Here is a 288,358-nt window from a genome sequence, read left to right as displayed (position 1 = left end):
GTTTACCTACCTCGGCTGCACAATTTCATCTGATGCAAGGATCGACAAAGAGATAGACAACAGACTCGCCAAGGCAAATAGTGCCTTTGGAAGACAACACAAAAGAGTATGGAAAAACAACTACCTGAAGAAACACACAAAGATCAGCATGTACAGAGCCGTTGTCATACCCACACTCCTGTTCGGCTCCGAATCATGGGTCCTCTACCGGCATCACCTACGGCTCCTAGAACGCTTCCACCAGCGTTGTCTCCGCTCCATCCTCAACATTCATTGGAATGTCTTCATCACCAACATCGAAGTACTCGAGCTGGCAGAGTCCGCAAGCATTGAATCCATGCTGCTGAAGACCCAAATGCGCTGGGTGGGTCACGTCTCCAGAATGGAGGACCATCGCTTCCCCAAGATCGTGTTCTTTGGCGAGCTCTCCACTGGCCACCGAGACAGAGGTGCACCAAAGAAGAGGTACAAGGACTGCTTAAAGAAATCTCTTGGTGCCTGCCACATTGAGTACCGCCAGTGGGCTGATATCGCCTCCAACCATGCATCAACCTCCTTTGAAGAAGACCGCAGAGCCCACCTCACTGACAAAAGGCAAAGGAGGAAAAACCCAACACCCAACCCCAAACAACCAATTTTCCCTTGCAACCGCTGCAACCATGCCTGCCTGTCCCGCATCGGACTTGTCAGTCACCAACGAGCCTGCAACAGACGTGGACATACCCCTCCATAAATCTTCGTCCGCGAAGCCAAACCAAAGAGAAAGAAAGATTCTGCGCTACAGAGAATAAAGTCCAAACCTGTTTAACCTTTCCCTATAACTCAGTTCCTGAAGTGCAGGTAACATCCTCTATCAAATCTCCCCTCATTATTCTACGCTCCATTGAATAAAGCCCTAACCTGTATAAACTCTCCCTGTAACTCGGTTCCTGAAGTTCTGGCTACATCCTCTATCAAATCTCCCCTCATTCTTCTACACTCCGGGGAATAAAGTCATAACCTGTTTAACCTTTCCCTGTAACTCTGTTCCTGAGTTCGGGCAACATCCTCTATCAATTTTCCACTCATTCTTTGATGATCCAGGGATTAAAGTCCCAACCTGTTTAACATTTCCCTGTAACTCAGTTCCTGAAGACCGGGCAACATCCTATATCAAATCTCACCACATTCTTTTACGCTCCAGAAAATAAATTCCTAACATGTGTAACCTTTCACTGTAACTCAGTTCCTGAAGTCCCGGCAAAATCCTCTATAAAATCTCCCCTCATTCTTCCACAGTCCATGCAATAAAGTCCCAACCCGCTGAACCTTTCCCTGTAACTAAGTTCGAGAAGTCCGGGCAACATCCACTATCAAATCTCCCCTCATTCTTCTATGTTCAAGGGAATAAAGTCCCAACCTGTTTAACCTTTGTGTGTAAGTCATTTCCTGGGGTCCGGGCAAAATCAACCATCAAATCTCCCTGCATAGTTCTAAGCTCCAGGGAATTAAGTCAAAATCTGTTTATCTTTACCCTGAAACTAAGTTCATGAAGTCCGTGCAACATCCTCTATCAAATCTCCCCTCATTCTTCTACGTGCCAGGGAATAATGTCCCAACCTATTTAACCTTTTCCTGTAATTCAGTTCCTGAAGTCCGGATAACATCCTCATCAAACCACCCTTCATTCTACTACACTCCAGAGAATTAAGTCCCAACTTGTTTAAAATTCCCTGTAACTCAGTTTCTGAAGTCATGGCAACATCCTCGATCAAATGTCTCTTTATTCTTCTCAGCTCTATGGAATAAAGTCCCCACCAGATTAAATTTTCCCTGTAACTCAGTTCCTGAAGTCCAGGCAAAATCCTCAATCAAATCTGCCCTCATTTTTTTACATTTCAGGGAATAAGTCCCAAACATTTTAACCTGTCCCTCTAACTCAGTTCCTGAAGTCTGTGCAACATGCTCTATCAAATCTCCCCTCATTCTTCTACATTCCAGGGAATAATGTCCTAACCTGTTTAACCTTTTCCTGCACCTCAGTTCCTGGAGTCCGGGCAACGTCCTCCATTAAATCTCCCATCAATGTTCTACACTCCATGGAATAAAGTCTCAACCTGTTTAACCTTTCCCTGTAACTGAGTTCCTGAAATCCCAGCAAAATTCTCTATCAAATCTCCCTCATTCTTCCACAGTGCAAGGAATAAAGTCCCTGCCTGTTGAACCTTTCAGTGTAACTAGTTCCAAAATTGCAGCAACATCCTCTATCAAATCTCTCCTCATACTTCTATGCTCCAGGGAATAATTTCCTAACCTCTTTAACCATTCTCTGTAAGTCAGTTCCTGGCATCCGGACAATATTAACCAATAAACTTCCCTCATTCTTCTATGCTACAGGGAATAAGGTCCCAATATTTTTAAACTTTCTCTGCCACTCAGTTCCTGAAGTCCACACAAAATCCTCAATCAAATCTCCCCTCATTCATTTACACGCAAGTGAATAATGTCCCAACCTGTTTAACCATTCCCAATAACTCAGTTCCTGAAGACTGGGCAGCATCCTCTATCAAATCTCCCCTCAATGTTCAACAGTCCATTAAATAATGTCCCAACCTGTTTAAGCTTTCCATGTAACTCAGTTCCTGGAATCCGGGCAACATCTTCTATGAAATCTCCCCTCATTCTTCTACACATCAGGGATTAAAACCCTCAATTGTTAAACCTTTCCCTGTAACTCAGATCCTGATATCCCAGCAAAATCCTCTATCAAATCTCCCCTCATTCATCTATGCTCGAGGGAATAAAGACCCAACTTGTTTAACCTTTCCCTGTAACTCAGTTCCTGAAGTCCGGGCAAAATCCTCTATCAAATTTCCACTGATTTGTCTCAGCTCCATGGAATAAAGTCCCAACCTGTTTAATCTTTACCTGTAACTCATTTTCTGGAGCCCGGACGACATCCTCAATCAAATCTAACCTCATTCTTCTACCCTCCAAGTCCCAACCTGTTTAACCTTTCCGTGTAACTCAGTTCATGAAGTCTGTGCAACATCCTCTATCAAATCTCCCTTCACACTTTTACACTCAGGAAATGAGGTCCCAACCTGTTTATTCCTTCCCTTTAACTCACTTCCTGAAGTCTGGGAAATATATTTTATCAAATCTCCCCTCATTCTTCTACACTCCAGGGAATAATGTCCCAAACTGTTTGACCTTTCCCTGTAACTCAGTTCCTGAAGTCTGGGCAACATCCTCTATCAAATCTCCCCTCATTCTTCTACACTCCAGAGAATAAAGTCCTAACCTGTTTAACCTTTACCTGTAACTCAGTTCCATGAAGTCCAGTTCCTTAATGTCCACAACTATTTAAACCTTTCACTGCCACTCAGTTATTGGATTCCGGGCAACATCCTCGATCAAGTCTTCATTCTTCTACAAACCAAAGGATAAAGTCCCAATCTCTTTAACCTTTACCTGTAACTCAGTTCCATGAAGTACGGTCAACATCCTCTATCAATTCTCCCCTCATTATTCTACACTCCAGGGAATTATGCCCAAACATGTTTCACCTTTACCTGAAACTCAGTTCCTGGAATCCGTGCAAAATCATCTATCCAATCTCCCTCATTCTTATACGCTTAAGGGAATCAAGTCCCAACCTGTTTAAGCTTTCGTTGTAACCCAGTTCCTGAAGTCCAGGCACATCTTCTATCATTCTTCCATGCTCTAAGGAATAAATTCCCCACCTATTTAACATTTCCCTGTCACTCAGTTCCTAGAGTCCGGGCAACATCCTCTATCAAATCTCCCCTCATTCTTCTACATTCCAGGGAATAATATCCCAACCTCTTTAACTTTTTCCTGTTCCTCAGTTCCTGAAGTCTGGGCAACATCCTCGATCAAACCTCCCCATGCTCAAGGTGATGAGAAACTCTTTGTCCATTTCATTTCAGCGCCCGCCTTAAGACTTGTAGGTGGTATTGACCGCTGTTCCGGAAGGCTGGAAGTTTCCTACAATGGCATCTGGGGTACGGTGTGCGACGATTCCTGGGGAACTCTGGATGCAGAGGTAGTTTGCCGCCAACTCGGCTGTGGCACGTTGGCGACTGCACACTCCAGCAGCTATTTTGGCTCGGGCAGTGGGTCCATTTGGATGGACAATGTTGAGTGCACTGGATCTGAGCATCTCTTGATGGATTGTCCCTTCCGTGGATGGGGGACTCACAATTGCAAACACAGTGAAGATGCAGGTGTAACCTGTCAGTCAGGTATGTATGAGTTTACTTACGCAAAGAGAAATGTTACGGAGCTCTATGTTAAATTAATGATAAATTCTAAATGATGATAAATTAAACACGGGCTCAATTTTAACATTTAAGAAGAATTTGGATAGCTATATGGATGAGATGGGGATGGAGTGCTATGGACTGGGTGCAGGTCAGTGGAAATAGTCAAAAAAATCTAGGTCAGCACAGATTAGAAAGGCTGAAGGGGCCTCTTTTGGTGTGGTAATCATTCTGAAGTTCATCCAATTGTATGAATACAATCCGATGAATTTTTACAGCTACATGGATTGGAGGGGTGTGGGGGCAGTTGGGATCAATGTGGGTGGGATAGATCGATGGATAGGACTGGTTTAGAAGGATAGGTGCAGATGGGACCAGTGAGGGTGTAATTGTTCTATGGGTAGCTCAGTTAATGTAGAGCAGTGGTTCTCAACGTTTTTCTTCTCACCCACAGACCACTTTAAGTAACCCCTCTGTGATCAGTAAGGGATTGTTTAAGGTGGGATGTGAGTGGGAAGGGAAGGTTGAGAATCACTGCTCCAGACCTAATTGTTACTGAAATATTTTGCTTGAGGTAAATGGTCATTGGCCCATTTCCTCTGGAGTTCTGAAAACGTGTACATCTCGAGTCAATGAGGGATGATTAAAACAGCGGTTTTCAAACCATTGCCGAAGACTGAGGACCAATTCCTCCCATGGGGTTTTGGCCAAAATTCCACAATTGTTATTTTCTTTCCACTGCCTCTCGGGTCAGGGTTATTGCCATCTGATTAGACAACCTGATGAAGCAGTGTTGTCCGGCCCTCCGAGGAATACACGCACACACACAGTTGGCAGATTAACTTCAGTCAGCCAACACCCTGCCCCTGCCCCCCCACTTCTCCACCTTGCGCCTTGAGCATGATGCTCTCACATCTTCTGGATTCATCTTCCGGTGTCATCGTCACAGCTGATGAGGTCGTGTGTTCTGCCAACACGATGCCCATTTTGGGGTGCAGTCATACGTCGGGAGCGGGCTGAGCACATGGCCCTGAGGTGCGCTGGTGCCCAGTGTGGCAGGGATCAACGTTCTGCAGCTGACCTCTTGCTGTGGAAATCAATCCTCTTTTGTTCCAGACTCGATACTTGGCACCCCTGACATTGTCCATGCGTTTTGAGCTTGTTACTGTCACCTGCTGTCAACCTTGCGCTCAATGTCAGTAAAACCAAGGAGATGATGGGGACTCCAGGAGGGAGTCTGGGTAACACAACCTGGTCCTCGTCGAGGGGCTTAGCAGTGGAGAGGGCCAGGAGCTGCAAACTTCTGGGAGTCAACATCTCCGAGGATCTGCCCTGGAACCTCCACATTGAGGTAAAGGCTCAGATCTGTGCGGAGTTTGAGGAGGTCCGGTATGTCACCCTACTCTCAAAAGCTTCCACATGGTGGACCTTGGAGAGCTTTTTGGTCAGTTATATCACTGCCGTGTATGGAGACGCCAACTCTCAGGACAAGAATAAACTCCAGAGGGTCGTTCACTCGGCCTGCAACATCACGGGCACCAGACTTCGCTCCCTCGAGGAAATCAACATTAGGTGGGGTCCTCAAAGACCCCCTCACCCCTCAGGCCAGGGCCTCTTCACTCTGCTACCATCAGGGTAAAGGTCCAGGAGCCTGAAGATGAGCACAAGGACAGCTTCTTCCCCGCTGCCACCAAGTTCCGGATTGATCCATGAACCAAAGACACAGCCTAACTTTGACTTCTTTATTCCACTCTTTATTTTCTAAGGTGGCTTCTATGAATGTTGGCACTGCAATGCTGCGTGTCGCAAAACAACGGATTTTGTGACTTGTTACCGCTGACAGATTCTGCTTCCGTTCTGTGACCTGCGCACTGACTTCAGGAGGGCGAATCGAAGGGGAGCTCCACGATCGGCCGCCCACTGGAAATAAAGTAACCCGTGCTGACACATTGGCCAAATTTCCACAGACGCTCTGGCCGAGCGCAGCATCCACTTTTTTCAATCGCACCGCCGCCCAGAAATGTGGGGCTTTGCCGTGTACCCGAGGCCCTACAGCCCTCGATGTCATGCCGGCCCATACGTTCTTATGTGGTGTGTTCCTGATGGAAATTCGCTACAGCCGTGTTGTATTTGAAGGAAATATATTTTGCTGGTGACATCTTATCTAAGCGTTACTTTCCAATATTTAATTTTGGTTTTCAAAGGCTTCATTTAGGTTCAGAGAACAATGAATTTCTTACAGCGCTGACGTAGAACCCACTGAGTCTGTTTCCACCACCTTTCCCCACCAGCATGTCCCCATATGTTAAAGAAATTGCACAGATTCAAAAAACCCCTCAAATAGGGCTGAGGGCAAGGACCCTTGGGAAAAACTGGACCCACCATCCCCCCCACCCCAGTACTTAAATGAAAAGGAAGGAGAGAATAAGGGACCAGAAAGCAAGCGCTCATCGTTTCCGCTACGTCGCGCTCCTTTGATCTCGCAGGGATGGGTAACTTTATTTCCTTCATTCTGAAGGGGTGAAAAATTGTGTGCCTGCGAGTTCCAGGAAAGGGTGGCCACACTCTGACCAACGCGACCCATTTCCTCCTGAAACCAGGCATGAATCTCCTCCAGGGGGTGAGGACGATGCAGTTCTGCGTCTCTGTATTCCATCATGTGGCATGAGGTTGGGAGCCGTGTGGCAGAACGCACCACTGCAGGCACGACTTCGCCACTGGCCCACCTTCTGTCCCTGTAGCTCCTCCCCATAAGGTCCCGAATAAAGGGGGAGAGCCCCGGTCTCTTCCCTCCATACCTGCCATGGACGCAAGCCAGCTGCGCCCGGAGGCGTGCCGTGCCTTAAATACGACTGCTTCGGTGCCTGCGTTGTGGGGGGAAGGGGTTCATTGATCGCGCCACAGTGGATTGGTAGTCTTCAGAGAGGAATAGCTGCATACTACTTGATCCATCAGTGTGGACCTTCCCAGTGGCCACCATTTCTATTCCCCATTCCAATCACTCCCTGACGTGTTTTTCCATGGGCTCGTGCAGTGTCAGACTGAGTCCACCTGCACATTGGAGGGCCAACCCCTCGTCTTCTGTTTGGGCACCCTCCAACCGGATGGCATTAACTTTGACCTCTCTGGTTTCCGTTAATCGCTCCCCAGCTGCGTCCCTTCTCTACTTCCCCCCCATACTATCTTCCTCTTATTATCTCCCTTTCTGTCTGCCTTTTCTCTCACTCTCTTTCTCTCTCTCTCTCTCTCTGTCTCCCTCTCAGACTTTCTGTCTCCCTCTCTCTTTTTCTCTTTCTGTCTCTTGTCTTTTCTCTCTCTCTCTCTCTCTGTCTCCCTCTCAGTCACTCTCAGTCTTTCTATGTCTCCCTCTCTCTTTTTGTCTTTCTCTGTCTTTTTTTCTCTCAATCTCTCAGCCTCTCTGCCATTCTCTCTCTCTCTCCCCCTCTCTCTGCCTGTCTGTCCCTCTCCCTTCTCTCTCTCTGCCTGTCTCTCTCTCTCTCTCTCTCTCTCTCTCTCTCTCTCTCTCTCTCTCTCTCTCACACCCTTCCTCTCTCTCTCCTCTTTTCCCTCTGTCTCCTTCCACAAAGCCAAAATCATTTCTCACCCTTCCCCTTATCATATCCAATTGACACCTTTTATTGGTGGGTCTGAACTCCTCCCCCCTTTTAACCCCAGTCTTTATATTCAGATGCCTGGCTGCTTTTTGCTTAAGCATTGAAGAAGGTTTTTGGCACAAGTCATTGATACTATTCCTTTACCTCCTGTGGACGTTGAGAGACCGGCCATGATCCTCCAGCATTTACTGTGTGTTTTAACTAATTTACTTGTTCCCTTCCTGACAGAGTTTGACATCAGGCTGGTCGGTGGCCCCAACCGTTGCTCTGGAAGAGTGGAGGTCAACTACAAGGGGCGATGGGGGACGGTGTGCGACGACAGCTGGGGTGCCGAAGACGCCAAGGTTGTTTGCCGCCAGCTGGACTGTGGACCCCGCGCATCGGCTGTGACCAGAGCACATTTCGGGGAAGGCAATGGGAGCATTTGGATGGATGATGTCGCCTGCAGTGGAAGCGAAACCTCCCTTTGGGACTGCCCTTTCCCGGGGTGGGACCAGAACAACTGCGTCCACTCAGAAGATGCGGGGGTGCGCTGCGAGCAAGGCAAGTTTGGGCTTTGGAAATTGAGATCTTGTTTTTTTTTTCTTTTTTTTTCTTTTTTTTAAAAAATTTTTTATTTTTCACACCATAAATCACGTTAGCCATGATATACACCTTTTCTTTTTCACACATATACAGTGACTTTTTCACCCCCCCCTCCCTCCTCCCAAGCCACCCCCCACTCCCCCCTCATCCATTTTAGGTATACAATCTAGGTTGCATTAAGCCAGTCAGACAATGTTGTCATTCAACAAAAATGCACCAGAAATTCTACTGAGCCCATTCATTTCTTTTCTTCTCCTTCCATCAACTTAGGTAATGTTTGTTCCCGGTAGGTTTTCGCTATTGTATTTAATGTAAGGCTCCCATACTTGTTCGAATATTTCAATATTATTTCTTAAACTATATGTTATTTTTTCTAATGGAATACATTTATTCATTTCTATATACCATTGTTGTATTTTCAAATTATCTTCCAATTTCCAGGTTGACATAATACATTTTTTTGCTACGGCTAGGGCTATCTTAACAAATCTCTTTTGTGCATCTTCCAAGTCAATTCCAAATTCTTTATTTTTTATGTTACTTAGGAGAAAGATCTCTGGATTCTTTGGTATATTGTTTTCTGTTATTTTATTTAATATCTGATTGAGATCATCCCAAAATTTTTCTACTCCCTCACATGTCCAGATTGCATGAATTGTTGTTCCCCTTTCTTTTTTACATCGAAAACATCTATCAGATACTGTTGGGTCCCATTTATTTAACTTTTGCGGTGTAATATATATACTGTGTAACCAATTATATTGTATCATACGCAGCCTTGTATTTATTGTATTTCTCATCGTTCCAGAACATAATTTCTCCCATGTTTCCTTTTTTATCTTTATATTTAAATCTTGTTCCCATTTTTGTTTAGTTTTACCATTTGTTTCCTCATTCTCCTTTTCTTGCAGTTTAATATACATATTTGTTATAAATCTTTTGATTAACATTGTATCTGTAATCACATATTCAAGGTTACTTCCCTCTGGTAAACTCAAATTGCTTCCTAATTTATCTTTCAAGTAGGATCTCAGTTGGTAATATGCCAGCGCTGTATCTCCAGTTATATTGTACTTATCTCTCATTTGTTCAAAGGATAAGAATCTACTTCCTGAAAAACAATTTTCTATTCTTTTAATCCCTTTTTTTTCCCATTTTCTAAAGGAAAGGTTGTCTATTGTAAAAGGGAGTAGCTTATTTTGCGTCAATATTAGTTTTGGTAATTGATAATTTGTTTTATTTCTTTCTACATGAATCTTCTTCCATATATTGAGGAGATGGTGTAATACTGGAGAAGTTCTATGTTGTACCAATTTTTCGTCCCATTTATATAATATGTGTTCAGGTATCTTTTCCCCTATTTTATCTAATTCTAATCTCGTCCAGTCTGGTTTTTCCCTTGTTTGATAAAAATCTGATAGGTACCCTAATTGTGCGGCTCTATAATAATTTTTGAAGTTTGGCAATTGTAAGCCTCCTTGTTTATACCATTCTGTTAATTTATCTAGTGCTATCCTCGGTTTCCCCCCCTCCATAAAAATTTCCTTATTATTTTCTTTAACTCTTTGAAGAATTTTTCTGTCAGTTGTATTGGCAATGCCTGAAATAAGTATAGTATCCTTGGAAAAATGTTCATTTTAATACAGTTTATCCTTCCTATCAGTGTTAGTGGTAGCTCTTTCCAATGCTCTAAATCGTCATGTAATTTTTTCATTAGTGGATTGTAATTGAGTTTATATAATTGGCCTAGATTTTTGTTTATTTGTACACCTAGGTATCTTATTGCCTGCATTTGCCATCTGAATGGGGATTCCTTCTTAAATTTTGAGAAATCCGCGTTATTCATAGGCATTGCTTCACTTTTATTTACCTTTTTCTTGTATCCCGACACTTCTCCATATTCCTTCAATTTCTTATATAGTTCTTTTATTGATAGTTCTGGTTCTGTTAAGTACACTATCACATCATCCGCAAATAGACTGATTTTATATTCCCTGTCTTTTATTTTTATTCCTTTTATATTATTATCTATTCTTATCGATTCTGCTAGTGGTTCTATAGCTAGCGCAAACAATAATGGTGATAGTGGGCATCCCTGCCGCGTTGACCTGCTTAAGTTAAATTGCTTTGATACATGTCCATTTACTGTCACTTTCGCTAACGGTCCCTTATATAATGCTTTAATCCAATTAATATACTTCTCCGGTAAACTGAATTTTTGCAATACTTTGAACAAATAATTCCATTCTACTCTGTCGAAGGCCTTCTCTGCGTCTAAAGCAACTGCTACTGCAGGTGCTTTATTTCCTTCTACTGCATGAATTAAGTTAATAAATTTACAAATATTGTCTGTTGTGCGTCTTTTTTTGATAAATCCAGTTTGGTCTAAATTTACCATTTTCGGTACCTGTTCTGCTAATCTGTTTGCTAATAGTTTAGCTATTATCTTATAATCTGTGTTTAGCAAAGATATTGGTCTATATGACGCTGGTGAGAGTGGATCTTTCCCTTGTTTTAGTATCACTGTAATTATTGCTGTTTTACATGAATCTGGTAAGTTTTGTGGCTCATCAATCTGGTTGATTACATCCAGGAGGGGCGGTATTAATAGGTCTTTAAATGTTTTGTAGAATTCTATTGGGAGTCCATCCTCTCCTGGTGTCTTATTATTTGGTAATTTTTTTATTATCTCTTGTATTTCTACTGTTCCAAATGGTTCTGTTAATTTATTTTGTTCCTCTATTTGTAGTTTTGGTAGTTCAATTTTAGTCAAAAATTCATCTATTTTCCCTTCTTTCCCTTCGTTTTCAGTTCGGTATAATTGTTCATAGAATTCTCTAAAGTTTTCCTTAATTTCTTTTGGATTATATGTAATTTGTTTGTCTTTTTTCCTTGTTGCCAATACCATTTTCTTAGTTTGCTCTGTCTTAAGCTGCCATGCTAAGATTTTGTGTGTTTTTTCACCTAGTTCATAATATTTCTGTTTTGTCTTCATTATATTCTTCTCCACCTTATATGTTTGTAGTGTTTCATATTTTATTTTTTTATCTGCCAATTCTCTTCTTTTGGTTGTATCTTCCTTTATTGCTAATTTTTTTTCTATGTTTACTATTTCCCTTTCCAACTGCTCTGTTTCCTGATTGTAGTCCTTCTTCATCTTGGTTACATAACTTATTATTTGCCCTCTAATGAATGCTTTCATTGCGTCCCATAGTATAAACTTATCTTCCACTGATTCCGTATTTACTTCAAAACACATTTTTAATTGTTTTTCAATAAATTCTCTAAAATCCTGTCTTTTAAGTAGCATGGGGTTTAATCTCCATCTTTACATTCTTGGAGGGATGTCCTCTAGCTTTACTGTCAGTATTAAGGGTGAATGATCCGATAGCATTCTCGCTTTATATTCTGTTTTTCTTACTCTATCCTGCATACTAGCTGATAACAAAAATAGGTCTATTCTTGAGTATGTTTTATGTCTAGTCGAGTTGTATGAGTATTCCTTTTCTTTTGGGTTTTGTTTCCTCCATATGTCCACCAGTTTCATTTCTTGCATTGATTTAATTATAAATTTGGTTACTTTGTTCTTCCTGTTAATTTATTTCCCCGTTTTATCCATATTTGGATCCAAATTCAGATTGAAATCCCCTCCTATTAGTATGTTCCCTTGCGTATTAGCTACCTTCAAAAAGATATCTTGCATAAACTTTTGATCTTCTTCGTTAGGTGAATATATATTAAGTAGATTCCAAAGCTCCGAATATATCTGACATTTTATCATAACATATCTCCCTGCTGGATCTATTATTTCCTCTTCTATTTTAAATGGCACATTTTTGCTAATTAATATAGCCACTCCTCTTGCTTTTGAATTATACGATGCTGCTGTTACATGTCCTACCCAATCTCTCTTTAATTTCTTGTGCTCCAATTCAGTTAAGTGTGTTTCTTGGACAAATGCTATATCTATTTTTTCCTTTTTCAGTAAATTTAGTAGTTTCTTCCTTTTAATTTGGTTATGTATTCCATTAATATTTAAAGTCATATAGTTCAGCGTAGCCATTTTATATTTTGTTTATCTTCTCTTTCCGTTTTTCCATCATTACCTTTCCTCATTTTCCATTTCTGTTTTCTTATTTTCAACACTTTACAAGACAACATTCCTACAACATCCAACATTTTCCTTATTCTCCTATTTCTATCTTCTTTATCCCCAATCTCCCCTTCCCCTCCTGAGTTGTCCTTTATCCCTTGTCGGACAACCACATCTCCCCTCTCCATTTGGATTTGCGAATCCACTCGCAAGCGTCAACTGATTTTGCAGTGATCGCTCTTTTCCCCCACCCAGCTCCCCCCAGAAAAGATTTCACTTTTCATATGTCACAAAGGTCACTCTTTTAGTTCCCTCCTTATTCTCTCTATTCCATTACCTTCCCTTATTAATTCTTGTCTATACTATCTATATTTTCCTCTAATTACAGATACTTTCACGTATGCACATTGTCTCTATTCACTCTTATACCTCTTTACCCGCATACATATCAATCGTGGTCATTTTTACCCTCATTACCCGTCTTCATCCCTCAGTCTATTTTTGTCTTTACCCACATACATATCAATCGTGATCATTTTTACTCTCATTACCCGTCTTCATCCCTCAGTCTATTTTTGTAATTGTTCTGCAAATTTTCGTGCTTCTTCTGGATCCGAGAACAGTCTGTTTTGTTGTCCTGGAATAAATATTTTCAATACCGCAGGATGCTTCAGTATAAATTTATACCCTTTCTTCCATAAAATCGCCTTTGCTGTATTGAACTCTTTTCTCTTCTTTAGGAGTTCAAAACTTATATCTGGATAAATGAAGATTTTTTGCCCTTTATACTCCAGTGGTTTGTTGCCCTCTCTTACTTTTTCCATTGTCTTCTCCAGTACCTTTTCGCTTGTAGTATATCTTAGGAATTTTACTACAATAGATCTTGGTTTTTGTTGTGGTTGTGGTTTAGAGGCCAATGCTCTATGTGCCCTTTCTATTTCCATTTCTTGCTGTAGTTCTGGACATCCTAGGGTCTTAGGGATCCACTCTTTTATAAACTCCCTCATATTCTTGCCTTCTTCATCTTCCTTAAGGCCCACTATCTTTATGTTATTTCTTCTGTTATAATTTTCCATTATATCTATTTTTTGAGCTAGTAGTTCTTGTGTCTCTTTAGTTTTTTTATTAGATTCCTCCAATTTCTTTTTTAAGTCTTCTACCTCCATTTCTGCTGCTACTGCCCATTCTTCCATCTTGTCCATTTTTTTCCCCATTTCTGTTAAGGTCATATCTATTTTAATCACTTTCTCTTCTGTGTTGTTTATTCTTCTTCTTAAATCATTGAATTCCTGTGTTTGCCATTCTTTAAATGACTCCATGTATCCTCTAACAAGAGCAAGTATATCCTTTACCTTGCCTTTCCCTTCATCTATTTCACTGTATTCTTCCTCTTCTTCTTCCTCTGGGTTGGCAATCTGTTGTTTCTTTGTTGCCCTTTCCTTCTCTTCTTTCTTGTTTCTATTGTCTTCTGTGGTCTCTTCTTGCTGCAGGTGTTCTGCAGCTGTCGTTGCCGGCTGTGGAGATCGACTCCCCTTTTATTGGTGGGTCTGAACTCCTCCCCCCTTTTAACCCCAGTCTTTATATTCAGATGCCTGGCTGCTTTTTGCTTAAGCATTGAAGAAGGTTTTTGGCACAAGTCATTGATACTATTCCTTTACCTCCTGTGGACGTTGAGAGACCGGCCATGATCCTCCAGCATTTACTGTGTGTTTTAACTAATTTACTTGTTCCCTTCCTTACAGAGTTTGACATCAGGCTGGTCGGTGGCCCCAACCGTTGCTCTGGAAGAGTGGAGGTCAACTACAAGGGGCGATGGGGGACGGTGTGCGACGACAGCTGGGGTGCCGAAGACGCCAAGGTTGTTTGCCGCCAGCTGGACTGTGGACCCCGCGCATCGGCTGTGACCAGAGCACATTTCGGGGAAGGCAGTGGGAGCATTTGGATGGATGATGTCGCCTGCAGTGGAAGCGAAACCTCCCTTTGGGACTGCCCTTTCCCGGGGTGGGACCAGAACAACTGCGGCCACTCAGAAGATGCGGGGGTGCGCTGCGAGCAAGGCAAGTTCGGGCTTTGGAAATTGAGATCTTGTTTTTTTTTTTCTTTTTTTTTCCTTTTTTTAAAAATTTTTTATTTTTCACACCATAAATCACGTTAGCCATGATATACACCTTTTCTTTTTCACACATATACAGTGACTTTTTCACCCCCCCCCTCCTCCCAAGCCACCCCCCACTCCCCCCTCATCCATTTTAGGTATACAATCTAGGTTGCATTAAGCCAGTCAGACAATGTTGTCATTCAACAAAAATGCACCAGAAATTCTACTGAGCCCATTCATTTCTTTTCTTCTCCTTCCATCAACTTAGGTAATGTTTGTTCCCGGTAGGTTTTCGCTATTGTATTTAATGTAAGGCTCCCATACTTGTTCGAATATTTCAATATTATTTCTTAAACTATATGTTATTTTTTCTAATGGAATACATTTATTCATTTCTATATACCATTGTTGTATTTTCAAATTATCTTCCAATTTCCAGGTTGACATAATACATTTTTTTGCTACGGCTAGGGCTATCTTAACAAATCTCTTTTGTGCATCTTCCAAGTCAATTCCAAATTCTTTATTTTTTATGTTACTTAGGAGAAAGATCTCTGGATTCTTTGGTATATTGTTTTCTGTTATTTTATTTAATATCTGATTGAGATCATCCCAAAATTTTTCTACTCTCTCACATGTCCAGATTGCATGAATTGTTGTTCCCCTTTCTTTTTTACATCGAAAACATCTATCAGATACTGTTGGGTCCCATTTATTTAACTTTTGCGGTGTAATATATATATATACTGTGTAACCAATTATATTGTATCATACGCAGCCTTGTATTTATTGTATTTCTCATCATTCCAGAACATAATTTCTCCCATGTTTCCATTTTTATCTTTATATTTAAATCTTGTTCCCATTTTTGTTTAGTTTTACCATTTGTTTCCTCATTCTCCTTTTCTTGCAGTTTAATATACATATTTGTTATAAATCTTTTGATTAACATTGTATCTGTAATCACATATTCAAGGTTACTTCCCTCTGGTAAACTCAAATTGCTTCCTAATTTATCTTTCAAGTAGGATCTCAGTTGGTAATATGCCAGCGCTGTATCTCCAGTTATATTGTACTTATCTCTCATTTGTTCAAAGGATAATAATTTATTTCCTGAAAAGCAATTTTCTATTCTTTTGATCCCTTTTTTCTCCCATTCTCTAAAGGAAAGGTTATCTATTGTAAAAGGGATTAGCTGATTTTGCATCAGTATTAGTTTTGGTAGTTGGCAATTTGTTTTATTCCTTTCTACATGAATCTTCTTCCAAATATTGAGCAGATGATGTAATACTGGAGAATTCCTACGTTGTACCAATTTTTCATCCCATTTATATAATATATTTTCAGGTATCTTCTCCCCTATTTTATCTAGTTCTAATCTAGTCCAATCTGGCTTTTCCCTTGTTTGATAAAAATCTGATAGGTATCTTAATTGTGTGGCTCTATAATAATTTTTAAAGTTTGGCAGTTGTAAGCCTCCTTGTTTATACCATTCTGTTAATTTATCTAGTGCTATCCTCGGTTTCCCCCCTTTACATAAAAATTTCCTTATTATTTTCTTTAACTCCTTGAAGAATTTCTCCATCAAGTGTATTGGCAATGCCTGAAATACGTATTGTATCCTTGGGAAAATGTTCATTTTAATACAGTTTATCCTTCCTATTAGTGTTAGTGGTAAGTCTTTCCAATGATCTAAGTCATCCTGTAATTTTTTCATTAGTGGATAATAATTTTGTTTATATAGATGGCCGAGGTTTTTATTTATTTGTATACCTAGGTATCGTATTGCTTGCATTTGCCATCTGAATGGTGATTCTTTCTTAAATTTTGAGAAATCCGCATCGTTCATTGGCATTGCTTCACTTTTATTTGCGTTAATCTTGTATCCCGACACTTCTCCATATTCCTTCAATTTCTTATGTAATTCTTTTATTGATATTTCTGGTGCTGTTAAGTATACTATAACGTCATCTGCAAATAAACTGATTTTATATTCCTTGTCTTTTATTTTATTTTTTATTCTTATCAGTTCTGCTAGTGGTTCTATGGCTAACGCGAACAATAAGGGCGATAGTGGGCATCCCTGCCTTGTTGATCTGCTTAAGTTAAATTGTTTTGATATATATCCATTTACTGTCACTTTCGCCAATGGCCCCTTATATAATGCTTTAATCCAATTAATATATTTCTCTGGTAAACTGAATTTTTGTAGTACTTTGAATAAATAATTCCATTCTACTCTGTCAAAGGCCTTCTCTGCGTCTAAAGCAACCGCTACTGTTGGAGCTTTATTTCCTTCTACTGCATGAATTAAGTTAATAAATTTACAAATATTGTCTGTTGTTCGTCTTTTTTAAATAAATCCAGTTTGGTCTAGATTTACTATTTTTGGTACATAGTCATCTAATCTGTTTGCTAATAGTTTAGCTATTATCTTATAATCTGTGTTAAGTAGAGATATTGGTCTATATGACGCTGGTGCAAGTGGATCTTTCCCTGTCTTTGGTATTACTGTAATTATTGCTGTTTTGCATGAATCTGGTAAGCTTTGTGTTTTATCAATCTGATTGATTACTTCCAGGAGGGGAGGAATTAATAAATCTTTAAATGTTTTATATAATTCTATTGGGAATCCATCCTCTCCTGGTGTTTTATTATTCGGTAGTATTTTTTATTATCTCTTGTATTTCTACTATTTCAAATGGTTCTGTTAATTTATTTTGTTCCTCTATTTGTAATTTTGGTAGTTCAATTTTAGTTAAAAATTCATCTATTTTCCCTTCTTTCCCTTCGTTTTCAGTTTGGTATAATTGTTCGGTGAATTCTCTGAAGTTTTCATTAATCTCCGTTGGATTATATATGATTTGTTTGTCTTTTTTCCTTGATGCCAATACCATTCTCTTAGTTTGTTCTGTCTTAAGCTGCCATGCTAGAATTTTGTGCGTTTTTCCCCCTAGTTCATAATATTTCTGTTTTGTCTTCATTATGTTCTTCTCCACCTTATATGTTTGTAGTGTTTCATATTTTATTTTTTTGTCTGCCAATTCTCTTCTTTTAGTTGTGTCTTCCTTCATTGCTAATTCTTTTTCTATATTTGCTATTTCCCTTTCCACTGCTCTGTTTCCTGATTGTAGTCCTTTTTCATCTTGGTTATATAACTTATTATTTGCCCTCTGATGAACGCTTTCATTGCATCCCATAGTATAAACTTATCTTTCACTGATTCCGTATTTATTTCAAAGTACATTTTAATTTGTCTTTCAATGAATTCTCTAAAATCCTGCCTTTTAAGTAGCATGGAGTTTAATCTCCATCGATACATTCTTGGAGGGATGTCCTCTAACTCTATTGTCAATATCAGGGGTGAGTGGTCTGATAATATTCTACCTTTATATTCTGTTTTTCTTACTCTGTCTTGCATGCGAGCTGATAACAGGAATAGGTCTATTCTTGAGTATGTTTTATGTCTACCCAAATAATATGAATATTCCTTTTCCTTTGGGTGTTATTTCCTCCATATATCCAAAAGTTGCATTTCTTGCATCGATTTAATTATAAATTTGGTTACTTTTTTCTTTCTGTTAATTTTTTCCCCAGTTTTATCCATGTTTGAATCCAAATTAAGGTTGAAATCCCCTCCTATTAGTATGTTCCCTTGCGTGTCTGCTATCTTCAAAAAAATATCTTGCATAAATTTTTGATCTTCTTTGTTTGGTGAATATACATTGAGTAAATTCCAAAACTCCGAATATATCTGACATTTTATCATTTCATATCTCCCTGCTGGATCTATTATTTCCTCTTCTATTTTAATTGGTACATTTTTACTGATTAATATAGCTACTCCTCTAGCTTTTGAATTATATGACGCTGCTGTTACATGTCCTATCCAATCTCTCTTTAATTTCTTGTGCTCCATTTCAGTTAAGTGTGTTTCTTGCACGAATGCTATATCAATTTTTTTCTTTTTTCAGTAAATTTAGCAGTTTCTTCCTTTTGATTTGGTTATGTATTCCGTTAATATTTAAAGTCATATAGTTCAACGTAGCCATTTCATACTTTGTTTATCTTTCCTTTCCGTTTCCTCATCATCACCTTTCGTTCTTATCCATTTCTGCTTTCTTGTTTTGAACACTTTATAAGACAACATTTCTAAAGCATCAAACATTTCCCTTATTCTCCTATCTAAAATTTCTTTAACCCCACTATCCCTTCCCCTTCCTGAGTTTCCCTTTATCCCTTGTCGGGCAACCATATCTCCCCTCTCCATTTGGATTTGCGAATTCACTCGCAAGCGTCAACTGATTTCGCAGTGACCGTAACTCCTCCCCACCCAGCCCCCCCAGAATAGATTTTAATTTTCATATACAACAAAGGTCACTCTCTTAATTCCCTCCTTACTTCCTCTCTTCCCTTTCTTTCCCTTATTAATTCTTATCTATACTCTATATATTTTCTTTTAAATACACATACACTCATGTACACACACATATATATATATATATCTTTGGCTTGGCTTCGTGGACGAAGATTTATGGAGGGGGTAAAAGTCCACGTCAGCTGCAGGCTCGTTTGTGGCTGACAAGTCCGATGCGGGACAGGCAGACACGGTTGCAGCGGCTGCAGGGGAAAATTGGTTGGTTGGGGTTGGGTGTTGGGTTTTTCCTCCTTTGCCTTTTGTCAGTGAGGTGGGCTCTGCGGTCTTCTTCAAAGGAGGTTGCTGCCCGCCAAACTGTGAGGCGCCAAGATGCACGGTTTGAGGCGATATCAGCCCACTGGCGGTGGTCAATGTGGCAGGTACCAAGAGATTTCTTTAGGCAGTCCTTGTACCTTTTCTTTGGTGCACCTCTGTCACGGTGGCCAGTGGAGAGCTCGCCATATAACACGATCTTGGGAAGGCGATGGTCCACCATTCTGGAGACGTGACCCACCCAGCGCAGCTGGATCTTCAGCAGCGTGGAGTCGATGCTGTCGACCTTTGCCATCTCGAGTACTTCGACGTTAGGGATGAAAGCGCTCCAATGGATGTTGAGGATGGAGCGGAGACAACGCTGGTGGAAGCGTTCTAGGATCCGTAGGTGATGCCGGTAGAGGACCCATGATTCGGAGCCGAACAGGAGTGTGGGTATGACAACGGCTCAGTATACACTTATCTTTGTGAGGTTTTTCAGTTGGTTGTTTTTCCAGACTCTTTTGTGTAGTCTTCCAAAGGCGCTATTTGCCTTGGCGAGTCTGTTGTCTATCTCGTTGTCGATCCTTGCATCTGATGAAATGGTGCAGCCGAGATAGGTAAACTGGTTGACCATTTTGAGTTTTGTGTGCCCGATGGAGATGTGGGGGGGCTGGTAGTCATGGTGGGGAGCTGGCTGATGGAGGACCTCAGTTTTCTTCAGGCTGACTTCCAGGCCAAACATTTTGGCAGTTTCCGCAAAGCAGGACGTCAAGCGCTGAAGAGCTGGCTCTGAATGGGCAACTAAAGCGGCATCGTCTGCAAAGAGTAGTTCACGGACAAGTTTCTCTTGTGTCTTGGTGTGAGCTTGCAGGCGCCTCAGATTGAAGAGACTGCCATCCGTGCGGTACCGGATGTAAACAGCGTCTTCATTCATATATATATATATATATACCCATATACACACATACATATAGTTCGTTGCCATTTTTACTCTCGTTACATGTCTTCATCTCTCTTTCTGTTTTGTAGTTGTTCTGCAAATTTTTGTGCTTCCTCCGGATCCGAGAATAGTCTGTTTTGCTGCCCTGGAATAACTATTTTAAGTACCGCTGGGTACTTTAGCATAAATTTATATCCTTTTTTCCATAGGATCGCTTTTGCTGTATTAAACTCCTTTCTCTTCTTCAGGACTTCAAAACTTATGTCTGGATAGAAAAAAGATTTTTGACCTTTGTATTCCAGTGGCTTTTTGTCTTCTCTTATTTTCTTCATTGCTTTCTCCAATATATTTTCTCTTGTTGTATATCTTAGGAATTTTACTAAAATGGATCTTGGTTTTTGTTGTGGCTGTGGTTTAGGGGCTAATGTTCTATGTGCCCTTTCTATTTCCATTTCTTCCTGTAATTCTGGTCTTCCTAGGACCCTGGGGATCCAATCTTTTATAAATTCTCTCATATTCTTGCCTTCTTCATCTTCCTTAAGGCCCACTATCTTTTTATTATTTCTTCTATTATAATTTTCCATTATATCTATCTTCTGAGCTAACAGCTCTTGTGTCTCTTTAACTTTTTTATTAGATTCTTCTAATTTCTTTTTTAAGTCCTCTACTTCCATTTCTATGGTTGTTTCTCGTTCTTCCACCTTGTCCACTCTTTTTCCTATATCTGACATGACCATCTCTAATCTATTCATTTTTTCTTCTGTACTTTCAATTCTTTTTATTTCACTAAATTTTTGTGATTGCCATTCTTTTACTGATTCCATATATTCTTTAAAAAAAAATATATCCATCCTCTTGCCCTTCCCTTCTTCTTCCATTTCCCTATGTTCTTCTTCTTCTTCTTCCTCTGGGTTGGTCATCTGTTGTTTCCTTGATTTCTTTTTAATCTCTTCTTTCTTGTTCTCGTTGTTTTCTATGTTCTCTTCTTGTTGTTGTGTTGTAGCTGTCATTCTCAGCTGTGGAGATCGACTCCTCAGCTGGTCCCCCCTCCCATCAGTGTTTTTTTTTGTCATGCGCATCGCACATGCACGAGGAGTCGCGCATGCGCGGTTGCGCACTTTTGCTTGGCTCTGCGAGCCTTTTTTGTAGTCCCGAGCTCGGGACTTTGACTGACCTGAGGGAGCGGGCTTCTCTCTCCACAGCGGGCCTCCTCGGACAGGTAAGGCCTTCACCTTCTTCTTTCGATGTCTTTTCTTCTTCTCTTCTTCCCGTTGCTTTCGACTTTTCTTTCTTCGCTGCCATTTTCTTCCCACCTTTACTTTCATTTTATTTTAATTTTTGTGTTTGTGCCTTTGTGTTTTCTATGTTTTTTTTCAACTTTTCCGGAGAGGGCTAGAATTCCCCGACCGGCCACTACTCCATCACGTGACTCCTCCTCATAACGTGGAGGTTTGAGTATAGATCCTCAGCGATGGTGACCCCAAGAATTTGAGGTTCTTGACCCTCTCCTCTGCTGAGCCCTCGATGAGGACTAACTCGTGATCCCCTGTCTTCATCCTGAAACCTACAATTAACTGCTCGGTTTTCCTGACGTTGAGCGCAGGTTTATTGTTTAATGTCATTGGCCCATTTCCTTTGAAGTTCTGTACCTTTTCACATCACGAGCCAATTAGTTCCGATTAAAACAGATGTTTGCAATTATTTTCATCAATTTGTTGCTTTAAATCAAGCTCTTGTCAAACCTTGTGCGGTTCTTCCCATTCCAGATCCTCCGTCTCCCCCGCTAATCTCCAAGAGCCCCGACCTTCTTGTCTTTTTGCCTGGCGAGGCCCTGGAGATTAACTGCACCGCTCGGCGCCCAGCGGAAGCTGGCCTCTTTCAGCTGATGAGAGACTCACTCCTGATTGCCAACAGCACTGGGAACCGGAGACTTTTCACGTATCGCGTCGGAGACTTGAGACAAGACATGGAGGGCAACTACTCTTGTGTGATGATGACGCAGGTCTCCGGTCGATGGCTACGTTCCTCTGCCAGCCCAGTGGTTCGCGTAATTGTCAGAGGTCAGTGGGACAATTCACCTGTATATTTCCTGCCGTTGTCCATCGATAGGACTCTGTAGGTCACTAGTGTTGGGGTCACAGTGCGGTAAAGCATGGATTCACTAGTTCCGTAACAGACTGTACTCATGGGGTCTCCCATCCCAGACCAGATTGTACTGATGGGGTCACCCCGCCCATACCATACCGTGCACATGGTTTCACCGCTCCCGTACCAGACCATACACATGAGGACACCCCTCCCATAACAGATCATACACAAGGGGTATCTCCACCCGTACAACACCATACTCATGGGGTCTCCCGTCCTGTACCAGACCATTTTCATGAGGTCTCCCCTCCCGTACCAGACAATACACATGGTGTCTTTCCTCCCATACCAGACCCTACCATGGGGTCAACACTCCCGAACCAGACAATACCCATGGGATCACCCCTCCCATACCAGACCATACTCATGTGGCCTCCCCATCTGTGCCAGACCCTACTTTCCCTGCAACTCAGTTCCTGAAGTCCACACAGAATCCTCAATCAAATCTCCGCTCATTCATTTACACACAAGTGAATAATGTCCCAACCTGTTTAAACATTCCCGATAACTCAGTTCCTGAAGACTGGACAGCATCCTCTATCAAATCTCCCTTCAATGTTCAACAATACGTGAAATAATGTCCCAACCTATTTAACCTTTTCCTGTAACTCAGTGCCTGGAATCCGAGCAACATCCTCTATGAAATCTCCCCTCATTTTTCTACGCATCAGTGATTAAAGCACGCAATTGTTAAACCTTTCTCTGTAACTCAGTTCCTGGAGTCCGGGCAACATCCTCTATCAAATCACTCCTCATTCTTCTACGCTCGAGGGAATAAAGAACCAACCTGTTTAACCTTTCCCTGTAACTCAGTTCCTGAAGTCGGGGCAACATCCTCTATCAAATCTCCCCTCATTCTTCTACACTCCAGAGAATAAAGACCTAACCTGTTTAACCTTTACCTGTAACTCAGTTCCATGAAGTCCAGTTCCTTAATGTCCCCAACTATTTAACCTTTCACTGTAACTCAGTTATTGGATTCTGGGCAACATCCTCGATCAAATCTTCCCTCATTCTACTACAAACCAAGGAATAATGTCCCAATCTCTTTAACCTTTACCTGTAACTCAGTTCCATGAAGTCTGGTCAACATCCTCTATCAATTCTCCCCTCATTATTCTACACTCCAGGGAATTACGCCCAAACATGTTTCACCTTTACCTGAAACTCAGTTCCTGGAATCCGTGCAAAATCATCTATCAAATCTCCCCTCATTCTTATACGCTTAAGGGAATCAAGTCCCAACCTGTTTAACCTTTCCCTATAACTCAGTTCCTGAAGTCCAGGCACATCCTCTATCAAATCTCCCCTCATTCTTCTACATTCCAGGGAATAATATCCCAACCTCTTTAACTTTTTCCTGTTCCTCAGTTCCTGAAGTCTGGGCAAAATCCTCGATCAAACCTCCCCATGCTCAAGGTGATGAGAAACTCTTTGTCCATTTCATTTCAGCACCCGCCTTGAGACTTGTAGGTGGTATTGACCGCTGTTCGGGAAGGCTGGAAGTTTCCTACAATGGCATCTGGGGTACGGTGTGCGACGATTCCTGGGGGACACTGGATGCAGAGGTAGTTTGCCGCCAACTCGGCTGTGGCACGTTGGCGACTGCACACTCCAGCAGCCATTTTGGCTCGGGCAGTGGGTCAATTTGGATGGACAATGTCGAGTGCACTGGATCTGAGCACCTCTTGATGGATTGTCCCTTCCGTGGATGGGGGACTCACAATTGCAAACACAGTGAAGATGCAGGTGTTACCTGTCAGTCAGGTATGTACGAGTTTACTTACGCAAAGAGAAATGTGATGGAGCTCTATGTTAAATTAATGATAAATTCTAAATGATGATAAATTAAACATGGGCTCAATTTTAACATTTAAGAAGAATTTGGACAGGTATATGGATGGGATGGGGATGGAGTGCTATGGACTGGGTGCAGGTCAGTGGAAATAGTCAAAGAAATCTAGGTCAGCACAGATTAGAAAGGCCAAAGGGGCCTCTTTTGGTGTGGTAAAAATTCTGTAGTTCATCCAATTGTATGAATACAATCGGATGAGTTTTTACAGCTACATGGATTGGAGGGGTGTGGGGGCAGTTGGGATCAATGTGGGTGGGACGGATCCATGGATAGGATGATTTTAGAGGGGTAGGTGCAGGTGGGACCAGTGAGGGTGTAATTGTTCTATGGGTAGCTCAGTTGATGTAGAGCAGTGGTTCTCAACGTTTTTCTTCTCACCCACAGACCACTTTAAGTAACCCCTCTGTGATCAGTAAGGGATTGTTTAAGGTGGGATGTGAGTGGGAAGGGAAGGTTGAGAATCACTGCTCCAGACCCAATTGTTACTGAAATATTTTGCTTGAGGTAAATGGTCATTGGCCCATTTCCTCTGGAGTTCTGAAAACGTGTACATCTCGAGTCAATGAGGGATGATTAAAACAGCGGTTTTCAAACCATTGCCGAAGACTGAGGACCAATTCCTCACATGGGGTTTTGGCCAAAATTCCACAATTGATATTTTCTTTCCACTGTCTCTCGGGTCAGGGTTATTGCCATCTGATTACACAACCCGATGAAGCAGTGTTCTCTGGCCCTCCGAGGAATACACGCACACACACAGTTGGCAGATTAACTTCAGTCAGCTGACACCCTGCCCCTGCCCCCCCACTTCTCCACCTTGCGCCTTGAGCATGATGCTCTCACATCTTCTGGATTCATCCGCCGGTGTCATCGTCGCAGCTGATGAGGTCGTGTCATCTGCCAACTCGATGCCACTTTTGGGGTGCAGTCATACGTCGGGAGCGGGCTGAGCACATGGCCCTGAGGTGCGCTGGTGCCCAGTGTGGCAGGGATCAATGTTCTGCAGCTGACCTCTCGCGGTGGAAATCAACCCTCTTTTGTTCCAGACTCGATACTTGGCACCCCTGACATTGTCCATGCGTTTTGAGCTTGTTACTGTCACCTGCTGTCAACCTTGCGCTCAATGTCAGTAAAACCAAGGAGATGATGGGGACTCCAGGAGGGAGTCTGGGGAATACAACTTGGTCCTCGTCTAGGGGCTTAGCAGTGGAGAGGGCCAAGAGCTACAAACTTCTGGGTGTCAACATCTCCGAGGATCTGTCCTGGAGCCTCCACATTGAGGTAAAGGCTCAGATCTGTGCAGAGTTTGAAGAGGTCCGGTACAATACCCTAATCTCAAAAACTCCCACAGGGTGGACCGTGGAGAGCTTTCTGGCCAGTTATATCACTGCCGGGTATGGAGACGCCAACTCTCAGGACAAGAATATACTCCAGAGGGTCGTTCACTTGGCCTGCGACATCACGAACATCACCAGACTTCACTCCCTCGAGGAAATCAACATTAGGTGGGGTCTTCAAAAGGCATTCTTTATCCTCAAAGACCCCCTCACCCCTCAGGCCAGGGCCTCTTCACTCTGCTACTATCAGGGTAAAGGTCCAGGAGCCTGAAGATGAGCACAAGGACAGCTTCTTCCCTGCTGCCACCAGGTTCCGGATTGATCCATGAACCAAAGACTCAGCCTAAATTTGACTTCTTTATTCCACTCTTTATTTTCTAAGGTGGCTTCTATGAATGTTGGCACTGCAATGCTGCATGTCGCAAAACAACGGATTTTGTGACTTGTTACCGCTAACAGATTCTGCTTCCATTCTGTGACCTGCGCACTGACTTCAGGAGGGCGAATCGAAGGGGAGCTCCACGATCGGCCGCCCACTGGAAATAAAGTAACCCGTGCTGACACATTGGCCAAATTTCCACAGACGCTCCGGCCGAGCGCAGCATCCACTTTTTTCAATCGCACCGCCGCCCAGAAATGTGGGGCTTTGCCGTGTACCCGAGGCCCTATAGCCCTTGATGTCATGCCGGCCCATACGTTCTTATGTGGTGTGTTCCTGATGGAAATTCGCTACAGCCATGTTGTATTTGAAGGAAATATATTTTGCTGGTGACATCTTATCTAAGCGTTACTTTCCAATATTTAATTTTGGTTTTCAAAGGCTTCATTTAGGTTCAGAGAACAATGAATTTCTTTCAGTGCTGACGTAGAACCCACTGAGTTTGTTTCCACCACCTCTCCCCACCAGCATGTCCCCATATGTTATAGAAATTTCACAGATTCAAAAAACCCCTCAAATAGTGCTGAGGGCAAGGACCCTTGGGAAAAACTGGAACCACCACCCCCCCCCACCCCAGTACTTAAATGAAAAGGAAGGAGAGGATAAGGGACCAGAAAGCAAGCGCTCATCGTTTCCGCTACGTCGCGCTCCTTTGATCTCGCAGGGATGGGTAACTTTATTTCCTTCATTCTGAAGGGGTGAAAAATTGTGTGCCTGCGAGTTCCAGGAAAGGGTGGCCACACTCTGACCAACGCGACCCATTTCCTCCTGAAACCAGGCATGAATCTCCTCCAGGGGGTGAGGACGATGCAGTCCTGCGTCTCTGTATTCCATCATGTGGCATGAGGTTGGGAGCCGTGTGGCAGAACGCACCACTGCAGGCACGACCTCGCCACTGGCCCGCCTTCTGTCCCTGTAGCTCCTCCCCATAAGGTCCCGAATAAAGGGGGAGAGCCCCGGTCTCTTCCATCCATACCTGCCATGGACGCAAGCCAGCTGCGCCCGGAGGCGTGCCGTGCCTTAAATTCGACTGCTTCGGTGCCTGCGTTGTGGGGGGAAGGGGTTCATTGATCGCGCCACAGTGGATTGGTAGTCTTCGGAGAGGAATAGCTGCATACTACTTGATCCATCAGTGTGGACCTTCCCAGTGGCCACCATTTCTAATCCCCATTCCATTCACTCGCTGACGTGTTTTTCCATGGGCTCGTGCAGTGTCAGACTGAGACCACCTGCACATTGGAGGGCCAATCCCTCGTCTTCTGTTTGGGCACCCTCCAACTGGATGGCATTAACTTTGACCTCTCTGGTTTCCGTTAATCGCTCCCCAGCTGCGTCCCTTCTCTACTTCCCCCCCCACACTATCTTCCTCTTATTATCTCCCTTTCTGTCTGCCTTTTCTCTCACTCTCTTTCTCTCTCTCTCTCTCTCTCTCTCTCTCTGTCTCCCTCTCAGACTTTCTGTGTCTCCCTCTCTCTTTTTCTCTTTCTGTCTCTTGTCTTTTCTCTCTCTCTCTCTCTCTGTCTCCCTCTCAGTCACTCTCGGTCTTTCTATGTCTCCCTCTCTCTTTTTGTCTTTCTCTGTCTTTTTTTTCTCTCAATCTCTCAGCCTCTCTGCCATTCTCTCTCTCTCTCCCCCTCTCTCTGCCTGTCTGTCCCTCTCCCCTCTCTCTCTGCCTGTCTCTCTCTCTGCCTCTCTCTCTCTCTCTCTCTCTCTCTCCCTCTCTCTCTCTCTCTCTCTCTCTCACACCCTTCCTCTCTCTCTCCTCTTTTCCCTCTGTCTCCTTCCACAAAGCCAAAATCATTTCTCACCCTTCCCCTTATCATATCCAATTGACACCTTTTATTGGTGGGTCTGAACTCCTCCCCCCTTTTAACCCCAGTCTTTATATTCAGATGCCTGGCTGCTTTTTGCTTAAGCATTGAAGAAGGTTTTTGGCACGAGTCATTGATACTATTCCTTTACCTCCTGTGGACGTTGAGAGACCGGCCATGATCCTCCAGCATTTACTGTGTGTTTTAACTAATTTACTTGTTCCCTTCCTGACAGAGTTTGACATCAGGCTGGTCGGTGGCCCCAACCGTTGCTCGGGAAGAGTGGAGGTCAACTACAAGGGGCGATGGGGGACGGTGTGCGACGACAGCTGGGGTGCCGAAGACGCCAGGGTTGTTTGCCGCCAGCTGGACTGTGGCCCCCGCGCATCGGCTGTGACCAGAGCACATTTCGGGGAAGGCAGTGGGAGCATCTGGATGGATGATGTCGCCTGCAGTGGAAGCGAAACCTCCCTTTGGGACTGCCCTTTCCCGGGGTGGGACCAGAACAACTGCGGCCACTCAGAAGACGCGGGGGTGCGCTGCGAGCAAGGCAAGTTCGGGCTTTGGAAATTGAGATCTTGTTCACGTTTGGTCCGACCTTTTGGGTGTCCAGAAGGGCGTCAGAAAATTAACATAAAATCATTAGAGATAGGAGCAGGAGTTGGCCATCTGGCCCGTCCATCCTGTTCTGCCATTCAATCGGCTCATCTCCACCAACCTGCCTTTTCCCTGTATCCCTTCATTGACTTATTCTGGTGTATAATTTGAGTCGTGAAATCCTAAAAAAACTTCACAAAAGGGGGAGGGGTCCACTTATACTGTTTAGACCTTAAATTCACTAATAAGACCAGATTGACATCAATTTGGCAGATAAATCAATGCTGGAAGCACCTCCCTACTACCAGTGCTGCAGCTCCCCGAAATCTGCCCGCTGCTGGGTGCCGCCATAACCACTTCCACCTGGGGCCCTGAGGTCCTCACTTCTGCCTGGTAGGCCGAGGTTCCTGCTCCCGCCGGGAACACGATATCACCACTCCAGTTCTGTGCGCCATCTCCACTCCTGCCCAGTAGGCCGAAGTTTCTGCTCCTGCCGGGAGCACAATATCACCGCTCCAGCTCAGTGGCTGATGCCACTCCTGCCCGGTAGGCTGAGGTTCCTGGTCCCGCCTGGAGCACAATGTCACTGTTCCAGCTCCATGGGCCATCGCCACTCCTGCCCAGTAGGCTGAGGTTCCTGGACCCACTGGGAGCATGGTGTCACCGTTCCAGCTCCGTAGGCTTCACCACTCCTGCCCGGCAGGTTGTGGTTCCTGATCCTGCCGGGAGCATGGTGTCACCGCTCCAGCTCTGTGGGCTGTCGCCGCTCCTGCCCGGTAGGCTGAGGTTTTCAGTCTTTACTTAATTTACAGCTTTGTGACTTACGATTGGGGTGCTTTAAAGAAGTTTAGGTTGTTCCTGAGAGGCCCGGACAGCCCAAAAAATGTGGGTCGACTTGTACACTAGAATAAACCTTAAAACCCTTAAAATTAGGCTGAAAATGGAGTCAACTTATGTGCCGATTATTTTATACACTTAAATTTACGGTATGTGCATTTCCATCCAACATTGTTTTCCTTTTTAAAATATTTTTTGATGTTTTTACAATAAAATATTGAACAATACTATCATGAAATGTGCTACAGAACTAGCAGAAAAAGTTACGATAATGGTCATAGATTCAAATTCAGAAGCACATTCGTGATGACACAATAAAACGTAACTAAAGGAAAAAAAGAACTAATTTCTAAATCCCTTCCCCGAAGCAAGGTTGAGGATTTACATACCAAAATCCCAGTGGCACAGTCTTGGAGACAGACAGCACTCTGCCAAAATTCCAAATCAACACTAACAGATCAGAGAATGACGTGCACATATTGAAGAGTTTATTCCTGTCCTGCTTCTGTACTAGCCAGCGGCCAGAGTGCTCTCCATGGTCAACCTGAAGAAGTGTACGAGAGTCTTCAGTGACAGACTGAACCTCCTCAGACACCTCATAAAGTCCAGCCGCTGGCGAGCCTTCTTTGTGATCACATCGATGTGGAGGCTTCAGGACAGATCTTTGGAGATGTTGACACCCAGGAATTTGAGGTTCTTGACCCTCTCCAGTAATGAGCCCTCAATGAGAACTGGGTCATTTCCCCCCTGACTCCCTCCTGAAGTTCACAATCATTATAAATGACACTTTCTTTATTCTAATTGACCCTAATTTCAAAGTATCATCTTCCCAAGTATAAGTTGCAATATCCCAAATTTTTATTTCTGAAATCCAATAAATCAAATCTGTGGCTATAAATTTATGTAGATTTAATTCATTGATAAAACTGATAAACATTTTGCATAACTTTGCCACAAGTCTTTCATAATGATGAATAACAAAGCAATTATTGTATAAAGATAGTCCTTTAGAGCAATGGTTCTCAACCTTTCTCTTTCCATTCATAGACCACTTTACGTATTCTCTCTGCCATCGGTGCTCTGTGATCAGTAAGGGGTTGCTTCAGGTGGTATGTGGGTGGGAAGCAAAAGTTTGAAAACTGGTGTTTTAATCATCCCTCATTGACTCGTGATGTGCCCGGTTTCAGAACTTCAAAGGAAATGGGCCAATGACTATTTTTCTCAAGCCAAATATTTCGATAACAATTGGATCTAGAGCAGAGATTCCCCCCCTTCCCATCCCACGCACATCCCACCTTAAGCAATCCCTTACTGATCACAGAGCACCGATGGCATTGGGGTTATTTGAAGTGGTCTGTGGATCGAAAGCAAAAAGTTGAGACCCACTGGGTTAGACTCTCATTACTCAAACATTGTCATAAGAAAAGTGTTAGCTAAAAACTACTCTAAAAATACAAAAATATATAGAGATACAAAAACAAGGAAAAATTTCTCATGCTCACACTTCCTTCACATCTTGTAGAATGAGAGCAAGCCGTTCGCCTTGGTGGATATTACATCATAGTCACTATGGTAACTCTATAAACAATAATTTCACAAAATTAACTAAGATTCAAAAAGACAAAGGTTTTAACCTTTACAATCATCTATCGGGGTTAAGTTTGCATTAACGATTATTGATGAAGTACGGAAATCCTCTTCCCATTATTTGACTAGGGTCAGGCAAGACCAGAACATGTGAATTAATGAACTATTGTCAGTTTTACATCTGGAACAAGGAGGATAAATACAAGCTAATTTTACTTTTGACGTGGGCTCTATGCACAACTTTAAATAGTAATAGTGAGTGATGGGTACATAAAGATGATGTTTTAAAAATGGAATTCTAAGAATCTTCTGAAATTGAAATGTCTTTTTAATTTTGTCCAATGAGGTTTGCCTTGAATTCAACAAATAGAATACTTTATTCATCCAGGATAAAGATACACAACCAATGTGTCGGGTTTGACCCCTTCATCGAGGGATGAACACAATGTAGGCAGGCACCCAAACAGAATAGTGGGCCAAGGGTCATAGTCCCAAAGACAGGAGGTAATAGATGGGAGAGTAAGGGAGGGAGGGCACCAGCAAACAGGGATTGAAGGGGGAGGGTGGGGGGATGTGAATGGAGAGAGTGGAGAGCTGGAAGAAAGATGACAGAAGGAAAGGGCAGGGCAGGAAAATGGTGAGCAGACACCAGACAGGTCCGCCATTTTTCTGCCTATTTTCCCAGCCAGTCCAGATCTCTGTGAAAGCTTTGAAAGCCCTCCTCATGGTCCATAACTCCTCCAATCTAGGTGTCATCTGGAAACTGGCTGATCCAATTGACCACATTATCATCAAGATCATTGATAGAGACGTAAAACAACAATGGTCCCAGCACCGATCCCCGAGGCAACACCACTCCAGTCCAAGAAGCCACCGTCCACCACTACTGTCTGTCTTCTCCCATCCAGCCATTGTCAATTCCAGTTGCTGGGATCGTAAAGAGTACTTTTGATGATCACTGGTGCTGAAGCAACATTACGCTAACCACTACGTTAACACTGCGCCTTTTCCCCTTTCACCCTTAACTCATGTCCTCTGGTTTTTATCTCACCCACCTTCAGTGAAAAAGGCTGACCTACATTTACTCTGTCTATCCCCTTCATCATTTTAAATCCCTCTATCAACTCTCCCCTCAGAATGAGGGGAAATTCTTCTACAGTCTTCTACACTCCAGGGAATAAAGTCCCAAGCTGTTTAACATTTCCCTGTAACTCAGTTCCATGAAGTCAAAAAGCATTCCTGCAAATTTTCTGTGTTTTAAAATGTGTGTGTGCATGCTGCTCTAACAATTGCTCCCAAACAACCTCTAAATACTCTGTCACATTGACTGACTGTACCATGTTGAAACTCTAGTAACTTTTTGGGTAAAACTATATTAGACAGTTTTTGTAATCATCATAATCACCACCATCAATATCATCATCATCATTATCAATATCATCATTATAAACACCACCATCACTATAATCATCATCATTACCAACATCATCATCATTACCAAAATCATCATTATAAACACCACCATCACTATCATCATCATCATCATTACCAACATCATCATTATATACATGACCATCACTATCATCATCATCATCATTACCAACATCATCATTATATACACGACCATCACTATCATCATCATCATCATTACCAACATCATCATTATATACATGACCATCACTATCATCATCATCATCATTACCAACATCATCATTATATACACGACCATCACTATCATCATCATCATCATTACCAACATCATCATTATATACACCACCATCACTATCATCATCATCATCATTACCAACATCATCATTATATACACGACCATCACTATCATCATCATCATCATTACCAACATCATCATTATAAACACCACCATCACTATCATAATCACCATCATTACCAACATCATCATCATTACCAAAATCATCATTATATACACGACCATCACTATCATCATCATCATTACCAACATCATCATTATAATCACCACCATCACTATCATCATCATCATCATTACCAACATCATCATTATAAACACCACCATCACTATCATCATCATCATTACCAATATCATCATTATAAACACCACCATCACTATCATCATCATCATCATTACCTACATCATCATCATTACCAACATCATCATTATAAACACCACCATCACTATCATCATCATCATCATTACCAACATCATCATTATATACATGACCATCACTATCATCATCATCATCATTACCAACATCATCATTATATACACGACCATCACTATCATCATCATCATCATTACCTACATCATCATCATTACCAACATCATCATTATAAACACCACCATCACTATCATCATCATAATCATTACCAACATCATCATTATATACACGACCATCACTATCATCATCATCATTACCAACATCATCATTATAATCACCACCATCACTATCATAATCACCATCATTACCAACATCATCATCATTACCAAAATCATCATTATATACACGACCATCACTATCATCATCATCATTACCAATATCATCATTATAAACACCACCATCACTATCATAATCACCATCATTACCAACATCATCATCATTACCAAAATCATCATTATATACACGACCATCACTATCATCATCATCATTGCCAACATCATCATTATAAACACCACCATCACTATCATCATCATTACCTACATCATCATCATTACCAACATCATCATTATAAACACCACCATCACTATCATCATCCTCATCATTACCAACATCATCATTATAAACACCACCATCACTATCATCCTCATCAATACCAACATCATCATCATTACAAACATCATCATTATAAACACCACCATCACTATCATCATCATCATCATTACCAACATCATCATTATAAACACCACCATCACTATCAACATCATCATCCTCATCATTACCAACATCATCATTATAAACACCACCATCACTATCATCGTCATCAATACCAACATCATTATCATTACCAACATCATCATTATAAACACCACCATCACTATCATCATCATCATCATTACCAACATCATCATTATAATCACCACCATCACTATCATCATCGTTACCAACATCATCATTATAATCACCACCATCACTATCATCATCGTTACCAACATCATCATTATTAACACCACCATCACTATCATCATCCTCATCATTACCAACATCATCATTATAAACACCACCATCACTATCATCGTCATCAATACCAACATCATCATCATTACCAACATCATCATTATAAACACCACCTTCACTATCATCATCATCATTACCAACATCATCATTATAAACACCACCATCACTATCATCATCATCATCATTACCAACATCATCATTATAATCACCACCATCACTATCATCATCATCATCATTACCAACATCATCATTATTAACACCACCATCACTATCATCATCATCATTACCAACATCATCATTATAAACACCACCTTCACTATCATCATCATCATTACCAACATCATCATTATAAACACCACCATCACTATCATCATCATCATCATTACCAACATCATCATTATATACATGACCATCACTATCATCATCATCATCATTACCAACATCATCATTATAATCACCACCATCACTATCATCATCATTACCAACATCATCATTATTAACACCACCATCACTATCATCATCATCATCATTACCAACATCATCATTATTAACACCACCATCACTATCATCATCATCATCATTACCAACATCATCATTATAATCACCACCATCACTATCATCATCGTTACCAACATCATCATTATTAACACCACCATCACTATCATCATCATCATCATTTCCAACATCATCATTATTAACACCACCATCACTATCATCATCATCATCATTACCAACATCATCATTATAATCACCACCATCACTATCATCATCATTACCAACATCATCATTATTAACACCACCATCACTATCATCATCATCATCATTACCAACATCATCATTATAAACACCACCATCACTATCATCGTCATCAATACCAACATCATCATCATTACCAACATCATCATTATAAACACCACCATCACTATCATCATCATCATCATTACCAACATCATCATTATTAACACCACCATCACTATCATCATCATCATCATTACCAACATCATCATTATAATCACCACCATCACTATCATCATCATTACCAACATCATCATTATTAACACCACCATCACTATCATCATCATCATCATTACCAACATCATCATTATAATCACCACCATCACTATCATCATCATTACCAACATCATCATTATAATCACCACCATCACTATCATCATCGTTACCAACATCATCATTATTAACACCACCATCACTATCATCATCCTCATCATTACCAACATCATCATTATAAACACCACCATCACTATCATCGTCATCAATACCAACATCATCATCATTACCAACATCATCATTATAAACACCACCATCACTATCATCGTCATCAATACCAACATCATCATCATTACCAACATCATCATTATAAACACCACCTTCACTATCATCATCATCATTACCAACATCATCATTATAAACACCACCATCACTATCATCATCATCATCATTACCAACATCATCATTATAAACACCACCATCACTATCATCATCATCATCATTACCAACATCATCATTATAAACACCACCATCACTATCATCATCGTTACCAACATCATCATTATAAACACCACCATCACTATCATCATCATCATCATTACCAACATCATCATTATAAACACCACCATCACTATCATCATCATCATCATTACCAACATCATCATTATAAACACCACCATCACTATCATCATCATTACCAACATCATCATTATAAACACCACCATCACTATCATCATCGTTACCAACATCATCATTATAAACACCACCATCACTATCATCATCATTACCAACATCATCATTATAATCACCACCATCACTATCAACATCATCATCCTCATCATTACCAACATCATCATTATAAACACCACCTTCACTATCATCCTCATCAATACCAACATCATCATCATTACCAACATCATCATTATAAACACCACCATCACTATCATCATCATTACCAACATCATCATTATAATCACCACCATCACTATCATCATCATCATCATTACCAACATCATCATTATAAACACCACCATCACTATCATCATCATCATTACCAACATCATCATTATAAACACCACCATCACTATCATCATCATCAATACCAACATCATTATCATTACCAACATCATCATTATAAACACCACCATCACTATCATCATCATCATCATTACCAATATCATCATAGAAACATAGAAACATAGAAGATAGGAGCAGGAGTAGGTCATTCGACCCTTCGAGCCTGCTCCGCCATTCAACGAGATCATGGCTGATCTTAAAGTTCAGTACCCCGTCCCCACCTTCTCTCCGTAACCTTTAATACCCTTGTACTGAAGAAATGTATCTAATTCCCTCTTAAATATATTGACTGAACCTGCCACTACTGCCCTCTGTGGCAATGAATTTCACAGATTCACCACCCTCTGGGTAAAGAAATTCCTCCTCATCTCGGTCCTAAATGGTTTGCCTATTATCCTCAAACCATGGCCCCGGGTTCTGGATTTTCCCATCATTGGAAACATCCCATTTCCGCATCCATTCTGTCCAGTCCTGCCAGAATTTTATAGGTCTCTATGAGATCCCCTCTCAATCTTCTAAACTCCAGCGAGTACAATCCCAATTTGCGCAATCTTTCCTCATAAGTCATTCCTGCCATTCCAGGTATCAGCCTGGTGAATCGCCTCTGCACTCCCTCCATTGCAAGAACATCCTTCCTTAGATAAGGTGACCAAAACTGCACACAATACTCCAGGTGGGGTCTCACCAAGGCCCTGTACAGCTGCAGTAAGGTATCCTTGTTCCTATACTCAAACCCTCTTGATATGAAGGCCAACATACCATTTGCCTTTTTAACCGCCTGCTGTACCTGCATGCTCGCCTTCAGAGACTGGTGTACAAGTACCCCTAGATCTCTCTGCACTTCCCCATCTCTTAATCTATTGCCATTCAAATAGTAATCTGCCCTCCGGTTTGTATTACCAAAGTGGATAACCTCACATTTATCCACATAGTAGTGCATTTGCCATGTATCTGCCCAGTCCCTCAATTTATCCAAATCACACTGGAGCTTCCTGACCTCCTAGCTTAGTGTCATCTGCAAATTTGGAGATAGTACATCCAATCCCCTCATCCAGATCATTAATGTAAATTGTGAACAACTGGGGTCCGAGTACAGATCCCTGTGGCACCTCACTGCTCACCGCCTGCCATTCAGAAAATGAGCCATTTATCCCAACTCTCTGTCTTCTACCTGCCAGCCAGTTCTCAATCCACATCAATACTTTGCCCCCAATCCCATGAGCCTTGATTTTGTAAGCCAGTCTTTTATGCGGGACCTTATCGAAGGCCTTTTGGAAATCCAGGTACACCACATCCACTGCCTCTCCCCCATCTATTTTACCTGTCGCCATCTCAAAGAATTCCAATAGATTTGTCAAGCACGATTTACCTTTTGTAAATCCATGTTGACTCTGTCCGATCCCTTCTCTGCTAGTCATACGGTCCGCTATTACATCCTTAATAATGGATTCCATCATTTAGCCCACTACAGATGTAAGGCTCACCGGCTAATAATTCCCTGCTTTTTCTCTACCACCCTTTTTAAATAGTGGGGTAACATTAGCTACCCTCCAATCCATAGGTACTGATCCTGAGTCTATCGAGTTCTGGTACGGGAGATGTGACCCCATGAGTATGGTCTGGTACAGGAGGGTAGATCTCCTCTGCTGAGTCCTCGATGAGGACTAAGTCGTGATCCCCTGTCTTCATCCTGAAACCCACAATGTCTGCTTGTTTTTCCTGGTTTTCTAACGTCATTGGCCCATTTCCTTTGCAGTTCTGTATCTTTGCACATCACGAGCCAATTAGTTCCGATTAAAACAGATGTTTGCAATCATTTTCATCAATTCGTTGCTTTAACCTTGTGCACCTCTTCCCATTCCAGATCCACCGTCTCCCCCGCTAATCTCCAAGAGCCCTGACCTTCCGGTCTTTTTGCCTGGGGAGGCTCTGGAGATTAACTGCACCGCTCGGCACCCAGCGGAAGCTGGCCTCTTTCAACTGATGAGAGACTCACTCCCGATCGCCAACAGCACCGGGAACCGGAGACTTTTCACGTATCATGTCGGAGACTTGAGACAAGACATGGAGGGCAACTACACTTGCGAGTTGATGACGCAGGTCTCCGGTCAATGGCTACGTTCCTCCGCCAGCCCAGTGGTTCGCGTAATTGTCACAGGTCAGTGGGACAATTCACCAGTATATTTCCTGCCGTTGTCCATCAATAGGACTCTGTGGGTCACTAGTGTTGGGGTCACTCAGTGCGGTAAAGCATGGATTCACTAGTCCTATAACAGACCGTACTAATGGTGTCTCCCTTCCCAGACCAGACTGTACTCATGGGGTCACTCCATCCATACCATACGGTGCACATGGGGTCACTGCTCCCGTACCAGACCATACACATGAGGACACCCCTCCCATACCAGACCATACACATGGGGTCTCCTGTCCTGTACCAGACCATATTCATGAGGTCTCTCCTCCCGTACCAGAGAATACACATGGTGTCTCTCCTCCTGTACCAGACCCCACTCATTGGGTCAACACTCCTGAACCAGACAATGCTCATGGGATCACTCCTCCTGTACTAAACCATACAAATGGGGTCTCTCCTCCTGAACCACACCATACTCATGGGGTGTCCAGTCCTATACCACACATACTCATGGGGCCTCCACCCCTGTACCAGACCATGCACATGTGATCTCCCCTCCCGTACGAGACTCTACTCATGGGGTCGCCACTCCCGTACGAGACCCTACTCATGGGGTCACCCTTCACATAACAGACAATACACATGGGGTGACCACTCCCGTACCAGACCACGCACATGTGATCTCTCCTCCCGTACCAGACCCTACTCATAGTGACCCCAGTCCTGAACCAGAGCCTACTCATGGGGTCACCTCCCCCGAACCAGACCATACTCATTGGGTCTCCCATCCCATACAAGACACTATTCATGGGGTCACCACTCCTGAACCAGACCATACTCATGGGGTCATTCCTTCCATACCAGACCATACTCATGTGGCCTCCCTACCCGTACCAGACCCTATTCATGGGGTCGCCACTCCTATACCAGACCATACTCATGGGATCTCCCTTCCTGTACCAGACAATATACACTGTGTCTTTCCTCCCGTACCACAACATTCTCATGGTGTCAACCCTCCTGTACCAGACCATACTCATGAGGTCACATCTCCCGTACCAGACAATACACATGGGGTTACCACTCCTGTACCAGACCATGCACATGGGATCTCTCCTCCCGTACCACACCCTACTCATGGGGTCATGAATCAGACCATACTCGTGGGGTCTCCCATCCCGTACAAGACACTACCCATGGGGCCATCCCTCCCGTACCAAACCATACTCATGGGGTCTCCCCTCACGTACCAGACCACACTCATGGGGTCACTCCTCCCGTTCCACTCTACTCATGGGGTCACCCATCCTGTACCAGACCATACTCATGGGGTCATTCCTCCCATACCACGCCATACTCATGAGGACTCTCCTCCCGTCAGGACCCTACTCATGGGGTCACACCTCCCGTTGAAGACCGTAATCATGGAGTCTCCCCTCCCATATCAGACCATACACAGTGGGGTCTCCCCTACCGTACCAGAGAATATTTATGAGGTTTCCCTTCTTCTGTACCAGACCATACTCTAGGGGTGTCTCTTCTCATATCTGACCCTACTCATAAGGTCACCCCTACCGTACAAGACGCTACTCATGGGGTCTCCCCTCCCATACTAGACCATACTCATGGGCTCTCCCCTCCCGTACCAGACCATAGCCTTGGGGTCTCTTCTCCCATACTAGATCCTACGCATGGGCTCTCTCCTCTCGTACCAGACCATACACATAGGGTCTCCCCTTCCTTACCAGACCATACTCATGGGGTCTATACTCCCGTACAAGACCATACTCATGGGGTCACTCCTCTTGTACCAGACGCTACTTTTTGGGTCTCCCCTCCCGTAACAGACCATAGTCATGGGGTCTACTCTCCCGTATAAGACCTTCTCATGGGGTCACTCCTTTCATACCAGACCCTATTCATTGTGTCACTCCTCTTGTACCACCCCATAGACATGAGGACACCCCTTCCATACCAAACTATACACATGGGGTCTCTCCTCCCATACCACACCACATTCATGGGGTCTCCCAACCTGTACCAGACCATATTCTTGGGGTCTCCCCCTCCCGTACAAGACAATAGACATGGAGTCTCTCCTCCTGTACCTGACCCTACTCATGGGGTCAACCTCCTGAACCAGACAATACTCATGGGGTCACCCTACCCATACCGGACCATACACATGTGGTCTCCTCCCATAACACACCATACTCATGGTGTGACCAGTACCGTACCAGACCATACACATGGGGTCACCCCTCCCCAACCAAACCATACACATGGGGTCTCTCCTCCAGTACCACACCATACTTATGGGGTGTCCAGTCGCATACCAGACCATACTCGTGGGGTCTCCCCTGATCTCTCCTCCCATACCAGACTCTACTCATGGTCACACCACTCCCGAACCAGACCCTACTCATGGGGTCACCCATCCCGAAGCAGACACTACTCATGGGGTCACCCATCCCGAAGCAGACACTACTCATGGGGTCACCCCTCCTGAAGCAGACCCTACTCATAGGGTCACCCCTACTGTACAAGACCCTACTCATGAGGTCTCTCCTCCAGTACTAGACCATACTTATTGGCTCACCCCTCCTATAGCAATCCATACGCATGGTGTCTCCCCTCCCATAACAGACCCTACTCATGGGGTCTCTCCTTCCTTACCAGGTGATACTCATGGGGTCTCCCCTACCGTACCTGACCATACTCATGGTGTCTCCACTCCCGCACAAGACCTTACTCATGGGGTCACTCCTCTCATACCAGATGCTACTTTAGGGGTCTCCTCTCCCGTACAAGACAATACTCATGGGATCTCCCCTCCCGTACTAGAGTATAGCCATGGGGTCTCCTCTACTGTACAAGATCCTACTCATGGGGTCTCTCCTCCCGTACTAGTCCCTACTCATTGTGTCACTCCTCTTGTACCACAACATACTCATGGGTCTCTCCTCCTCTACCACACAATTCTCATATGGTCTCTCCTCACATTCCTCTAACCTTTTGTGAAAATTTTTGTCCTTTGTTGCTTGTAAATTGTAATTCCTGTAGATCACAGAATGTCATGGATAAACAGCCACCAACATTAAAATTACACTTTTAAATTCTAATATTATGCACGCTGCCCAAATCTATTCACATTTTCCTTGTTTCATGAAGTTCGAGTGATAATTCGGTAAGAGAAGAATCGCATTGGTAATAAAAATGTTGAAGAACTACACCAATATTGTCTTAATTTTTACATGGAACTTTATTGAACATTTGACAAGAGCAGCGAGTGTAAAATCCCCTAATTTTTTTTGCGTGCGGATGAAACCACGTGATTTGAATTGTCGATGTTATTTCTCTCACCAGAGGGCATTAAAAGGTTAAAGTAGTCAATCAATGAGAAATGTTCATCTCAGAACAAATGACAGGGATATTTTTTAAAATGTAATATATTGATGCTGGAACCCTGCTGTGTGAGTGTCATATTGTGACCACCCAATCTGATGGTTTCACCCGGAGGAGTCTGATCCCCACAAGACGCGAGGTCTTGGACATCATCTCACGAGGAAGAGCTGAAGCTCAGTGCTGTTTACATGTACGTTTCATTTCATTGCCACAACTTGCACCCCTGCATCTCATTGAGGTCACAGAACACAGAGCAATGTGTCCCCTTGTGTCTGTTCGGCCAAGTTTTGGACGCATAAGATGTTGGAGATCAGTTGTTTTCAAACCTTTCCTTTCTACTCACATCCCCCCTTCAGTAATCCCCATGCCATCTGTTCTCTGCGATTAGTAAGTGAAGACAGATGGTGGACTGTGGTGAGAAGGAAAGGCTGAGAACCACTGCTCTAGACCCAGGAATTACTTAAATATTTTGCTTGATAAAAATGGTTATTGGCCCATTTCCTTTGCAGTTCTGTATCTTTTCACATCACGAGCCAATTTGTTCCGATTAAAATAGATGTTTGCAATCATTTTCATCAATTCGTTGCTTTAAATCAACCTCCTGTCAAACCTCGTGCGGTTCTTCCCATTCCAGATCCTCTGTCTCCCCCGCTAATCTCCAAGAGCCCTGACCTTCCGGTGTTTTTGCCCGGGGAGGCCTTGGAGATTAACTGCGCCGCTCGGCACCCTGCGGAAGCTGGCCTCTTTCAGCTGAAGATCAACTCATACCCAATCGTCAACAGCACAGGGAACCAGAGACTTTTCACGTATCGCATCGGAGACTTGAGACGAGACATGGAGGGCAACTATGCTTGCGAGTTGATGACGCAGGTCTCTGGTCGATGGCTACGTTCCCCCACCAGCCCAGTGGTTCGCGTAATTGTCACAGGTCAGTGGGACAATTCACCTGTATATTTCCTGCGTTGTCCATCGATAGAATTCTGTGGGTCTCTAGGGTTGGGGCCACTCAGTGCGGTAAAGCATGTATTCACTAGACCTGTAACAGACCGTACTCATGGGGTCTCCCCTCCCATACCATACCGTGCACATGGGTCACCGCTCCCGTACCAGAACATACACATGAGGACACCCCTCCCACACCACACCATACACATGGGGTCTCTCCTCCCACACCACACCATACTCATGGGGTCTCCCCTCCTGTACAAGACCCTACTCATGGGGTCTCCCCTCCCATACGAGACCCTACTCATGGGGTCTCCCCTCCAATATGAGACCTTACTCATGGGTCACCACTCCCGTACCAGACCGTACTCATGGGGCCTTCCCTCCGGAACAAAACAATACACATTTGATCCCTCCTCCAGAACCAGACCCCACTCATGGGGACACCACTCTCCAACCAGACCATAGTCATGGGGTCTACTCTCCCGTACAAGACCCTACTCGTGGGGTCCCTCCTCCCGTACAAGACCCAACTCATGGGGTCTCTCCTCTCGTACCAGACCATATTCATTGAGTCACTCCTCTCGTACCACACCATACACATGAGCACACACCTCCCATACCAAACCATGAACATAGGGTCTCTCCTCCCATATCACTTCATACTCATGGGGTCTCCCATACTGTACCAGACCATATTCTTGGGGTCTCCCCTCCCGTACCAGACAATACACATGGTGTCTCTCCTCTCGTACCAGACCCTACTCATTGGGTCAACCCTCCTGAACCAGACAATATTTATGGGGTCACCCCACCCTTACCAGACAATACACATGCGGTCTCTCCTCCCGTACCACACCATACTCATGGGGTCTAGAACTGTACCAAACCATACTCATGAGGTTTCCCCGCTTCTGTATCAGACCATACTCATGGGGTCTCTCCTCTCGTATCTGAACCTACTTATGGCGTCACCCCTACCATACAAGACCCTAGTCATGGGGTCTCTCCTCCCATACTAGACCATACTCATGCGCTCTCCCCTCCTGTACCAACCCATACACATGGGGTCTCCCCTCTATTACCAGACCCTACTCATGGGGTCTCCCCTCCCATACCAGACCCTACTCATGGGGTTAGCCCTCCCATACCAGATCATACACATAGGGTCTCCCCTTTCTTACCAGACAATACTCATGGGGTTTACCCTCCCGTACCAGACCATGCTTATGGGGTCTCCACTCTCGTACAAGACATTATGCATGGGATCACTCCTCTCGTACCAGACCCTATTCATTGTGTCACTCCTCTTGTACCACAACATACTCATGGGGTCTCTCCTCCTCTACCACACAATTCTCATGTGGTCTCTCCTTATGTTCCTCTAACCTTTGTGATAATTTTTGTCCCTTTGTTGCTTGTAAATTGTAATTCCTGTAGATCACAGAATGTCATGGATAAACAGCCAGCAACATAAAAATTACACCTTTAAATTGCAATATCATACACGCTGCCCAAATCTATTCACATTTTCCTTGTTTCATGAGGTTCGAGTGATAATTCAGTTAGAGAAGAATCGCATTGGTAATAGAAATGTTGAAGAACTACACCAATATTGTCTTAATTTTTACATGGAAATTTATTGAACATTTGTCAAGAGCAGCGACTGTAAAAACCCCGGCAGGAACTGAAAAAAACAGCCTTTAATTGTTTTTGCGTGCGGATGAAACCACGTGATTTGAATTGTCGATATTATTTCTCTGACCAGAAGGCATTAGAAGGTTAAAGTAGTCAATCAATGAGAAATGTTCATCACAGAATGAATGACAGGGATATTTTTATAAAATGTAATATATTTATGCTGGAACCCTGCTCCGTGAATGTCATATGGTGAGCACCCAATCTGACAGTTTCACCCGGTGGAGTCTGCTCCCCACTAGTGACGCGAGGTCTTGGACGTCACCTTCGAGGAAGAGCTGAAGCTCAGTGCTGTTTAAATGTACGTTTCATTTCATTGCCACAACTTGCACCCCTGCATCTCATCGAGGTCACAGAACACAGAGCAATGTGTCCCCTTGTGTCTGTTTGGTGAATGTTTGGATACGGAAGATGGTCGTAATCAGTGGTTTTCAGACCTTTCCTTTCCACTCACATCCACCCTTCAGTATTCCCCAAGCCATCGGTTCTCTGCGATTAGTAAGGGAAGACAGATGGTGGACTGTGGTGAGAAGGGAAGGCCGAGAACCACTGCTCTTGACCCAGGTGTTACTGAAATATTTTTGTTGATAAAAATGGTTATTGGCCCATTTCCTTTGCAGTTCTGTATCTTTTCACATCACAAGCCAATTAGTTCCGATTAAAACAGATGTTGCAATCATTTTCATCAATTAGTTGCTTTAAATCAACCTCCTGTCAAACCTTGTGCGGTTCTTCCCATTCCAGATCCTCCGTCTTCCCCGCTAATCTCCAAGAGCCCTGACCTTCCGGTTTTTTTACCCGGGGAGGCCCTGGAGATTAACTGCACCGCTCGGCACCCAGCGGAAGCTGGCCTCTTTCAGCTGACAAGAGACTCACTCCCGATCGCCAACAGCACCGGGAACCAGAGACTTTTCACGTATCATGTTGGAGACTTGAGACAAGACATGGAGGGCAACTACGCTTGCGAGTTGATGACGCAGGTCTCCGGTCGATGGCTACGTTCCTCTGCCAGCCCAGTGGTTCACGTAATTGTCACAGGTCAGTGGGACAATTCACCTGTATATTTCCTGCCGTTGTCCATCGATAGGATTCTGTGGGACACTAGGGTTGGGGTCCCTCAGTGCGGTAAAGCATGGATTCACTAGCCCATAACAGATGTACTTATGGTGTCTCCCCACCCAGACCTGACTGTACTCATGGGGTCACCCATCCCATACCATACCGTGCACATGGGGTCACCACTCCCACACCATACCATACACATGAGGACACCCCTCCCGTACCAGACCATACACATAGGATCACCACTCCCGTAACAGACCATACACATGGGATCACCCCTCCTGGACCAGACCATACACATGGGGTCTCTCCTCCTGTTCCACACCATACTCATGGGGTCTCCCCTCCCATACCAGACCCTACTCATGGGGTAAGCCCTCCCGTACCAGACCATACACATGGGGTCTCCTCTTTCTTACCAGACCATACTCATTAGGTTTCCCTTCCCGAACCAGACCATATTTTTGGTGTCTCCACTCCCGTACAAGACTTTACTCATGGGGTCATTCCTCTCATACCAGACGCTACTGTTGGGGTCTCCCCTCCTGTACCAGACCATAGTCATGGGGTCTCTTCTCCCGTACCAGACCATACACATGAGGACACCCCTCCCATACTAGATCATACACATGGGGACTCTGCTCCCGTACCACATCATACTCATGGGGTCTGCCCTTCCGTACCAAACCCTACACATGGGGTCTCTCCTCCCGAACCACACCAAACTCATGGGATGTCCAGTCCCATACCAGACCATACTCATGGGATCTCCCCTCCTGTACCAGTCAATACACATGATGTCTCTCCTCCCATACCAGACTCTACTCATGGTGACACCATTCCTGAACCAGTGCCTACTCATGGGGTCACCTCTCCCGAACCAGACCATACTCATGGGGTCTCCCATCCCGTACCAGACCCTATTCATGGGGTCACCAATCCTGTACCAGACCATACTCATGGGGTCATTCCTTCCATACCAGACCATACTCATGTGGCCTCCCTACCCATACCACACCATACTCATGGGGTCAACCCTCCTGCACCAGACCGTGCACATGGTGTCACCACTCCCGTACCAGACCATGCACATGGGGTCTCTCATCCCGTGCCACACCCTACTCATAGGGTCTCTTCTCCCATACCAGACCATACTCATGGGGTCTCCTCTCATGTACCAGACCACACTCATGGGGTTACTCCTCCCATTCCAGACCCTAATCATGGGGTCACCCTTCCCGTTGAAGACTATAATCATGGAGTCACCCCTCCTATACCAGACCATACACAATGGGGTCTGCCCTATCATAGCAGACCATACTCATGAGGTTTCCCCTCTTCTGTACCAGACCATACTCTTGGGATCTCTCTTCTCATATCTGACCCTACTCATAGGGTCACCCCAACCGTACAAGACGCTACTCATGGGGTCTCCCCTCCTGTACTGGACCATACTCATGTGCTCTACCCTCCTGTACCAACCATAGTCATGAGGTCTCCTCTCCCATGCAAGATCCTACTCATGGGCTCTCTCCTCTCATAGCAGACCATACATATGGGATCTCCCCTTTCTTACCAGACCATACTTATGGGGATTTTCCCTCCTGCACCAGACCATACTCATGGGGTCTATACTTCCGTACAAGACCTTACTCATTGGGTCACTCCTCTCATACCAGATGCTACTGTTGGGGTCTCCCCTCCCGTACCAGACCATACTCATGGGGCATTCCTCCCATACCACACCATACTCATGTGGTCTCTCCTCCCATCAGGACCCTACTCATGGAGTCTCCCCTCCCATTGAAGACTATAATCATGGAGTCTCCCCTCCCATACCATACCATACACAGTGGGGTCTGCCCTACCGTACCAGACCATACTTATGAGGTTTCCCCTCTTCTGTACAAGACCATACTCTTGGGATGTCTCCTCTCATATCTAACCCTACTCATAGGCTCTCCCCTCCCGTACTAGACCATAATCATGGGCTCTCCCCTCCCATACCAGACCATAGTCATGGGCTCTCCTCTCACGTGCAAGATCCTACTCATGGGCTCTCTCCTCCCATACCAGAACATACATATTGGATCTCGCCTTCCTTACCAGACTATACTCATGGGGTTTTTTCCCTCCTGTACCAGACCATACTCATGGGGTCTATACTTCCGTACAAGACCTTACTCATGGGGTCACTCCTCTCATACCAAAAGCTGTTGGGTTCTCCCCTCCCGTACGAGACCGTACTCATGGGGTCTCCCCTCCCATATCAAACAATACACATTTGATCCCTGCTCCAGAACCAGTCCCTACTCATGGGGTCACTCCTCTCGTACCAGACCCTATTCATTGTGTCACTCCTCTCGTACCACACCATACACATGAATACACCCCTCCCATACCAAACCATACACATGGGGTCTCTCCTTCCATTCCGCATCATACTCATGGGGTCTCCCATACTATACGAGACCATATTCTTGGGGTCTCCCCTCCCATACCAGATAATACACATGGTGTCTCTCCTCTTGTACCAGACCCTACTTTTTTAAAAATTTTTTTTATTTTTCACACTATAAACCACATTGATCAAGATACATACATTTTCCTTTTCAAATATATACAGTGTCGTTTTCTCCCCCCTCCCTCTTCCCATCCCACCCTCCCTACCTCCCCTCCCATTCATTTAAAGTTCAGAATCTAAGATACATTAAACCCGTCAAACAATGGTGTCACTCAATAAAAATAAACAAGATATTGCACTGAGTCAATTCTTTTCATTCCCTTCTCCTTCTGTCATTTTAGGTGGTAGATGTCCCCGGTAGGTTTTCTCTATTGTGTTTCATGTATGGCTCCCATATTTGTTCAAATATTGTAATATTATTTCTTAAATTATATGTTATTTTTTCTAATGGAATACATTTATTCATTTCTATATACCATTGTTGTATTCTCAAGTTATCTTCTAATTTCCAGGCTGACATAATACATTTTTTTGCTACAGCTAGGGCTATCATAACAAATCTTTTTTGTGCACCATCCAAATCAAGTCCAAATTCTTTGTTTTTTATGTTACTTAGGAGGAAGATCTCTGGGTTTTTTGGTATATTGCTTTTTGTGATTTTATTTAATATCTGGTTTAGATCTTCCCAAAATTTTTTCACTTTCTCACATGTCCAGATTGCATGAATTGTTGTTCCCATTTCCTTTTTACAGCGAAAACATCTGTCAGATACTGTTGGGTCCAATTTATTTAACTTTTGAGGTGTAATATATAGCCTGTGTATCCAGTTATATTGTATCATACGTAACCTCGTACTTATTGTATTTCTCATAGTTCCTGAGCATAACTTCTCCCATGTTTCCTTCTTTATCTTTATGTTTAGATCTTGTTCCCATTTTTGTTTAGCTTTACCATTTGTTTCCTCATTCTCCTTTTCTTGTAGTTTAATATACATGTTTGTTATAAATTTTTTGATTATCATTGTGTCTGTAATCACATATTCAAAATTACTTCCCTCTGGCAACCTCAGACTGCTTCCCAATTTGTCCTTCAAGTAGGATTTCAGTTGGTAGTATGCCAACAATGTATCGTGAGTTATATTACATTTATCCTTCATTTGTTCAAAGGATAATAATTTATTTCCTGAAAAGCAATTTTCTATTCTTTTGATCCCTTTTTTCTCCCATTCTCTAAAGGAAAGGTTATCTATTGTAAAAGGGAGTAACTGATTTTGCATCAGTATTATTTTTGGTAGTTGGTAATTTGTTTTATTCCTTTCTACATGAATCTTCTTCCAAATATTGAGCAGATGATGTAATACTGGAGAATTCCTATGTTGTACCAATTTTTCATCCCATTTATATAATATATGTTCGGGTATCTTCTCCCCTATTTTATCTAGTTCCAATCTAGTCCAATCTGGCTTTTCCCTTGTTTGATAAAAATCTGATATGTATCTTAATTGTGCGGCTCTATAATAATTTTTAAAGTTTGGAAGTTGTAAGCCTCCTTGTTTATACCATTCTGTTAATTTATCTAGTGCTATCCTCGGATTCCCCCTTTCCATAAAAATTTCCTTATTATTTTCTTTAACTCCATGAAGAATTTCTCCGTCAAGTGTATTGGCAATGCCTGAAATAGGTATTGTATCCTTGGGAAAATGTTCATTTTAATACAGTTTATCCTTCCTATTAGTGTTAGTGGTAAGTCTTTCCAATGCTCTAAGTCGTCCTGTAATTTTTTCATTGGTGGATAATAATTGAGTTTATATAGAATGCCGAGGTTTTTATTTATTTGTATACCTAGGTATCATATTGCTTACATTTGCCATCTGAATGGTGATTCTTTCTTAAATTTTGTGAAATCCGCATTATTCATGGGCATTGCTTCACTTTTATTTGCGTTAATCTTGTATCCCGACACTTCTCCATACTCCTTCAATTTCTTATGTAATTCTTTTATTGATATTTCTGGTTCTGTTAAGTATACTATAATGTCATCTGCAAATAAACTGATTTTATATTCCTTGTCTTTTATTTTTATCCCTTTTATTTTATTTTCTGTTCTTATCAATTCTGCTAGTGGTTCTATGGCTAACGCGAGCAATAAGGACGATAGTGGGCATCCCTGCCTTGTTGATCTGCTTAAGTTAAATTGTTTTGATATATATCCATTTACTGTCACTTTCGCCAATGGCCCCTTATATAATGCTTTAATCCAATTAATATATTTCTCTGGTAAACTGAATTTTTGTAGTACTTTGAATAAATAATTCCATTCTACTCTGTCAAAGGCCTTCTCTGCGTCTAAAGCAACCGTTACTGTTGGAGCTTTATTTCCTTCTACTGCAGGAATTAAGTTAATAAATTTACAAATATTGTCTGTTGTTCGTCTTTTTTAAATAAATCCAGTTTGGTCTAGATTTACTATTTTTGGTACATAGTCGGCTAATCTGTTTGCTAATAGTTTAGCTATGATCTTATAATCTGTGTTAAGTAAAGATGTTGGTCTATATGACGCTGGTGCGAGTGGATCTTTCCCTGTCTTTGGTATTACTGTAATTATTGCTGTTTTGCATGAATCTGGTAAGCTTTGTGTTTTATCAATCTGGTTGATTACTTCCAGGAGGGGAGGAATTAATAAATCTTTAAATGTTTTATAGAATTCTATTGGGAATCCATCCTCTCCTGGTGTTTTATTATTCGGTATTTTTTTTATTATCTCTTGTATTTCTACTATTTCAAATGCTTCTGTTAATTTATTTTGTTCCTCTATTTGTAATTTTGATAGTTCAATTTTAGTTAAAAATTCATCTATTTTGTCTTCTTTCCCTTCGTTTTCAGTTTGGTATAATTGTTCGTAGAATTCTCTGAAATTTTCATTAATCTCTGTTGGATTATATATGATTTGTTTGTCTTTTTTCCTTGATGCCAGTACCATTCTCTTAGTTTGTTCTGTCTTAAGCTGCCATGCTAGAATTTTGTGCGTTTTTCCCCCTAGTTCATAATATTTCTGTTTTGTCTTCATTATGTTCTTCTCCACCTTATATATTTGTAGTGTTTCATATTTTATTTTTTTATCTGCCAATTCTCTTCTTTTAGTTGTGTCTTCCTTCATTGCTAATTCTTTTTCTATATTTGCTATTTCCCTTTCCAACTGCTGTTTCCTGATTATAGTCCTTCTTCATCTTGGTACATAACTTATTATTTGCCCCCTGATGAACGTTTCATTGCGTCCCATAGTATAAACTTATCTTTCACTGATTCCGTATTTATTTCAAAGTACATTTTAATTTGTCTTTCAATGAATTCTCTAAAATCCTGCCTTTTAAGTAGCATGGAGGTTAATCTCCATCTTTACATTCTTGGAGGGATGTCCTCTAACTCTATTGTCAATATCAAGGGTGAATGGTCCGATAATATTCTAGCTTTATATTTTGTTTTTCTTACTCTGTCTTGCATGCGAGCTGATAACAGGAATAGGTCTATTCTTGAGTATGTTTTATGTCTACCCGAATAATATGAATATTCCTTTTCCTTTGGGTGTTGTTTCCTCCATATATCCAAAAGTTGCATTTCTTGCATCGATTTAATTATAAATTTGGTTACTTTTTTCTTTCTGTTAATTTTTTTTCCCAGTTTTATCCATGTTTGAATCCAAATTAAGGTTGAAATCCCTTCCTATTAGTATGTTCCCTTGCGTGTCTACTATCTGCAAAAAAATATCTTGCATAAATTTTTGATCTTCTTCGTTAGGTGAATATACATTGAGTAAATTCCAAAACTCCGAATATATCTGACATTTTATCATTTCATATCTCCCTGCTGGATCTATTATTTCCTCTTCTATTTTAATTGGTACATTTTAACTGATTAATATAGCTACTCCTCTAGCTTTTGAATTATATGACGCTGCTATTACATGTCCTATCCAATCTCTCTTTAATTTCTTGTGCTCCATTTCAGTTAAGTGTGTTTCTTGCACGAATGCTACATCAATTTTTTCTTTTTTCAGTAAATTTAGCAGTTTCTTCCTTTTGATTTGGTTATGTATTCCGTTAATATTTAAAGTCATATAGTTCAACGTAGCCATTTCATACTTTGTTTATCTTTCCTTTCCGTTTCCTCATCATCACCTTTCGTTCTTATCCATTTCTGCTTTCTTGTTTTGAACACTTTATAAGACAACATTTCTAAAACATCAAACATTTCCCTTATTCTCCTATCTAAAGTTTCTTTAACCCCACTATCCCCTCCCCTTCCTGAGTTGCCCTTTATCCCTTGTCGGGCAACCACATCTCCCCTCTCCATTTGGATTTGCGAATTCACTCGCAAGCGTCAACTGATTTCGCAGTGACCGTAACTCCTCCCCACCCAGCCCCCCCCAGAAAAGATTTTAATTTTCATATACAACAAAGGTCACTCTCTTAATTCCCTCCTTCCTTCCTCTCTTCCCTTTCTTTCCCTTATTAATTCTTATCTATACTCTATATATTTTCTTTTAAATACGCATACACTCATGTACACACACACACACACATACATATATATATATATTTATTTATATATATACCCATATACACACATACATATAGTTTGTGGTCATTTTTGTTCTCGTTACATGTCTTCATCTCTCTGTCTGTTTTGTAGTTGTTCTGCAAATTTTCGTGCCTCCTCCGGATCCAAGAATAGTCTATTTTGCTGCCCTGGAGTAAGTATTTTAAGTACTGCTGGGTACTTTAGCATAAATTTATATCCTTTTTTCCATAGGATTGCTTTTGCTGTATTAAACTCCTTTCTCTTCTTCAGGACTTCAAAACTTATGTCTGGATATAAAACATTTTTTTGACCTTTGTATTCCAGTGGCTTTTTGTCTTCTCTTATTTTCTTCATTGCTTTCTCCGATATATTTTCTCTTGTTGTATATCTTAGGAATTTTACTAAAATGGATCTTGGTTTTTGTTGTGGCTGTGGTTTAGGGGCTAATGTTCTATGTGCCCTTTCTATTTCCATTTCTTCCTGTAATTCTGGTCTTCCTAGGACCCTGGGGATCCAATCTTTTATAAATTCTCTCATATTCTTGCCTTCTTCATCTTCCTTAAGGCCCACTATCTTTATATTATTTCTTCTATTACAATTTTCCATTATATCTATCTTCTGAGCTAACAGCTCTTGTGTCTCTTTAACTTTTTTATTAGATTCTTCTAATTTCTTTTTTAAGTCCTCTACTTCCATTTCTTTGGCTGTTTCTCATTCTTCCACTTTGTTCACTCTTTTTCCTATATCTGACATGACCATCTCTAATCTATTCATTTTTTCTTCTGTACTTTTAATGCTTCTTTTTATTTCACTAAATTCTTGTGATTGCCATTCTTTTACTGATTCCATATATTCTATTAAAAAAAATATCCATTGTCTTGCCCTTCCCTTCTTCTTCCATTTCTCTGTGTTCTTCTTCTTCTTCTTCCTCTGGGTTGGTCATCTGTTGTTTCCTTGATTTATTTTTACTCTCTTCTTTCTTGTTCTCGTTGTTTACTATGTTCTCTTCTTGTTGTTGTGTTGTAGCTGTCATTCTCAGCTGTGGAGATCAACTCCTCAGCTGGTCCCCCCTCCCGTCAGTGTTTTTTTTGTCATGCGCATCGCACATGCACGAGGAGTTGTGCATGCGCGGTTGCGCACTTTTGCTTGGCTCCACAAGCCATTTTTGTAGTCCTGAGCTCGGGACTTCGACTGACCTGAGGGAGCGGGCTTCTCTCTCCGTGGCAGGCCTCCTTGGACAGATAAAGCCTTCACCTTCTTCTTCCGAAGTCTTTTCTTCTTCTCTTCTTCCCGTTGCTTTTGACTTTTCTTTCTTCGTTGCCATTTTCTTCCCACCTTTACGTTAACTTTATTTTAATTTTTGTGTTTGTGCCTTCATGTTTTCTGTGTTTTTTTTAAAAACTTTTCTGGAGAGGGCTGGAGTTCCCCGACCGGCCACTACTCCATCACGTGACTCCTCCATAACAAACCCTACTCATGGGGTTTCCCCTCTTCTGTACCATACCATACTCATGGGGTCTCTCCTCTCGTATCTGACCCTACTCATGGGGTCAGCCCTACCATACAAGACCCTAGTCATGGGGTCTCTTCTCCCGTACTAGACCATACTCATGGGCTCTCCACTCCTGTACCAACCCACACACATGGGGTCTCCCTTACCATACCAGATCATACTCATGGGGTCTCCACTCCCCTACCAGATCATACTCATGGGGTCTCCCCTCCCCTACCAGATCATACTCATGGGGTCTCCCCTCCCCTACCAGATCATACTCATGGGATCTCCCCTCCCATACCAGACCCTACTCATGGGATTAGCCCTCCCATACCAGATCATACACAGAGTGTCTCCCCTTTCTTACCAGACAATACTCATGGGGTTTAAGCCTCCAATACTAGATCATACACATGGGGTCTCTGCTCCCATACCACAACATACTCATGGGGTCCCCGTCCCATGTCAAACCATACACATGGGGTCTCTCCTCCCGAACCACACCATACTCATGGGGTGTCCAGTCCCGTACCAGACCAGACTCATGGTATCACCCCTCCCATACCAGACAATACACATTGTGTCTCTCCTCCTGTACCAGACCCTTCTCATGGGGTCAACACTCCTGAAGCAGACATTACTCATGGGGTCACCCCTCCAATACCAGACCATACACATGGGGTCACCCCTTCCATATCAAACCTTACACATGGGGTCTCTCCTCCCGAACCACACCATACTCATGGGATGTCCAGTCCCATACCAGACCATACTCATGGGATCTCCCCTCCCATACCAGACCCTACACATGGGGACAGCCCTCCCGTACCAGACCATACACATTGGGTCTCCCCTTTCTTACCAGACCATACTCATGGGGTTTCCCCTCCCGTACCAGACCATACTTATGGGGTCTCCACTCCCGTACAAGACCTTACTCATGGGGCCACTCCTCTCGTACCAGACCCTTTTCATTGTGTCACTCCTCTTGTACCACAACATAATCATGGGGTCTCTCCTCCTCTACCACACAATTCTCATGTGATCTCTCGTCTCGTTCCTCTAACCTTTGTGATGAGTTTTGTCCCTTTGTTGCTTGTAAATTGTAATTCCTGTGGATCACAGAATGTCATGGATAAACAGCCAGCAACATTAAAATTACACCTTCATATTGCAATAACATACGCGCTGCCCAAATCTATTCACATTTTCCTTGTTTCATGAGGTTCGAGTGATAATTCGATGAGAGACGAATCGCATTCGTAATAAAAATGTTGAAGAACTACACCAATATCATCTTAATTTTTACATGGAACTTTATTGAACATTTGACAAGAGCAGCGAGTGTAAAATCCCCTAATTTTTTTTGCGAGCAGATGAAACCACGTGATTTGAAGTGTCGATGTTATTTCTCTCACCAGAGGGCATTAAAAGGTTAAAGTAGTCAATCAATGAGAAAAGTTCATCTCAGAACAAATGACAGGGATATTTTTAAAAATGTAATATATTGATGCTGGAACCCTGCTGTGTGAGTGTCATATTGTGACCACCCAATCTGATGGTTTCACCCGGTGGAGTCTGTTCCCCACAAGACGCGAGGTCTTGGACGTCATCTCACGAGGAAGAGCTGAAGCTCAGTGCTGTTTAAATGTACGTTTCATTTCATTGCCACAACTTGCACCCCTGCATCTCATCGAGGTCACAGAACGTAGAGCAATGTGTCCCCTTGTGTCTGTTCGGCGAAGGTTTGGATGCGGAAGATGGTCGTAATCAGTGGTTTTCAGACCTTTCCTTTCCACTCACATCCACCCTTCAGGATTCCCCATGCCATCGGTTCTCTGCGATTAGTAAGGGAAGACAGATGGTGGACAGTGGTGAGAAGGGAAGGCCGAGAACCACTGCTCTTGACCCAGGTGTTACTGAAATATTTTGGTTGATAAAAATGGTTATTGGCCCATTTCCTTTGCAGTCCTGTATCTTTTCACATCACGAGCTAATTAGTTCCAATTAAAACAGATGTTTGCAATCATTTTCATCAATTAGTTGCTTTCAATCAACCTCCTGTCAAACCTTGTGCGGTTCTTCCCATTCCAGATCCTCCGTCTTCCCCGCTAATCTACAAGAGCCCTGACCTTCCGATTTTTTTACCCGGGGAGGCCCTGGAGATTAACTGCACCGCTCGGCACCCAGAGGAAGCTGGCCTCTTTCAGCTGACGAGAGACTCACTCCCGATCGCCAACAGCACCGGGAACCAGAGACTTTTCACGTATCGCGTTGGAGACTTGAGACAAGACATGGAGGGCAACTACGCTTGCGAGTTGATGACGCAGGTCTCCGGTCGATGGCTACGTTCCTCTGCCAGCCCAGTGGTTCACGTAATTGTCACAGGTCAGTGGGACAATTCACCTGTATATTTCCTTCCGTTGCCCATCGATAGGATTCCGTGGGACACTAGGGTTGGGGTCACTCAGTGCGGTAAAGTATGGATTCACTAGTCCTGTAACAGATGTACATATGGTGCTTCCCCTCCCCGACCAGACCGTACACACGGGGTGACCCATCCAATACCATACCGTGCACATGTGGTCACCGCTCCCTTACCATACCATAAACATGAGGACACCCCTCCCGTACCAGACCATACAAATGGGATCATTCCTCCCGTAACAGACCATACACATGGGGCCACCCTTCCCGAACCTGACCATACACATGGGGTCTCTCCTCCTGTTCCACACCATTCTCATGGGGTCACCCCTCCCATACCAGACCCTACTCATGGGGTCAGACCTCCCGTACCAGACCATACTCATGGTTTCATTCCTCCTGTACCACACCATACTCATGAGGACTCTCCTCCCGTCAGGATCCTACTCATAGGGTCACCCCGCCCCTTGAAGACTATAATCATGGAGTCTCCCCTTCCGTACTAGACCATAATCATGGGGTCTCCCCTACTGTATCAGACCATACTCATGGGGTCTCCACTCTTCTGAACCAGACAACACTCATGGGGTCTCTCCTCTCGTATCTGACCCTACTCGTGGGGTCACGCCTACCATACAAGACCCTAGTCATGGGGTGTCACCTCCCATACTAGACCACATTCATGGGCTCTCGCCTCCCGTACCAGACAATACACATGGTGTCTTTCCTCCTGTACCATACCCTAGTCATGGGGTCACCCCTCCTGTCCAGAACATGCTTATGGTGACATTCCTTCCATACCAGACCATACGCCTGTGGCTTCTCCACCCGTACCAGACCCTACTCATGGGGTCGCCACTCCCATACCAGACCATACTCATGGAGTCTCTCCTCCCGTAACAGACCATACACATGTGATCTCTCCTCCCGTACCAGACCCTACTCATGATGACACCACTCCCGAACCAGAGCCTACTCATGGGGACACCAATGCGGAACCAAATCCTACGCATGTGATCTCCCCTCCCGTACCACACCCTACTCATGGGGTTTCCCGTCCTGTCTGAGACCATACTCATGGGGTCTGCCCTCCTGTCTGAGACCCTACTCATGGAGTCTCCCATCCTGTCTGAGACCCTACTCATGGGGTCTCCCTTCCTGTATGAGACCCTACTCGTGGGGTCACCCCTCACGTACGAAACCCAACTCATGGGGTCTCCCCTCCCGTACGAGAACCTACTCATGGGGTCTCCCCTCCTGTATGAGACACTTCGTCTGGGGTCTCCCCTCCCATATGAGACCCTACTCATGGGGTCTCCCCTCCCACACGAGACCCTACTCATGGGGTCTCCCCACCCGTACGAGACTGTACTCATGGGGTCTCCCCTCCCGTACCAAACAATACACATTTAATCCCACCTCCAGAACCAGACTCTACTCATGGGGACACCACTCTCCAACCAGATCATACTGATGGGGTCTCCCATCCCGTACAAGACCCTGCTGATGGGGTCACCCCTCCTGTACCAGACCATACTCATGGGGTCTATACTTCCGTACAAGACCTTACTCATGGGGACACTCCTCTCGTACCAGACGCTACTTTTGGGGTCTCCCCTCCCAGGCAAGACCATACTCATTGGATCTCCCCTCCCATACCAGGCCATAGTCATGGTGTCTACTCTCAAGTACAAGACCCTACTCGTGGGGTCCCTCCTCCTGTACAAGACCCTACTCATGGGGTCACTCCTCTCGTACCAGACCCTATTCATTGTGTCACTCCTCTCGTACCACACCATACAAATGAACACACCCCTCCCATACCAAACCATACACATGGGGTCTCTCCTCCCATACCACATCATACTCATGGGGTCTCCCATAGTGTACGAGACCATATTCTTGGGGACTCCCCTCCCATACCAGACAATACACATGGTGTCTCTCCTCTCGTACCACACCGTACTCATGGGGTTTCCCACTTCTGTTCCAGACCATACTCATGGGGTCTCTCCTCTCGTATCTGAACCTACTTATGGGGTCACCCCTGCCATACAAAACCTTAGTCATGGGGTCTCTCCTCCTGTACTAGACCATACTCATGGGCTCTACCCTCCCGTACCAACCCATACACATGGGGTCTCCCCTACCATACCAGATCATACTCATGGGGTCTCCCCTCCCCTACCAGATCATACTCATGGGGTTTCCCCACCCATACCAGACCCTACTCATGGGGTCAGCCCTCGTGTACCAGATCATAGTCATGGGGTCTCTTCTCCCATACCAGACCATACACATGAGGATACGCCTCCAATACTAGATCATACACGTGGGGTCTCTGCACCCATACCACAACATACTCATGGGGTCCCCGTCCCATGTCAAACAATACACATGGGGTCTCTCCTCCCGAACCACACCATACTCATGGGGTGTCCAGTCCCGTACCAGACCAGACTCATGGTATCACCCCTCTCATACCAGACAATACACATTGTGTCTCTCCTCCTGTACCAGACCCTTCTCATGGGGTCAACACTCCTGAAGCAGACATTACTCATGGGGTCACCCCTCCAATACCAGACCATACACATGGGGTCACCCCTTCCATATCAAACCTTACACATGGGGTCTCTCCTCCCGAACCACACCATACTCATGGGATGTCCAGTCCCATACCAGACCATACTCATGGGATCTCCCCTCCCATACTAGACCCTACTCATGGGGTCAGCCCTCCCGTACCAGACCATACACATTGGGTCTCCCCTTTCTTACCAGACCATACTCATGGGGTTTCCCCTCCCGTACCAGACCATACTTATGGGGTCTCCACTCCCGTACAAGACCTTACTCATGGGGCCACTCCTCTCGTACCAGTCCCTATTCATTGTGTCACTCCTCTTGTACCACAACATAATCATGGGGTCTCTCCTCCTCTACCACACAATTCTCATGTGATCTCTCGTCTCGTTCCTCTAACCTTTGTGATGAGTTTTGTCCCTTTGTTGCTTGTAAATTGTAATTCCTGTGGATCACAGAATGTCATGGATAAACAACCAGCAACATTAAAATTACACCTTCATATTGCAATAACATACACGCTGCCCAAATCTATTCACATTTTCCTTGTTTCCTGAGGTTCGAGTGATAATTCGGTGAGAGACGAATCGCATTCGTAATAAAAATGTTGAAGAACTATACCAATATTATCTTAATTTTTACATGGAACTTTATTGAACATTTGGCAAGAGCAGCGACTGTAAAAACCCCTAATTTTTTTTGCGAGCAGATGAAACCACGTGATTTGAAGTGTCGATGTTATTTCCCTCACCAGAGGGCATTAGAAGGTTAAAGTAGTCAATCATTGAGAAATGTTCATCTCAGAACGAATGTCAGGGATATTTTTTTTAATGTAATATATTTATGCTGAACCTTGCTGCGTGAGTGTCATCCTGTGACTACCCAATCTGACAGTTTCACCCGGTGGAGTCTACTCCCCACTAGTGACGTGAGATCTTGGACATCATCTCACGAGGAAGAGCTGAAGCTCAGTGCTGTTTAAATGTACGTTTCATTTCATTGACACAACTTGCACCCCTGCATCTCATCGAGGTCAGAGAACACAGAGCAATGTGTCCCCTTGTGTCTGTTCGGCTAAGATTTGGATGCGGAAGATGGTGGATATCAGTGGTTTTCAGATCTTTCCTTTCCACTCACATCCACCCTTCAGTATTCCCCAAGCCATCGGTTCTCTGCGATTAGTCAGGGAAGACAGATGGTGAACTGTGGTGAGAAGGGAAGGCCGAGAACCACTGCTCTAGACCCAGGTGTTATTGAAATATTTTGCTTGATAAAAATGGTTATTGGCCCATTTCCTTTGCAGTCCTGTATCTTTTCACATCACGAGCCAATGAGTTCCGATTAAAACAGATGTTTGCAATCATTTTCATCAATTCGTTGCTTTAAATCAACCTCCTGTCAAACCTTGTGCGGTTCTTCCCATTCCAGATCCTCCGTCTTCCCCGCTAATCTCCAAGAGCCCTGACCTTCCGGTTTTTTTACCCGGGGAGGCCCTGGAGATTAACTGCACCGCTCGGCACCCAGCGGAAGCTGGCCTCTTTCAGCTGACAAGAGACTCACTCCCGATCGCCAACAGCACCGGGAACCAGAGACTTTTCACGTATCACGTTGGAGACTTGAGACAAGACATGGAGGGCAACTACGCTTGCGAGTTGATGACGCAGGTCTCCGGTCGATGGCTACGTTCCTCTGCCAGCCCAGTGGTTCACGTAATTGTCACAGGTCAGTGGGACAATTCACCTGTATATTTCCTGCCGTTGTCCATCAATAGGATTCTGTGGGACACTAGTGTTTGGGTCACTCAGTGCGGTAAAGCATGGATTCACTAGTCCCGTAACAGATGTACTTATGGTGTCTCCCCTCCCAGACCAGACGGTACTCATGGGGTCACTCATCTAATACCATACCGTGCACATGTGGTCACCACTCCCGTATCATACCATAAACATGAGGACACCCCTCCCGTACCAGACCATACACATGGGATCATCCCTCCCGTAACAGGCCATACACATGGGATCACCCCTCCCGTACCTGACCATACACATGGGGTCTCTCTTCCTGTTCCACACCATACTCATGGGGTCTCCCCTCTCATACCAGATCCTACTCATGGGGTCAGACATCCTGTACCAGACCATACACATGGGGTCTCCTCTTTCTTACCAGACCATACTCATTGGGTTTCCCCTCCCGAACCAGACCCTACTCATGGGGTCAGCCCTCCCGTACCAGACCATACACATGGGGTCTCTTCTTTCTTACCAGACCATACTCATTGGGTTTGCCCTCCCGTACCAGACCATAGTCATGGGGTCTCTTCCATACCAGACCATACACATGAGGACACTCCTCCATAATAGATCATACACATGTGGTCTCTGCTCCCATACCACACCACACTCATGGGATCTCCCGACCATATCAAAACATGCACATGGGGTCTCTCCTCCTGAACCACACCATACTCGTGGGATGTCCAGTCCCATACCAGAGGATACTCATGGGATCTCCCCTCCCATACCAGACAAAACACATGATGTCTCTCCTCCCGTAATAGACCCTACTCATGGGGTGTCCCCTCCAGTACAAGACCCTACTCATGAAGTCTCCCCTCCTGTACGAGACACAACTCATGGGGTCTCCCCTCCCGCACGAGACTCTACTCATGGGGTCTCACCTCCCGTACGAGACTGTACTCATGGGGTCTCCCCTCCCGTACCAAACAATACACATTTAATCCCTCCTCCAGAACCAAACTCCACTCATGGGGACACCACTCTCCAATCAGATCATACTGATGGGGTCTCCCATCCCGTACAAGACCCTGCTGATGGGGTCACCCCTCATGTACCAGACCATACTCATTGGGTCTATACTTCCGTACAAGACCTAACTCATGGGGTCACTCCTCTCATACCAGACGCTACTTTTGGGGTCTCCTCTGCCAGGCAAGACCATACTCATGGGATCTCCCCTCCTGTACCAGACAACACACATGATGTCCCTCCTCCCGTACCAGACCCTCCTCATAGTGACACCAGTCCTGAACCAGACCCTACGCATGGGGTCTCCCCTCTCATACGAGATCCAACTCATGGGTTCTCCCCTCCCGCACGAGACCCTACTCATGGGGTCTCCCCTCCTGTACGAGACACTACTCATGGTGTCTCCCCTCCCGCACGAGACCCTACTCATGTGGTCTCCCCTCCCGTACCAAACAATACACATTTAATCCCTCCTCCAGAACCAAACTCCACTCATGGGGACACCGCTCTCCAATCAGATCATACTGATGGGGTCTCCCATCCCGTACAAGACCCTGCTGATGGAGTCACACCTCCTGTACCAGACCAAACTCATGGGGTCTATACTTCTGTACAAGACCTTACTCATGGGGTCACTCGTCTCGTACCAGACGCTACTTTTGGGGTCTCCCCTCCCAGGCAAGACCATACTCATTGGATCTCCCCTCCCATACCAGGCCATAGTCATGGTGTCTACTCTGAAGTACAAGACCCTACTCATCGGGTCCCTCCTCCCGTACAAGACCCTACACGTGGGGTCCCTCCTCCTGTACAAGACCCTACTCATGGGGTCATTCCTCTCGTACCTGACCCTATTCATCGTGTCACTCCTCTCGTACCACACCATACAAATGAACACACCCCTCCCATACCAAACCATACAAATGGGGTCTCTCCTCCCTTACCACATCATACTCATGGGGTCTCCCATAGTGTACGAGACCATATTCTTGGGGTCTCCCCTCCCATACCAGACCCTACTCATGGGGTCAGCCCTCCCGTACCAGACCATACACATTGGGTCTCCCCTTTCTTACCAGACCATACTCATGGGGTTTCCCCTCCCGTACCAGACCATACTTATGGGGTCTCCACTCCCGTACAAGACCTTACTCATGGGGCCACTCCTCTCATACCAGACCCTATTCATTGTGTCACTCCTCTTGTACCACAACATAATCATGGGGTCTCTCCTCCTCTACCACACAATTCTCATGTGATCTCTAGTCTCGTTCCTCTAACCTTTGTGATGAGTTTTGACCCTTTGTTGCTTGTAAATTGTAATTCCTGTGGATCACAGAATGTCATGGATAAACAGCCAGCAACATTAAAATTACACCTTCATATTGCAATAACATACACGCTGCCCAAATCTATTCACATTTTCCTTGTTTCATGAGGTTCGAGTGATAATTCGGTGAGAGACGAATCGCATTCGTAATAAAAATGTTGAAGAACTATACCAATATCATCTTAATTTTTACATGGAACTTTATTGAACATTTGACAAGAGCAGCGAGTGTAAAATCCCCTAATTTTTTTTGCGAGCAGATGAAAGCACGTGATTTTAAGTGTCGATGTTATTTCTCTCACCAGAGGGCATTAAAAGGTTAAAGTAGTCAATCAATGAGAAATGTTCATCTCAGAACAAATGACAGGGATATTTTTTAAAATGTAATATATTGATGCTGGAACCCTGCTGTGTGAGTGTCATATTGTGACCACCCAATCTGATGGTTTCACCCGGTGGAGTCTGTTCCCCACAAGACGCGAGGTCTTGGACATCATCTCACGAGGAAGAGCTGAAGCTCAGTGCTGTTTAAATGTACGTTTCATTTCATTGCCACAACTTGCACCCCTGCATCTCATCGAGGTCACAGAACACAGAGCAATGTGTCCCCTTGTGTCTGTTCGGCGAAGGTTTGGATGCGGAAGATGGTCGTAATCAGTGGTTTTCAGACCTTTCCTTTCCACTCACATCCACCCTTCAGGATTAACCATGCCATCGGTTCTCTGCGATTAGTAAGGGAAGACAGATGGTGGACAGTGGTGAGAAGGGAAGGCCGAGAACCACTGCTCTTGACCCAGGTGTTACTGAAATATTTTGGTTGATAAAAATGGTTATTGGCCCATTTCCTTTGCAGTTCTGTATCTTTTCACATCACGAGCTAATTAGTTCCGATTAAAACAGATGTTTGCAATCATTTTCATTAATTCGTTGCTTTAAATCAACCTCCTGTCAAACCTTGTGCGGTTCTTCCCATTCCAGATCCTCCGTCTTCCCCGCTAATCTCCAAGAGCCCTGACCTTCCGATTTTTTTACCCGGGGAGGCCCTGGAGATTAACTGCACCGCTCGGCACCCAGCGGAAGCTGGCCTCTTTCAGCTGACGAGAGACTCACTCCCGATCGCCAACAGCACCGGGAACCAGAGACTTTTCACATATCGCGTTGGAGACTTGAGACAAGACATGGAGGGCAACTACGCCTGCGAGTTGATGACGCAGGTCTCCGGTCGATGGCTACGTTCCTCTGCCAGCCCAGTGGTTCACGTAATTGTCACAGGTCAGTGGGACAATTCACCTGTATATTTCCTTCCGTTGCCCATCGATAGGATTCCGTGGGACACTAGGGTTGGGGTCACTCAGTGCGGTAAAGTATGGATTCACTAGTCCCGTAACAGATGTACATATGGTGCCTCCTGTCCCAGACCAGACCGTACACACGGGGTGACCAATCCAATACCATACCGTATACATGTGGTCACCGCTCCCTTACCATACCATAAACATGAGGACACCCCTCCCGTACCAGACCATACACATGGGATCATTCCTCCCGTAACAGACCATACACATGGGGTCACCCCTCCAATACCAGACCATACATATGGGGACACCCCTTCCATATCAAACCTTACACATGGGGTCTCTCCTCCCGAACCACACCATACTCATGGGATGTGCAGTCCCATACCAGACCATACTCATGGGATCTCCCCTCCCATACCAGACCCTACTCATGGGGTCAGCCCTCCCGTACCAGACCATACACATTGGGTCTCCCCTTTCTTACCAGACCATACTCATGGGGTTTCCCCTCCCGTACCAGACCATACTTATGGGGTCTCCACTCCCGTACAAGACCTTACTCATGGGGCCACTCCTCTCATACCAGACCCTATTCATTGTGTCACTCCTCTTGTACCACAACATAATCATGGGGTCTCTCCTCCTCTACCACACAATTCTCATGTGATCTCTAGTCTCGTTCCTCTAACCTTTGTGATGAGTTTTGACCCTTTGTTGCTTGTAAATTGTAATTCCTGTGGATCACAGAATGTCATGGATAAACAGCCAGCAACATTAAAATTGCACCTTCATATTGCAATAACATACACGCTGCCCAAATCTATTCACATTTTCCTTGTTTCCTGAGGCTCGAGTGATAATTCGATGAGAGACGAATCGCATTCGTAATAAAAATGTTGAAGAACTATACCAATATTATCTTAATTTTTACATGGAACTTTATTGAACATTTGGCAAGAGCAGCGACTGTAAAAACCCCTAATTTTTTTTGCGAGCACATGAAACCACGTGATTTGAAGTGTCGATGTTATTTCCCTCACCAGAGGGCATTAGAAGGTTAAAGTAGTCAATCATTGAGAAATGTTCATCTCAGAACGAATGTCAGGGATATTTTTTTTAATGTAATATATTTATGCTGAACCTTGCTGCGTGAGTGTCATCCTGTGACTACCCAATCTGACAGTTTCACCCGGTGGAGTCTACTCCCCACTAGTGACGTGAGATCTTGGACATCATCTCACGAGGAAGAGCTGAAGCTCAGTGCTGTTTAAATGTACGTTTCATTTCATTGCCACAACTTGCACCCCTGCATCTCATCGAGGTCAGAGAACACAGAGCAATGTGTCCCCTTGTGTCTGTTCGGCTAAGATTTGGATGCGGAAGATGGTGGATATCAGTGGTTTTCAGATCTTTCCTTTCCACTCGCATCCACCCTTCAGTATTCCCCAAGCCATCGGTTCTCTGCGATTAGTCAGGGAAGACAGATGGTGAACTGTGGTGAGAAGGGAAGGCCGAGAACCACTGCTCTAGACCCAGGTGTTATTGAAATATTTTGCTTGATAAAAATGGTTATTGGCCCATTTCCTTTGCAGTCCTGTATCTTTTCACATCACGAGCCAATTAGTTCCGATTAAAACAGATGTTTGCAATCATTTTCATCAATTCGTTGCTTTAAATCAACCTCCTGTCAAACCTTCTGCGGTTCTTCCCATTCCAGATCCTCCGTCTTCCCCGCTAATCTCCAAGAGCCCTGACCTTCCGGTTTTTTTACCCGGGGAGGCCCTGGAGATTAACTGCACCGCTCGGCACCCAGCGGAAGCTGGCCTCTTTCAGCTGACAAGAGACTCACTCCCGATCGCCAACAGCACCGGGAACCAGAGACTTTTCACGTATCACGTTGGAGACTTGAGACAAGACATTGAGGGCAACTACGCTTGCGAGTTGATGACGCAGGTCTCCGGTCGATGGCTACGTTCCTCTGCCAGCCCAGTGGTTCACGTAATTGTCACAGGTCAGTGGGACAATTCACCTGTATATTTCCTGCCGTTGTCCATCAATAGGATTCTGTGGGACACTAGTGTTTGGGTCACTCAGTGCGGTAAAGCATGGATTCACTAGTCCCGTAACGGATGTACTTATGGTGTCTCCCCTCCCAGACCAGACGGTACTCATGGGGTCACTCATCCAATACCATACCGTGCACATGTGGTCACCACTCCCGTATCATACCATAAACATGAGGACACCCCTCCCATACCAGACCATACACATGGGATCATCCCTCCCGTAACAGGCCATACACATGGGATCACCCCTCCCGTACCTGACCATACACATGGGGTCTCTCTTCCTGTTCCACACCATACTCATGGGGTCTCCCCTCTCATACCAGATCCTACTCATGGGGTCAGACATCCTGTACCAGACCATACACATGGGGTCTCCTCTTTCTTACCAGACCATACTCATTGGGTTTCCCCTCCCGAACCAGACCCTACTCATGGGGACAGCCCTCCCGTACCAGACCATACACATGGGGTCTCTTCTTTCTTACCAGACCATACTTATTGGGTTTGCCCTCCCGTACCAGACCATAGTCATGGGGTCTCTTCCATACCAGACCATACACATGAGGACACTCCTCCATAATAGATCATACACATGTGGTCTCTGCTCCCATACCACACCACACTCATGGGATCTCCCGACCATATCAAAACATGCACATGGGGTCTCTCCTCCTGAACCACACCATACTCGTGGGATGTCCAGTCCCATACCAGAGGATACTCATGGGATCTCCCCTCCCATACCAGACAAAACACATGATGTCTCTCCTCCCGTAATAGACCCTACTCATGGGGTGTCCCCTCCAGTACAAGACCCTACTCATGAGGTCTCCCCTCCTGTACGAGACACAACTCATGGGGTCTCCCCTCCCGCACGAGACTCTACTCATGGGGTCTCACCTCCCGTACGAGACTGTACTCATGGGGTCTCCCCTCCCGTACCAAACAATACACATTTAATCCCTCCTCCAGAACCAAACTCCACTCATGGGGACACCACTCTCCAATCAGATCATACTGATGGGGTCTCCCATCCCGTACAAGACCCTGCTGATGGGGTCACCCCTCATGTACCAGACCATACTCATTGGGTCTATACTTCCGTACAAGACCTAACTCATGGGGTCACTCCTCTCATACCAGACGCTACTTTTGGGGTCTCCTCTGCCAGGCAAGACCATACTCATGGGATCTCCCCTCCTGTACCAGACAACACACATGATGTCCCTCCTCCCGTACCAGACCCTCCTCATAGTGACACCAGTCCTGAACCAGACCCTACGCATGGGGTCTCCCCTCCCATACGAGATCCAACTCATGGGTTCTCCCCTCCCGCACGAGACCCTACTCATGGGGTCTCCCCTCCTGTACGAGACACTACTCATGGTGTCTCCCCTCCCGCACGAGACCCTACTCATGTGGTCTCCCCTCCCGTACCAAACAATACACATTTAATCCCTCCTCCAGAACCAAACTCCACTCTGGGGACACTACTCTCCAATCAGATCATACTGATGGGGTCTCCCATCCCGTACAAGACCCTGCTGATGGAGTCACACCTCCTGTACCAGACCAAACTCATGGGGTCTATACTTCCGTACAAGACCTTACTCATGGGGTCACTCCTCTCGTACCAGATGCTACTTTTGGGGTCTCCCCTCCCAGGCAAGACCATACTCATTGGATCTCCCCTCCCATACCAGGCCATAGTCATGGTGTCTACTCTGAAGTACAAGACCCTACTCATCGGGTCCCTCCTCCCGTACAAGACCCTACACGTGGGGTCCCTCCTCCTGTACAAGACCCTACTCATGGGGTCATTCCTCTCGTACCTGACCCTATTCATCGTGTCACTCCTCTCGTACCACACCATACAAATGAACACACCCCTCCCATACCAAACCATACAAATGGGGTCTCTCCTCCCTTACCACATCATATTCATGGGGTCTCCCATAGTGTACGAGACCATATTCTTGGGGTCTCCCCTCCCATACCAGACCCTACTCATGGGGTCAGCCCTCCCGTACCAGACCATACACATGGGATCATTCCTCCCGTAACAGACCATACACATGGGGTCACCCCTCCAATACCAGACCATACATATGGGGACACCCCTTCCATATCAAACCTTACACATGGGGTCTCTCCTCCCGAACCACACCATACTCATGGGATGTGCAGTCCCATACCAGACCATACTCATGGGATCTCCCCTCCCATACCAGACCCTACTCATGGGGTCAGCCCTCCCGTACCAGACCATACACATTGGGTCTCCCCTTTCTTACCAGACCATACTCATGGGGTTTCCCCTCCCGTACCAGACCATACTTATGGGGTCTCCACTCCCGTACAAGACCTTACTCATGGGGCCACTCCTCTCATACCAGACCCTATTCATTGTGTCACTCCTCTTGTACCACAACATAATCATGGGGTCTCTCCTCCTCTACCACACAATTCTCATGTGATCTCTAGTCTCGTTCCTCTAACCTTTGTGATGAGTTTTGACCCTTTGTTGCTTGTAAATTGTAATTCCTGTGGATCACAGAATGTCATGGATAAACAGCCAGCAACATTAAAATTGCACCTTCATATTGCAATAACATACACGCTGCCCAAATCTATTCACATTTTCCTTGTTTCCTGAGGCTCGAGTGATAATTCGATGAGAGACGAATCGCATTCGTAATAAAAATGTTGAAGAACTATACCAATATTATCTTAATTTTTACATGGAACTTTATTGAACATTTGGCAAGAGCAGCGACTGTAAAAACCCCTAATTTTTTTTGCGAGCACATGAAACCACGTGATTTGAAGTGTCGATGTTATTTCCCTCACCAGAGGGCATTAGAAGGTTAAAGTAGTCAATCATTGAGAAATGTTCATCTCAGAACGAATGTCAGGGATATTTTTTTTAATGTAATATATTTATGCTGAACCTTGCTGCGTGAGTGTCATCCTGTGACTACCCAATCTGACAGTTTCACCCGGTGGAGTCTACTCCCCACTAGTGACGTGAGATCTTGGACATCATCTCACGAGGAAGAGCTGAAGCTCAGTGCTGTTTAAATGTACGTTTCATTTCATTGCCACAACTTGCACCCCTGCATCTCATCGAGGTCAGAGAACACAGAGCAATGTGTCCCCTTGTGTCTGTTCGGCTAAGATTTGGATGCGGAAGATGGTGGATATCAGTGGTTTTCAGATCTTTCCTTTCCACTCGCATCCACCCTTCAGTATTCCCCAAGCCATCGGTTCTCTGCGATTAGTCAGGGAAGACAGATGGTGAACTGTGGTGAGAAGGGAAGGCCGAGAACCACTGCTCTAGACCCAGGTGTTATTGAAATATTTTGCTTGATAAAAATGGTTATTGGCCCATTTCCTTTGCAGTCCTGTATCTTTTCACATCACGAGCCAATTAGTTCCGATTAAAACAGATGTTTGCAATCATTTTCATCAATTCGTTGCTTTAAATCAACCTCCTGTCAAACCTTCTGCGGTTCTTCCCATTCCAGATCCTCCGTCTTCCCCGCTAATCTCCAAGAGCCCTGACCTTCCGGTTTTTTTACCCGGGGAGGCCCTGGAGATTAACTGCACCGCTCGGCACCCAGCGGAAGCTGGCCTCTTTCAGCTGACAAGAGACTCACTCCCGATCGCCAACAGCACCGGGAACCAGAGACTTTTCACGTATCACGTTGGAGACTTGAGACAAGACATTGAGGGCAACTACGCTTGCGAGTTGATGACGCAGGTCTCCGGTCGATGGCTACGTTCCTCTGCCAGCCCAGTGGTTCACGTAATTGTCACAGGTCAGTGGGACAATTCACCTGTATATTTCCTGCCGTTGTCCATCAATAGGATTCTGTGGGACACTAGTGTTTGGGTCACTCAGTGCGGTAAAGCATGGATTCACTAGTCCCGTAACGGATGTACTTATGGTGTCTCCCCTCCCAGACCAGACGGTACTCATGGGGTCACTCATCCAATACCATACCGTGCACATGTGGTCACCACTCCCGTATCATACCATAAACATGAGGACACCCCTCCCATACCAGACCATACACATGGGATCATCCCTCCCGTAACAGGCCATACACATGGGATCACCCCTCCCGTACCTGACCATACACATGGGGTCTCTCTTCCTGTTCCACACCATACTCATGGGGTCTCCCCTCTCATACCAGATCCTACTCATGGGGTCAGACATCCTGTACCAGACCATACACATGGGGTCTCCTCTTTCTTACCAGACCATACTCATTGGGTTTCCCCTCCCGAACCAGACCCTACTCATGGGGTCAGCCCTCCCGTACCAGACCATACACATGGGGTCTCTTCTTTCTTACCAGACCATACTTATTGGGTTTGCCCTCCCGTACCAGACCATAGTCATGGGGTCTCTTCCATACCAGACCATACACATGAGGACACTCCTCCATAATAGATCATACACATGTGGTCTCTGCTCCCATACCACACCACACTCATGGGATCTCCCGACCATATCAAAACATGCACATGGGGTCTCTCCTCCTGAACCACACCATACTCGTGGGATGTCCAGTCCCATACCAGAGGATACTCATGGGATCTCCCCTCCCATACCAGACAAAACACATGATGTCTCTCCTCCCGTAATAGACCCTACTCATGGGGTGTCCCCTCCAGTACAAGACCCTACTCATGAGGTCTCCCCTCCTGTACGAGACACAACTCATGGGGTCTCCCCTCCCGCACGAGACTCTACTCATGGGGTCTCACCTCCCGTACGAGACTGTACTCATGGGGTCTCCCCTCCCGTACCAAACAATACACATTTAATCCCTCCTCCAGAACCAAACTCCACTCATGGGGACACCACTCTCCAATCAGATCATACTGATGGGGTCTCCCATCCCGTACAAGACCCTGCTGATGGGGTCACCTCTCATGTACCAGACCATACTCATTGGGTCTATACTTCCGTACAAGACCTAACTCATGGGGTCACTCCTCTCATACCAGACGCTACTTTTGGGGTCTCCTCTGCCAGGCAAGACCATACTCATGGGATCTCCCCTCCTGTACCAGACAACACACATGATGTCCCTCCTCCCGTACCAGACCCTCCTCATAGTGACACCAGTCCTGAACCAGACCCTACGCATGGGGTCTCCCCTCCCATACGAGATCCAACTCATGGGTTCTCCCCTCCCGCACGAGACCCTACTCATGGGGTCTCCCCTCCTGTACGAGACACTACTCATGGTGTCTCCCCTCCCGCACGAGACCCTACTCATGTGGTCTCCCCTCCCGTACCAAACAATACACATTTAATCCCTCCTCCAGAACCAAACTCCACTCTGGGGACACTACTCTCCAATCAGATCATACTGATGGGGTCTCCCATCCCGTACAAGACCCTGCTGATGGAGTCACACCTCCTGTACCAGACCAAACTCATGGGGTCTATACTTCCGTACAAGACCTTACTCATGGGGTCACTCCTCTCGTACCAGATGCTACTTTTGGGGTCTCCCCTCCCAGGCAAGACCATACTCATTGGATCTCCCCTCCCATACCAGGCCATAGTCATGGTGTCTACTCTGAAGTACAAGACCCTACTCATCGGGTCCCTCCTCCCGTACAAGACCCTACACGTGGGGTCCCTCCTCCTGTACAAGACCCTACTCATGGGGTCATTCCTCTCGTACCTGACCCTATTCATCGTGTCACTCCTCTCGTACCACACCATACAAATGAACACACCCCTCCCATACCAAACCATACAAATGGGGTCTCTCCTCCCTTACCACATCATATTCATGGGGTCTCCCATAGTGTACGAGACCATATTCTTGGGGTCTCCCCTCCCATACCAGACCCTACTCATGGGGTCAGCCCTCCCGTACCAGACCATACACATTGGGTCTCCCCTTTCTTACCAGACCATACTCATGGGGTTTCCCCTCCCGTACCAGACCATACTTATGGGGTCTCCACTCCCGTACAAGACCTTACTCATGGGGCCACTCCTCTCATACCAGACCCTATTCATTGTGTCACTCCTCTTGTACCACAACAGAATCATGGGGTCTCTCCTCCTCTACCACACAATTCTCATGTGATCTCTAGTCTCGTTCCTCTAACCTTTGTGATGAGTTTTGTCCCTTTGTTGCTTGTAAATTGTAATTCCTGTGGATCACAGAATGTCATGGATAAACAGCCAGCAACATTAAAATTACACCTTCATATTGCAATAACATACACGCAGCCCAAATCTATTCACATTTTCCTTGTTTCATGAGGTTCGAGTGATAATTCGGTAAGAGAAGAATCGCATTGGTAATAAAAATGTTGAAGAACTACACCAATATTGTCTTAATTTTTACATGGAACTTTATTGAACATTTGACAAGAGCAGCGAGTGTAAAATCCCCTAATTTTTTTTGCGTGCGGATGAAACCACGTGATTTGAATTGCCGATGTTATTTCTCTCACCAGAGGGCATTAAAAGGTTAAAGTAGTCAATCAATGAGAAGTGTTCATCTCAGAACAAATGACAGGGATATTTTTTAAAATGTAATATATTGATGCTGGAACCCTGCTGTGTGAGTGTCATATTGTGACCACCCAATCTGATGGTTTCACCCGGTGGAGTCTGTTCCCCACAAGACGCGAGGTCTTGGACATCATCTCACGAGGAAGAGCTGAAGCTCAGTGCTGTTTAAATGTACGTTTCATTTCATTGCCACAACTTGCACCCCTGCATCTCATCGAGGTCACAGAACGCAGAGCAATGTGTCCCCTTGCGTCTGTTCGGCGAAGGTTTGGATGCGGAAGATGGTCGAAATCAGTGGTTTTCAGACCTTTCCTTTCCACTCACATCCACCCTTCAGGATTCCCCATGCCATCGGTTCTCTGCGATTACTAAGGGAAGACAGATGGTGGACAGTGGTGAGAAGGGAAGGCCGAGAACCATTGCTCTTGACCCAGGTGTTACTGAAATATTTTGGTTGATAAAAATGGTTATTGGCCCATTTCCTTTGCAGTTCTGTATCTTTTCACATCACGAGCTAATTAGTTCCGATTAAAACAGATGTTTGCAATCATTTTCATCAATTAGTTGCTTTAAATCAACCTCCTGTCAAACCTTGTGCGGTTCTTCCCATTCCAGATCCTCCGTCTTCCCCGCTAATCTCCAAGAGCCCTGACCTTCCGATTTTTTTACCCGGGGAGGCCCTGGAGATTAACTGCACCGCTCGGCACCCAGCGGAAGCTGGCCTCTTTCAGCTGACGAGAGACTCACTCCCGATCGCCAACAGCACCGGGAACCAGAGACTTTTCACATATCGCGTTGGAGACTTGAGACAAGACATGGAGGGCAACTACGCTTGCGAGTTGATGACGCAGGTCTCTGGTCGATGGCTACGTTCCTCTGCCAGCCCAGTGGTTCACGTAATTGTCACAGGTCAGTGGGACAATTCACCTGTATATTTCCTTCCGTTGCCCATCGATAGGATTCCGTGGGACACTAGGGCTGGGGTCACTCAGTGCGGTAAAGTATGGATTCACTAGTCCCGTAACAGATGTACATATGGTGCCTCCCGTCCCAGACCAGACCGTACACACGGGGTGACCCATCCAATACCATACCGTGTACATGTGGTCACCGCTCCCTTACCATACCATAAACATGAGGACACCCCTCCCGTACCAGACCATACACATGGGATCATTCCTCCCGTAACAGACCATACACATGGGGTCACCCCTCCAATACCAGACCATACATATGGGGTCACCCCTTCCATATCAAACCTTACACATGGGGTCTCTCCTCCCGAACCACACCATACTCATGGGATGTGCAGTCACATACCAGACCATACTCATGGGATCTCCCCTCCCATACCAGACCCTACTCATGGGGTCAGCCCTCCCGTACCAGACCATACACATTGGGTCTCCCCTTTCTTACCAGACCATACTCATGGGGTTTCCCCTCCCGTACCAGACCAGACTTATGGGGTCTCCACTCCCATACAAGACCTTACTCATGGGGTCACTCCTCTCGTACCAGACCCTATTCATTTTGTCACTCCTCTTGTACCACAACATAATCATGGGGTCTCTCCTCCTCTACCACACAATTCTCATGTGATCTCTAGTCTCGTTCCTCTAACCTTTGTGATGAGTTTTGACCCTTTGTTGCTTGTAAATTGTAATTCCTGTGGATCACAGAATGTCATGGATAAACAGCCAGCAACATTAAAATTGCACCTTCATCTTGCAATAACATACACGCTGCCCAAATCTATTCACATTTTCCTTGTTTCCTGAGGTTCGAGTGATAATTCGATGAGAGACGAATCGCATTCGTAATAAAAATGTTGAAGAACTATACCCATATTATCTTAATTTTTACATGGAACTTTATTGAACATTTGGCAAGAGCAGCGACTGTAAAAACCCCTAATTTTTTTTGCGAGCAGATGAAACCACGTGATTTGAAGTGTCGATGTTATTTCCCTCACCAGAGGGCATTAGAAGGTTAAAGTAGTCAATCATTGAGAAATGTTCATCTCAGAACGAATGTCAGGGATATTTTTTTTAATGTAATATATTTATGCTGAACCTTGCTGCGTGAGTGTCATCCTGTGACTACCCAATCTGACAGTTTCACCCGGTGGAGTCTACTCCCCACTAGTGACGTGAGATCTTGGACATCATCTCACGAGGAAGAGCTGAAGCTCAGTGCTGTTTAAATGTACGTTTCATTTCATTGACACAACTTGCACCCCTGCATCTCATCGAGGTCAGAGAACACAGAGCAATGTGTCCCCTTGTGTCTGTTCGGCTAAGATTTGGATGCGGAAGATGGTGGATATCAGTGGTTTTCAGATCTTTCCTTTCCACTCACATCCACCCTTCAGTATTCCCCAAGCCATCGGTTCTCTGCGATTAGTCAGGGAAGACAGATGGTGAACTGTGGTGAGAAGGGAAGGCCGAGAACCACTGCTCTTGACCCAGGTGTTACTGAAATATTTTGGTTGATAAAAATGGTTATTGGCCCATTTCCTTTGCAGTTCTGTATCTTTTCACATCACGAGCTAATTAGTTCCGATTAAAACAGATGTTTGCAATCATTTTCATCAATTCGTTGCTTTAAATCAACCTCCTGTCAAACCTTGTGCGGTTCTTCCCATTCCAGATCCTCCGTCTTCCCCGCTAATCTCCAAGAGCCCTGACCTTCCGATTTTTTTACCCGGGGAGGCCCTGGAGATTAACTGCACTGCTCGGCACCCAGCGGAAGCTGGCCTCTTTCAGCTGACGAGAGACTCACTCCCGATCGCCAACAGCACCGGGAACCAGAGACTTTTCACATATCGCGTTGGAGACTTGAGACAAGACATGGAGGGCAACTACGCCTGCGAGTTGATGACGCAGGTCTCCGGTCGATGGCTACGTTCCTCTGCCAGCCCAGTGGTTCACGTAATTGTCACAGGTCAGTGGGACAATTCACCTGTATATTTCCTTCCGTTGCCCATCGATAGGATTCCGTGGGACACTAGGGTTGGGGTCACTCAGTGCGGTAAAGTATGGATTCACTAGTCCCGTAACAGATGTACATATGGTGCCTCCTGTCCCAGACCAGACCGTACACACGGGGTGACCAATCCAATACCATACCGTATACATGTGGTCACCGCTCCCTTACCATACCATAAACATGAGGACACCCCTCCCGTACCAGACCATACACATGGGATCATTCCTCCCGTAACAGACCATACACATGGGGTCACCCCTCCAATACCAGACCATACATATGGGGACACCCCTTCCATATCAAACCTTACACATGGGGTCTCTCCTCCCGAACCACACCATACTCATGGGATGTGCAGTCCCATACCAGACCATACTCATGGGATCTCCCCTCCCATACCAGACCCTACTCATGGGGTCAGCCCTCCCGTACCAGACCATACACATTGGGTCTCCCCTTTCTTACCAGACCATACTCATGGGGTTTCCCCTCCCGTACCAGACCATACTTATGGGGTCTCCACTCCCGTACAAGACCTTACTCATGGGGCCACTCCTCTCATACCAGACCCTATTCATTGTGTCACTCCTCTTGTACCACAACATAATCATGGGGTCTCTCCTCCTCTACCACACAATTCTCATGTGATCTCTAGTCTCGTTCCTCTAACCTTTGTGATGAGTTTTGACCCTTTGTTGCTTGTAAATTGTAATTCCTGTGGATCACAGAATGTCATGGATAAACAGCCAGCAACATTAAAATTGCACCTTCATATTGCAATAACATACACGCTGCCCAAATCTATTCACATTTTCCTTGTTTCCTGAGGCTCGAGTGATAATTCGATGAGAGACGAATCGCATTCGTAATAAAAATGTTGAAGAACTATACCAATATTATCTTAATTTTTACATGGAACTTTATTGAACATTTGGCAAGAGCAGCGACTGTAAAAACCCCTAATTTTTTTTGCGAGCACATGAAACCACGTGATTTGAAGTGTCGATGTTATTTCCCTCACCAGAGGGCATTAGAAGGTTAAAGTAGTCAATCATTGAGAAATGTTCATCTCAGAACGAATGTCAGGGATATTTTTTTTAATGTAATATATTTATGCTGAACCTTGCTGCGTGAGTGTCATCCTGTGACTACCCAATCTGACAGTTTCACCCGGTGGAGTCTACTCCCCACTAGTGACGTGAGATCTTGGACATCATCTCACGAGGAAGAGCTGAAGCTCAGTGCTGTTTAAATGTACGTTTCATTTCATTGCCACAACTTGCACCCCTGCATCTCATCGAGGTCAGAGAACACAGAGCAATGTGTCCCCTTGTGTCTGTTCGGCTAAGATTTGGATGCGGAAGATGGTGGATATCAGTGGTTTTCAGATCTTTCCTTTCCACTCGCATCCACCCTTCAGTATTCCCCAAGCCATCGGTTCTCTGCGATTAGTCAGGGAAGACAGATGGTGAACTGTGGTGAGAAGGGAAGGCCGAGAACCACTGCTCTAGACCCAGGTGTTATTGAAATATTTTGCTTGATAAAAATGGTTATTGGCCCATTTCCTTTGCAGTCCTGTATCTTTTCACATCACGAGCCAATTAGTTCCGATTAAAACAGATGTTTGCAATCATTTTCATCAATTCGTTGCTTTAAATCAACCTCCTGTCAAACCTTCTGCGGTTCTTCCCATTCCAGATCCTCCGTCTTCCCCGCTAATCTCCAAGAGCCCTGACCTTCCGGTTTTTTTACCCGGGGAGGCCCTGGAGATTAACTGCACCGCTCGGCACCCAGCGGAAGCTGGCCTCTTTCAGCTGACAAGAGACTCACTCCCGATCGCCAACAGCACCGGGAACCAGAGACTTTTCACGTATCACGTTGGAGACTTGAGACAAGACATTGAGGGCAACTACGCTTGCGAGTTGATGACGCAGGTCTCCGGTCGATGGCTACGTTCCTCTGCCAGCCCAGTGGTTCACGTAATTGTCACAGGTCAGTGGGACAATTCACCTGTATATTTCCTGCCGTTGTCCATCAATAGGATTCTGTGGGACACTAGTGTTTGGGTCACTCAGTGCGGTAAAGCATGGATTCACTAGTCCCGTAACGGATGTACTTATGGTGTCTCCCCTCCCAGACCAGACGGTACTCATGGGGTCACTCATCCAATACCATACCGTGCACATGTGGTCACCACTCCCGTATCATACCATAAACATGAGGACACCCCTCCCATACCAGACCATACACATGGGATCATCCCTCCCGTAACAGGCCATACACATGGGATCACCCCTCCCGTACCTGACCATACACATGGGGTCTCTCTTCCTGTTCCACACCATACTCATGGGGTCTCCCCTCTCATACCAGATCCTACTCATGGGGTCAGACATCCTGTACCAGACCATACACATGGGGTCTCCTCTTTCTTACCAGACCATACTCATTGGGTTTCCCCTCCCGAACCAGACCCTACTCATGGGGTCAGCCCTCCCGTACCAGACCATACACATGGGGTCTCTTCTTTCTTACCAGACCATACTTATTGGGTTTGCCCTCCCGTACCAGACCATAGTCATGGGGTCTCTTCCATACCAGACCATACACATGAGGACACTCCTCCATAATAGATCATACACATGTGGTCTCTGCTCCCATACCACACCACACTCATGGGATCTCCCGACCATATCAAAACATGCACATGGGGTCTCTCCTCCTGAACCACACCATACTCGTGGGATGTCCAGTCCCATACCAGAGGATACTCATGGGATCTCCCCTCCCATACCAGACAAAACACATGATGTCTCTCCTCCCGTAATAGACCCTACTCATGGGGTGTCCCCTCCAGTACAAGACCCTACTCATGAGGTCTCCCCTCCTGTACGAGACACAACTCATGGGGTCTCCCCTCCCGCACGAGACTCTACTCATGGGGTCTCACCTCCCGTACGAGACTGTACTCATGGGGTCTCCCCTCCCGTACCAAACAATACACATTTAATCCCTCCTCCAGAACCAAACTCCACTCATGGGGACACCACTCTCCAATCAGATCATACTGATGGGGTCTCCCATCCCGTACAAGACCCTGCTGATGGGGTCACCCCTCATGTACCAGACCATACTCATTGGGTCTATACTTCCGTACAAGACCTAACTCATGGGGTCACTCCTCTCATACCAGACGCTACTTTTGGGGTCTCCTCTGCCAGGCAAGACCATACTCATGGGATCTCCCCTCCTGTACCAGACAACACACATGATGTCCCTCCTCCCGTACCAGACCCTCCTCATAGTGACACCAGTCCTGAACCAGACCCTACGCATGGGGTCTCCCCTCCCATACGAGATCCAACTCATGGGTTCTCCCCTCCCGCACGAGACCCTACTCATGGGGTCTCCCCTCCTGTACGAGACACTACTCATGGTGTCTCCCCTCCCGCACGAGACCCTACTCATGTGGTCTCCCCTCCCGTACCAAACAATACACATTTAATCCCTCCTCCAGAACCAAACTCCACTCTGGGGACACTACTCTCCAATCAGATCATACTGATGGGGTCTCCCATCCCGTACAAGACCCTGCTGATGGAGTCACACCTCCTGTACCAGACCAAACTCATGGGGTCTATACTTCCGTACAAGACCTTACTCATGGGGTCACTCCTCTCGTACCAGATGCTACTTTTGGGGTCTCCCCTCCCAGGCAAGACCATACTCATTGGATCTCCCCTCCCATACCAGGCCATAGTCATGGTGTCTACTCTGAAGTACAAGACCCTACTCATCGGGTCCCTCCTCCCGTACAAGACCCTACACGTGGGGTCCCTCCTCCTGTACAAGACCCTACTCATGGGGTCATTCCTCTCGTACCTGACCCTATTCATCGTGTCACTCCTCTCGTACCACACCATACAAATGAACACACCCCTCCCATACCAAACCATACAAATGGGGTCTCTCCTCCCTTACCACATCATATTCATGGGGTCTCCCATAGTGTACGAGACCATATTCTTGGGGTCTCCCCTCCCATACCAGACCCTACTCATGGGGTCAGCCCTCCCGTACCAGACCATACACATTGGGTCTCCCCTTTCTTACCAGACCATACTCATGGGGTTTCCCCTCCCGTACCAGACCATACTTATGGGGTCTCCACTCCCGTACAAGACCTTACTCATGGGGCCACTCCTCTCATACCAGACCCTATTCATTGTGTCACTCCTCTTGTACCACAACAGAATCATGGGGTCTCTCCTCCTCTACCACACAATTCTCATGTGATCTCTAGTCTCGTTCCTCTAACCTTTGTGATGAGTTTTGTCCCTTTGTTGCTTGTAAATTGTAATTCCTGTGGATCACAGAATGTCATGGATAAACAGCCAGCAACATTAAAATTACACCTTCATATTGCAATAACATACACGCTGCCCAAATCTATTCACATTTTCCTTGTTTCATGAGGTTCGAGTGATAATTCGGTAAGAGAAGAATCGCATTGGTAATAAAAATGTTGAAGAACTACACCAATATTGTCTTAATTTTTACATGGAACTTTATTGAACATTTGACAAGAGCAGCGAGTGTAAAATCCCCTAATTTTTTTTGCGTGCGGATGAAACCACGTGATTTGAATTGTCGATGTTATTTCTCTCACCAGAGGGCATTAAAAGGTTAAAGTAGTCAATCAATGAGAAGTGTTCATCTCAGAACAAATGACAGGGATATTTTTTAAAATGTAATATATTGATGCTGGAACCCTGCTGTGTGAGTGTCATATTGTGACCACCCAATCTGATGGTTTCACCCGGTGGAGTCTGTTCCCCACAAGACGCGAGGTCTTGGACATCATCTCACGAGGAAGAGCTGAAGCTCAGTGCTGTTTAAATGTACGTTTCATTTCATTGCCACAACTTGCACCCCTGCATCTCATCGAGGTCACAGAACGCAGAGCAATGTGTCCCCTTGCGTCTGTTCGGCGAAGGTTTGGATGCGGAAGATGGTCGAAATCAGTGGTTTTCAGACCTTTCCTTTCCACTCACATCCACCCTTCAGGATTCCCCATGCCATCGGTTCTCTGCGATTACTAAGGGAAGACAGATGGTGGACAGTGGTGAGAAGGGAAGGCCGAGAACCACTGCTCTTGACCCAGGTGTTACTGAAATATTTTGGTTGATAAAAATGGTTATTGGCCCATTTCCTTTGCAGTTCTGTATCTTTTCACATCACGAGCTAATTAGTTCCGATTAAAACAGATGTTTGCAATCATTTTCATCAATTAGTTGCTTTAAATCAACCTCCTGTCAAACCTTGTGCGGTTCTTCCCATTCCAGATCCTCCGTCTTCCCCGCTAATCTCCAAGAGCCCTGACCTTCCGATTTTTTTACCCGGGGAGGCCCTGGAGATTAACTGCACCGCTCGGCACCCAGCGGAAGCTGGCCTCTTTCAGCTGACGAGAGACTCACTCCCGATCGCCAACAGCACCGGGAACCAGAGACTTTTCACATATCGCGTTGGAGACTTGAGACAAGACATGGAGGGCAACTACGCTTGCGAGTTGATGACGCAGGTCTCTGGTCGATGGCTACGTTCCTCTGCCAGCCCAGTGGTTCACGTAATTGTCACAGGTCAGTGGGACAATTCACCTGTATATTTCCTTCCGTTGCCCATCGATAGGATTCCGTGGGACACTAGGGCTGGGGTCACTCAGTGCGGTAAAGTATGGATTCACTAGTCCCGTAACAGATGTACATATGGTGCCTCCCGTCCCAGACCAGACCGTACACACGGGGTGACCCATCCAATACCATACCGTGTACATGTGGTCACCGCTCCCTTACCATACCATAAACATGAGGACACCCCTCCCGTACCAGACCATACACATGGGATCATTCCTCCCGTAACAGACCATACACATGGGGTCACCCCTCCAATACCAGACCATACATATGGGGTCACCCCTTCCATATCAAACCTTACACATGGGGTCTCTCCTCCCGAACCACACCATACTCATGGGATGTGCAGTCCCATACCAGACCATACTCATGGGATCTCCCCTCCCATACCAGACCCTACTCATGGGGTCAGCCCTCCCGTACCAGACCATACACATTGGGTCTCCCCTTTCTTACCAGACCATACTCATGGGGTTTCCCCTCCCGTACCAGACCAGACTTATGGGGTCTCCACTCCCATACAAGACCTTACTCATGGGGTCACTCCTCTCGTACCAGACCCTATTCATTTTGTCACTCCTCTTGTACCACAACATAATCATGGGGTCTCTCCTCCTCTACCACACAATTCTCATGTGATCTCTAGTCTCGTTCCTCTAACCTTTGTGATGAGTTTTGACCCTTTGTTGCTTGTAAATTGTAATTCCTGTGGATCACAGAATGTCATGGATAAACAGCCAGCAACATTAAAATTGCACCTTCATCTTGCAATAACATACACGCTGCCCAAATCTATTCACATTTTCCTTGTTTCCTGAGGTTCGAGTGATAATTCGATGAGAGACGAATCGCATTCGTAATAAAAATGTTGAAGAACTATACCCATATTATCTTAATTTTTACATGGAACTTTATTGAACATTTGGCAAGAGCAGCGACTGTAAAAACCCCTAATTTTTTTTGCGAGCAGATGAAACCACGTGATTTGAAGTGTCGATGTTATTTCCCTCACCAGAGGGCATTAGAAGGTTAAAGTAGTCAATCATTGAGAAATGTTCATCTCAGAACGAATGTCAGGGATATTTTTTTTAATGTAATATATTTATGCTGAACCTTGCTGCGTGAGTGTCATCCTGTGACTACCCAATCTGACAGTTTCACCCGGTGGAGTCTACTCCCCACTAGTGACGTGAGATCTTGGACATCATCTCACGAGGAAGAGCTGAAGCTCAGTGCTGTTTAAATGTACGTTTCATTTCATTGACACAACTTGCACCCCTGCATCTCATCGAGGTCAGAGAACACAGAGCAATGTGTCCCCTTGTGTCTGTTCGGCTAAGATTTGGATGCGGAAGATGGTGGATATCAGTGGTTTTCAGATCTTTCCTTTCCACTCACATCCACCCTTCAGTATTCCCCAAGCCATCGGTTCTCTGCGATTAGTCAGGGAAGACAGATGGTGAACTGTGGTGAGAAGGGAAGGCCGAGAACCACTGCTCTTGACCCAGGTGTTACTGAAATATTTTGGTTGATAAAAATGGTTATTGGCCCATTTCCTTTGCAGTTCTGTATCTTTTCACATCACGAGCTAATTAGTTCCGATTAAAACAGATGTTTGCAATCATTTTCATCAATTCGTTGCTTTAAATCAACCTCCTGTCAAACCTTGTGCGGTTCTTCCCATTCCAGATCCTCCGTCTTCCCCGCTAATCTCCAAGAGCCCTGACCTTCCGATTTTTTTACCCGGGGAGGCCCTGGAGATTAACTGCACCGCTCGGCACCCAGCGGAAGCTGGCCTCTTTCAGCTGACGAGAGACTCACTCCCGATCGCCAACAGCACCGGGAACCAGAGACTTTTCACATATCGCGTTGGAGACTTGAGACAAGACATGGAGGGCAACTACGCCTGCGAGTTGATGACGCAGGTCTCCGGTCGATGGCTACGTTCCTCTGCCAGCCCAGTGGTTCACGTAATTGTCACAGGTCAGTGGGACAATTCACCTGTATATTTCCTTCCGTTGCCCATCGATAGGATTCCGTGGGACACTAGGGTTGGGGTCACTCAGTGCGGTAAAGTATGGATTCACTAGTCCCGTAACAGATGTACATATGGTGCCTCCTGTCCCAGACCAGACCGTACACACGGGGTGACCAATCCAATACCATACCGTATACATGTGGTCACCGCTCCCTTACCATACCATAAACATGAGGACACCCCTCCCGTACCAGACCATACACATGGGATCATTCCTCCCGTAACAGACCATACACATGGGGTCACCCCTCCAATACCAGACCATACATATGGGGACACCCCTTCCATATCAAACCTTACACATGGGGTCTCTCCTCCCGAACCACACCATACTCATGGGATGTGCAGTCCCATACCAGACCATACTCATGGGATCTCCCCTCCCATACCAGACCCTACTCATGGGGTCAGCCCTCCCGTACCAGACCATACACATTGGGTCTCCCCTTTCTTACCAGACCATACTCATGGGGTTTCCCCTCCCGTACCAGACCATACTTATGGGGTCTCCACTCCCGTACAAGACCTTACTCATGGGGCCACTCCTCTCATACCAGACCCTATTCATTGTGTCACTCCTCTTGTACCACAACATAATCATGGGGTCTCTCCTCCTCTACCACACAATTCTCATGTGATCTCTAGTCTCGTTCCTCTAACCTTTGTGATGAGTTTTGACCCTTTGTTGCTTGTAAATTGTAATTCCTGTGGATCACAGAATGTCATGGATAAACAGCCAGCAACATTAAAATTGCACCTTCATATTGCAATAACATACACGCTGCCCAAATCTATTCACATTTTCCTTGTTTCCTGAGGTTCGAGTGATAATTCGATGAGAGACGAATCGCATTCGTAATAAAAATGTTGAAGAACTATACCAATATTATCTTAATTTTTACATGGAACTTTATTGAACATTTGGCAAGAGCAGCGACTGTAAAAACCCCTAATTTTTTTTGCGAGCAGATGAAACCACGTGATTTGAAGTGTCGATGTTATTTCCCTCACCAGAGGGCATTAGAAGGTTAAAGTAGTCAATCATTGAGAAATGTTCATCTCAGAACGAATGTCAGGGATATTTTTTTTAATGTAATATATTTATGCTGAACCTTGCTGCGTGAGTGTCATCCTGTGACTACCCAATCTGACAGTTTCACCCGGTGGAGTCTACTCCCCACAAGTGACGTGAGATCTTGGACATCATCTCACGAGGAAGAGCTGAAGCTCAGTGCTGTTTAAATGTACGTTTCATTTCATTGACACAACTTGCACCCCTGCATCTCATCGAGGTCAGAGAACACAGAGCAATGTGTCCCCTTGTGTCTGTTCGGCTAAGATTTGGATGCGGAAGATGGTGGATATCAGTGGTTTTCAGATCTTTCCTTTCCACTCACATCCACCCTTCAGTATTCCCCAAGCCATCGGTTCTCTGCGATTAGTCAGGGAAGACAGATGGTGAACTGTGGTGAGAAGGGAAGGCCGAGAACCACTGCTCTAGACCCAGGTGTTATTGAAATATTTTGCTTGATAAAAATGGTTATTGGCCCATTTCCTTTGCAGTCCTGTATCTTTTCACATCACGAGCCAATTAGTTCCGATTAAAACAGATGTTTGCAATCATTTTCATCAATTCGTTGCTTTAAATCAACCTCCTGTCAAACCTTGTGCGGTTCTTCCCATTCCAGATCCTCCGTCTTCCCCGCTAATCTCCAAGAGCCCTGACCTTCCGGTTTTTTTACCCGGGGAGGCCCTGGAGATTAACTGCACCGCTCGGCACCCAGCGGAAGCTGGCCTCTTTCAGCTGACAAGAGACTCACTCCCGATCGCCAACAGCACCGGGAACCAGAGACTTTTCACGTATCACGTTGGAGACTTGAGACAAGACATGGAGGGCAACTACGCTTGCGAGTTGATGACGCAGGTCTCCGGTCGATGGCTACGTTCCTCTGCCAGCCCAGTGGTTCACGTAATTGTCACAGGTCAGTGGGACAATTCACCTGTATATTTCCTGCCGTTGTCCATCAATAGGATTCTGTGGGACACTAGTGTTTGGGTCACTCAGTGCGGTAAAGCATGGATTCACTAGTCCCGTAACAGATGTACTTATGGTGTCTCCCCTCCCAAACCAGACGGTACTCATGGGGTCACTCATCTAATACCATACCGTGCACATGTGGTCACCACTCCCGTATCATACCATAAACATGAGGACACCCCTCCCGTACCAGACCATACACATGGGATCATCCCTCCCGTAACAGGCTATACACATGGGATCACCCCTCCCGTACCTGACCATACACATGGGGTCTCTCTTCCTGTTCCACACCATACTCATGGGGTCTCCCCTCTCATACCAGATCCTACTCATGGGGTCAGACATCCTGTACCAGACCATACACATGGGGTCTCCTCTTTCTTACCAGACCATACTCATTGGGTTTCCCCTCCCGAACCAGACCCTACTCATGGGGTCAGCCCTCCCGTACCAGACCATACACATGGGGTCTCTTCTTTCTTACCAGACCATACTCATTGGGTTTGCCCTCCCGTACCAGACCATAGTCATGGGGTCTCTTCCATACCAGACCATACACATGAGGACACTCCTCCATAATAGATCATACACATGTGGTCTCTGCTCCCATACCACACCACACTCATGGGATCTCCCGACCATATCAAAACATGCACATGGGGTCTCTCCTCCTGAACCACACCATACTCGTGGGATGTCCAGTCCCATACCAGAGGATACTCATGGGATCTCCCCTCCCATACCAGACAAAACACATGATGTCTCTCCTCCCGTAATAGACCCTACTCATGGGGTGTCCCCTCCAGTACAAGACCCTACTCATGAAGTCTCCCCTCCTGTACGAGACACAACTCATGGGGTCTCCCCTCCCGCACGAGACTCTACTCATGGGGTCTCACCTCCCGTACGAGACTGTACTCATGGGGTCTCCCCTCCCGTACCAAACAATACACATTTAATCCCTCCTCCAGAACCAAACTCCACTCATGGGGACACCACTCTCCAATCAGATCATACTGATGGGGTCTCCCATCCCGTACAAGACCCTGCTGATGGGGTCACCCCTCATGTACCAGACCATACTCATTGGGTCTATACTTCCGTACAAGACCTAACTCATGGGGTCACTCCTCTCATACCAGACGCTACTTTTGGGGTCTCCTCTGCCAGGCAAGACCATACTCATGGGATCTCCCCTCCTGTACCAGACAACACACATGATGTCCCTCCTCCCGTACCAGACCCTCCTCATAGTGACACCAGTCCTGAACCAGACCCTACGCATGGGGTCTCCCCTCTCATACGAGATCCAACTCATGGGTTCTCCCCTCCCGCACGAGACCCTACTCATGGGGTCTCCCCTCCTGTACGAGACACTACTCATGGTGTCTCCCCTCCCGCACGAGACCCTACTCATGTGGTCTCCCCTCCCGTACCAAACAATACACATTTAATCCCTCCTCCAGAACCAAACTCCACTCATGGGGACACCGCTCTCCAATCAGATCATACTGATGGGGTCTCCCATCCCGTACAAGACCCTGCTGATGGAGTCACACCTCCTGTACCAGACCAAACTCATGGGGTCTATACTTCCGTACAAGACCTTACTCATGGGGTCACTCGTCTCGTACCAGACGCTACTTTTGGGGTCTCCCCTCCCAGGCAAGACCATACTCATTGGATCTCCCCTCCCATACCAGGCCATAGTCATGGTGTCTACTCTCAAGTACAAGACCCTACTCATCGGGTCCCTCCTCCCGTACAAGACCCTACACGTGGGGTCCCTCCTCCTGTACAAGACCCTACTCATGGGGTCATTGCTCTCGTACCTGACCCTATTCATCGTGTCACTCCTCTCGTACCACACCATACAAATGAACACACCCCTCCCATACCAAACCATACAAATGGGGTCTCTCCTCCCTTACCACATCATACTCATGGGGTCTCCCATAGTGTACGAGACCATATTCTTGGGGTCTCCCCTCCCATACCAGACCCTACTCATGGGGTCAGCCCTCCCGTACCAGACCATACACATTGGGTCTCCCCTTTCTTACCAGACCATACTCATGGGGTTTCCCCTCCCGTACCAGACCATACTTATGGGGTCTCCACTCCCGTACAAGACCTTACTCATGGGGCCACTCCTCTCATACCAGACCCTATTCATTGTGTCACTCCTCTTGTACCACAACATAATCATGGGGTCTCTCCTCCTCTACCACACAATTCTCATGTGATCTCTAGTCTCGTTCCTCTAACCTTTGTGATGAGTTTTGACCCTTTGTTGCTTGTAAATTGTAATTCCTGTGGATCACAGAATGTCATGGATAAACAGCCAGCAACATTAAAATTACACCTTCATATTGCAATAACATACACGCTGCCCAAATCTATTCACATTTTCCTTGTTTCATGAGGTTCGAGTGATAATTCGGTGAGAGACGAATCGCATTCGTAATAAAAATGTTGAAGAACTATACCAATATCATCTTAATTTTTACATGGAACTTTATTGAACATTTGACAAGAGCAGCGAGTGTAAAATCCCCTAATTTTTTTTGCGAGCAGATGAAAGCACGTGATTTTAAGTGTCGATGTTATTTCTCTCACCAGAGGGCATTAAAAGGTTAAAGTAGTCAATCAATGAGAAATGTTCATCTCAGAACAAATGACAGGGATATTTTTAAAAATGTAATATATTGATGCTGGAACCCTGCTGTGTGAGTGTCATATTGTGACCACCCAATCTGATGGTTTCACCCGGTGGAGTCTGTTCCCCACAAGACGCGAGGTCTTGGACATCATCTCACGAGGAAGAGCTGAAGCTCAGTGCTGTTTAAATGTACGTTTCATTTCATTGCCACAACTTGCACCCCTGCATCTCATCGAGGTCACAGAACACAGAGCAATGTGTCCCCTTGTGTCTGTTCGGCGAAGGTTTGGATGCGGAAGATGGTCGTAATCAGTGGTTTTCAGACCTTTCCTTTCCACTCACATCCACCCTTCAGGATTAACCATGCCATCGGTTCTCTGCGATTAGTAAGGGAAGACAGATGGTGGACAGTGGTGAGAAGGGAAGGCCGAGAACCACTGCTCTTGACCCAGGTGTTACTGAAATATTTTGGTTGATAAAAATGGTTATTGGCCCATTTCCTTTGCAGTTCTGTATCTTTTCACATCACGAGCTAATTAGTTCCGATTAAAACAGATGTTTGCAATCATTTTCATCAATTCGTTGCTTTAAATCAACCTCCTGTCAAACCTTGTGCGGTTCTTCCCATTCCAGATCCTCCGTCTTCCCCGCTAATCTCCAAGAGCCCTGACCTTCCGATTTTTTTACCCGGGGAGGCCCTGGAGATTAACTGCACCGCTCGGCACCCAGCGGAAGCTGGCCTCTTTCAGCTGACGAGAGACTCACTCCCGATCGCCAACAGCACCGGGAACCAGAGACTTTTCACATATCGCGTTGGAGACTTGAGACAAGACATGGAGGGCAACTACGCCTGCGAGTTGATGACGCAGGTCTCCGGTCGATGGCTACGTTCCTCTGCCAGCCCAGTGGTTCATGTAATTGTCACAGGTCAGTGGGACAATTCACCTGTATATTTCCTTCCGTTGCCCATCGATAGGATTCCGTGGGACACTAGGGTTGGGGTCACTCAGTGCGGTAAAGTATGGATTCACTAGTCCCGTAACAGATGTACATATGGTGCCTCCTGTCCCAGACCAGACCGTACACACGGGGTGACCAATCCAATACCATACCGTATACATGTGGTCACCGCTCCCTTACCATACCATAAACATGAGGACACCCCTCCCGTACCAGACCATACACATGGGATCATTCCTCCCGTAACAGACCATACACATGGGGTCTCCTCTTTCTTACCAGACCATACTCATTGGGTTTCCCCTCCCGAACCAGACCCTACTCATGGGGTCAGCCCTCGCGTACCAGATCATAGTCATGGGGTGTCTTCTCCCGTACCAGACCATACACATGAGGATACGCCTCTAATACTAGATCATACACATGGGGTCTCTTCTCCCATACCACAACATACTCATGGGGTCTCCCGTCCCATGTCAAACCATACACATGGGGTCTCTCCTCCCGAACCACACCATACTCATGGGGTGTCCAGTCCCGTACCAGACCAGACTCATGGTGACACCAGTCCTGAACCAGACCCTACGCATGGGGTCTCCCATCCCATACAAGACCCAACTCATGGGTTCTCCCCTCCTGTACGAGACACTACTCATGGTGTCTCCCATCCCGCACGAGACCCTACTCATGTGGTCTCCCCTCCCGTACCAAACAATACACATTTAATCCCTCCTCCAGAACCAAACTCCACTCATGGGGACACCACTCTCCAATCAGATCATACTGATGGGGTCTCCCATCCCGTACAAGACCCTGCTGATGGGGTCACCCCTCCGTACCAGACCAAACTCATGGGGTCTATACTTCCGTACAAGACCTTACTCATGTGGTCACTCCTCTCGTACCAGACGCTACTTTTGGGGTCTCCCCTCCCAGGCAAGACCATACTCATTGGATCTCCCCTCCCATACCAGGTCATAGTCATGGTGTCTACTCTCAAGTACAAGACCCTACTCGTGGGGTCCCTCCTCCTGTACAAGACCCTACTCATGGGGTCATTCCTCTCGTACCAGACCCTATTCATTGTGTCACTCCTCTCGTACCACACCATATAAATGAACACACACCTCCCATACCAAACCATACAAATGGGGTCTCTCCTCCCATACCACATCATACTCATGGGGTCTCCCATAGTGTACGAGACCATATTCTTGGGGTCTCCCCTCCCATACCAGACAATATACATGGTGTCTCTCCTCTCATACCAAACCGTACTCATGGGGTTTCCCACTTCTGTACCAGACCATACTCATGGGGTCTCTCCTCTCGTATCTGAACCTACTCATGGGGTCACTCCTACAATACAAGACCCTTTTCATGGGGTCTCTCCTCCCGTACTAGACCATACTCATGGGCTCTACCCTACCGTATCAACCCATACACATGGGGTCTCCCCTACCATACCAGATCATACTCATGGGGTCTCCCCTCCCCTACCAGATCATACTCATGTGGTATCCCTCCCGTACCAAACAATACACATTTAATCCCTCCTCCAGAACCAAACTCCACTCATGGGGACACCACTCTCCAATCAGATCATACTGATGGGGTCTCCCATCCCGTACAAGACCCTGCTGATGGGGTCACCCCTCCGTACCAGACCAAACTCATGGGGTCTATACTTCCGTACAAGACCTTACTCATGTGGTCACTCCTCTCGTACCAGACGCTACTTTTGGGGTCTCCCCTCCCAGGCAAGACCATACTCATTGGATCTCCCCTCCCATACCAGGTCATAGTCATGGTGTCTACTCTCAAGTACAAGACCCTACTCGTGGGGTCCCTCCTCCTGTACAAGACCCTACTCATGGGGTCATTCCTCTCGTACCAGACCCTATTCATTGTGTCACTCCTCTCGTACCACACCATATAAATGAACACACACCTCCCATACCAAACCATACAAATGGGGTCTCTCCTCCCATACCACATCATACTCATGGGGTCTCCCATAGTGTACGAGACCATATTCTTGGGGTCTCCCCTCCCATAACAGACAATATACATGGTGTCTCTCCTCTCGTACCACACCATACTCATGGGGTTTCCCACTTCTGTACCAGGCCATACTCATGGGGTCTCTCCTCTCGTATCTGAACCTACTCATGGGGTCACTCCTACAATACAAGACCCTTTTCATGGGGTCTCTCCTCCCGTACTAGACCATACTCATGGGCTCTACCCTACCGTATCAACCCATACACATGGGGTCTCCCCTACCATACCAGATCATACTCATGGGGTCTCCCCTCCCCTACCAGATCATACTCATGGGGTTTCCCCTCCCATACCAGACCCTACTCATGGGGTCAGCCCTCGCGCACCAGATCATAGTCATGGGGTCTCTTCTCCCATACCAGACCATACACATGAGGATACGCCTCCAATACTAGATCATACACATGGAGTCTCTGCTCCCATACCACACCATACTCATGGGGTGTCCAGTCCCGTACCAGACCAGACTCATGGGGTCTATACTTCCGTACAAGACCTTACTCATGTGGTCACTCCTCTCGTACCAGACGCTACTTTTGGGGTCTCCCCTCCCAGGCAAGACCATACTCATTGGATCTCCCCTCCCATACCAGGTCATAGTCATGGTGTCTACTCTCAAGTACAAGACCCTACTCGTGGGGTCCCTCCTCCTGTACAAGACCCTACTCATGGGGTCATTCCTCTCGTACCAGACCCTATTCATTGTGTCACTCCTCTCGTACCACACCATATAAATGAACACACACCTCCCATACCAAACCATACAAATGGGGTCTCTCCTCCCATACCACATCATACTCATGGGGTCTCCCATAGTGTACGAGACCATATTCTTGGGGTCTCCCCTCCCATAACAGACAATATACATGGTGTCTCTCCTCTCGTACCACACCATACTCATGGGGTTTCCCACTTCTGTACCAGGCCATACTCATGGGGTCTCTCCTCTCGTATCTGAACCTACTCATGGGGTCACTCCTACAATACAAGACCCTTTTCATGGGGTCTCTCCTCCCGTACTAGACCATACTCATGGGCTCTACCCTACCGTATCAACCCATACACATGGGGTCTCCCCTACCATACCAGATCATACTCATGGGGTCTCCCCTCCCCTACCAGATCATACTCATGGGGTTTCCCCTCCCATACCAGACCCTACTCATGGGGTCAGCCCTCGCGCACCAGATCATAGTCATGGGGTCTCTTCTCCCATACCAGACCATACACATGAGGATACGCCTCCAATACTAGATCATACACATGGAGTCTCTGCTCCCATACCACACCATACTCATGGGGTCTCCCGTCCTATGTCAAACCATACACATGTGGTCTCTCCTCCCGAACCACACCATACTCATGGGGTGTCCAGTCCCGTACCAGACCAGACTCATGGTATCACCCCTCCCATACCAGATAATACACGTTGTGTCTCACCTCCTGTACCAGTCCCTTCTCGTGGGGTTAACATTCCTGAAGCAGACATTATTCATGGGGTCACCCCTCCAATACCAGACCATACACATGGGGTCACCCCTTCCGTATCAAACCTTATACATGGGGTCTCTCCTCCCGAACCACACCATACTCATGGGATGTCCAGTCCCATACCAGTCCCTACGCATGGGGTCTCCCCTCCCATACGAGACCCAACTCATGGGTTCTCCACTCCCGCACGAGACCCTAGTCATGGGGTCTCTCCTCCTGTACTAGACCATACTCATGGGCTCTACCCTCCCGTACCAACCCAGACTCATGGGGTCTCCCCTTCCGTACGAGACTGTACTCATGGGGTCTCCCCTCCCGTACCAAACAGTACACATTTAATCCCTCCTCCAGAACCAAACTCTACACATGGGGACACCACTCTCCAACCAGATCATACTGATGGGGTCTCCCATCCCGTACAAGACCCTGCTGATGGGGTCACCCCTCATGTACCAGACCATACTCATGGGGACTATACTTCTGTACAAGACCTTACTCATGGGGTCACTCCCCTCATACCTGACGCTACTTTTGGGGTCTCCCCTCCCAGGCAAGACCATACTCATTGGATCTTTCCTCCCATACCAGGCCATAGTCATGGTGTCTACTCTCAAGTACAAGTCCCTACTCGTGGGGTCTCTCCTCCCGTACAAGACCCCACTCGTGGGGTCCCTCCTCCTGTACAAGTCCCTACTCATGGGGTCACTCCTCTCGTACCAGACCCTATTCGTTGTGTCACTCCTCTCGTACCACACCATACAAATGAACACACCCCTCCCATACCAAACCATACACATGGGGTCTCTCCTCCCATACCACATCATACTCATGGGGTCTCCCATAGTGTACGAGACCATATTCATGGGGTCTCCCCTCCCATACCAGACAATACACATGGTGTCTCTCCTCTCGTACCACACTGTACTCATGGGGTTTCCCACTTCTGTAACAGACCATACTCATGGGGTCTTTCTTCTCGTATCTGAACCTACTCATGGGGTCACCCCTACCATACAAGACCCTAGTCATGGGGTCTCTCCTCCTGTACTAGACCATACTCATGGGCTCTACCCTCCCGTACCAACCCATACACATGGGGTCTCCCCTACCATACCAGATCATACTCATGGGGTCAGCCCTCACGTACCAGATCATAGTCATGGGGTGTCTTCTCCCGTACCAGACCATACACATGAGGATACGCCTCCAATACTAGATCATACACATGGGGTCTCTTCTCCCATACCACAACATTCTCATGGGGTATCCCATCCCATGTCAAACCATACACATGGGGTCTCTCCTCCCGAACCACACCATACTCATGGGGTGTCCAGTCCCGTACCAGACCAGACTCATGGTATCACCCCTCCCATACCAGACAATACACATTGTGTCTCTCCTCCTGTACCAGACCTTTCTCATGGGGTCAACACTCCTGAAGCAGACATTACTCATGGGGTCACCACTCCAATACCAGACCATACACATGGGGTCACCCCTTCCATATCAAACCTTACACATGGGGTCTCTCCTCCCGAACCACACCATACTCATGGGACGTCCAGTCCCATACCAGACAATACTCATGGGATCTCCCCTCCCATACCAGACCCTACTCATAGGGTCAGCCGTCCCGTACCAGACCATACACATTGGGTCTCCCCTTCCTGTACCAGACCATACTCATGAGGTCTCTCCTCCTGTACCAGACCATACACATGAGGATACGCCTCTAATACTAGATCATACACATGGGGTCTCTTCTCCCATACCACAACATACTCATGGGGTCTCCCGTCCCATGTCAAACCATACACATGGGGTCACTCCTCCCGAACCACACCATACTCATGGGGTGTCCAGTCCCGTACCAGACCAGACTCATGGTGACACCAGTCCTGAACCAGACCCTACGCATGGGGTCTCCCATCCCATACAAGACCCAACTCATGGGTTCTCCCCTCCTGTACGAGACACTACTCATGGTGTCTCCCATCCCGCACGAGACCCTACTCATGTGGTCTCCCCTCCGTACCAGACCAAACTCATGGGGTCTATACTTCCGTACAAGACCTTACTCATGTAGTCACTCCTCTCGTACCAGACGCTACTTTTGGGGTCTCCCCTCCCAGGCAAGACCATACTCATTGGATCTCCCCTCCAATACCAGGTCATAGTCATGGTGTCTACTCTCAAGTACAAGACCCTACTCGTGGGGTCCCTCCTCCTGTACAAGACCCTACTCATGGGGTCATTCCTCTCGTACCAGACCCTATTCATTGTGTCACTCCTCTCGTACCACACCATATAAATGAACACACACCTCCCATACCAAACCATACAAATGGGGTCTCTCCTCCCATACCACATCATACTCATGGGGTCTCCCATAGTGTACGAGACCATATTCTTGGGGTCTCCCCTCCCATAACAGACAATATACATGGTGTCTCTCCTCTCGTACCACACCGTACTCATGGGGTTTCCCACTTCTGTACCAGACCATACTCATGGGGTCTCTCCTCTCGTATCTGAACCTACTCATGGGGTCACTCCTACAATACAAGACCCTTTTCATGGGGTCTCTCCTCCCGTACTAGACCATACTCATGGGCTCTACCCTACCGTATCAACCCATACACATGGGGTCTCCCCTACCATACCAGATCATACTCATGGGGTCTCCCCTCCCCTACCAGATCATACTCATGGGGTTTCCCCTCCCATACCAGACCCTACTCATGGGGTCAGCCCTCGCGCACGAGATCATAGTCATGGGGTCTCTTCTCCCATACCAGACCATACACATGAGGATACGCCTCCAATACTAGATCATACACATGGAGTCTCTGCTCCCATACCACACCATACTCATGGGGTCTCCCGTCCTATGTCAAACCATACACATGTGGTCTCTCCTCCCGAACCACACCATACTCATGGGGTGTCCAGTCCCGTACCAGACCAGACTCATGGTATCACCCCTCCCATACCAGATAATACACGTTGTGTCTCACCTCCTGTACCAGTCCCTTCTCGTGGGGTTAACATTCCTGAAGCAGACATTATTCATGGGGTCACCCCTCCAATACCAGACCATACACATGGGGTCACCCCTTCCGTATCAAACCTTATACATGGGGTCTCTCCTCCCGAACCACACCATACTCATGGGATGTCCAGTCCCATACCAGTCCCTACGCATGGGGTCTCCCCTCCCATACGAAACCCAACTCATGGGTTCTCCACTCCCGCACGAGACCCTAGTCATGGGGTCTCTCCTCCTGTACTAGACCATACTCATGGGCTCTACCCTCCCGTACCAACCCAGACTCATGGGGTCTCCCCTTCCGTACGAGACTGTACTCATGGGGTCTCCCCTCCCGTACCAAACAGTACACATTTAATCCCTCCTCCAGAACCAAACTCTACACATGGGGACACCACTCTCCAACCAGATCATACTGATGGGGTCTCCCATCCCGTACAAGACCCTGCTGATGGGGTCACCCCTCATGTACCAGACCATACTCATGGGGACTATACTTCTGTACAAGACCTTACTCATGGGGTCACTCCCCTCATACCTGACGCTACTTTTGGGGTCTCCCCTCCCAGGCAAGACCATACTCATTGGATCTTTCCTCCCATACCAGGCCATAGTCATGGTGTCTACTCTCAAGTACAAGACCCTACTCGTGGGGTCTCTCCTCCCGTACAAGACCCCACTCGTGGGGTCCCTCCTCCTGTACAAGTCCCTACTCATGGGGTCACTCCTCTCGTACCAGACCCTATTCGTTGTGTCACTCCTCTCGTACCACACCATACAAATGAACACACCCCTCCCATACCAAACCATACACATGGGGTCTCTCCTCCCATACCACATCATACACATGGGGTCTCCCATAGTGTACGAGACCATATTCTTGGGGTCTCCCCTCCCATACCAGACAATACACATGGTGTCTCTCCTCTCGTACCACACTGTACTCATGGGGTTTCCCACTTCTGTAACAGACCATACTCATGGGGTCTTTCTTCTCGTATCTGAACCTACTCATGGGGTCACCCCTACCATACAAGACCCTAGTCATGGGGTCTCTCCTCCTGTACTAGACCATACTCATGGGCTCTACCCTCCCGTACCAACCCATACACATGGGGTCTCCCCTACCATACCAGATCATACTCATGGGGTCAGCCCTCACGTACCAGATCATAGTCATGGGGTGTCTTCTCCCGTACCAGACCATACACATGAGGATACGCCTCCAATACTAGATCATACACATGGGGTCTCTTCTCCCATACCACAACATTCTCATGGGGTATCCCGTCCCATGTCAAACCATACACATGGGGTCTCTCCTCCCGAACCACACCATACTCATGGGGTGTCCAGTCCCGTACCAGACCAGACTCATGGTATCACCCCTCCCATACCAGACAATACACATTGTGTCTCTCCTCCTGTACCAGACCTTTCTCATGGGGTCAACACTCCTGAAGCAGACATTACTCATGGGGTCACCACTCCAATACCAGACCATACACATGGGGTCACCCCTTCCATATCAAACCTTACACATGGGGTCTCTCCTCCCGAACCACACCATACTCATGGGACGTCCAGTCCCATACCAGACAATACTCATGGGATCTCCCCTCCCATACCAGACCCTACTCATGGGGTCAGCCGTCCCGTACCAGACCATACACATTGGGTCTCCCCTTCCTGTACCAGACCATACTCATGAGGTCTCTCCTCCTGTACCAGACCATACACATGGGGTCACCCCTCCCGTACCAGACCATACACATGGGGTCACGCCTCCCATACCAGACCATACTCATGGGGTCTCTCCTCCCTTAAAAACCATACTCATGGGGTCACCCCTCCCGTACCAGACCCTACTTATGGGGTCTATCTTCCCTTAAAAGACCATACTCATGGGATCTCCCCTCCCATACCAGACCCTACTCATGGGGTCAGCCCTCCCGTACCAGACCATACACATTGGGTCTCTCCTTTCTTACCAGACCATACTCATGGGGTTTCCCCTCCCGAACCAGACCCTACTCATGGGGTCAGCCCTCGCGTACCAGATCATAGTCATGGGGTGTCTTCTCCCGTACCAGACCATACACAGGAGAATACGCCTCTAATACTAGATCATACACATGGGGTCTCTTCTCCAATACCACAACATACTCATGGGGTCTCCCGTCACATGTCAAACCATACACATGGGGTCTCTCCTCCCGAACCACACCATACTCATGGGGTGTCCAGTCCCGTACCAGACCAGACTCATGGTGACACTAGTCCTGAACCAGACCCTACGCATGGGGTCTCCCATCCCATACAAGACCCAACTCATGGGTTCTCCCCTCCTGTACGAGACACTACTCATGGTGTCTCCCCTCCCGCACGAGACCCTACTCATGTGGTCTCCCCTCACGTACGAGACTGTATTCATGGGGTCTCCCCTCCCGTACCAAACAATACACATTTAATCCCTCCTCCAGAACCAAACTCCACTCATGGGGACACCACTCTCCAATCAGATCATACTGATGGGGTCTCCCATCCCGTACAAGACCCTGCTGATGGGGTCACCCCACCATACCAGACCAAACTCATGGGTTCTATACTTCCGTACAAGACCTTACTCATGGGGTCACTCCTCTCGTACCAGACGCTACTTTTGGGGTCTCCTCTCCCAGGCAAGACCATACTCATTGGATCTCCCCTCCCATACCATGTCATAGTCATGTTGTCTACTCTCAAGTACAAGACCCTACTCGTGGGGTCCCTCCTCCCGTACAAGACCCTACTCGTGGGGTCCCTCCTCCTGTACAAGACCCTACTCATGGGGTCATTCCTCTCGTACCAGACCCTATTCATTGTGTCACTCCTCTCTTACCACATCATATAAATGAACACACACCTCCCATACCAAACCATACAAATGGGTCTCTCCTCCCATACCACATCATACTCATGGGGTCTCCCATAGTGTACGAGACCATATTCTCGGGATCTCCCCTCCCATACCAGACAATATACATGGTGTCTCTCCTCTCGTACCACACCGTACTCATGGGGTTTCCCACTTCTGTTCCAGACCATACTCATGGGGTCTCTCCTCTCGTATCTGAACCTACTCATGGGGTCACTCCAACAATACAAGACCCTTTTCATGGGGTCTCTCCTCCCGTACTAGACCATACTCATGGGCTCTACCCTCCCGTATCAACCCATACACAAGGGGTCTCCCCTACCATACCAGATCATACTCATGGGGTCTCCCCTCCCCTACCAGATCATACTCATGGGGTTTCCCCTCCCATACCAGACCCTACTCATGGGGTCAGCCCTCGCGTACCAGATCATAGTCATGGGGTCTCTTCTCCCGTACCAGACCATACACATGAGGATACGCCTCCAATACTAGATCATACACATGGGGTCTCTGCTCCCATACCACACCATACTCATGGGGTCTCCCGTCCCATGTCAAACCATACACATGTGGTCTCTCCTCCCGAACCACACCATACTCATGGGGTGTCCAGTCCCGTACCAGACCAGACTCATGGTATCACCCCTCCCATACCAGACAATACACGTTGTGTCTCACCTCCTGTACCAGACCCTTCTTGTGGGGTCAACACTCCTGAAGCAGACATTATTCATGGGGTCACCCCTCCAATACCAGACCATACACATGGGGTCACCCCTTCCGTATCAAACCTTATACATGGGGTCTCTCCTTCCGAACCACACCATACTCATTGGATGTCCAGTCCCATACCAGTCCCTACGCATGGGGTCTCCCCTCCCATACGAGACCCAACTCATGGGTTCTCCCCTCCCGCACGAGACCCTAGTGATGGGGTGTCTCCTCCTGTACTAGACCATACTCATGGGCTCTACCCTCCCGTACCAACCCATACACATGGGGTCTCCCCTTCCGTACGAGACTGTACTCATGGGGTCTCCCCTCCCGTACCAAACAATACACATTTAATCCCTCCTCCAGAACCAAACTCTACTCATGGGGACACCACTCTCCAACCAGATCATACTGATGGGGTCTCCCATCCCGTACAAGACCCTGCTGATGGGGTCACCCCTCATGTACCAGACCATACTCATGGGGACTATACTTCTGTACAAGACCTTACTCATGGGGTCACTCCCCTCATACCTGACGCTACTTTTGGGGTCTCCCCTCCCAGGCAAGACCATACTCATTGGATCTTCCCTCCCATACCAGGCCATAGTCATGGTGTCTACTCTCAAGTACAAGACCCTACTCGTGGGGTCTCTCATCCCGTACAAGACCCCACTCGTGGGGTCCCTACTCCTGTATAAGTCCCTACTCATGGGGTCACTCCTCTCATACCAGACCCTATTCATTGTGTCACTCCTCTCGTACCACACCATACAAATGAACACACCCCTCCCATACCAAACCATATACATGGGGTCTCTCCTCCCATACCATATCATACTCATGGGGTCTCCCATAGTGTACGAGACCATATTATTGGGGTCTCCCCTCCCATACCAGACAATATACATGGTGTCTCTCCTCTCGTACCACACTATACTCATGGGTTTTCCCACTTCTGTACCAGACCATACTCATGGGGTCTCTCTTCTCATATCTGAACCTACTCATGGGGTCACCCCTACCATACAAGACCCTAGTCATGGGGTCTCTCCTCCTGTACTAGACCATACTCATGGGCTCTACCCTCCCGTACCAACCCATACACATGGGGTCTCCCCTACCATACCAGATCATACTCATGGGGTCTCCCCTCCCCTACCAGATCATACTCATGGGGTCAGCCCTCACGTACCAGATCATAGTCATGGGGTGTCTTCTCCCGTACCAGACCATACACATGAGGATACGCCTCCAATACTAGATCATACACATGGGGTCTCTTCTCCCATACCACAACATACTCATGGGGTCTCCCGTCCCATGTCAAACCATACACATGGGGTCTCTCCTCCCGAACCACACCATACTCATGGGTTGTCCAGTCCCGTACCAGACCAGACTCATGGTATCACCCCTCCCATACCAGACAATACGCATTGTGTCTCTCCTCCTGTACCAGACCTTTCTCATGGGGTCAACAGTCCTGAAGCAGACATTACTCATGGGGTCACCACTCCAATACCAGACCATACACATGGGGTCACCCCTTTCATATCAAACCTTACACATGGGGTCTTTCCTCCCGAACCACACCATACTCATGGGATGTCCAGTCCCATACCAGACAATACTCATGGGATCTCCCCTCCCATACCAGACCCTACTCATGGGGTCAGCCCTCCCGTACCAGACCATACACATTGGGTCTCCCCTTCCTGTACCAGACAATACTCATGAGGTCTCTCCTCCTGTACCAGACCATACACATGGGGTCACCCCTCCCATACCAGAACATACTCATGGGGTCTCTCCTCCCTTAAAAACCATACTCATGGGGTCACCCCTCCCGTACCAGACCCTACTCATGGGGTCTCTCTTCCCTTAAAAGACCATACTCATGGGATCTCCCCTCCCATACCAGACCCTACTCATGGGGTCAGCCCTCCCGTACCAGACCATACACATTGGGTCTCTCCTTTCTTACCAGACCATACTCATGGGGTTTACCCTCCCGTACCAGACCATACTTATGGGGTCTCTCCTCCCTTAAAAACCATACTCATGGGGTCTCCCCTACCGTACCATACCATACTCATGGGGTCTCTCCTCTCGTACCTGACCATACTCATGTGGTCTCCCCTCCCGTACCAGACCATACACATGGGTTCTCTCCTTTCTTACTAGTCCATACTCATGTGGTTTCATCTCCCGTACCAGACCCTACTCATGGGGTCTCCACTCCCGTACAAGACCTTACTCATGGGGTCACTCCTCTCATGCCAGACGCTACTTTTGGGGTCTCCCCTCCTGTACCAGTCCATAGTCATGGGGTCTCCTCACTGGTACCAGACCATAGTCACGGGGTCTCCTCACCGGTACCAGACCATAGTCATGGGGTCTCCTCACCTGTACTAGACCATAGTCATGGGGTCTCCTCACCGGTACCAGACCATAGTCATGAGGTCACCCTTCCTGTACCAGACCATACTCATGAGGTCTCTCCTCCTGTACCAGACCATACACATGGGGTCACCCCTCCCATACCAGATCATACTCATGGGGTCTCTCCTCCCTTAAAAACCATACTCATGGGGTCACCCCTCCCGTACCAAACTCTACTCATGGGGTCTCTCTTCCCTTAAAAGACCATACTCATGGGGTCTCTCCTCCCGTACCACACCCTACTCATGAGGTCACCCCTCCCGTACCAGACCATACTCATGGGGTCTCTTCTCTCGTACCAGACCTTACTCATGGAGTCACCCCAACTGTACCAGACCCTACTGATGGGGTCTCCCCTTCCGTACCAGACCATACTCATTGGGTCACCCCTCCCGTACCAGACCATACTCATGGGGGGTCACTACTCATGTTTCAGAATCATTTTTAATGATTTATGAAACAATGTTACTTGTAAATCATAATCTTCGTAGATAATTAATGGTATTGGGAATTGTCATGTGATAAACAGCAATCAAAATTAAGATTACACATTTAAAGTACCGTAGCACATGCACAGCCCAAATACATTTATATTTACTTAGGAGGTTAAAGTGAAGTTCAGAATTCATAATATAAATGTTTAAGAACTACATCAAAATTATGTTAATTTTTAGGTTCAACAATATTGAACATTTGACAAGAGCAGCGACTGTAAAAACCCCGGCAGGAACGGAAAAAACAGCCTTTAATTTTTTTTGCGTGCGGATGAAACCACGGGATTTGAACTGTCGATGTTATTTCTCTGACCAGAAGGCATTAGAAGGTTAAAGGAGTCAATCAATGAGAAATGTTCATCTCAGAACGAATGACAGGGATATTTTTAAAAATGTAATATATTTATGCTGAACCCTGCTGTGTGAGTGTCATATTGTGACCACCCAATCTGACAGTTTCACCCGGTGGAGTCTGTTCCCCACTAGTGACGCGAGGTCTTGGACGTCATCTCACGAGGAAGAGCTGAAGCTCAGTGCTGTTTAAATGTACGTTTCATTTCATTGCCACAACTTGCACCCCTGCATCTCATCGAGGTCACAGAACACAGAGCAATGTGTCAACTCGTGTCTGTTCGGCCAAGGTTTGGACGCAGAAGATGGTGGAAATCAATGGTTTTCAAACCTTTCCTTTCCAGTCACCTCCCCCCTTCAGTAATCCCCATGCCATCGGTTCTCTTTGATTAGTAAGGGAAGACTGAAGTTGAATTGGAAGGGAAGGCCAAGAACCACTGCTCTAGACCCAGGTGTTACTGAAATATTTTGCTTGATAAAAATAGTAATTGCCCTATTTCCTTTGCAGTTCTGTATCTTTTCACAAAACAAGTTAATTAGTTATGATTAAAACAGTTGTTTCCAATCATTTTTATCAATTTGTTGATTTAAATCAGCCTTCCATCAAACCTTGTGCGGTTCTTCCCATTCCAGATCCTCCATCTCCCCCGCTAATGTCCAAGAGCCCCAAACTTCCAGTCTTTGTGCCTGGGGACGCCCTGGAGATTAACTGCACTGCTCGGCACCCAGCGGAAGCAGGCCTCTTTCAGCTGATGAGAGACTCGCTCCCGATCGCGAACAGCACTGGGATCCGCAGATTTTTCACATATCACGTCACAGACGTGAATGAAAGCATGGTGGGAAACTACACGTGTGTGTTGATGACGCAGGTCTTCGGTCGATGGCTACGTTCCCCCTCCAGCCCAGCGGTTCTTGTAATGGTCACAGGTCAGTGGGACACTTCACCTGTTTATATCCTGCCATTGTCAATCGCTAGGGCAGCCATCTCATGAGGAAGAGTCGATGCTCTTCACTATTTAATCATACATTTCTCATCAGTACCATAACCTGTAACCCTGCAGTTATAAGAGAAGTTGCCCAGCAGTGTGTTGAGTCCATCATTGTGCTAGCCACTTTTCATAGGTATCAAGGGAAGAAGGACGAGTCCCTGAATGAAGAGACCTTTAGTTGATGCTCTGTTCAGCCATATCCTCAGTCAAACTGTAGAGCACTGCAGCATACACTTCGGCCCATCTGGTGCATGCTGAACTATTAATCTGCTTGAGGTTGGCCCATGCACCTCTTCTTATAATGGCGCTGTGTTCCAACAAACCCATCGTGAGTGGAAAAATCATCATAAATTGAAAAATAATAAAAGTATGCGGTTTAGTTGGGACTGCTGTCGATTGATAACATGTGTTCATTTGTATGGATACTCAACATTTACAGACACAAACTTGGAGTGTAATTTTCAAATGGGTTAATATCTCTTCTTTATGTGCCCACCACTCTCCCCTACAATTTAAAGTAGTCCATAGTCAAGTCTTCTTTAAGTGTCCACCACATTCTGCAGGAGGAACTAAACAGGCAGATTATCATTTGGATGGAGAGAAAATTCAAAATTTGGGATGTGGGGGTCCTTGTGCAGGATACCCTAAAGGTGCCCCTCCAGGTTGGATCGGCAGTACAGAAGGGGAATGCTCTGTTGGCATTCATTTCAAGTGGAATAGTGTCTAAGGGTAAAGAGGGGTTGATGAGGCTCAATGGGGCCTCATCTGGAGAACTGTGTGCAGTTTGGGACCCCTGATCTTCGAATGGATGTACTGATGTTGGAGAGAGTCCAGAGAAGGTTTATCAGGACGATTCCTGGAATGCAGGGGCTAACATATGAGAAACGTTTAGTGGCTCTCGGACTGGATTCATTGGAGTATCGAAGGATGAGAGGGGATCTCACTCTCGAATGCTGCAAGGATCAGACAGAGTCAATGCAAATAAGATGTTTCCCTGGACGGATGAATCCAGGACAAGAGGGCGCGGTCTTCGAATGAGAAGGGACCCAGTTAAAGCAGAGAGGAGGAGAAACTTTTTTAGCTCCAGCAGTGGTTCTCAACCTTTTTCTTTTCACTCACAGACTACTTGAAGTCATTCTGATGCCATCAGTGCTCTGTGATTAGTCAGGGATTGCTTAAGGTGGTCTGTGGGAGGGAAGGGAAGGGTGAGAACCACTGCTCTAGACTCAATTGTTTACTGAAATATTTGGCTTGAGAAAAATGGTCATTGGTCCATTTCCTTTGAGGTTCTGGAACCGTGCACATCACGAGTCAATGAGAGATGATTGAAAGAGTGGTTTTCAAACTTTTTCTTCCCATCCACAGACCACCTGAAGCAACCCCTTACTAATCACAGAGCACCGGTGGCAGAGGGATTACTTTAAGTGGTCTCTGAGTGGAAAGGAAAAGGTTGAGAACCACTGAACCAGAGGGTCATGGATTTGTTGATTTTGTTGCTGCAGGCCCGACTGTTGGAGGAGTTTAAGGAGGAGATTGACTGGTCTCTAATGAGTCTGGGGAACGAGGGATATGGGGAAAAGGCCGGAACTTGGAACTAGAAGTGAGAACAGTTTTAGCTCAGGATGGAGGGGCAGAGAAGACTGGATGGCCTGCTTCTGTTCCTTTGCCTCATGATCTTGTGGCAAAATTGCAGTTTGTCAAGTGTAAGAGAAAAGGCGCAGTTAAATTGAGCAGAGCACCATCTCAAGGCGAGCCGGGTCAAGGCAGCAGGAGAGAAAGGGAAATGAGGTGCCTCGCCGCAGTGGAGTCACTTGGGTTGGTGTCACCCTCTCCTCCCCTCCCCCCAACATGGACCTCTTCCTGTCCCAGACCATACAGAATCCTTCATGATGTTTTTGGTGCTAATGTTACTCGTGAATTGTAATTCCCGTAGATCACCAAATAGTCATGAGATAAACAGCTAGAAAAATTCAAATTACACCTTTAAATTACAATATTGTACGACTTCATTCTCAAAAAAAATGTAATTGATTTCGGTTCACGAATATTAATGGCCACATCATTGTGGCTAAAACACCAGAGACTTTGACAAAAGCAGCGATGGTAAAAATCCCAGCAGCAACAAAAACAACAGCGCTTGCTGGTTCCTGCGTGCAGACGAAACTGCGGGATTCGAAGTCTTGATGTCATTGGGTAATAGCGACCGGTCCGACTAGAGCACGTGAGAAGGTTCAAAAGCCAACGAATTTTAGCCTAAGTGTATTGGTAGGTGTCCTTTACATTGCACGGGAGAATGTCGGCAGGCATCTGAACAAAAGGAGGGGGAGAGGGGAGAGGGGAGGGGGCAAAGGCAGCAGATGATAGGTGAATGAGATGAGCAATGAAGGGGATGTAGGGAAGGGGGAAGGGAGAAGGGAGAAGAGAACTGGTAAGGGGGAGGGGAAAGAGAAGGCGAATAGAAGTCGGAGAAGTTGATGTTCAAAGCATCCGACTGGAGGGCGCCCAGACGGAAGATAAAGTGCTGTTCCTCAAATCTGCTGCTGGTTAGGGTGGGGCAGTACACAGGGCCATGGTCAGACATGCGAGCGTGGGCGTGGAGCTCAACAATTGAAAGGGTTGGCTACTTTGAGGTGCTCCCTTTTGTGGTCTTCTGTACATCGGAGGGAGTGTCACAGATTTGGGGAAACTGCTTGGCTGAGCCCCTCCACTCTGTTTGCTCTCTTGATTCTGAGTCACACTCCCAACATGCTTTTTCCCCTCCCCCCGTTTCCTGTCTTTCCAGTTACGCCCCTCTCTTCCCCTCCACCCACTTGGCCATCCTTCCTCCCCCTCATCGCTGCTGTCTCCTCCCTCCCCTCATCCACCTATCATCCCCTGCCTTTGCCAACCCCACTCCCCCATCTATTGTTTGGACACCTGCTGGCATTCTCTCACACCTTGATGAAGGGCTCAAGCCTAGAATACGGAGAAGGATTGAGCAGACTGGGTCTTTATTCATTGGAGCGTTGAGGGGGGATTTGATCAAGGTATTTAAGATTGATAGACAGAGTAGATGTGAATAGACTCTTCCCTTTGAGGGTAGGAGAGATTGGAACGAGGGGGCATAAGTTAAGGGTTAGGAGTCAAAAGTGTAGAAGTAACATGAGAGGGGGCTTCTTCACTCAGAGAGTGGTGGCTGAATGGAATGACCTTCCGGAAGAGGTGGTTGCAGCAGGGTCAATTATTATCAGGCTCACAGCAAGACCTCCATGAAATTCATTGCAGCCTATTTAATAGCAATACAGTCATCAAACTCATTTACTGAAATTGCCGAGCGCTTGTATCAGTGTAAGGCTGTAGTGAAGTGGTGCCCGATGTGGTAAAGCTCTGTTATGCTATGACACGCCTCCCGAGTCCAATCCTACCCATAGCCCCCCCTTGCAGGCTCCCCATTCCACTCTGCCTCGATCAGTCGGTGAGGTTGGTGGCTGTTTGAGTTGACCGTTAAGAAAGAAAAGCCTGAAAGTTCCACAACACCAGAGCTCTGTGATTATTGATGGTGCATCAGCTGAGAAATTATTCATCACTTTTTCAATTTTCCCCCCTCCAGAACTGTCAGCGCCAATTCTATCATTGCAGTCAGCCAATGTGGAAGTCGGCGGCATCCTCACTTTCAACTGCACGTGTCCAGAATTCAATGCAAAAATGACAGTCATGCTGCAGAGAGCTGGGAAAGTTGTCTCCAACCGCCAGGTCATTGTGCGGAAGAACCACTCTGTCACTTTCCTCGTTGATGACGTGACTCTTTTGGATGAAGGCGCGTACTCCTGCCTCTACCAAGTTACTGTGAATGGGATGGTGCTCACATCGAAAGCCAGTGCGCATCAGCACGTGATCGTAATTGGTAAGTGAAACCTGCTCAGTAACCAGATCTTCCCCCGCAATCAGCAGGATGGATGTTACAGGCTCGTTTAAAATAAAATTTACGATCTATCTGTTCCATGAGACCATTAATGAAACAATATTTATTTATTTTTTATCTATTTATTTATGTTCTGCGTGTGTATCGTTTGCCTGTACGTGTGTTACGTCTGGTTGTTTGACTGCATGTTTTTGTACCGAGAACCAGAGAATGCTGTTTCGACAGGTTGTACTTGTGCAATCGGGTGACAATAAACTTGAATTATCCAAACCATCTATGTAATCTATGTTTGTGTGTCTTTCTACCTACTAACCTTTGTGTCTCTCACCATCTCTTTGCCTCTATTTCATTCCATCTATCCACTTGTATCTGCCGATCTGCCTTTGTCAATCTGGTTATCATCTATCGATGTATCTATATATCTCCATTTCTCTCTCGATCTATCCATCACCTATCCATTGATCTGACATTCTGTCTATCTGTCTGCCCTCCTGCCTATCTCTATCAATCAATCGATTCATCTGTGTGTCTGTCTGCCTTCCTCTCTGCCCCTTTCGGTCTGTTGATATATCTATTTAGCCATCTGTCTCCCTGTCTGAATGTCTCTGTCTATTTCTCCATCAATCTCTATCAGTCTATCAACCTGCCCCTCTCTCTCCTTATTGATCCATCTTTCCATCTATCCATGCATTCAGCCATCTATCTATCCAGCCATCTATCTCTCCATCCATCTTAAACAATTAACAATTAATCTTAAACAATTTTTGAAGAAATTCCCTAATTTTTTGCCAAAGTGGTTGAACCTGAACACAAAACCAAACTGAATGTAAAAATATTCCCATGTAGCAGCCACTACGGTAGATGCTACTAAATAAAGGCAAATACACACAAAGGTAGTCAACTCAAGACTGGTTTATTGCAGACATACACAGACCATTTATTCCCTGCCTGTTATTGAGCTCGTTAGTGAACACTGCTGGTCCTGTGGACCAGCAGGTTAAAGCCATGAGCCATTAGCACCCTGCCTTTAGGCAGGGGCTTCATCTGATCCACTCACTGTATTTTTGCGCCCAGCACTGCTAGCCCACGATGTGTCAGGTTTAAGTCTGTGAACTGAAGGTGGCAGTTCACAATACCGCGCTGTGCACCCATTACATCACCCCCCCCCCCCCCCAGAATCGTCACTGTAACTTAAGATGCCAGATTCGCTTGACTGAAGTGGACGTCCATGTTGCCTGGGTTGAGGGCACTGAACTGGTGAAGTAGGGTCCGTATGGGCGGGTTTAAGTCTATCCACGCTGGATGCCCTCTGATGTCTAATGTACATACCATTCCATCTCTCTTAATCACACAAAATGGTCCTTCATATGGTTTTAGAAATGGTGACCCTGGAACCTGTCATCGTATGAATATAAATTCAGTGTTTAATAGTGATTGGGGCACTTGTTGTGTAGGTTTGCCATGCCATTTGGTAGAAGATGGTTTGCTGTTAGCAATACCCTTGTGGAGTTGTTGCAGGACATCCATGTCTGAATTGCTTGTGAAGTGAATATTTCCTGGAACCCTAAGGGCCGTACCATACATCAATTCTGCAGACGATGCAGACAGATCTTCTTTTGGAGCTGTTCGTACTCCTAGTAGAACCCAAGGTAGTTCATTGACCCAGTTGGGGCTGGTGAGTCGGGCCTTCAGTAAAGAGTGAAGTTGTCGATGGAAACGTTCCACCAGGCCGTTAGACTGCAGATGGTACGCAGTAGTGTGGTGCAACTATGTACCACAAAAATGAGCCAAGGAAGCCCATAATGCTGAAGTGAACTGTGGTCCACAGTCCAAAGTTATGTGTGTAGGCACTCCAAATCTAGCAATCCAATTTAAGATGAGTGCTCTAGCACATGCCTCAGTATCACTGACTGGTAATGGAATGGCCTCTGGCCAGCGTGTGAAGTAGTCTACTACCATGAGAATATACCTCATGGCCTGTGATACTGGTAATGGTCTAACCAGATCCACGTGCACATGCTCAAATCTTCTGCGTATTGTCGGGAAAGGCTGCAGAGGTGCCTTGGTGTGGTATTGAATTTTCGTAGATTGGCAGGATATACACATTCGTGCCCATTGCACGACGTCTTTTTTCAGCCCATGCCAATGTACTTGTTTAACATTATTTTGACTGAAGTCCTGATAGATGGATGTGATGGATTGTGAATGTCATCAAAAAGATGCCGTCTCCAAGATAATGGGACCAATGGTTGAGGATAGCCCAATGATACATCACACAGGAGTTCTGGACTACCTGTGATAAAAATTTATCATTCCCAAAAACTTCATAGAAACATAGAAGATAGGAGCAGGAGTAGGTCATTCGGCCCTTCGAGCCTGCTCCGCCAATCAATGAGATCATGGCTGATCTTAAAGTTCAGTACCCCATCCCCGCCTTCTCTCTGTAACCCCTAATTCCCTTATACTGAAGAAATATATCTAATTCCCTCTTAAATATATTCAATGAACCTGCCTCTACTGCCCTCTGTGGGCAGTATTCCTCCTCATCTCGGTCCTAAATGGTTTGCCTATTATCCTGGACTCCTCACCATTGGAAACATCCCTTCTGCATCCATTCTGTCCAGTCCTGCCAGAATTTTATATGTCTCTATGAGATCCCCTCTCAATCTTCTAAATTCCAACAGGTACAATCCCAAATTCCGCAATCTTTCCTCATAAGTTATTCCTGCCATTCCAGGTATCAGCCTGGTGAATCGCCTCTGCACTCCCTCCATTGCAAGAACATCCTTCCTCAGATAAGGCAACCAAAATTGCACACAATACTCCAGTTGTGGTCTCACCAAGGCTCTGTACAGCTGCAGAAGGTATCCTTATTCCTATACTCAAACTATCTTGATATGAAGGCCAACATACCATTTGCCTCTTTAACTGCCTGCTGTACCTGCATGCTCACCTTCAGTGACTGGTGCACAAGAGCCCCTAGGTCTCTCTGCACTTCCCCATCTCCCAATCTATTGCCATTCAAATAGTAATCTGCCCTCCGGTTTGTATTACCAAAGTGGATAACCTCACATTTATCCACATTGTAGTGCATTTGCCAGGTATCTGCCCAGTCCCCCAATTTATCCAATTCACACTGGAGCTTCCTGACCCCCTCCTCAGTGCACACAACCCCTCCTAGCTTAGTGTCATCTGCAAATTTGGAGATATTACATCCAATCCCCTCATCCAGATCATTAATGTAAATTGTGAACAGCTGGGGTCCCCATGGTCACCGCCTGCCACTCAGAAAATGAGCCGTTTATTCCAACTCTCTGTCTTCTATCTGTCAGCCAGTTCTCAATCCACATCAATACCTTGCCCCCAATCCCATGAGCCTTGATTTTGCATGCCAGTCGTTTATGTGGGACCTTATTGAAGGCCTTTTGGAAGTCCAGGTACACCACATCCACTGGCTCTCCCCCATCTATTTTACCTGTCACCATCTCAAAGAATTCCAATAGATTTGTCAAGCACGATTACCTTTTGTAAATCTTGACTCTGTCCGATCCCTTCTCTGCTAGTCATATGCTCCGCTATTACATCCTTAATAATGGATTCCATCATTTTGCCCACTACTGATGTAAGGCTCACCGGCCTATAATTCCCTGCTTTTTCTCTACCCCCCTTTTTAAATAGTGGGGTAACATTAGCTGCCCTCCAATCCATAAGTACTGATCCTGAGTCTATTGAGTTCTGGAAAATAATTCTTAAAGCATCTGCTATCTGAATGTCCACTTCCTTAAGTACCCTAGGATATAGATTATCAGGCCCTTGGGATTTATCGGCCTTCAATCCCTTCAATTTCCCCAAGACCGTGTCCTTAGAGATACTGATTTCTTTCAGCTCCTCCCTTGCATTAATCTCTGTTTCCCAACATCCTTGGGAGGTTATTTGTATCCTCTCTTGTGAAAACAGAACTAAAGTAAGAATTTAATTGGTCTGCCATTTCCTTATTCCCCATTATATATTCCCCTGATTCTGACTGCAAGGGACCTACTCTGGATTTCACCAATCTTTTCCTCTTGACATATCTATAAAAGCTTTTGCAGTTGGTTTTTATGTTTGCCGCAAGCTTACTTTCGTAATTTATTTTTGCTCTCTTGATTAATCCCTTTGTCCTCCTTTGCTGCATCTTGAACTGTTCCCAGTCTTCGGATTTGGTACTTTTTTTGGCCAATTGATATGTTCTCCCTTTGGACCTAATGCTGTCTCTAATTTCCCTTGTTATCCACAGTTGAGTAGCCCTTTGATGGTGACAGGTCTGGAGAATGTATGGATGTCATCTACCTTGCCTGATAACAGAGATATGCCATCTGCTGTAATTTTATGCCCTTAGAATTCTATGGTTGACTTGCCAAATTGACACTTGTCAAGGTTAATTGTCAGACCAAAGTCTTGGACCCATTGGGAAAGGTGGCACAAATGCAGGCAGTGATCTTGCTCATTTTGACTTGCTACAAGGATGTCATCCAAGTAAATATATGCAACGTCTAAATCTCTGCCTAGAGCGTCCATAAGCAGCTGAAAAGTTTGCGCAGCATTCTTTAAATCAAATGGCATTCTGAGGAATTCAAAAAGGCCAAATGGGGTAATAATTGCTGTCTTGGAATATCATTCTCGTGAATCGCTATTTGATGATGTCCCTTAACCAAATCAATCTTTGAAAATATGTGGCAATGATTCAGATGGACAGTGAAATCCTGTATGTGTGGAATTGGGTATCTGTCAGGTGTAGTGACATCATTAAGCCTACGGTAGTTGCTGCAGGGTCTCCATCCGCCTGTCTTCTTGGGTACCATATGCAAAGGTAAGGCCCAAGGGCTGTTTGAGCGTCGGATGATACCCAATTCTTCCATTGCTTTAAATTCTGCCTTTGATTGCCGTAATTAATCAGGCGCCAGTCGACGAGCCCTGGCATGGACCGGTGGGCCTGATGTGTCTAAGTAATGAGACACACCATGGGCTGTTCTTGAGGTATTGAAGTTAGGGGTGAGAATATGGGGAAATTCGTTGAGTAGAGCAGTATATGCGTTCTTGTGTAACGTAGGTACTTTGAGCTGTTAAGCTCTCCCCTTGATGCACGCTAGTGGATATGTCTGAAAGGTAGTGGCGTGAACTAATTTTCTGCATTTTTCATCTACCAATAAATTGTGGGAACGTAAAAAATCTGCACCCAAAATGGGTTGAGCAACACAATTCCAATGGAATGTGGTTCCACCTATTCCAATTGCGACTCGTCTAGTGCCAAAACTTGGAATGGCAGTTCCATTCACCGCTCACAGAGACAAATGGTGTTTCTTTTTGCGTCCTTTCAAAATAGGTCGGCGGGAGCAAATTAAGTTCAGCACCTGTGTCAACAAGGAATTTGTGCTTATCCGTGTCATCATGAAGATACAATAGGTCTGTATGTACACCAGCTACCAAGGCCACTACTAGCAGCCGGCTCTCTCATTTTCTGACTTCTTTTGGTAGGTACATGGCTGGACGCACTTATGGCCATTTTATTCCCCAGAGGTGATGGTAAAAACACCACTCTTGATGTACATCAGCACGTTTCTCTTTCTTGGATTGGACTGCAGATACACGAGGCTGGTAGGATGCGGGAGATGCTTCTGCTGTAAAAACAGGATGTATTCGGGCAGACTCTTGTGTAGGAGTACGATAGAGCCTGTCAGCCTCTCGAGCCATGACATGGGAACGGCAGAAATCCATGTTACCAATGGGTATGGCAATGTGAGCTGGAAGTTTTAACAGAAATTTGAAAAGCAGACAATGGGAATGACCATCTGACGATGCCAGGTTTGAGGATTCTTGTCACCTAGGCCTTCCATGTTCAAAAGACGCATGCCACGCTCATGCCTAGTAAGTTCCAATGTGTCAAGAAGAAACTGGAGGAACCTGGTTTACTAGTCTTCTGCCGGAGGATGCAGTGGCCGTATCCAATGTACTCACAACATTTTGTGTCTTCTGCCCCGAATACCCCGAATATGAAAATGGGTTTCAGCTTGAAGAAACCAAATTCGTGGCTGATGTGTCCAGAAAGGAGGCAAATGAAGCCCAACTGCATTAACTGTCATGGTGGCGACAGTTGTTGTTGCTGAAATTTCCTCCTTTTCCATAATGATTCAAATGCATTGAATCTTTACTTTGGGGACATCAATTTCTATCGGCTGCTATGGTGGATGTGACTAAATAAAGGCAAATACACACAAAGGTAGTCAACTCAAGACTGGTTTATTGCAGACATACACAGACCTTTTATTCCATGCCTGTTAATGAGCTCATTAGTGAACAGCTGCTGGTCCACAGGAGCCAGCAGGTTAGCGATGAGCCATTAGCACCCCGCCTTTGGACAGGGGCTTCATCTGATCCACTCGCTGTATTTTTACGTCCAGCACTGCTCGCTCGTGATGTGTTGGGTAAGTCTGTGAACTGACAGTGGCGGTTCGCAATACCGTGCTGTGCGCCCGCTACACCTACTCATGATCCACATCCAAAACACACTTCTGAATTACTAAATCCATATTTTTTCAATTTCTCAGGGGTCAAATACAACTGATGCAAAAAATTATAATTAACCATAAGCAATTTAATCACACCATCAAGACACATAATCTCCCAATCAACCTGTTCAATATCGCAAATTAAATCACTTTCCCATTTAATCCTAGATTTATCTAAATTTATTTTATCCATAGTATCTTGCGACAATGCAGACATCTCAGAAAGAAAACCCTTATTCAATGAATGAGAAATCAAAAATTCAAATTTCATTAACCTAGGGATTTTCATTTCTCTTCCAAAATTATCTTTCACTAATGCTCTAATTTGATAAAGAATTCACTGAAATTCCAAATTTCTCTCCAAGTTGATTAAACAATAAAAATTTACCCTCTTCAAAACAATCCTGCAACAACTTTATTCCTTTAATCTGCCATTCCTTTAAAAATCTATTATTCACTGAAAAAGGTATTAATTTACTTTGATATATTGGAGCCTGAGCTGATATTTTATCTTTCGTACCTATCAAGGAGTTCCTTTTAGTCCAATTCTCTAACTAATGCTTTAAAATTGGTACATTATATCTTTGTAATAAAACAGTGTTCCACTTAAATATAAAATGATGCGGATAAGATTCTGAAATACTAGCCAATTCTACCTCAGCCCAAGTAGGAGGATACGAAACATCCAGCATATGATTAATGAATCTTAATTGAGCTGTTTCATAATAATTTTGAAAATGAGGCAATTGTAAACCTCCCAAAGCATATTTCCAAGTCAACAAGGTCAGGTCAGATACAGCAATGAGCTCTCTGAACCCTTCTCCATTAACAATGGCGTGAAGCAAGGCTGTGTTCTCGCACCAACCCTCTTTTCAATCTTCTTCAGCATGATGTTGAACCAAGCCATGAAAGACCTCAACAATGAAGACGCTGTTTACATCCGGTACCGCACGGATGGCAGTCTCTTCAATCTGAGGTGCCTGCAAGCTCACACCAAGACACAAGAGAAACTTGTCCGTGAACTACTCTTTGCAGACGATGCCGCATTAGTTGCCCATTCAGAGCCAGCTCTTCAGCGCTTGACGTCCTGTTTTGCAGAAACTTGGCCTGGAAGTCAGCCTGAAGAAAACTGAGGTCCTCCATTAGCCAGCTCCCCACCATGACTACCAGCCCCCCCACATCTCCATCGGGCACACAAAACTCAAAACGGTCAACCAGTTTACCTATCTCGGCTGCACCATTTCATCAGATGCAAGGATCGACAACGAGATAGACAACAGACTCGCCAAGGCAAATAGAGCCTTTGGAAGACTACACAAAAGAGTCTGGAAAAACAACCAACTGAAAAACCTCACAAAGATAAGCGTATACAGAGCCGTTGTCATACCCACACTCCTGTTCGGCTCCGAATCATGGGTCCTCTACCGGCATCACCTACGGCTCCTAGAACGCTTCCACCAGCGTTGTCTCCGCTCCATCCTCAACATTCACTGGAGCGCTTTCATCCCTAATGTCGAAGTACTCGAGATGGCAGAGGTCGACAGCATCGAGTCCACACTGCTGAAGATCCAGCTGCGCTGGGTGGGTCACGTCTCCAGAATGGAGGACCATCGCCTTCCCAAGATCGTGTTATATGGCGAGTTCTCCACTGGCCACCGTGACAGAGGTGCACCAAAGAAAAGGTACAAGGACTGCCTAAAGAAATCTCTTGGTGCCTGCCCCATTGACCACCGCCAGTGGGCTGATATCGCCTCAAACCGTGCATCTTGGCGCCTCACAGTTTGGCGGGCAGCAACCTCCTTTGAAGAAGACCGCAGAGCCCACCTCACTGACAAAAGACAAAGGAGGAAAAACCCAGCACCCAACCCCAACCAACCAATTTTCCCCTGCAACCGCTACAACTGTGTCTGCCTGTCCCACATCGGACTTGTCAGCCACAAACGAGCCTGCAGCTGACGTGGAAATTTACCCCCTCCATAAATCTTCGTCCGCGAAGCCAAGCCAAAGAATATAATGCTACTCTAGCTAATTTCCCCTTCCATAAAAATTCTCGTACTGCTTTATTTAAATCCTGAAAAAAAAAGATTTCGGAAGTAAGCAAGGAATCGACAGAAAAAGGTATGAATTTGCGGAAAAACATTCATCTTAATACAATTTACTCGACCTATTAATGACAAAGTTAAATCCTTCCCTTTAATCAGATCAGCTTTAATCATTCTCATTAACAGTACGTAATTTAAATTATACAATGATTGAATATTTATATCAATCATTATACACAAGTTCTTAATTATATCAGTCCAATGAAAATGAGTAATTTTTCTACACTGAACATAATTTGCATCAGAAATTGGTAATTTTTTAAATCCCAATTCACCTTGTATCCTGACAATACACCACATTGTTCTAAACATTCTTGCAAATAAATTAAAGATTGTTCCGGATTATTTAAATATAACTGCAAATAAATTAATCTTGTATTCATCATCTGCTATTCATACACCTCTAATATTCTCATTCTGCCTTATGGCTTGACCTAATGGTTCGATGACCAATGCAAATAGAGCTGGCGAAGAAGGACAACCTTGACGAGTTGAACATGATCATTTAAATAATGAAGAGGTTTAACCATTTGTCACCACCCGAGCAACTGGATTATTATATTGTGCCTTAACCCAACCAATAAAAAAGGATCCAAATTTAAACCAATCCAACACTTTAAATAAATAATTCCATTCGACCCGATCAAATACTTTTTCCACATCAAGAGCAACTACCATTGGTAGGTTGGGTTGCTAGGGCGATGCATTGATCAACAAAATTACTCTAAGAATATTGTCAGAAGCTTAACTATTTTTAATAAAACCAGCCTGATCTACATGTACTAATTGAGGCAAATATTTAGCAAGTCTGTTTGCCAATAATTTCACAATTATTTTGTAATCTACATTCAATAAAGAAATTGGCTGATATGAAGCTACATTAACAGGGTCTGTCCTTTTTTGCTATTACCATTATTATTGCACTCAAACACGACTCTGGTAAAGCTTGTTCCTGGATCACTTGCTGAAGAACATCCATAAATAGAGGAGACAAATCATCATAAAAAACTTTATAAAATTCAACAGTAAATCCATCATCTCCTGGAGTCTTCCCATTAGGCATGTGTTGAATAACACCCACTGACCTTTCTCGATCTCCCATGAGCGTGCCTGAACGTAAGCCCCATCATAAGTTTAGGACTACCTATACGTTTAAATTTGAATCCCACCTTCCCCTATTCCATGCCTCCCGAGGGAAGAGATTTATGAAGGAGCAATGTGAGACATTTGCCTTCAGGGTATACTTGATTAATCAAATGCACATGGTAAATTTGGATACAACTTCAGTCTCAGCCGCAGGTCTGCATTATTCTTGACAATGAAGCTTTTGGACTGATTCAACAGGTGTTTGTTTCTTTTCAATTTGCAGCAAATTACCAGATGAAGACAATATTACAATACATTGCTGCAGTTGCCATAGGATTGTTGCTTCTGACTTTGGTTCTGGCAATGACTGCTGCAATAATTAAGTGGTATAAAGGTAATGCAATAAGCTTAACATTTAGAAATTGGAACTAATGCTGGAAAACATGTGGATCTGAGATGGCTTGGTAAATTAAGATGAATACAGCTGCAACAACAACAACAAAGGAAAGATTTTGATTCACTTTGCAAAGTGTGAGAGCCATGTTACAGCAAGAGGCACTGCTCATCTCACCCCGGGATAGTCCGCCTCGTGGCTCACAAGTTGCGCATTTGGACAGATACATTCCCTATTTCCTAGAACATTCTTTTCTGCGCACTCCTAGAACTCTGCAGCACATACACAGGCCCATCTAGTCTGTGCCGAACTATTATTCCACCTGACCTGCACCCAGTTTATAGCCCTCCCATAGACCCATAGAACACTGCAGCTCAAAAACAGGCCCCTTCATCACTTCTGGTCTGTGCCAAACTATTCTTCCCCCCCAATCCCACTGACCTGCACCCAATCAATATCCCTCCATACCTCTCTCATCCAGGTACCTGTCCAAATTGTTCCAAAATGTTAAAATCAAGCCTGTGTTCACCTCTTCAGCAGGCAGCTTGTTCCACACTCCCACCACTCTCTCTGTGATGATGTTCCCATAATGTTTCCCATAAAATTTTCCACTGTCACCATTCACCATGTCCTCTGGTTTGTATCTCACTTACCCTCAGAAATTTACACTATCTTTACTCCTCATCATTTTAAATTTCTCTATCAAATCTCCCCTCAGTCTTCTACGTTCCAGGGAATAGAGTCCCAACCTGTTTAACCTTTCCCTGTAACTCAGTTCCTGAAGTCCAAGCAACATCCTCTATCAAATCTCTCCTCATTCTTCTACTACGCTCCAGGGAATAAAGTCCCAACTTGTTTAACCTTTCCTTGTAACTCAGTTCCTGAAGTCCGGTCAACATCCTCTATCAAATCTCCCCTCATTCTTCTATGCTCCAGGGAATAAAGTCCCAACCTGTTTAACCTTTCCCTGTAACTCAGTTCCTGAAGTCTGGGCAACAGCCTTTTCTGAACTCTTTTTATCTTATTGATATCTTTCCTATAGTTTAGTGACCAAAACTGCACAGATTTCTCCAAATTTGGCCTCACCAACATCTAATACATCATTACATAACATCCCAACTTCAGTATTTGATACCTTAATTTATGAAGTTCGATGTGCCAAAAGTTCTCTTAACAACCAGATCTTCCGGTGATGCCACTTTTAAATAATTATCTATATGTTCCCAGATCACTCTATTTTATCACACTCCTCAGTGCCCCACCATTTACCCTGGATCCCTGGCCATTTACTGTGTGAGAAGGTGACTTAGAATTCTCTTGGGATTCCTTAATCAGGGCCATGAGCCTTCCAAATGGTTAATAAATAGTCTTTTACAAGCTTTGCTGAATAAGGAGTTCATTATCAGCCTGGATTTGTTGAATTAAGAACATGAGAATGGAATGTAATGAATCTCTCTCTCTCCGAGTCAATATTTGAAAACTCATGATATCAGTGTTCTCATTTAGAAAGTAGTGGAAACTAAAGATGATGAACAATATGTTCAATTTATATGCAATGTAGAACTTATATAATGCATTGTGAAATATATTATTTATTTCCATCCATCCATCCATCTATCCATCGCTGAATCCATCCATCCATCCATCCATCGCTGAATCCATCCATCCATCCATCCATCGCTGAATCCATCCATCCATCCATCCATCGCTGAATCCATCCATCCATCCATCCATCGCTGAATCCATCCATCCATCCATCCATCGCTGAATCCATCCATCCATTCATCCATCCATCGCTGAATCCATCCGTCCATCCATCCATCGCTGAATCCATCCGTCCATCCATCCATCGCTGAATCCATCTGTCCATCCATCCATCGCTGAATCCATCCATCCATCCATCCATTGCTGAATCCATCCATCCATCCATCCATCCATCGCTGAATCCATCAGGGAGAATGGGACACCTGGAGGCAATTGACCTGGAGGTGGGTCTGAGAGAGGGACAGGTTTCCAAAGTTGAGCACTGGTGGAAGATGGGGAGTAGGCATGAGTGGCAGGCACTGGGCGTGATGATGTCATTTACGGAGATCACACGTGTATTCTTTGCATTGTGGGTAAAAATGCTGATATCTCTCTCCCTGTGCCCCATGTAAATAATACAGCTCAGGTAGGACTGCACCCCTGAGCCACAACCCAGGACTAACACGAGCCCATACTGTCCAGTGGTTACAATGATGTGCTAGTGGTTGTGATGGGCCCCCTTACCTTCCGGGCCCCTAGGCTTCAGCCTACTCTGCCAATGCACAGAAGATAAAATATATCCTGGAACGTGGTGGTGCAGGATCTCCCGGTCTTGAATCATCTTCCCGACGGGAGAAAGGTGAAGAGGGTTTAGGTGGGAAAGGGAGGCTGAGATCTCTCGTACATTGGCTGTTTTATTTTCCAAGCCTGCAGGAGGTATACATAGAGTCAATGACAGCCCCATTTGACTTGCGTTCGTCCCTGATGGTATTTAACAATGGATTATTGTTAATGGCACCTTAAGGATCCAGACTGATTTTGATTAATGAAAGAATTTTTTGTTCTACATGTTGCAGGTCATAAATATAATATCAAGACCCTGAATGCAACAAACCCTGCTTACACCGAAACAAAGTTTTGAAAACTTAAGCAATCTGCAATAGAACTGACGAGTTGATACTTTATATTCTATCCAAATTATTCATTCAGTCTTACACATCTGTCTATCTGGCTATCTATCTATCTGTCTATCTATCTATTTGTCTATGTATCTATCTATAAATATCTGTCTCACTATGTCTGTCAGTCTCTCCATCTGTCGATATCTCTCTATCTGTCGATATTCTCTGTTGCTATCTCTCTATCACTATATATCTCTGTCGATATCTCTCTGTTGACATCTCTCTGCTGATATCTCTCTGTTGATATCTCTCTGTCGACATCTCTCTGTCGATATCTCTCTGTTGATATCTCTCTGTCAATATCTATCTCTCTGTTTATATCTCTGTCAATATCTGTATGTCAATATCTCACTGACATCTCTCTATCGATATCTATCTATCTATCGATATCTCTCTATCCATCCATCCATCACTTGTTGCTCAGATCGAATGTGAGTGGAAAATTGATCAAGCTTTGTCAGACATGAAGTTCAAGCTCGAACAATTGCCAGAAGTTCATTGGAACCATAGGTTTTCTGGACTTTGATCCTTCCTGCCATGTACTTTTATCTTGAAGAATAAAATCTTTCAAACTGTTTGATTGTTTTATAAAAAATGCTATTTTCTTTCATTGTTGTTGAGGATTGCACTCATTCATTCACACACACATGTGCACACGCACATACGCGCGCACACACACTCGCTTTCACTCATACACGCACACCCGAGCATGCACACATGCACGCGCAGCACATGCACACAACTCCACACATGCGCACACACACTAGCCCGCATATGCATACATGCAAGGACACATACACTCGCATGCATGCACACACAAACACATGCACATATGCACACATGCATGAACGCATGTGCACGTGCAAACTTGCAACACACACAGATGTGCATGCACATATACACATGCAAGCACAAACATGCACACATCCGCATACAAACATGTATCCATGCACACACACAAGTATGCACAAACACAGTCGCATGTACATGCACACACGCACATGTATGCACATATAGATGAATGCACACATGCACAGATATGTCTGCACTCACACATTCACACATGCATGCACAAAAACATGCACGTTCATGCACACATGAATGTGTACACACACATGCATGCATATACATGAATCCATGTCCACTCACCCAGAACAAGAGCATACATGCATACACCCTTGCACACACACATGCATATGCATGCATGCATGAGCACATGTGCACACACACATGGACATGCATACATGGACATGCGCACACACAGTCTCACCTACAGGTGCACACACAAGCATAAACACAAATGCACGGACGTGAGCATGCACACATACATGCCCACAGATGCAAGTGGACACATCAAAGAATTCATGCATGAACACACACTCATGCATGCACACAAAAATGCATGCCTGAGTGCTTACTCATGCATGCACACACATACACATGCAATCATACACACGTGTGTGTAAACACGGCCAAGAATGCACACACACACACACAAATGCACACGTGCGCACTCATCCACGCATGCACACACATGAACACAAATACACAATCGCATGCACGTTCACACACAATGGCACGCATGCACACAAACACAAACTCACCCGTGCACACTCACAAACATAAGCACACACACATGCAAGAACACACAGGCACAAGCACACATGCAAACACACACACATGCAAACACACACATGCAAGCACACAAACACATACACACACACACACACACACACATGCATAAGCACATGCAGGTGCACACACACACAAGCATTCACAATCATTTATGCAAGCATGGACATTTATATAATTTATATAATAGCAAGATTCACAAAGAACCTGATTAAGATTCCCAATCGGGGCCACCAACTGTCGCCTTGTTGTAGCTGGCGTGGCCCTGAGATCCTGGGAGCAATGTGCTCCGCCCAGGTTTCCACACCATTGGAACTCATTGGGAAGCGCTGCTCGCTTCTTGGAGGACAATAGCTAATGCATGTGACAAACATGTCTTCGCCTGGTGGGTCAACAGGGCGACTGCCACTATCCTCAACCTCAAGAGATGGCCACAATGAAAAAAAATTCAACAAAGAACCCCAAAGATTTGGAAACGGTTGAATTTGAGCCCCCTTGTGAAACATCATATCTTCTCCAAGGTTAAATATAACATCATATTGTGTAACTGTCGATTATGTGCGAGCAGGACAGCATCAAAATAACTCGTCTTTTGATAAGAGAGGCAATGACGTTGAAATGGAGACAATTTCATGACCCTCCTTTCAACCATCCCAACAAGGGTCTGGTGCAAGGTTAACATTAATTGATAAAGTACTAAAACCCTCTCCCAATCCTTGGCAAGGGTCAAATAAGACCAAAGCATGTGGATTAATGATCAGAATCAAGATTTACTGTCATGAAGTTTGGTGTTTTGTGGCAGCTTTACAGTACAAACTTTCATATTATAACCGTCTTACAACATCACTATAAAATAACAGTGCAGTGTTATTTTAAAAAGCCAGGCAGTGCCTGTGGTTCATGGATCATTCCAGAATCTGGTGGCAGCGGGGAAGAAGCCATCCTTGTGCTGCTGATGCTTGTCTTCAGGCTCTTGGATGGTAGCAAAGTAAAGAGGGCCTGGCCTGGGAGTTAGGGGGTCTGAGGATAGAGGCTGCTTTTTGAAGACCTCGACTCATGTCGATGTCCTCGAGGGAGTGAAGTCTGGTGTCCGTGATGTCGCAGCTGAGTTAACGACCCACTGGAGTTTATTCTTGTCCTGAGAGTTGGGGTCTCCATACCAGACAGTGATGGAACCAGCCAGAATGCTCTCCGTGGAACATCTATAGAGGTTTATGAGTGTTTTTGGTCACGGACCAAATCTCCTCAGTCACCTCACAAAGTCTAGCCACTGGCCAGACTGCTTCATGATTGCATCAACATGGAGGCTCCAGGACCGATCCTCAGAGATGGTGAACCCCAGGAATTTGAAGGTCTTGACCCTTTCCACCACTGAGCCCCTGCGATTCTGCCAACCACTGTGGTGCCATCGGCGAACTGGTAGACAGCCTTGGAGATGCCTCATCCTCGGTCTGTCACCGGAAGAACTAATTTAGTTTTAAGCGATTTCAGCTAGTGGCGAAGCTGTCTGCTTCACGGCAGATGCAAAGAAATTCGGTGCAATATCAGCCTCTCGTTACTGCACGACAATAAATTGAACCTTGAGGTCATGGGTGGCTTGCAAAGATGCTGCGCTCATGCTCCCTCAGGTTTTCAATGGCTTGGGCGGACGGACATGGTGGTTTGTTTGCTGCCCCACTTTATCTGCAGGTCCCTGCGAACTCCGTCCAGGTGAGTGAACCTTGGGCTATCGTAGCCGCAATGAAGTACTCGGCAGGTTTATGCTGAAATGGACTTGCGCAACCTGCTTTAGTGGGCCCTCACTGATCTAATCGAGCAAACAGTTCAAAGTGCAGAGCCTGAGATCAAAGTGATCCCATATCAGTCTGTGTGGAAAACAAAAGTTTGTTGGAACTTCAGCTCTGTGGGGGAAAAGAAGCTGATAAACCACCAAGTGTTTTTTCCAGGTTTAGCATCATTCAGAATTATTTAAAACATAAATTTAATTAACTTAAAAAGTCAAGAATATTACTGAGTGTTAAATCAGGCTTCGGCTAAGGTTGGCAGTTAACGGGATGCCGTGATGGTGCCAGCATCACGACCAGGACTTCGAATCTCGCACTGTCTGTCAGGAGTTTGTAGGTTCTCCCTGTGCCTGCGTGGGTTTTCCCTGGAGGGGTGGGGGGAGGGGGGGGTGCTCCGGTTTCCTGTTGGAAACGTATTGGGGATTGCTGGTCAATATGATGTAAATTGGGCGGCACGGGCTCATGGGCCAAAAGGGCCCATTACTGTGCTGTTTTTTGAAAAGTCAAAGTCAGGCAATGCCTGGGGTTCATGGATCGTACAGGAATCTGAAGGTAGCGGGAAAGAAGCCGTCCTTGTGCCATTGATACTTCTCTCCTGGAGCTTTTATCCCGAAGGTAGCAGAGTGAAGAGGCCCTGGCTTGGGGGGGTCTTTGAGGATAGAAGCTGATTTTTGAAGATCCGCCTCATGTCGATGTCCTCGATGGAGTGAGGTCTGGTGCCTGTGATGTCGCAGGTTGAGTGAACAACCCTCTGGAGTTTATTCTTGTCCTGAGAGTTGGCGCCTCTGGACCAGGCAGTGATGGAACCAGACAGAATGCTCTCCACGGAACAAGTTTTTGGTGACAGACCGAATCCCTTCAAACTCCTCACAATATAGAGCTGCTGGCGAGCCTTCTTGGTGATTGCATGTTTCACCTGCTTGGGTCCCAACTGCCTGTGTTTGGCTCTTGTCCACATATGTTTGTGGGCTGTCAGACCTCCACTAGTGTTGGTCTTGCGTTAAGGGTGACAGGAGAAACATTTGCCAGAACAGTCACAGGAACCTTTTCGCACAGAGAGCGGTGAGGTTGTTGCAGTGCCAGCAATCAGGAACGGGACTCAAATCTTCTATAAGGAGTTTGTATGTTCTCTCTGTGTCAGAATGGGTTTCCTCTGGGGACTCTCGTTTCCTCCCACCATTTGAAATGTGCCGGGATGGGGTTGTAGGTCAATTGGGTGTAAATTGGGCAGCACAAGGCCTGTGGGTCGAAATGGGCCAAAATGTATGTCTCAATTTAAAAGGTAAATTTAAGGCAGCTTTTGGCAATCAAAGTATTGAGTGTAGGAGTTTGGATGTTGTGGTAAAATTGTACAAGGTATTGGTGAAACCAAATTTGGAGTTTGGTGTGCAGTTTTGGTTACCTAACTACAGGAAGGATATTATAAGTTTGAAATAGGGCAGAGAAGATTTAGTAGGATACTGACCGTACTCCAAGAACAATGAAAAATTAAACAGGTTGGGACTTTATTCCATGGAGTGTAGAAGAATGAGGGGAGATTTGATCGAGGATGTTGCCCGGACTTCAGGAACTGAGTTACAGGGAAAGTTTAAACAGGTTGGGACTTTATTCTCTGGAGCGTAGAAGAATGAGGGGAGATTTGATAGAGGATGTTGCCCGGACTTCAGGAACTGAGTTACAGGGAAAGGTTAAACAGGTTGGGACTTTATTCCCTGGCGTGTAGAAGAATGAGGGGAGATTTGATAGAGGATGTTGTCCGGACTTCAGGAACTGAGTTACAGGGAAAGGTTAAACAGGTTGGGACTTTATTCTCTGGAGCGTAGAAGAATGAGGGGAGATTTGATAGAGGATGTTGCCCGGACTTCAGGAACTGAGTTACAGGGAAAGGTTAAACAGGATGGGACTTTATTCCCTGGCGTGTAGAAGAATGAGGGGAGATTTGATAGAGGATGTTGTCCGGACTTCAGGAACTGAGTTACAGGGAAAGGTTAAACAGGTTGGGACTTTATTCTCTGGAGCGTAGAAGAATGAGGGGAGATTTGATAGAGGATGTTGCCCGGACTTCAGGAACTGAGTTACAGGGAAAGGTTAAACAGGATGGGACTTTATTCCCTGGCGTGTAGAAGAATGAGGGGAGATTTGATAGAGGATGTTGTCCGGACTTCAGGAACTGAGTTACAGGGAAAGGTTAAACAGGTTGGGACATTATTCCCTGGAGTGTAGAAGAATGAGGGGAGATTTGATAGAGGATGTTGCCCGGACTTCAGGAACTGAGTTACAGGGAAAGTTTAAACAGGTTGGGACATTATTCCCTGGAGTGTAGAAGAATGAGGGGAGATTTGATAGAGGATGTTGCCCGGACTTCAGGAACTGAGTTACAGGGAAAGTTTAAACAGGTTGGGACTTTATTCTCTGGAGCGTAGAAGAATGAGGGGAGATTTGATAGAGGATGTTGCCCGGACTTCAGGAACTGAGTTACAGGGAAAGGTTAAACAGGTTGGGACTTTATTCCCTGGCGTGTAGAAGAATGAGGGGAGATTTGATAGAGGATGTTGTCCGGACTTCAGGAACTGAGTTACAGGGAAAGGTTAAACAGGTTGGGACTTTATTCTCTGGAGCGTAGAAGAATGAGGGGAGATTTGATAGAGGATGTTGCCCGGACTTCAGGAACTGAGTTACAGGGAAAGGTTAAACAGGATGGGACTTTATTCCCTGGCGTGTAGAAGAATGAGGGGAGATTTGATAGAGGATGTTGTCCGGACTTCAGGAACTGAGTTACAGGGAAAGGTTAAACAGGTTGGGACTTTATTCTCTGGAGCGTAGAAGAATGAGGGGAGATTTGATAGAGGATGTTGCCCGGACTTCAGGAACTGAGTTACAGGGAAAGGTTAAACAGGATGGGACTTTATTCCCTGGCGTGTAGAAGAATGAGGGGAGATTTGATAGAGGATGTTGTCCGGACTTCAGGAACTGAGTTACAGGGAAAGGTTAAACAGGTTGGGACTTTATTCCCTGGAGTGTAGAAGAATGAGGGGAGATTTGATAGAGGATGTTGCCCGGACTTCAGGAACTGAGTTACAGGGAAAGGTTAAACAGGTTGGGACTTTATTCCCTGGCGTGTAGAAGAATGAGGGGAGATTTGATAGAGGATGTTGCCTGGACTTCAGGAACTGAGTTACAGGGAAAGGTTAAACAGGTCGACACTCTTTGAATCTTTCTGATCTCCTTCCTGCAGCTAAACCCTCCCTAACCCTATATTGCCATTACAGCACAGAAACAGGGCAATCTGGCCCTTCTAGTCCACACCAAACAATTTCTCCCACCTCAGCCCACTAACCTACCCTGAGCCCACTAACCTACCCTGAGCCCCTAACCCTCTGCTCCTTTCCCATCCAGATACATCTCCAACTTCTCCTAACACAGAAGCTCCCTCCACCACGTAACCAGGAAGCTCGTTCCACACATCCACCACTCTCTGGGTGAAGAAGCTCCCTTCCCTTTGTGTTTCCCCTAACTCTCAGCTCATGTCCTCTCGTTTGTATCTCTCCAAGGTAAGAAGCCTCTCCACGTCCACTCTATTGATACCTCTAAACCTCTTTCTTTCCTTCTGTCTGCTGGTTTCCCCCCCCCCAATGTTTCAGACCCCATCACCCTCTCTGCCCAGACATTCCAGACACCCACAATCCACAAAAAGAACGTACCCCTGGTGTCCCCTCCCTTGGGTGGATGTCTAAAGATCCCATCCTTCAGTCAAGGGGACAAGCTTGAGAGGAGAAGAGGTGGAGGTGGTTGGAGCACAGTTTCAGGGAGGTGTCCCAGGTAAGATGTTGGAGTGCCTGAAATGCACTGCCGCGGGTGGGAGTGGGTGGGTGGTGTAGGTCCAGAGGAGGTGAGTACCATCGAGGTATCAACCCACTCTTGGGATGTGAGGCCACTGTGGGGGATGGGGGGGAGGAAGTGTTTTTACGGGTTGCAAGCATGGGGAACATGAGATTGAGGGACCGATCTGTTACAATCCTGTTGTCTGGGACACGGTGTTGAGAAAAAAAAAATCCCTCCCTATCTCTTATCCCTTGATTTGAAAAGACAAATGCTTCAGAGGGCAAAGTCCCTATTTTTTCCAGTGGACTCTCCATTGCTGGCCCACACAGCTTTTATTTGTGGGTAGTGGGGGGTGGGTGGTGTTGGCCAAGTTGAGTTGCTCATTTCACAATCTAAAGTAGGTTTGAAGCCAGAACACAGAGGCGAACCGAGCCTATCTGCTGTTCAGGGTGACCGTGGTGGGCAGGAAACCAGTGGAGGTCGTGGAAGACGCTGAGCAGAGGGAACTCAGGTAAATCGATGGAACTTTTGCTCCCCAGAAAGGACTCAGGTTCCTTTGGACAGATCTAATGCTGCAGAAACTCAGCAGGTCCAACTTTATATAGTGAGGATAAAGATCCGTACGCTGGGGTCGATCATGCATTGGGTCTCAACCTTTTCCTTTCCACTCACAGACCACTTTAAGTAACCCCTGTGCTCTGTGATCAGTAAAGGATTGCTTAAGGTGGTCTGTGAGTGGGAAGGGGAAGTTGAGAATCACTGCTCGAGACCCAATTGTTCCTGAAATAATCTGCTTGAGAAAAATGGTAATTGGCCCAATTATTTTGGGGTTCTGGAAATACGCACATCACAAGTCAATGAGGGACGATTAAAATAGTGGTTCTCAACCTTGTTCTTTCCACTCACAGACCACTTTAAGTAATCCCGATGCCATCGGTGCTCTGTGATTAGTAAGGGTCATCTGTGAGTGGAAAGAACAAGGTTTGAAAACCACTGTTTTAATCGTCCCTCATTGCCTCGAGATGTGCCCGGTTTCAGAACTCCAGGAGAAATGGGCCAATGACCATTTTTCTCCAGCCAAATATTTCAGTCACAATTGGGTCAAGAGCAGTAATTCTCAACCTTCCCCTCCCATTCACGGACCACCTTAAGCAACCCCTTACTGATCACAGAGCACCGATGGCATCAGGATTACTTAAAGTTTTTGGTGAGTGGGAAGAGAAAGGTTGAGAACCACTGATCTGAACCAATCAGCATCTCTACCTCAGAATCACCTTCATGCATATAAATGTTCCACCGATGAGACAACCGAGGACTATCATTATGATGTGGAACGTTTCCTTCATGCACGAGCATAATCTTCTGAGTGTATATGTTTGGGAGCTCTCAGAAATTTCAGAATAAGTAAGTCAGCTGGTTTAAAATGGCCTGGGCTACACTCCCATGCAGTTGCCTTTGCTTTTCCTATTGCCAGAAGAGGTAGAGTTAGCGCCCGTTACCTAAGGCGGGAATATCAATCACCAGAGGATGTCTATACAAAGTGAAGGGAGGGGGATGTTTTAGCGAAACTGCCACTTCCCGATGCAAAGACCCAGTGTTCAGAACTGGTCCAGTTAACTCTTTATTGGACACCAAGTTAACCTGAGAAAACCCTTACTGCTTTCAGCCTCGAAAGCCGTTTCTGGGGGTCTCTGTCCGACAAAGGGATGCATCAACTTTTATAGTGTAGACCCCAGGGTTGAACGCTGGAGTAGATCAGCAAGGCCAGCCGCATTCTTTCTGGAGTGAAGCCTGACACTTCTGCGGCCTGCACCGTGGTGCAGCTGCTCTTTGCCTACCTGGCGGGGCCTCTCCTCCAATTCTGGTTGGACCGGCAACTTCCCCCCAACCCCTACCCACATGCTCCTGATCTACAGAAGGGGTCCTCATTGTGGGGGTTGCCGCTGGGGTTCGGCGGAAATGGCCATTCAAGTGTCGCAGTGACGGGCGGTCAAGGAGGTGATTCCATCTGGGGCTCATCTGGGGTCAGTGGTCCAGGTTCAGGGAAATGGTGGGCTTCCCCTCTTGGGAATCATGTGTGTGGTTGATGACTCAAATCAGGTTTTGATTTGATGTGTATTCTGGTACAATAGAGAGGCAATCATAATTACTGCCACTCACGATTTGGTTGACACATGTAATGGTGGATTCTGGTTTTTGTTGTCGGTCCATGTGTGTTTTGTATTGATAATATTGTAGTTTGAATAAAGTTTGTATGTTTATTAAAAAACGCAAAGATATATCCCAAACATTTCTGGCTTGAGCCCTGCAGGAAAGGTATAAGTAAGATTGAAAGAGTGCAGAGAAGATTTACTAGGATGTGGCCCGGACTTCAGGAACTAACATTCAGGGAAAGGTTAAACAGGTTGGGACTTTATTCCCTGGCGTGTAGAAGAATGAAGGGAGATTTAATAAAGGATGTTGCCCGGACTTCAGGAACTGAGTTACAGGGAAAGTTTAAACAGGTTGGGACTTTATTCTCTGGAGTGCAGAAGAATGAGTGGAGATTTGATAGAGGATGTTGTCCGGACTTCAGGAACTGAGTTACAGGGAAAGGTTAAACAGGTTGGGACTTTATTCCCTGGCGTGTTGAAGAATGAGGGGAATTTGATAGAGGATGTTGCCCGGACTTCAGGAACTGAGATACAGGGAAAGGTTAAACAGGTTGGGACTTTATTCTCTGGAGCGTAGAAGAATGAGGGGAGATTTGATTGTGGTATTTACAATTATGAGAGGGACAGAGAGAGTAAATGTAGGTTGGTTTTTTCTACCGAGGGGCACTACAACTCCCAGAAGGCATCGAACTGACCAAGTGTAGTCAGTGCCTGATGATGTCAGCGTGGGTCGAGTGCGCGATTCTGGCTTTTGAAAGGTCATGCGTGTGATGAAGAGTAAGTTCATTTGATTCCATCTAGAAATTCCTTGTGTAGTTATTTCGTTCGTCCACTCCGATTCCAGTGGCCACACTCTCATATCTATCTCTCCTAATCTAAGTGGAAAGAGCCTATTCACATTTACTCTGTCAATAATCCTCATAATTTTGTGAACCTAGATCAAATCTCCCCTCATTTTTCTTCGTTCCAAGGGAAAAATGTCCTAGCCGCTTTAATCTTTCCCTGCAACTCAACTCCTGAAGACCCGGCAACATCCCAGTAAATCTTCTCGACTCTCTTTGAATCTTTCTGATCTCCTTCCTGCAGCTAAACCCTCCCTAACCCCATGTTGCAATTACAGCACAGAAACAGGGCAATCTGGCCCTTCTAGTCCACACCAAACACTTTTTCCACCTCAGCCCACTGACCTACCTGAGCCCATAACCCTCTGCTCCATTCCCGTCCAGATACATCTCCAACTTCTCCTAACACGGAAGCTGCCTCCGCCACTTCATCCGGAAGCTCGTTCCACACACCCACCGGTCTCTGGGTGAAGAAGCTCCCTCCCCTTCATGTTTCCCCTAACTCTCAGCTCATGTCCTCTCGTTTGTATCTCTCCAAGGTAAGAAGCCTCTCCACATTCACTCTAACCCTCTTTCTTTCTTTCTGTCTGCGGGTTCCCCCCCAATGTTTCAGACCCCATCAAACTCTCCACCCAGACATTGCAGACACCCACAACCCACAAAAAGAATGTACCCCTGGTGTCCCCTCCCTCGGGTGGATGTCTAAAGACCTAATTCTACAGTCAAGGGCACAAGCTTGAGAGGAAAAGAGGTGGAGGTGGTTGGAACTCAGTTTCAGGGAGGTGTCCCAGGTAAGATGTTGGGGTGCCTCAAATGCATTGCCGGGGGTGGGGGGGTGAGGGAGTGGGGGGGTGGGTGATGTGGGTGCAGGGGATATTGGTGCTGTCAGGGTATCAACCCACTCTTGGGATGTGAGGCCACTGTGGGGGGGGGTGGGTTGGGGGAGGGAGGAAGTGTTTTTACAGGTTGCAAGCTCAGGGAACATGAGATTGAGGGATCGTCCTGTTACAATCCTGTTGTCTGGGGCTTTGCTGTTGAAAAAAAAACTTCCCTATCTCTTAACCCTTGATTTGCAAAGACAAATGCTTCAGAGGGCAAAGTCCTTATTTTTTCCAGTGGACTCTCCATTGCTAGCCCACACAGCTTTTATTTGTGGGTAGAGTGGGGGGTGGGGTGGGGGAGGGGGGGTGTTGGCCAAGTTGAGTTGCTCATTTCACAATCTAAAGTAGACTTGAAGCTCGAGCACGGAGGCGACCCAAGCCCATCTGCTGTTCAAGGTGACGGTGGTGGGCTGGAAACCAGTGGAGGTCGTGGAAGATGCCGAGCAGAGGGAACTCAGGTAAATCGATGGAACTTTTGCTCCCCAGAAAGGACTCAGGTTCCTTTGGACAGATCTAATGCTGCAGAAACTCAGCAGGTCCGACTTTATATAGTAAGGATAAAGATCCGTACGCTGGGGTTGATCATGCATTGGGTCTCAACCTTTTCCTTTCCACTCACAGACCATTTTAAGTAACCCCTGTGCTTTGTGATCAGTAAGGGATTGTTTAAGGTGGTCTGTGAGTGGGAAGGGGAGGTTGAGAATCACTGCTCGAGACCCAATTGTTCCTGAAATAATCTGCTTGAGAAAAATGGTAATTGACCCAATTATTTTGGGGTTCTGGAACCGGGCACATTACGAGTCAATGAGAGACGATTAAAACAGTGGTTCTCAACCTTGTTCTTTCCACTCACAGACCACTTTAAGTAATCCCGATGCCCTCGGTGCTCTGTAATCAGAGCGTCTGTGATCAGGGTCATCTGTGAGTGGAAAGAACAAGGTTTGAAAACTACTGTTTTAATCATCCCTCATTGACTCGTGATGTGCCCGGTTTCAGAACTCCAAAGGAAATGGGTCAATGACCATTTTTCTCCAGCCAAATATTTCAGTCACAATTGGGTCAAGAGCAGTAATTCTCAACCTTCCCTTCCCATTCCGGACCATCTTAAGCAACCCCTTACTGATCACAGAGCACCGATGGCATCAGGATTACTTAAAAGTTTTGGTGAGTGGGAAGAGAAAGGTTGAGAACCACTGATCTGAACCAATCAGCATCTCTACCTCAGAATCACCTTCATGTATATAAATGTTCCACCGATGAGACAACCGAGGACTATCATTATGATGTGGAACGTTTCCTTCATGCACGAGCATAATCTTCTGAGTGTATATGTTTGGGAGCTCTCAGAAATTTCAGAATAAGTAAGTCAGCTGGTTTAAAATGGCCTGGGCTACACTCCCATGCAGTTGCCTTTGCTTTTCCTATTGCCAGAAGAGGTAGAGATAGCGCCCGTTACCTAGGGCGGGAATATCAATCACCAGAGGATGTCTATACAAAGTGAAGGGAGAGGGATGTTGTAGCGAAACTGCCACTTCCCGATGCAAAGAACCCAGTGTTCAGAACTGGTCCAGTTAACTCTTTATTGGACACTTACTGCTTTCAGCCTCGAAAGCCGTTTCTGGGGGTCTCTGTCCGACAAAGGGATGCATCAACTTTTATAGTGTAGACCCCAGGGTTGAACGCTGGAGTAGATCAGCAAGGCCAGCCGCATCCTTTCTGGCGTGAAGCCTGACACTTCTGCGGCCCGCACCGTGGTGCAGCTGCTCTTTGCCTACCTGGCGGGGCCTCTCCTCCAATTCTGGTTGGACCGGCAACTTCCCCCCAACCCCTACCCACATGCTCCTGATCTATAGAAGGGGTCCTCATTGTGGGGGTTGCCGCTGGGGTTCGGCGGAAATGGCCATTCAAGTGTCGCAGTGATGGGCTGTCAAGGAGGTGATTCCATCTGGGGCTCGTCTGGGGTCAGTGGTCCAGGTTCAGGGAAACAATGGGCTTCCCCTCTTGGGAATCATGTGTGTGGTTGATGACTCAAATCGGGTTTTGATTTGATGTGTATTATGGTACAGGTTGGGACTTTACTCCCTGGACCGTAGAAGAATGAGGGGAGACTTGATCGAGGTATTTAAAATTATGAGGGGGACAGACAGAGTAAATGTAGGTGGGGTTTTTCCACTGAGGGAGATGAGATACAAATGAGAGGACATGGGTTAAGTGTGAAAGGGGAAAATTTTAGGGGGAACTTCTTCATACCGAGAGTGGTGGGAGTGTCGAATTAGCATCCAGTTGAAGTGGTAGATGCAGGCTCAATGTTATTATTTAAGAAAAATTGGCACAGGTACATGGATAGAAGAAATATGGATGAAAACAGACTGATTGCAGATCAAAGGGACAAGACAAAAAAATACTGGTTCAGCACAGACAAGAAGGGCCGAGGGGCTTGTTTCTGTGCTGTAATTGTTCTGTGGTCTATGGTTCTAAGGGCTCAAACCCGAAGTCTTGCTTATGTACATTTAGAGTTCGGTTGTCATGACGCATGATCACTTATCTAGGAGGTTCTGGGTAACTGTAAACTGCCACTTTTGGTTGGAGAATGCTTTCATTACCCTGGACCTGTCCCTGGCTCTTAGTGGGATTAGGCCTCTCCATGGTTGGGGGTGGGTATCCCCTTCTAGAGGTAGGAAGTAATGGGGGAGAAATGAGGGTTAGTGTTAAGTCAATGTTGTGGATTTCTTATGGTCTTGCACCACATTTCAAGGGTTGGGATTGAGGTTAGGGTCAGTGGTGTGTTTAACATCGGTGCTCAGTTAGGTGTGGGGTTGGGTTTAGGTGTGGGGTTGGGTTTAGGGTTAGGTTGTCAATAAGTGGGCAGCGGGATAATCATCCCCCTTGTGTTCACTTGTTTCCCCTCTCTGGGGTTCTGTGTCACTCTGAACTGCCACTTTGTGCTGGCCCATGTTTTCATTACACTGTGTCTGCTTCTAGCCTCTGTTGGCCTCGTATCTTCCCCGGTAGGTCTCTATATCATTTATTCAAAAGATTTTACAATTTGTATGGTGTTAGGGCTAGAGTTAATGTTGGGGTTATTGGGGGTGTTTCTTGATAAGCTCAGGTCTGTGTTAGGGTGTCCCTGTAATTTGTCATAAGTGTGCTGGCCCATGGAGTCTGTTGTGGGGATTGCAGTTGTTGTGGGGGTTCTATTTGGGTTGTCTTTGAATGGGGTTGAGTCTGGTTAAGGGTGTCTTTATGCTCTCTGGTTGTGTCCTGGCCTAGAGAATCTACATCAGGCAGTGCCTGTTGGAGTTTGCTGTCAGACCTTGAAGGACCTTGTGGGATTGATTTTGGGATGTTGGGTGTTTCAGATAAGGTGAAGTCTGGGTAAAGTTGCTGCTGTGATTCCTGATTGTGTCCTGGCATGGGGGTCTGTCCTGATCAATGCCTGGCAGAGTTAGCTGAATGGACTTAAGGCCCATATGGGGTTATTTGGGGGGGTTAGGGTTCGGGTTAAGTCTGGGTAAGGGTGCCTTTATGCTCTCTGGTTGTGTCCTGGTCTAGAGAGTCTACATCAGGCAGTGCCTGTTGGAGTTTGCTGTCAGGCCTTAGGGCCTTGTGGAATTAATTTTGGGTTATTTGGGGGGATCCTTTAAGGCTGAGTTTGGGTAAGAAAGCCTTTGTGATCTGTGATTGTGTCCTGCCCTGGGGAGTCTGTATTGCCCAGTGTCTGGGTCTGCTGTGAGGTATGAGGGCATGTGTGGGGTTCCTGTTTTGGTTGTTTTGGAGGTTCAGGTGTGGTTGGTCCTGGATTAGGGTGGGCTTGTGCTCTCTCCTGTTCCCTGGTCTGGGAGTTCTGCTGTTGGTTGGTGGGAGGGTTTTCTTTTGGGAGTGGGGATCTGGGTTAGTTGGGGAGTAATGGAAAGGAGTAATGGTAAGGGGTGTTGGTGGGGTGTTGGTGGGGTGGGAGTGGTAGGATTCAGGCTTGGTAGGGAAACTCAGGTTAGGCTCCCTTCATTTCCAGTTCATGGGGTGGCTTGGTCCTGGGTTGCCTGGGGTTTTTTTTTTGCCTGGGTAGGTGGGGGAGTCAGGGTTGGGAGTTATATGGTGGATATTGTGGGGTGTTTGGTGTTGGTGTCTGTAGGTTGAGGTCTGGGTTAGGGTGTCCCTGAGGTGTTTGGGGTTGTGTAGGGAGGGTGTTATGGCAGGGTTTGAATTTTGGGGTATTCAGTTAGGGTGCAGTTGGGTAGGGGTTGTGGTGGGGGTTGGTTTTGGTGGGGGTTTTTGGGGAGAGGATGGGTTTGGGTAGTTGGGGGTTTGGGAATTTTTGGAGGGTGTGATAGCACAGATTCTATTACCAATGTGTATATGTACAGATTGTAGTGTAGGATGACTGTGATTGGCTGAGAGTGTAGCCACACCTATTGGCAGGTTTTAAAGGATTGCTCCTCGCCAGACCAGGTCATTCTGGACTGGTCGACCTACTTGTGATATGCTCCAGTCTTTTAGTTAATGAAAGCCTTGGTTTTGATCAACAAATCTTTGGTTCTTTTGACTCGCTCAACAGAGGGACCACTGGATGGCTCAGTTGGTGAATCCCTTTCCGGGTCATCGTCGGCCCTGCTCATTCAATTGCCTCACACCCCAGGGTGCACCTTATTCTCGTCATTGTCATCCAGTGGGTTAGTACTTGGGTAGTGGACCGTTAGACAGTATTGGGGTGGGGGGTGGGGGGGGTTGGGTCAGGGATTGGAGTGGTGATGGAGGGGGAGGGGGAGGAAAAAGAGGAAAGGGGGAAAGATGTGGAGAAAAGAGAGAGGAGAGAAGAGGGGGGAATTTCTTTGAATTGTGGTGGGTATTGTTTGTTTGTCTTGGGCCTGATTCCCTTGGGTCTCTCCTGTGGATCTGTGGGTCTCCCTCTTCCAGATGATTGCTGGTGTGTTGTGTTTGGTACCCCAGCTTTGAATGAGGGCTTCGCCAGGGTGTGTGCTGATGTGCTGTGTGGTGCTTGGTGCCCGGGGCTATAGTGGGGTGGATGGGGTAGTGTCTGATGGTCCCTATGCCTGAACCATTGATTAGTACTTAGTTAGTTGGGATTCGGTATTTTAACCCTTTAGGCTCTATTGTACATGTGGCTAAGCTTGGTTAATTTGATCCCCTAACTTGTCTGCCTAAGCTTCATTTAATCCATTTGGTTTTGTGGTTCCTAGTAGTTCTATCCACCTCCGTTCTGCTATCTTTCTTTGTGGCGTTGTCCAGTTCATGCCTGTCTGTCAGCCTAGGATTTCTAGTTACTCCACTCCATGTTGCAGGTAGTGTCTGCTTACTGGCCTATGTTGGTCCTTGGCTTTGATGTTGCTCAGGTACCCATTAATGCGGGTTCGTAGACTTCCTGTTTTCCCTATGTATAGGATGCGGCATCTCCTGCATCTGATTGCATAGACTAGGTTCTTTTGTTCACAAGTGATCCTTTGTTCTATCTGAGCCCATTTGTTGGTTTTTTTATTCTGAATGTTTCTGTGTGTCCTCAAATGTTTGCAGGCCCCACATTGGCTCTGACTGCAGTTTGGGACAGTGTGTAGTTTTGTGCTGACCAGGAGGTCTTTCAAATTTCTGGCCCTCTTGAAGGCTGATACAATTTTGTATTGGCTGAGGGTGTTTAAATTTTGTTTGAGTGGCTCAAATTTAGTTTTTACTACTGTGTGTACCTTGAGGGCTGTCTGGCTGTTGCCTGTTATGACGGAGAGTTTGAGGGTTATCTCATTCCCTAGGCCTTGGGTCCCTGAGTCCCTTCAATGTGTTTTGAGTCTGCGTCTGGTGTACCCTCTCTATCTCAGAGCAGTGAAGAGGATGGTTATGGCCTGGTTAAAGTCCTCCTCTTTTGTGCAGACACGGTGGAAGTGGGTTAGCTGGGACTTGACAATCCCTCTGAAGGTGTGTTTTGAGTGGTGGCTGGTCGTGTGTTGGAGTGTGTGTATTTCTGTAGTCTTGAAGTAGACTTTGGTGGCCAATTTCTGTCCATCCTGCTCCAGTGGTTGTTTGAAGACTGTGGTGTCTAGGAAGTCAATTTTCTGTGTGTATGTGGTTGCCTTTACGCTGATAGAGGGATGATGGCTGTTTAAGATATCTATAAACTCTGTCAGCTCTGTCTCTGTGTGTGTCCACATTCCCCAAATGTCATCTAAGTATCTGTAGTATTGCATGGGTAGTTTGGGGCACCTCTCAAATGCTGTTTCCTCCCACTCTGCCATGTATATGTTGGCATAGGCAGGGGCAAACTTTTTCCCCATGGCTGTCCCCTTTATTTGGAGGTAGAATTTGTCATTGAATTCAAAGTCGTTCTTGGTCAGTCACAGCCGGAGTAGCTGGACTAGGGCCTCGTCCAGTCTGTCTGGGTCTGGGTATTTCTCTAAGATGTTCCTGACCGCCTGTATGCTCCTGTCCGTTTCTATGTTTGTGTACAGGCTTTCAATTCCATATTAAAGAGGATAGAACCCTGCGGGACCGTTAGTGAGTTCACTATTTGTGTGAAGTGGTATGTGTCCTTAATGTAACTGGGTGTTTCTGTGCCAGGGGTTCAGGAAGGAGTCTATGTATTCTGCTACATGGTAGGATTCACTGCCGCAGTCTGATACGATGGGTCTGCCTGGTGGGACCTGACCCAGTATTGTCCAGGTGTTTGGGTTCTTGTGTATTTTGGGTAGGATGTAGAATTTTCTTTCTCGTGGTTGTGTTCCCTTTAGGTACTCTAGTTGTTTTTTTGGTGATGCGTTTGGCCTTGGGTAGACCTTGTAGGATTTCTCTAATCTCCTCTTGTGTCTGTCTGAAGATGGGCCCTGTCAGTTTGGTGGAGTGTTCTGTGTTGTTGAGTTGTCTGTGTGCTTCCAGCAAGGATTGCTGTCTCTCCATGATGACAATGCTGCTGCCCTTGTCTGCTGGTTTTATGACTATTTCCTTGTTATTCCTCAACTCTGTCAAGGCCTGTCTCTCTTTCCTAGTCAGGTTAGATCCCTCCTTCTCCATGTCTATCTGCCGTATGGCCTCCTCTGCTTCTAATATGAACTCTAGGATGGCCCCCGGGATTTCTTCTGGTTTGGGTTCCCACCTTCAGGGTGGGCAGAAGGGTGTCCTGGTGGACTCTGAGCCACTGAAGTGGTGTATCAATTTAATTTTCCTGTAGAATTGCCTCATGTCTGCTTGGATCTGCTGTTTTTGAATTTTGGCTGTGGGGACGAAGGTGAGACCCTTGTTCAATACCCTCTCCTGGGTTTCACTGGGGAAGAATGTCTGTGCAAGGTTCACAATGGTTCTTCCTAGTTGAGGTGTGTGCTGCTCTGGGCTTGTGGTCTCATTTAGTTTAAAGACTTCATCCACCCCATGAGCATCACCTGGTCCATTTGCTCCATCCAGTGGATGTTGTCTGGGCCTACCCTGAACTGGTTGTCTGGGTCTGCTGGGAGATGCTGTCTGGTTTTAATGAACTCATTTAACCCTTCCATGATAGCCCATTCCCTCTCTGGGAGTGCCTGGCTATAGTTTATTACAGGCACCCAGAAGCTGGCATTTGGGAATTTAATGCTAGCTTGGTTAAGCAGTCCCCGGAGCTGTTTAATGACTGTGAGAGGTCTTTGCGACCAGTTGTTAATGCCAATTGATAAGACCACCTTTTTAATTTCATGGCACGGTTCCAATTTTTCCAGGATTGCATTTGCATGGATGAATTTAGCTCCTGGATAGCTGTCCAATTGTGTGTACCTGTTAGGGCACTGTTTAATGCGGGAAACATTAGCGTCTCCAATGATCAGCACAGGTTTAGTTGGTTTAAGTCGCTAATTCACATTCTTCTGTCTGGAATTAGGGTGTCTAGTTACATCTCTGCTAGCCTCTCTGTCGCTGTGGTGGGCCGGGACCCTCGGGTGGGAGCCTGCTGTGGAAATGTGTGCAGTAGCGAACGCCGCCACGTGGTTTCCCTCCAGCCTGTGTGTCTGCCTGTGTAAGGAGGGAGAGCCGACTGGGGCTGTGGCATGCGCTGGGGAAGTGCCTGGGGAGCTCGCTCGCACCCGGTGGTTATGTCGTGGCTCCCGCTGGCTGCAGGGTGGTGCATGCTGGGCGGTGGTGGTGTGGGGGGGGGTGGTTTAGTGAGTTTATTAATGATGGAGGTGTGTGTGGGCCAGTCCTGAGAGTTCAGAGCCGCAGTCCATTCAGCTTGGGAAGCTGACTCGAGGGTTAGTGGGGACATGCGAGAAATGTTGGAGGTCCGTGGTGGAGTGGAGACCCCTGTGGGTTTGGTTCTGGGGAGTGAATCCAACACCTTTCTCTGCACCTCCACATCTGTGATTTTGAATTTGTCCTTGGCTTTTCACCTGTTCCAGATTACTGCTTTGGCGGCTGCCTCCCGTAGCCGGTCAGTCAATTCAGTTTGGGCCACTGTGTTATCAATTTCCTACAGGCTAGTTTTATAGTGTTCAATTAAAATCTCCCGTGTGGCTTTCGCCCACGCTTCTGCGTTCCTTGCCAATTTGTGCAGAGTTTCCCGGCTCGGATTCACTGGTTTAATGAAGTGAATTAATTTCTGTGCCTGCATTCGAATGCCTCTTGGTAGAAGGGCTGCCCCCTCTAAAACCTTGAGATGATGCATTGTTTGGGCCAATTTGTACATCACTCTCAACAAGAGGGCGAACGGGTCCCACTGTGGCAGTGCAGGCCAGTTCGAATTTGGGCTCCATCTGTTGCCAGATATGTGGTTTCTCCTCGTGTTCGTTCTCGAGTTCTGTGCATGAGACATAACAAACAACTTAATTGAAAGCTGCTTACCTGGTGTAGCTCATTAATTCGATCCCTCTTTGACTTGGCTCAGACGTACACGTATGTTTTAAGAAGAGAGGGAGAGAAAATACGGGAAATTATAGACGGGTCAGCTTGACATCGGGGAAGATATTGGAATCCATCATTATAGGAGAAATAGCAGAACACTTAGGAAGGAATAATAGTATCGGAGCTAGTCAGTGTGGGTTCCTTAAAGGAAAATCTTGCTTGACTAATCTCCTGGAATTTTTCGAGGACGTAGCAAGGAGGATGGACTCGGGAGAGCCAGTGGATGTGGTGTACAAGAACTTCCAGAAAGCCTTCAATAAAGTCCCACACAGGAGGCTAGTTTTCAAAATCATGGAGCATGGTATCGGGGGTAGGGGGCTGTCATAGATAGATAATTGGTTGAGAAATAGGAAACAAAGGGTTGGGATAAATGGGTCATTTTCTGATGGCAGGATGTGACGAGTGGGGTCCCGCAGGGGACGGTGTTGGGCCCTCATTTGTTTATCATTTATGTAAATGATTTGGATGAGGGGATTAATAACTACATATGCAAATTCGCAGATGACACTAAACTGGGTGGTAGTGTGAAGAGCGAGGAGGACGTTAGGAAATTGCAGGGATACTTAGAGAGGGACTTTAGTGGAATGGGCGGAAAGATGACAGATGAAGTTTAATGTGAGTAAATATGAAGTTGTCCATTTTGCAGGCAGAAACAAGAGAGCAGAATATTATTTAAATGGTGTTAAGCTGGGAGTGGGGTAATGCAAAGGGATCTGGGCGTACTTGTTCACCAGTCATTGAAAACTAGCGAGCAGGTTCAGGGAGTGGTGAAGGAGGTGAACGGGATGTTGGGTTTCATAAAGAGGGGATTGGAGAATAGGAGTAGAGAAGCCCTCCTGCAGTTGTACAGGGCCCTGGTGAGACCTCACTTAGAGTATTGCATCCAGTTCTGGTCCCCATATTTAAGAAAGGACATACTTGCTATAGAGGGAGTGCTGAGCAGATTTACAAGGTTAGTTCCAGGATGGCAGGATTGACATACACTGATAGGTTAGAAAGACTGGGATTATATGCGATGGAGTTTAGAAGGATGAGGGAGACATGATTGAGGTATTTAGGATTATCAAAGGGCTTGACAGGGTGAAATCAGAGAACATGTTCCCAATGATGGGAGAGACTAGGACGAGAGGGCATAGTTTAAGAATACAGGGAAAGCCATTTAGCACAGAAATGGGGAGAATTTTTTTTACCCAGAGAGTTGTGGATCTGTGGAATGCATTGCCACAGAGGGTAGTGGGGGTGGATTTGTTGGATAGATTTAAGAGAGAGTTGGATAATGTTCTTGTGGGCAGGGGAGTTAAGGGTTATGGGGATAAGGCTGGGATTGGTTATTGAAAGAGAAATTTCAGCCATGATCTGATAAATGGTGGTGCTGGCTTGAAGGGCCAATCCAGCACCTATTGTCTATTGTTTTCACTACTACTTATCAGTAGTGGCCCAAATAATGTTGTAAATTGCTGAAATGTAATATTTCTTAGTTTATATGAACACTAACAACAAAATTGTTTTGCGAAATCTTTCCACATTCAATGACGTGATGAGTCACTGAGCGGAAGCCATTTTTTATTTTCTTGCTGTTCCTTGAATTACTATTCATTCTCAAAAATGTTATTGATCTAGATTCTCAAATACTACTGACCAAAATATTGTAGCTAAAATGCCAGAAACTTTGACAAAAGCAGAGGTTTTGGCTGATAAGGTAATATCTTACTGCGACAGGGATATTTCTCTCTCTCTCTGTTTTCTTTGCCAAACAGCTTCAGTTTTGGTCATGGGATTAGATTTTATTTTTTTATAATAAAATTTTACCTTAATATAATTTGTTTGATTAAGAAGAATCAGAATCAGGATTTATTGTCAGGACTAAAGATTTAAAAGAAGATAAAAGGAATCTCAGGGTTGTATGTGATGTCATGCATGTACTCGGACAATAAATCTGAAATCTGAGGTGTGCCACAGGAATGGTGTCATGACAACCTCCTTGTGCTCAACGTCGGCAAAACCAATGAGCTGATGGCAGACTTCAGGAGGGAGTCAGGGGAACACAACCTCATCGAGGGACTCATTGATGGAGAGGGTCAAGAAGATCAAGCTCCTGGGTGTCAACATCTCCGAGGATCTGTCCTGGAGCCTCCACATTGATGCAATCACAAATAAAGCTGGCCAGCAACTAGACTTTGTGAGGTGTTGGAGGAGATTCGGTCTGTCACCGAAAACTCTTGTAAACCTCTACAGATGGTCTGCGGAGAGCATTCTGGCTGGTTGCATCAATTCCTGGTACGGAGGCACCAACTTTCAGGACAAGAATAAACTCCAGCGGGTTGTTCACTCGGCCAGTGACATCACGGGCATCAGACTTCACTCCATCGAGGACATCGACATGATTCGGGGTCTTCAAAAAGCAGCCTCTATCTTCAAAGACCCTGCCCCCCAGGCCAGGCCCTCTTCACTCTGCTACGATTGGGGAAAAGGTCCAGGAGCCTGAAGATGAGCATCAGCGGTACAAGGACAGCTTCTTCCCCACTGCCATCAGATTCCAGAATGATTCATGAGCCAAAGGCATTCCCTGGCTTTTCATGCACTGTTATTTTTACAGTGATGTTGTACGATGGTTATAATATGAATGTTTGCACTGTGACACTGCCGCAAAACACAGAATTTCATGATCTGTTCATGACAATAAATTCTGATTCTGATCATTGATATAGACAACAAACAATAATGGTCCCAACACCATGAGTCGCAGGCACATTCAGCCAAGTTTTCAATATCAATCCTGTATGCTGTCTCAGCCCCTTCCTTTCTATAACCCACATCTCAGCAGACTTCCTTTCAGGGCCGGGTGCTAGTTTGCCGGTTTAATGATTACAAGGTATGTCCCAGTGGTGACACAAAAAGGTAACTCTGCTCTCTGGCCTCACACTCTGCAATTGTCCTGTTTACTCAACTCAAACCAACTCCAGCCGCATCTGAGAACCCAGCCTGTGCCAGCCCCCAGATTCTGCAACAACTCGTGTCTGATTCCGTTGAGGGCTAAGTTCAGGAGGCTGAATGAGTAACCATTTTGTTTGAACCCCGAGGTGCGGTTGCCAACTGCAATAGTGGTGGTGCCCTCTGCGATTTTTTTTCACGTTTAACAGGACGGAAAAAGATGGGCGCTTCTTTTAAATCAAAGGCCTGTGCAGCCTTTCCGTCCCACGAGCCCGTGTCGATTGCATTTTCCAATCAACCTCTGTTTTTGAAGGGTGGGAGGAAACTGGAGCACCCGGAGGAAACCCACGCAGACACGGGGAGCATAACAAAATAGTGAGCGTCATGCTGTTGCTTGGTTTATGGTGCATCAGGGCTCATCCCCACCTTCTTGCCTTTCCCCCATATCCCTTAATTTCTCTACGCTGTAGAAATCTATCCAACCCTGTCTTAATTATAATTACTGAGGACATCTCCACAGCTTCAATGCGCAGCGAATCTCATAGATTCACCTCCCTCTGGGAAATGCAGTTCCTCCTCACCTCCATCCTAAATCTACTCCCCTGGAATCTTGAGGCTATGTTCTGTAGTTCTGGTCTGCCACCCGCCACCCCCCCCCCCCCACCAATGGGAACAACTTACCTACCTCCATCTTATCAAGGCCTTTCAGGGTTTTAATGTGTCTATAAGATCCCCTCTCCAACGAGTACAGTCCCAGATGACGATCTCTCCTTATAAGCTAACACCCCCATCTCTAGAATCAACCTGGTGACCCTCCTCTGCACTGCCTCCAAACCTAGTATGTCCTTCTTCATGTGGGGAGACCAGAACTGCACTCAATACTCCAGATGCGGCCTCACCGGCACCTTGTACAGTTGCAGCAGGAACCTCCCTGCTCCCGATTTGAATCCCTCCAGCAGTGGAGGTCAACATTCCAGTTCTGGATGGCCCACCACATCTGCAAGCCCACCTCGGGTGACTCATGCACCAGCACTCCCAAATCCTTCCTTCTGCTGTGGCTGCATGCTGCCCTCACTTGCCAGTTAATCAATAATATAACATGGACCAATACAGCACAGAACAGGTCCTTCAAGCCTCGAGGTAGTGCTGACCCATATATTCCTTCCAATAAACCTTCCCAACCCTGGAACCCTCTATTTTTCTTCCATTCGTGTGCCTGTCTAAGAGTCTCTTAAATTCCCCCAATGTTCCAGTCTCCACTACCAGCCCCAGCAAGGCATTCCAGGCCCCCACAACTCTCTGTGTAAAACCACTTACCCCTGAAATTCTCTCCCTTTACTTTGTACAGACATCCTCTAGTGTTTGCTGATCCTGCCCTGGGAAACAGGTGCTGGCCGTCCACTCTATTGAAGCCTCTCATAATCTTGTTGACCTCTATCAAGTTTCCTCTCATCCTTCTATGCTCCAGAGAGAAAAGTCCCAGCTCTGCCAACCTTGCCTCATGAGACTTGTTTCCCAATCCAGGCAATGTCCTGGTGAATCTCCTCTGCCCCCTCTTTGTAGCTTCCACATCCTTCCTGTAATGAGGTGACCAGAACTGAACACAATACTCCAAGTGGGGTCTCATCAGAGATTTGTAGAGCTGCAACATAACCTCTCGACTCTTGAACTCAATCCTCCTTTTAATGAAGCCCAGCGTCCCATAGGCCAGTGGTTCTCAACCTTTTTCTTCCCTCCCACAGACCACTTGAAGTAATCCCTGTGCCATCAGTGCTCTGTGATCAGTAAGGTGTTGCTGAAGGTGCTCTGTGGGTGGAAAGGGAAGGTGGAGAATCACTGCTCTGGACCCAATTGTTACTGAAATATTGAGCTTGAAAAAAATGGTCATTGGCCCATTTCCTTTAGAGTTCTGAAACCGGGCTAATCACAAGTCAATGAGGGAAGACCACCTTAAGCAATCCCTTACTAATCACAGAGCACTGATGGCAGAGAGATTATTTAAGTGGGATGTGAGTGGAAAGAGAAAGGTTAATAACCACTGCCATAAGGTGTTCTGAACTCTCCTGTGAACCTGTGTGACGACCTTGAGGGATGTATGGATTTGAACCCCAAGGTCCCTCTGTTCATCCACAGTCTGAAGTAACTGACCATTAACCCTGGACTCAGCCTTCTGATTTGTCCTTCCAAAATGCATCAACCTACACTTAACTGGGTTGAACTCCATCTGCCACTTCTTGGCCCAACTCTACATCCTGTTGATATCCTCTTGTAACCTTTGACAACTTTCAGCTCCATCACACCTCCAACCTTCCTGTCATCCACGAACTTACTGACCCATCCATCCACTTCTTCATCCTGATCATTTACAACACTCACAAAGAGCAGGGGGGGTCCCAGAACACATCCTTGCGGCCCCTCCACTCATCACCGACCTCCAGGCAGAATACTTCCCTTCCACCACCACTCTCTGCTTTCTATCTGCAATACAATTTTTTATCCACACGGCCAAGGTTATATGGATCCTGTATCTCATAACTTTCTGAACAAGTCTCTCATGGGAGACCTTACTATAATCCACGTAGACCACATCTATTGCCCTACCCTCATTAATATTATTATTTTTAAAAATAATTGTAAATTGGACATTCAGCGGTGTAACTGGCAAAATTTGGTACTACAAATCCATTCTGCCGAATTTACACCCTGTTATGCTTTGAACAGTGGGAGAAAACCAGAGCCCCCGGAGAAAACCTACACAGACACAGTGAGAAACATACAAGCTCCTTATAGACAGTGCGGGACTCGAACCCCTGTCCCGATCACTGGGGCTGTAAAGGCTTTACACTTAACCTTTCTTTTGTGAGAAGCCTTTTTGATGTGAACGAGGTTGTCTTCGATGCTTAGTAAACCTACCTTGGGGGAAAAATGAAGTCTGAATGTTGAAAATTTGCTTTGCCATGTCTTTCAGAGAATCGTGTCATCACTGGTCTCTTCCCCTCCTGTGTGATCCCCTTCCCATCTTTTAAACTCTCACATGTGACTGAAGGAAGTTTTATGATGCGCCTCTGTTTAGTTTTCTACGTTGGTGAGTAATGTTAACCTCATCTTTCGAATCCATGGTGAATCGGCCACGGGGAATCTCAGCGCTCAACGTCACAGATACAGGACCTTTGGCTCATCTTCTCTGTGTTGCTGAACAGTTATTCGGCCTTGTCCCATAGCCCTGCCATCCAAGGACCTGACCTAATATTACATAACCTTAAGGATTCTTATGGATGGGATCTATGCGCATTTGGAGAAGTCCAGACTACTCCAGGATAGTTAGCCTAGCTTTGTGAGGGGAATGTCATGCCTCACGAGTCTAATTGAGTTTTGTATAGTGGTTACAAAAGAAATTGATGAGGGTCAGGTGATAGATGTGGTCCACGTGGTTTTTAGCAAGGCATTTGACAAGGTCCCCCATGAGAGACTCGTCCAGAAAGTCATGAGGCAGGGGATCAGTGGAATCCTGGCCATGTGGATAAAAAAATTGGCTTGCAGAGAGTAGTGGTGGAAGGAAAGTATTCTGCTTGGAGGTCGGTGACGAGTGGAGGGGTCACAGGGATCTGTTCTGGGACCCCCTGCTCTTTGTGATTTTTGTAAATAAGGTGGAAGAATGGGGGTCAGTAAGTTTTCATGAGGAGTTTTGGATGGAACTGAAGGTTGTCGATGGTTACAAGAGGATATGGATGAGATGCAGAGTTGGGCAGAGAAATGGCAGATGGAGTTCAATCCATATCAGTGAGAGGTGATGTATTTTGGAAGGACAAACCAGAAGGCTGAGTCCAGGGTTAATGGTCAGTTACTTAAGAGTGTGAATGAACAGAGGGTCCTTGGGGTCCCAATCCATACATCCTTCAAGGTCGCTGCGCAGGTTGATAGGATAATTCAGAAGGCCTATGGGACACTGAGCTTCATTAATAGGGGGATTAAGTTGAGGAGTAGAGAGGTCATGTTATAACTCTACAAATCTCTGGTGAGACCCCACTTGGAGAATTGTGTTCAGTTCTGGTCACCTCATTACAGGAAGGATGTGGAAGTTCTGGAGAGGCAGCAGAGGAGGTTCACCAGGACGTTGCCTGGATTGGGAAACAAGTCTTATGAGGCAAGTTTAGCAGAGCTGGGACTTTTCCCTTTGGAGCGTAGAAGGATGTCAGGAGACTTGATAGAGGTCTACAAGATTCTGAGAGGCATAGACACGGTGAATGACCAGTGCCAGATTTCCCCAGGGCAGGATCAGCAAACACCAGAGGATGTCAGTATAAAGTGAAGGGAGGGAAGTTCAGGGGTAAGTTTTTTTTTAACACAGAGAGATGTGGGGGCCTGGAATGCCTTGCTGGGGATGGTGCTGGAAGCTGGAACATTGGGGATATTGAACAGAATCTTAGACAGACATGGATGAAAGGAAAGTAGAGGGTTATGGGGTAGGGAGGATTTAGTACTTTGATTCATAGGAAGGGATATACTGGTTGGCATAACATTGAGGGCCGAACAGCCTGTACTGTGCTGTATTTTTCTATGTTCAGTCACAATTGGGTCTAGACCAGTGATCCTCAACCTTTTTTTCCACTCACAGACCACCTTAAACAATCCTTTACCAATCACAGAGTACCTATGGCATAGGGATTACTTAAGGTGGTATGTGTGTGGAAAGAAAAAAGTTTGAAAATCAGTGAGATGCCATCCATCACGTACGTGATGTACGTACTCTGACAATAAATCGGAACCTTGAACTTCTTCACGTAGAGATAGTGAGAGTGTTGGTTGAGCTGCCAGCTGAATCGAACGCAGGCTCTATTGTGTCACCTAAGACAATGTTCAATAGGTGGGGTATGGTCTGGGTGCTAATCAATGCATAGTTCAGCACAGATTAGATGGGCCAAATGGCCTGTTCCTTCTGCAGAGCTTTCTAGGCCCATGGAGATGTTGCAGGGATCAGGAAACTTTCACAGTAAACTGGGCCAAAGGCAGGCAAATCGATCAGCATGCTGTAGGGTGCCATGACTCTGTGAGATGTTCACCGTTCGGGGTCGGGAGGGTGGTGGGGATCAAGAAATTGAAGCAGGAGCGGGCATGATATCTGTAGAAATGTGATAGGCAGGGTACACACTGTCACACTTTCCTTTACTCTGTTTCTCGTCCACAGTTCTCCTGGTCGCCCACGAGTCTGTGGCCTCTGAAGGTGAGTGGCACACGCTAAAAACAAGCAATTTCATCTTGAGCCACTGCTCTCAGTCATCGCATATCTGACCTTCTTTAAAACCATTGGGGATGTTCAGGTCAGCGAGGAAGGTTTTCAAAGCTGGCAGAGGGATCTGGACCAGCTGGGAAAATTGGGTGATAGAATTTAATGCAGACAAGTGTGAGGTGTTGCATTTTGGAAGGGCAAACCAAGGAAGGACGTCCACAGTGAATGGTTGGGCACTGAGGAGTGCGGGAGATCCGAGGGAAATGGGAATACAGATACATAATTCCCTGAAAGTGGTGGCATCACAGGTGGATTTTGGCATCTTGACCTTCATAAATCAAAGTATTGAGTACAGGAGATGGGATGTTATGGTAAGTTGTATAAGACATTGATGAGTCCAAATTTGGAGTATTGTGTGCAGTCTGGTCGCAGAACAGGAAAGATATCAAAAAGATAGAAAGAGTGCAGAGAAGATTTACTAGGATGTTACCCAGACTTCAGGAACTGAGTTACCGGGAAAGGTTAAACAGGTTGGGTCTTTATTCCCTGGAATGTAGAAGAATGAGGGAAGATTTGATAGAGGATGTTGCCCGGACTTCAGGAACTGAGTTACAGGGAAAGGTTAAACATGTTGGGATATTTTCCCTGGAGTGGAGAAGAATGAGGGGATATTTGATAGAGGATGTTGCCTGGACTTTGGGGGTGTGTGTGTGTATTTGTGTGTCTATGTGTGAATTTGTTTGTGTATGTTCATGTGTATGCGTGTGTATGTTTGGGTATGTGCGTGTATATGTGTGCTTGTATGTGTCAGAATGTGTGTGATTTTCAGCATTTGCATGTTTGTGTATGTGCATGTGTGTGTACGTGTGTGTGCATGTGGCTGTGTTTATGTATGTTAGAGTGTGTGTGTGTACGTGTGTGTGCATGTGGCTGTGTTTATGTATGTTAGAGTGTGTGTGTGTGTGCGTGTGTGTGCGTGCATGTGTGTGGGTATGTGTGTGTTTGTGTAAATGCACGTGTGTATGTGCCTCATTCTGTCTCTCTGACTGGGTGTTTGTGTGTATCTGTGTGTGCGCGCGTGTGTATGTATGTATGTGTGATTATCTGTGTGTGTGCGCATGTGTGTGTTTATCTGTGGATGCATGTGCGTGTCTTGTCTATGTGTGTGCACGTGCACCTGTGTGCGCCTATCTAGCTCTCTTTTCTATTTCTCACTTCTCTTCCCTGATCCCCCATCTCCTTTTCTCCAGAGCACCCACCCTTCACCATGCTTTCAGAGTTGGCCTCTGCCCACTCCCACTCTCACCTCAGGGCCTTGCTCTTCTAACCTCCCATCTGCATCCACCTGTTGCCCCTCGCCTGTTAGCCAGCACTCCTCCCCTTCCCCTTCCTGCCCCACCACTCTTTCATTCACCCAGTCACCTCTTTCTGTCCTTCATTTATACCTCTCCTGCTGCTGTAAGCCTCTGCGAGATCACCCCTTGTCCTCCTGCACTCCAAGACATAAAGATCGAGTCTGCTCGATGTTCCCCAGTCACTCAGGTCCAGACAAAAGTTGTGCCAGAATGCCAGTTGGTTCGAGTTTGTCATCACCTGACTATGCACACACAACCAGGCCATACAGCGATTCTCCTGGCGATGGGTGCTCACACAGCCAGACCCAATACACAATACATCATAATCACATCTCTTCGTAAAGAAATTGTAGCTACTGGGAAATATTTTGGGGTGATTATAGGACACAGTTCCTCACTGTCACAGCCTCAGAAATGTTCCACGATAACTACTTCAGCCGCATTGACAAGCTGCCCTCAGATTGGAGGAACAACACCCCAACTTCCATCTGGGCACCCTCCAAGTGATTGGCATCAACATCTACTTCTCCAATTTCCATTAGCACCCCTTCCCCACTTATTTCCCCCATGGCCTTTCCTCCTGCTCTATCTCTCTCTCTCTCTCTGTGAGCTCTGCTGTAGGGAAGAATTCAGTCCACAGACTGTATAACACACTTAAATGTACACATCAGGTCCCTGTACCTTCCTGGCTCCAAGTGCCCGACTGGTCCCCGAAGGGGCCGGCTCGAGTCTTAATATGGGCGGGTGATTGACAGCCGGCAGGTGGGGCCAGCATTCCACATTGCCTACCTGCACGTACAGTGGTTGCCCCCTGCTGGAGGCTAATAGGTGCAGCTAGGAGATGATATCACCAAACTCTCTCATTCACTCTTTCTTTCTCCATCCCTCTCGGTTTCTCACTCATCCACTCTAAAACTCTCTCCTCTTCTCTCTGTCTCTCACTCATCCACCCTCATTCTTTCCCCTTCACTCTGTTTCTCACTCACCCCTCTAAACCTTTTTTCCCTATCTCTCACTCTCTTTTTCTCTCACGCACTCTCTCTCACGAACCCTCTCTCACTAACCCTCTCTCTCTCTCCCCTTTCTCTCTCACTCACTCTCTCCCCTTTCTCTCTCTCACTCACTCACTCTCTCTCCTTTCTCTCTCTCACTAACCCAGTCTCTCCCTCTCTCATGGACCCACTCTCCCTCTCTCACGGACCCACTCTCCCTCTCTCTCTCACGAACCCACTCTCACTCTCTCCTCTTTCTCTCTCTCTCACGAACCCACTCTCTCTCACGAACCCACTCTCACTCTTCCCTTTCTCTCTTTCTCATGAACCCACTCTCTCCCTCTCTCACAAACCCACTCTCCCTCTCTCACGAACCCACTCTCCCTCTACGAACCCACTCTCCCTCTCTCTCTCTCACGAACTCACTCTCTTTCTCACTCACCCACTCTCTCTCACTCACCCACTCTCTCTCACTCACCCACTCTCTCTCATGAACCCACTCACTCTCTCTCACTCATCCACTCTCACTCTCTCCCCTTTCTCTCTCACACACCAACTCTCTCTCTCACCAACTCTCTCTCACGAACAATCTCACTCTTCTCCCCTTTTTCTCTCTTTCACGAACCCACTCCCACTCTCCCTTTTCTCTCTTTCACTCTCTCCCCTTTCTCTCTCTCACTCACCAACTCTTTCACGAACCCACTCTCATTCTCTCCTCTTTCTCTCTCTCTCTCATGAACTCATTCTCTCCCTTTTCTCTCTCTCTCTCATGAACTCACTCTCTCCCCTTTCTCTCTCTCACTCACCCACTCTCTGTCTCCCCTTTCTCTCTCACAAACCCACTCACACTCTCCCCTTTCTCTCTCTCTCTCACTCACCCACTCTCTCTCTCACTCACCCACTCTCACGAACCCACTCTCACTCACGAACCATTTCACTCTCTCCCCTTTTTCTCTCTCTCTCTCTCATGAACCCACTCTCACCCCCTTCTCTCTCTCTTTCCTCTTCTCTCCCTCAGTCTCTTCCCCCTGTCTCCTATCACAGAACCAGGATCAATTCTCACTTTTCCTCTTCGCCAGTGCTCACCTTTTGATGACAGGCCGTGACTCTCCCCCCACCCCCATCCCATTCTTCCCTCTTGAATTCTCATCTTTATTTGAGACGCCTACCTGCATTTTGGTTCCACCTTGAAGGGCTCAGGCCTGAAACGTCGGTAAAATGGCATTACCTCCTCTGGACGCTGCAAGACCAGCTGAATTCCTCCAACAGTTACTGTGTGTTTTTACCACAATCAAAGCATTAGCAGATTCTTGTTCCTCATTGTGTGGTTATATACAAATGCCCTCCCCACCCCCCGCTCCTGCCGGGACCCCGAGGCCCCCCACCCCCACCCCTGACAGGAGCCCTAGGTCCTCACTGCCACTGGGAGACTGAGGATTTTGGAGAATACGATTTTGGATCATCGGAGTCGGACTGTATTCTACATTTGTCACATGGAATAGAAACAAGACAATTTAACTTTAGACATGTGTGCTCTGTGAACCACTTTAAATCACAGCAAACAGTGAAGCATTCATCGTATTAAAAAGTGTCCCAAACCTCATCGGACAACAAAAGATTCAAAACCTGCTCCCAGGGTCTTTTGGTTTTAACTAGCGGGGCTAGTCTTCTATCAGCTAAATGATCAGAAATGAGAGCTGTTAAGCCTTTATGGGAAGGTCATTAATCAATATATGTGTCACAAACTGTCGCCTATCTATCTGAGAACCAATGAACTGTAAGTAAGGTCCCCACACTCTACCGAATGTGCTGTGTTTTGTCCATAGGTTAGATGTGATTTTTCTCCACGGGAACGCAACTCTGCATTTACACATTCCATCATGTGGTACTTAGCCGGAGTCGGACTTCCACAAAACCGCTAAACACCCCATGACTACATCCAAGGCGAGCTTCGCGAACAAAATCTAATCAATCTGAACTGCACTTCTCCGTCTTCCCCTAAGAGGAACAGCTTCCGGGTCCTTGTAACTTTTGTTTTAAGAATATCCCCCTGAGTCTTCCCAAAAAAAGGTGTCACCAGACAGGAGGAGTGGTTGAAAGTTCCCCACTCCACACAGTGTCTGAAATCTCAGACTTTGATCTGTGTCGTTTCTGAGGTGAAAGGTACAGCTGGTGCCCTGCACCATCCTGTATCTGACATTGATGACACCCATCAATGGCTTTGTTTATTGGATTAAACTCCATGAATATTAAAATATTCAGAATAAAAACGTCACCTCGGAAAATCTGAGATTGAACAAAGTGTCTCCGTTTTCAGTGGTACATATATTTTTTCTTTGGAAGACACAGGTCGTAAGGAGGGAAGAGGTTGTATGTGGTCAATTTTGCATGAATCTTGGGGTTATATGTGATGCCAGGATAACGCTGAAAGCTGTATCTGACATTGAACAGCCTCAACCACTGTGGTTGTTCCGTTCCCCAGACTCGGAAAACCTTGTGTTGCGGCTCGTCGACGGTGACAGCATGTGCTCCGGCCGCGTGGAGGTGTTCTACAACAACACGTGGGGGACAATCTGCGATGACTACTGGGATGTGGCGGACGCTGTGGTTGTCTGCCGGCAGCTGAACTGTGGCTTTGCGGAATCGGCCAGGGGCTCGTCCCAGTTCGGTGAGGGCCTCGACGACATTTGGCTGGACGATGTGGAGTGCGTGGGCTCCGAGGGCAACCTGCGGCAGTGCAAGCTCAGGCCAATCGGAGACCACAACTGCAACCACGTGGAGGATGCCGGAGTCATATGCAACCCCGGTAAGAAAATGCCCTGGGCTCGCCACCCCATTCTGTATCACAGGAGCATAAGAGCCTTGGCTGATACCCTTCCTCTCTAACCCCGGGGTAACTGGGCAGTGACAGGAAGCAGGAACCCTTGCTGATTCCCCCCACCTCACTCACCCTGGGGTCACTGGGCAGTGACGGGGAGCAGGAACCCTAGCTGATTCCCCCACTTCACTAACTCCGGGGTCACTGGGCAGTGATAGGGAGAAGGAACCCTGGCTGATTTCCTCCCCCCCCTCTCTAACCCCGAGATCACTGAGCATGATGGGGACCATGAACCCTGACTGATTCCCCCTCTAACCCCAGGGTCACTGGGCAGTGATGGGGAGCAGGAACCCTGACTGATTACCCCCTCTCTAACCCCGGGGTCACTGGGCAGTGACGGGGACCAGGAATCCTGGCTGATTCCCACCCCCCCCCACTAACCCCGGAATCACTGGGCAGTGATAGGGAGAAGGAACCCTGGCTGATTCCCCTCCCTCCCTAACCCCGGGGTCACTGGGCAGTGATGGAGAGCAGGAACCCTGGCTGATTTCCCACCCTCTCTCTAACCCCAGGGTCATTGAGCAGTGAGAGGGAGCAGGAACCCTGGCTGATTCCCCCCCCACCCTCTTACCCTGGGGTTACTGGGCAGTGATGGGGAACAGGAACCCTGGCTGATTTCCCCCCCACTTCTCTAACCCTGGGGTCACTTGGCAGTGAACCTGGCTGGTTCACACGATATAGCAGCAGAAGTCAGCCCATCGAGCCCTCCCTGCCATTCCAACCATGAGTTGATCCATTCTCCCACTCAGCCCCACTCCCCAGCTTTCTCCCTGTAACCCTTGATGCCCTGATTCATCAAATACTTGTCAATCTCTGCCTTAAATACAGACAACGACCTCTCTATCAGCTGCCCGTGGTCCAAACAGACTCACGACCCTCTGGCTAAGAAATATTTTTGCGTTACTGCTTCAAATTCAATGCCCTTTTATTCTAAAGTTTTGCCCTATTGTCCAAAAATCCACTATGGAGGGAAAAGTCCAGGACTTTCAGCTTTCGAAATGCCTCTACAAGGTTCCCCCCTCCCATCCTTCTGTGCTCCGAACGGTTACAATCCATGAGCCGACAATCGTTCTCTTTCCTTCCTGGAATCCTTCTGTAAATCTTCTCTGAACCCTCCCCGTCTTTTCTCCCAAAAGCTGCACCCTGCGCTCCAAGTGAGGTCTCTCCGGTGACGTGTAGAGTCCCTGTTATCCCTGTTATAGAGATGAATGTCAACATCGTGTTCTCCCCCCTTCACCTCTGACTCAACCTGGAGTGCAATCTCTGGGGTGTCCTGCACGAAGACTTTATTATAAGGTTTGAGTGGGTCCCAAAGGTTAAGAACCGGATTGAGGCACCATGCACAAGTTCATTCTCAAGAGAATGGAGAAGCAACTGAATCTAAACGCTAGATTAACTTAAAGGCACAGTTAGCAAGGGGAGTGACGTGCAACGTGGGTAACAAGGGAATACCAACAGAACTGAGGAATGGCACAAACACATCTACCACCACTTTGCGTATTCTCCCAACCACACTGCAGTCCTCCCGGACCCTCAGCGCCATCCACCTGACCGCCTACGTCAGGGTCCTCTGCGAATGTAGTCTCAGAGCCATCTATTCCCTACTCCAAATCATTGATGTACACGTATGATCCCCAAGGGGGTGCTAGTGCACCTCCTCCCTCTCCACCAAGGGTGGTGGAATGATCCAAGGGGCGGTGAGGGAACAGGGGACGTACCGAACCTTCAGTCCTGTTGTAAGTCGGCCTACTGCAAAGTTTAATGGAGCAGGTGGAGTAATTCTCTGCTCAGATTCTGAGTGGCAGTAGTGAACAACATAAACAGAGACAAGGCATTCTCGAGAGAGCCGACCCCGGTGACTGCCATATTGTACTGGCTCACTGCCGCTGCTAATCACCCTCTCAGAGGTGCCACTGACCCAATCCCCCCTCAGCCCCACCACTAACACCCACCCAGGTCCCACCATTTACCTCCCTCTCAGCCTCGCCACAAACCAGGCCTCAGCTTCACCACCAATCACCTGAAAGTCCCACCAATAACCCACCCTCAGCCCCACCACTATCAAACTCTCATCAACACCAATAACATCTCTCTCAGCCCCACCACTAACACCCACCTCAGCCCCACCACGAACCCCCCACCTCAGCCACATCACTAAACCCCTCAGCCTCACCACCAACCCCCCAGTCCCACCACGAACCTCCCCACCTTAGTACCACCACTAACCTCCTCAGCTCCACTACTAACCCCCCTCAGCCCCAGCACTAACCCCCCTCAGCTCCACCACTAAATCCCCTCAGCCCCACCACTAACCCCCCTCAGCCCCAGCACTAACCCCCCTCAGCTCCACCACTAAATCCCCTCAGCCCCACCACTAACCCCCCTCAGCCCCACCACTAACCCCTCTCAGCCCCCCCACCAATCACCTATAAGCTCCACCATTAACCCACCCTCAGCCCCACCACTCTCCCCCTCTCATTAACACCAATATCCCCTCTCGGCACCACCACTAAACCCCCCCCCTCAGCCACACCACTAACCCCCTCAGCCACACCACTAACCCCCTCAGCCACACCACTAACCCCCTCAGCCACACCACTAACCCCCTCAACCCCACCACTAACCCCCTTCTCAGCTCCACCATTATCCCCCCTCTCAACCCACCACTAACACCCCCTCTCAGCCCCACCACTAAACCCCCTCTCAGCCCCACCACTAATCCCTCATCCCCACCACCAATCACCTGTCAGTCCCACCATTAACCCACCTTCCAGCCCCCCATGATCCCCTCTCATTAACACCAATAACCCCTCTCTTGGCACCACCACTAAACACCCCTCAGCCCCACCATGAAACCCCTCAGCCCCATCACTAACCCCCCCGCCTCAGCCCCACAATGAACCCCCCACCTCAGCCGCATCACTAAACCCCCACAGCCCCACCACTAACCCCCCACAGCCCCACCACTAAACCCCACAGCACCAGCACTAACCCCCTTCTCAGCCCCACCACTAACCCCCTTTTCAGCCCACCACTATCCCCCCTCTCAGCCCCACCACTATCCCCCCTCTCAGCCCCACCACTACCCCCCCTCTCAGCCCCACCACTACCGCCCCTCTCAGCCCCACTACTAATCCCCCTTCAGCCCCACCACAATCTCCCCCTCAGCCCCAACACTAACTCCCCCTCTGCCCTACCACTAATCCCCCTCTCAGCACCACCAGTAACCGTCCTCTCAGCCCCACCACTAAACTCCCTCTCAGCCCCACCACTAACCTGCCTCTCAGCAACACCAGGAAACCCCCTCTCAGCCCCAACTAACCCCCCTCTCAGCCCCACCACCAACCCCCCTCTTATTTGTTTTGCAAACTTTATTTTAAAGATAACAAAAATATAACATACAGTATAGAAATAATTTAAAAAAAGATTTTGCATTAACACCCATTCCCCCCTCCCACCCCTATAGCCAACTCCCTCAAGGGAAGCATTAAAAAAAAAAGAATATATATATATACATATATATATATATATATATATATGTATATATATAAATAACATTTCAAAGTATATCTAAATGCATATATTTCAAATACGGTGACGACTTACTAACAAAGAAAGAATGATTATCATGTAATATATGTATTTTTTTCCACAACAACACATACTTTCAATTCATTATGCTAATGTGCTATATTAATCTCAGTATCATCTTTCCAGGTTCTAGCAACACATTTATGTGCTACAGATAACACCAAACATACAAAAGCAATTTGAATTTTATCTCATCCCATTCCCCTTAACGAATACAAATTTCCCAACAAGAAAATCGTTGGATCTAACGGTAGTATAAAATTATATAATTTCTCCAAAACGAATTTAATTCCTTGCCAAAATTATTTAACTTTAACACAATTCCATACAGCATGTAGAAAAGTTCCAAATACATGAACCACATCTAAAACAAGAATCCGAATTACTAAACCAATATTTTTTAAAACTTTTCTGGGGTCAAATATAATTGATGTAAAAAATTATAATTAATCATTCCATATCTTACATTAGTCAATTTAATTACATTGTCCTGACACATATTCACTCAAGCATCTTTGGGAAAAATAAATACTAATCACTCTCCCATTTAAGTTTAGATTTCTCCCAATCTGGTTTATCCATACTGTCTTGTAACAAATTATACATAACTGAAATATAACCCTTTTTCGTTACAGAGGAAATCAAAGATTAAAATCTTGACAAAGTAGGTAAAATCATCTCTCTACCATAATTATCTTTTATCAAAGCCCTAAGTTGATAATACACAAACAAAGAATTTACAGGTATATCAAATCTTTCTCTCAATTGCCCCTCTACAAAACAATCTTGTATTGTCTTTATACCTTCAGAGTTCCAAATCTTTAAATGATTCTTAAACATTGAGAAAGGAATAAGCTGATTGTTATACAATGGAGTTAAAATGGATAATTTATCTTTTGAACCTATCACCCTATTTTTTAAACCAAATCTTTAACTAATGCTTCAATATCAGCATATCATATTGCTGTAACAAAATCAAATTCCAACAAAATATAAATTCATGTATTTCAATCCTAGGAATATATGCCATCTTAACATTAGCCCAGCTGGGAGGCTGATCTAAATCCATCAATCTACTAATAAACTTTAAATGAGCCGCTTCATAATAATTTTGGAAATGTGGTAGTTGTAGTCTGCCCAATGTATACTTCCATGTAAGTCTATGCAACACCATTTGAGCTAGTTTACCTTTCCATAAAAGCTCTCGCACTGCTTTATTCAAATCTTGAAAAAAGCCCTTAGAAAGTAAACAAGGTAGTGACTGAAATAAATATTGAATTCGAGGGAAAATATTAATTTTAATACAATTAACCCGACCAATCAATGTTAATGGAAGATCTTTCCACTTAATCAAATATGCTTTAATCTGTCTCAATATAGGTATATAATTTAATTGATATAATGATTGATAATTCGTATCCATAAACACACCTAAATATTTAATTTTACTTGTCTACCTTAATTTTGTAATTGTTTTAAACTCAGAATAATCTCCCACTCCAACTGGTAAAATTTCACTTTTATCTCAATTAATTTTATATCCCAATAATTTTCCAAATTTCAACAAACACTCTTGCAATTGTTTCAATGACCATTCCGGTTCCATCAAATATACCAACACATCGTCCGCAAATAAATTAATTTTATATTCTTCATTCTTAACCCTCATCCCTCTAATTTCTTCATTTTGTCTAATAACCTGAGCTAACGGTTCAATAACCAATGCAACAGGGCTGGTGACAATGGGCAGCCCTGTCGAGTTGAATGAGTCAATTTAAATGGTAAAGAAATCTGTCACCATCCTAGCAATCGGGTTCGTGTATAAAGCCTTAACTAAACCAATTAAAAAAAAGGACGAATTTAAATTTCCCTAACACTTAAAATAAAAAATCCCACTCAATCCTATCAAATGCAACCATCATAGGATGGTTAGGTTGCTTTCGATATGCGTTGACCAAAGTAATTAATTGAAATATATTATCTGATGCATTTCTATTCTTAATAAAACCTGTTTGATCAATGTGTACCAATTTAGGGAAATATATAGCAAGTCTATTAGCTAATACTTTCGCTATAATTTTATAATCTACATTTAACAAAGAGATAGGTCTATATGAAGACACTTTTAATGGATCTCTATCTTTTTTTGGAATGACAGTTATTAAAGCACTTGAACATGATTCTGGTAACTTCTGATCTTCAGTAACTTGATCCAACACTTCTCCAAATTCATGAGAAAAATCATCAAAAATCATCCCCTGGGGACTTTTCATTAGGCATTTCCTGAATAGCTTCCTTTATTTCAAAATCCGTAAATGAAGATCCCAGTTCCTGAACATCATTTCCATCTAATTTAATTTAGATAAGTAAGAATCAAAAGAACCATTATCTTGTTTCCCCTCAGAAGTATATAATTTTTGATAAAATGAATAAAACTGGTCATTAATTTCCTGAGGCTTATGTTATTATTGAATTCTTCTTAACAGCATTAATAGTCCGAGACATCTGTTCAGCTTTCAATTGCCAGGCAAGTGAGCTCTTTCCCCCAACTCATAATAACGTTGTTTAGATTGATTAATTAAGTGCTCAAACTGATAAATTTGTAAAGTATTATAATGTAATTTCAACCTCGCTAATGCAACTTTTTAAAAATCTTCTGTTATACCTTTCTGAAAATCCTTCTCTAACTCAGCAATCTTATTTTCTAATTCTAAACTTTCTGCCATATATTGTTTCTTAACCTTCGTAGAATAACTAATGATTTGCCCTCTCAAATAAGCTTTTAAAGCAACCCATATTACAAAATGACTATCCACAGAATGAACATTTTCAGTCAAAAATAAAGAAATCTGCTCTTTAACAAAAGTAACAAACTTTGGTTTATTCAATAACATTGTATTAAACCTCCATCTAAACAACGGATGAACTTTCACAGGAAAAAAGTAATAATGAATGATCTGATTTAACTCTACTTTTATATTCAGCTCATAATACTTTACCTTGTAAATGTGCTGATACCAAAAATAAATCAATTCTAGAAAATGAATCATGTCTCGAAGAATAAAAAGAGAAATCTTTCTCTGTAGAATTAACTTTCCTCCAAATATCCACTGAATTTAAATCTTTCATTAACACATTAATTTGTTTTGCCATCTTTGATTTCCTTATACTTTTTGGATTTCTGTCCAATAAAGGGTCGAGAACACAGTTAAAATCACCACCAACTAAAACATTTTCATTAGTTTGAGTTAACAATAAAAAATGCTTCTGAAATAAACTAAACCATAACATCGATATTATGGGCATAAAGATTCAGCAAAGTCCAAGATTCAGCAAAAAATTTACAGTTCACTCTTAATACTCTGCCAGCATACCCCTCTGAAGATTTCAATTCAAAGGGTAATTTTTTTATGAATCAAAATCGCTACTCCTCTTGCCTTAGAATTAAAAGAAGAAAAAACATGACCAACCCAATCTCTTTTCAATTTCAGATGTTCTTTCTCAGTCAAATGCGTTTCTTGTAAAAAAGCAATATCAATTTTCATTTTTTTAATATAAGCCAATATTCTCTTTCTCTTAATTGGATTATTTAACCCCTGCACATTAAAAGTTGCAAAATTCAATTGAAACTTTTTTTTAACTATTAATATATTTACACACTATAAAATAATGCTCCCCTCTATAATTCTTCCAAAAAAGAAAAACCCCATCAAAATTTTTAAAAAACGAACAAAAAAAAACCACTCAAAGATAGTAATACCCTAAAAATCTGGGTGTGGTGAACCCACTAGTGGTAGATGACTATCAAAGTTTTCAGTGTCATCACCCCCCCCCGTCCCAGCCAGATACATATTTATTATTTAATCAAACACAATCAAATATAATCCATATATTCAGCCCAGTGATTCCAAGCCCAACGACTGCTCCAGATCTTCAACATCAAGAAGATTTTCTTCTTTCTTTCCATTCTTTCCATACCCATGTCCATTTCCATTTCCTCTCCTCTTAGGAGATAATGGAGGAGAACACCCGTTTCTTCGCAATTCCGGCAAAGAAATAGCAAAAACCAAAGCATCATGATCATTTTCAAAAAATTGAGATTGAAAGTTACCATGGAAAACCTTCGTAGGCTTTTCGCCACAAAACATCTTTAGCTGTATTGAATTCTCATAATATTCAAATAACCTCTTGACTCAAATCAGCATAAATAAACACTATTATATTGAACCATTAATGGAGATCGATTCTGCCGCGCGTTCTGCACTGCCATACATAAAATCATTTCTCGATCTTGATATTTTAAACAATGAATCAAGACTGCTCTCGGTGTTTGTCCTGGGAGTGGTTTTCTTCTCAGAGCTCTGTGAGCCCTATCCAATTCCAAACCTTCAGGGAAAAGGTCTTTACCCAGCACCTCCAGGATCCAGTGCTTAAAATTTTTTTATAGGGTCAGCACCTTCAATGTCCTCTGGGAGACCAACTATTTTCACATTATTCCTCCGACTTTGATTTTCCAACAAATCAATCTTCTTCATTAAATCTCTTTTCTGAATCCCTCAATCTACAAAAGAACCTTCCACTTTTTCTCTATTACATTCTACCTGGGTTTGACACTCAGAGAAAGCTGTTCCAATTTTCTTAAAATCATCTGATTTTATACATTTAATAATATCACTTTTAACTACAGTCATTTCCTGTTTCACAGTTGACATTTCATCACACAAAGTATACATTTTTATTTTCATCTCCAAAAATCCTTGATGCATTTGAGTTGATATTTGTTATGACATTTTATGCATTTGCTGCATTTGACCAGCAATCCCTTCCAAAACAATAAACACTGAATCCAGTCCAGATTCCACTTCCACTTTTTGAGATCCATCTTCTTTAACAGCAAGCTCCTCCTCCTGGACGAATTCCAAAAAGGTAAGTTTCTCTTCTTCCTCAGTCATCGTAGATCCCTTGACTGAATGGGTATGGTTCAGGTTCCCCCAGAGCCCCAACTTTCTCCAGCAGCTCTCGGACCTGCAATGCCCCACGCAGGCCAGGCAAAGCTGTCGGATGTGCAGTAGCATCCTCCGACGTTACACTGCGTGCCACTGGGCCGCCCAGCAAGGCCACAGGTTCGTGGGTCCCCTTATCAGCCATGCCACCCGCATGCACGACTTCACGTGAACACGGGTCGGCAACGGCCGAACTCACCAATGTACCGGCGCAATCTTGCGAATGTAGGATCGGTGCCGGAGTCAAACTCAAAAGGGCTGGAGACTTGGAGACTCCCATCGACGACTCCATGGATTCAGCTAGGCAGGTAGACCTCAATTCTTTCACACTTTTATATGGTAGTTTTTTCTGAAGCTGAGGTTTGAATTTTTTCACACTGGATGCCATCATAAAGAACTGTTATTTAAATAAATGAAAATCTTATTTTTAACCAGTTTTATATATGAAAAAACCAGGTATTTAATTATCCAGCTGGGGAGAGGTGGAATACACGTCTTTCTTCTACGTCATCTTGCCATGCCTCCCACTAACCCCCCTCTCAGCCCCACCACCAACCCCCCTCTCAGCCCCACCACCAACCCCCCATTCAGCACCACCACGAACCCCCCACTCAGCACCACCACGAACCCCCCACTCAGCCCCACCACGAATCCCCCTCTCAGCACCACCAAGAACCCCCCTCTCAGACCCACCACAAACCCTCTACCTCAGCACTACCAGTAACCCCACCTAAGCACCACCACTAACCCCCATCTCAGACCCACCACTAAGCCCCCACAGCACCAACACAAACCCCAATCTCAGCACCACCTCTAATACCCCCCACCTGGGCACAAGCACTAACTCTCCTCACAGCCCAAACATGAAACCCAAGCTCAGCACCATCACTAAACCCCCTCTCAGCATCGCCACAAACCAGCGTTGAACCCCACCACTCATCCCCCACTCAGAGACACCACTAAACCCCCCTCTCACCCCAACCACTAATCCCCCTTGCAACCCTACCACTACTCCCGCACTCTCAGACCAACCAGTAACTCCCCCTAAGCCCCACCACTAACCCCCTCACTCATCCCCACCACAAACACCCCCTTCAGGACCACCACGAACCCCCCTCTCAGACACACCACTAACCCCCCACACAACACCACCATAAACACCTCTCTCATCAACACCTCTACCCCCCCCTCAGCCCCAGCAATCTCTCCTCACAGCCCCATCACAAAACCGCCCCCTCAGCACCACCCTCACACCCATCACTAAACCCCTCTCATCCCCACCATAACCCCCCCTCAGCACCAACTTTAACACCTCTTTCAGCCCCACCACTCACCCCACCACGAAAACCCCCTCAGCACCACCACTAACTCATCTCTCAGCAGCACCATTAACACCACCTTAGCCCCAGCACTAACCCTCCTCACAGCCCCACCACTAAAACCTCCCTCAGTACCACCACTAACCCCCCCCTCAGCTTGACCACTACCTCCCCTCTCAGCGACACCACGAACCACGCCTCTCAGCCCCACCAGGAACCACCCCTCAGCCCCATCACCAATCCACCTTTCAGCGGAGCCATGAACCACCCCTCAGCCCCACCTCTAGCCCCACCTCTCACCACCCCTCAGTCCCACCAGTATCCCCCTCAGCCTCACCAAACCAGCCCTCTGACCCATCACTAATCACCTGTCAGCCCCACCACAAACCCCACCAGAGCCCCATTAACCTCCCCAGAGCCCCAATACTAATCCCCCCTCAGCCCCATCAATAACTCCCCTTCAGCCCCACCGCTAACCTCGCTATCAGTCCCAAAACTAACACCCCCCTTCAGCACCTAAACTAAACCTATTCAGCCCCACCACTAACTGCCCCTCAGCCACACCACGAACCCCCTCTCAGCCCCACCACAAAGCCCCCTCTCAGCCCCACCACGAAGCCCCCTCAGCCCCACCACGAAGCTCCCTCTCAGCCCCACCACGAAGCCCCCTCTCAGCCCCACCATGAATCCCCCTCTCAGCCCCACCACGAACCCCCTCTCAGCCCCATCACAAACCGCCCCACAGCCCCACCACAAACCGCTCCTCAGCTCCACTATAAACCGCGCCTCAGCCCACCAACAACTGCCCTCTCAACACCACCACTATCCCCCCATCAGCCCCACCACCAACCCCCTCTCAGCCTCACCACAAAGCCCCCTCAGTCCCACCACGAAGCCCCCTCTCAGCCCCACCACGAAGCCCCCTCTCAGGCCCACCATGAAGCCCCCTCTCAGCCCCACCACGAAGCCCCCTCTCAGCCCCACGACGAAGCCCCCCTCAGCCCCAACACTAACCCCCCTCTCAGCCCCACCATGAAGCCCCCTCAGCCCCACCACGAAGCCCCCCCTCAGCCCCACCTCAAACCCCCATCTCAGCCCCACCACTAACCTCACCACTAACCCCACCTCAGCCCTACGACTAACCGCCCCTCAGCCCCATCACAAACCGCCCCTCAGCCCCACCACAAACCGCTCCTCAGCTCCACCATAAACCGCTCCTCAGCCCACCACCAACTGCCCTCTCAACACCACCACTATCCCCCCATCAGCCCCACCACCAACCCCCCTCTCAGCCCCACCACTAACCCCCCTCTCAGCCCCACCACTAACCCCCCTCTCAGCCCCACCACTAACCCCACTCTTAGCCCTACCACGATCCCCCCTCTCAGCCCCACCACAAAACCCTTGCTCAGCCCTGCCACTAACCCCCTCTCAGACCCACCACTAACTCCACTCTCTGTCCCACAACTAACTCCCCCCCTCAGCACCACAACTAACCCCCACTCAGGACCACAACTAACCCCCCACACTCAGCACAACTAACCCCCACTCAGCCAAATGACTAACCGCCCCTCAGCCCCACAACTAACCACCCCTCAGCCCCATGACTAACTGCCCCTCAGCCCCACAAATAACCGCTCCTCAGCCCCAAGACTAACCGCCCCTCAGCCCCACGACTAACTGCTCCTCAGCCCCACCACCAACCCTCCTCTCAGCCCCACCACCAACCACCCTCTCAGCCCAACCACCAACCCCCCTATCAGCCCCACCACCAACCCCACTCTCAGCCCAACCACCAACCCCCCTATCAGCCCCACCACCAACCCCCCTCTCAGCCCCACCACCATCCCAGCTCTCAGCCCCACCACTAACCTCCCCTCTCAGTCCCATCACGAATGACCCATCAGCCCCAAAACTAACCCCCCTCATAGCCACATCACAAACCAGCCCTCAGCCCCACCACTATCCTCCCACTCAGTCCCACTACTAACCCACCATCAGCCCCACCACTATTCCCCCACTCAGCCCACCACTAAGACCCCTCTCAGCCCCACTACTCATTGCCCCTCAGCCCCATCTCTAACCCACCTCAGCCCCACCCCTCACCCCTATTAAAACCTCCCCTCAGCCCCACCTCTAACCACCCCTCAGACTCACCCCTAACACCCCTTAGCCCCACCACTAATCCCGCACTCAGTCCCACCACTAACCCCCACCTCAGCACGACAACTAACCGCCCCTCAGCCCTACCACGAACCACCCCTCAGCTCCATCACCAACAGCCCTCTCGGCACCACCACTATCCCCCCCTCAGCCCCTCCACCAACCCTCCTCTCAGCCCCACCACCAACCCTTCTCTCAGCCCCACCACCAAACCCCCTCTTAGCCCCACCACCATCCCAGCTCTCAGCCCCACCACTAACACCCCCTCTCAGTCCCACCACGAATGACCCATCAGCCCCAAAACTAACCCCCCTCATAGCCACGTCACGAACCAGCCCTCAACCCCACCACTATCCTCCCTCTCAGCCCCACCACTAACCCACCACTATTCCCCCACTCAGCCCACCACTAACATCACTCTCAGCCCAATTACTAATTGCCCCTTAGCCCCATCACTAACCCCCCTCAGCCCCACCCCTCACCCCCACTAAAACCTCCCCTCAGCCCCACCCAAAATCACCCCTCAGCCCCACCTCTAACCACCCTTCAGCCCCACCTCTAACCACCCCTCAGCCCCACCTCTAACCACCCCTCAGACACACCCCAAACACCCCTCAGCCCCACCACTAATCCCGGACTCAGTCCCACCACCAATCCCCACCTCAGCATGACAACTAACCGCCCCTTAGCCCCACCACTAAGCACCCCTCAGACCCACCACTAACCGTCCCTCAGCCCCACCACGAACCACCCCTGAGCTCCACCAACAGCCCCCCTCTCAGCCCCACCACTAACTCCCCTCTCAGCCCCACCACTATCCGTCCCTCAGCCCCACCACGAATCACCCCTCAACTCCACCACCAGCCCCCCTCTGAGAACCACCACTAAACCCACCCTCTGCCCCACCACTAATGTCCCATTCAGCAACAAAGCCCCCTCCTCAGCCCCACCACGAATATCCCTCAGCCCCACCACTAACCCTGCTCTCTGTCCCACAACCCCCCATCTCAGCACCACCACGAAACCCCCCTCAGCCCACCACTATCCGTACCTCAGCCCCACCACTATCCGCGCCACAGCCCCACCTTCAGCTCCACCACAAATACCCCCCTCAGCCACACCACTAAACCCCCTCTCAGCCCCACCACTAACTCCCTACTCAGCCCCACACCTACCCCCCTCAGCTCCACAACTAACCCCCCCTCAGGACCACAAATAACCCCCCCACTCAGCACCACAACTAACCCCCCCTCAGGACCACAACTAACCCCTCCTCAGGACCACAACTAACTCCCCCCTCAGGACCACAACTAACCCCCCCCTCAGCACAACTAACCCCCTCTCAGCACCACAACTAACCCCCACTCAGCCCCACCACTAAACCACCTCAGCCCCACCACTAGCCCCTCTCTCTGTGCCGTTGACAGGGTGTCAGGTGCACTCGAGATATGGCCTGGAGGCCTCGGGGGTGGAAGACCAAAAAGAAATTGGGAACCACTTATGTTCACAAAGTGGCTGTATATCTCAGTTCACCCTTCTCACTGTTTTTTTAAAACTTTATTTATTTGAAAGATCATTAGTAATAATACAGAATACAGTCCCTGGGGCTGAGGAGCGGTTAGTTGTGGGAGTGGGGTTAAAAAACAGAAAAAACTATTAAAAAAAAATTTTAAAAATGAGTCCCCACCCACCCTCCCACTCCATCAACCAGCTCTCTTAAGGAGAACCAAAACATATATAAACAGAAAATAAAAATATATAATATATTAAAAGACATCTAAATGCATATATTCCAAACGACTTATTAGCAATAAAAGAATAATTATCATGCAGAATATATGTAATTTTTCCATAATACAAGCTTTCAATTCATTCTGCCACCGCATTATATTAATCACTATGTTATCCTTCCATGTACCTGCTACACATTTTTGAGTTACAGACAATGCTAAGCGTACAAATGCAATTTGAAATTTATCCAACCCTAATTCCTTTAAAGGAATCATTGAACCCATTAAAAAAATAGATGGATCTAATTGTAACAAAGTTATATAATTTTTCCAAAATTAACTTAATTTCATCCCAGAATGGTTGTATATGCACACAAGACCAAAAAGCATGTAAAAAAGTTCGAGAAAATACACCACATTTAAAACAAGAATCTGAATTATTAAAACCATATTTTTTCAATTTCTCTGGGGTTAAATACAACTGATGTAGAAAGTTATAATTAACCATTCCATACCACACATTCGTCAGTTTAGTAACACTGTCATGACACGTATCTGCCCAATAATCTTCAGGAAAAACAAAGGCTAAATCATTTTCCCATTTAAGCTTAGACTTCTCCCATTCCGGTTTATCCATATTGTCTTGTAATACTTGGTGCATAACAGAAATATAACCCTTTTTTGGTAAAGAAGAAAATAAAGACTCGTATTCCATCAATACAGGTAAAATCATGTCTCTACCGCACATACCTTTCACCAAAGCTCGAAGTTGATCATAAACAAAGAATTTTCAGCAATATTAAAATGCTCTTTCAATTGATTGAAAGAAAGAAACTGTCTTTCTACGAAACAATCCTGTAACATCTTTATACCCTTAGAGTCCCAACTCTTTAAATGATTATTAAACATTGAAAAAGGAATAAGCTGATTGTTATATAATGGGGTTAAAATTGACAATTTACCTTTTGATCCTAAAATCTTACTTTTTTCTTAGTCCATACCTTCAATAGATGTTTTAATATTTGCATATTATATTCCCTCAACAAATTTACATTCCATCAAAATATAAATTGATGTACCTGGGCTGCTTCATAATAATTTTGAAACTGGGGAAATTGAAGCCCACCTAATGCATACTTCCAAGTAAGTTTATATAATGCTACCCGCAGTAATTTGCCTTCCCATAAAAATTCTCTCATACCTTTATTTAAATCCTGAAAAATCCTGATTGAAATAAATATGGAATTCGAGGAAAAATTAACTCAGCCAATTAAAGTTAATACGAGATCTTTCCACTTAATTAAATCTGCTTTAATCTTTTTTAATAAAGGAATGTAATTTAACTTATATAAAGATTGATAATCAACATTAACAATTATTCTTAAATACTTAATTTCATCAAACCATTTCAATTTAATATTTTTTTTTATTCTGAATAATCTCCTTCTCCAACTGGCAAAATTTCACTCTTATCCCAATTAACCTTGTATCCAGATAATGTTCCATATTGTAATAAACATTCCCGCAAACGCGGCAATGATTGTTCTGGATTTGTCAAATATATCAAACATCATCTGCAAATAGATTGATCTTATACTTTTCATTCATAACTCTCATCCCTCTTATCTGTTCATTCTGTCTTATTGTTTGAGCTAACACTTCAATAGCCAATGCAAACAGGGCTGGTGACAATGGACACCCTTGTCCAGTCGAACTTGTCAATTTAAACAGTAATAAAACGACCATTTGTCATCAACCTGGCAATCGGGTTCGTATATAAAGCTTTAACCCAACCAATAAAAAAAAGGGCCAAATTTAAACTTTTCCAACACCTTAAATAGAAAATCCCATTCAACCCTGTCAAAAGCTTTTTCGGCATCAAACGCAACCACCATTGGATCGTTGGGCTGTTGTCGATATGCATTGACCAAAGTAATTAATCAAAGAATATTATCTGAAGCATTTCTATTCTTAATAAAACCTGTTTGATCAAATTGTGTTAATTTAGGTAAATACTTGGCAAGTCAATTCACTAGCACTTTCACTATGATTTTATAATCTACATTCAGTAAAGAAATAGGTCTATACGAAGACACTTTCAACAGGTCCCTATCTTTTTTCAGAATTACAGTAGTTAAAGCACTAGAACAAGATTACGGCAACTCATACTCTTCAGTTACTTGTAATTCCTCCTCAAACACAGAGGATAAATCTTCATAAACATTTTTATAAAATTTCACAGAAAATCCGTCGTCCCCTGGTGATTTCCCATTTGGCATCTCCAACATAGCTTCCTTAATCTCAAATTCTGTAAACTGAGCTTCCAATTCCATAACATCCTCCTCTTCCAATGCTGGTAACATTAATTTAGATAAATAAGATTCAAAAGAACCACTATCCTGTTTCCCCTCAGAAATATACAATTTTTTGTAAATTGAATAAAACTGGTCATTGATTTCCTGAGGTTTATAAGTAACTATTGAATTCTTTTTAACAGCATTAATAGTCCATGAAACCTGTTCCATCTTTAACTGCCATGCTAGTACCTTATGTGCTCTCTCACCCAACTCATAATAATGCTGCTTAGATTGATTAATTAAACACTCAAATTGATGTTTGCACTGTATTATAACGTAATTTCAAATTTGCCAAAGCCACTTTTTTTTAATCTTCTGTCATATCTTTCTGAAATTCCTTCTCCAATTCAGCAATTTGCTTCTCCAGTTCCAAACTCTCTACCATATACTGTTTCTTAACTTTATTAGTATAACTAATAATCTGCCCTCTTAAATAAGCTTTTAATGCATCCCATAATACAAAATGACTATCAAAAACAAAATAATCTGTTCCTTAACAAAAGTAACAAATTCTGTTTTTTTCAACAACATTATATTAAATCTCCATCTATAAGATGAACGTACCACTTCTGAACTTACACAATAGAAAAATAATAAAAAATGATCCGCTATAACCCTACTTTTATATTCTGCCTGTAATATACTTCCTTGTAAATGTGCCGATACTAAAAAAAGATCTATTCTGGAAAATAAATCATGTTGGGACAAATAAAAAGAGAAATCCTTCTCCGTAGGATTGACCCTTCTCCAAATATCCACCAAATTTAAGTCCTTCTTAAATTTCAAGGCCCCAATTTGTGTTGCCAACTTTGATTTCTTCATACTTTTTGGAGATCTATCCAGTAAAGGATCCAAAACACAATTAAAATCTCCCCCAACTAAAATATTTTCATTAGGTTGATTTAACAAAAAAGCATCAGAAATAAAACGCTCATTATCCACATTAGGTGCGTAAACATTGAGCAAAGTCCAAGATTCAGCAAAAACTTTACAATTCACCCTTAAGACCTGTCCAACATTTCCTTCCATATTTTGTAATTCAAAAGAAAATTCTTATGAATTAAAATTGCTGCACCTCTTGCCTTAGAATTAAATGAAGAAGAAAACACACGTCCAACCCGATCTCTCATCAATTTCAAATGTTCCTTTTCAGTCAAATGAGTTTCTTGTAAAAAGGCAATGTTAATTTTCATTTTCTTAATATAAGCCAAAACTCACTTTCGCTTAATCAGATTATTTAACCCTTGAACAATAAAAGTTGCAAATTTCAAATTAGACATCCTGACAAATTAACAATATAATCTCTCACTACAAAATATCGCTCCCCTTATAATAACTTAAATCACTATCCCTCCCCTAGATATTTAAAGAAAATGTAAAAAAAAGGGAATATTAATCATCAAAAAAAAACTACCCAAAGGTAGTAACGTCCTAAGAAACTGGGTGTGGTAAACCCCACTAGCGGCAGATGACTATCAAAGATTTCAGTGCTATTCACCCTCCCCCTCAGCCAGAAATACATTATTCACATCAATACAATCAAATACTGTAAATATATTCAACCCAGTGACTCCATTCCCAATGATTGTTCTGGATCTTCAATGTCAATAAGACTTTGTGTTAAAACTTCTTTCTTTCCATTTTTCCCATTCTTCCCATTCCCACTTCCATTTCCATTTGCCTTCTTTTTAGGCGACGGCAGCGAAGATCTTCCATATCCTCGTAAATTTGGTAGTGAATTAGCAAAAATTAATGCATCATGGTCATTTTCAAAAAAATTGAGATTGAAAATTACCATAACGAAAAGCAAATTTGTAACCCTTCCGCCACAATATTTCTTTAGCCAAGTTAAATTCCTGACATCACCTAATAATCTCCTGACTCAAATCTGCATAGAAAAATACTGTTATTTTGGACGATCATTGGAGTTTGACTTTGTTGTGCCTTCTGCACCACCAACTGTAATATAATTTCTCTGTCCTGGTATTTCAAACAACGAATTAAAATTGCCCATGGCGGTTGCCCCGGTTTCTTTCATAACACACCATGTGCCCGTTCCAATTCTAGGACTTCCGAAAAAAAACTCTTTGCTCAACACCTCAGGAATACAGTTCTTAAAATTTTTTATTGGATCGGACCCTTCAATATCTTCTGGGATACCCACAATTTTCACATTATTTCTCCGACTTTGATTTTCCAATGAATCAATTTTTTTCAATGTCTTTCTTCTGAAATCCTTGATTCAAAAAGGAATCTTCAATTTTTTCCCTATCACGATCAACTTGATTTTTACATTCAAAAAAAGCTGTTTCAATTAAAAAAAAATTCTTGCACTGTATCCACTGATTTAATACATTTTTTAACATCACTCTTAACTGCAGACATATCTTCAGACATAGTAGTCATTTTAGTTGTCAATTCTAAAAATCCTTGAGTCATTTGTTTAAAACATATTGTCCATTTGATAAGCAATCCCTTCCAGGACTGAACACACAGACTCCATTCCAGATTTCAGTTCCACTTTTTGAGGCCTACCTTCTCTGATCTCCACCTCCAATTGTTCCTGTGAGCTGCTCAGTAAAGGTAAGTCTTCTTCTTCCAGCGTTGTCGGTCCCCTTCCGGTGCGGCTGCGGGTCTGTACACCTGATGACGGCATCCCGACAATGTCGGAACGCTGCCGCTCGGGCCCCCCCCACCCACAGCCCACATACGGTCCAACATGTCCCGGTCCCTTGAAGCACTGCGCATGCCCGGTAAGGCCAGTGCGACATCTGACGCCATTCTGCGCGTCCCCAGCCCACCTGATGGCAGCCCGGGCTCAAGGGCTCTTCTCTCAGCCGGTCGCCCGCGTCCCTGACATCGCAGATGCGCGGTTCAGCACCGGCGTCATACTTAGCCGGGCAGGAGTCCTCTGCGCCTTGGAGTTTCCAAACTTCGGGCCCGTGGCTTCAATTGAACAGGAAGGCCTCAATTCTTCAGCACTTTTCAGTTGAGTTTTCATTTTTTCTACATTAGTAGCCATTATAACCCACTAATGTTCCCAAAAATAAAAATACAACTTTTAATCACTTTTATAAACTTTAAAAACGGGTGCTTAAAAAACTAGCTGAGGAAGGGTGGGATTGCATGTCTGTCCTCTATGCCATCTTGCCATGCCCCCCTTCTCACTGTTCTAACTCAGACACTCCCATGAAAGGGAATATCCTCTCCATCTCTTCATGACCCCCATGAGAGACTTGTCCAGAAACTCATGAGGCAGGGGATCAGTGGAACCTTGGCCATGTTGATAAAACAGGAAGAAAGCAGAGAGTAGAAGTGAAAGGAAAGTATTCTGGCTGGAGGTCAGTGATGAATGGAGGGGCCGCAGGGATATGTTGTGATTTTTGTAAATGAGGCAGAAGGATGGGCCTGTAGGTCCATGGATAACATGAAGGTTAGAGGAGGTGTGGATGGAGCTGAAGGTTGTCGAAGGTGAGAAGAGGATATCGACAGGATGCAGAGTTGGGTGGAGAAATGACAGATGGAGTTCAATCCAGAGAAGAGCGAGGAGATGCATTTTGGAAGGTCTAAACTGAAGGCTGAGTGCAGGGTTAATGGTCAGTTACTTAAGGGTGTGGATGAATAGAGGGACCTTGGGATCCCAATCCATACATCCCTCAAGGTGGCTGCACAGGTTGATAGGGTAGTTAAGAAGGTCTATGGGATTCTGAGTTTCATTAGTTGGTGGATTGAGCTCAGGAGTAGAGAGGTCATGTTGCAACTCTACAAGTCTCTGGTGAGACCCCACTTGGAGTATTGTGTTCATTTCTGGTCACCTCATTACAGGAAGGATGGGGAAGCTCTGGAGGGGAGATTCACCAGGATGTTACCTGGATTGGGAAACATCTAATGAGGCCAAGTTGGCAGAGCTGGGACTTTTCTCTTTGGAGCGTCGAAGGATGAGAGGTGGCTTGGTCAAGGTTGACAAGATTATGAGGGGCAATAATGCAGTGGACGGCCAGCGCCTGTTTCCCAGGGCATGATCAGCAAATACCAGAGGACGTCTGTACAATGTGAAGGGAGGGAAGTTCAAGGGTAAAGTATTTTTGCACAGAGAGTTGTGGGGGCCTGGAATGCCCTGCCTCCCTGGAGGCTGGAGCATTGAAGAGATTCTTAGATACCTGGATGGAAGAAAAATAGAGGGTTCTGGGGTTGGGTGTAGTACTTTTTTTTAAAGGAATATATGGGTTGGCACAACATCGAGCGCCAAAGGGCCTGAACTGTGCTGTATCGTTCTACGTACTGGGTGGGAGCCCATGCCTGACATGCGCTGCATTGCATTGCAGAGCAGCCACCCAAACCGGCCATCTACAGCGGCAAGAGCTCCGGTGTCTTCATCAGAGGAGAGAATCTGACCATCAAGTGCACCACGCAGGGCTTCTACACCTCCACCATGTTCTATCTCTTCAGCAGCAGGGGCAACGACCCCGTCGCCACCAAGACCCCTACCAGCAGACACCACACCGCCACCTTTGTCTTCACGAACATAACTGAGAAGCATAAGGGGAATTACAGCTGCAGCTACGACTCTGAGATTTCGGGGAGAACCTTCCGATCCGGGAGAAGTGAAAATATGAACATTATGCTGAAAGGCAAGCGATGTTTTTCATTTATCATTCCTCCCACGCTCACACGGTGAAGACGAGGTCGCGTTTCTCCAGGACCACAGCGCGGAAAGTGTTGACCAATGGCGCAGGGCGCCAAGGCGTGGAGGAGCCACACTGTGCGCCCACATGGTGGGGCTCCGCTGGCTGGGCGTGGCCAGCTCCCTCTCCGTGCGCCCGCGCGGTGGGGCTCTGCCGGCTGGGCGTGGTCAGCTCCCTCTCCATGCGCCCGCGTGGTGGGGCTCCTGGTGTTCTATATAGCTTCTATATATTTGAACAGGCCATTTCAGTCCGCGAGTCCTTGCTGCCCAATTTACACCCCATTAACCTACAACCCCTGGCACAGTGGTACCAGAGCCCCTCTCCCCCGGGGGGTAGCCTTCATCGGGATTCGAGGCTCGGTCCCAGTCGCTGCGAAGGCGTTTGGCCCACTGAGATCCCTCAACGTGGCTTCCCCATCCTCCCCCCACCCCAACTCATCTGGCCCTCTCTGCCCCCCCACTACCTCAGACGCCGACATTGAAACCCCCCCTTGTCCTCACCTACCCCCGCCAGCCAACACGTCCGCCAGAGTTTCCGACAAAGTACAGGACCCCACAGCTGGACGCATCTTTCCCCCCCCCCACCACTGCCCCGGCCTTCCGCAGGGACCGCTCCCTCCACACTCATCCCCGCCCACCCATCACCTTCTCCCATGCCCCCAGGAGGGGGAACATCTGCGTCCACGCGTCCTCCGCTCCATCTGCAACCACCCAGCGGACAACCCTTTCAACTCCGGCACACGCTCCCGCAGCCCTGACCACCCGCAGATTGGAGCAACAGCCCCTTCCCGTCCTGGCGCCCTCCAGTCGGATGGTACAAACATCGCCTTCCCTGCTTTCCATTCAACCTGCTCCCTCATCTCCTGCCTCCCTCTCATCTCCTGCCTCCCCCCTCCCCCTCATCTCCCGCCTCCCCCTCATCTCCTGCCTCCCCCCATCCCCCACCTCCTCCCCATCTCCCGCCTCCTCCCATCTCCTGCCTCCTCCCCATCTCCCGCCTCCTCCCCCATCTCCCGCCTCCTCCCCCCTTCTCCCGCCTCCTCCCCCCAACTCCCACCTCCTCCCCATCTCCCGCCTCCTCCCCCCATCTCCCGCCTCCTCCCCCCATCTCCTGCCTCCTCCCCCATCTCCCGCCTCCTCCGCATCTCCCGCCTCCTCCCCATCTCCTTCCTCCCCTCTCTCCTCCCCCCATCTCCTGCCTCCCCCTCCTTCCCCATCTCCTGTCTTGCTGCCCCCTTTGATGAAGGACTCAAGCCTGTAGCTCTGCCTTCACTACTTAAAAAGACCCCATTTGAGCTGCTGAGCTCCTCCACTTTAACTTCGACCATGGTGTCCGTAGAATTTCGTGGTTTACTTCCTCCAACACTGGGTTGGCAGAGCCAGGTCTGTTCTCTTTGGAGCGAGGGAGGGGGAAAGGAGGTCTGCATGATTCTGAGGGGCATGGAGAAGGTGGGCAGCCAGCACCTGCTTCCCCAGGACGGGAGCAACAAGAGGTTGGCTGTTCAAAGTGAAGGGAGGAAAGTTTAGGGGAGGAGTCTGGAGTATTTTTTCCACACAGAGAGTCACGGGTGTCTGGAATGCCTTGTCGGGGATGGAAGGTGAAACATTAGGGGCATTTAAGAAACTCTTAGTCAGGCACGTAGATGGTAGCGGGTTACAGGGTAGGGAGGGTTTTGTTCTTTTTTGATGGTTGGTGATGCTCCATCAAGAATCACAGAGGACGGGAGTTGTGGAACTATCAGGCTTTTAGCTGCGGTCGACTGGAGCAGCCACCAACCTCAATGGCTGATCAAGGCGGAGCCAGTGAGGGGCTCATGGGTAGAATCGGCCTGGGGAGGCGTGGACAGAAAGGGGGATAGGAGGCTGCACAAGGCCGAGGGCCAAACAGCCTGCAAGGTGGTGCAGGGTTCTCACGTTCGATGGCACCCTTCCCCGTTGAATTGCAGTGGTTAAAACTTGGGAGGGGAGGTGTGATTGGGGGGGCACATGAAATTAGAGGAGAGGGCAGCTCAAGTCAGAGTTCCTTTCACCCCACCCCCACCCACATTGAGATCGGGGAATAGGGGGCACGAGGCTAAGGCAGAATGTTTAAAGGGACATTAGGAGGAACTTTAATCGAAGTCCCATTCTTCAAAATATTCTTTTCATTTGAATACATTATTTTTTTTCAGAAATTACACACAGTGACATTTTAAATAGACAATCTATTAAACTTTTTCTCACAGACAAAAACAAAGTCCCTCCCTCCCTCTCCCCCCTTCCATGCATACAGATCTGTTCACCGTCAGAGCTCACGTATATATAGAGTTCAGTTGGGGAAACTGCGTTTTTGTATGTACGGTTTTTAATACCCTTTTTTGTTCTTTTTAATTTCTTTATCTGGACCCCTCTGTGGTCCAGGTCTGGCTCCCAGACCTTCACAAAAGTGTCCTATTCATTCGTTAAGTTAGATGTGATTTTCCTCCCCCCCCTCACCTGTTCATTTCTGCAGTCCTTCGTGCCATGAGTAGAGGGGAGTTGGGCTTCTGAGCGATTGTGATGTGTCCGCTAGTGCTGTTTGTAGACGTGAGTTTTGATATCTGGTCAATTTGTCGCTTATTTCCATGAAATGACCTGATTGGTGCAGCTCCGGGACACCCGTGACCGCGTCATCCTGGCTAATTACTCCGCAGTTTCTCGCCAAAGTGGCCTCACTTTTACGCACACCTACGCGGCCCCAAGTAAAAAAGTTCCTGCCTCTGCCCCACATCTGAAAAATGTCTCTGAAATTTCCGCTTTGGACCAGTGTGACTGCTGTGGGGTGAGATATAATCAGTGTTTTAAAAAAATTACACTGAACCGGTCCGTATCTTGCATTTATAAATGACATCACGCTGTCCTTACACCAGTCTGACAGACTTCTTTACTAAATGCCCAAATCGGGCTCCCGTCATTCCCTTGACCTCTCCAACCCTGCTTTTGTGCTTTTCCTCTGGAAAGCATCGTCTCTTTCTGTTACAAATTTGGATGTGTTCCCCGTCCAGATTGTTTGTTTTATTTCGCTAATTTCAGGTGGGGTCAACGGTAGTCCCCATCACTCTCTGAAAAACGGTCAAAGCTGGAGAAAACAGAAGGAGGTTCCCTTGGCCACTCGGTATTTGTGTTTCAAGTCTCCAAAGGACATAAGAGATCCTTCCATGCAGCAGTCTTTAATATACCTTATACCTTTTTGAGAAGGGTTCACTGCGTCAAAGACTGCAATACCTTTTTTGATCATTGCTACTAAACGACACTATTAGGCAGCAAACAAGGTCCCAGGAATCGCATTGGAAAAAAACTGACATGGGGCTACGGGCTGGGAGGATTTCAACTTCCAGATTTCAATAAATATTACCCAGCTGCACAGGCTGGATTTCTCACAGCCTTCTTCACTGTAGACCACCACACCCCCCCACCCCACCATGGCCTGGAGTTCAAAAAGGAATGTATTTAATGGAGGAGGAGGAAATGAAGGACTTTATCTATAAATGGAGGGTCAAATCACTAAAAAGGAAGACAGAGAATCCCTTTCTAATACACATGATTAGAATGTGGCAATAAATTAATTAATGCATAGGAAAAAAAGTGTAAAAATGTGTTATTGTCTACGAATGTGGGCAGTAGAATATTACATTTGTGGTTTGACAAGCACTGTGACATGGAAGGAACCCTTCGAACAATTGAAACACAAATACCAAGTGGCCAAGGGGACCTCCTTCTGTTTTCTCCAGCTTTGACTGTTCTTCAGAGAGTGATGGGGACTAACGTTGACCCCACCTGAAATTAGTGAAATGGAACGAACGGTCTGGATGGGGAACACACCAAAATTTGTAACAGAAAGGGACGATGTTCTCCAGAGCCGGGGTTGGAGAGGTCAAGGGAAAGATGGGAGTCAGACATGGGCATGGTGATCTCTGAAAGAAGCCAGATGGACTGGTGGAAGGACAGCGTGATGCCATGCAAGATGCTGACTGGTTCAGTGTAATTTTATTTCACCCCATGGCAGTCACACTGGTTCAAAGCGGAAATTTCAGAGACATTTTTCAGGTGTGGGTGGAGGCAGGAAATTTTCTACTTGGGGCCGCGTGGGCGTGCGTGAAAGTGAGGCCACTTTGGCGAGAAACTGCGGAGTAATTAGCCAGGATAACAGTCACAGGCGTCCCGGAGCTGCACCGATCAGGTCACTTCATGGAAGTAAGTGACAAATTGACCAGATATCAAAACTCACGCATAAAAACAGCAAGGGCGGATGCATCATGATCGGTCAGAAGCCTGACTCCCCTCTTCTCATGGCACGATAAACTGCGGAAATGAATGGGGGTCTACCCACAGTGGGGGGGCGGGGGGTGGGTGAACAAAATCACATCTAACTTAAAGAATGAATAGGACACTTTTGTGAAGGTCTGGCAACCAGACCTGGACCACAGAAGGGCCCAGATACAGAAATTTTCTTCTCTTTGGCTTGGCTTCGCGGGCAAAGATATATGGAGGGGTATTTGTCCACGTCTGCTGTAGGCTCGTTGGTGACTGACAAGTCCGATGCGGGACAGGCAGGCACGGTTGCAGCGGTTGCAAGGGAAAATTGGTTGGTTGGGGTTGGGTGTTGGGTTTTTCCTCTTTTGCCTTTTGTCAGTGAGGTGGGCTCTGCGGTCTTCTTCAAAGGAGGTTGCTGCCCGCCGAACTGTGAGGTGCCAAGATGCACGGTTTGAGGCGATATCAGCCCACTGGCGGTGGTCAATGTGGCAGGCACCAAGAGATTTCTTTAAGCAGTCCTTGTACCTCTTCTTTGGTGCACCTCTGTCTCGGTGGCCAGTGGAGAGCTCGCCATAGAACATGATCTTGGGAAGGCGATGGTCCTCCATTCTGGAGACGTGACCTACCCAGCGCAGTTAGGTCTTCAGCAGCATGGATTCGATGCTTGCGGACTCTGCCAGCTCGAGTACTTTGATGTTGGTGATAAAATTACCAATTAAAAGGAACAATAAAGGGTATTAAACATAGTACATAAAAAAATGGTGTTTCTCCATCTGCACTCTATATATATGTGAGCCCTAATGGTGAACAGATCTGAATGTATGGAAGGGGGGAGAGGGAGGGAGGGACTTTGTTTTTGTTTGTGAGAATAAGTTTTAATAGATTGTCTATTTAAAATGCCATTGTGTGATTTTGTTTTGAAAACAAAATTCTGCCAAGTCAGACAAAAAGTGTCTTAGATGCCAACTGATACAGATTATGTTGCAGAAATGATTTGAAGAATATATATTATTTCTTTATGAAGCATCATTATGCCTCTTGCTTGCTCCCCGAGTCGGCGATGATCGAGTTGGTGGTTTCAAGACAGCAGTGACACCCCCAGCTCTGCTGCATGTTTTCACAATGCCTGCTCCCTCCCTCCCTCACTGCCCTCCCCCTCCCAGGGTATTGCTGGAAGTAACACGTCCCCACTCCCACCCCTCGCTACTGATTCCACCGGATCCGGCACCATCTTGGAGTGCCAAGCAAAATGGTGGCCCCGGTGTGGAGGGCGAGGGAGAGGCGTGAGGGAGAAAGGGAGAGGGTAGTCTTCTGTAGGTTGGCATCCGCTCCAAGTCCAAATGCTCACCCCCATCACCACCACTGCTAAACCCGATGGGGGGGGGTGGTGTAGAGTGCTGTGGTCCTCCTTCTTCCCCACCTTACTAGGACCGTATGGGGGCTTGTATGACGGAGAGGTGGAGGGCTTCACTCAACAATGATGCAGGGCTTGGAAATGAGCAACTGGGTGTAACAACTGGGTGGGTCGGGGTGGATGGTTCCTGACCTGGGTGGAGTGGGAACGCCTTCTTCCATAGAGGAGTGGGAGCATGGTAACAAGCTGCCAATGTAGGTGGTGCATGTGGTGTCGATTTTGACATTTGAAACAAGGATGGATAATCAAGGCAAGTCACGTTTATTGTCCTTTGGTTGTACAACCTGATGAAACAGTGGTCTCCAGTCCTCGGTGCAAAACACACAGACCCACAACCAGACATAACACACATACAGACAAACAATACATATACAGGATAAGTATTCTCACCATCTAAATAAATAAATAGTGCTTTGTACATCTGAGAGTCTTTCCACTCACAGACCACTTGAAGTAATCCCACTGCCATCGGGGCTCTGTGATAGTAAGGGATTACTTCAGGTGGTCTGTGGGTGGGAAGAAAAAGTTTGAAAACCCACTGTTTTAATTGTCCCTCATTGACTTGTGATGTACCTGGTTCCAAAGGAAATAGGCCAATGACCATTTTTCACAAGCAAAATATTTCAGTAACAATTGGGTCTAGAGCAGTGATTCTCAACCTTCACTTGCACCCACAGACCACCTGAAGCAATCCCTTACTGATACAGAGCACCGATGATGTGTGAGTGGAAAGAAAAAGGTTGAGAACCACTTGTTAGTGTGAGCAGTTTGTTTGGTCGTTCAGCATTCTCACTGCCCGTGGGAAGAAACTGTTCCTCAGCCTGGCGGTGCTGGCTCTGATCCTTCTGTATCTCTTCTCCAATGGGAGCAGCAGAACGATGCTGCGTGCAGAGGGGGGGGGGGGGGAGGGGTGGAAGAGGGGGTTGTCAATGATTTTGTGTAAACTCTTTGGACAACGATCCCGGTTGATCACGTCAAGGGGGGAGGGAGACTCCAGTGATCCACTCCTACGGCCCTACGGGCTGACCTCCAATCTGTTTCTCTGCAGCAACCGTGCCACACTGTGGTGCAGCTGGCCAGGACACTCTCGATAGAGCTCCTGCAGGAGGGTGACACAATGGCAGGCGGCAGCCTTGCCCGCTTGGGTCTCCTCAGGAAGTGTGGTCACTGTTGCGCCTTCCTGACCAGTGAGGAGATGTTGAGTGGGTCCGCGTTAAGTGAATTCCAAGGAACATGATGCTCTCCACTTTCTCACCAAAAGAGTTGTTGATGTGTAGTGGAGAGCAGTTGTTCCTGGTCCTCCAAAAGCCCACGATCATCTCCTTCATCTTGTCTACATTGAGACTCAAATATTGCTTCGTAGGTTTGAGAGTCCCCGCGTTTCAAATCTTTCTGCTGCGCTCTTTCCCACGCATCGACTGCCCCAAGTTAATGGTAAGTGAAATTGAACAAAATACTCTTTGGGCAGCCTAATCAAAGTTTTAGACCCCCTCTCTTTGGGCATTCAATGTTCAGCCCAAAGACTGTCTAAGTGTGTGGCCAATTCTGAGGATCTGAATCTGCAGCTCCCTCTGCTTGTCCATGGGTTTAGGAGCCCTGTCACAATCTAGAGACATTCCCTTTACATTTCACCTACCGTTACTTTGCAGTAATGCTGGCAGAAATTTTGAATTTTTAAAATTTATTTTCAAATTCAGCCATGCAGCATGGTAACAGGCCCATGGCAACCCCCGGTGCATCTCGAACGGTGGGAGGAAACTGGAGCCTGCCGCCCCCCCGCCCCCCCCCCAGAGGAAGACCCACGGTGAGAATGCACCTTACAGACAGCACCGGGTTCCAAACCTAGGTTACTGGTGCCGCCACAGAGCGGTGCCAACCGTGCCGCTGTTTTCGGTTCTCTGGGGAGTGTCTGGGTGCCTTCATCCGACCTGCTTCTGCTAAAGATAGATGGAGGCGGAGGCGGGAACCGGCCACCCGGCCTGTCATCCCTGCTCCGCAATCCGATGGGGTGATGGCCAATCTGGTGGGGGCCCATTTCCACCAACCTTCCTTTTCTGTTAATTCCCCTACGATATCTTAAATCTGTTTACTGAGGTCGATTCCACTCCTTCGAAGGGCAGCAAATCCCACCCTCTGGGAAAAGCAGTTCCTCCTCATCTCTGTTCTAAATCCATTCCCCTGGATCTTGAGGCTATGTCCCCTAGATCTGTTCTCCCCACCCCCCACTAATGGAAAAATCTTACCTACCTTTATCTTACTGATGCCCTTCATAATTTTATGTCTCTCTAAGATTCACCCCCCCCCCCCACATTCTTCTAATACGCAGCCATGCTGCCTTTGTATATATATTTCAGAATTCCTGCCTCAACCACATCTGATGCACTCTCACCTTGCCACCGTCATTGTGGCAGGTCAAGATATCTCGTTACGTTGCGAAGCCCCTGAGCGATACAACAAGTGCATATTTCACTTGTTCAAAGACAGCGAGGCCAACGTGATCAGTTCACAGCTGGCGGACGAGCGCTCGGCCCAAGTTGAGTTTAACATCACTGGTGTTGGGAAGAGCAACGAGGGAAGTTACCTCTGCAAGTACGAAGTGGTTTCCTCAGAGAGCCTTCACTTCAACTCGTCCCTCAGCCAGGGCCTCAACATCTCAGTCGAAGGTAGGCGTGAAATGTGGTTCAGTGCAGAAAACACAATAAGGCTTATATACCTACTCTGTGCACACACATGTATGTGGGGGGTGTGTACACATATACACACACAAAATCACTCACACATACATATATAATAAACACACCACACACACACACACACACACACACACACACACACACACACACACACACACACACACACACACACACACACACACACACACACACACACACACACACACACACACACACACAGAGTGATGTAGGAGCACAGCCCAACTAGTTTGAGGTAACAGCTAGGAGAAGAGAAAGAATTTGTCAAGTGATTGGCAAGATGGTAGATCTCTGATTGGAGAGAGAAGGCAAGGGGTGGGGAGTTGGGTGAAAGGAGGCCGAGAGAGGGAGGGAGAGAGATGTGGGGAAAGGGCATTAGCCTGATAGGAGAAGTAAGGGGCAGGGAGCTGGAGGAGAGGAGACAAAAGGGATGAGGAAAGCCAGAGACTCGGGAGATGGAATAAACATAAATTGGAGACGTTGATATTAATGCCGTCTGATTGCAGAGTACCCGGGTGGAGGCCGAGATCCCCCGACCCTGCCCCAGGAGCCCGAGGTCCTCGCCCCTGCCCCAGGAGCCCAAAGTTCTCCGCCCCAGCCCCAGGAGCCCGACATCCCCCGCCCCAGCCCCGGGATCCCGACGTCCTCAGGTCATTATGGTCCCGGAAAAATTTCGGATAAACAAGGATTTCAGAGAATCCGATTTCAGATAATCGGAGTTGGACTGTACTATGTGCAAAACTAATATTGAATATAACAATAACACAAGTAATAAATTAAAAATTCTCTTATAGATATTTTATACTTCTCCGATGTGATCATGTTGTGCTGTGATATGATTTGTGATCTGCAGTTAAACTCCCCTTGACAAATAACAAAAAGAAATAAAAAAATATCTTTTCTCTCTACCAACCAACCCCCTGCCTCAAAACAAAATTATCTGTGTATATTGTAAATATGAATCGAATAACAGCCCAAAGACACAAGGCAAGATCCACTTAAATCCTCCTAACATTATGATAATCCACAAAATGGACCCCACACATTCCATCTTTAATATGACATCTAATCTTTCTGCAAACATAATGAAAATATGTGCAATCATGTGCCCATTGGACGTGAGCGGGTGAAACATCATCTTTTCGCTACTTGCCGTGTCTTTCCTACCAGATGGCGTGGCTCTCCGACTCGTCAATGACGAGTGCAACGGTGAGGTGGAGGTCTACTACAACGGCAGCTGGGGCAAGGTCTGCGGCAATGGCTGGCGCCTGTCGGAGGCCAGGGTGGTGTGCCGGCAACTGGGGTGTGGCTTCGCCCGCAGTGCCGCTGCCAAAGGCCGCTACTCCGCCAGCCTCAACAAGGTACAGCTGAACTACGTCCACTGCCTTGGGACCGAGGCACTCCTGTGGAACTGTGTTTCCCTCTCCTGGACGGACAGCACATGCTTCGGCTACTACAGGGCGGAGGCTGCTTGCTCAGGTAAACTTTTCTACCCCGGGAGATGGGCAGGGAGGAGTGGGGGGCGATGGAGGGGGGATGGGGGGGTGGGGTGGAGATGGAAAGATGTTCCTCCACTCTGAAAAGATCCTCCTTCTTCGAAGAGATGCCTGCAGATTGGGCCTCCTAACTTCTTGTCTGAGTCGACCATCATCTCCCTAGTCCCACTGACCTGCTCTCATTCGATAATGGTCCAGGCCTCTTCCATCCATGTATCTATCCAATTTATTCTTAAAATACATGATCAAGTCCATGTTCTGCACACCCACCGAATCTCTGTGAAAAACGTCCCCCGATACCTTTCCCCCTTCACTTTAAAACGATAACCTATCATATTGATATCCCCCATAAATCACACCACCCCCATCAGTGGAAAAATCCGACTGACATTCACCCTGTCTACACCTCGCATAATCTTGTGATTCTGTATCAAATCTCCCTTCATTCTTCTACGCTCCAGGGAAAAAAGTCCTAACCTGTTTAACTTCTTCCTGTAACTCAGTTCCAAAAGTCCGGGCAACATCCTCTATCAAATCTCCCCTCATTTTTATACACTCCAGGGAATAATATTCCAACCTGTTTAACCTTACCCTTTAACTCAGTCCCTGAAGTCTGGGCACCATCCTCTGTCAAATCTCTTCTCATTCTTTTACACTCCACTGAATAAAGTCCCAACATGTTTATTCTTTCCCTGCAACTCAGTTCCTGAAGTCGAGGTAACATCCTTTACCAAATCTCCCCTCATTCTTCTACGCTCCTTGGAATAAAGGCCCAACCTGTTTAACCTTTACCTGTTATTCAGTTCCTGAAGTCCAGGCAACATCCTCTATCAAATCTCCCCTCACTCTTCTGCACTCCAGAGAATAAATTCTTAACTTGTCTTTACCTTTCCTTGTCACTCAGTTCCTGAATTCCAGGCAACATCCTTTATCAAGTCTCCCCTAATTCATCTACAGTCCAGGAAATAAAGTCCCAACCTGTTTAACCTTTCCCTAAAGTCCGGGCAACTTTCTAGCACTGCGGTCTTTCAATATTACTGATATCTTTCTTGTACCTTTGGTATGTTTCCTAAATGGTATACCAGCGTCGTACTGTGATTGGCTGCTGTCAGCTGGACACTCCTCCCGATAGTGATCCTACCCAGAACCCCTTGCATGCTGCCCAATCTTCCTGTCATGATCAGCCAATGAGATTGGTCGGAGCTCCACCATGTAGCCAATGAAAACCATGACAAGTGCCATTCACAAGTGGCTCCATTGACCTCTATGTTTTGGTCCTGTCTGCTTTTGGAAAGGTATCTCTGGTCCTCCATCAGCAATTCTTGCAATTGATCTACAGCCAAATCCTGTAACTGCTCCTTTTTGGAGTATTGGGAGCATATGTAGGTCATTGTCTGGCTTCTGCTCATTGGACGATGACCTTTACCGCACTGATGCCTTAGAGAGAAATACTTCTTAAACGGAAGGACTGCCACTCCGCTTACTGTAGTCCAATGGTTTTCTCAAACCATGGCCTGTTTGAGTTTAGTCAAAATTACATTTGATTCCTCTGTCAAAGGGTGGCACTGTCGGCTCTGACTTCCTCCCATTGATAAGACTCTCTCCTACGATGGTGGTGATGGGGATGGGGAGTGGATAATGCATAATTGGAGAAAAGAATCATTACCTGTTTGGCTGTTATCCTTCCTCTGCCCTTCCCTCCCTCCGTCTGTTCAATCAGGCTGATTATCCTCATTAGAATTAGGAACTTCACAGCACCTTAAGAGGCTCTTAGGCCCATCTAGTCAGTGCAGAACTATTTTTTTCTGCCTCGTCCCACTGGCCTGCACCCAGCTCGTATGCCTCCCATCCACGGCCCCATCCAACTTCTTCTAAAATGTTCACGTTGAGCCCGCATTCATCACTTCAGCTCTTTCCACACTCCCGCCGCTCTCTGTGTGAAGAAGTTTCCCCTCACCTTCACCCTTTCACCCTTAACCTCCAGTTTGTCTCTCACCTAGCAGTCAGCGCAACAATCTTCCAGCACCAGTAATCGGGACCGGATGGGGGTTCGAATCCCAGACTGTAGGGAGGTTGAATGATCTCCCAGGTGGGTTGACCCCAGGGGACTCTGGTGATCTCCCACCATTTGAAATGTACCAGGGGTGCAGGTCAACATAGGTGACATGAACTCACGGGCCAAAATGGCCTGTTAAATTTGAAGAAACTTCCCATCCTTTCAAACAATAGTTTCTTATGATATAATTTCTAACCTTTTCTTTGACCTATTGCTCCATCTTGATACCATTAAATTTCTCTTTTGGGTGAGGACCAGACTTCTTCTGTTTGATGAACCCTGATCCAAGGCTATCTAGCTTTTCTTGTTGCTTTTTTCAGTCAAGTCAAGTCACCTTTATTTGTTCTTTATACCATGTTCAGAGTCTGAATCAGGCTTTAATATCATGAACAAGTCATGAAATTCGGTGTCTTGCAGTAGCATCATAGAGCAAACATTCATAATATAACCATCTCACAATATTACGATATAAAAACTAAATAACTGCACGAAAAGTCAGGCAGTGCCTTTGGTTCATGGATCATTCCGGAATCTGGTGGCAGCGGGGAAGAAGCTGTCCTTGTGCTCGTCTTTTGGCTCCTGGACCTTTTCACCCGATGGTAGCAGAGTGAAGAGGGCCTGGCCTGGCGGGTCTTTGAGGATAGAGGCTGCTTTTTGAAGACCCCGCCTCATGTCGATGGAGTGAAGTCTGGTCCCCGTGATGTCACAGGGTGAGTTAACAACCCTCTGGAATTTATCCTTGTTCTGAGAGTTGGCATCTCCATACCATGCAGTGATATAACCAGCCTGAATGCTCTCTGCGGTCCATCTGTAGAGGTTTATGAGTCTTTAGTGACGAACCGAATCTCCTTAGACACCTCACGATGGCTCCAGGACAGATCCTCGGAGACGTTGACCCCAAGGAATTCAAAGTTCCTGACCCTCTCCACTATTCGATGATGACTGGGTCATGTTCCCTTGACTTCCTCCTCTAGTCCACAATCATCTCCTTGGTTTTGCTGACATTGAGAGGAAGGTTGTCATTGTGACACCACTCAACGAGCTGATCCCATCTCCCTCCTGTACCTTTCCTCGTTGCCATCTGTGAGTCTGGTGGTGTCATCAGGAAACTTGATAGCATTGGAATGGTGCCAGGCCGCACACAGTCCTGGGTGTATAATGAGTAGAGCAGTGGGGTTAAGCAAGGAGCCTTGGTTGGGGGGGGTGGTGGGGGGGGAGGTGCACCTGTGTTAATGGTCAGTGAGGAGGAGATGTTGTTTCCAATTGATACTGACTGTGGTCTCCAATGAGGAAGCCAAGGATCCAGTTGCAGAGGTGGGTACAGAGGCCCAGGGTTTGGAGCTTGTTGACCGGCACTGAGGGCACAATGGTGTTGAAGGCCGAGCTGTGGTCAATGAGGAGCAGTCGTGTATATGAATTGGAGGTGATCCGGAGCTGAGTGGAGAGCCAGAGATACTGTGTCTGCCGTGGACCAATGGTGATGATAGGCGAATTGCAGTGGGTCCAGATCTTTGCTTAGGTACTGATGCATTATTGATAACCCTGACAGCTAGAGGTTACCAAACTGATAGGCTTTAATGCCCATAAACTGAAGGCAAGTCTCACATTGCCGACCCCGAGACTTGAGCAAGTTCTGGGGGAGGGGTTATGGCCTTCATTACAGGAGTCTGGGGGGCGGGGTGTGGGCGGGAAACCTCAGGTACAATCAAAAAGGGGAGGGACAGCCATACACATACAAACACGTGCCACAGGTAAGTGTTCATTCTGGCCTCGACCAGCCTCTCGAAGCATTTCATCATGGTGGACATCAGTGCTACTGGGAGGTCATCATTGAGGCAGCTCATGCTGCTCTTCTCTGATACCGGGATGATTGAGACCCTTTTGAAGCAGGTGGGAACCTCAGGCTGCAGCAGCGAGAGGATCAAAGTGCCCGTCAACACTCTGGCCAGTTGGTTTGTGCAGTCGCCCACCAGGTATGTTGTCAGGGCCTGACACCTCTTGAATGATGTTCTGACGTCACTCTCAGAGGCAGATATCACAAGGTCCTCAGCCTTCTCAGGGATTCTATGAATGGATGCCAAGTGGCTTCAAATTTAATAGAAGAATCAAGTGAGGGCCTTCATTCAAACAAGCCATAGTTTGAGAAAACCATTGGCCTGAGCAGAATCCAGATGGTGACCTACATCTGCCTCAAAACATACAAGTTAAGGAAGCCACTTGGGAATTCCTCCCATCACAGATCGGAATAGGACCAGGAAAAACCAGGTGGGGTGGGGGGGTCACAGCCCCATCGGCTCTGCCAAGTTTATTATTCTCCAATTGCACGAATATAACCCGACAAAAATGGCTTTCTCTGGTCCTCAGCGCCACAACCGAGCACAGCACTCTCCCTTTCCTCGATCTCTCTGCTTCCATCTCAGGAGACGAACTCCCGACGGACATCTTCTACAAACTCACCCACTCCCTCAGCTACCTCGACTCCACCTCTTCCCTCCCTGTTCCATTCCTCTCAACTCCTCCGTCCCATCTGCACCCAGGATGTGGACTTCCTCGCCGGATCTTCAGAGACGTCCTCCTTGTTCAAGCAACATGGGTTTCCCTCTACCACCATTAACTCAGCCCTCGCTTGCATATCCTCCATCTGGCCCCCTCCTCTCCCCACACACAACACGGTTAGGATTCCTCATCCTCACCTAATACCCCGCATTCTACCCATCCTTCTCCGCCATTTCCCCCATCTACTACGTGATCCCACCACTGGGCACATTCCCCTCTCCACCTTCCACAGGGACCGCTCCCTCCGTGACTCTCTTGTCCTTTCCTCTCTCCCCCCATTTGGGACCTACCCCCCCACCCACCGTGACCGCAGGAGATGCCGCATTTGCGTCCACACCTCCCCTCAGCACCATACTGGGCTCCAAACAGTCCTTCCAAGGGAAGCAACATTTCCCTTGTGAATCTGCAGGGATTGTTGACTGCGTCCGGTGCTCCTGCTGTGGTATCTTCTACATCGGAGAGACTGGGCACGGACTGGGAGGTCGCTTTGTCCAGCCCCTGTCCGTCCCGATATGGCTCTCCCAGAGGCCACCCCATTTCAATTCTCCATCCCACTCCCTTACCGACATGTCCGTCCATGGTCTCATGTTCTGCCGGACTGAGACCACCCACAAATTGGAGGAACTACACCTCATCTTCTGATTAGGGACCCTCCAGCCGGACGGCATTAACATCGACTTCTCCGGCTTTCATTAAAGTCCCCCCACCCCCTTCTTCCACATCATCTCTCCAGTACCTGATTCCTTTTGTACAGACATGATAAATTCCCACCTCGTCCCTTATCGTATCTAATTAATTGGCCTCCATTTCTCCCCCGTGGTTTGAGTTCGGAGACTTTTTGATATCTCCTGCTTCTGCCCTTTCTGATTTTTCCTCAAAGAAGGGTTCAGGCCCGACACATCGGCAATAGATCTGGATGCTGAATAGACCGGCTGATTCCTTCCAGCCTTTCGGAGCATTTGCTACAGTGGTTCGCAATCTTTTTCTTCCCACCCACAGACCACTTTAAGTAACCCCTTACTGATCACACAGCACCGATGGCCTGGGGATTACTTCAGGTGGTCTGTGAGTGGAAAGAAACAGTTTGAAAACTGCTGGTATAGATGTCCCACATGTGTATTGTTTGCCTGTAGACGTGTTACATCTGGTGGTGTATCTGTGTGCTTTGCACCGAGGACCAGAGAACGCCGTGTTGTCAGTTGGTACTCGTGCAGTCGGATGATATCAACTTATGTAGCGATATTGACAGGCCTATGGATTGGGAAACAAGATCTCTCTGCTGCCCAACATGGCTGAAAATCCTGCCTTTGACCACATGCTCCTGCTTAACGTTTCACTTTGCAAAAGGCACTGGCTTCGTTCTTCTCCGCATCGACCCAGCTCCGCAACCTGTTCTTACCCTTTCTCCTCTGCTTCCTCCAGCAGACCAGCCCCTCCAACCGTCTATTGCCGTCTTCCGCTCTCCAAGTGTCTACATGCCAGGCGAGAATGTGACGGTGCAGTGCAAAATCCCAGCCGGCTATGTGGGGAGACAAGTGTTCCTGCACAGGGATGGTGAGAAAATGTCCCTGTTGTCGTTGCCGGTCCCGGAGAAGAAAAAGGTGGTGAATTTCACCATTGCCAACATCCAGAGCAGGCAGTCAGGAAACTACAGCTGCAGCTACGACATCGATGTATCGGAGCTGGTCTTCAACTCGGAACAAAGTGACCAGCAAACTATAACTGTGAAAGGTAGGTCTTTGCCACTGAAGATTCATCCGAACTATCCTCAGAATCTGAATCAGGATTTATTGTCATGAACAAGTCATGAAATTCGGTGTTTTGCGGCAACATCATGGAGTAAACATTCATATTATAACCATTTCACAACATTACTGTAAAAATAACGGTGCACAAAAACTCAGGCTGTGTCATTGGTTCATGGGTCATTCCAGAATCTGGTGTCAGTGGGGAAGAAACTGTCCTTATGCTCATCTTTTGGCTCCTGGACCCTTTCCCCCGATGGTAGCAAAGTGAAGAGGGCCTGGCCTGGGGTGTGGGGGGGGGGGTCTTTGAGGAGAGAGGCTGCTCATTGAAGACCCCACTTCATGTTGATGTCCTTGATGGAGTGAGATTTGGTGCCCGTGATGTCACAGGCCAAGTTAACAACCCTTTGGAGTTTATTCTTGTCCTGAGAGTTGGCGCCTCTGTACCAGGCAGTGTTGGAACTGGCCAGAAACCTCTCCATGGTCCACCTGTAGAGGTTTATGAGAGACTTCTGTAACAGACCGAATCTCCACAGACCCCTCACAAAGTGAGGCTGACGAGCCTTCTTTGTGATGGCATCAACATGGAGGCTCCAGGACCTATCCTCAGAAATGGTGACCCTCAGAAATTTGAAGTTCCTGACCCTCTCCACCACTGAGCCCCTCAATGAGGACCGGGTCGTGTTCCCCGGACTCCCTCCTGACATCCACCATCATCTCCTCGGTTTTGCTGATGTTGAACGCAAGGTTGTTGTCGTGGCACCACTCAACGAGCTGATCGACCTCTCTCCTCATTTCTTCCTATTCTCTCATCTGGAGAAAATACCGAGCAACTCATTTTAAATTTTGCACTTTTAAATTTAGGATTTGAATTTCGACGCACAGCACCGTAGCAGGCCATTTTGGCTCATGAGACCATGCCGCCCATTGTACACCCAATTGACTGCATCCCCCCCCCCCCCCATAGTGGGGGTCCATTTCGAATGATGAGAGGAAACAGGACCCCACCCCCCATCCTGAAAGAGCTCCCTGCCCGCTTCTGTCTTCTCAGGAAGTGCGGTCTCTGTTGCACCTTCCTGGCAAGTGAGGTGATGCTGTGTGCCCACGGCAGGTTACCATGAAGTGGACCCCAAGCAGCTTGGCGCTCTCTACTCTCTGCACTACAGTTATCTTTGACCCACTACCATCAGGAAGGAGGTACAGGAACATCAATATCAGAATCCGAATCAGGAGTTATTGTCACGAACAAGTCTTGAAATTCGTTGTTTTGCGAGACCATCATAGTGACTCATATCATAATCATTATACAACATTACTATATCAAAAAATCCACGATTCTGATGGCCTGTGTTCTTCGCTCTTCAGATGAACCACCTGAGCCTCAACTTTCTGTGAAGAAAGACCCACCAAGGTACCTTCCAGGTCAAGAAATCTCCCTGCAGTGCAAAGCGCCTGTCTACTTCGAAGTCAGCAAGTATTACCTGTACAAGGACGATGGAAAAAACTACATCAGTTCCCTGAGTGTCTCGGAAAAGAAGGAGCCTGCGGTGTTTATAATCCCGGTCGAGGGGAATGAAGAAGGAGGTGATTACACATGTCAGTACGAAACCAACTCAACGGGAGAACTTCACAATTCATCGCACAGCACCCCTGTCAAAATATCTGTTGTCAGTAAGTGCAAACCTTTCTCGGCTAAGTTTATTGGAGTTAATTTAGAGTATTGCATTCAATTCATTAGAGAAAGGATGTGGAAGCCGTGGAGAAGGGGCAGAGGAGATTCACCAGGACTTTGCCTGGATTGGGAAACAAGTCTCATGAGGCAAGGTTGGCAGAGCTGGGACTTTTCTCTTTGGAGCGTGGAAGGATGAGAGGAGACTTGATAGAGGTCGAAAAGATTCTGAGAGGCATCGATAGGGTGGACGGCGCCTGTTTCCCAGGGCAGGATCAGCCAACACCAGAGGATGTCTGTACGAAGTGAAGAGAGGGAGGTTCAGGGGTAAGTTGTTTTTACACAGAGAGCTGTGGCAGCTTGGAATGCCTCACTGGGCATGGTGGTGGAGACTGGAACATTGGGGGCATTTAAGAGACTCTTAGACAGACACACGAATGGAAGAAAGATAGAGGGTTATGGGGTCGGGAGGGTTTAGTAAATTTTTTAAGGAATAGATGGGTCAGCACAACATTGAGGGCCAAAGGGCCTGAACCATGCTGTAGTGTTCTATGTTCTATATATCCACTGGTCGACCTTCGTAGTCTTTTCAGTACATTGAGACATTTTTTTTTTGCTGGTCCTGAAGCTCCAATTCTAACTAATGGAGCCTTCCCACTATCCTGAGGTGTCTGGTAAGGCTGCCCAAGTGCTCAGCGGCTGCTCTCAATCGCTATTGAGCTGTTGGCTATGGTGAATCATTCCGATCTCACCATTACCGCCATCAAATGAACACAAACCAGCCCTTTGTGCCATCTTTTAGTTTTCCTGTCTGATCCAGCAAAATCCTTACCCTCCCTTCTACCATGTTTCCAACAATACCACGCTGTTTCTGGATAGAAATTAAACCTTTTAATGTACAGGATAATAAAATCAAGAACCCCAGTCAAACCTTTGCAATGGTGCCCACGTGAACTTTAGTGAGGCCTTTGATAAGGTTCCTCAAGGAAGGTTAGTCAGGAAGGTTCATTCATGGGGTATTAACATCGAAGGAGTAAAATGGATTCAACAATGGTTGAGATGCCAGAAAGCCGTGGTAGGGAAGGTTTGTCAGATTGGTGACTCTTGGCTTGCCTCAGGTTTCAGTCTTGGGTCCATTACTGTTTGTCGTATACATTAACGATCTGGACGATGGGGCGGTAAATTGGATTAGTCATCTGTGGATGATACTAAGACCAGTGGAGCTGTGGATAGTGAAGCAGGGTTTCAAAGCTTGCGGAGGGATTCTGGCCAGTTAGAAGAATGGGCTGAAAGATGGCCAATGGAGTATAATGCAGAAAAGTATGAGGTGTTACTAGGGCATACATGGTGAATGGGGGGGGTTATTGAAGAGTGCAGTAGAACAGAGGGATCTAGGGATAATGGGAATAATGGGACAGTTCCCTGAAGGTGAGGTCACATGTGGACGGGGCGGTGAAGAAAGGTGATGGTATGTTGGCCTTTATAAATCTGAGCATTGAGTCTAGGACCTGGGATGTGATGGTAAAATTGTACAAGGCATTGGTGAGGCCAAACGTGTAGAATTGTGTACAGGATTAGCCACCAAAGTATGGGAAACATCTCAACAAATTGGAGAGAACCGAGAAGATTGACTTGAGTGTTGCTGGGGTTACAGGGTCTAAGTTATAGGGAAAGGTTAAATAAGTGAGGTCTTTATTTTTTGAAGCGTAGTAGATTGAGAGGGGATTTGATTGAGGTGTTTCAAATTATTAGGGGTATCGAGAGAGGGGACTTGGAGAGGGTTTTTCCTTTAAGAAAGGGGGAGACACTAATGAGAGGACATGAAGTGAGAGGAAACATGAGGGGGGACTTCTTCACTCAGAGAGGGGTGGGCATGTGGGTCAGGCTTCCGGACAAAATGGCAGAGGCAGACTTCTTAAGGAGAAGCTGGACGGGAAAGGAATGGAGGGTTATGGGTTGAGTGTGGGTCAACAGGGTGTGGAGGGAGAAAGTGTTCAACATGGACTGGAAGGGCCGAGTTGGCCTGTTTCTGGGCTGTCATTGTAATTATTGAATCGGGTTAAATTAGATCCATGGAAATGGAGGGAACTGCCATTAATACTTTAATTGGAAGGGTGAACAATTAAAATGAATACACTCTCCAAATTCCTGTGTCCTAATTAAAATTCCCCAAAGTCTATTTAATGAATTAAACAAATCAATGTCCAGCTTCTTATGGAAAGTCCACAGTTTCAAAATCTCATCCCTTCAGGCCCCTTTCACCAAGGGAGGATTAAATCTTCCTAATTTTAGATGTTCCCACCTTGCAGCTCAATTCTGCCCCATCTGGTGTTGGTTGCACTCTGAAGACCATAACAGATTTGTGTTAACCTTCAATAATAAACTATATATTATGTAGGTCTGTATTCTTACTAAGTTGTTGAGGACTGGTACAGGGTCAAACACAGGTCACATTTACAGAGCCCCATTGAACTCAGAAAGAGTGTTCATTTTTGGAGTCGAAGTGTCTTGGAAAGGCGGAGCTAATGGATCTGAAGTGGGTCTTAATTATTCAAGGACAATGGCTTTGTTAAAAACTGAAGTATCTAAGTGCTCAATAAGAATGATTGCTTTTAAACTAAACCATTTAAGGCAGTGGTTCTCAACCATTTTCTTTCCACTCACAGACCATTTTAATTATTCCCAAGTCATCGGTGCTCTGTGATCAGTAAGGAATTGCTTAAGTTGGCCTGTGGGTGGAAAGAAAATGCTTGAAAACTGCTGTTTTAATCGTCCCTCATTGACTCGTGATGTGCCCGGTTTCAGAACTCCAAAGGAAATGGGCCAATTACCATTCTTCTCCAGCCAAATATTTCAGTCACAATTGGGTCCAGAGCAGTGATTCTCAACCTTCCCTTCCCACCCACAGACCACTTTAAGCAATTTTTTACTAATCGCAGAGCACATAATGCTTAGTGGTCTGTGAGTGGAAGGTAAAAATCTGAGAACCACTGATTTTAGGCCTCTTGAACAAGAGAAATGAAACTCAGAGCCATGTGAGTACTCAAGCCTCTGAAACAGAAGTGAGGTAATATTTGTGTCATCTGCATTCCAAAGTTATGAAGATCACATGGTTTAGAAGAAACTTGGGTTGGCAACTGTTTAAAATTCAAATAACTGTAACATGATTTTAAAGAATCAGAACTGACCTCATTGATGATATAAACCATCATGATTTGGAGAAATATATTATCGAATTCAGGCATTTTTGCAACAGTTCAGTTTGGAGTTTACAGAATTCTTCTGAATTTTTTTCTCGAACATTTCAATTTCTTTTTCCAAATTTTGACTCTCTAACAAATATTGTTTTTTTTCACCTTTGCTGTATAACTAATAATCTGACCTCTTAAATATGCTTTCAAAGCATCCCGTAAAACAAATTTACTTTGTACTGAACCTTAATTCATTTGTAAATAAAAAAAACAATTTGATCTCTGATGTACTTAATAAAATCAGGCTTTTTAAACAACATTTCATTGAATCTCCAACGGGAAGGCGTCTCTACCACCTCAGTACACAGACATGAAACAAAGAATAATGTTCTACTTTTATATTTGACACGGATGAAACTACCCTGCAACTGTGCTGAAACTAAAAATATATCAATTCTAGAAAACAAATGATGTCGAGCAGAATAAAAAGAAATTGAATCTAAACAGCAATTAAAATCCCTCCTATCAAATTGATCCAAATGTAAAAAAAAGCATCAGTAACAAATTCTTCATCATCTTCATTTGGTGCATAAATGTTCATCAATGTCCTAGTTTCTGAAAATATTTTACAGTTAACCATCAACACTCTAGCAGCATTTGCAGTAGAAAAATCCAAAGCAGATGGTTCTTTTTTATTTATCAAAATCACAACCCTTCTGGCTTTCGAATTGAAAGAGGAAGCAATCGCATGACCTGCCCAATCACGCTGCAATTTCAAATGTTCTTTCTCTGTCAAATGAGTTTCTTGTCAAAATACAATATCTCCCTTCAACTTTTTAATATAGTCCAAAAGACGTTTCCATTTTATTGGATGATTTAACCCCTAAACATTAAATGTCGCAAAATTCAAATAATTCATTATAGAGTGGCACCAAACACAGTCAACCCTTACACTAAGTTACGGCTCCTTTATTTAAAAAAAAAAATCCCCTTCTAAATCTAATTAATAAAATACAAAAAAACCCTACAAAAACAAAACTTAAAATTAATCAAAGAAACCCCCCACCAAGAAAAAAACTCTGCAAAGCAGTGCCCCCCTTGTTGACCGGGAGTGGTCAATACCACTAGTGGCAGATGACTTTAAATTCAGCAGGGTTATTGACCTCTCCCCGACCAGACCATCAAAAAATACAGTCCATCATTTTATTGTCCAAGCTGAGTTTGAAGGTCTTCCACCACTTCAACCAGTTGTGCTGTTTCCAACTTCATCCCATTCCCATTTCCATTCTTTGCCTTGGCAATGTTAACTAATGGTCTCATTGACAGATTGTGGCTCAATTTATTATCTGGCAAAGAATTAGCGAAAGTTAGTGCATCCTGAGCTTTCTCAAAAAATTGATCCCGATATTGCCCATAAAACACTTTCAACATTGCTGGATATCTAAACGCTGATTTATAACCTTTCTTCCACAATATCGTCATAGCCTGGTTAAACTCCTTACGTCTCTGTATTACCTCCTGACTTAGATCAGCAGAAAAGAAAACTCTGCTGCCTTGAATCATTATTGGGTTCTGACCAACATGGGCCTTCTGTATTGCCAGACATAAAATAATCTCCCGATCCTGATATCTTCAACATCTAATTAAAACCACTCGCGGAGGTTGCCCCAGAAAAGGCTTCCTTAACGCTCGATGAGCTCTGTCCAATTCCAATCCTCTGGAAATGATTCCATCTCCAACATTTCTGGAATCCATTTATGAAAAAATTTCATAGGGTCCTGTCCTTCAATATCTTTAGGAAGTCCAACTATTTTTACATTATTTCGACGACTTTGATTCTCCAATTATCCATTTTTTTGGCAGAAAAATATTCTTCTGAACATCCCATCTTGTTACACCTGATCCATTCTATGTTCGACTTTCTTACATCTCTCTTCTACTTCATCCACTGCAATTAGACACTTATTAAGGACCACTTTCATAGCTGCAATTCCTCCACACATATCAGACATTTTCCCTTTTACTTCAGTAAATTGTTCATCTACATTATGAAAGCCAGTTGTCATATAAGCCATAATATTTTCATTTTGCTTTGTTAACTCTTTAAACATTGTAACTACATCTGGTCCAAGTGAAGGATTTGTTAAAGTAGGTGAGGTAACTGATTTAAATGGAGAAGCCATTTCTGTAGTTCTGGGTCTACGTTCAATAGCTTCTGAGGCCATCAACAATAATTCCTGATCATCTTCCCTGGCTGCTCTGCTATGGGTTTGGACCCCAGTCCACCCCACAGTGTGAGCAAGGACTTCACAGAAATGCGACATTTGATGCATGCTCAGAGGACCTGTAGCGTGGTAGCCCCGACGTGGCCCCGCTCAGCTCACCACCCTCGGCCACGCTAGTCGCGTCGCGCCTGTGGACGTCCTGGCTGATTGCCACGTTCCTTGCATCGGCGCCATCTTTTGTAGATCGCAACTTCAGAGAGGCCGACCTTCTTTCAGATTCCCCTGAAGACGTCCTCTGGGGCTTCAGCTCCAAAATAAATCGATCTTGTTGCCTCTTCGAATGGTAGGACCAGCTTTTTCACTTTTCCCAACAACTTTAATTAATTTTTTTGATTTCTGACCTCTTCCTCTCTTAATTTCTTGTAGCCCCAACACTCAATACTTTGTGTGATAGATTTTTTATATTTTAACAGTCTGTAAATTTCGGGCATTAACTAGTCCAGTCAGGCCGAGACAAATCCCACGTTCTTGTTCTACGCCATCTCACCACACCCCCCGCCCTACGTTGGCTTCCTCTTGGTCAACATCAACTAAAAAAAATGTTTCCTTAGAAGTTTTTATATTTTTAAAGAAAGCAGCCTTAAATATGACTGAACCCTGTAAATCTTTTTTCTTAATACTTAATGTTAAAGTTTGCACACATGTAGAATACATAAAACCTATACATTTATCATTTTAATACAAATTTCCACTAACTATCCACTCCCCTTATAAAACGAAAACCCTCCCTAACCCCAACACCAATAAACACAGAGCAGACATGTTAATAACATATGATAACATTCTAAAGGAAAGGAATGATAAAAATATTGGATTGTGTTAAGGCAGGCCAACTAGAAAAAGCCCCTTGCACTCTAGCGTCCCACTAAATTGGCCGTTCAGTGTCCTAGGATAGGAATGGGGGGTATTAGCTTTTCACACTTGACCCCTCCTAACTAGGACACTGAACATTTTCACATTTGCAAGGAGCCATCCCTGGGGTGAGGACTGTTTGACCTTCTACCGGTTACATCATGAGCAATGGTGGACCTGTCCTAAATCCAGATCAATTTATTATATCTTATATTTGTCCCGCATCGGACTTGTCAGCCACAAACGAGCCTGCAGCTGACGTGGACATTTACCCCCTCCATAAATCTTCGTCCGCGAAGCCAAGCCAAAGAAAGATATTTGAATAAAATTAATCATGCCTAATGATAACATAATTAAGCTTTATATACAGCATGGTACGAGCTTCTCAGCCCCTGTCGATGTTGAGCCGAAGGACTGAGGGAAACAGCTAGCAATAAATAGTAGTAGCGGACAATTTTTAAACAGGGTGGGGACATTAGTACCGCTCAATTTATACAGCATGGGAAAATTGGTATCACTCTCACATACAATTTATGGAGCCTGGGAAAGTTGGTAGCGCTATCACGTACAATTTATACAGCGTGGGCAACTTGGTAGTGATATCACGTACAATTTATACAGCGTGGCACTAACTCAGCCAAGACTATTGTCTTAATTTCAATGAAGAATCATGTCCTTTTCAGTTTATGCAGCTTCGGCCAACGAGGGAGTGGCAGACGTTTTGACTTTCAAAATGGTTTCTGTGTGTTAGGGCCTGTGATGCCTGTATCCCTGTCACCCACAAATTCCCTCATTAAGAAAAAATATATATTATGTATATATTTTTATATGTGTGTGTGTGTGTGTGTGTGTGTGTGTGTGTGTGTGTGTGTGTGTGTGTGTGTGTGTGTGTGTGTGTGTGTGTTAGTATATATTTATATATTTGTGTGTGTGTGTGTTTGTATAACCAATGGTTCTCAACCTTTTTATTCTCACCCACAGACCACTATAAGTAATCCCTCTGCCATTGGTGCTCCGTGATTAGTAAGGGATTTCTTAGGTGGTCTGTGAGTGGAAAGAAAAAAGTTTGAAAACCACTATTTTAATCGTCCCTCATTAACTCATGATGTGCCTGGTTCAGAACCCCAAAGGAAATGGGCCAATGAGCATTTTTTTCAAACAAACTATTTCAATCGTTATTAGGTGGGCAGTGATTCTCCACCTTCCCTCCCACTTACATCCCACCTTAAGCAATCCCTTACTAATTACAGAGCAACAATGGCAAAGGGATGACTTAAAGTGGAATGTGAGTGGAAAGAGAAAGGTTGAGAACCAGTGGTTTAGGGTATTGTAAGAATCTTTCAGATAAGTGTGAGTGTCACCTACTTATGATGGTCCGAGGTACGATTCTTTTGCCGTTATGGTAGTGAATGTCACTATAATACGTTAAAGTAAAGGTCATCGCAAACATCATGGATTTGTCCATTAAACGTGGATAATTTCTCAAAGTTCAATTCTTTGTGGCCTCCTTGGTAAATCACACTTTTTAGTTCAGTTAGAAAGTTTGCATGGACTGGTACAGCACTGTGGGGAGGGAGCGGGACAGAGGGATTAGTGTGGGGACTGGTACAGGGCTGTGGGGAGGGAACGGGACTGAGGGATCAGTGCGGGGACTGGTACAGGGCTGTGGGGAAGGAGCGGGGCAGGGGGATCAGTGCGGGGACTGGTACAGGGCTGTGGGGAGGGAGTGGGGCAGGGGAATCAGTGTGGGGACTGGTACAGGGCTGTGGGGAGGGAGCGGGGCAGGGGGATCAGTGTGGGGACTGGTACAGGGCTGTGGGGAGGGAGCGGGGCAGAGGGATCAGTGTGGGGATGTACAGCACTGTGGGGAGGGAGCAGGACAGAAGGATCAGTGGGGGGACTGGTTCAGGGATGTCAGTGTTAAACAAGGTATACCTGTATTCGCTTTCGACTTACGGTGGGGTTTATGGAACGCAACCGTATCGTAAGTTGATGAGCACATGCTATGTTTAGCTGTGAAAAATAGAGGTATATTAGTAAGCTGATTAATTTCTCAAGTAGGGACAGCTTTGTGGGCGGAAGGGCTTGTATTGTTCTCAATGTTTTCTATGATTCTAATGTGCACTGGCCGTTGCAGATGACATCAGGCTGAGGCTGGTCGATGGCCTTGAGCCCTGCTCCGGGAGAGTGGAGTGCTTCATTAACGGGACGTGGAGGACTGTTTGTGACTTGAACTGGGACCTGCCGGATGCCGACGTGGCCTGCAGGCAGTTGCACTGTGGCTTTGCCCAGTCGGCGACACAGAGCGGCCGCTTCCGGGAGGGGACGGGTCTCGCCTGGGCGGACAACTTCAACTGCAAGGGGATGGAGGCTTACCTATGGGTGTGCCCTCATGACTCGGTGCACTCAAACTTCTGCCCAATGAGAAACGACGCAGGAGTCATCTGCTCAGGTGAGAGGCGCCGCTGCCTATCTGAGCATCTGCCTCATGTTTATTGCCCCAAGCCCTGTGCACCAGTCAGGATGGGATCATTAAAAATATTTATATTTGGCATGCTGGCCTTCATTAATTGAAGTGTGGAATACATGAATACTTAAATGTTTCTTAAATGTGCAAATCAAGCCTGCTTCCACCACATTTTCTCATTCCAACTTGTTACATATCAGACAATAAAAATGAGCCCACAGAGTTATATTTAAAATAATAGTTTAAATTATTAATTAACAATAATATAACACCTTATCTAATTTAACTGATCTTATCTAAACATATCTACTTAAGCCCCCCAACTATGCGCAAATATATGTATGTGTTTGTGGAATACTCCAAGACACCACAGTTCATGCACTATAGTCGAAAGACAATTTGAAGTTTGGTCTGTGTTGATGTGCAGGCTTTAAATTAATGCAAGCAAGGAGGTGGGAGAGACTGGGTGACAGACTTACCAAATCCTTGTCAAGCGGTTTCCAGAGAAATGTCCTTTCCAACGAGAGGCAACCGACACTTCCCTTCTCACTGTGTGTGGGGGCGGGGGGGGGGGGGGGCGGGGAGGGAACACACGAAGTGAAGTGGTTCTCACAAAGCTTCCAGAAACCCTGACATGGGCGAGCCATTCAAAGTGACCTTCCCTTGTGGTCTCAGAGTGGTATACTCATTCTCCTATAACATGGAGAAATCAGACAAAACAGGCCTTCCTGCACAGTATCCCTTCAAAGGATGCTTCTCCATGTGCTGTCTGCTTAAAATGGCCCTGAGTCAATCCCCTATAACATGGAGAAATCAGACAAATTGCCTGTCACCACCACTTCAGCACAGTATCCCTTCCAAGAATTGTTGCTCCTGTGCTGTCTCCTTAAAAATGGCCCCTGAGTGAATCAGTGCAATGTGCCAAAACATGTTGGATATGAGGTCTCCACGCCATGCCTCAAGGGCCTTCAGAAGTATCCAATGTGAGAACATGCTCTCCTCAGCCTGCCAGCTCATAGTCAATCTCCCAGGTTGATTTGTTCTCTGACAAGTGATGGTGCCTCTCCAATGAAAATGCACTGAAAATGGAGGTATATATAATAACACCCATCACGTGAGGAGGTTCCCCCAAACCTGTGGGCTGAAATGGCCTGTCACCGTGCCACAACCTTAATTCTGCCTCTTCTTTATCACTCAGGATGGTTTGTAGCATAGATCATACCTGTGCCCCTGTGTGCCTCAGGTACAGCGGCCACACACGTCAATGAATGTGTCACACTTACTTTGTGAGTTATAAATAATCTTCTCCAGGGGAAAGCGCCTCTGCAATTCCCATACTCCGTTGTGTAACACTAAGCTGAGAGTTGGAATTCCATGCAACTGCTAAACACTTCCTGGCTACTGAGTGAGCGACCTTCACCAACTGAATTTGCTGTTTGGATCATCTAAACTGAAGTACACTAATATCTCCCGGAAGGAACAAATCTGGATCTTGTGGAAACTCCACTTTCATAATTTCTCTCTTCACGACATTCCCAAGGTCCACCTAGAAGAATCCCACCTTCGTACACAGCCAGGTGAAGTGGATAAAGATTCCAACCTCCACACCGCATTAGAAGCACATATCCAAAATTTCTGATGTTGATTTATGTAACTTTTCTGTCAGTTATACCTCACACTACAAAAATTACATCAACATGCAAGGCATTGTTGATTACAGTTTAAGGTGGTCCTAGAATCCCTTTATCAAATTTCCCCTCATTCTTCTATGCTCCAGAGAATAAAGTCCCAACCTATTTATCCTTTCCCTGTAACTCAAGTCCTGAAGTCCAGGCAACATCCTCTATCAAATCTCCCCTCATTCTTCAACACTCCAGGGAATAAAGTCCCAACCTGTTTAACCTTTCCCTGTATTCCCAATCTCTCTGATCTACCACACATGGTGATGGGCAATGAAAAGGAATCGGTAGCATGTGGAGGATGGGAGATGGGGCTGGGGAAAGCAGCTGGCATTTTGTGTAACATTTTATCAACCTGGCTCACGATGAGAAAAGCGCTTGCAGTGAGATCCTTCTTGTACAGCCAGAGCATCACTCTCCATACACACTGTCGTCTGGACAGCTGTGGTGCTGTGGAGTCTGTCGCCCATCTCATTGCGCAAAGAGCACAGGGAGGTGGAGGTTCGTCCCCAGCGGCAGCGTGACAGAGGACTCTCTGATCTATGGTCTGTTCCCTGGGGTCATTTTCCATGTCTGACTTACAGAACTGCCGGAAGATCGTCAACTCAGTGGACGGCCCCCTTTGGTCTGTTGATCTTCCAGCACACAGAGATGTGGGTGAGGGAACAGTATTGAGAATACATCAATATGATCGACACTATGACTGTAAAAAGTCTTGAATGGTTTTCTTGTCAATGATTTGTTATGTATAAAGTATATTTTTGGAAACAAAAGTCTATTGATCTCGGATTCAGCATTGTCTGCTATTTTACCCTTTTGCTTTCCAGACCAACCTCTGAAGCCCAAAATAAATTTTAGGAGGCTGATGGGTGAATTTTCACAGGGGGAGAACCTGACCATTGTATGTTCCTCGCTTGAGTTCTACACGGGCGCGGTCTTTTACCTCTACTGGACCGGCAAGTCCACCCACGTGAAATCCCTCCGGGTGGCGCCAACCTCAAGCCAGGTCACGTTTGTCATCCCGGGCATCGACCTATCGCACAGCGGTGGTTACACCTGCGCCTACCAGCTGGAGAGGGATGGAAGGAACTACACCTCGGCCAAGAGCGATGAAATCCGAGTCACCATCATCGGTAAACTTTCCTTCCGATTTGGACACTTTTTTCCTTAAGAATTTTTAAATCAGTTGTAATATGAAATCTTGACCAAATTGTCACAAAAAATCTCTTAACTTGATAACAATAAGATTTTGTATTTTCTGATAGTTTGTTTTTCATTCATTCTACTGAAAGTAATAAATTTCCCATCTTCAAAACAATCTTTAATTTTCCTAATTCCATAATTTTACCAAATTTTAAAAACATTAATTTTCCATAGAAAATGGAATAAGTCTATTTTGAAATAAAAGTGTTCTTCCAGATATTAAACCTCTTGCTCCAACTCTTTAGCAATTTTATTCCAAAGACAATTAAATATTTCATCATGGTTTTCTTCTTTATTTGCTCTTAATAATCTGACATTCCATTTATAAATAAAATGTAGATCAGTTTTTCCTATTTTGTCAAGTTCCAGTGGTTTGCAACCTTTCTCTTCCCACCCACAGACCCCTTTAAGTAACCCTGATGCCATCGGTGCTCTGTGATCAGTCAGGGATTGCTTCAGGTGGTCTGTGAGTGGGAAGGGAAGGTTGAGAATCACTGCTCTAGACCCAATTGTTGGTTAAATATTTGGCATGAGAAAAATGGTCATTGGTCCATTTCCCTTGGAGTTGTGAAACCAGGCACATAATGAGTCAATGAGGGACGATTAAAACAGCGGTTCTGAAACATTTTTCTTTCCACAAACAGACCACCTATAATAACCCTTTTCTAATTACCTGTGGCATAGGGATTGCTTCAGGTGGACTGTGAGTGGAAAGATAAAGATTGAAACCCACTGATTTAAAAATGCACTTGGCCACAGGGGTGGTGCCGGAGGATTCGAAGGTAGCTCATGTTGTTCCATTGTTTAAAAAAGGCTCCAGAAATAACCCTGGAAATTATAGGGCACTGATCCTGTGGTCAATAGTAGGTACATTATTGGAAGGTGCTCTGAGAGATTGAATAGGCAAGTATTTGGATAGCCAGGGACTGATTTGAGTTAGTCAACATGGCTTTGTTCATGGTAGGTCACATTTAACCAATCTTATAGAGATTTTTGAGGAGGTTACTAGGAAGGGTGATGAAGGAAAGGCTGCAGATGTTGTCTACATGAACTTTAGTAAAGCCTTTGACAAAGTCCCACATGGGAGGTTAGTCAGGAAGGTTCAGATACTCAGTATTCTAGGTGAAGCAGTGAACTGGATTTGACATCAGCTGGATGGGAGAAGCCAGAGAGTAATGGTGGACGGTTGCTTCTCGGACTGGAGGCCTGTGACTAGTGATGTTGCCTCAGGGATCGGCCCTGGGACCATTGTTGTTTGTCGTCTATATCAATGATCTGGACGAAAATGTGTGCAATTGGATCAGCAAGTTTGCAGACGACACCTAGATTGGAGGCATTGTGGACATTGAGGAAGGTTTTCAAAGCTTGCAGTGGGATCTGGACCAACTGGAAAAAAAATGGGGTGTAAAATGGCCAATGGAGTTTAATTTAGACAAGTGTGAGGTGTTGCTTTTGGGAAGGACAAACAAAGAATGGTCGGGCACTGAGGACTGGGGTACAACAGAGGGATCTGGGAATACAGATACATAATTCCCTGAAAGTGGCATCACAGGTGGATAGGATTGTAAAGAGAGATTTTGGCATATTGGCCTTCACAAATCAAAGTATTGAGTACAGGAGTTGGGACGTTATGGTAAAGTGATATAAGACATTGGTGAGGCCACAATTGGAATACTATGTGCAGTTTTGGTCACCGAACTACAGGAAAAATATCAATAAGATTGAAAGAGTGAAGAGAAAATCTACTCGGATGCTTTCTTGATTTCGGGAACTGAGTGACAGGCAAAGGTTAAACAGATTGGGACTTTATTCCCTTGAGTGTAGAAGAATGAGGGGAGATTTGATAGAGGATTGTGCCCAGACTTCTTGAACTGAGTTACAGGGAAAGGTTAAACAGGTTAGGACTTTATTCCCTGGAGTGCAGAAGAATGAAGGGAGGTTTGATCGAGGATGTTGGCTGGACTCCAGGAACTTAATTACAGGGAAAGGATAAACAGGCTCGGACTTTATTCCCTGGTCCATGGAAGAATGAGGGGAGAATTGATAGAAGTATTTAAAATTATGAGGGGGATAGGCAGAGTAGACTTTTTTTTCCACTGAGAGTAGGTGAGATACAAACCAGAGGACATGGGTCAAGAGTGAAATAGGAAAGGTTTAGGGGGAAGAACTTCACACAGAGAGGGGTGGGAGTTTGGAACAATTGATGTGTGGAATGCGGGGTCAATTTTAACATTTAAGAAGATTTTGGACAGGTACATGGTCTGGATGGAGGGCTATGGACTGGGAGCATCTCAGTCGGACCAGAAAAAAAAATAGAATGGTTCGGGACAATTTAGAAGGGCTGAAGGGACATTTTTCTGTGCTGTTAAGTGGATCTATTAAGTGCTGGATTAATTTGCCTCACCTTGCCTTTTGTATTCTCTTGCAGACAAACCACCAAAGCCAACCATTGAAATACTACGTCCATCCGGCGTGTTTTCCATCGGTGAGACAGTGGGGATCAGGTGCAGAGCACCAGGAATGTACGCAGGTGTGGTGTTTATCTTGTCCAAAGTGGAGGGTAGTTCCTACATCACCGCAGCCAAAGCCAAGACGCCTGATTCCTCTGGACTCCTGAAGATCCGTGATATTCGCCTCAAGGATCAGGGAGTTTACGTCTGCTTGTACCAGATCACGAGAGCGGGGAAGGTGTACGACTCAGCACAGAGCGAGCGCAAGCATTTAACCGTGAGCGGTATGTGGCCGTGAGGGGTGGAGGTGTGTGGACCAAACCTGGTGACACCATCTTTCTTTGTATTTCCCTTCCATCCATGTGTCTGTCTAAGTGACTCTCAAATACCCCCAATGTTCCAGCCTCCACCACCATCCCCAGCGAGGCATTCCAGGCCCCCACAACTCTCTGGGTAAAAACACTTACCCCTGATGTCTCCCTAAACTTCCCTCCCTTCACTTTGTACTCATGTCCTCCTGCATTGGTAAACAGGTGCTGGGTGTCCACCCTATCTCTGCCTCTCAGAATCTTGTAGACCTCTGTTAAGTCTCCTTTCATCCTTCTACTCTCCAAAGAGAAAAGTCCCAGCTCTGCCAACCCTTGCCTCATAAAGACTTGTTTCTCAATCCTGGTCAATCTCCTCTGCACTCTGTGTGTGTGTGTGTGTGTGTGTGTGTGTGTGTGTGTGTGTGTGTGTGTGTGTGTGTGTGTGTGTGTGTGTGTGTGTGTGTGTGTGTGTGTGTGTGTGTGTGTGTGTGTGTGTGTGTGTGTGTGAAAGAGCGTGCCTGAGTGTGTGAGAGCATGTCTGTAAATGTATGTGTGCACGTGTGTGAGAAAGAGCATGAATGTGTGTGTCCGTGAATATGTGTGGTTGTGTGAGTGTGTGTGCATGTGCGTGCATGAGAGAGTGTCTATATGTGTGTGTGCATATACCTTAAATTTGTGTGTATATTGCGAAAAATTTTGTACCAAAGTTCGAGGTCAAAGTTTGCATTATACATACATATTTTCTGCAGCGCGAATCCAATGGGCGGAGGGGGATTGAGATGCCAGCATAAATCAGGCTGGTGAGGGGCATAGAGAGACACCAGTGCAAATTTGGCCAGCAAGAGGGAAGAGAGACACCAGCGCAAATTGGGCGGGCGAGGGGTGGGTGTTCGTATTATACACGGGGGTAAAAACTTTCTCCCTTTATCCCCTCAAAAATGGTGGGAGGGTCGCATTATACTCGAAACGCATATACACACATATTTATGGTAAGTGTGTGTGTTGTTTTGTGAATATATCTGTCATTATGTGACTGTGTTGTGTGTATATTCATGCGCATGTGTGTGGTTTCGTGTGTGTGAGCACGCGCGAGTGTATTGACCTCACCACCATGGTGTTTATTTTCCAGATGAATTACAGAGCCCACAGGTGTCCTTGAATCGACCCTTTGGCCAGTACCTACAAGGGCAGACTGCAGAAATCACTTGTATTGCTCCCAAGGAGTACAATTCCAACACATTCTCGCTCTCCAAGCTTGGGGATACCAATGTGATCATGTCGATTGGCCCAATAACCAACAGGACTAGTGTTCTAACGATTCAGCAAATAGACAAAAACAAGGAAGGCTCCTACAGTTGTACGTACAAAACGACCATTTCGAACAAGGTCTACACCTCAGCACGCAGCGAGTTCATCAACATATCCTTGACATGTAAGTGAATGTTTGGGGCACCAAATCTAAACGATTGCTCGTTCGAATTGCAGAATATTACAGCATTGAAACAGGCCCTTTGGATCTTCTAATCTGTGCCATACTATTCTTCTGCCTGTCCCACTGACCTGCAGCCAGTCAGTCTCCACCCATCCATCTACCCGTCCAAATGCAATCACCATTTCCGTTCATTCCACTACTCTCTTTGTGAAGAAATTTGCCACAATGGAACCATAGAACAATGCAGCACAGAAAACAGGCTATTTGGCCTCTCAAGTTCCACTGGCCTCCTTACATTGCATAACCCTTCAGGCCTCTCCCATCCATGCATCTATCCAATTTATTCTTAAAACACACAATCGAACACACGTTCAGCACGTCCGTTGGGCAGCTTATTCTACACTCCCACCCACGTTCTGAGTTAATAACGTGCCGAATGCTCCCCCTTTATCTTAAAACTATGACTTCTCGTACTTATCTCCCCCAATCTAAGTGGAAAAAGCCGACTCACATCCACTCTGTCTGTACCTCTCATAATCTTGTAAACCTCAATCAAAACTCCCCTCATTCTTCTACACTCCAGGGAATAAAGTCCCCACCTGTTTCATGTTTCTCTGTCACTCAACTCCTGAAGACCCAGCAACATCCTAGTAAATCTTTGCTGCCGTCTTTCAATCTTATTGATATCCTTCCTGTAGTTTGCTGACCAGAACTGCACACAATATTCCAAATTAGGTCTCACAAATGTTTTAAACAACTTAACCATAACATCCCAACTTCTGTACTCAATATTTTGATTTATAAAGGCAAAAAGCTTTCAATATTCCCTCTAAACTTTTCCCATTTCACCCTTAACCCATGTCCTCTGGTATCTGAGCCAACCTCAGTGGAAAAAACTGAATTACATTTACTTTGTCTGTCCCCCTCATCATTTAAAATACCACCATCAAATCACCCCGTATTCCTCTATGCTCATGAAAAAATATAGAAACTGCTACTCAACTGCAGGAAAAAAATGAAAGATATCCAATAGATGGAAAGAGGGCACACAAAATCTACCAGGGTGTGGCCTGGATTCCAGGAAATGAATTACAGGGAAATGTTAAACAGGTTGGGACTTTATTCCTTGGAGTGTTGAAGAATTTGATCGAGGATGTTGCCTGGACTCCAGAAACAGAGATACAGGGAAAGGTGAAACAGGATGGGGCTTTATTCACTGGAGTGCTGAAGAATGAAAGGAGATTTGATTGAGGATGTAGCCTGGACTACAAGGAACTGAGTTCCAGGGAAAGGTTAAAGAGGTTGGGACTTTATTCTCTGGTGTGTAGAAGAATGTGGCGAGATTTAATCAAGGATGTTGACAGGACTCCAGGAACTGAGATACAGGGAAAGGTTAAACAGATTGGGACTTTATTCCCTGGAGTGTAGAAGAACGAGGGGAGATTTCATTGAGGATGTTGCACGGAATCCAGGAATTGAGTTACAGGGGAAGGATAAACATGTTAGGACATTATTTCGTGGAACATATAAGAAAGAGAGATGGTTTGATTGAGGATGTTTCTCGGAATCTGGAAACTAAGTTACTGGGAAAAGTTAAACAGGTTGAGACTTTATTCCCTGGAGTGTAGAAGAATGAGGGGTGATTTGATTGAGAATGCTGCCCGGACTCCAGGAACTGAGATAAAGGGAAACGTTAAACAGGTTGGGACATTATTCCCTGGAGTGTCGAAGAATGAGGGGAGATTTGAAAGAGGATGTTGCCCGGACTTCAAGGAACAGAGTTACAGGAAAAGGTTAAACAGGTTGGGACTTTATTGCCTGGAGCGCAGAAGAACGAGGTGAGATATAATCCAGGATATTGCCAGACTCGATGAACTGAGTTACAGGGAAAGGTTAAACAGGTTTGGACATTATTCCCTGGAGCGTATAAGAATGAGGGAGAATTGACAGAGGATGCTCTCCGGAATACGAGGAACTGAGTTACAGGGAAAGGTTAACGAGGTTGGGAATTTATTCCCTGGAGTGAAGAAAAATGAGGGGAGATTTCATAGAGGATGTTGTCCTGACTCCAGGAACTGAGTTACACCGAAATGTATAACAGATTTAGCCTTTTTTCTGTGGATTGTCGAAAAATGAAGGGAGATTTGATCGACGATGATGCAAGGACTCCAGGATCTGAGTTACAGGCAAATGTTAAACAAGTTGGGACATTATTCCCTGGAGTGTAGAAGAATAGGGAGAGATTTGATAGAGGATGTTGCTCGCAGTTCAATTAACTGAGTTACAGGGAAAAAAATAATCAGGTTGGAACTTTATTCCCTGGAGCATAGAAGAATGAGGAGAGATTTCATTGTGGATGTTGCCCAGAATCCAAGAACTGAGTTACAGGGAAAGGTTAAAAATGTTGGGACATTATTTCCTGGAAGGTAGAATAAAGAGAGATGGTTTGATTGAGGATGTTTCTCGGACTCTAGGAACTGACTTACAGGGAAAGGTTAAACAGGCTAGGTCTTCATTCCCTGGAGCATATAAGAATGAGGGGAGATTTGACAGAGGATTCTGACCGGACTTCAACTTACTGAATTACAGGGAAAGGTTAACCTGGTAGGGAATTTATTCCCTGGAGTGCAGAAGAATGAGAGGAGATTTGATCGAGGATGTTGCCCAGACTCCGAAACTGAGTTACAGGGAAAGGTTAACCGGTTAGGATTTTATTCCCTGATGTGTAGAAGAATGAGGGGAGATTTGATAGAGGATGTTGCACTCACTCCGGGAACTGTGTTACAGGAAAAGTTTTAAACAGGTTGGAACATTATTCCCTGGAGCATAGAAGAATTAGGGGAGATTTAATAGAAGATGTTGCCCAGAATCCATGTATAAGCTACAGGGAATGGTTAAATAGGTTGGGGCATTATTTCCTGGAACGTAGAAGAAAGAGAGATGGTTCGATTGAGTATGTTTCTCGGACTCTGGGAACTAAGTTAGTCAGAAACGTTAAATAGGTTGGGACATTATTCTCTGGAGTGTAGAAGAATGAGAGGAGATTTGATCGAGGATGTTGCTCGCAGTTCAAGGAACTGAATTACAGGGAAAGAATAAACAGGTTGGAACATTATTCCCTGGAGCGTAGAATAATAAAGGGAGATAACATTGAGGATGTTGCCCGGAATCCAGGAACTGAGTTACAGGGAAACGTTAAACAGGTTGGGACTTTATTTCCTGGAGTGTAGAAGAATGATGAGTGATTTGATAGAGGATGTTGTCCAAACTCTAGGAACTGATTTGCAGGTAAATGTTAAACTGCATGGGTTTTTTTTGCTGATGTGACGAAGAATGAGGGGAGATTAGATAGAGGATGTTTCCTGGACTTCAGGAACTGATTTACAGGAAAAGTCAAAAGAGGTTGAGGCTTTATTACCTGGAGTGTAGATGAATGAGGGTATATTTGATTGAGGATTTGATTGGAATCTAGGAACTGAGTTACACGGAAAGGTTAAACAGATTGGGTCTTTATTCCCCTGAGTGTAGCAGAATGGGGAGAGATTTGATAGAGGATGTTGCTTGCAGTTCAATTAACTAGTTACAGGGAAAAAAATAACCAGGTTGGAACTTTATTCCCTGGAGCATAGAAGAATGAGGAGAGATTTCTTTGAGGATGTTGCCCAGAATCCAAGAACTGAGTTACAGGGAAAGGTTAAAAATGTTGGGACATTATTTCCTGGAAGGTAGAATAAAGAGAGATGGTTTGATTGAGGATGTTTCTCGGACTCTAGGAACTGAGTTACAGGGAAAGGTTAAACAGGTTAGGACTTCATTCCCTGGAGCATATAAGAATGAGGGGAGATTTGACAGAGGATTCGGACCAGACTTCAACTTACTGAATTACAGGGAAAGGTTAACCTGGTAGGGAATTTATGCCCTGGAGTGCAGAAGAATGAGAGGAGATTTGATCGAGGATGTTGCCCAGACTCCGAAACTGAGTTACAGGGAAAGGTTAACCGGTTAGGATTTTATTCCCTGATGTGTAGATTAATGAGGGGAGATTTGATAGAGGATGTTGCACTCACTCTGGGAACTGTGTTACAGGAAAAGTTTTAAACAGGTTGGAACATTATTCCCTGGAGCATAGAAGAATTAGGGGAGATTTAATAGAAGATGTTGCCCAGAATCCAGGTATGAGATACAGGGAACGGTTAAATAGGTTGAGAAATTATTTCCTGGAACGTAGAAGAAAGAGAAATGGTTCGATTGAGGATGTTTCTCGGACTCTGGGAACTAAGTTAGTCAGAAACGTTAAACAGGTTGGGACATTATTCTCTGGAGTGTAGAAGAATGAGAGGAGATTTGATCGAGGATGTTGCTCGCAGTTTAAGGAACTGAGTTACAGGGAAAGGTTAAAAATGTTGGGACATTATTATCTGGATTGTAGATGAATGCAGGGAGATTTGATTGAGGATGTTGCCCGTAAACCTGGAACTGTGTTACAGGGAAAGATTAAACAGGTTGGGTATTTATCCCCTGAGTGTAGAAGAATGAGAGATTTGATAGAGGATGTTGCTCACAGTTCAAGGAACTGAGTTACAGGCAAAGGTTAAACAGGTTGGGACATTATTCCCTGGAGTGTTGAAGAATGAGGGGAGATTTGATAGAGGATGTTGCCCGGACTTCGAGGAACAGATTTACAGGGAAAGGTTAAAGTGGTTGGGACTTTATTTTCTGGAGTGTAGAGAATGAGGGGAGATTTGAAAGAAGATTTTTTGCCGGACTTCAGGAACTGAGTTACAGGGAAAGGTTAAACAATTTGCAATTTTATTCTCTGGAGCGTAGAAGAATGAGGGGAGATTTGATAGAGGATGTTGCACTCGCTCCAGGAACTGTGTCACAGGAAAAGGTTAATAAGGTTGGGACGTTATTCCCTGGAGCATAGAAGAATGAGATGAGATTTGATAGAGGATGTTGCCCAGAATCCATGAATGAGTCACAGTGTAAGGTTAAACAGATTGGGACTTTATTTACTGGAGTGTGGAGAATGAGGGGAGATATGAAAGAGGATATTGTCAAGACTCCAGGATCAGAGTTACAGCGCAAGGTTAACAGATTTAAACTTCTTTCACTGGATTGTCGAAAATTGATTGGAGATTTGATCGAGGGTAATTTCAGGACTCCAGAAACTGAGTTACCAGCAAATGTTAAACAGTTTGGAACATTATTCCCTGGCGTGCAGAAGAATGAGGGGAGATTTTGTCGAGGATGTATCCCCGAGTCCAGGAAATGAGTTACAGGGAAAGGTTAAACAATTCGCGACCTTATATCCTGGAGCTTATAAGAGTGAGTGGAGATTTGATAGGAGATGTGGCCCAGATGTCAGGAACTGAGTGCCAATGAAAGGTTAAACAGGTTGGGGCTTTATTCCCCTGAGTGTAGAAGGATGATGTGAGATTTGATGCAGGATGTTGCCTGAACTCCAGGAACTGAGTTTCAGGAAAAGGTTAAAAAGGTTGGGACATTATTTCCTGAATTGTAGAAAAATGAAGGGAGATTTGATTGAGGATGTTGCCGGTAAACCTGGAACTGTGTTACAGGGAAAGATTAAACAGGTTGGGTATTTATCCCCGGAGTGTAGAAGAATGAGAGATTTGATAGAGGATGTTGCTCACAGTTCAAGGAACTGAGTTACAGGCAAAGGTTAAACAGGTTGGGACATTATTCCCTGGATTGTTGAAGAATGAGGGGAGATTTGATAGAGGATGTTGCTTGGACTTCAAGGAACAGATTTACAGGGAAAGGTTAAAGTGGTTGGGACTTCATTTTCTGGAGTGTAGAGAATGAGGGGAGATTTGAAAGAAGATTTTTCCCGGACTTCAAGAACTGAGTTACAGGGAAAGGTTAAACAATTTGCAATTTTATTCTCTGGAGTGTAGAAGAATGAGGGGAATTTGATAGAGGATGTTGCACTCCCTCCAGGAACTGTGTTACAGGAAAAGGTTAAAAATGTTGGGACATTATTCCCTGGAGCATAGAAGAATAAAGAGAGATTTCATTGAGGATGTTGCCCAGAATCCAAGAACTGAGTTGCAGGGAAAGGTTAAAAATGTTGGGACATTATTTCCTGGAAGGTAGAAGAAAGAGAGATGGTTTGATTGAGGATGTTTCTCGGACCCTAGGAACTGAGTTACAGGGAAAGGTTAAACAGGTTAGGACTTCATTCCCTGGAGCATATAAGAATGAGTGGAGATTTGACAGAGGATTCTGACCGGACTTCAACTTACTAAATTACAGGGAAAGGTTAACCTGGTAGGGAATTTATTCCCTGGAGTGGAGAAGAATAAAGAGATTTGATAGAGGATGTTGCTCGCAGTTCAAGCAACTGAGTTATAGGGAAAGAATAAACTGGTTGGAACATTATTCCCTGGAGCGTAGAATAATAAAGGGAGATCACATTGAGGATGTTGCCCGGAATCCAGGAACTGAGTTACAGGGAAATGTTGGGGCATTATTTCCTGGAACGTAGAAGAAAGAGAAATGGTTCGATTGAGGATGTTTCTCGGATTCTGGGAACTAAGTTAGTCGGAAACGTTAAACAGGTTGGGACATTATTCCCTGGCGTGTAGAAGAATGAGAGGAGATTTGATCGAGGATGTTGCCCGGACTCCAGAAACTGAGTTACAGGGAAATGTTAAACAGGTTGTGTTTTTTTTGCTGATTTGTAGAAGAATGAGGGGAGATTAGTTAGAGGATGTTTCCTGGACTTCAGGAACTGATTTACAATGAAAGATTAAAGAGGTAGGGACATTATTACCTGGAGTGTAGATGAATGAGGGGAGATTTGATTGAGGATGTTGCCCGGACTTCAAGGAACAGATTTACAGGGAAAGTTTAAACTGGTTGGGACTTTATTTTCTGGAGTGTAGAGAATGAGGGGACATTTGATTGAGGATTTAGCCCGTAAACATGGAAATGTGTTACAGGGAAACATGAAACAGGTTGGGTCTTTATTCCCCTGAGTGTAGAAGAATGAGGATAGATTTGATAGAGGATATTGCTTCGGATTTTATTCCCTGATGTGTAGAAAAATGAAGGGAGATTTGATAGTGGATTTTGCCCGTACTTCAGGAACTGATTGACAGGGAAAGGTTAAATAGGTTGGGACTTTATTTCCTGGAGTGTAGAAGAATGAGGGGATATTTGCTAGAGGATGTTGACCGGACTCCAGGAACTGAGTGACAGGAAAGGTTTAATAGGTTGGGCCTTTATTTTCTGGAGTGTAGAGAATGAGGGGAGATTTGAAAGAGGATGTTTCCAGGACTTCAGGAACTGTGTTACACGAAAGGATAAACAGTTTGGGATTTTATTCCCTGGAGTGTAGAAGAATAACGAGAGATTTGATAGAGGATGTTGCTCGCAGTTCAAAGAACTGATTTACAGGGAACAAAAAACAGGTTGGAACATTATTCCCTGGAACGTAGAATAAAAAAGGGAGATTACATTGAGGATGTTGCCCAGAATCTAGGAACTGAGTTACAGGGAAAGGTTAAATATGTTACGGCATTATTTCCTGGAACTTAGAAGAAAGAGAGATGGTTTGATTAAGGATGTTTCTCGGACTCTGGGAACTAAGTTAGTCGGAAACATTAAACAGGTTGGGACATTACTCCCTTGAGTGTCGAAGAATGACGGGAGATTTGATCGAGGATGTTGCCCGGGCTCCAGAAACTGAGTTACAGGGAAAGTTTAAACAAGGTGGGATTTTATTCCCTGATGTGCAGAAGAATGAGGGGAGATTTGATTGAGGATGTGGCCCGGACTTCAAGGAACAGATTTACAGGGAAAGTTTAAACTGGTTGGGACTTTATTTTCTGGAGTGTAGAGAATGAGGGGACATTTGATTGAGGATTTTGCCCGTAAACATGGAAATGTGTTACAGGGAAACATGAAACAGGTTGGGTCTTTATTCCCCTGAGTGTAGAAGAATGAGGATAGATTTGATAGAGGATATTGCTTCGGATTTTATTCCCTGATGTGTAGAAAAATAATGGGAGATTTGATAGTGGATTTTGCCAGTACTTCAGGAACTGATTGACAGGGAAAGGTTAAATAGGTTGGGACTTTATTTCCTGGAGTGTAGAAGAATGAGGGGATATTTGCTAGAGGATGTTGACCGGACTCCAGGAACTGAGTGACAGGAAAGGTTTAATAGGTTGGGCCTTTATTTTCTGGAGTGTAGAGAATGAGGGGAGATTTGAAAGAGGATGTTTCCAGGACTTCAGGAACTGTGTTACATGAAAGGATAAACAGTTTGGGATTTTATTCCCTGGAGCGTAGAAGATTAACGAGAGATTTGATAGAGGATGTTGCTCGCAGTTCAAGGAACTGAGTTACAGGGAAAGAATAAATAGGTTGGAACTTTATTGCCTGGAGCGTAGAATAATAAAGGGAGATTACATTGAGGATGTTGCCCAGAATCTAGGAACTGAGTTACAGGGAAAGGTTAAATATGTTGGGGCATTATTTCCTGGAACGTAGAAGAAAGAGAAATGGTTCGATTGAGGATGTTTCTCGGATTCTGGGAACTAAGTTAGTCGGAAACGTTAAACAGGTTGGGACATTATTCCCTGGAGTGTAGAAGAATGTGGGGAGATTTGATAGAGGATGTTGCATTCATTCCAGGAACTGTGTCACAGGAAAAGGTTAAACAGGTTGGAGCATTATTCCCTGGAGGATAGAAGATTTAGGGGAGATTTAATTGAAGATGTTGCCCGGAATCCAGGTATGAGTTACAGGGAATGGTTAAATAGGTTGGGACTTAATATCCTGGAGTGTACAAGAATAAAGGCAGATTTGATTGAGAATGTTGCGTGGAATCCAGGAACTGAGTTCGAGGGAATTGTTATATAGGTTGGGACTTCATTTCCTGGAGTGTAGAAGAATGAGAGGAGATATGATCAAGGATGTTGCCCGGACTCCAGAAACTGAGTTACAGGGAATGGTTAAACCTGGTGGGATTTTATTCCCTGATGTGCAGAAGTATGAGTGGAGATTTGATAGTGGATGTTGCATGGAATCCTGCTATGAGTTACAGAGAACGGTTAAATAGGTTGGGAATTTATTTCCTGGAATGTCGAAGAAATGATTGTGGATGTTTCTCGGACTCTGGGAAATAAGTTAGTCGGAAACGTTAAACAGGTTGGGACATTATTCCCTGGTGTGTCCAAGAATGAGGGGAGATTTGATAGAGGACGTTGCCAGGACTCCAGGAACTGAGATGCAGGGAAATGTTAAGCAGGTTGCGTATTTTTCGCTGATGTGAAGAAGAATGAGGGGAGATTAGATAGCAGGTGTTTCCTGGACTTCAGGAACTGATTTACAGGGAAAGTTTAAAGAGGTTGGGACTTTATTATCTGGATTGTAGATGAATGCGGAGAGATTTGATTGAGGATGTTGCCCGTAAACCTGGAACTGTGTTACAGGGAAAGATTAAACAGGTTGGGTATTTATCCCCTGAGTGTAGAAGAATGAGAGATTTGATAGAGGATGTTGCTCACAGTTCAAGGAACTGAGTTACAGGCAAAGGTTAAACATGTTGGGACATTATTCCCTGGAACGTAGAAGAAAGAGAGGTGGTTAGATTGAGGATGTTTCTCGGACTCTAGGAACTAAGTTAGTCGGAAACGTTAAACAGGTTGGGACATTATACCCTGGAGAGTAGAAGAATGAGAGGAGATTTGATCGAGGATGTTGCCCGGGCTCCAGAGACTGAGTTACAGGGAAAGGTTAAACAATTTGCGATTTTATTCCGGTAGAGTAGAAGAATGAGGGGAGATTTGATAGGGGTTGTTGCTCTCACTCCGGGAACTGTGTTACTGGAAAAGATTAAACAGGTTGGAACATTATTCCCTGGAGCATAGAAGAATTTAGGGATATTTAATAGAGGATGTTGCCCAGAATCCAGTTATGAGTTACAGGGAATGGTTAAATAGTTTGTGACTTTATTTCCAGGAAGGTACAAGAATGAAGGGAGATTTGGTAGAGAATTTTGCCTGGAATCCAGGAACTGAGTTAGAGGGAAACGTTAAATAGGTTTTGGACTTCATTTCCTGGAGTGTAGAAGAATGAGGGGAGATTTGCTAGAGGATGTTGTCCGGACTCCAGGAACTGAGTGACAGGGAAAGTTTAAATAGGTTGGGGCATTATTTCGTGGAATGTAGAAGAAAGAGAGATGGTTCGATTGAGGATGTTTCTCAGACTCAGGGAACTAAGTTAGTCGGAAACGTTAAACAGGTTGGAACATTATTCCCTGGAGCGTAGAATAATAAAGGGAGATTACGTTGAGGGTGTTGCCCGGAATCCCGAAACTGAGTTACAGGGAAAGGTTAAATATGTTGCGGCATTATTTCCTGAAACGTAGAAGAGAGAGAGATGGTTCGATTGAGGATGTTTCTCGGACTCTGGGAACTAAGTTAGTCAGAAACGTTAAACAGGTTGAGACGTTATTCCCTGGAGTGTAGAAGAATAAGGGGTGATTTGATTGAGGATGTTGCCTGGACTCCAGGAACTGAGATACAGGGAAATGTTAAACAGGTTGGGACATTATTCACTGGAGTGTCGAAGAATGAGGGGAGATTTGATAGAGGATGTAGCCCGGACCTCAAGGAACAGAGTTACAGGGAAAGGTTAAACAGGTTGGGACATTATTCACTGGAGCGCAGAAGAACGAGGTGAGATTTAATTCAGGATATTGCCAGACTCGATGAACTGAGTTACAGGGAAAGGTTAAACAGGTTTGGACATTATTCCCTGGAGCGTATAAGAATGAGAGAGAATTGACAGAGGATGCTGACCGGAATACGAGGAACTGAGTTACAGGGAAAGGTTAACGAGGTTGGGAATTTATTCCCTGGAGTGAAGAAGAATGAAGGGAGATTTCATAGAGGATGTTGTCCTGACTCTAGGAACTGAGTTACACCGAAAAGTTTAACAGATTTAGACTTTTTTCACTGGATTGTCAAAGAATCAGGGGATATTTGAGAGAGGATGTTGCCCGGACTTCAAGGAACTGAGTTACAGCGAAAGGTTTAACAGATTTAGACTTTTTTCTGTGGATTGTCAAAAAAGGAAGGAAGATTTGATTGACGATGATGCTAGGACACCAGGATCTGAATTACAGGCAAAGGTTAAACAGGTTGGGACATTACTCCCTGGAGTGTCGAAGAATCAGGGGAGATTTGATAGAGGATGTTGCCCGGATTTCAAGTAACAGTGTTACAGTGAAATGTATAGCAGATTTAGCCTTTTTTCTGTGGATTGTCGAAAAATGAAGGGAGATTTGATCGACGATGATGCAAGGACTCCAGGATCTGAGTTACAGGCAAATTTTAAATAAGTTGGGACATTATTCCCTGGTGTGTCGAAGAATGAGGGGAGATTTGATAGAGGATGTTGCCCAGACTCCAGGAACTGAGTTACAGGGAAAGGTTAAACAGGTTATGACTTTATTCCTCTGAGTGTGGAAGGATGAGTTGAGATTTGATAGTAGGGTGTTGCCCGAAATCCAGGAACATAGTTACAGGGAAACATTAAACAGGTTGGGACTTTATTTCCTAGAGTGTAGAAGAATGATGAGTGATTTGATAGATGATGTTGTCCAAACTCTAGGAACTGATTCGGAGGTAAATGTTAAACTGCGTGGGATTTTTTTGCTGATGTGACGAAGAATGAGAGGAGATTAGACAGAGGATGTTTCCTGGACTTCAGGAACTGATTTACAGGAAAAGTCAAAAGAGGTTGAGACTTTATTACCTGGAGTGTAGATGAATGAGGGGAGATTTAATTGAGGATTTGTCCGGAATCTAGGTACTGAGTTACACGGATAGGTTAAACAGATTGGGTCTTTATTCCCCTGAGTGTAGAAGAATGAGGAGAGATTTGATAGAGGATGTTGTCCGGACTCCAGGAACTTAGTGACAGGGAGAGTTTAAATAGGTTGGGACTTTATTTTCTGGAGTGTAGAGAATGAGGGGAGATTTGAAAGAGGATGTTTCCCGGACTTCAGGAACTGTGTTACACGAAAGGATAAACAGTTTGGGATTTCATTCCCTGGAGCGTAGAAGAATAACGAGAGATTTGATCGAGGATGTTGCTCGCAGTTCAGGGAACTGAGTTACAGGGAAAGAATAAACAGGTTGGAACTTTTTTCCCTGGAGCGTAGAATAATAAAGGGAGATTACATTGAGGATGATGCCCGGAATCCAGGAACTGAGTTACATGGAAAGTAAAATATGTTGGGGCATTATTTCCTGGAACGTAGAAGAAAGAGAGATGGTTCGATTGAGGATGTTTCTCAGACTCTGGGAACTAAGTTAGTCGGAAACGTTAAACAGGTTGGGACATTATTCCCTGGAGAGGAATGAGAGGAGATTTGATCGAGGATGTTGCCCGGGCTCCAGAGACTGAGTTACAGGGAAAGGTTAAATAGGTTGGGACTTTATTTCCTGGAGTGTAGAAGAATGAGGAGAGATTTGCTCGAGGATGTTGTCCGGACTCCAGGAACTGAGTGACAGGAAAGGTTAAATAGGTTGGGACTTTATTTTCTGGAGTGTAGAGAATGAGGGGAGATTTGAAAGAGGATGTTTCCAGGACTTCAGGAACTGTGTTACACGAAAGGATAAACAGTTTGGGAATTTATTGCCTGGATTGGAGAATAATAAAGAGATTTGATAGAGGATGTTGCTCGCAGTTCAAGGAACTGAGTTCCAGGCAAAGGTTAAACATGTTGGGACATTATTCCCTGGAGTGTTGAAGAATGAGGGGAGATTTGATAGAGGATGTTGCCCGGACTTCAAGGAACAGATTTACAGGGAAAGGTTAAAGTGGTTGGTACTTTATTTTCTGGAGTGTAGAGAATGAGGGGAGATTTGAAAGAAGATTTTTTCCCGGACTTCAGGAACTGAGTTACAGGGAAAGGTTAAACAATTTGCAATTTTATTCTCTGGAGCGTAGAAGAATGAGGGGAATTTGATAGAGGATGTTGCACTCGCTCCAGGAACTGTGTTACAGGAAAAGGTTAAAAAGGTTGGGACATTATTCCCTGGAGCATAGAAGAATGAGATGAGATTTGATAGAGGATGTTGCTCGCAGTTCAAGGAACTGAGTTCCAGGCAAAGGTTAAACATGTTGGGACATTATTCCCTGGAGTGTTGAAGAATGAGGGGAGATTTGATAGAGGATGTTGCCCGGACTTCAAGGAACAGATTTACAGGGAAAGGTTAAAGTGGTTGGGACTTTATTTTCTGGAGTGTAGAGAGTGAGGGGAGATTTGAAAGAAGATTTTTTCCCGGACTTCAGGATCTGAGTTACAGGGAAAGGTTAAACAATTTGCGATTTTATTCCGGTAGAGTAGAAGAATGAGGGGAGATTTGATAGGGGATGTTGCTCTCACTCCGGGAACTGTGTTACTGGAAAAGGTTAAACAGGTTGGAACATTATTCCCTGGAGCATAGAAGAATTAGGGGAGATTTAATAGAGGATGTTGCCCAGAATCCAGTTATGAGTTATAGGGAACGGTTAAATAGGTTGTGACTTTATTTCCAGGAAGGTACAAGAATGAAGGGAGATTTGGTAGAGAATTTTGCCTGGAATCCAGGAACTGAGTTAGAGGGAAACGTTAAATAGGTTTTGGACTTCATTTCCTGGAGTGTAGAAGAATGAGGGGAGATTTGCTATAGTATGTTGTCCGGACTCCAGGAACTGAGTGACAGGAAAAGGTTAAAAAGGTTGGGACTTTATTTCCTGAAGTGTAGAAAAATGAGGGGAGATTTGATTGATGATTTGTCCAGAATCTAGGAACTAAGTTACAGGCAAAGATTAAACAGGTTGGGACATTATTCCCTGGAGTGTCGAAGAATGAGGTGATATTTGATAGAGGATGTTGCCCGGCCTTCAAGGAAAAGATTTACAGGGAAAGGTTAAAGTGGTTGGGACTTTATTTTCTGGAGTGTAGAGAATGAGGGGAGATTTGATTGAGGATGTTGCCCGTAAACCTGGAACTGTGGGACTTTTTTTCCTGGAGTGTAGAAGAATGAGGGGAGATTTGCTAGAGGATGATGTCCGGACTCCAGGAACTGAGTGACAGGGAAAGTTTAAATAGGTTGGGACATTATTTCGTGGAATGTAGAAGAAAGAGAGATGGTTCGATTGAGGATGTTTCTCAGACTCAGGGAACTAAGTCAGTCGGAAAGGTTAAACAGGTTGGAACATTATTCCCTGGAGCATAGAATAATAAAGGGAGATTACGTTGAGGGTGTTGCCCGGAATCCCGAAACTGAGTTACAGGGAAAGGTTAAATATGTTGCGGCATTATTTCCTGAAACGTAGAAGAGAGAGAGATGGTTCGATTGAGGATGTTTCTCGGACTCTGGGAACTAAGTTAGTCAGAAACGTTAAACAGGTTGAGACGTTATTCCCTGGAGTGTAGAAGAATAAGGGGTGATTTGATTGAGGATGTTGCCCGGACTCCAGGAACTGAGATACAGGGAAATGTTAAACAGGTTGGGACATTATTCACTGGAGTGTCGAAGAATGAGGGGAGATTTGATAGAGGATGTAGCCCGGACCTCAAGGAACAGAGTTACAGGGAAAGGTTAAACAGGTTGGGACATTATTCACTGGAGCGCAGAAGAACGAGGTGAGATTTAATTCAGGATATTGTCAGACTCGATGAACTGAGTTACAGGGAAAGGTTAAACAGGTTTGGACATTATTCCCTGGAGCGTATAAGAATGAGGGAGAATTGACAGAGGATGCTGACCGGAATACGAGGAACTGAGTTACAGGGAAAGGTTAACGAGGTTGGGAATTTATTCCCTGGAGTGAAGAAGAATGAAGGGAGATTTCATAGAGGATGTTGTCCTGACTCTAGGAACTGAGTTACACCGAAAAGTTTAACAGATTTAGACTTTTTTCACTGAATTGTCAAAGAATCAGGGGATATTTGAGAGAGGATGTTGCCCGGACTTCAAGGAACTGAGTTACAGCGAAAGGTTAAACAGGTTTGGACATTATTCCCTGGAGCGTATAAGAATGAGGGAGAATTGACAGAGGATGCTGACCGGAATACGAGGAACTGAGTTACAGGGAAAGGTTAACGAGGTTGGGAATTTATTCCCTGGAGTGAAGAAGAATGAAGGGAGATTTCATAGAGGATGTTGTCCTGACTCTAGGAACTGAGTTACACCGAAAAGTTTAACAGATTTAGACTTTTTTCACTGGATTGTCAAAGAATCAGGGGATATTTGAGAGAGGATGTTGCCCGGACTTCAAGGAACTGAGTTACAGCGAAAGGTTTAACAGATTTAGACTTTTTTCTGTGGATTGTCAAAAAAGGAAGGAAGATTTGATTGACGATGATGCTAGGACACCAGGATCTGAATTACAGGCAAAGGTTAAACAGGTTGGGACATTACTCCCTGGAGTGTCGAAGAATCAGGGGAGATTTGATAGAGGATGTTGCCCGGATTTCAAGTAACAGTGTTACAGTGAAATGTATAACAGATTTAGCCTTTTTTCTGTGGATTGTCGAAAAATGAAGGGAGATTTGATCGACGATGATGCAAGGACTCCAGGATCTGAGTTACAGGCAAATTTTAAATAAGTTGGGACATTATTCCCTGGTGTGTCGAAGAATGAGGGGAGATTTGATAGAGGATGTTGCCCAGACTCCAGGAACTGAGTTACAGGGAAAGGTTAAACAGGTTATGACTTTATTCCTCTGAGTGTGGAAGGATGAGTTGAGATTTGATAGTAGGGTGTTGCCCGAAATCCAGGAACATAGTTACAGGGAAACATTAAACAGGTTGGGACTTTATTTCCTAGAGTGTAGAAGAATGATGAGTGATTTGATAGATGATGTTGTCCAAACTCTAGGAACTGATTCGGAGGTAAATGTTAAACTGCGTGGGATTTTTTTGCTGATGTGACGAAGAATGAGAGGAGATTAGACAGAGGATGTTTCCTGGACTTCAGGAACTGATTTACAGGAAAAGTCAAAAGAGGTTGAGACTTTATTACCTGGAGTGTAGATGAATGAGGGGAGATTTAATTGAGGATTTGTCCGGAATCTAGGTACTGAGTTACACGGATAGGTTAAACAGATTGGGTCTTTATTCCCCTGAGTGTAGAAGAATGAGGAGAGATTTGATAGAGGATGTTGTCCGGACTCCAGGAACTTAGTGACAGGGAGAGTTTAAATAGGTTGGGACTTTATTTTCTGGAGTGTAGAGAATGAGGGGAGATTTGAAAGAGGATGTTTCCCGGACTTCAGGAACTGTGTTACACGAAAGGATAAACAGTTTGGGATTTCATTCCCTGGAGCGTAGAAGAATAACGAGAGATTTGATCGAGGATGTTGCTCGCAGTTCAGGGAACTGAGTTACAGGGAAAGAATAAACAGGTTGGAACTTTTTTCCCTGGAGCGTAGAATAATAAAGGGAGATTACATTGAGGATGATGCCCGGAATCCAGGAACTGAGTTACATGGAAAGTAAAATATGTTGGGGCATTATTTCCTGGAACGTAGAAGAAAGAGAGATGGTTCGATTGAGGATGTTTCTCAGACTCTGGGAACTAAGTTAGTCGGAAACGTTAAACAGGTTGGGACATTATTCCCTGGAGAGGAATGAGAGGAGATTTGATCGAGGATGTTGCCCGGGCTCCAGAGACTGAGTTACAGGGAAAGGTTAAATAGGTTGGGACTTTATTTCCTGGAGTGTAGAAGAATGAGGAGAGATTTGCTCGAGGATGTTGTCCGGACTCCAGGAACTGAGTGACAGGAAAGGTTAAATAGGTTGGGACTTTATTTTCTGGAGTGTAGAGAATGAGGGGAGATTTGAAAGAGGATGTTTCCAGGACTTCAGGAACTGTGTTACACGAAAGGATAAACAGTTTGGGAATTTATTGCCTGGATTGGAGAATAATAAAGAGATTTGATAGAGGATGTTGCTCGCAGTTCAAGGAACTGAGTTCCAGGCAAAGGTTAAACATGTTGGGACATTATTCCCTGGAGTGTTGAAGAATGAGGGGAGATTTGATAGAGGATGTTGCCCGGACTTCAAGGAACAGATTTACAGGGAAAGGTTAAAGTGGTTGGTACTTTATTTTCTGGAGTGTAGAGAATGAGGGGAGATTTGAAAGAAGATTTTTTCCCGGACTTCAGGAACTGAGTTACAGGGAAAGGTTAAACAATTTGCAATTTTATTCTCTGGAGCGTAGAAGAATGAGGGGAATTTGATAGAGGATGTTGCACTCGCTCCAGGAACTGTGTTACAGGAAAAGGTTAAAAAGGTTGGGACATTATTCCCTGGAGCATAGAAGAATGAGATGAGATTTGATAGAGGATGTTGCCCGGAATCCATGAATGAGTCACAGTGTAAGGTTAAACAGATTGGGACTTTATTTACTGGAGTGTGGAGAATGAGGAGAGATATTAAAAAGGATTTTGTCCGGACTCCAGGAACAGAGTTACAGTGTAAGGTTAACAGATTCAGACTTTTTTCACTGGATTGTCGAAAATTGAGGGGAAATTTGATCGACGGTGATTCCAGGACTCAAGGAACTGAGTTACCAGCAAATGTTAAACAGGTTGGAACATTATTCCCTGGCGTGCAGAAGAATGAGGGGAGATTTTGTCGAGGATGTATCCCCGAGTCCAGGAACTGAATTACAGAGAAAGGTTAAACAATTCGCGACCTTATATCCTGGAGCTTATAAGAGTGAGTGGAGATTTGATAGGAGATGTGGCCCTGATGTCAGGAACTGAGTGCGATTGAAAGGTTAAACAGGTTGGGACTTTATTCCCCTGAGTGTAGAAGGATGATGTGCGATTTGATGCAGGATGTTGCCTGAACTCCAGGAACTGAGTTTCAGGAAAAGGTTAAAAATGTTGGGACTTCATTTCCTGAAGTGTATAAAAATGAGGGGAGATTTGATTGAGGATGTTGCCGGTAAACCTGGAACTGTGTTACAGGGAAAGATTAAACACGTTGCGACTTTATACCCCTGAGTGTACAAGAATGTGGAGAGATTTGATAGAGGATGTTGCTCGCAGTTCAATTAACTGAGTTACAGGAAAGAATAACCAGGTTGGAACTTTATTCCCTGGAGCATAGAAGATTAAAGAGAGATTTCATTGAGGATGTTGCCCAGAATCCAAGAACTGAGTTGCAGGGAAAGGTTAAAAATGTTGGGACATTATTTCCTGGAAGGTAGAATAAAGAGAGATGGTTTGATTGAGGATGTTTCTCGGACTCTAGGAACTGAGTTACAGGGAAAGGTTAAACAGGTTAGGACTTCATTCCCTGGAGCATATAAGAATGAGGGGAGATTTGACAGAGGATTCTGACCGGACTTCAACTTACTGAATTACAGGGAAAGGTTAACCCGGTAGGGAATTTATTCCCTGGAGTGTAGAAGAATGAGAGGAGATTTGATCGAGGATGTTGCTCGGACTTCAGGAACTGAGTTACACGGAAAGGATAAACAGTTTGTGAATTTATTCCCTGGAGTGGAGAAGAATAAAGAGATTTGATAGAGGATGTTGCTCGCAGTTCAAGCAACTGAGTTACAGGGAAAGAATAAACTGGTTGGAATATTATTCCCTGGAGCGTAGAGTAATAAAGGGAGATTACATTGAGGATGTTGCCCGGAATCCAGCAACTGAGTTACAGGGAAAGGTTAAATATGTTGGGGCATTATTTCCTGGAACGTAGAAGAAAGAGAGATGGTTCGATTGAGGATGTTTCTCAGACTCTGGGAACTAAGTTAGTCGGAAGCGTTAAACAGGTTGGGACATTATTCCCTGGTGTGTAGAAGAATGTGGGGAGATTTGATAGAGGATGTTGCATTCATTCCAGGAACTGTGTCACAGGAAAAGGTTAAACAGGTTGGGGCATTATTTCCTGGAGGATAGAAGATTTAGGGGAGATTTAATTGAGGATGTTGCCCGGAATCCAGGTATGAGTTACATGGAACGGTTAAATACGTTGGGACTTTATTTCCTGGAGTGTACAAGAATAAAGGGAGATTTGATAGAGAATGTTGCCTGGAATCCAGGAACTGAGTTCGAGGGAAAGGTTGGGACTTCATTTCCTTGAGTGTAGAAGGAGGTGGGGAGATTTGCTGGAGGATGTTGTCCAGACGCCAGGAACTGAGTTACAGGCAAAGGTTAAACAGGTTGGGACATTATTTTCTGGAATGTAGAAGAAAGAGAGATGGTTTGATTGAGGATGTTTCTCTGACTCTGGGAACTAAGTTACTGGGAAACGGTAAACATTCCCTGGTGTGTCAAAGAATGAGTGGAGATTTGATAGAGGACGTTGCCCGGACTCCAGGAACTGTGATGGAGGGAAATGTTAAACAGGTTGGGTTTTTTTCACAGATGTGAAGAAGAATGAAGGGAGATTAGATAGAGGATGTTTCCTGGACTTCAGGAACTGATTTACAGGGAAAGTTTAAAGAGGTTTTGACTTTATTACCTGGAGTGTAGATGAATGAAGGGAGATTTGATTGAGGATGTTGCCCGTAAACCTGGAACTGTGTTACAGGGAAACATTAACCAGGTTGGGTCATTATTCCCCTGAGTGTAGAAGAATGAGGAGAGATTTGATAGAGGATGTTGCTCGCAGTTCAAGGAACTGAGTTACAGGCAAAAGTTAAACAGGTTGGGACATTACTCCCTGGAGTGTCGTAAAATGAGGGGAGATTTGATGTAGGATGTTGCCCGGACTTCAAGGAACAGATTTACAGGGAAAGGTTAAACTGGTTGGGAGTTCATTCCCTTTAGCGCCAAAGAACGAGGCGAGATTTAATTGAGGATGTTCCCCGGACTCCAGAAAGTGGGTTACAGGGAAAGGTTAAACCGGATGTGATTTTATTCCCTGATGTGTAGAAGAATGAGGGGAGATTTGATAGAGGATGTTGCACCCACTCCAGGAACTGTGTTGCAGGAAAAGGTTAAACAGGTTGGAACATTATCCCCTGGAGCATAGAAGAATGAGGGGAGATTTAATAGAGGATGTTGCCCAGAATCCAAGTATGAGTTACAAGGAACGGTTAAATAGGTTGTCACTTTATTTCCTGGAATCTACAAGAATGAAAGGAGATTTGATAGAGAATGTTTGCCTGAAACCCAGGAACTGAGTTGGAGGGAAAGGTTAAATAGGTTTTGGACGTCATTTCCTGGAATGTAGAAGAATGAGGGTAGATTTGCTAGAGGATATTGTCTGGACTCTAGGAAGAGAGTGACAGGGAAAGGTTAAATAGGTTGGGACTTTATTTTCTGGAGTGTGGAGAATGAGGGGAGATTTGAAAGAGGATGTTTCCCGGACTTCAGGAACTGAGTTACAGTGAAAGGATAAACAGTTTGGGACATTATTCCCTGGAGTGTTGTAGAAGAATGAGTTGAGATGTGATAAAGGATGTTGCTCGCAGTTCAAGGAACTGAGTTCCAGGGAAAGAATAAACAGGTTGGAACTTTATTCCCTGTAGCGTAGAATAATAAAGGGAGATTTCATTGAGGATGTTGCCCGGAATCCAGGAACTGAGTTACAGGGAAAGGTTAAATATGTTGGGTATTATTTCCAGGAATGTAGAAGAAAGAGAGATGGTTTGATTGAGGATGTTTCTCGGACTCTGGGAACTAAGTTACTCGGAAACGTTAAACAGGTTGGGACATTATTCCCTGGAGTGTCGAAGAATGAGGGGTGATTTGATAGAGGTTGTTGCCCCGAATCCAGAAACTGTGTTTCAGGGAAAGCTTAAACAGGTTGGGATTTTATTACCTGATGTGTAGAAGAATGAGTGGAGATTTGATAGAGGATGTTGCCCAGACTTCAGGAACTGAGTTACAGGTAAAGGATAAACGGTTGGGATTTTATTCCCTGATGTGTAGAAGAATGAGGGGAGATTTGATTAAGGATGTTGCCCGGACTTTGGAAACTGTGTTACAGGGAAAGGTTAAACCAGATGGGATTTTATTCCCTTATGTGTAGAAGAATGAGGGGAGATTTGATAGAGGATGTTGTCCGGACTCCAGGAACTGAGTGACAGGGAGAGGTTAAATAGGTTGGGACTTTATTTTCTGGAGTGTAGAGAATGAGGGGAGATTTGAAAGAGGATGTTTCCCGGACTTCAGGAACTGTGTTACACGAAAGGATAAACAGTTTGGGATTTCATTCCCTGGAGCGTAGAAGAATAACGAGAGATTTGATCGAGGATGTTGCTCGCAGTTCAGGGAACTGAGTTACAGGGAAAGAATAAACAGGTTGGAACTTTTTTCCCTGGAGCGTAGAATAATAAAGGGAGATGATGCCCGTAATCCAGGAACTGAGTTACATGGAAAGTAAAATATGTTGGGGCATTATTTCCTGGAACGTAGAAGAAAGAGAGATGGTTCGATTGAGGATGTTTCTCAGACTCTGGGAACTAAGTTAGTCGGAAGCGTTAAACAGGTTGGGACATTATTCCCTGGAGTGTAGAAGAATGAGCGGAGATTTGATCGAGGCTGTTGCCTGTCCTCTAGTAAGTGAATTACAGGAAAGGTTAAACAGGTTGGGACTTTATTTCCTCGTGTGTAGAAGAATGATGAGAGATTTGATTGAGGATCATATTCGGAATCCAGGAGCTGAGTTACAGTGAACGGTGAAACAATTTGAGTCCTGATTCCCTGGATCTTATAAGAGTGAGGGAGATTTGATAGAGGATGTTGCCCTGACTTCAGGAACGAAGTTAGAGAGAAATATTCAACAGGTAGGGACATTATTCCCCTGAGTATAGAAGCGTGATGTGAGATTTGATAGAGGATGTAGCCCTGATTTCAGGAACTGAGTTAGAGGGAAAGGTTAAACAGGTTGGGACTTTATTCCCCTGAGTGTAAAAGAATGAGGTGAGATTTGATAGAGGATGTTGCCCCAACTCCAGGAATTGAGTTTCAGGGAAAATTTAAACAGGTTGGGATTTTATTCCCTGGCGTGTAGAGGAATGAAGAGAGATTTGATCGAGGATGTTGCCCGGACTTTTTGAACTGAGAAACAGGGAAAGGATAAGCAGTTTGGGACTTTATTCCCTGGAGGGTTGAAAAATGTGGGGAGATTTGATGGATATTTAAAAAATGATGAGGGGACATGCAGAGTCAATGTATTCATCTTTGTCCATTAGCATTGGATAAGATACAAACCAGAGGAGACGTGTTTAGTGTGAAAGGGGTAAACTTTAGCAGGAACCTCTTCACACAGAGAGCAGTGCAGGTGTGGAACGCGCTGAAATGATTAATGCAGGCTGAGCTTTAACATTTAAGTTATATTTTTACAGGGTCAGGGCTATGGACTGGATGCAGTTCAGTGGGACGAGGGAGAATAATGGGTTGGCCCAGTTGAGAGGGCCGAAGGGTCCTGCTTCTGTGCTACGACATTCTGCGTTTGGCCCATGGGATGGTCCTCGCTCTTGCAGCAGTCCGAGCGGAGGTGCTCAAGGAGAAGGTCTCTTCCTCCTCCTCCGGGAGCAGGATACCACAGGCCGGGGGGATGGGTGGAAAGCAGATGCTGCTAATGGCCCTCCCGCTCCATGACTGGTGAAAATGGGAGCCACGCGAACCTCAGATAAACAACGCCTACTCTAGCTGAACCCTTGCCCTCCCAAGCAGTCAGCAAAGATGTCTCCCACTTCTGGTCACGCATCCTGCGAGCCTCTCTCTTTCACTCGCCCTTCTTCTCTGGCCTCCCACGACTTTCTGTGCCTTCCCCTGTCAGAGTGCTACCTTGCTGTCCTTTAAAAATATTTGTATACGGTTTGATAGAGAACTAAAAAGTTCAATTCAATAAAATGGTATGATAGTTAGACAAACTTGATAGCGCATCCCGTATCATAAAAACTTATATGAATTGTAAATCATGTCCATAATTTATACTCTAAATAAGGTATTGTAGTGGGTGTGGCCGACACAGAAGGAGCCGTTCAAACATGGCAATCAAGCGGGCTGCACAAGGCTTCAGCAGCCCGTTCCCATGGGCCACTGCAAAACAGGCTCTGCAGACCAATTGCTGGCAACGGGTCATGAAAGGACCAATCAGCGCCCACCACACCCATCAATGGTGCTGCAGCAAAACGGGCCGGTCCAGCCAATCGCAGGTTGTGAGGACACCAGTCAGAGCCTGAAGGGTGGGGCCACGGGTCACATGGCAGCCAGGGTCTTCCTGGCTATATGAAAGAGAGCAGCCAGTTCATTAAATCAGTGTCAACTACACTCCCTGTATTGTGTGTGTCTTATTTCCGAGCTCAAACATTGAGACATGTCACAATATACTCTTTTTTTGGAAAAAAAATCTCTATATGCACAAAAAAAAGAAAGAAGAAAATCGTAGAGGAGAAAAACTTGGACCTCTTACTGAACTGTGCGTTGCCAAATGTTATGTATGAACGGTATTGTTGGGTGCTATCAGTAGCCCCAATAATGACGCAGACAGAAGACTGAGGGGAACGATAGGCTTTATTGAACAAGAGACTTCTGGCCCAGGTTAGGCTAGGAAAATGAGCAGGAAAGGGAGGGGACTCGACCTTTATGGCCAGGGGTCACATGGGAAGGATCAAGGGAGGAGCTAAGGCAGGGAGTCACCTGGAGGGCAGGCCAGCCAGTACATACAATAATATCACCACATTCACCCTCCCCTTTTAAAAAAAGAACCCACCGGTAATAACAAAATCCGGAGGCGATAACAACAGAATAATAATAATTAACAACAACTGGCTGCTAAAGCGAATGACCCCCCTCCCACGGCTAGTGGTTGAGCCGCACAGGCAGCCTCTTCTGTCTGCCGGACCACTGGGGAACCGGCGTTTCAGTACGGCGCTCCTCCTCCGAAGGGGCCGCTGCAGGAACTGTTAGGGTTGGAGTGCTGGTGGTGGACTCCTGGAGTACTGGGGGTTCCTCCGCAGCTGTAGGAGGGGTGCAAGACAGGCAGCTCGAACTCCAGGGCCGTACTTGGATGTAGCACCATCAGGTCCACGGCATGGTCAGCAGCCGGCAAGGCAGTCTCGGGGTCTTCAGCCCTTGCCAGGTCTCATAAGGGCACCGTGTCCTCGTGGCCGTCTGAGTACCTCACAAATGCATACTGGAGGTTGGCATGAATGAGGCCCACTTCAACCAGTGGGCCCGTATTATGGCCTCTGACATGCCTTCGAAGGAGAACTGGCCCTGGGGATGTCAGTCAGGGACGGATGGAAGAACCATTCGCCAACCTCTTAGGGAAAGTGTTCATGCGGGGTGGCGTTAGTAGTGGAGTAGAGTAATGACCGATTAGCATGGAGGGCTTCAGACAAAACGTCCTGCCAGTGGGACACTGGTATATTTTTGGAACTGAGGGCCAGGAGCACCACCTTCCAGATGATGCCGTTCTCCCTTTCCACCTGCTAATGGCCCCTCTGGGGTTATAGCTGGTGGCCCTGCTGGTGGCTATGTCTCTGGTCAAAAAGTACTGACACAGCTCCTCGCTCAAAAATGAGGTCTCCCAGTCACTATGGATGTAGTCAGAGCACCCAAACAGAGTGAAGATACTGCTCAGGGCCTTGATGACCGTGGCTAAGGTCATATCCGTGCAGGGAGTTGCAAAGGGTAACATAGAAAACTTGTCCATCACTGTCAGGAAGTAGGCGTTCCTATTTGTGGTTGGGAGGGGGCCCTTGAAGTCGACACTGAGTCGTTCAAAAGAGCGGGTAGCCTTGATGAGGTGTGCTTTTTCTGGCAGGTAGAACTGAGGCTTACACTCGGCACAGATTTGGCAGTGTCTTGTCGTGGAATGGACATCCTCGACAGAGTAGGGGAGGTTCCTTGAATTGATAAAGTGATAGAACCTCGTGTCTCCGGGGTGGCACAAACTACTGTGCAGTCCTGGAGATGGTCAAGATGTGCACTAGTGCACATCCTTTGAGATAGGGCATCCGAAGGATTGTTGAGCTTACCCGGCCGGTACAAGATGTCATAATTGTTGGTGGATAACTCAATCCTCCACCTCAGAATCTTGACATTTTTGATTTTACCCCGTTGTTTGGCGCTGAACATGAAGGCAACTGCCCTCTGATCAGTCAACAGGGTAAATCTCTAGTGCTGCCAGTGGTTCACTGCCTCAACGATCACTTGCACCTCCTTCTCAGTGGAGGAGTGCCGGAGTTTGGGTCCATGAAGGATGTGGGAAAAAAATGCTACTGGCTGCCTGTTTAATGTGGTGGCCAGCGCCAAGTCGGAGGCATCGCTTTCCACCTGGAAGGGAACGGATTCATCCATGGCATGCATCGTGGCCTTAGCGATGCCCCCATGGATCTGATTGAAAGCAGCTTGGGCCTAGGCTGATAGTGGAAAAATGTTTTTTTTTTAATATCTTTTTATTTTTCACACTGTGAACCAAATCAACCAAAATATATACAAATGTTTCTCATTAAATATACACAGTGGCATTTTCTCCCTTTTTTCCCCCCTACCCTCCCTTCCCCCTTCCCATCCCCTCCAAGACCAATAAATATTCAACATATACAAAACAATAAAACTATAAAACAATGTCTTCACACAATGAAAAATAAACAAGAAAAATGCGTCATCCGTTTTTACGCACTGAATCAAACCGTTTTGTCTTCTTATCATTTTAGGGGGTGGAGGTCCAAGGCAAGCTCTCTCTGTTATGCTCCATGTATGTTTCCCAAATTTGTTCAAATAATGTGACTTTATTTTTTATATGCCTATATGTTATTTTTTTCCAATGGAATACATTTATTCATTTCCATGTACCATTGCTGTATTCTCAGGCTCTCTTCCATTTTCCAAGTTAACATTATACTCTTTTTTGCTACTTCTAAAGCTTTATCCAATTTGAGGCCTAATTCATTACTTCTTATGTTACTTAAAAGAAAGATCTCTGGATTTTTTGGTATGTTATTTTTTGTGATTTTATTTAGTATCTGATTTAATTCTTCCCAAAACGTATTTACTTTCGTACATGCCCAAGTTGCATGCAATGTTGTTCCCATTTCCTTCTTACAGCGAAAACATCTATTCGATAATGTTGAATCCCATTTTTTTTTAACTTTTGAGGTGTGATATATAACCTGTGTAACCAATTATACTGTATCATGCGTAACCTTGTGTTTATTGTATTCTTCATAGTTCCAGAACATAACTTTTCCCATGTTTCATTTTTTATCTTTATGTTTAAATCCTTTTCCCACTTTTGTTTAGGTTTATAGCTTATTTCATCATTTTCTTTCTCTTGGAGCTTAATGTACATGTCTGTTATAAATCTTTTAATTATCATTGTGTCTGTAATCACATATTCAAAGCTGCTTTCTTCTGGTAACCTCAGTCTGTTTCCCAATTTATCCTTTAAATAAGCTTTCAGTTGATGATATGCAAACATTGTACCATGAGTTATTCCATGTTTGTACTTCAACTGTTCAAATGTTAATAAATTATTTCCCAAAAAACAATTTTCTATTCTTTTGATTCCTTTTCTCTCCCATTCTCTAAAGGGAAGGTTATCTATTGTAAAAGGGATTAATGGGTTTTGTGTCAATAACAATTTTGGTATTTGGTAATTCATTTTTTTCCTTTCTAAGTGGATCTTCTTCCATATATTAAGTAAATGATGCAATACTGGTGAGCTTATAATGCACCAGCTTTTCATCCCACTTATAAAGTATATGCTCTGGTACCTTCTCCCCATTTTATCTAGTTCTATCTTAGTCCAGTCTGGTTTTTCCCTTGTCTGGTAAAAGTCTGATAAATACCTTAATTGTGTGGCTCTATAATAATTTTGGTAACTGTAAACCTCCTTGGTTATACCTCTCTGTTAATTTATCTAATGCTACCCTCGGTTTACCCCCTTTCCACAAGAATTTCCTTATTATTCTCTTTAGTTCATTAAAGAATTTCTCTGTTAAGGGAATTGGTAACGATTGAAATAAGTATTGTATCCTTGGGAACACATTCATTTTAATGCAATTTACCCTCCCTATCAACGTTAGTGGTAATTCTTTACAGTGTTCTAAGTCTTCCTGCAATTTCTTTATTAGTAGCTGATAATTTAGTCTGTTCAAGTAGCTTAAGTTATCATCTAACCTTATTCCTAGGTATCGGATTGCTTGTGTTTGCCATTTAAATGATGATTCTTTTTTAAATTCTGTACAATCCGCATTACTCATTGGCATCACTTCACTTTGATTTGCATTGATCTTATACCCCGATATTTCTCCGTATTCCTTCAATTTCTTATGTAATTCTTTTATTGATATTTCTGGTTCTGTTAGGTATACTATGATGTCATCTGCAAATAAGCTGATTTTATACTCCTTCTCCTTTATTTTTATCCCTTTTATTTTATTTTCTATTCTTACCAGTTCTGCCAATGGTTCTATTGCTAGGGCGAACAATGAGGGGGATAATGGACATCCCTGTCTAGTTGACCTACTTAATTTAAATTGGTTCGATACATATCCATTTACTGTTACCTTCATCAATGGTCCATTATACAATGCTTTAATCCAATTAATATATTTTTCTGGTAGATTGAACCTCTGTAATACTTTAAATAAGTAGTTCCACTCTACCCTGTCAAAGGCTTTTTCTGCATCTAACGCAACAACCACTGTTGGTTCCTTATTTCCTTGAACTGCATGAATTAGATTAATATGTTTGCAGACATCCGCTGTTCGTCTTTTCTTAATAAATCCAGTTTGATTTTGTTTTACTATTTTTGGTACACAATTGGCCAATTTGTTTGCTAATAATTTCACTATTATCTTATAATCTGAGTTAAGTAGCGATATTGGTCTACATGATGCTGGTATTAATGGATCCTTCCCCGTCTTTGGTATTACTGTAATTATTGCTGTCTTACATGAATCTGGCAAGTTTTGTGTTTCTTCTTTCTGGTTCATTACTTCCAAGAGAGGAGGAATTAATAACTCTTTAAATGTTTTATATAATTCTATTGGGAATCCATCCTCTCCCGGTATTTTATTGTTCAGCAGCTTTTTTAAATATATCCTGTACTTCCTCTATTTCAAATGGTTTTATCAGTTCGTTTTGTTTTTCTTGCAATTTCAGCTGTTCAATTTTAGCTAAAAACTCTTCTATTTTATCCCCTTGTTCTCAGTTTGGTGTAATTGTTCATAAAATTCCTTAAAGTTCTTATTAATCTCTATTGGGTTATATGTAATTTGTTTGTCCTTTTTCCTGATGCCAATACAGTTGTTTTAGCTTGTTCTGTTTTAAGTTGCCAGCCTAATATTTTATGTGTTTTTTCTCCCAGTTTGTAATACTTATGTTTTATTTTCATTATGTTCTTCTCCACCTTGCACGTTTGTAATGTTTTGTATTTTATTTTTTTGTCCGCCAATTATCTCCCTTTCATTATATCATCCCTTTTTACTAGTTCATTTTCTGTACTTTCTATCTCCCTTTCCAACTGCTCTATTTTCTGATTGTAGTCCTTTTTCATCTTAGTTACATAACTTATTATCTGCCCTCTAATGAAGGCTTTCATTGTGTCCCATAATATAAATTTGTCTTTCACTGATTCCATGTTTATTTCAAAATATATTTTAATTTGGCATTCAATAAAGTCTCTAGATTCCTGCCTTTTAAGTAGCATGGAGTTTCACCTCCATCTTTCTGTTCTTGGCGGGATGTCCTCCAGCTCTATTGCTAATAACAGGGGTGCATGATCAAATAGCAATCTAGCTTTATATTCAGTTTTCCTAACTCTCCCTTGAATATGGGCTGACAACAAAAACATATCAATCCTTGAGTATGTTTTATGCCTACGCAAATAATATGAATATTCCTTCTCTCTTGGGTGCTACCTCCTCCAAGTTTCATTTCCTGCATTGATTTAACCATAAATTTGGCTCCTTTATTCTTTTTGCTTGTCTTTTGTCCAGTTTTATCCAACATTAGATCCAAATTAAGGTTAAAATCCCCTCCTATCAATATATTTCCTTGTTATTGTGCAATCTTCAAAAAATTATCCTGCATAAACTTTTGATCCTCCTCATTAGGTGCATATATATTGAGCAAATTCCAAGATTCTGAGTATATTCGACACTTTATCATTAAATATCTCCCTGCTGGATCTATTATTTCCTCCTCTATTTTGATTGGTACATTTTTGTTAACTAATATGGCTACACCTCTAGCTTTTGAATTATATGATGCTACTGCTAAGTGTCCTACCCAGTCTCTCTTTAATTTATGTTCCACTTCAATTAGATGCATTTCCTGCACAAATGCTATATCTATTTTTGTCTTTTTTCAGTATATTTAATAGCCTCTTCCTTTTAATTTGGTTATGTATTCCATTAATGTTTATAGTCATATAGTTCAACGTGGCCATCTCATATCTTGTTCACACCTCTTTTCCGTTTCCTCATCAACTCCATCCCCCTTTTTCCCATTTTCATCTCTCAGTTTTCTCTTTTTAAACTCAATGTATGACAACACATTTAAAACATAAAATACTCCAACGATTTCCACACCCAATATTACCTTAACCCCAAATGCCCCCCCTCTCTGAGTTGCCCCTTATCCCTTGCCAGGCAACCACAACCCCTTTCCATTTGGATTGTGATCTTGTTCGCAAGCATCAACTGATTTCGTAGTGATGGTTATTCTCTCCCCTCCCCCCAAACTCCCCCCAGAAAACACTTTTTTTAACACATATAACAAAGCTCTCCCTTTTTTCCCCTTACTTCCTTCCTTCCCCTCTCTTTTCCCTCTTTAGTTCTTTACATATACATTGTTTTTACATCTTTATATATACTTTATCACCATTCTTCATTCTTATTACATCTCTTCATCTCTCCTTCTGTCCTGCAAATGCTCTGCGAATTCTTGTGCTTCCTCCAGATCCAAGAACAGTCTGTTTTGCTCCCTGGGTATAAATATTTTAAGCACAGCTGGATGTCTTAACATGAATTTATAACCTTTTTTCCATAGAATTGATTTTGCTGTATTAAACTCTTTCCTCTTCTTTAAGAGTTCAAAACTTATGTCTGGGTAAAAAAAATATTTTTGACCCTTGTATTCCAATGGTTTATTATCTTCTCTAACTTTATTCCTTTCCCACTCCAGTATATTTTCTCTTGTCGTAAAAATTTTACTAAGATGGATTTTGGTTTTTGATGTGTCTGCGGTTTCGGAGCTAGTGTTCTGTGTGCCCTTTCTATTTCCATTTCTTCCTGCATTTCTGTCGTTCCTAGGACCTTCGGGATCCATTCTTTTATAAATTCCTTCATGTCTGTGGCTTCTTCATCTTCCTTTAGGCCCACTCTTTTTATGTTGTTTCGCCTATGAAAATTTTCCAACCTATCAATTTTCTGAGCTAACAACTCTTGTTTTTTTTTTATCAATTTCTTCCAATTTTCCTCTTAAGTCGTTTACTTCCATTTCTACAGCCGTTTCTCGTTCTTCCACATTTTCTACTCTTTTCCCCATTTCTGTCATGACCCATTCTAAACTTTGCATTTTATCTTCTGTTCTTTTCGTTTTTCTTTTAATTGCACTAAATTCAAATGACAACCATTCTTTTAATGCTCTCATTTGTTCTTCAAAAAAGGCTTTATCTATATTCTGTCCATCTGTTTTACCTTCTATCTCTCTGTGAAGATCTTGGTCTTCTTCTTCCTCTTCTTCTGTGTTTGTACCTGTGTTTGTGTCTTCTTCTTCTCTTCTTTATATCTGTGTCTCTTCTGATTCTCCTGATGGGTTGCTTGTATCACTTTTTTGGGCCTCTTCTTGCTGGGCCTCTTGTTGTTGATCCTCCCCTCCTGGGCTGCTCATCTGTCAGGCCTCCTGCTGCTGCTCCTCTTGCCATTCACCCTATTAACTTTCTTCCTCGCCTGGCTCCTCACTCCTTCTCCTGCCGCTTTCCTCATCTTCCAGCTGAGAGCCCTGGTGTCAGGCGTCCCTCAGCGGGTCACGCTCTGGTTTTCTGCTCCTCGGCTGAGCCCCCTCCCTTCAGTGTTTCCTTTTACCTTTGATTGTGCACTTTTGTTTGGCGAGCCATTTCTGCAGTCCACTGGTCGGGGGGGTCACGACTCCGCGGGGTCAGCACCAACCTCGGAGATCAGGCGGTCTTTGCCACCATGGCTCCCTGTTCCTTCGTACAGGTAAGGCCTTCCTTCTATTCCGGAGACTTTTCTTCTTCTTTTTTCCCCATTGGTTTTACTTTTTCCTTCTTTGGTGCCATTTTTTTCTCTTCTCTATAATTTTATCTTTTATTTCTTATACTTTATATTTGTGAAGCTTTGTCTTTTCTTGACTTTTTTCTTTTTACTCTACCGGCCACTACTCCATCACATGACACCCCAGTGGAAAAATGGTTGACCAAATTAGGGAATGGGCTTTATCTGCGCAGTTGGGCACCCACTGCGTGTAATAAGAGAACAGACCTAGGTATCTTTTTAGTTCCTTCAGGGTGCTTGGGACAGGGAGTTCTAGAAGTGGGTGCATGCGGTCAGGATGGGGGCAATAACACCATGTGCCACGACACATCCAAGAAGGGCCAGCTGCTCCGTGTTGAACACGCACTTGTCCTTGTGGTACGTCGAGTTAAGTAACTTGGCCATACGCAAGAACTTGATGAGGTTTGCATCGCGTTCCTGCTGATCATGGCCGCAGGTGGTGACATTGTCGAGGTAGGGGAAGGTTGCCGTCAGCCCGTGTTCCCTCACCATCTGGTCCATTACTCTCTGGGAAGCAGAAACACTATTAGTAACACTGAAGGGTACCCGCAAGAAGTGGAAGAGTTTCCTGTCAGCTTCGAATCAGGTATAGATTCAATCGCTCAGACGGGTGGGAGGGGGTGGGGGGGAGTTGATGGTAGTTGAGGTCAATAGTTGAAAAAATTCTGTATTTGGCGACCTTATTGACCAAGTCGGCTATACCGGGGAACGGGTACACGTCCCACTGGGTGAACTGGATGAAGGTTTGACTATAGTCAATTACCATCCGGGGCTTGCCCGCCCCTCTGACCACTGTTCTCCAGGGACTGGTGCTCGGGGCTATGATCCCCTCCACCAGGAGTCGTTGAACCTCAGCCCAGATAAATTGCATATCCTCTGAGCTATAGCGCCAACTTTTTGTGGTGATGGGTTTGAATCCGTGGTGAGGTTCGTGAATAGTGATGGGGGGAGGCACCCTCAAGATGGTGAGGCCACAGGTCATAACCAGGGACCAAGTGCCGGGACTCGTCTGTTGGTCGCTAGCCGCCATTGAAACCATCCTGGTCAAGGGTCGGACTAGGTGGGAGAGTCTCTAGACCACATTAGGGTGTATGAAGCTTTCCGTACTGCTGCTATCAAAAAGACAGTTAGTTTTATATCCATTCACCTCAATCTGCATCATTGAGCTTGAAATTGGATGAGGACTGGCTTGATTTAGTGTCACTGAAGTGAGGAGCGGCATTTCTTCATCGTCATCATTGGTGGAGAGGCCCGGCCAAGATGGCGACCTCTATGTTGACCACACAGCATCAGATGAAGAGAAGCCAGAAGTGGAGATGTGGCAGTTGGAAATGATGTCACTGGAGCGGTAGGCCGAGGTGCCAAGTCTGGGAGCGGTGGCTGATAGGATAGCGCTCCCCTCGCCGTGCACGTGGTCAGTGGCAGAAGCTCTTCAGGGACGCACGCCGCACTGCTCGCTGGCTGCGATCAGGACCTGCAGACCTTTTGATAGTGGCCCCTCTTTCCACAGCCCGAGCACATCGCTCCCTTCGCGGGGCAGAGGTGCCTCGCGTGCTTGGCCAGCCCGCAGAAGTTGCATCTTGGCGATGCGGTCGGCGTGATTGCAGGTGTGGTCGGGTCGCTGATGCCTGATGCTGAGTCCCAGGCCACTGGCTCTCGTGGTGGAATGTATATGAATGGTCTGCATCTGCCCGCAATCGATACCGCTTGGCGCTGGGCGAGTTCTGACCAGTTCGATGGCCTTTTTGAGAGGGTGTGGGTCCTCTTCAAGGAGTCTTTGCCGGATGTAGTCTAGTCTAACCTCAACCCTGACACGCAGGCATCTCTGATCAGCTCTTCCACACATTGGGTCAGCAATATTGTGCCCGGGCCTGTGGGATTCCCCCACTCTTATCCCAGTGTGACCAAGGACTGGATGAACTCTTTGGCAGACTCACCAGGTTGTTATTTCCGGAACGCCAGCAGGTAACGGGAGTAAACCGAGTTCACCTTCAGTTTATAGAGCACCTGCAGCTCAGCCATTGCGTCGGTGTAGGTCGTGCAGCCTTGGATGGTCAGGTAGGCCTTCTGGCTGACTCGTGCTTGAAGGATCTTGAGCTTCTTCTCGTCAGAGTCGACCACCTCCGCAGCAGTGTCAAGGAAATTATTAAAATAGTTCACCCACTGTTCGAAGAGCACCAATACACCCGGGACTTGGGGATCGACTTCCAGCCATTCGGGGTGTAGCAATTTCTCCATAACCATAGAGTTCCAAATTCTAGCTTAATAAATTGTTGGGTGCTATTTGCAGCCCCAATAGTGATGCAGACAGAAGACTGAGGGGAACAATAGGCTTTATTGAGGAAGAGACTGCTGGCCCGGGTCCAGGCTAGGAAAATGAACAGGAATTACTCCACCTTTATGGCCAGGGGTCACATGGGAAGGATCAAGAGAGGAGCTAAGGCAGGGAGACACCTGGAGGGCAGGCCAGCCAGTGCACACCGCCATATTACCACAGGTAATAAAAGAAAATCGAAGGCAGATGAAAATTTAACATGAGGAACATGGAAAAGATACAATTCAGCTAATTTAATTACATTGGAGTAAAATAGAACATCAGGAATCTTGCATTTGAATTGCCAATTGTATGACGAATCTTTTCCACGTTCAAACAGGACACGCTGTCCTGCGGCTTCTGGTCACAAGTAGCGTTCCTTCCATCAAAGTAAGATTTCAGGCCTTGCCAAGAGAGAGGCGAAAAGACTTGGTGCCACTCTGAACTGGAGACAGAGTCGAATCCTTCCCTCCCGTCGTGCCGAAGAGGGCCACCAAAGGGATTCAGTGTTAAATCTATCTTGAACATTTATTTTTTTATTTTTTTTATTTTTCACACTATGAACCATATTGACCAAAATACACATAAACCTTTCCCTCTTGAATATACACAGTGTCATTTTCTCCCCTTTTCCCCCCTCCTTCCCAACCCCCTCCCCACCCACTCAACGTTCAACATATATGACACATTAAACCCATTAAACAATGTAATCACACAGACTGAGAATACAGCAATGGTACAAGGAAATGAATAAATGTATTCCTTTGGAAAAAATTAACATATAATTTAAGAAATAACGTCACAGTATTCGAACAAATTTGAACATTTATTTTTGATACAGTATGGAAAACCTTTCACCGGTATTTTTCTAGATAAGTCCCAGAACTAATGACGCTTCTCCACTCTTCCACCTGCCACACCAGGGAGTCGTATCGGAATAAAAGCAAGACAATTATAAAAGTGAGACAATTTAACCTTAGACATGTGCGCCACTTTGGATTGTAAGAGACAATCACGAGCGAACACATAACAAAGATCTATTAACCAACTTAACAATTTGGACCCATTTCACATCCGATAAGGTTAAATTTAAACGTTCCCAAAACGTTTTGATTTTAACTAACAAAGTCTGATTTAAGCATAACACTTTATTGTAAATAATGCATAGTAAATCTTCACAAGAAGGCATTGAGCTAAAATTAAAAGCTCATCTGCAAAATTTGATTCATATGCTCTTTGGATATTAGAACCTTATAGTTCAAGAAAAATGCCGAACTTTCAAATATCTAAAGATATTTGGAGCAGGTTAGATTTAGCAGTAATCTGTTCAAATGATGCAGAATATCCATCAATGAACAGATCCTTAAAGCTTCGAATGCCCTCTCTACTCAATCAGAGTGTTACCTCATTCGCAGCATTTGCAGCCTTTCATGTTTCACAAGGGCTGTCTGGGGACCCAACTTGGCAGTGAGGGGAGGGGAAGTTTTGGGAGCGATGAATGTCGTTTGCCCACTCTGCTTTTCGATAAATTATTCATCTGATTGTTCCCTCTTGCAGGTGAACCACAGGGAGCGAAACTCACCCTGACCACCTTGTTTGGCCTGTACATACAAGGGAAAAGTGTCCGGATCACCTGTATTGCCCCAGAGTACTACACTACGCATAATTTCCATTTGATCAAGGACGGCCAGGATACGCAAATGGCTTGGATTCCAGCGCAGTGGACAACACATGGGGCCGAGTACAGAATACCAAATGTCAGCGTGTCCGACAGTGGGAACTATACTTGCACTTACGAGACAGAGATCAACGGCAAGATATTCAACTCCACCTACAGCAACTTCGTGGTGATGGAGGTGGCAGGTGAGGGGAGGCGCTGAGTGGTGGTGGGGGGGAGTGGGAGGGAAAGAAATAGCCCTTTACTGCATCTTGGAATGTGTGAAGGATTGTCGGAGGTGCATACGGGGGATGGGCAAGAGGCAGAGGAGGGCGTCAGTGAAGTGACAGAAAGGGCAGAGGTGCTGATGACAGTGTAGGATGCCCTGTCGGAGGTTGCAAGGAATGTTGGCGAATAACTTTGCTACAATCTTATAATCCACATTCAATAAAGAAATCGGTCTATATGAAGGCACTTTTAAAGGGTCTCTATCCTTCTTTGGAATAACTGTTATTAACGCCCTAGAAAATGATTCCAAAAATGAACCAATTTCTGTAGCTTGCATAAGCACATCTGCAAATACCGGAAGTAATACGTCATAAAATTCTTTGTAAAACTCCATTGTAAATCCATCTTCTCCTGGAGATTTCCCACTTGGCATAGATTCCAATATCTCCTTTAGCTCTAAATCAGTAAACCTAATACCTAACTCCTTAGCATCTTTTTCATTTAACGAAGGTAAATTTAAATTAGCCAAAAAAGAATCAATCTGTTCATTGTCCTGAATCACCCCAGAGATATATAAATCCTTATAAAATGTACAAAATTAATCATTAATCTCCTGGGGTTTATATGTGATTGTTGAATACTTTGATTTATTAAGGCCAATATGCCAAAAGCTCTCTTTACCCATCAGCCTCCTAAAATTTACCTTGGGCTTCAGAGGTTGGTCTGGAAAGCAAAAGGGTAAAATAGAAGACAATGTTGAATCAAAGATCAATATGTTTTTATTTCCAAAAATATACTTTATACATAACAAATCATTGACAAGAAAACTCTTCAAGACTTTTTACAGTCATAGTGTCGATCATAACGATATATTCTCATCACTGTTTCCTCATCCACATCGCGGCATGCTGGAAGACCAACAGACCAAAGGTTCTGGATGTCAGACATGAAGAACGTCCCCGGGGAACTGCCCATAGATTGGAGAGTCCTCTGTCACGCTGCCGCTGGGGATGAACCTTGACAAAGCCTCCACCTCCCCATGCTCTTTGCGCAATGAGGTGGGTGACAGACTCCACAGCACCACAGCTGTCCAAAGGACAGTGTGTATGGAGGGTGATGCTCTGGCTGCACAAGAAGGATCTCACTGCAAGCGCTCCTCTAATCGCGAGCCAGGCTGATACAAATAGTATTACACAAAGTGCCCGTTGCTTTCCCCAGGCCCATCTCCCTTCCTCCACACACCACCCATTCCTTTTCTGTCCATCACCATGTGTGGTAGATCAGAGGGATCTGGGAATAGATACATAATTCTCTGAAAGTGGTGTCACAGGTGGACAAGGTTGTAAAGAAAGCTTTTGGCTAATTGGCCTTCATAAATCAAAGTATTGAGTACAGGACATGAATGTGATGGTAAAATTGTACAAGGCATCGGTGAGACCAAAGTTGGGGAATTGCATGCAGTTTTGGTCACCAAAGTATGGGAAAGATCTCAACAAATTGGAGAGAGCACAGAGAAGATTTACTCGAGTGTTGACAGGGTCTAAATTATAGGGAAAGGTTAAATAAGTGAGGTCTTTATTCTTTGGAGCATAGAAGATTGAGAGGGGATTTGATTGAGGTGTTTAAAATTATTAGGGGTATCGATAGAGGGGATGTGGAAAGGCTTTTTCCTTTAAGAAAGGGGGAGACACAAACGAGAGGACATGAGCTGAGAGGGGGCAAAAGTTGAGAGGAAACGAGGGGGGGACTTCATCACTCAGAGAGGGGCGGACGTGTGGATCAGGCTTCTGGATGAAGTGGCGGAGGCAGACTTCTTAAGAAGAAGCTGGACGGGAAAGGAATGGAGGGTTACGGGTTGAGTGTGGATCAGCAGGGTGAGGAGGGAGAAAGTGTTCAGCATGGACTGGAATGGCCGAGTTGGCCTGTTTCTGGGCTGTTATTGTTATATGGTTATAAATGATTCGGCATAGAAACAAAATTACGACATAATGTTTATTGGGTTGTATAAGACATTGGTGAGGACAAATTTCTTTTTTTTTGAATATTCAAAATTTTAAAACCATGATACATACAGTTGAAAAAAAAAGCAAATTATCCATATTGTCAATAAAGAATACATGGTATATAATCCAAAACCACCCTCCCCCAACCCACCCTACTTTCATTACAACCCTCCCCCTATATCCCATCCCCCAAACATCACCTAACCATCTAATCTACCCCACAAAAAAAGAAAAGAAAGAAAAAGGAAAATAAAGTAAAAGGAGATGTAATATACAATAAGATAATTAATTACTGTGGATTGAAGCAATTCCACCACGACGTGGCTGAAGGATTCAAAATTTTCATTCCATATAATCCAAATAAAGACTCCAAACATTCCGATAAAAAAGATAATTATCACATCAATTATACATTATTTTTATATAAGATCTCAACTCCATTGGCCACCTATGTAAATTCAAAACAGTTTACATTTTCCAAGTAATCGCTAATGGTAATGCTAATCTCAAAAAGGCAATTTGAAATTTAGTTAATCCTAATTCCAAACATGTCTTTTTAATATTACCTGGAAAAAATATTGATGGATCGATTGAGAATTTAACTTTAAAAATATCTTGTAAACTGTTCTTCAAGTCGCATCCAGAAAGGCTTTACCTTTTCACATCGCCAAGTAGAATGTGAAAAAGAACCTGTTTCTTTCTGACATCTAACACATAAACCTGAAGAATATAAATAATATCTCTTTAATTTTTCAGGAGTCAAATATCATTGATATATAAAATTATAATGCACTAATTTATATCTCACATTCACAATTTTAGTCATACTATCTTTACATCAATTCCTCTTATCCTCTTGAGTCATTACTAATCCTTAAATCTTTTTCCCATTTTAATCTTGACTTTTGTAAATCTAACAGGCATTTTGTTCTGCAATAATGCATACATTTCAGATCTCAACATTTTCTTCCCATCTTCCATAATTAAAGTTTCAAATGTAGTAGGTCTTGGTAACCTTAAAGTATACCCAAAATTATCCACTAACAAGGCTCCAACTTGGTAAACACCAAAAAGAGTATTTGATGGTATTTCATATTTTTCTTTCATCTGCTGGAAAGAAAGAAAATAACCAGCCTCATAACAATCCTGTACAGTTTTAATTCCTTCCTGCTCCTATATTCTCAAAAGATGATTATTAGATGTAAAAAGAAAAAGTTTATTCTGATATAAAGGTGTCTTACTTGAAATTTTCCCTTGTGTACATATTTCCTCATTTACCTTATTCCATACTTACATTAAATGCATCAAAATAGATGAATTACATTTACACAATATTTTCAAATTCCATTTATAAATAAATTGATCCATCTTGTTCTCATTAATTCAATTTAATTCAATATCTGCTCATGTCAATAGATTTTTCAAATCAAACATTCTATTAATAAACTTTAATAATAATTTTTGAAATTCCAAAGCTATAAACCTCCCAACTCATATTTCCACATTAATTTTTGGAGAGACACTCTTACCATTTTATCTTTCCATTAAAAACTTCCTTACTATAGAATTCAAATATTTAAAACATTTTGGAGAAACTTTGCAACGAAAAGATTGAAAAGGGTATTGTAACCGAGGAAAAATATTCATTTTAATAGAGTTAACTCTACCTTTTCATGTTATTGGCAAATCTTTTCATTTATTCAAATCATATTTATTTTTTGAAATAAAGGTAAATAATTTAATTCATACAAATGACCAAAATTTTTTTATCTATTTTAATGGTTAAATATTTAATTTGATCTGACCACTTAAATTGAACAATATTCTTACAAGAAATATATTCAGCATCAACCAATAGCATAATCTCACTTTTTTCCCAATTAATTTTATAACGAGCTATTTCTCCTTATTATTTCAACCTGTCATATAAATATCTTAAGGATTCCCGAGGTTCTGTTAAATAAATTAAAACATCATCCGCAAACAAATCTTGTCTTATCATTTGAGCCAAAGATTCAAAAGCTAGTGCAAAAAGTGCTGGTAACAAAGGACAACCTTGTCTAGTTGATCTTTCCAATGTAAACAGTAATGATATCTGTCCATTCGTCACTACTCTAGCAGTGGGATTTTTGTATAAAGCCTTAATCCAACTAATAAATATTGGTCCAAACTTCAATGGCCGTGGATGCAGCCCAGGACATCACAGGCAAAACCATCCCCACCGTTGAGTCCATCTGTGAGGAATGCTGCCATCGGAGAGCAACAGCGATCATCGAAGACCCGCACCACCCAGCACATGCTCTGTTCTCGCTGCTTCCATCAGAAAAGAGGTGTAGATGCCACAAGACTCACACCACCAGGTTTGGGAACAGCAGCTACCCCTCCACCATCAAGCTCCTCAACGACCAATTCAATCAGGGACTCGTTTAAGGACTCTGACTTGTGCACTGTATTGATTTTCTTTGCTCTCTCTGCATTGCACAGTCAGATTGCTTACATTTGTGATCTGTTCACAGTTCTTTATATGTTTACATTTACTCTTGTGTACAGTTTATTTTTTGCACCACCAATTAGTGGGAGTTTTGCCGCACCTGCAGGATAAAGGAATCTCAGGGTTGTACGTGATGTCATGGACGACCGCCGACCATTGAGGCCATCAAGCATATCTAGTTCTTCGGAGTGCACTTGGCAGAGCACTCAACACCAGCTCCATGTCCAAGAAAGCCCCACCATGCCTCGACATCCTGCGAAGGCCAAGGAAAGTTAATCTCTCACCCTCTGTCCTTGCTATGTTCTACAGAGGACGTCCCGAGAGCATCCTGAGCAACTGCATCGTGGCCTGGTTTGGAAGCTGGTCCCCCTCAGACCGCAAGACCCTGCAGAGGAGAGTGGAGTTAAAACTATAGTTTGGTCTAGACTCTAATGGTTTGGCTATCTCACTCTCTCTCTCACTCACACACATGTACACCTGTGTATAGTTGGGGATAGATTTAGTATTAAGGTGACAGATTAAAAGTTAAGACTATCATTTAAGAGTTAGAGATAAAATTGGTGTTTTAAAATTAAACCCTGTCTGGTTTATTGTATATTGCTGCTCGTTATGTGTGGTTCATAACACAGGTGACCTGCTAAATACCCTCTAAAATGCACGGTTCAACCAACGTTCAGTGGGAGTGTGAAAAATATGTGACAAAGGAACAATCACAAAAAGAAAATCAATAAATACCATGAATTGTTCGTGACGGTAAATTCTGTCTCTGATTCATGTTTCCAGAACGTGTGGAAATCCGACTCATCAATGGCACCCATGGGTGCGCGGGGCGGGTTGAAGTCATGAACAACAGGACATGGGGCACCGTGTGTGATGACCAGTGGGACCTCAATGACGGGCACGTGGTCTGCCGGGAGCTTGGGTGCGGCCACGCCATCTTGGCGAAGACTCACGCATACTTCGGCCCGGGAACGGGCTCCATCACCCTGGACGACCTGGAGTGCCAGGGGTCAGAGCTGTTCCTCTGGCAGTGTCCATCCCGCCACTGGGGTGTCCACAACTGCAACCACAACGAGGATGCTGGTGTCGTGTGCTCGGGTAAGGAACGAGACCGGGGCTAGAGCTTTTTCTCACCTTTCCACCTTCATCAGCTGATCCCAATGCAGCGAAGATTAGCACAACCCTGATACAGAGCTGGCGACCTCAGTTCGAATCCAGCACACTCCTCACAGCACATTCTCTCTCTCTCTCTCTTTCCCTTTCACTCTCTTTCTTTATCCTCTCTACCCCACTATTTTTCTCTTTCTCCCTTAACTCTCTTTTTCAATTTCTCTCTTTCAATATTTTTCTTTCTTTCTTTCTCCCTCTCCCCATCTTCCTCTTCCCTCTCTTTCTCTTTCTCCTTTTCTCTTTCCTCCCTTTCTTTTTCTCCCTTTCTCTTCTGTTGCTCTCTTTCTCCTTTTCTCTCTCTATCTTTCTCTCTCCCCTCTGCCTCCCTCTCTTTTACTTTCTCCTCTTTCCCTTTTATTTCTCTTTCTTTCACTTTATTCCTTCCTCTCTGTTTCAATTGCTCTCTCTCTCTTTCTTGTTCTCTCTTTTTCTTTCCCTCACTCTTTCTCACTTTCTCTCTTAACTCTCCTCCTCTCCCTCTTTCTGTTTTGCTCTCTTAGGCACACTCACACCTCTCTCCACTCCCTCCCTCTATCTCTCTGTCTCTCCCTCTCCCCAAAATCTCTGCTCTTTTCTACCCGAGCATCCCTTCCCCTTCTTCATGGTCCCTTCCTGCGTCAGAATGGACATCTGCAGCCAGCAGCGATCAGAGCTGGGACCTCTGTTCTTGACCCATTTTATCCCTGATCTTCCCATGCCTGTGTGGGTTTCCTCCTGCCCTTGAAAACATATGGAGAGGGGTGGGGTTTGCAGGTTAATTGGGTGGCATGGGCTGGAAGGGTCTGTTACCATTCTTCTGTCCACATGCCATAGGGTGTTTATAGTGGAGAGATTCAGATCAGAGGTATCTTGGAGCCCAGATTCATTGTATCTTGCAAGTTGCCTCACTGGAAGATAGACAAAAGTCTGCAAAAACAAAGTCTGCAAAGATAAAGACACAGAACCAATATTTCGGGTCGAACCCCTTCTTAGGCAGGAGCCCGAACAAAATGGTGGGGAAGGGGAAGGAGCACAGTCCCACAGGCAGGACATAATAGGTGGAAAAAGGAGGGAGGGGGAAAGGGGGGACGGTTCAGTGAATGGAAAGGGGTGGGGTGAAGGGCTGATGAGTAGGTTTGCAGAGGTCAAGGTTTACGCCGTCCAAATGGTGGGTCCCCCGGATGGCATGAACCACCAACACCATTCCGTCTGCAAAGAGAATGCACTTTGTCCCAGTGAGTTCTCCACCTGGGGGGGGGGGGGTGGGGTAAGGGTCTCCCGTTCCCTCCCACATTTACGGGTGGTCTTGGTGAGGATTGTACATGAGGTCGCGGGCAGAAATGTGAGCAAGGGACGCAGAATCGAAATGGTCAGGCCCTGGGAGGTCCCGGTCACCAGTGTGGTCGAGGCGGAGGAGCTCAGCAAAGCGATCTCCCAGCCTGTGCCTGGGCTCATGATGCAGAGAAGGCCACAACGGGAGAGCCGGATGCAGGAGATCATCCCATGGATATACTTTTGAGAAGCATAGAACACTATAGCACAGAAAACAGGCCATTCAGCCTTGTTAGTCTGTGCTGAAAACATCATACCATTAATCCCACTGACCTGCACCCATTCCTTAACCCTTCCATGTAGCTATCAAGTAATTTACCAAGTAAGATGGCAGCTTGTCCACAGTCCCCACCACTCTCTGAGTGAAGAATGTCCCACTAAACCTTTCCCCTTTCATCCTAGAGCCATGTCGCTTGTATTTATCTCTCTTAAATCGAAGTGGAAAGAACCTACTTGCATTTACTCTTTCCAACCCCCTCATAATTTTGAAAAGATCTATCAAATCTCCTCTCATTCTTCTACGCTCCATGGAATAAAGTCCCAACCTGTTTAACCTTTCCCTGTAACTCAGTTCCTGAAGTCCGGAACTGCCCAACCTTGTCTTCAATATATTCACTGAGGTCACCCCCCCAACCTCCTACTGCTTCAATGGGCAGCGAATTAGTCTCTTACTGCATTGGCCCCTTCAGCCCTTCTAGTCTGTGCTGATATTTTTTTGAAGAATATAGAACAAAACAGCAGAGTACAGGCCCTTCGGCCCTCGATGTTGTGTTGACCCATATATTCCTTCCTCCCTACCCCATAACCCTCTATTTTTCTTTAATCCATGTGCCTGTCTAAGAGTTTCTTCAATGCCCCCAATGTTCCAGCCTACACCACCATCCCTGGCCAGGCATTCCAGACACCCATCAGTCTCTGTGTAGAAACCCTTACTGATCTTGAACTTCCCTCCCTTCATATTTTGTTGGCTGATCCCACCCTGGGAAACAGGTGATGGCTCTCCACCCTCTCGATACCCCTCAGAATCTTGTCGACCTCTATCAAGTCTCCTCTCATCCCTCTTCGCTCCAAAGAGAAATGTCCCAGCTCTGCAAACCTTGCTTCATAAGACTTGTTTCCAAATCCAGGCAACATCTTCGTAGATCTCCTCTGCCCCCTCTCTAGAGCTTCCACATCCTTACTGTAATGAGGTGACCAGAACTGAACACAATACTTCAAGTGGGGTCTCACCAAAGATTGGTAGAGATGCAACATGACCTCTCTACTCCTGAAATCAATTCCCCGACTAATGAAGCCCAGTGTCTCATAGGCCTTCTTAACTCTCCTACCAACCTGTGTGACCACCTTGAGGAATGTATGGATTTGGACCCCAAGGTCCCTCTGTTCATCCACACTCTCAAATGACCATGAACCCTGGACTCATCCATCTGGTTAGTCCTTCCAAAATGCATCGCCTCACACTTGAACATCCACCACTCTTCTGTCCCATTCTGCCTCCTGTCTAGATCCTCTTGTCACCTTCAACAACCTTCAGCTCCATCCACATCTCCACCAACCTTTGTGCCATCCACAAACTTACTGACCCATCCTCCCGCCTCTTCATGGGTATCTATCCAGATAGACCCAATGTTTCCACACCAAACTAGTTTTATTTTACCTTGACTCCATTTTGTCTCCCCTGGTCTAATCCCTCCCCATTCCACAGATTCACCATCACCCTCTGGGAAAAAGCAATTCCTCCTCGTCTCCATCCTCATTCTTACTGTTCTGATGTCCCCAAGTTCTGGTCTCTCTGACCAATGAGAACAACTTACCTCAATTTTTCCTATACTTCTCATAACGTTATATATTTTCATGTGTCAGGTTGGAGTGCTGCTGGGACCATCTAACCCAGTACTACCTGCCGCATGGTCAGGTGATCAGCAACTAAATCAGCTTCCACCCCCCAACCCCCCCCACCCCCCACCAATCAGGCTTGCTGACCTGGAAGGTGGGCTGAAAACCCTGCAGGATGAAAATTCAGGCATGTCAAAGGGTGGATGAACCCTCTCATATAGTCAGTGGCCGTCAAGCAGACACATGCCGTGTAGCACGGAAAGGCCATCCCTTCCATCGAAGCTCGGTCTGGCTGTTCACGGTCCCGCCCCCACCCGCTGTCTTGGACCTCACCTTGCCACTGGATCTGGGAGGGGGACATCAAGAGGATGTGTGTCTGGAGCCATGCAATCCCCGACTCACCTAAAATCCATTCCTGCACACACTGTTCCTTTCCAAGAAGTGGGGGTATCCTCGTATTGACAGAGAGGATCCATCACATCCCTTATGGGATGGAGAGGCAGAAAAAAAAATACATTTCTATGAGATCCCCTGTCATTCTTCTAAATTCCAGTGAATACAGTGCCAGATGACTCAATCTCTCCTCATAGGCCAACCCCCACATCCCTGGAATCAATCTGGAGAGTCTCCTCTGCACCAATGCCAGTAGATCCTTTGACAAGTATGGAGACCAGAACTGCATACAAGACCCCAAATGTGGCCTCACCAATGTCTCATACAAAGACATGCACCTCAAGTAAACTTTATTGTTATCTGATTGCACAGATACAACCTGACGAAACAACAATCTCCGGTCCTCAGTGCAAAACACGCAGACACACAACCAGACAAAACACACGTAGAGACAAACAATACATATGCAAGACAAGTATTTCATCTGTACAAATAGAGAAATCGTGTTTTGTGTACATGTAAAAGTCTTGGATGGTTTAGTGTAAGCAGTACCTTTTGCTCGTTCAGCATTCTCATGGCCCGTGGGAAGAAGCTGTTCCTGGTTTTGCTGGCCCTGATCCTCCCGCATCTCTTCCCCGATAGGAGCAGCTGAGAGATGCTGCATGCGGGGCTGGAAGAGGTCCTCCATGATTTTGCACACCCTTTCAGATGATGATCCCAGTCTATCATGTCAATGCGGTGGTGGGGTGGGTGGGGGGGGGGGGAACTCCAGTGATCCTCTCTGCCGCTCTTACGGTCCTGTGGATTGACCTCTGACCCATTTCTCTGCAGCGACCCCAGTTCAAGGCAACCAGCCAGGATGCTCTCGATAGAGCTCCTGTCGAAGGTCGACATCATGGTGGCCTTGCTGAATACATTCTAAATTACAATCCATGCCGTGTATTCTTTTCCTAAGGTGTTTGAATTATATCCCATCCTCAGGTCCTAAACCGCGATTGTCCTTGTCTCCGGATTACGACGTGTTTACAAAAGGGGACGCTGTTACCTTCAAATGCAGCATTCAGCGACACAAAGCAAACAAGCGTTTGGAGTTCTTGAGGAACAGCGTTTACCTTTCCCACGAGGAGCTGAAACCCGAAGATGTCTCCGCCACATTTAGCCTAAAGGACATTGCAGAGGGCGATCAAGGCTATTATTCCTGCCGATACACATACTTGCTGGGGAGTGAGTGGATACATTCGACGGCAAGTGACCCTGTGCCATTGACTCTATCGGGTGAGTGCTATTTGCCATGTGATTTAGAATTGACCCTGGAACTCCTTCGACACGTCAGTGGGGAAGGCATAGCTCAGGGATTCCTTAGCCAAAGAACACAGAGGATTTCACATTTACAATTTTAAAATTTTATTTTTCAATATTTTTATTAACGTTGAAACTTCACATCCAAAAATCCAGATTATGTACATATGTTAATAGCTAAACAGGTGCAACATTTCAATCATATCATTTCATTATATTGCATTGATATTTTATTATAAAAAAGGAATATCTAAGCCCACAAACCAAGAATGAAGCTGTTTGGGCAAAAAGAAAAGGAAGACAGAATTCTTAACAGAGTGATAAATTACCTGATGAGTCAACAGTTCTAACTTAGTAACAAATCAACGATTATCAGTCACTCAAAAAGGTTATTTGAAAATTTGCATTCAAATTGATAAATGAGCATCGAATCTTCTCGAAGTTTAAACATGATGTCACGTGGCCAGTGAGTGTGATTAGGTGGGATAATGTCTGGGAACAGGACCTACATCTTTTAATTTCTGAGGAAACTTGGAATGTCATTTCAAATGGGTTAATACTTTTTCTTTACGTGCCCACCACAATCCTACAATTTAAAGTAGTCCATAGTCAAGTCTTCTTTATGTGCCCATCACTCTCTCCTACAATTTAAAGTACCCATCGGCCAACTCTATCCTGTGCCCTCCCCCACAGGCTCCTGGATACTGTTCCACACCCCCCCCACCCCTCTTCAGTGCAGGGCAGTTGAGCAGGATGGAAGAGCCTTTGTTCTTTAGTGAATAAAACTGATGCACCATCAATTACTTAAACGACCCTTGTTGAGAAATCAACAAGCTTTCGTTGACTGGAGAACAAAGGCACGTCCATCCTGCATAGCTGCCCTACACCGAGGAGGGTCTGTGGAGCAGTTGCTGTTATCAAGGAGCCTGTGGGAGGGGTTGCAAGTGTAGTCGGCCAATGGACTTGCCCAAACAGACAATTATAGACAACCAGTGGTTTACCACAAGGGGTTAATGGATCTGACAGCGGGAGAGGAGAAAATTGATTTTGCCTGTGAGTGAGGAGATGCCAATTTCCCTTTAGAACGTGTCTGTCCACGCTCTCATGCACTGCCGGACTGAGGTCACCCGCAGTTTGGAGGTGCCCCATCTCGGCTTCCACCGGGGCACCCTCCGACCTGATGGCATGCAGACAGCATGGTAACATGGCCTTTTGGCCTCACCCCCCAGTTCGTTTCGAGTGGCAGGAGAAAACCGGAGCTGCTGGACATAATCACAGGCAGACACGGGATGAGCGTACAAACTCCTCACAGGCAGCACGGGATTCGAACCCCGGTCCTGTTCGTTGGCACTGTCAAGGTGTTGCGCTAACCACCACGCCAACTGAGCTGAGTTAATATTGACCTCACTGGGTTTCATAAACCACCCCCACATCACTTCTTCTTACCCCCATCACCTTACCCCGCTCTATCTCCCTTTTCCTTCTCTATCTGTCTCTTTCTCTCTCTCTCACACACTCATTGTCTCTTTCTCTGTCTTGTGCGTGTCTGTGTGCGTGCACGTGTGTGTGTGTGTGTGTGTGTGTGTGTGTGTGTGTGTGTGTGCGTGCATATATATACATATATATAAATGTGTGTGTATCTCTCTCTCTCTCTCTCTCTCTCTGTGTGTGTGTGTATATATGTGTGTGTGTCTTTCTCTCTGTCTCTTTCTCTCTCTGTCTCTATCTTGCTCTCTCTTCCTCTCTCTCTCTCTCTCTCTCTCTCTCATTCTCCCCTGATCCCCCAGTCTCCTTTGATAAAGCCAAAATCCATTCTCACCTCTCCTCTTATCACATCCAATCAGCACCTTTCGTTGGCAAGATTTCTCCCCCAGCCAGCACTCTTGATTCCCCTTCAAGGATTCCATCCCCTTCTCTCAATTTCTCCATCTCCAGATATTCCCAAGATGAGGTCAGAGCTTTTGAAACATCCGCCTTCTTCCACAAACGGGGCTTCGCCTCCACCACGATCGACGCAACCCTCACCTGCATCTCGTCCACCTCCGGCTCACTTGCCCTATCCCCCTCTGCTTGCAGAAGCAATTGACATCGAGTCCCCATTGTCCTCACCTACCCCACCCCATCACCCTCCACATCCAACACATCATCCACTAGAATTTCCCACACTTATGATGGGACCCCACCTCCAGACACATCTTTCCTTCTCCTCCCTTCTCAGCCTTCTGCAGGGGCCGATGCCTCCACGATTCCCTCATGTTTTCATCCCTTCCCAGCTGCTCCCCCCCCACCAAGAACCTTCTGTGGCCCACAGGAGGGGAAACAGGTGCCCACACCTCCTCCCTCACCAAGGACCGAGGCCCAAAGCAGGCCTTTCATGTGAAGCAATGCCTGCACATTGAGAGGATTGATTTACTGCATCCAGTGCACCCTTTGTGGCCTTCTTGATGTTGGAGAGAGAGCAGCTGCAGACTGGGAGACTGCTTTACCCAGCGACCAACCACTTCAATTCCAGGTTGCACTCCCACACTCAAGCGTCTGTCGATGGCCCACCCTGACCACCTGCAGATTGGAGGACAGCAACGTATTTTCTGTCTGGGCCCCTCCAGCCAGATGGCGTGAACATCGACTTCTCTGTTTTCTGCAAACCAGCTCACCTTTTCTTTCTCCTTCCCCTTTCCTGCCCTTCCACTTCTTCCCTCTCTCCCCCCCTCCACCCATACCGCCACCCCTCCTCCCCCTCATCGCTGCTGTCATCACGCTCCTTTCTCCATCTATCATCTCCTGCCTTTTCCACCACCCCTCCCCCCCTACCCTTTTGTTTGGATGCCTGCCAGCATTTTCCCATACCTTGATGAAGGGCTCAAGCCCGAAACTTCAGTTATGCATTTTTACCATTGCTACGTAAAGGACACTGTTTGGCCAGCTGAACTTCTCCAGAATTTTGTGTCTTTACTTCTACCCCGATGTCTGCAGACTTTTGTGACAAGCACAAGGCGTCTGAGGAGATTTGGTCTGTCACTGAAGACTCTCGTAAACCTCTATAGGTGGACCGTATTGAGCATTCTGGTTGGTTGCATCACTGCCTGGTACAGAGATGCCAACTCTCAGGACAAGAATAAACTCCAGAGGGTCGTTCACTCGGCCTGCAACATCACGGGCACCAGACTTCACTCCATCGAGGACATCGACATGAGGCAGGGTCTTCAAAAAGCAGCTTCTCTCCTCAAAGACCCCCCAGCCCCAGGCCAGGCCCTCTTCACTCAGCTACCATCAGGGAAAAGGTCCAGGAGCCTGAAGACAAGAAACAAGGACAGCTTCTTCTCCATTGCCACCAGATTCCGGACTGATCCATGAACCAAAGGCACTGCCTGACTTTTCGTGCACTGTTATTCTATAGTAATGTTGTGAGATGGTTATAATTTGAATGTTTGCTCTGTGACGCTGCCTCAGAAGTCCGAATTTCAGGACTCGTTCATGATAATAAATCCTGACGCTGAATCTGAATTACTACCCTCTATTCTGAGAATTGCTTATTCCTTGAAGGAGGCCTCAGGCCCTATGTATGTTGGCAATAAATCTTTCTCTCCTGTGGATGCTGTGAGACTGGCTGAGTTCTTCCAGCATCTCTGAGGAAGGACTCAGGGCCGGAACATCGGTAATAGATCTTTCTCTCCTGTGGACACTGTGAGACCGGCTGAGTTCTTCCAGCATCTCTGTGTGGTCTTATCAAGTCAAGTTCATTGTGTGTCATCTGATGGTATAAGTATAACCCGATGAAACAGTGTTCTACTGAGCAAAGTGCGCCACCAGGCATAACAGGCACGCACGGACAGCTGCAGGGCAAGCATTTCCCTGTATAAATGAGAGTCTTGGATAATAGTTCGGCCCTGGCTAAAGGCATCCATTATTGTCATGTTATGCTGCATTTGGACTGTAACAGACATGAAATTTTTTCACTTGGTCTGCTGAGAGTCATCGCTTGGTCGCAGAAATGAACGAACTGGCGATCCCTGGTTTACAAGACCAGAGCTCTAACCCCTTAAGCCAACATGTCACATTTGTGGCCCGAAATGTGAAATTGATAACACCATCAACACATGATTTACCTGTTGAACATCAGCGTGTCTTTATTTCTCTGCTTCCATTATTCCACCATTTCGCGCCTGCATACAACACTCCCATGCCCTCTCACATCTGGTCAGATTAATAGCTCAACCTCTATCTGCATACATCTCATGTATATTCATTATCATGACATCCCTCCTTTCACCGGAAATAAACTTTATATCTTTATGTGTCTTAACCTTTCAATCTAAGTGTATATCTCGTATGAATATCACCGAACATAATACATTGCTGTGCTTCTTTCTGTTTAAATGCAAACACTTTAACACTATCAATAGCATTTTTCTGCCTTCAAACCAACAAAAGCAACATCAAATTCCCTCTTCACAAAATGTAACATAACCATGTTATAACCAAATGCAATATAATGGCTCAACATTTCTCCTGTAGTTATACTAATACAATGGTCACCTCATATGCAAAATGTACACGTTTAAAATTATACTTTTTTTTTCATTTAATACCAAATAGTCGACCAAAACAAAAATCCAATTCTTACAGCCCTCATACATGTACTTTATGATGTATTTATCAAAATCACTGTCCAAATGTTCCCCTTATCATTCCTCTTCCTGCATCAAAATACTTCTGATTGTTGGTTACTGCTACTGATGGTCCAAAGTCAAACCACGTCAAGTATAAAATAAATGTTGGGCGCACAATTTTCTTTTTCTAATGACGCTAAACACAACAAAACAGCGATGATCCAGATAATCATAGCCCAACTTCGCAAAGGTCTCTTTCTCGGAGTTCGCAATGGTTTCCTTCCTGACCTCCACATATACGCATTCACTGCGTTTTTCACAAGGGCAGCGTTCGGCGTACACCCTTTTCATTATTTCTCTTTTTTTTTCACAATCATCACACATTTCCACTTTTCCTTGGCGTGTATCATTACTGCGCTTCCACCGAATCAATGCACTTCTTTTTTCTTCATTGAAACTCATTCCAACTATCACAAACTTTCACTTTCATGATAATGCGGGCACGATTAGAAAAATGGCACAAAATCTTCATATCGCTTAGGTGGTTTCCTGTCCCGTCTCAGCCTTCCTGCAATGCTACTGTCGCGACTTGGTTGCTCACCCTCAGCACCGGAAACACTGCTCGCTACGGCCTCTGGTCTTTCTGGTACTCTGGCCACTTCATCGGGAAAACTGGTAACTACCTCTGGAACGTCGTCTGGACCCTCAGGTTGAGCAACTCGTACTGGATTTCCAACCACTTCACTCGGTGCTGCTCTGGATTGGTACTTTTTGACACCAGACACGTTTCTTTTGTAGAGGACTCCAGCTGGAGACCTGACTGTCACCATACTGCCGCTTCTAGATACAACCGTGTAAGGTTGATGGTAATAAGGAGTGTCCAGCTTACCACCACTCTCTTGCCTCACAAGAACATTATCTCCGGGCATGATGTCTGAGTACCTGGCCCCACGTCTCGAGTCTGCATCCAGCTTTGCTGCCCCCTTCTTTTCAGCATCGTGGTCCCTCATCTCCTGGTCATCCCTGATTTCCTTCAGTTCGGGCATTTTTGTGCAGATTTTCCTCCCGAAGAGTACTTCTGCTGGACTTTTTCCTGTGGTTGCATGAGGGATTGCCCGATAGACAGCTACATAGGATAGCAATGCTTCTCTCCTGATCTGTCCTTCTGCATTAGCGATCCATAGTCATTTTTCGATGGACTCATTTTGTCTCTCTACTTCTCCGTTGGCTTGCGGCCATTTAGGAGTTACTTTGTGATGGTGGATGCCTGTGGTCCTCATATATTCAGCAAATGTCTCTGAGGTGAACTGTGGACATTGTCAGAGTATAGCGTAACAGACAATCCATGTCTCGCGAAGATCTCTGCCAATGCTTGTATCGTTTTTCCAGTGGTCGTTGACCTCATCACAGAGTGCTCATAGTATCTGCTGTAGTAATCTACCACTACCATGATGGACTCACCAGTTGGTAAAGGTCCGAGAAAATCAACAGCTACATCGATCCACGGTCCTGTCGGGAGTTGCGTACTCCGGATCGGCTCTGGGGGATTACTCCTACTTTGTGAGTTGACACCCATGGCAGGTTTTGACGAATTTCTCCGCGTCTTTATCACAACCTGGTCACCATACTTTACTCCTGAGGTTTTGCTTGGTACCAACAATACCTAGGTGTCTTTCATGAGCTAATGATACGATCTTCGGTCTCAACCTCTGTGGTATCACCAATCTACAACCCCTCAACACACACTGCCCGATGCAACAAAGTTCATCTCTAATGGGAACATATGCCTTGTGAGTGCACTTGTCCCATTATCCACTTTCGATACATTCTCTAACTTCCATGAGTTCTGGGTCATGTTCGGACTCTCTCTCGACTTCCCTCATTGTCACAGCTCCCGGTGTCAACTGGATAGCTACAAAGCGTTCAAAGCTCTCTGCTTCTGTCCCCAGTTCTGACTTGGATTGTGGGCATCCATCTTTCAACAATCTGGACAGCGGATCAGCAATGTTCGCTTTACCAGCAATGTGGACTACTCTGTACTTGTATGGTTGGAGTCTGAGCACCTATCGTTCTATCCTGGCACATAGATCACCTCCAATAGTTTATGGACCGTGATGAGTTCAAATTCAATGCCATACAAATATGCATGGAATCTCTCGCAGGCCCATACAAGTCTGAGTGCTTCTTTCTCTGTCTGAGAATATCTCCTTTCAACGTCTGTCAAAGATCTGCTGGCATAGGCAATGATTCTTGGTCCCTCATCATGCGTCTGGACCAACACGGCTCCTAAACCAACAGGGCTAGCATCCACTATGACCTTGGTTGGTGCATCCGGATCATAATACCCAAGAGTATCGGCATTTGTCAGACTTTGTTTCAGAGCTGTGAATGCTTCCTTCAGCTCAGGTCAAAATGGAATGGTACACCTTTCCTGGTTAGTTTCCTCAGTGGTTCTGCCAGTGTAGCAAAATTAGGGATGAACTTTGCGCAATAGTTGACCAATCCCAAGAAACTCCTCATCTCCGTTGCATTCTGGGGTTCATGTGCATCGGCAACAGCTTTCACCTTGGCATCAGCTGGGTTCAGTCCTTCCCGTGTAAGCCTGTGTCCCATGAAGTCCATCTCTGAGACACCGAACTGGAACTTGTCTCCATTCACAGTAAGGCCTGCCCCCTGTAGTCTGGATAGCACACGCCTCAACCGTCTGTCATGCTCTTCCTTTGTAGCCGCATGGACTATGATGTCATCAGAAATGTTGGCAACTCCAGGAATGCCTTGAATCACTCGATGGATTTCGTACTGGTAGATCTCAGGAGTTGCATTGATGCCGAACGATAGCCTCTTGTACCGGTACAATCCACAGTGAGTCACAAATGTTGTCACGTCCCTGGATTCTGGGTCCAGCTCCAGTTGAAGATAGCCCCATTTTAAATCGATTTTTGAGAACACCTGACTGGTTGTTAACTCCTGGAGTACTTCTTCTACTGTTGGTATGGGTGTCGTTCTTGAATTATAGCTTCATTGGCCATCCTCATATCTACACACAGTCTCATATCACCATTTGGTTTGGGCATAATCACTACTGGGCTGACCCATTGCGTTGAATGTTCTACAGGTTCAATAATGTCTTGCTCAATCAACTCTTTGATTTTGGCCTCGACTTTCCCACGAAGTCCAAATGGGGTTCTGTGCATTGGTTGCGCCTTGGGTTTGACCGTTTTGTCCACTGCTAGCTTTAGTTGTCAACCTTTCAGCTTTCCTACTCCCTGGAAAACTGCGGGGAATTCTTGCTTCATATCCTCGTATGACTGAACTGAATTGACACGAGCTCCAATATGAAGTATTGCCAGATCTTGCGCCATGCGTCTACTCAGCAGTGGTTCTCCCCTCTCGTCTATGACAACAAACTCTGCTTCGATGTACTTGTCACCAGCATCAACAGTCGCAGTGAAACATCCAATGGTCTGGAATGGCTTAGTTGCTGTGTATGGATGCAGTTTCTTTGAACACTTCTTTGACGTACAAATGATTTTTTTTTTCAATTTCTCCCATAAGTGTCGGTCAATTACATTACTGTCACTGCCTGAGTCTACAATGACCGGAACTGTCACACCACCAATTATCACTGTGACTTTCTCATGATGGTCATCATTCAGTGTAAACTGATATTATTTCTGCCCATCCTGGTTGTCGTCATCATCGTCACTTTCTGGGTCACCTTCTATATGGCGAATAGTGCCTTGCTTTCTCTGTCCATAATTGCCTTTCTTTCCAGGAGACTTTCCTTTCCCCCAAGCTTTGCCCTTAGAAGCTCTACTCTGGTTTGCATTTGACTTGCTTTTGCACTTCTTTGCAAAGTGGTCTTTACCGCCACTCTTTCTTTTGCTGGACAGCATGGGTCTTTTCCAAAATGACCTCTGTCTCCACATCTGTAACATTCCAAGTCACGTGTCAGCATATTTCTTGGCTGGCTATGGCTATGTGAGAGCCTATTTACTTGTTGGCCTACTTTGTCTTTACTGGGCTGGCTTGAGTTGTCTTTCAGTTTCATGGTATGAAATTGCCCCTCAACAGCCTCTAATGCAGCAGCAATTGCTAAAGCATTGGTAAGTTTCAACTCACCCCCTTTTTCCAGCAATCGCCTTCTGAGTTTGTCTGATCTGCAGTGCTGCACGACTTGGACCAATAACTGGTTGTCCAAATCAGCTGCCACGTAATTGCATTCAACAGCCAGTTGTCGCAATCTCATCACGTACTGGGCGACCGTTTCCCCATCTTCCTGTTTTGTTTTGCGAAACAAATGGCGTTGAAATGTGGCATTCGGTGTCACTACATAATGTGCATTCAATGCATCTACAGCTTTCTGGTATTCCTCCTTCCTTCCAGTATTCGAAAGCGTCTTAAAAGTTTCCCAAACTGCAGGTCCTGCGGTGAAAAGAAGTAACGCCCTCTGCTGTGCTTTCTGGTCCGCCGTACTCCCATCGAGAAATAGGCCACGACTGTCGGCATAAGCTTCGAACTCTTCAAGCCATTCCTTCCACTTCACGCTTAAAGTGCTTGCATCGCCCGTCGGGTCAAAATGAGGAACACTGTGAAGTGCTAGAAATTCAGCTCCAGTGACTGCCATGATGAAACGTTCCAGCTCAAAGCCACAGATTCAAAATCCAAAAAGGGTGAAAGGGGAAAGGTTTAGTGGGAACCAAAATGTTTCTCCTCATCGCCAATGTCACATTTGTGGCCCGAAATGGGAAATTGATAACACCATCAACACATGATTTACCTGTTGAACATCAGCGTGTCTTTATTTCTCTGCTTCCATTATTCCACCATTTCGCGCCTGCATACAACACTCCCATGCCCTCTCACTTCCGGTCAGGTTAATAGCTCAACCTCTATCTGCATACATCTCATACATATTCATTATCATGACACAACAGACCCTCTAGATCAGGGGTGTCAAACTCAAATTCACGGAGGGCCAAAATTAAAAACTTGGACTAAGTCGAGGGCCGAACTAAATATTTATTGAAAATTTTCAACAACATCTGCATGTTTTCTCTTCTTTCAACATATGTAATGTTAAACTTTTTCTTATTAAAATAAATGTTTAATAATAGTTTTGGATAAACAATTTCCAGAAGCATTAACAAATGAGAAATAAAATATTCAATAAATAATATTTCTCTATAGAGGATTTGTCAAACGTTGCTAGTGTGCTGTCGAATAGTAAAATCTGAGGGCTATTGAGAATGTGGGAGAATAACATGATTCCTGAAACAATCAAATGGGTGACTGATTGTGGGCATGAACTCTAGCAGGGTTATTTGCCATGCACTTTTTCCATTGGTACAGATATCCTTTGATTTACACACTTTTCAAGTTTTATGCCTAATGAGCTTGTATCCAGGTGCAGGACCATTTTTAACCAGGAATATATTTATCACTGTGACAAGAAACTATTGGAAGATCGTTTTATCCTGAGATTAAAGTTCATAATACTTACTCAGGCCTGTGTGCGGGAGGGCGGGGTTTGCGGGCGATCGGGTTGGACAACGACAGTGCGGTGGCATCGGCTCTCGCTGCAGGGCGGCATCTCGGAGGATCAGCGGCCCCGTCACCATGAGTCGCGGGTCGGCCTGCGGCAGGGAGGGGGAGTGGGCAACGGTCCTGGCGAGGTCAGGCCCCCCCTGAGTTTCTGCCGGACCCCCCTTGACCTGCTGAGTTTCTCCCAGACCCCCCTTGACCTGCTGAGTTTCTCCCGGACCCCCTTTGACCTGCTGAGTTTCTCCCGGACCTCCCTTGACCTGCAGAGTTTCTCCCGGATACCCCTTTGACCTGCTGAGTTTCTCCCGGACCTCCCTTGACCTGCTGAGTTTCTCCCGGACCCCCCTTGACCTGCTGAGTTTCTCCTGGACCCCCTTTTCTTTCCATGCCGGTGTCCCAGGACCTTTCCAGGGCAGTCTCCGCGCTCAGGACTGCGCTGGGATCCCGGTCAGCAGTGGAGGAGCAGGTGAGCGCGGCTAATCCCGATCCAGCCCACGCCACTCCCGAGATTGGCGGGGGGTTCCACCCTACCTGCCCGACCAGCCTCGCTCTCCACGTGTACTCCGGGCACCCACCGCTGGTCCGGTGGGAAGGCGCACGGCGGCCGGCGCCCCCATCGCCCGGCGGGGAGCCCCAATCTTCCCTCCGGCATCCTGACTCCATCTGCAGCTCCAAGAAATGCTGTGCCACTGGGGTTCCGGGCGCTGGGAAGCGGCCTTGGCTTCCCCTGACACCGGCCAGGCCCCGCTGCGGTGGGGGGATGGGCGGGGGGTCACGACAGCGTGTTTATAAAACCACCCACCACTACTTTTCAAGGACCAGGATTTTTCTCTCTCTCTCTCGCCCTGGGACACAGCGGTTACTGTGCATGCTCTATACTGGCACGGCGGCCAGCGGGCCAACTCTAATACATTTTTGATATGATCTTGCGGGCCAAATATAATTATATCTCAGGCCAAAAGGGCCAGAGTTTGACATGTGTGCTCTAGATAGAGGCCGGGTGGGGGGTGGGGGGGCCTGTTTCAGTTCTGCCGTCTCCTATCATTCCATGGGATGCTTTCAAGATTCTTTGTAATCTTTAATCATGATTTTCTCTCCTGGGCAGACACTCCTTCATCCCGAAGACGCCAGCTTGCAGGTATGTCTTCAGTTATTCAATCAAATCTCCCCCTCATTCTTCTACACTCCATGGAATAAAGTCCCAACCTGTTTAACCTTTCCCTCTAACTCAGTTCCTGAAGTCCGGGCAACATCTTCTATCAAATCTCCCTTCATTCTTCTACACTCCAGGGAATAAAGTCCCAACCTGTTTAACCTTTCCCTGTAACTCAGTTCCTGAAGACCCAGCAACACCCTCTATCAAATCTCCCCTTCATTCTTCTACACTCCATGGAATAAAGTCCCAACCTGTTTAACCGTTCCCTGTAACTCAATTCCTGAAGTCTGGGCAACATTCTAGTAAATTTTCTCTGAACTCTTTCGGTCGTTTTTAACGATGGGAGGAAACTGAAGCCACTGGAGGCAACCCCACGTAGACATGGTGGAGGACATTCAGGCTCCTTACGGAAATCGCCAGTTTGGAAACCCGATCACTGGTTCTGTTACAGTGTTGTGTAACCGACACCCCAACCGTGGTGCCCTATTACCACCATTGCTGTCCTTTCTGAAATATCTAAAGTCAATCGCCCAAGTCTCCATGTCCACGTGTGCTTTGGTCAGCCATCCTGCTCTCATTCAATGCAATTGTGGCTGATCTGATGATCGGCTCACGTCCACTGACCTGCCATTTCCCCACTTTCCTTAAATCCCCTGCTATGTAAAAATCCATTCAACCTTGTCATAAATGTATTCACCTCCATTGCTTCAATGGGCAGGAGAATTCAACAGCTCAGCAAGTGGACTCCTTCACCCCTCAATTGAAATTCAGAAATACAGCGCGGTCACAGGCCCAATTTACACACCCCTGTAATATACAACCTCCCGGTACGTTTTGGAGGATGGGAGGAAACCGGAGCACCCGGGGAAACCCAAGCAGACACAGGGAGAACGTACAAACTCCTATCAAACAATGCGGGATTCGAACTTAGGTTCTGATCAGTGTAATGGTGTTATGCTAACCACTCAAAGTTATTCACTCACGTACCACCTTAAGGGATCCCTGACTAACCAGAGAGCACCAATGCCAGTGTTTGTGGGTGTGTATGTATATGTGTGTTTGTGTGTGTGCATGTTTGTGGGTGTGTGTGTGTTTGTGGGTATGTGTATTTGTGTTTGTTCATGTTTGTTGGTATCTGTGTGTGTGTGTGCATGGGTGGGTGTGTGTGTTTGAGGGTGTGTGTGTGGGTGTGTGCGTGTTTATCAGTGTGTGTGTTTGTGGGTGTGTGTGTTTGTAGGTGTGTGTGTGTTGTGTGTTTGTGGGTGTGTGTGGGTGTGTGTGTGTGTGTGTGTGTGTGTGTGTGTGTGTGTGTGTGTGTGTGTGTGTGTGTGTGTGTGTGTGTGTGTGTTTGTGCAGTGGTGCATCTGGTGTATACCGCAATATACAAAGACACAAGTAGGTGTATTTGTGTGTCTGTTTTTATATGCGTGCATGCATGGGTCTTTATGTGTTTAGGGTATGTGCGTATTGCATAGACCATTAAACACCTCAGTGTAATACAGGGCCTTCTGCCCACCATGCTGTGCTGACCTATATTGACGTCCCCCAATAAAACAAAACCCTGCCGACCCCATAATCATCGATTTTTCTTTCATCCATGCGTCCGTCCAAGGATCCCTCAAATGCCCCTTTATTTCCAGTCTCTAGTGTGTGCTTGCTTTTGGGAGTGGCATGTGTGTGTACATTGTGTCTGCGGGTGGGATTCAACGCCTGAGAGCATCATGGAGCTGCCTCTCACCTCCCATTGGGCGACCTGATGGCCTTGTCTGACCTCTCAACTGCGCAGATGCCCGGAGGACAACGCGGTGGGCCCTTGCACTCATGGCGTTGTGTCATTGGTTCACAGGGGCGCTGAACAGGAAGGGCATCATCGGGCTTTGCGCTGGCGTGATCATCGCCTGTGTGATGGGGCTCCTCCTAGCAAATCGCTACCGAAAATCTGGATACATTTGGGATCGCAAAGGTGAGGTTTTGGGAACTCTCCCTGATGTTGGAACGGGAGACCTCATTTCTGAATTATGGCTGGTGACAGGCTAAATTGGATCAGCAAGTCCCATCATCCCAGCAGCGCTCAGTAAAAGCACAAAATGCTGGAGAAAACTTAGCAGGTCAAACAGTCTCCTTTATGGGCCTGACGTGTCACTGACATTTTGGGCTTGAGCCCTCATCGAGGTCGTCGAGCTTGAGAGCAGTGATGGGCAGCAGTGGGAGAGGATCCCATGAACTCCCCTCAGAGAGTGCAGGCGAACTCCTTCAGGGTAGGCGCTGCCTTGCGGAGCTTCCACAGAGCTGTACGGGGCCTCGAGCCCCAAACATCAGGGATGTCTCTCTCTGCTGCCTAAAAGACACGGTTTGACCTGAGTTTTTCCAGCATTCTGCAGCTTTTACTTTAATCCCAGCGGGTATCCGAACAAGAAAGTGGGGGGGGGGGGGGGGGGAGGGGGTGGTGGAGAGGGTTAAGAACGATAAGTGCAGAAAGGAGGGGGGGATGGCAGTGATGACGGGGAGAAAGGCTGGCTGGGTCAGCCGCTTTAAGTATTTCCTATGCCATAGTGACTCTGTGAGTAGTAAGGAATTGCTTAAGTGTGGTATTCAAACCCCAGTCCTGATCATTGGTGCTAATCACTACACCAACCAGGCCATCACAAGATGGGGGTTGTTAACACAGTATATTGGCCTTCATAAATCAAAGTATTGAGTGTAGGAGTTGGGATGTTAAGGTAAAGTTATGCAAGACATTGGTGAGGACACATTTGGAGAATTGTGTGCAGTTTTGGTCACATAACTACAGGGAAGATATCAATAAGATTGAAAGAGTGCAGAGTAAATGTTGCCCGGATTTCAGGAACTGAGTTACAGGGAAAGGTTAAACTCGTTAGGACTTTATTCCCTGGAACATAGAAGAATGAGGGGAGATTTGATGGAGGATGTTGCCCGGACGTCAGGATCTGAGTTACATGGGAAAGGTTAGACAGGTTGCAACTTTATTCCCTGGAGGGTTGAAGAATGAGGGGAAATTTGATCGAGGTATTTAAAATTATGATGGGGACAGATAGAATAAAAGTAGGTTGGCTTTTTCCACTGAGGGTAGGTGAAATACAAAGTAGAGGACATTGGTTAAGGGTGAAAGGGGAAAGGTTTAGGGGGAACCTTATTGACACAGAGAGCAGTTGGGGTGTGGATCGAGCTGCTGAATGAGGGCTCCATTGCAGCGTTGAACATGAGCCCAACCCCTTCCAGCCAGACAAGGTTCTTGAGCATTTTCCAACCTGAGACACACTTGTTTCTCACCAGCAGGGAGCCAGGTGCAGAACTTGCAGCCGTTGATCACGAACCAGGAGGAGCAGGAACATGGAATTGATGATGAGGACAGCTCCATTTGAGCCCGCCTGGAAGCTCGCCCTCCGATTTCGATCATCTCCTGTGCCCCCGCCATCAGTCTAAACTGCCAATATATTTTTGCAAACTTTTGTTCTTAATAAAAGGTTAATTAAACAAGCAGATGGATGTCTGAAAATATGGAGAATCACAGAGGTGATTTAGGGCAAAACTGGATCGTGATGCAGTTATGTGAGGCCAAACCTGGGCCGTTGTGGTCACCAGACCTTTGCTCCCGACCACCAAAATCATCGCACGCTCACCTTATGCACACGTGCGCTCATCGGCCAGGGAAAGGTGGCAGTTCGTGAGAGGAAGGAGCAGAAGTCGGCCCGACAACTCCATACCCTACCCCCCACAATTCTCATCCACCCTCCCACTCAGGCCTACTCCTTGGCGAAAGCCCCGCGATGCCCCGACTAATCGAACACCCGTCAATCTTTTCCCTGAATGCACCCAAACAAGTGGCTTTCCAAGCTGCCAGAGGTGGGGGCAATTGGTCATACAGACTTGTGACCCTCGGGCAAAAACATATTTTCTGCCTCTCTGTTATAAATTGACAGCCTTTTATCTTTTATATTAACATAACATATATATAACATAACAATTACAGCACGGAAATAGGCCATTAGGCCCTTCTAGTCCGCACCGAACCAAACACCCCTTTCTAGTCCCACCTCCCTGCACAATGCCCATAACCCTCCATCTTCTTCTCATCCATATACCTGTCCAACCTTTTCTTAAATAATACAATTGACTCCGCCGCCACTATTTCTCCCGGAAGATCATTCCACACAGCTACCACTCTCTGAGTAAAGAAGTTCCCCCTCATGTTACCTCTAAACCTCTGCCCCTTAATTCTTAACTCATGTCCTCTTGTTTTAAACTTTCCTCCTCTTAATGGAAATAGTCTATCCACATCCATTCTGTCTATCCCTTTCATAATCTTAAATACTTCTATCAAATCCCCTCTCAACCTTCTACGCTCCAAAGAATAAAGACCCAATCTGTCCAATCTCTCCCCATACTCCAGATGCTTAAACCCAGGCAACATTCTGGTAAACCTTCTCTGCACTCTCTCCACTCTGTTTATATCCTTCCTATAATTAGGCGACCAGAACTGCACACAGAACTCCAAATTAGGCCGCACCAACGTCTTATACAATCTCAACATCACCTCCCAACTCCTATATTCCATGCAATGATTGATAAAGGCCAGCATACTAAAAGCCTTCTTCACCACCCTATTCACGTGAGTTTCTACCTTCAGGGAATGATGTACCGTCACTCCTAAATCTTTCTGCTCTTCTGTATTCATCAATGCTCTCCCATTTACCACATATGTCCTATTCTGATTCTTCTTACCAAAATGAAGCACCTCACACTTATCAGCATTAAATTCCATCTGCCATTTTTCAGCCCACTTTTCTAAGCAGCCCAAATCCCTCTGCAATCCTTGAAAACCTTCTTCATTATCCACTATTCCACCTATCTTAGTATCGTCTGCATATTTACTAATCCAATTCACCACCCCATCATCTAGATCATTAATGTATATAACGAACAACAATGGGCCCAATGCAGATCCTTGAGGCACACCACTGGTCACCGGCCTCCAATCTGACAGACAATTATCCACTACCACTCTCTGGCCTCTCCCTTTCAGCCAATGTTCAATCCATTTGACTATCTCAAAATTTATACCTAAAGACTGCACCTTCCTAACTAACCTTCCATGTGGTACCTTATCGAAGGCCTTACTGAAGTCCATATAGACAACATCCACTGCGCTACCCTCATCCACATTCCTAGTCACCTCTTCAAAAAATTCAATCAGATTGGTCAAACATGACCTTCCTCCCACAAATCCATGTTGAGTGCTCCTGATCAGACCCTGTCTATCCAGATGTTTATAAGTACTATCTCTAAGAATTTTCTCCATTAATTTACCTACCACAGACGTCAAACTTACAGGCCGATAGTTGCCAGGCTTCCTCCTTGAACCCTTTTTAAATAACGGAACCACATGCGCAATGCGCCAATCCTCCGGCACTATCCCCATATCTAATGACATTTGAAAAATTACCGCCAGAGCCTTTGCTATTTCCTCCTTCACTTCTCTCAATGTCCTGGGGAAGATCCCGTCTGGTCCCGGAGACTTATCCACCTTTATATTCTTCAAAAGCCTTAAAACTACACCTTTTGTAATCTCTATATTCCCCATATTTACCCAATTTGCTTTTTTTATCCCACATCTCCCAATATCCTTCTCCTTAGTGAATACCGAAGAAAAGAAACTGTTCAATATCTCCCCCATTTCTCTAGGTTCCACACACAGTTTTCCACTCTGATTTTCTAAGGGACCAATTTTGTCTCTAGCTTTCCTCTTACCATTAACATATTTGTAGAACTCTTTTGGATTAGTTTTCACCCTGCTTGCCATAGTTTTCTCGTACCTTCTTTTAGCTTTCCTAATTCCTCTCTTAAGATTCCTCTTACATTCAATGTATCTTTCAAACATCTCCTTAACTCCATGCTTCTTATATCTAATGTACGCCTCCCTTTTTCTTCGAACCAAGTGTAATGGAGGATTAAAACCATGTACTCAGATGCTTTTTGCTTATGTGGAACTGACGACACTGGGTCCACACGCAGGTCACCTTACTTTCAGAACTAGCAGATGTAATTAAACTCAGCCATGGGGACTTATCTGAAGATACACTTTGAAATGGAATTCCACCGTGAGGCCCAGGGAAAGCAGTTGTCAAATGCAACACTCTGAAATTGACGAATTGGTCACAACCTGTCTTGCTCGAGAAGTTTTAATAAGTCTTTGTATCTACGAGATAAACCAGGAAGTTATAACATCCTGGTTCCATAATAATTAATCTTCTAAATTGTAGAATGTAATGTTCAGTTTTGATTTTGACTGACAAATATTAGAAGGAGTAGGCACATGATTAATTGTTTTTGGGGTATATAAGCCTGTGGTCCTGCTGCTGAAGTTGAGACTCTCCGAGGGGTGGGAACACCCCTTGTCAAGAAGGAAGAACAGCCAGAGTCCGAGCAACGTCCCGGTCGGGGGAGGTGGAGAAGCTGCTACCAGCGCCCTGACAACCTACTACAAGTGTGCAGTCGTTGCCTCGCTTCGGCAGTTGGGACCAGTCCAAGCGTTGATAAGTATAGTTGGGAAGGGCTTGCATATTGTAGTGTGAAATCAGCTTTTGAATTAGTAATAAACATTTGTATAAACTGAACTGCTCTCGGTGTGTGTGTCTATTTTCTTTCGGTAGCTCAAACACTGTGACCAATCTAAAATGAACAAAATGAGAGGTATAAGTTTACCCAAGACAATTGGCGCAGCGAGCAGGGTTGGTCTCAAGATGTTTCGCCGAAAGAAAGAGGTGAGCCCTGAGCAGTTCTTGATTCCTGGATGGACTTCCAAAGACGATGGGTTTGGCATGTTGGCCAATACCCTGTCTTTGTTGGGACCACCCATTAGTTGGGATGAGAAGTTAGACTCATCAAGTGCACCTCTGGGAGAGCGGGTTGCCACTCTCCTTCGAGAAAGTAAATTTCCTGATAAAAAGGGAATGCTGACGAATGGTTTTTGGTTGCTGGCCACAGCATTACGCCACTCCGTTCAGCGTGAAGCAGAATTAATTCAAAGAGAAGTAGAATCTCAGTGCAAAAGAAAGCAATTAGAGGAGGAGCTGGAAGTCCTGCGACAATGCTGTTCCATGATGAGCGAGATTGTTCGTACCAGTCAGGACAGAGCCAAAGAATGGGAAGATAAGCATGTCCAAATGATTTGCCGTAATATTAAACTCCGGCAGCAGCTCTGTGCAGATAAGGAAAGGCATGGAGTAGAACCCGATCCATATCGTATTCATGCCATGATAAGGAATGGTGACGATCCTGATGTAATTGAGGATTGGGATGGGAATATCTGGAATGACAATGGTAATAATGCAGATACTCCTCAGCATGTGTCTAACATACTACCCTCTCCATCTGCTGTTCATGCCCGCCCTATAAGGCAGCAGATTTCCCAAACAGACAGAAGGGGGGATGATGTAAGGGTAGAGATGGAAGGGATAGATACCCCGGTTTCCCATGTGGACCCAGGGGAAAATACCCAAACCCCTGCTTATGCTCTATGGCCTACTCCCTCTGTTGGATGGCCTCCACCTCCTCCCCTAGACTGGGTGGAGGACCCTGTGAGCCAAAGTGGGAACAGGGGTCGGAAGGAGTCAATGATCCGTGATTTCTCTGTAAAAGAGCTGGCTGCCATTGGAGATCGATTTAGGCAAAAAGCAGGGGAACATCATCCCCAGCTGCTGAGTCCTCCTGGCCCAGCTGTGCTTTCTGCTCCCACTGCTGCTTCTATCGAGCTGGCTTCTCCTGCTCCAGTTACTCATGATGAGGTAAAACAATGGGTTAAACAGGCTCTTAAAGATAACAATAGCATGTGGTCCTGGAAGCCCCCGAACCCTTCTGAAGCCTGAAGGTGTGGGCAGGATTCCCGTGTCTACTCCATCGAGACACGGCGCACACACGGGGATCCGCGGCCCTACATACCGTTAACAATCCACTGGGGTGGGGGTAATGATCGCCAATACTTGGCTTTGGTCGACACCGTTGCAGAGCACTCGGTGATTCCTGGTAATCCCGACCTCTGGACTGGACCGGCCTTTCGAATAGAGGGGTTGGGAGGAGCGGTCACCCTGGCAAAGGAAATAAAAGTCTGTGCCATGGTGGGTGATAGCCCTTCCCCTGTCTGGTTACATGCCCTGGTGGCTGCTACTGACGAGTGTATCCTGGGTATTAATATGTTGGCCGGTATGGCCCTTAATACTAGCCAAGGGGGATTTGAATTTGGAATTCGAACTATTACAAAAAAATTAGTAGTGGGTCAGGCTAAGTGGGATCCTGTGATGGTGCCAGCCCCCATGAAACCAGTGTGCATTCCACAATATCGTCTCCCTGGGGGGCAGGAAGAGATTACTGCCACCATCGATGCTCTGCAAGAAGAAGGGGTGGTGAGGCCCGTAACATCGCCCTTTAATAGCCCTGTTTGGCCGGTCCAGAAGCCGGACGGCTCCTGGAGAATGACAGTTGATTATCGTTTTTTGAACAAACATGCCCCACCACTTGCTTCAGCAGTTCCGGACATTGTCACCCTTATTGAAAACATTGCTACTGGGAACTCAGGAACATGGTATGCTGTCATTGATCTCGCTAACGCCTTCTTCAGTATTCTTATAGCTGAGGACTCACAGGATCAGTTCGCCTTTACCTGGAAGGGGCGCCAGTATACCTTCACCCACCTTCCAGTATCGCCTTCCCTCTCAGTTCACCATTATATTGATGATGTGGCCTCCTGGAGCCTCTGGCAGAAACAAGAGGGTCGCCGAGTCCCACTAGGATTCTGGTCACGTACCATGCCTGAGGCTGCCACTCGTTATTCTGTTTTTGAACAACAGTTACTAGCCTGTTACTGGGCCCTGCTAGAGACTGAAAGAATGACAGGCGATGCAGATGTTCAATTGCGACCTGCACTTCCTATAATGAATTGGGTCCTGGCTAATGATGCTAATCTAAAGATCCGGCGGGCTCAGCAGTCTTCTATTGTTAAATGGAAGTGGTATATTCAGAGTCGTGCGACCAGAGGGCCTGAAGGGGTGGGCCGCGTACACGAACAGGTGGCTTACCATCCCAGGTCAGGAACTCAGTTATCGGAGGAGGGGGATGGTGGCTCCAGTCAGTATGCTGAGTTGAAGGCAGTCACTTTACCACTAGATCCCCATGATCACCCTCTTCGCCTGTTTACTGATTCCTGGGCTTTGGCTAATGGACTTGTGGTATGGATGCCTGATTTGCAAAAGAACAACTGGATGATACATGACCGCCCAGTATGGGGCAAAGAGTTGTGGCAGCTGTTGTGGGATGCTTCCCACCATCGTGAGATAACCGTTTATCACGTTGATGCCCATACCAATATGGCGACTAACATGGCTCAACATAATGCAGTAGCAGATCAGCTTGCCACTATCAGCTGTGCTGATACCGTCGCCCTGGCTCGATGGGCACATGAACAGAGTGGTCATTTGGGGGAGAAGGGATCAGCTATGTGGTCCCGTACACATGCTTTATCCATCCATAAGGATGATGTCCGCATGGTCGTATGTACATGCCCAGAATGTCAGCTTGTGAAGTTCCATACCGTTCCACCTGGTCCGCATGGCCGAATAAAACGGGGTGCTCACTCAGCTGCGGTCTGGCAAATTGATTACATAGGCCCCATGCTAGACTGCATGGGTAAATATTACGTCCTAGTAATGGTTGACACCTTTTCGGGCCTGGTTTTTACTTTTCCCACCAAGACGGCTGACCAAGCTAGCACTATCCAAGGACAAAACCATTTGATTTATCGTTATGATGTTCCAGAGGAGATTCATTCTGATAATGGCTCGCACTTCTCCGGGAAAGCAATCTGTGATTGGGCAAATGACAACGGTATTTTATGGGTCCACCATATTCCTTATTACCCGCAGGCTGCCGGGTTAGTTGAACAAATGAACAGCTTACTGAAGGAACAAATTCATTTGTTAACATCACTGGGGACCCAGAAGGGATGGTGCCATGTGCTGCAGCAGGCAGTCGACAATTTGAATCATCGCCCTTTAAAAGGAGGTGCACCTTTCCACCGACTTCTTCACGCTCCTGAATTACAGCCTATTCCAGAGGAATAACAGTCATTGCCCCCCATCCCCGAACTAGAGAATGTTGGACAAAAGGTATGGGTGGCACCACCAGGTAGTGGCCCTCCTGTAAAAGGGGAAATAGTGACACCTGCCCAGGGTAACACTCGGTGGGTAGCTATTGAGGGACAGGATGATTTAGTCTGTTTAAACACTGAACGCTTACGGTATCGTGAGTGACATGTGTCAGGCTTCTTTGTTCCAGGTTCTCCATTTTACACTCCTGGTGATCTGGCTTAACAGCTGCTTTGATGCCAGCAATTGGATTTGTAATGTCGAGGACGTTCCGAGTGAGTTGCCCATGGGAGACACGGTCCGAGGCATTACACCAAGGAAGTCCTCGGTCACCAGCCTCAAGTGCAGCTTATATAAATATGTTATTGTTCAGCATGTTTCAAAATCTGTTCGTGAGCTCCAGTATCTGGGTATTGTGGCCAACAAGGATAATTTGAGCCTTGGTTGGAATCCTTTCTCATGGCTAACTGCTACATTTGGGGGAGTGGGCCACACTATCCTCCGTTGGTTGCTCGCGTCATTGCTTATCTATGTAATTGTTGTTTTGATTTCTCTTTTTTCGCTCCCTCTGTACTCAAATACTGGTTAGGCCTCGCAAATGACAGATTGTGACCAAGGGGTGGAATGTAATGGAGGATTAAAACCATGTACTCAGATGCTTTTTGCTTATGTGGAACTGACGACACTGGGTCCACACGCAGGTCACCTTACTTTCAGAACTAGCAGATGTAATTAAACTTAGCCATGGGGACTTATCTGAAGATACACTTTGAAATGGAATTCCACCGTGAGGCCCAGGGAAAGCAGTTGTCAAATGCAACACTCTGAAATTGACGAATTGGTAACAACCTGTCTTGCTCGAGAAGTTTTAATAAGTCTTTGTATCTACGAGATAAACCAGGAAGTTATAACATCCTGGTTCCATAATAATTAATCTTCTAAATTGTAGAATGTAATGTTCAGTTTTGATTTTGACTGACAAATATTAGAAGGAGTAGGCACATGATTAATTGTTTTTGGGGTATATAAGCCTGTGGTCCTGCTGCTGAAGTTGAGACTCTCCGAGGGGTGGGAACACCCCTTGTCAAGAAGGAAGAACAGCCAGAGTCCGAGCAACGTCCCGGTCGGGGGAGGTGGAGAAGCTGCTACCAGCGCCCTGACAACCTACTACAAGTGTGCAGTCGTTGCCTCGCTTCGGCAGTTGGGACCAGTCCAAGCGTTGATAAGTATAGTTGGGAAGGGCTTGCATATTGTAGTGTGAAATCAGCTTTTGAATTAGTAATAAACATTTGTATAAACTGAACTGCTCTCGGTGTGTGTGTCTATTTTCTTTCGGTAGCTCAAACACTGTGACCAATCTAAAATGAACAAAATGAGAGGTATAAGTTTACCCAAGACACCAAGTTTCCAATATTCCTTGAAAACCACGGCTCTCTCAAACCTTTTGCCCCTCCTTTTAACCTAACAGGAACATAAAGCTTTTGCACTCTCAAAATCTGATCTTTAAAAGACTTCCATCTCTCTACTACATCCTGCCCATAAAACAAATTGTCCCAATGCACACCCTGCAAGTCCTTTCGCATCTCCTCAAATCTAGCTTTTCCCCAATCAAAAACCTCAATCCTTGGCCCTGATTTCTCTCTTTCCATAATGACATTGAAGCTGATGGCATTATGATCACTGGACCCGAAGTGCTCGCCAACACTAACCTCCGTCACTTGACCCATCCCATTTGCCAACAGTAGATCTAACACTGCTCCTTCTCTGGTCGGCACCTCTACATATTGTTGTAAAAAACTATCTTGCACACATTTCACAAACTCTAACCCATCCATTCCTTTCACAGAATGTGTTTCCCAATCTATATGTGGAAAATTAAAATCTCCCATAATTACAACCCTGTGCTTATCACAAATATCTACTACCTCCCTACAGATTTGCTCCTCTAGGTCTCGGTCCCCTCCGGGTGGTCTATAATACACCCCTACAAGTGTAACCTCTCCTTTCCTACTCCTCAGTTCCACCCAAATAGCCTCCGTGGATGTGCCCTCTAATCTATCCTTCCTAGGCACCGCTGTAATATTTTCCCTGACAAGCAATGCAACCCCACCTCCTCTTGCCCCTCCGACTCTATCACACCTAAAACAACGAAACCCAGGGATATTCAGTTGCCAATCACATCCCTCCTGCAACCATGTCTCACTAATCGCTACCACATCATACTTCCAAGTATCAATCCACACCTTCAGCTCATCCACCTTTTTTACAATACTCCTGGCATTAAAATATATGAACTTCAGGGATTTCTCATTTTTTAATCCCTGTTTTCCCTCATCTTTAAGAACAACATTATTTACTTTTCCTGCCAATTGCCCTTCATCTTCTTCCAGAGCATTTCCCTTCTCTATCACCTGCCCATCCATATTCAAATACTTACTACAAACTTTCATTGTTTGCATTCTAACCTTCTCCTTACTGCTCTGTACTATTTTGTTCCCTCCCCCCAACCATTCTAGTTTAAAGGATCCTGAGTAGCCCTAGCAAATACCTCTGCCAGGATTCTGGTCCCCCTGGGATTTAAGTGTAACCCGTCCTTACTGTACAGGTCACATCTCCCCCAAAAAAGGTCCCAGTTATCCAGAAACTTAAAACCCTGCCCCTTACTCCACCCCTTCAGCCACGTGTTAATCCTCCACCTCATTCTATTTCTATTCACACTGTCACGTGGCACAGGGAGTAATCCAGAGATTACCCTCTTTGCGGTCCTTCTTTTTAACTCCCTACCTAACTGCCTGTACTCACTTTTTAGGACCTCTTCTCTAATTCTCCCTATGTCATTGGTACCTACATGTACCACGACCTCTGGCTCCTGTCCCTCCCACTTTAGGATAATTGATGCATAACACTGATACAGATGGAACAAAGTACGTAAACTCGTCAACAGAATTTATATTTAACCTTATACAAGATTCCAGATTCAATCTATTATCTTAATAATAAATCAGTTTCATACTGCATGAAATTCCATTTCATCTGATGCAAAGCGGACAGATGCATCAACAGCAAGAATCGTCTCGCGACTCTTAACTTCAGACATTCCCACGTTGTATAAATTGTACACGATAGTGTACCAACTTTCTCACGCTGTATAAATTGTACGGGATAATATTACCAACATTCCCATGCTGTGTAAATTGTATACGATAGTGCTACCAACATTCCCACGCAGTATAAATCATCTGCGATAGTGCTACCAACTTTCCCACGCTGCATAAATTGTCCATGATAGTCCTACCAACATTATCACGCTGTATAAATTGTCCACGATAGTGCTACCAACATTCCCACGTGTATAAATTGTACATTGTACACGATAGTTCTACCAACTTTCCGACGCTGTATGAATTGTACGTGATCGCGCTACCAACTTTCCTACGCAGAATAAATTGTATGTGATAGCAGAACCAACATACACAAGCTATATAAATTGTACATGATAGAGGTACCAACTTTCCCACACTGTATAATTGTATGTGATAACGGTACCATCTTTCCCACACTGTGTAAATTGTAAGCGATAGCTCTACCAATATTCCCACGCTGAATAAATTGTACACGATAGTGTACCAACTTTCCCATGCTGTATGATTGTACACGATAACGGTACCATCTTTCCAACGCTGTGTAAAATGCAAGCGATAGCTCTACCGACATTCGCACGCTGTATAAACTGTATTCGATAGTGTACCAAAATTCCCACGCTGTATAAATTGTACACAATAGTGGTACCAACATTCCCACGCTGTATAAATTGTACGTTATAGCAGACCCAACATTCCCATGCTATAAACATTATACACAATAGTTCTACCAACTTTCCCACGCAGAATAAATTGTATGCGATAGCAGAACCAACATACCCACGCTGTATAAATTGTACATGATAGTGTACCAACATTCCCATGCTGTATAAATTGTATACGATAGTTCTACCAACATTCCCACATTTTATAAATTGTCCACGATAGCACTAACATCTTTCCCAAGCTGTATAAATTGTCCACAATAATACTACCATCTTTCCCACACTGTATAAATTGTACGGGATAGCAGAACCAACATTCATATGCTCTATAAATTGGACACAAAATTTCTACCAACTTTCCCACGCTGTATAAATTGTACACGATAATCTTACTCTCAATCCCACACTGTATTAATTGTACACAAATGTTCTACCAACATTCCCACGCAGTATAAATTGTACACGATAGTGGTACCAACTTTCCCACGCTGTATGATTGTATGCGATAATGGTGCCATCTTTCCCATGCTGTGTAAATTGCAAGCGATAGGTCAACCAACATTCCCACGCTGCATAAACTGTACACGATAGTGTACCAACATTCCAACGCTGTTTGATTGTACACGATAACGGAACCATCTTTCCCAAGCTGTGTAAATTGCAAGCCGTAGCTCAACCAACATTTTCACTCTGTATAAATTATACACAATAGTGTACCAACATTCTCACGCTGTATAAATTGTAAACAATAGTGCTACTAACATTCGCACGCTGTGTAAATTGTATGTGATATTGCTACCAACTTTCCCACGCAGTATAAATTGCACGTGATAGCAGACCCAACATTCCCACACTGTATACATTGTACACGATAGTTCTACCAACTTTCTCATGCTGTATAAATGGTACGCTATAGCGCTACCAACTTTCCCACACAGTATAAATTGTACGTGATAGCAGAACCAATATTCCCACGCTTTATAAATTGTACAATATAGTCCTTACAACTTTCCCATGCTGTATAAATTGTACAGGGTAGTCATACCAACTTTTACACGCTGTATGATTGTACATGATAATGTTACCATCATTCCCACGCTGTGTAAATTGCAAGCGATAGGTCGACCAACATTCCAATGCTGTATAAATTGTACACGATAATGTTCCAACTTTCCCACATTGTATAAATTGTATATGAATGAGCTACCAACTTTACCACATTGTATAAATTGTATACGATAATGCTACTAACATACCCACCTTGTATAAATTGTACACGATAGTCTTAACCACATTCCCACGCTGTATAAATTGTCCACGATAGTGCTACCAACATTCCACGCTGTATAAATTGTACGTAATAGCAGAACCAACATTCACACGCTGTATAAATTGTACACGATTGTTCTACCAACGTTCCCATGTTGTATAAATTGTATACAAGTGTGCTACCAAATTTCCAACGTTGTATAAATTGTATTTGAGTGTGCTACCAACTTTCCCACATTGTATAAATTATACATGATAGCAGACCCAACATTCCCATGCTGTATAATATGCACGCAATAGAAGCACCAATTTTCCCACGCTGTATAAATTGTACGGGATAGCAGAACAAAAATACCCACGCTCTATAAATTGTACACGATATTGCTACCAACTTTCCCACGCTCTATAAATTGTACACGATAGCCTTACCCTCAATCCCACACTGTATGAATTGTATGCGATAGTTCTACCAACTTTCCCATGCTATATAAATTGTACGCGATAGTTCTACCAACATTCCCATGCTGCATGATTGTACGCGATTATGGAACCATCTTTCCCACGCTGTGTAAATTGCAAGCGGCAGCTCTACCCACATTCCCACGGTGTATAAACTGTACACAATAGTGTACCTACTTTCCCACGCTGTATGATTATACGCGATAGTTTTACAACGTTCCCTCGCTGAATAAAGTGTATACGATAGTCTTACCCACATTCCCACGCTGTATGAATTGTACATGATAGTCTTACCCACATTCCCACGCTGAATAAATTGTATACAATAGACCTACCAACTTTCACACGCTGTATAAATTGTACACGATTGTGCTACAAATTTTCCCACACTGTATAATTGTACGCAATAATGTTACCATCTTTCCCACGGTGTGTAAATTGTAAGCGATAGTTCTACCAACTTTCCCACATTGTATAAATTGAATACAAGTGTGCTACCAACTTACACGCGTTCTATAAATTGTACACGATAGTGCTACCAAGATTCCCACGCTGTGTAAATTGTACATAATAGGAGAACCAACATTCAGATGCTGTATAAATTGTACGCAATAGTGCTACCAACTTTCCCCGCTGTATAAATTGTACACGATATTGCTACCAACTTTCCCACGCTGTATGATTTTACGCGATAACTGTACCATCTTTCCCACGCTATGTAAATTGCAAGCAGTAGCTCAACCAACATTCGCACGCTGTATAAATTATACGTGATAGCAGATCCAACATTCCCACGCTGTATACATTGTACACGATAGTTCTACCAACTTTCCCATTCCCACGCTGTATAAATTGTATGCGATAGCGCTACCAACTTTCCCACACAGTATAAATTGCATGTGATAGCAGAACCAACATTCCCACGCTTTATAAATTGTACACGATAGTCTTAACAACTTTCTCACGCTGCATAAATTGTACACGATAGTGTACCAACATTCCAACACTGTATAAATTGTATGTAATAGCAGAACCAACATTCCCATGCATTATAAATTGTACACAATAGTGTACCTACTTTCCCACGCTGTATGATTATACGCGATAGTTTTACAACGTTCCCACGCTGAATAAAGTGTATACGATAGTCTTACCCACATTCCCACGCTGTATAAATTGTACACGATAGTCTTACCCACATTCCCACGCTGAATAAATTGTATACAATAGTTCTACCAACTTTCACACGCTGTATAAATTGTACACGATAGTGCTACAAATTTTCCCACACTATATGATTGTACGCAATAATGTTACCATCTTTCCCACGGTGTGTAAATTGTAAGTGATAGTTCTACCAACTTTCCCACATTGTATAAATTGAATACAAGTGTGCTACCAACTTACACGCATTCTATAAATTGTACACGATAGTGCTACCAAAATTGCCATGCTGTGTAAATTATATGCGATAGTCTTGCCCACATTCCCATGCTCTATAAATTGTATGGGATATTCCTACCAACGTGCCCATGCTGTATAAATTGTATGCCTTTGCGCTACCAACTTTCCCATGCTGTATAGATTGTATGCGATTGTCCTACCAACTTTCCCATGCTGTATAAATTGCATGCGATTGCGCTACCAACTTTCCCACGCAGTATAAATTGTACATGATAATTCTACCAAATTTCCCACGCAGTATAAATTGTACATGATAAGGTTACCAACTTTCTCACACTGTTTAAATTGTACGCAATAGCGATATCAAAGTTCCCACAGTATATATTGCATGCGATCGCGCTACCGATTTTCCCAAACTATGTAAATTGTATGCAATAGTGCTACCGACTTTCCCACGCTGTGTAATTTGTACTCAATAGTGCCACCAACTTTACTACGCTGTATAAATTGCACACGATAGCACTACCAACTTCCCATGCTGTATAAATTGTAAGCAATAGTTCTTCCAATTTTCCCACTCTTTATAAATTGTACACGATAATTCTACCAACTCTTGCACGCTCTGTAAATTGTACACGATAGTTCTACCAACATTCCCATGCAATATAAATTGCACGCAATAGCGCTTCCAACTTTCCTACACTCTATAAATTGTACATGATAGTTCAACCAACTCTCCCATCCTGTATAATTTTGCGATAGCGCTACCAACTTTCCCACGCTGTATAGATTGTATGCGATTGTCCTCCCAACATTCCCATGCCTTATAAATTGCACGCAATAGCGCTACCAACTTTTGCACATTGTGTAAATTGTATGTGATAGTTCTACCAACTTCGTGATCTTCGTGATGCCACCATCATCACCCTGTACAAAAACAAAGGCGAGAAATCAGACTGCTCAAACTACAGGGGAATCACATTGCTCTCCATTGCAGGCAAAATCTTCGCTAGGATTCTACTAAATAGAATAATACCTAGTGTCGCCGAGAATATTCTCCCAGAATTACAGTGCGGCTTTCGCGCAAACAGAGGAACTACTGACATGGTCTTTGCCCTCAGACAGCTCCAAGAAAAGTGCAGAGAACAAAACAAAGGACTCTACATCACCTTTGTTGACCTCACCAAAGCCTTCGACACCGTGAGCAGGAAAGGGCTTTGGCAAATACTAGAGCGCATCGGATGTCCCCAAAAGTTCCTCAACATGATTATCCAACTGCACGAAAACCAACAAGGTCGGGTCAGATACAGCAATGAGCTCTCTGAACCCTTCTCCATTAACAATGGCGTGAAGCAAGGCTGTGTTCTCGCACCAACCCTCTTTTCAATCTTCTTCAGCATGATGCTGAACCAAGCCATGAAAGACCCCAACAATGAAGACGCTGTTTACATCCGGTACCGCACGGATGGCAGTCTCTTCAATCTGAGGCGCCTGCAAGCTCACACCAAGACACAAGAGAAACTTGTCCGTGAACTACTCTTTGCAGACGATGCCGCTTTAGTTGCCCATTCAGAGCCAGCTCTTCAGCGCTTGACGTCCTGCTTTGCGGAAACTGCCAAAATGTTTGGCCTGGAAGTCAGCCTGAAGAAAACTGAGGTCCTCCAACAGCCATCTCCCCACCATGACTACCAGCCCCCCCACATCTCCATCGGGCACACAAAACTCAAAACGGTCAACCAGTTTACCTATCTCGGCTGCACCATTTCATCAGATGCAAGGATCGACAATGAGATAGACAACAGACTCGCCAAGGCAAATAGTGCCTTTGGAAGACTACATAAAAGAGTCTGGAAAAACAACCAACTGAAAAACCTCACAAAGATAAGCGTATACAGAGCCGTTGTCATACCCACACTCCTGTTCGGCTCCGAATCATGGGTCCTCTACCGGCATCACCTACGGATCCTAGAACGCTTCCACCAGCGTTGTCTCCGCTCCATCCTCAACATCCATTGGAGCGCTTTCATCCCTAACGTCGAAGTACTCGAGATGGCAGAGGTCGACAGCATCGAGTCCACGCTGCTGAAGATCCAGCTGCACTGGATGGGTCACGTCTCCAGAAAGGAGGACCATCGCCTTCACAAGATCGTGTTATATGGCGAGCTCTCCACTGGCCACCGTGACAGAGGTGCACCAAAGAAAAGGTACAAGGACTGCCTAAAGAAATCTCTTGGTGCCTGCCACATTGACCACCGCCAGTGGGCTGATATCGCCTCAAACCGTGCATCTTGGCGCCTCACAGTTTGGCGGGCAGCAACCTCCTTTGAAGAAGACCGCAGAGCCCACCTCACTGACAAAAGGCAAAGGAGGAAAATCCCAACACCCAACCCCAACCAACCAATTTTCCCCTGCAGCCGCTGCAACCATGTCTGCCTGTCCCGCATCGGACTTGTCAGCCACAAACGAGCCTGCAGCTGACGTGGACTTTTACCCCCTCCATAAATCTTCGTCCGCGAAGCCAAGCCAAAGAAGAAAGAAGAGTTCTACCAACTTTCCCACACTGTATAAATTGTATGCAATTGTGCTACAATCTTTCTCACGCTGTGTAAATTGTACATGATAGTGCTACAAACATTCCAACGATTTATAAATTATAAATGATACTTCTACTAACTTTCTCACGATGTGGAAATTGTACGCTAGAGTTCTACCAACATTCCCACGCTCCATATATTGTACATGATCGTGCTACCAACATTCCAATACTGTATAAATTGTAACGATAGTTCTACCAACCTTCCTGCACTGTGCAAATTCTATGCGATAGCGCTACCAATATTTCCACGCTGTTTAAATTGAATGTAATTGTGCTACTAACATTCCCACACTGTATAAATTGCATGCGATTCCACTATCAACTTTCTCACGCTGTGTGAATGGTACACAATAGCGATAGCAACTTTCCCACACTGTAAAAATTGCATGCAATTTTTCTCACACTTTTTAAATTGTACATGATAATTCTACCAACTTTCCCATGCTGAATAAATGGTATGAAATAGCGCTACGTACTTTCCCACGCTGTATAAATTGTACATGATAGTGTTACCTACTTTCCCACACTTTATAAATTGCATGCGATTGCGCTACAAACTTTCCCATCCTGTATTAATTGCATGCAATTGCGCTACCAACTTCCCACACTGTATAAGTTTTACGCAATATTTCTACCAAATTTTCCACCCTGTAAAAATTGTACACATTAATTTTACCAACATTCCCATGATGTATAAATTGCATGCGATAGTCCTTCCAACATTCCCACGCTTTATAAATTGCATGCGATTGTGCTACCAACTTTCTCACGCTGTGTAAATTGTACATGATAGTGTTGCAAACATTCCAACGCTTTATAAATTGTAAACGATACTTCTACCAACTTTCCCACACTGTGTAAATTCTATGCGATAGCGCTAACAATATTCCCTCGCTGTTAAATTGAATGTAATTGTGCTACTAACATTCCCACGCTCTGTACATTACACGCAATAATACTACCAACCTTCCCATGCTGTATAAATTGCATGCGATTGCACTACCAACTTTCCCATGCTATATAATTTGTATACGATAGTTCTACCAACATTCCCACATTTTATAAATTGTCCACGATAGCGCTAACATCTTTCCCAAGCTGTATAAATTGTCCACAATAATGCTACCATCTTCCCCACGCTGTATAAATTGTACGGGATAGCAGAACCAACATTCACATGCTCTATAAATTGGACACAAAATTTCTACCAACTTTCCCACACTGTATAAATTGTACACGGTAGTCCTAACAATTTTCCCACATTGTATAAATTGTACACGATAATGCAACCAACTTTCCCACACTGTATAAATTGTACACGATAGTCTTACCCTCAATCCCACGCTGTGTTAATTGTACGCAATAGTTCTACCAACATTCCCACGCAGTATAAATTGTACACTATAGTGATACCAACTTTCCCACACTGTATGATTGTATGCGATAATGGTACCATCTTTCCCACGCTGTGTAAATTGCAAGCGGTAGCTCTACCAACATTCCCACGCTGCATAAACTGTGCACGATAGTGTATCAACATTCCCATGCTGTTTGATTGTACACGATAACGGAACCATCTTTCCCACGCTGTGTAAATTGCAAGCCGTAGCTCAACAAACATTCTCACGCTGTATAAATTATACACAATAGTATACCAACATTCCCACGCTGTATAAATTGTAAACAGTAGTGCTACTAACATTTGCACGCTTTTCAAATTGTACGTGATATTGATACCAACTTTCCCACGCAGTATAAATTGTACGTGATAGCAGACCCAACATTCCCACGCTGTATACATTGTACACCATAGTTCTACCAACTTTCTCATGCTGTATAAATTGTATGCGGTAGTGCTACCAACTTTCCCACATTGTATAAATTGTATACGATAATGCTACTAACATACCCACCCTGTATAAATAGTAAACGATTGTCTTAACCACATTCCCACTCTGAATAAATTGTACACAATAATATTCCAACTTTCCCACATTGTATAAATTGTATATGAATGAGCTACCAACTTTACCACATTGTATAAATTGTATACGATAATGCTACTAACATACCCACGCTGTATAAATTGTACACGATTGTGCTACCAACTTTCCCATGTTGTATAAATTGTATACGAGTGTGCTACCAACTTTCCCACATTGTATAAATTGTATACAAGTGTGCTACCAACTTTCCCACTTTGTATAAATTGTATACAAGTGTGCTACCAACTTTCCCACATTGTATAAATTGTATACAAGTGTGCTACCAACTTTCCCACATTGTATAAATTGTATACAAGTGTGCTACCAACTTTCCCACTTTGTATAAATTGTATACAAGTGTGCTACCAACTTTCCCACATTGTATAAATTGTATACAAGTGTGCTACAAACTTTCCCACATTGTATGAATGTACGCAATAATGATACCATCTTTCCCACAGTGTGTAAAATGCAAGCGATAGCTCTACCAACTTTCCCACATTGTATAAATTGTGTAGGATAGTGCTACTAACATTCACACGGTATAAATTGTACATGATAGCAGACCCAACATTCCCACGCTGTAGAATATGCACACGATAGAAGCACCAATTTTCCCACGCTCTATAAATTGTACGGGATAGCAGAACCAAAATTCCCACGCTCTATAAATAGTACACGATATTGCTACCAACTTTCCCATGCTATATAAATTGTACGCGATAGTTCTACCAACATTCCCTTGCTGTATGATTGTACGCGATAATGGAACCATCTGTCCCACGCTGTGCAAACTGCAAGCGGTAGCTCTACCCAAATTCC

At 45.3% G+C, this 288,358-nt stretch overlaps 2 protein-coding genes across 12 annotated transcripts in view; both read left to right on the top strand.

The window, feature by feature from the left end:
- The window catches only part of LOC138758296 (uncharacterized), a 153,531-nt gene extending 32,366 nt beyond the window's left edge, over nt 1-121,165 (top strand). Inside the window, exons 3-28 of one of the 6 annotated variants that reach the window (XM_069927002.1) lie at nt 3,933-4,247; nt 8,108-8,422; nt 14,300-14,614; nt 22,034-22,327; nt 23,868-24,182; nt 28,093-28,407; nt 37,995-38,288; nt 42,307-42,600; nt 45,060-45,353; nt 56,008-56,301; nt 60,355-60,648; nt 64,003-64,296; nt 66,040-66,333; nt 69,919-70,212; nt 73,566-73,859; nt 75,603-75,896; nt 77,640-77,933; nt 81,287-81,580; nt 83,324-83,617; nt 85,361-85,654; nt 89,009-89,302; nt 103,500-103,793; nt 107,445-107,738; nt 117,773-117,883; nt 119,837-119,871; nt 120,484-121,165. In XM_069927002.1, the coding sequence (XP_069783103.1) occupies nt 3,933-4,247; nt 8,108-8,422; nt 14,300-14,614; nt 22,034-22,327; nt 23,868-24,182; nt 28,093-28,407; nt 37,995-38,288; nt 42,307-42,600; nt 45,060-45,353; nt 56,008-56,301; nt 60,355-60,648; nt 64,003-64,296; nt 66,040-66,333; nt 69,919-70,212; nt 73,566-73,859; nt 75,603-75,896; nt 77,640-77,933; nt 81,287-81,580; nt 83,324-83,617; nt 85,361-85,654; nt 89,009-89,302; nt 103,500-103,793; nt 107,445-107,738; nt 117,773-117,883; nt 119,837-119,871; nt 120,484-120,510 (7,040 nt within the window). In that variant the 3' untranslated portion in view covers nt 120,511-121,165. Of the gene's footprint in view, nt 1-3,932; nt 4,248-8,107; nt 8,423-14,299; nt 14,615-22,033; nt 22,328-23,867; nt 24,183-28,092; nt 28,408-37,994; nt 38,289-42,306; nt 42,601-45,059; nt 45,354-56,007; nt 56,302-60,354; nt 60,649-64,002; nt 64,297-66,039; nt 66,334-69,918; nt 70,213-73,565; nt 73,860-75,602; nt 75,897-77,639; nt 77,934-81,286; nt 81,581-83,323; nt 83,618-85,360; nt 85,655-89,008; nt 89,303-102,695; nt 103,061-103,499; nt 103,794-107,444; nt 107,739-117,772; nt 117,884-119,836; nt 119,872-120,483 lie in introns of those variants that run through there. The other 5 variants (XM_069927001.1, XM_069927003.1, XM_069927004.1 and 2 more) reach the window with 5 other exon arrangements.
- A 7,035-nt stretch (nt 121,166-128,200) lies between these two features.
- On the top strand, nt 128,201-269,359 carry LOC138758297 (scavenger receptor cysteine-rich domain-containing protein DMBT1-like). Of its 6 annotated transcripts, XM_069927011.1 has the most exons (20): nt 128,201-128,337; nt 130,641-130,756; nt 146,464-146,580; nt 148,681-148,716; nt 153,552-153,875; nt 174,436-174,741; nt 182,835-183,143; nt 184,362-184,670; nt 190,722-191,030; nt 192,410-192,715; nt 201,179-201,493; nt 204,015-204,320; nt 206,819-207,124; nt 208,278-208,580; nt 243,721-244,026; nt 249,326-249,640; nt 254,234-254,527; nt 265,811-265,843; nt 267,708-267,824; nt 269,156-269,359. In XM_069927011.1, exons 2-20 carry the CDS (start codon nt 130,741-130,743, stop codon nt 269,242-269,244), a joined length of 4,416 nt encoding a protein of 1,471 aa, XP_069783112.1. In that variant the 5' UTR covers nt 128,201-128,337; nt 130,641-130,740; the 3' UTR covers nt 269,245-269,359. The 6 variants fall into 6 exon arrangements, with proteins under 6 accessions (XP_069783112.1, XP_069783113.1, XP_069783114.1 ...); XM_069927012.1 differs by lacking the exon at nt 130,641-130,756; XM_069927009.1 differs by lacking the exons at nt 128,201-128,337; nt 130,641-130,756 and adding an exon at nt 132,081-132,160 and having other exon boundaries at nt 190,725-191,030.
- Nucleotides 269,360-288,358: the final 18,999 nt, after the last annotated feature.

The sequence above is a fragment of the Narcine bancroftii genome, chromosome 3 (assembly GCF_036971445.1).
Source record: "Narcine bancroftii isolate sNarBan1 chromosome 3, sNarBan1.hap1, whole genome shotgun sequence".
Taxonomy (NCBI): domain Eukaryota; kingdom Metazoa; phylum Chordata; class Chondrichthyes; order Torpediniformes; family Narcinidae; genus Narcine; species Narcine bancroftii.
Note: the sequence above shows the minus strand (reverse complement) of the source record. Positions and strands in the feature narration are given on the sequence as shown.

Bases quoted from the DNA above. Each gene is read 5' to 3' on its own strand.
- LOC138758297 (XM_069927008.1), top strand. From the start codon at position 132,139: ATGCCGAGCAGAGGGAACTCAG. The intron at 174,742-182,834 runs GCAAGCGATGTT...TATATATTTCAG, and splicing joins TATGAACATTATGCTGAAAG to AATTCCTGCCTCAACCACAT. The intron at 183,144-184,361 runs GTAGGCGTGAAA...CTTTCCTACCAG, and splicing joins CCTCAACATCTCAGTCGAAG to ATGGCGTGGCTCTCCGACTC.